The sequence below is a fragment of the Mauremys reevesii genome, linkage group 9 (genome assembly GCF_016161935.1).
Source record: "Mauremys reevesii isolate NIE-2019 linkage group 9, ASM1616193v1, whole genome shotgun sequence".
Lineage (NCBI taxonomy): Eukaryota > Metazoa > Chordata > Testudines > Geoemydidae > Mauremys > Mauremys reevesii.
Window position 1 is genome coordinate 40937621 of NC_052631.1, and position 288358 is coordinate 41225978.

General features: G+C 41.7%; 2 protein-coding genes, 1 long non-coding RNA gene and 1 other non-coding gene across 6 annotated transcripts; 3 read left to right on the forward strand and 1 right to left on the reverse strand.

Moving 5' to 3' along the window:
- The first annotated feature begins 1291 nt into the window (after positions 1-1291).
- Positions 1292-1448, forward strand: LOC120372751. The gene has a single exon (XR_005585171.1). It is a non-coding gene; the product is annotated as a U1 spliceosomal RNA (small nuclear RNA).
- A 4144-nt stretch (positions 1449-5592) lies between these two features.
- Positions 5593-33611, forward strand: COPB2 (COPI coat complex subunit beta 2). Its single transcript, XM_039487487.1, has 22 exons — positions 5593-5824; positions 7524-7661; positions 8549-8635; positions 11298-11424; positions 13912-14060; positions 17155-17301; positions 19007-19106; positions 19998-20140; positions 20384-20583; positions 20766-20876; positions 21177-21265; positions 21376-21482; positions 21766-21909; positions 25641-25771; positions 26067-26274; positions 26579-26689; positions 28431-28645; positions 30266-30358; positions 30437-30617; positions 30736-30804; positions 32620-32718; positions 33248-33611. The coding sequence occupies exons 1-22, from the start codon at positions 5822-5824 to the stop codon at positions 33341-33343; spliced, it is 2748 nt and encodes a 915-aa protein (XP_039343421.1). The 5' UTR covers positions 5593-5821; the 3' UTR covers positions 33344-33611.
- Positions 33612-34468: 857 nt separating this feature from the next.
- Positions 34469-43353, reverse strand: MRPS22 (mitochondrial ribosomal protein S22). The gene is made up of 8 exons (XM_039487488.1): positions 43139-43353; positions 42245-42408; positions 40736-40900; positions 40039-40182; positions 39377-39460; positions 37288-37433; positions 34974-35082; positions 34469-34679 (listed from the first exon to the last, which is right to left on the reverse strand). The coding sequence occupies exons 1-8, from the start codon at positions 43266-43268 to the stop codon at positions 34587-34589; spliced, it is 1035 nt and encodes a 344-aa protein (XP_039343422.1). The 5' UTR covers positions 43269-43353; the 3' UTR covers positions 34469-34586.
- Positions 43354-43417: 64 nt separating this feature from the next.
- LOC120371600 lies at positions 43418-239776 on the forward strand. Of its 3 annotated transcripts, none has more exons than XR_005584482.1 (4): positions 43418-43605; positions 44667-44811; positions 80496-80613; positions 239530-239776. It is a non-coding gene; the product is annotated as an uncharacterized LOC120371600 (long non-coding RNA). The 3 variants fall into 3 exon arrangements; XR_005584483.1 differs by lacking the exon at positions 239530-239776 and adding an exon at positions 141910-142040; XR_005584481.1 differs by lacking the exon at positions 239530-239776 and adding an exon at positions 111721-111912.
- The last annotated feature ends 48582 nt before the right edge of the window (positions 239777-288358 follow it).

Consider the following 288358-nt stretch of genomic DNA (forward strand, 5'->3'; position numbering starts at 1 on the left):
TGGTGGGTATTCACCCACGAAAGCTTATGCTCCAATATGTCTGTTAGTCTGTAAGGTGCCACAGGACTCTTTGTCGCTTTTTACAGATCCAGACTAACACGGCAACCCCTCTGATACTATTGTAGTTGTTTCCTACTAACTACTGTTTTTAGTTATACCCTCTTTTTGTAATTCCCTTGTTACTTCAGTGCATCTAATCAACAATAGGATGTTTTAATATAAAGTGTGCAAAATCCCACCACTATAGAGAAATTTCAATGCATTTATATTTTCATACATTACTCTTTAAAGTTTAATGCAAGTGTCAAAATCTAATTACTGAAACCTGCAGGAAGCAAAAACCTTTTTTAATGTGGTCGCTCAGCTGGTCTTTCAGTGTGGGGTGTCTTTTTTTTTATGGAAGCAGCTAAATATAGGAAATGTAGCTTGCAACACTATACACTTACCAATTGTTTTACTGCTGTAGGATTTAAAGACTGAAGAGCAGGTGTGCCGTGCCGTCAAATATTTAAGAAAAAGTAAGCTGACCAGAAAACCCAGACAGATTCATATCATGCAGTTAATCTGTTTTTTGCTTCATTTAAAATGCTATGGAATGCCAACTTGATACTGCCATGTAAATGCATTTCTGTGCATTTTTAATGAGAGAAACATCCTGTAACAAATAAGCAAGCAGTTATGCATATTATTTCTGTATTGAGTTTGTTGCTGAATGAGAGTGCAGGTTAGGGAAACATGGGGAGGGTGCAGGGACACACAGGGACAGCTGTGCCTGACTAAATGGAAAAGGCTAGGGGTCTGCATGGGGGGAGGCTCTCTAACTCCCTAACAATCTCTCTCTGCCCAAAAAAACCCTGTTCCATACTTCTCCCTCCCGTACCCAATAACTGTCCAAGTTCACACCCAGACCCCTTCCCAGCAATTACTTCCCTCTCTTTCAGCTGCTCCGTTACCTCTACTCCCCCCAAGCCCTTGCACTGCTTCTGAGATGTGCAGGAAATACATTTCTGTATTGTTGTTTAAATGAATTGTTACTCAAAGTTCTGTATTAATATGCCTAGTAACTAATCTATTTGTCAAATATTTCCTGAATTGTTTTGTTCTCTGTATTGCTACAGACGTACTTGCTGGCGGGTATTTTGAAATAATTACCAAAATAATTGAAACTGGCATGATTATATTGTGTTTATTTTGACAAAATATGCAGAATTTTAGAATATTGGGTGCAGAATTTCTTAATTTTTTTGGTACAGAATTCCCCCAGGAGTATTCCATGGAATCCTACACTCATTAACTCACCTGGCAGGGGAGAGACTATGATTACAAGGTGTTTTCCCCAGGGTGAGGCTTATCCATTGCACTCCAAGTGTGGTGACCCCTGCCATATCCCCACTTGCAGGAAACTTGACTGCATAAGTTGTGGTGGTGGTTGGGGGAACTTTCCCTGAAGGGCAGGGGTTGAGGAACCAAACAACCACCAGCTGCCTCTGACTCCCTCTTTAAACCCTCTTCCCTCTCTGTGTAGGATCTTAAGTTTCCCCAAAGAAAAAAATCCAATAGTCTTCCCCTCTACCCACTACCTCCAGGTTTCTTAGCACACTCCTCTTCTTTCTCCAACACTGATGTTTTCTGCTAGATCTCTTCCTTCAGTCTCTCCTTCTGCTCCCATGACCTATAGTATTACAAACACTGAAGTGTTTAAATGTCAGGTCCCCAAAATTGTGAATTGACCTGGGTTTTTTATTGGCCTTTTAGTTTCTGAGAGATTAGGGTACATGTGGTGATTCAGGGAACATATGTACAACTTACAAATTCTGTCTGACATTATACTACTATGAAAATTGCTGTATCAGTAATGCCCCTCTACGTGTACCTTCTATGAGCTGACAGAGTTGTCAGATCTCTGCCAGAGCAGGGACAGTAATGGGTCATGACAACTTCACAACTCTAACCACAATGGTTATGCTAAGGAGGGTGTGAGAATTGGGAAACCAGTTCTCTCCCGCTTTCCTCAACAGAGGATGGGGTTTGGCGCAGTGGAAAGTTACCAAGCAGGGCAAAGCGACAAATGATTAAGAAGGTTATAAAAAGGACTGTGGGAGTGGGCTTAGGGATGGGGGTGACCGGGTGAGGGAGAGATAGAGAGGAGCCATGCAGACAGGAGGGGAAGGGGATTGACAGCCACCGTAATGGAAGGCAAACTGAGGAGAGAAGGCTCCATGTTTCAGGACACAGGCCATACACTGGTACGGACTTGTGGCTTAACCAAAGACTCTGACTAGGGTGACCAGACGTCCCGATTTTATCGGGACTGTCCCGATATTTGCTGTTTGTCCCGCGTCCCGACCGATGTTCGGTCAGGACACTGGACAAACAAACAATTTTGCCCTCTGCCCGGAGGGGCTCTCGCACCCACCCTGCCCTGACTCCGCCCCTTCCTTCCTCCATTGGATCCCTCCCCAAATCCCCACCCCCAGCCCCACTCCCTCACTGCCCACATTGGATCCCAAGCTGGGCCTGGGGAGGAGACGCCCCTGTGCAGCAGCCTGGGCACACGGGCCATGGCTGGCCGCGGGCAGGAGCGCTGCTCCAGCCCTGCAGCCCGCGGGGCAGCGCAGTGGGTCCGGGGGCAGCGTGGAGTGGGCAGGGCCCGGGTGGGCAGCGCCCCAGGGGTATGGGCCGCCAGAGACACGCGGCGGAGAAGGGCTGCGCCGGGAACGAGCCGCTGGAGCGCAGTCGAGCAGTGCTCCCCGCTGGCGGTGGGATGTATCACATGTGCCTAGGGCGGGCCAGGGGTCAGGAGGCTCTGTGGGGAGGGCAGTGCGCACGGCCGGGGTGCTTTGTGCAATCCCGCGGTGTGGCCAGGGCCTGCTAATGCGAAACTGCTTTTTTTTTTGCTCCGCTGCCGTTATTTTTTTGTTCCGCCCCGCCATCCCCCCGCGTCCTGATATTTCATCCCTGTGATCTGGTCACCCTAACTCTGACCCCAGTCCCAAGAATTGTGTGGAGCAGTGAGGAAACTGAGGCAGGAAAATGAGTGGGTTATTATTTTGTATAGGTCTGTGTATTTCTCATGCTATGAAAGAGAAATGTTGTATGGAAGTCCTGTGCAACATTTATGTGGGTTATGTGCTACACCTTCTGTGGGCCCTTGAAGAGGTAACCCAGAGAGCTCACACCTTCAGCTGAAGCTCTGGGAGAGGGGTGGGGTGTTGATGCTAAGTGGGGAGTCTGAGGAGTTAGCACTGGTTCCAAGGATTTGGCAGAGACTGCATGTGCTAAGGTCTCAGGCTGGGATGCTAGGCAGAGGATCTGCACTCTGAGAGCATGCCTAGGGCCCCCCAAGTTAGGGACAGTGCCTGGGCTCTGTTCAAACTCTAGGGGCTGGATTCCTTCACAACAGTCTGGCGAATGGCCAAGAGACGGTGCTTGAGTGGACTTGTGACAGAACACTCTCAGATCATGTTTTCAAGCATGTGTCTAACTATGAGGTCTAGAAACAGTGTTCTTTCTAATGAAAGCTGAGATTCCCATCATCACATGCCTCCAGGAGCTTGATGTTTAAGAAATACCAAATATCATACACGATGGCAACACTGACTTTTTATTCTCCTGTCCATGCTTGTTTTCTCTTTCTCTTTCATCAGGATTACAGTAACTCCTCACTTAATGCTGAGTTATGTTCCTGAAAAATGCGACTTTATGCGAAATGATATTAAGCGAATCCAATTTCCCCATAAGAATTAGTGTAAATGGGGGGAGGGGGAGAGGTTCCAGGGAAATTTTTTTTGCCACTCAAAAGACATTATATACATATACAGTATATGTTTTAAACACTTTTAAACAAACAGTTTAATATTGTACACAGCAATGAATGATTGTGAAGCTTGATTGAGGTGGTGGAGTAAGAGGGTGGAATATGTCCCAGGGAGTGCCTTGCTGCTGAATGGTGAACTAGCACTCGGTTGAGCCCTCAAGGGTTAATATGCTGTTGTTAATGTAGCCTCACACTGTACAAGGCAGCATGGACTGAGGCAGGAGGGAGGAAACACAATAGATGCAGAGCAGTAGCTGCAAACACTTCCCTGCAAAAACTGAACACGATGATGAGTCCACACTATCCATGTGGAACACACCACTCCCTCCTCCTGACAGCACATACATGGCTGCACAGGTGCTGACTTTCCAAAGTGCTGGGGGCAGGGGCAGCTCTAGACATTTTGCTGCCCCAAGCACGGCAAGCAAGCTGCCTTCGGCGGCTTGCCTGCGGAGGGTCCACTGGTCCCGGGGCTTCTGTCCTGGCTCTGTGTTGCACCCTGGAAGCGGTGAGCAGGTCCGGTTCCTAGGCGGGGGGCCATGGAGAGCTCCACGTGCTGCCCCTGCCCCGAACACCAGCTCTGCACTCCCATTGGCTGGAAAATGCGGGTGGCTCTGGGCGAGAGCAGCATGTGGAGCCTCCTGGTACCCCCCGCTTTGGAGCCAGAGCTGCTGGCCATTTGCGGGGCAGAGTGTGGAGCCAGGACAGGCAGGGAGCCTGCCTTAGCCTCGCTGATCAGGAGCTGCCCAAGGTAAGCCTGCGCGCCAACCCCCTGCCCTAGCCCTGAGACCCCCAAACCTGGAGCTCCCTCCTGCACCCCAACCCCCTGCCTCAATCTGCAGCCCCTTCCCACACTCTGAATCCCTCTGCCCCACCCCCAGCCTGGTGTCCCCTCCTGCACCCCAAACACCTCATCCCTAGCCCCACCCTAGAGCTTGCACCCCCAGCCCAGACCCCTCACCCCTCCCTATGCTCCAACCCCCTGCCTCAACGTGCAGCCCCCACCCACACTCTGAATCCCTAGGCCCTACTCCCCAGCCTGGAGCCCTCTCCTGCACCCCAAACCCCTCATCCCCAGCCCCAGCCAAGCCTGCACCTCCTCCCACATCCCAACTCCCTGCCCCAGCTCAAAGCCTCCTCCCATACACTGGACTCCTCATTTCTGCACCCACCCTGGAGCCTGTACCCTCAGTTAGAGCCCCCACTACCTCCCACACCTCAACCCCCTGCCCCAGCCCAGTGAGAGTGGAGGACAGCGAGCCACTAAGGGAGGGGGAATGTAGTGAGCGGAGGCGGGGCCAGTGAGAAGAGGCGGGGCTAAGGTGTTCAGTTTTGTGTGATTAGAAAGCTGCCAACCCCAGCCATGTGGGAACACAGGGGCAGGTCCTGCCTGCCATAGGCAGGGCACAGACTATCGCCAGTGCCAGGGACGCTGGGGCGCATCAGTGCAGGGCTCCGCGCTGCGGTGGGGCAGAGGGTGGCGCTCACTCTGTGAACAGCCAGGCCACCGCTTCTGTAGCAGGGATGACGAAGGGAAGCCCTGATCCTTATCAGGCAGCGGCGGCCATAACAACTCCTCGTTTTCCTCCCTTATGGAAACCACAGTTCCCAGCATGCACCGCGGCGCACCGGACCTATGCCTCCGTTCTCGATTCACGGTGCAAAGACTACATGTCCCAGCATGCTTCACGGCACCAACGAACTCTAATTCCCATTAGGCCCTGCTCCTGGGGTTTGGTAGCCGCATCCCCTCCCTCCGGGGGGAAGCTCGTACTGCCTCGTACGTTGGTTTAAGTACTGTAGGCAGGTGCGTCTGGCCCCCACAGGCGCCATGGGAACAAGTAGTCCCGTTCTCGCGATGTTTGAGATGCGGACGCGCTTGTGAACGGTCTTCTCGTTTTCATTCTACATGCCGCGAGAGCGGCGGGGCCGGAAGCTCCACGTCGGTCAGTTGGGCTCAGAGAGCGACGTCTCAGCTGCTGCTGAGTTGGGGGTTGCGGAGCCATGGTGAGTCCGGGCGCGGGGTCAGCTCGGGCCGGGCCTTGTCTCCTCGGGGCTGGCGCCAGCTCGGCGGGGGGTGGCCGCCGGGCGGGACATACAGGTGATGGGGGTGTGCAGGGGTCCCGTCTCTTGGGGGCTGTAAAGGAACCAGACCCCCCCCCCCAGGCGCTCCCCGCTCCTGCAGGTCAGCGCTGTCTCTGAGGCGGTGCGTGGCAGGAATTAATTCCCGGTGAGATGCTGGGAGCGGATGTGCTGAGGGGACCAGGTCAGGGTGTCAAACCAGTGGTTCTCAGCCGGGGGTATGCGCACCCCTCGGGGTACACAGGTCTTCCAGGGAATACATCAACTCACCTACCTATTTGCCTGGTTTTACAATAGGCTACATGAAAAGCACTAGCGAAATCAGTACGAATTATAACTTCCTACAAATGATGGCTTGTTTATGCTGCTCTACATACTATATCAGTGTTGTGCAACTGGGGGGGAGGGAAGGTTTTATTTATTTTATAATTATATGGTGAAAATGAGAAAGCAATTTCAAAGTAACGGTGTGGCTGTGACACTTGCTTACAAAATCAGACATAAAAATACAAATAGTTTTCAAGTGAGGTGAAACTTGGGGTATGCAAGACCAATCAGCCTCCTGAAAGGGGTACAGTAGTCAGACAGTTAAAGGTGCAGCTCATTGGTATTACAGAGACACAGTGGGTGAGGTAATAGCTGTTATTGGACCAACTTCTGTTAGTGAGAGACACCAGCTTTTGAGCCACGCAGAGCTTCAGATCTGCTCTGTGTGACTTGAAAGCTTGTGTCTGTCACTAGCAGAAATAGGTGTTATTGAGTAGTAAATAAGGTCGTCATTTTTAGAACTTCCACATTATGAAATGCCTCATTCTAGAAAAATTACCTTGGCATGAATTCAACCAGTGAAATTTTAGGTAATTTGTTTTTGTATTGCCAGAGTTATAGGTGAAGTCAAAATCAGGGTATAATGGAAGGTTTAAAATTCTTTTTTTACTTTGTAGTCCTTCTTTTAAAACTATCATTGGCTTCTGTGTTTGATTTTTTTTTTAAAGGAGTTGTCAGCCTCCCTTCAATTCCTAATGGACAGGTGTCTCCATTACACATCACAGTCTGTGATAACTGGCCACCTCACTACATTCACAACAGAAGTACAAAGGAGAGAATGGACCTTAAAACTTGCCAACTCTTTTGCATTTGAGGTGGCTTTGTCTATTCCCTATCCGCTCAGTATAGGTTTATGGTCATACTGGGTAGGATGTTGTCTGGAAGCTTGCACCGCCCTTCCTTTTCTTGGGCTTATTCTGTAGATACATTTTCCAGTTGTGCAGATCAGGACCGCTTCACAAGCAATATATTCACGTGGATTAAAGAAATAATGCACAAGAACAATCCTCTACATTATACTGGGACCTTGTCCTGCTCTAGAGAACTCAGTGGGAATGATGCCACTCAGAGCCAGTATTTGTTTATGTTCCAAAGACACTCTTACAAAAACTAAGTAAACAAGTAGATAGGATAAGGAGCATGTGAGATGTGTGCCCACAAAACAGAACTGACTGGTTTCATTTTAGGTCTAACCTTTATTTTTTTTTCTTATTTACACTGCAGATATGTTAAAACAGTTCCATGCCATTTTTACATTGAAGAATAACTTAGCTTTCTTAATTTTTCTGATCTCTAGCCTCTCCGACTCGATATTAAGCGAAAACTAACAGCTCGGTCTGACCGAGTAAAGAGTGTGGACTTGCACCCTACCGAACCATGGATGTTAGCTAGCCTGTACAATGGCAGTGTCTGTGTTTGGAATCATGAAACACAGGTAAACTTTTTCTACTGTATTCTCTTTCTAATTAGAAACAGGAGTGTGTGCAGTGTAGCAATATGGTAATTCATTGATATGTGTATCCTGAAGATAATGATATGGGAAGCACATTTTTCTGCAGCAAATATATGGAAAGAACTTTTAATAACTTTTAAGAAGGCAAAACAAAAAACTATAATTTGCTGAGTCACCAAGTGTCCTCAAGAAACTCATGGGTTTCATGCTGCTTACAGTTGAGTGCTGCCACTAAAGTTCAATGGTCTGAAAGGCGGTGCATTTTCAAATCGTAGCCTCAGAGACAAATAAGTACCGTGATATAAAGCAGATAGATTAGGATGTTAACCCATCACTGAGCTTTCTGTTTATATGCTAAATGCCTTGAATATTAAGAGTAGTAGGGATGTGAATCACAACATTGATCTTAAACTTATTTTTTTTTCTGTTCAGTCTCCCCAAGCTTGAGGGTCATTTGTTTGCAATCTGTGTGATGTCTCAGCATATGTTGTTCAGGTGATATCACAAACATTAAGAAACAATCTAAAGAAAGATATAAAGGTCTATGGAGATCACATAAATTCCAGGGTTTATTAACTATATACAGTGTGATTTATTTTTTGCTAATTATTCATTTTAGTTTATTTCCGAAGGTATTAAATGTTTTAAGACTATGCAAAGCTGCACCAGAGTGTAAATACCTCCCCTTACCTGATTTTCTTATGTTTATACTCACATCTGTTAAAAAGGAGTACAGATCCCTTTCTCTAGGAGCTTCTTGACCATTCTTAAACTTGCAACTATTCAAAAGTAGTCTGTTTTAAGAAATGCTGAACAAATTTTGGAACTGACATTTTCTCAGTAATATACCCCAATATTTCTAATTTTAGACTCTAGTGAAGACCTTTGAAGTATGTGACCTGCCAGTCAGAGCTGCAAAATTTGTGGCAAGAAAAAACTGGGTTGTGACCGGCGCTGTAAGTTGTCATTTTCTGTTTCTGTTTCATATACATTCCCCCACTTTTCTCTCTACTTCGTTGCACCCTTACACATAATCCAGAAGTGTGGTTCGATATTAACTTGTACACTGGAAGAAGATTACAGTTTATAGCTGTTCGTTTCTCCAAAACATTCTCCTAAAATCCATTGAATAGAATGGCACTTTAAAGCTCAAACTTTCATTTTAAAAACAGAAAAAAAAAATTGGTAGTTTACTTTATATTTAGGCCCAATATATATTACCAACTCAAATAATTTCTGGCACTTGTTTAAAAGATGCAGTATACACAGTACCTTAACAATGTCCCTGTAATTTGGCTAAAGGACTTGAACTATTCAAGGTAATACAATTTTAAAAGTTTACCTGTTGTTTTCTAAGCTTTTCCTCAATTATTTTTAATACAGAATCTTTAGAGAAATTTTTGTTCACTTTTAGAACACTAAGCCACTTTTATCCATTGAATGTACTTCTGTCTCCATACTAAAATGTGCTTAATAAATCAATTCTAGTCTTGCAGTTATGAAAAGTCAGCAAAGTGTAACAGTTGATGTCACAAAGTATATACCTTACAGGCTGTAAAATATGTTTGTTTATATATCTTGTATATAATCATTGTTTGTTTTTATATTTTCAACCCTAACATTGCATTACTAAAGAAGAAAGTCTGAATTAGTTTTGCATGCATATTTCTGTCAGCCTTCTTAATATTTACAGAAGCAGAGTTGCAGATAAGTACATTCACACATGCTTGTATCTCTATTTGTAACCATGGAAATAAACATTATTTCCATGTTACATTTTTAATCTGTCATTTAAATCATATTGCCCTTATATCCAATCACTGAAACAAAGTTATATTTTAATATGCATCCAGATGTGCATGCAATGTGTGTGTCCGAATTGGTAATTAAAGTAGATATTGTGTATGCCCAGCATGTTTTCAGTCTGTTACAATTTCTGAATAAGTCTTCAAGTGGGTCAAATGCATTTGACCCCCACTGAAAATTGTCCAGGATGCATTAATATTTTTTAAATAAAATGTATTAAATGGACAGTCAACTTGAAAATCACTTTTTTTTGGCCTGGAAAATTTTGTATCTACCATAGAAACAAGTAAAAGCTAAGATTTCCATAAAAGAAAATTTAGTAGAAAAATTAGTACTCTTACTTTGTTTGCTATCAAATACTTCGAGTTTCTTGTCACTTTTCGTTGTCTTGTTCATTGTCTATGCCCTCTGTTCTATGCATTGGCATAATAACACTTATACACATCTCTGGGGGGAAGCTCACATGCAAGCTTTTTTTCTAGCTCTGAAAGATGTTGCCTTCTAGTGACAGAAGTTAGAAAGCTGATACTGAAGAGGTAACAAATAGGCATATATATGGAAGGAGAAGGGAGTAGGCCCAACCCAGCATATATTATGTTGCTTCTTCCTTCAAAACATTTAGGATAAAGTTTTCAAAAGTACCTAGTCCCAGTGACTTTCAATGAGACTTAGGACTTGTCTACATAGAGCAGCAATGTCACTACAGGTGCAATTCTGAACTGCACCAATGTGTTGCACACAAACTGGCCCATGCAGACTTAGTTTTTGCCAGCAGAGTCTATGCAGGCCAGTGCACTTTAGAAATCACACCCCTCTAATGCTCATTGCTGCTCCTTGTACACAAGCCATTCAGACCCTAAGGGTATGTCTACAGAGCCTGTGGCTGCGAGCTTCCATCCTGGGTTGACAGACTCAGGTTTGCAAGGTTCGTGCTACCATGTCAAAAACTGCTGTGTACAGGTTTGGCTCAGGCTGGAACTCGGGCTTTGAAGCCTAGGGAGGAGAGTGGGTTTCAGGGCCTGTGCTGCAACCCAAGCTGCAAGTTTGCAGTACTGTCTACACAGGTATTTTTAGCATGGTAGCATGAGCCAAGTCTGTTGACCTGGGATAGGAGGCTTTCTGCCCTGCCCTTTGCATCTAAACCTTTTGAAAACTTTATCCTAAATATTTTTATGCTCCCAAGTTAACATGGTTTAAAAATTGATTAAAAATGTAAAGATTTCAGGACGTCATATTTAAGAGCTTTAAAATAGTGGTGGTGTTTTTTTGGGGGGGCGGGGAGGACTTTGTTTTGTTTTTTGGGGGGGGCGGGGCATTATTTCCTAAATAGTCAGTTAAAAAGAAATCCAAGTTGGCAGTGCCTTTTTCAGGTATCTTATATCATTGATATCAATGTAAATTTTCACCATTGACTTTAGTGGGAGCAGAACAAAGCCCTTAATGCATGGAAAACACTTTTTCCTGCTCATATAGTGTGAAAATGTCTAAAGGAACTTTAGACTTTCCTTAAATTAAAAAAAAAAGTGGCTTTTTGGGCTAAGACCATCTTTGAGAAACTTTGATCATAGATGAATTCTTCATAGTTATAAATGCCTTAAAATAGGATCATGTAATGGAAATTTCTGAACCAGAACTATGTGAGAATAATTATGCTAGCTGGCATTGTTTCCTTTCTTGAGACTTTTTTTTAATGCAGTTCTTAAAGAACTTTTATGAATGAAGAATCTTTGAAGATGGAATATTAGCCTTTATTTAATGTGAAATACTTTTATAGAGAAGCTGATCTTAGTGTCTTTATTTTCTTATCTGTAGGATGACATGCAAATTAGAGTTTTCAATTACAATACCTTGGAAAGAGTTCACATGTTCGAAGCACACTCCGATTATATTCGTTGCATTGCCGTACATCCTACTCAGCCTTTCATTCTAACTAGCAGTGGTAAGAGAGATTTTCAGTATAATTTTTCTCTCACAACTCTGTTCAGACTGTTATCTTATAAACCATGAGAAACTACATGGCATGTACTGTTTTTGCTGAAATAAGAATTCTTGAGCAAGTAGCCTACTTCTCATTTGTCATCTCAAATTATTTCTTTCCAAGCTAGTTTCATGTTTTTAATGGAATCTCAACTTTACTTAGGATTTGAACTGTAATAGGTTAGTTCTTCTTGTCAAAGAAGAACTGAATGTCTAGTTGCTTAATATCTGCCAGACAATAAGTTCATTTACATGCTAATGATCTGCTGTTTGGCAGATTGACATGCCATACATGGGTTTAACATATATCAAGATTAATTTAATTTTGCTGGTTAAAACTAGAAGCATTGTAGTGTTTTCATAGTAAGATTCAACGTGAGTGATATTGGAGTTGTCCTATTGTTTTACACTTTAAACATAACGTCCTTTCATCAGACAGAATTGTTGGCTTCATGCTGTAAGCAAATTTAACTGTTATCTTGATCCTTTAGTATTGATGTGTAGTCCTTAGAAGTGTCTGAGATTAATTAGTGCTCTGACTGAGCCTGACACTCATCATCTTCTATAAAGGGGGAAAAAAGTAGGCACTGGCCTGTCAGATTTTCTTTTGGAAGTTAAAGGGAAGAGCTAGTTTTCAAGATGCCTAGAAGCAAAAAGAAGAAATGCTGCATGCATTTCAGAGCCAGGGTTTAAGAGAACAAACCGAGGTGTAGTATCTCCTGAAAACAAAAGAAACAGTATAGCTGAACTGACTATATTGCAAGAACAGTGAGAAGAATAGCTGGATTACACTCTAGATCAGTGGTTCCCAAATGGGCCAGTTTGTTTACCTGCGCGTCCACAGGTTCGGCCGATCACTGCTCCAGGCCAATGGGGGCTGCGGGAAGGGCGGCCAGCACATCCCTTGGCCCGCGCCGCTTTCAGCAGCTCCCTTTGGCCTGGAATGGCAAACCATGGCCACTGGGAGCTGCGATTAGCTGAACCTGCGGATGCGGCAGGTAAACAAACCAGCCTGGCCCACTAGGGGCTTTCCCTGCACAAGCGGCGGAACAAGTTTGGGAGCCACTAGATGGAATGGAGGCTTTATGCAGAGTCAAGGATCTGTGTGTAAGCAGTTTTTGCTTAATTTAGTATGTCTTAGTGTGTGCCGAATTAGGCTGTTCATCCCTTTTGTACCTTTTTGTTTTCAAAGAAGTACATAACCAATAAAGCAAGAGACTAAATCATATAGAAAACAGCAGAAAACAGTGAGAGAAACAAAATAGGCGATCTAAGGGCTTGTCTGCGTGAACAATTAGTCTGCAGCAAGCTGGGGTGTGAATCTACTCCATACTAGCCTGCCATGCACTAACTGTCCGTGTGGGGACTAGATCAAAACACAGCGGGGAACTGTTAGTGTGCTTAAGCAGGGTTGACATGGACAGTTTGTGGCAGACTAGTGAGGGATAGATTCACACCGCAGCTTGCTGCAGACTAGCTGGTCACATAAACAAGCCCTAAATCCTTATACTAACAACAGAAGAAATTATCTTCAGGATTCCAGTGTTTGCTTTGATGCTTATCTTTGAAACTTGACCCTTTCCGCAACTACTCACTTTTCAGAGTTCCAGACTAGGTGCCTCTAAGATGTTTGTAGGTCAGTGGAGCTGTACAGGAGCTATGGGCTATGTTGCTCACAAATTCCCTTTAGATTTCACTTTCAAAACATAAAGCAAACTGTTTAAAAACAATGGTTGGCAGTCCTGGGGGAAGTCTTGGTTATGACAGCTGATAATGTACACCCTCCTAATTGAAGAGAGAGTGTGTTGAGGTTTTAATAACATTCCTTTCTCCAAAATATTAACTAGTCCCTGAAGTTAGAGGTGTTAACAAAAATACCAATATTTGAAACAGTAATTTAAAATCAGTTTCCTCTCAATTGCTCAGCTTTCACTCTGACTTTTGTGATGTCTCACTAAATTGCCAAAGTGTTGTTTTTTTTTTAAGTCTCTTCACACCACTGCTACCTTTTTTAGAAGAAATCTTTCAGACTTTCATTAAAAAAGTAGAACGGTACAATTCTCCAGCACCAATGTCCTCTTTAAGAGAACACTGAATGGCTCTGAAGTGGGAACCAAATGTTTAGCTATGCTAAGCAGCCTAGACTATTACTAGGTTCTTACCTCTGGCAAGCTAGATAGTCCTCTGCATTAAACTGAAGCCTGGGTATGTTTTTCTTTTGGGCATGGGTGGGGGGGGCTAGGATGGGGGGAAAAAAAACCAACCCTTGCATTCCCTATAGCCATCCCCCTGCCTCTCAGGGTAAACAGTCTTCTGAGTAGAGTCCATTTTGATAGTAGCAACACTTCCCTTTAGGATGGACAGGCCTTGAAAATTGGGTTACTGAGGATTTTGTTTTAAAAAGATAGGTATATGAATATTTAAAACTAACTTGAATTTTTTTTTCCAGATGACATGCTTATTAAACTCTGGGACTGGGATAAAAAATGGTCTTGTTCTCAGGTGTTTGAAGGACACACTCATTATGTTATGCAAATTGTCATAAACCCAAAGGATAATAACCAGTTTGCCAGTGCCTCTTTGGATAGGACAATTAAGGTACAGTAAATATACCTTTTAAAAACTTTATTAAATAATTACCAGACAGAATAAATACAACAATACAGCCGTACAGACAACGGAAACATTTAAATTCATAAAACAAATATATGTGCAGTAATACCGTATACTATATACGAGGACATATATAAATTGGAATGACATAAGTCAAGTTATAGTTTTGTTGAACAATCATCAGAGCCTGCATAAACACTTTATATATCTGTGAAATCTCAAGATTAGTTATTGTATTTGATCTTTGAAATGTGAATCACTGGCAGAAATGTATGGGCTCTTGTGATTCCATATGGATTATCAATAAGAGTTGGGAGGTGAAACTTTACTGTCAGAATCGCCCACTTTCTAGCCTGGTCTACACTAGGCGTTTAAATCGGTTTTAGGAGCGTAAAACCGATTTAACGCCAAAACCGTCCACACTAGGAGGCACCTTATATCGATTTTTTTTAATGGCTCTTTACGGTTTTTTCTCCCCTCCTCCTAGGAGTAACGCGGTATAGTATATACATATATCGGATTAGGTTAGTGTGTGTGTGGTGATCGACGTATTGGCCTCCGCCTCCACAGTGCAGTGCCAGTGCACCCACCTGCGCTCTGGACCGCGATGCAGATGCAGTGGTACAGGAAAGGAAAAACAGGAACTTTTTTTGAATCCTTTTTTTTGCCAGCGCGGGCTCAGCGATCACGGCGATGGGCGATGGTCAATAAAAAAAAAAAAAAAAAAGCTCCGCATGGACCATGCGGATGATGATCGGTAGGGCAGGGGCGTTCTATCAGTATCAAGAGAAGATACAGAAAGATGAATAAAAGAATCCTTTTAAAAATTCCCAGACAGACTCATAGCAGCGCAGACTCAGCGTGCGCGTGCGTGAAAAGAAAAAAGCGGAAAAGAATGGAATGGACTGGGATGGAAAGGACTCCCACAGTTCCTGCAGCCTCCGAAAGTATTGCATTTTTGGGCTGAGCTCCAAATTCCAAGGGTCAAACACAGTGTCCGGCATAATCAGGGTCAAACAGGCACCACCCACCCCACCCCCCCCCCCCCCCCCCACCAAACAAAAACCCTGACTCTTCTCTTACATGTCACCTTTTCTTTACTGAATGCTGCAGATAAGCGCCAGAGCAGCCAACATCCTTGCAACATCTCCCCTCCCGCCATGGGCGGTGAATGGATGGAAAAAAATCCTCCATCAAAATCCATCATCATCAATCAAGCAAAAGGACTGGTATCCTGGGACCTCGCCTCGTGCAGCTTTTATTGGCCCAACCCTGGTGGGTGGATGGTGTGGGATGGGGGGGTGCAATGGCTGGATAGCAACAGGCTGGTAACTTCATGCCCAGATCAGACCCCACCCTTCATGTGTAAGAAAAGGATGGGCCCCCCTGGGGATGCTGTGGGACTCTCCGCTTCTCCTGGACACACTGCTTAATGTGTGCTCAGCTCCTACCACTGCTTCTCATCATGTCCAATCATTTCTCACACTCATTCTTCTGCAATTCATTATTCACTCATTCTCAAATTCATCTTTAACATTAGTGGGAGTGGGAAAGGGGAAGGGAAAAGGCAAGGGAACAGGCTGGGAAGAGAGCGGGAATCAACAGGTGCACAGATCATCAGCACCCCCCGTTGTATACAGCACACAGATGTTTCTGCAGGCAGATCTCTTCTCTAGAGTCTCCTCTTCTATTTCTTCTATGATATTCTATTTCTCTCTGCTTATATTAGGTAGCAAGATAGACTTTTTTTTTTTTTTCAGGAGGGAGGACTTGAGTTTGCTTGCCCTTTTTTTTTGCATTTGGCCACTATGGCTTTCGCCAGTTGCACTAAAGGACTGGTAGAAATGGAAGGTATATGTTCCAATTTCTGGGCTTCTTTGGTGCAATGCAATGCAATGGCAAATGCATGTGCATGTTGCTGCCTGGCATGCTGCTGTAAAAAGCCAGCAAGCAATCTGTGAGCGGAAACAAGCTGCTGTGAGCGGCATGTAGCACACATACAAAACAATCTCCAAAAAAGCCAAAAAATGGCAAACAAAGCAATGCCAGGCCAATCCAGGGACCAATGCTATCGAAAAAGGCAGGCCAGAACCCGGTTGCTAGGTTTTTACCCAGAATTATTTTTAACTGGCGACTGGCGACATTTGGCCAGGGGATCTCAACCCGAACCCGAAAGTTCGCCCACTGTGGGACGGCAACCATAGATACCCGATAGCTAGGGCGGCTACGGACAACTAGCCGCCAAGACAGCTACGCACACAGCAACCACGATTTAATGTGCTTAGTATAATGCCGGTTATGGATTTTAATAATTTAATGTTTTTTATGTGTTTTATTAAAATTTTTTTTACCTCAGAGTCCGTTTTAGGGAAATGCAAGATAGCAGAGTGCCTATACTGAGAGTCTCACTTCACTTTCCTGCAATACTGAGTTCATGGGGCCATCTGGGCACTGAGATTTCCCCATGTTCGCTTGGAACCTTCGTTATGCATTAGGACTGTAGAAAGGGCCACCTATGCTTCAAGACTCCTTCAGCTGTTACGATTAATGGGTATGTGTGAATGGGATTTGGTGTGTTAGCGAGGAGGCAAAGTTTTCACCTAGGGTCCCGATGTACCTGAAACATGCCCTGATCCATTTAACAAACCGTCATTTAGTATTTTAGATTTGTGACTCTAAAATCCACACTAACTAAAGGATATATGTATAATTCTGACTTGAACTTCAGATTTCTGAAACAATAGTAAGCTTAGTACATACAAGGTGACATATGGTGTGTGTAAATATGATATGTACATGTGCAGGTTTTTCAGTCTACATACATGCAGAGGGATTTAACATGTAAGAGAGACCACTGAAGGACAAAGCTATTTTATTGCTTTGAAATGTTGGCCCAAAGTGTAATTAGATTTGTTTTTCACTGCATTTAAGAAAACAGGATGCTGTGGTACAGACTTCTTAGTTGTATCTTTCCTGTCTCTAGAATTTTAGAATGAACTCTGAATAGTGCATTCTTATCTGGTTGTGCTGGCCCATGAGAGTAAGATCAATACTTAAGTATGGTGATCTTCTTTGCAAGGTGTGGCAGCTTGGTTCTTCTTCACCCAACTTCACTTTGGAAGGCCATGAAAAGGGAGTGAACTGCATTGATTATTATAGTGGCGGAGACAAGCCTTACCTCATTTCAGGAGCAGATGATCGCCTTGTCAAGATTTGGGATTACCAGGTACAATGTATTCACCTCTTCGTGAATACTTCAGTAGATTAATTTGGTTGGGCACCATCAGCAGCAAAGGCATGGAAATTGAGGAAAAGGGAGAAAAAGGGATGGAGGAGAAAAATATTCTGGAGTTTTCATGTCTTTGAATAGAAAATAGAGAGATTCTGTGATGTATTTTCTGGAAAAACTGAACTAAAAGTAGTATGTTTAAAAATTATGAGTAACATTCTGTTTTACCAGCTGTGAAATATAGAAATCACCTTAAATCTGAATGTTAAAAGTTAACTTTGTCTTGAATAATATTAGAGTATTTTCTTGTAGAGTAATGCATCCATTTTTTTTTTTAATTTTGTGACCAAATTTTGTGCAATTGATGGGTATCCACATGCTCTCTCTATCCCCTTACTGCAGGGTTGGCAAACTTGGCCTGAGGGCCACATCTGGGTATGGAAATTGTAGGGCGGGCCGTGAATGCTCACAAAATTGAGAGTTGGGGTGCAGGAATGGGTGAGGGCTCTGCCTGGGGGTACAAGCTTTGGGGTGGGGCTCGAGATGAGGGGTTGGGTTGCAGGAGGGTGCTCCGGGCTGAGACCAAGGGGTAGGGAGGTGGTTGGGGTGCAGGAGGGGGTCGGGGTGCAAGATCCAGGTGGTGCTTACCTCAGGCACCTCCCAGAAGCAGCAGCATGTCCCCCCTCTGGCTCCTACGCTGAGGCGTGGCCAAGCAGCTCTGCACGCTGCCCCGTCCACAGGCGCTGCCCCTGCAGCTCCTATTGGCCATGATTCCTGGCCAATTGGAGCTGTGGGGGCAGGAGCAGTGTGTGGAGCCCCTTGGCTGTCCCTATGTGTAAGAGCCAAAGTGGGGACATGCCACTGCTTCTGGGAACCATGCAGAGCCGGGTAAGTCCCTGACCTTGTTCCAAGGCTGGAGCCCCGGAACAGGGCAAGCTCTAGACCCCACTCCCTGGTGGGAGGTCGAGGGCCAGATTAAAACGTCTGGAGAGCCGGATGCAGCCCCCGGGACGTAGTTTACCCATCCCTGCTTTACTGTATGTTCAGAGAATAATTGTCTCCTTTTGTATCCACTTGTTCTCTCCAATCATTTTGTCTGTTTTCTTCTTCCTCCTTGTTGCTTTCCATCTTTTTGTTCTTGCTTATGTTCCTTGTCCCATCCATCTGTGATTTCCTTCCCCCCACTAGCTAGGTATGTGTTGCTTGGGTATTGATGGGGGAGTTATCCATTCATAAGTCTGTGGCCTGAGCTGAATGCTATAGGAGCAGAGAAGAAAAGGTTGGGCCTGTGGGACAAAGATAGCACTAGGCTTGGTTTTCCCTTGTGATTCTATGCAGATCTATCTATGTTTATCTTTCAGGAATTGAAGCAAAAAGTACAGGCACTAACGAGTCTTCTATTAATATATTGAGCCATCTTGCTCTCAACAAAGTGTTTTGTAGATAGAAACCCACTTAGCTTAGGAAACAGAGAAGCAGCTACACTAATGGGAACAAATTCATTTTTGGTGGTTGGGGTTTTGTCTTAAGATAGACTCTAGAGTATGCTGTTCTTTGAACACATTGAAGCAGAAGTAAAGGTTATAGAAAGAAGACTAAAGGCATGCTTACATGATTCTTACATTAAATTTATTTGAAGATAGTGATCTGAGAAAATTGCAGTGTTAATGTTTTGTTTTCTTGATCTTCACTCTTCTTACAGAATAAAACCTGTGTGCAAACACTGGAGGGACATGCTCAAAATGTATCCTGTGTCAGCTTCCACCCTGAGTTGCCAATCATAATCACAGGCTCAGAAGATGGTAACTTTATGTTTTCTGACACTTAATATACATGAACTGTAGCGTGGGTTACATACCCTTTTGTGGGCTTGGAAGGATTAGTTTCCTTGTTTTCTTTTTATATTTATATGGCTATAGAACTGGTTACTATTGGTTTTAATTCCCTTTGCAAGGTCCAGCTCTGCTTGGCTTTTGGCAGTTCACTTTATCCCTACACTTTCTGACCTTCAAGAGCTGGTTTTCCTTGATCCATCCCATGTAGGCTTTTTGCTTTCTCTTAATCACTGGTTTGAGATGCTTGCTCATCCAGGTTGGTCTGCAGCCCTTCCCTATGAATTTTTCCCCTTGCTTGGGATACAGGCTTCAGATAGTTTCTGCAGCTTTGACTTAAAATAATTCCAATCTTCCTTCACATTCATATCCTTGAGTACTTCTTTTGGAAACCCCAAATAAAGGTGAATCTAATCCACGACGAGGGGTGGAAGGACATGGCTAAGAGGAAGGCAGGAACTGCAAGAGTACTGCTGCTGAGACGCCTAGGGCATCTGCAAGCAGTGAGGCCCCAGTCAGTTCAACTCCATCTCACTATCTCTGCACAGCCATGTGAGAGCTGCCTGCCAGCTTGGAGCTCCTAATTTCTCTTCCCTGTGATCCCTCAAGCTCCACCAAGAGATTATTCTGTGCTGATTTCCCTCCTTTGGCCTCTGTGACACTTGTGGGAGATACCAAATATCCCCCCAAGCATCAGTGAGACTGCTGGGATTGAAAGATTAAGGTTCTATTTCACTAAAGTTTAAATTACAGGTGTTAGTTTCATATGCGGTCTTTGGATTCTTGTTGTTAAATGCCGTAATGTTTAATAGCCCTACTACTGAGAGAGAAGACTGAAATTGCATACATCTTTTTCTACAGGAACTGTCCGCATTTGGCATTCGAGCACGTACCGCTTGGAAAGTACTCTCAACTATGGCATGGAGAGGGTGTGGTGCGTGGCCAGTCTGAGAGGATCCAATAATGTGGCTTTGGGTTATGATGAGGGCAGCATTATTGTTAAGGTATCTTAATATTAAATTGGAAAGCATACATGAAAATAGTAGCCCATTGCCACAAACTTCTGTTACTAAACTATTCTTTAATACTGAGACAGCCTGTGAAGTGATTAAACAAAATGGGCACTTCAATTTATTGGCATATTCCAAAAGAGCTGTAAGTATTTAAAGTGAATGGAATTAAATTTGAACAACTTAATGGGCCAAAGATGCTTAGTTTTTACTATCTTTATGTACTGTTCTTATTAGCTTGGCCGTGAAGAACCTGCCATGTCTATGGATTCAAATGGAAAAATTATTTGGGCTAAACACTCAGAGGTGCAACAGGCGAACTTGAAAGCTATGGGAGATGCTGAAATTAAAGATGGAGAAAGATTGCCGCTGGCTGTAAAGGATATGGGGAGCTGCGAAATCTATCCCCAGACCATTCAGCACAACCCTAATGGACGGTAATAGGTTTTTTTTTTTCTTTTGTTTTTCCATTTCAGAACAGAATTCTTGACATTTTAAAATTTACAAATATGCCATACAAGAAAAATATACCTTCCAGATGACTGATCTACTTCTAGTGATGCCCATTAGTCTCTGCACACAATTTCCACACCAACACATTCTTTTTCTCAATCTTTAGGTTTGTAGTAGTATGTGGGGATGGTGAATACATCATTTACACAGCTATGGCTCTGAGAAACAAGAGTTTTGGTTCTGCACAGGAGTTCGTATGGGCACATGATTCTTCAGAGTAAGTGTGGTTTTTATTTTGCGTTGTATTAAACAAATGTATTTCTGCTAATTTCCAGACTACCCAAACTATAAACTGGTCTGAAAGTAGTAAGCTGGATTGAGTAACGAGCATTCTATAGCTTGGATTAGATGAAACTTTTATATATTGAATGCACTTTTAATTTTGAAGAAATATTAAATATAGTAGCCTACATGTCTAGTACTTTATAGCAGTTCTTTATGGCTATACAATATAACATTTTGCTATCTTGTTGTCTGGATAATTGTTTTGTAATGGTGCATTTTTCTGTGTATTTAGGTATGCAATCAGGGAGAGCAACAGCGTTGTAAAGATATTTAAGAACTTCAAAGAGAAGAAGTCCTTTAAACCTGATTTTGGTGCAGAGGGTGGGTTTTATTTGTATTTCCTAAATCTGCTAGATTACAGAACTTAACTCTTTTGCTGGAAAAAATATTTGCTAGTGAAATACTAATTCCACATTTGCTATTCTTTGCAGGTATCTATGGAGGTTTCTTACTGGGTGTCAGATCTGTTAATGGCTTGGCATTTTATGACTGGGATAACACAGAACTGATACGCAGAATTGAAATTCAGCCCAAACATGTGAGTTTTGTCAGATGTCACTCTGAGTATATGTATATAACCTGTCATTATCAGGGATGCATTTAGAATATACTACAGGCTTTTCTGAATTTGTTAATCTCATGAAGCTGTTAAAGATAAATTTTTTTATATTTTTTGTAGTAGAAAGTGTCTAGGTAAGAGTCTATCTTCTAAACCCCTACACTGGATGTGCAAATGAACAAATATTTTGATAAAACGTGTGTATCCTCCTTTCTTAGCACAGCACCTTAAAATGTAAATGCTATTTTTTGTTTTTATTTAGATTTTCTGGTCTGACTCAGGTGAGCTGGTCTGTATTGCCACAGAGGAATCATTCTTCATTCTGAAATATCTGTCTGAAAAAGTTGCAGCGGCGCAAGAAACTCATGAGGGAGTCACTGAAGATGGTATTGAAGATGCCTTTGAGGTAACTGCTGTTAAAAGTGGGAATGTAGTTAGGGCAGTGTCCAGTGAAGTCAATGGAATCTTTCCACTGACTTCAGTAGGCTTTGGATCAAGCCTTGAGTGCAGTAACAGCTGACTTTTAGTTTGTAAAAGGTTAGCGTATCATGCAGAATAATTATTACTATAGCCTTACTATAAAAGTGCCCTAACATCTGTTGGAAATTCTATTTTGAGGTGTTGGCAGCCAATGGAGAAAAATTTTGTTTCTGGTTGAAACTTGGGATAAAAGATCTTGGCCTTACAATAAACGTAAAGATGTCTTTAAAAAAAAAACAAAAAACTTGTTACCATTTTCCCACTTTAACTCCTAAAGCATTGTGTTCTAATACAGGGGTTCTCAACCTTTTTCTTTCTGAGCCCACCCTGCCCCCCAACATGTTAAAAAATTCCACAGCCCACCTGTGCCACAACTGTTCTGCATATCCAATAGATTAAAAGCCAGGGTCAGCGTTAGGTAGTAGCAAGCAGGGCAATTGCCCAGGGCCCCACACCACAGAGGACCTCATGAAGCTAAGTTGCTCTGGTTTTGACTTTCAGCCCTTGGCAGGGCTCGGGCTTCAGCTTTTTGCCCTGGGCCCCAGCAAGTCTAACACCAGCCCTGCTCTTCGGTTTATTTTGGTGGATCCCCTGAAACCTGCTCGTGGGCCCCGGACCCCTGGTTGAGAACCACTGTTCTAATATACCGTGTATATACTTGTTCATAAGCAGAATATTATTGGTAAAAAAGTGACGCATCAGAGAGCAGGGGTCAGCTTATAAACAGGTCTACACCAAAATTTGATGATTTTTAAACTCTCTGGAATCATTGAATTGAATATCTAATACATTGTCGTTTTGTTTACCTGGAGCCCCTCAGCTCCCTGTAGCCACGGTTCACCGTTCACTTCCCGCAGCTCCCATTGGCTGGGAAGAGTGAACCGCAGCCACAGGGAGCTGAGGGGCTCCAGGCCTGCAGACGCTCCAGGTAAACAAAACGTCCGGTCAGTGGCTTACCCTGACAGGCTGGGAGCCAAAGTTTGCCGACCCATTTATTCATGTCAATATTGCAGCCTTTTAAAGTTGCAAAGGCTTTGTTTAGTGGACTAGATTAGCTTGAAATGGACCTCATAAGTCTTGAGCCAATATGAAAATATAATGTGCAGAATTGATGGAATCTCTAATAAAATTGAAATAGCCTGTTATCACTACAGACATGCCAATCTACAGGGCTAATAATTTGACAGTGATAAAGCAGGTAACATTCCTATATAAAGTCCTACAAAATCTATAACTACAATAATCTATTTTCATAGTAGTATTTAAAATGAGCCGTGAAATCAAAAGAAAAAGGTCTTATCATGCAGTGTTCAACCTTAAAGTTGTTGAATATGCAGAAGCAAACAATAATTGTGCTGCTGCTTGTGAATTCGGTTTCAGTGAGAAGCAAGTAAGAGAATGGTGGGGGAAAAAATAACACTAAAAGACATGCCAAGAAGCAAGAAAAAATGTCCAACGAGGTGCGCTTAATTTCCTGAGCTAGAGAAAGATCTCAATAATTGGGTTGTTGAATGTCGACAAATGGGTACATTGTCACAAGAAGTGGAATTCGTCTGCATGCTCTGCAAATGTCGAAAGACGACAAATACAAGTCAGTAAAGCCGTCAGTGTTTGTCGCATCAGCGGGCTGGTATACTCGCTTCATGAACCGTCATGGTCTCTGTCTTTGTCAGCAAACAAAGATATTGCAAAAGCTGCCTAGAGATCTGGAAGGAAAAATCAAATCGTTCCAAAAGTTTATTATAAAAATATTGAAAGGAATATGCATTTGAACTGTCACAAATAGGAAATATGGACGAAACACCAATGACGTTCGATCTCCCGAGCAACAGAACGGTAACTGGTGTTGGTGAAAAAAACAGTTTTTTAATTAAAACCACCGGCCATGAAAAAATCCATTTTACAGTGGTTTTATTATGTTTGGCAAATGGATCAAAGCTCCCTCCTGTTGTTGTTTTTAAAAGAAAAACCTTGCCTAAAAACATGAAATTTCCTTCTGGTGTCATTGTACGTGCACACGAAAAGGGATGGATGGATGAAAGTGGGACTATTGAATGGCTGGAAAAAGTGTGGAATAAGAGACCAGGAGCACTTTTCAAGAAACCTTCTATGCTCGTTTGGGACATGTTCAGGGTACACAAGATGGATGAGATGAAAAATGTGGCCAAAAATATGAAAACTACTTTGGCTGTAATACCTAGAGGCTTAACTTCAGTTCTACATCCACTTGATGTCTGCCTGAACAACCCTTTAAAGACAGGCTACGCAAAATGTGGTCTGAATGGATGTGCTCAGGCATGGCGAAGTAACAAAAGGCGGGAATCTGATGAAGCCTGAAATCAATCTGCTCGCCCAATGGATCAAGGATGTGTGGGTGTCCATTCCCTCAGAAATGGTAGAACAGCATTTCCTAAATGATTTTATCAGCAATACACTCGACAGGTCAGAAGATGATGCCATATTTGATAATGACACAACAGAGGCTGATGATGAGAAGGAATCTGACTCTGAAGATGACACTCCCGACATCTACGATGACAATGCAGGTGCAGCTGTGACTGAAGCAAAGTTTAATGAACTGTTTGGTGAATCAGAAACTGATTCAGACTTTGAAGGATTTTAAGACTTTTTAAAGTCTCATATTGTTCTAAGTGACTTGTTTTAAATATCCATTTACTGATTTTTAAATATTGACTGTAATTTTGAAGGTGAATACATATTTGTTCAGTTATTATAACAGGTTTTTCATTAGATTACATTAAAATAATTCTAGCAAAACTTTTGAGTGTTCGTTGTGATGCCAGCTTTTAAAATATCGGGTCGGCAAACTTTGGCTCCCGGCCCGTCAGAGTAAGCCGCTGGCGGGTTGGGATGTCCCGCAGCTCCCATTGGCTGGGAATGGCAAACTGCAGACACTGGGAGCTGAGGAGGTCCATGCCTGCAGATGCTCCAAGTAAACAAAATGTCCTGACCCGCCAGTGGCTTACCCTGATGGCCCGGGAGCCAAAGTTTTCCAACGCCTGAAATATAGGGTCAGCTTATGAAAGGGTCATACAGTTTTTGCTGTTTTTACCTAACCATCTTGGGGGGTCGGCTTATAAACGAACAGGCTAATGAACGAGTATATATGGTAACTAAAATTATTATTTTCAGACATAAAACTGGGTGAAATAGTAGTGTAAATTCTCCAATTTTCAAATGTTGAAATTTAATTAAAGTTCAAGACTTGGTTAGTGGGCATGTGCTGAATAATGTTCTTAACAAGCACTTCAGAAGAAAATGCTGTGCCCTTGTCTAATAAGTAAATCAGACAGCAGTATTAACAAGGATAAAGTTTTTTGTTTTTTTCTAGCTATAGCTGTACATAGTCCAGGTCAAAAATGGAATAATTTAATCCAGATTTTAATAATCCTCCGTGAAGGCTTTTTACTGAATATATTTGTATATGTTAAAACAAATGTGCATGTTTCCAGTTTGTATCTAGAATTCCATCTTTAACTTGCCCTGTTGTGGAGGATGGAGTGTTTAAACTCACCTGGGGGGGTGGGGGGGGGAGAGTTTTTCATGGCTTTCCCAGTCCTAATGTTTACATGTAGCTGGTGTGTTTTAGTTTTTTTAATAACCAAAATCGCTTTATTTATTTATTTTTTGTGGCAGGTTCTTGGTGAGATTCAGGAGATTGTAAAAACAGGGTTGTGGGTTGGCGACTGTTTTATTTACACCAGTTCTGTGAACAGACTGAACTACTATGTCGGAGGAGAAATTGTCACTATTGCCCATTTGGATAGGTGAGTATCTAGTTTATATTCATCTGTCAATATATTTTGTAATGCTTATTAAAACATGTTATGAAACAGTTCAACTTGTCACTAGGTTGTTTGACTTCTTAGCATGCACCACTTTTTCTAACCATATTAGTTTAATATATATTGATGCAATTGGTGCAATATTGCACAGAATAATAAAAATTGTCTAATAGTATGTATATCATTAGTAAAACTGCAGTAAGTTTTAGAATGGTAAGTACTGTCTTGCTATCATAAAATCTACTGAATCTTCTGTTGAAAATTGTTTTTGTTATAGGACGATGTATCTATTAGGGTATATCCCCAAGGACAACAGGCTTTATCTGGGTGATAAAGAGCTAAACATCGTCAGTTACTCCTTGTTGGTTTCTGTGCTCGAGTACCAGACAGCAGTAATGAGGAGAGACTTTGGTATGGCTGACAAAGTTCTTCCTACAATTCCAAAGGAACAGAGGACCAGGGTCGCACATTTTCTTGAAAAACAGGCAAGAGAACTGTTTCTGCAACTGTAAACAGCGTAAATGTAAATTGTAATTCCAGTTTAACCTTTCAGTTTACTCAGCAGGGAATTCTCACATTACTGCATGCATAAACCAAACAGTTATTTAAAAAAAAATTGTTGCTAAATATTATACATTAGTAATTAAGAATAAAGCAGTCTTTTCTGTTCTTTATACAACAGTCAATTTGGCTTGGGAAAAGGGAGATGATTTGATGTTCAGAGTGAAATTTCAAAGATTGCTGATGAACTTGATAGACTACAATTTGACTCTTGAAAAATCTGTTTAGGGCTTCAAACAACAAGCTCTTGCAGTATCCACAGATCCTGAACATCGCTTTGAGCTTGCTCTTCAGCTTGGAGAATTAAAGATTGCTTACCAGCTTGCGGTGGAAGCAGAGGTAAACCTAAGATTAATTTTAACAGAAAGTCAAGCTCGTACTGCAAACCTGCACGTCTTTGGATAAATTTAACAGAGGGCTGGGCCTTATGTAAAGGGAGGGGATCAGGATCTGGGGATGGAGATCAGATCCTTGAGCCTGCACTACCTCTCCCCTTCCCCCCGCCCTCCAGCGATCGGAGGAAACTTTCCTGGAGGTGCTCTATAGGGAATTAAGCTCTGTGAGTTGGGAGGGAGGATGTTCTGTTTGTTGTCCCTCTGGAAACCTACCTGAATTTCCTGAATACATATTGGGTCAGGATCATAACCTTACCTTCCAATTTTGTGTGCTCTTACTGGAGCTACAGTGGAGACCAGAAGGAAGGAAAACACAGCCAGGAATTGGTGCAGGGGAACAGGACTTCTGAATGGATCGGCACTGACTCCAAAGACCTGCCAGTTGCAGGTGCTGAACACCAAGACCCAAACTCCACTTCTAGTGCTCAATATAGATGATCTGGCCCATAACTAACTTTGAGGATAGTCTCGTTAATTGCCCACTTCAAGTGATCTCCTACAGTATGTGTGAACTACTTATGCTTAGCAGTCTGCACCAATTTTGATTGATCCTTGACACGCTGGTTATCTTTCCAAGACTTGAAGAGGAGCTTTGTGTAAGCTTAAATGTTTTTCCCTTCCACCAACAGAAGTTCATAGAATATCAGGGTTGGAAGGGACCTCAGGAGGTCATCTAGACTTTTGCCCCAGCTCCTAAATGGCCCCCTCAAAGATTGAACTCAAAACCCTGGGTTTAGCAGGCCAATGCTCAAACCAGTGAGCTATTCCCCCCGCCCCCTCCCGTTGATCCAATAGAAGATGATTTATCACCTGCCTTGTCAGTCGTGTTATTTTGTAATAGGAACTAAGTGTCCATCTTAAAGTTAAGGCTGGATAGATAATAATTAAGTTACAATATGCTTTTATTACAAATATTTTGAAATTCCTGAACACCAGGTTTGGCAATACTCTAATGTGCCGCCTTCATCTTGCTTCCCTCCCTTTACTAAAGGGAAGAGCCTACTAGTTGCCACATGAAAGTCACTGAAACTGTGTGTATAAAATAGTCTGATATGCTACAACCGTGTTAATCTATAGCTGTTATATTGGCATCTTGTGAGGATATTTGAACTCCAACATCCTGAGTGCAGGGGAAAATACATATAAGTAAGCTACAATTATGTTATGGAGGTCATGGAATCTGTGACTTCCAGAGATCTGCATGACATTTTCTGCTTCGGCTGCGGGGCTGGAGCTGTCAACCAGCGGGGACCCCAGAGCTCTCAGCTGCCACGGGCGGCTGGGGAACTCTGCAGCTCGGAGCCTCCTGCCCCATAGCTCCCACCTGCCACAGCGGCAGGGGCCCCTCTCCCCAGCCACTGCAGCGGTGGATGCTGGACCCTCCCACGCCCTATTTTGTCACAGTTATTTTTAGTAAAAGTCATGGACAGGTCACAGGTTTCTGTGAATTTTTTTTTGTATTGCCTGTGACTTGACAGTGACTTATATGTAAGGCTAAGATTTTGTCACGGTTATTTTTAATAAAAATGAAGTTGGGATAGGAGACCTGAACTTGACTGAACTTATACTCCTGCTAATCTGCAGTTTTCAAAGAAGTCTTTCTTTAAAAAAAAAAAAAAAAACATAATGTGAAAAATGTGCTGTTCTTTAATTTAAAACACTTAAATATGGAAAATCTCTTACAGTCAGAACAGAAGTGGAAGCAACTTGCTGAGCTTGCCATCAGTAAATGCCAGTTCGGCTTAGCCCAGGAGTGTCTGCACCATGCACAGGACTATGGAGGTTTATTGCTATTGGCCACTGCTTCAGGAAATGCTAACATGGTGAACAAGCTAGCAGAGGGAGCAGAAAAAGATGGCAAGAACAATGTAGCTTTTATGAGCTACTTTTTGCAGGGAAAGTAAGTAGCCAACAAAGGCTTGAATTGTGTTCATGTTCACTATTTTTATAATACTCAGACTGAAGTGAACCACACCTCAAATTCTTAATCAGATGGCTGCCACAGGTATGCTACAATTGCTTATGTGGAAATAGAATATTTTCCTGTTGTTTAGCTATCCCTTATGAGATGGAAGAGAGCCAGCATCATGTGACTAACAGACCGTTCTAATTGGGAGTTGTTGCTGTAATGTAATGTAACTGGACGTGCTTATTAGTGCTCACTAGCCTGGGTACAGTGGAGGATCTATCACTTCCATTTTAGGGAGAAGTTTGATAACTGACACCCCCCCCCCACACACACACCTTTTGCTTTAAAAAAAAATTGAAATTTGTTGTCATACAGGGATGGAAACCTTGATATAAACTGTTTACTCAAAAGTTTAAGATAGTGAAAGGGGGAAGGGCATCATCTCAATCAAGAATGGCAAGAGACTGGTGGCTCTACACAGTTTCCTATGCTCTGGAGCTTTCAATTGCTTTATTTTAAACAAATTCAAAAGCGCTCAGTTTTTAATGTGACAAGCTTGATATTTTGAAATTTCTTTTATTAGAAGAAAAATCTTTTTGATATCATTTCATTACAATTCTCCTGTCTGCTAAAACTTAGTCTTACAAAGAGCTATTTTGTTTTAGTAAAATTATGAAGACATTTGAAATTTTTGGCCTTGTCAGAACACATCACTCAAATTCCTGTACCTCCAGAACAAGATTATAAATCTTAATTCATGGTGCAGAGATGTTAGATCACACCCAATTCCTCTTCAATGAGAAAAGGAAAGATGTTTCTCATTGCAGCCAATGGCAAAACCACTGTTGACTTCAAGTAGAACTGGGCTTTGTCTTCTGTACCAACTGAAATAATACTAAAGACACTCTAGTCTGTAAAGTTCCAATGGGTCATAAAGCATGTATATAAAATTTTTGGTTAGTGGATTGATACCTTATTTTTGTTCTATCAACTCTGAATACTTATATTCAAAGTAATACTAATATTCGAGAGACTAAAAACACAAAGTATCAGAGGGGTAGCCGTGTTAGTCTGGTTCTGTAGAAGCAGCAAAGAATCCTGTGGCACCTTATAGACTAACAGATGTTTTGCAGCATGAGCTTTCGTGGGTGAATACCCACTTCTTCGGATGCTATTCACCCATGAAAGCTCATGCTGCAAAACATCTGTTAGTCTATAAGGTGCCACAGGATTCTTTGCTGCTTCTAAAAACACAAATTAGATCAATGCCAAATTAATCCCTGGCAGAACTCTTGGTTATGATGATACACTAGGATTGTACTTGACCATAAAACTTTCTCAAAATGAAATTCAGGATTAAAGTTCCATGCTACATTTTGCTTACTCTGGGGTGTCTAACAGTTACTGCAAGTGGCCTTTCAGAAAGACTGATGATCCTACATCTTTTACAATAAAATGTGGTACTTCAGGTTTGAGCAGAAAGACTTAACATTTGGTTTTCATTACTTCAGCAACTTTATGATAAAGTATAAATTAAATGCAATACTTTTCTGTATTTTAACAGAAAAAATAGTATTACTGTATTGACAACTTCAATATTTAACCTTCCAGGGTTGACTGTTGTTTGGAACTCTTGATTAAAACTGGACGTTTGCCAGAAGCTGCCTTCTTAGCACGTACATATTTGCCAAGCCAAGTTTCAAGGTAACTTTTTAATGTATTTAAAGTAGAAATAGGTTCCTTTAAAAACTTTTGCTTACAGCATATCTATTCGTTTAACAGGGTTGTAAAAATGTGGCGAGAGAATCTTTCTAAAGTCAATCAGAAAGCTGCAGAGTCTCTGGCTGATCCCACAGAGTATGAAAACCTCTTCCCTGGATTAAAAGAAGCTTTTGTTGTTGAAGACTATGTAAAGGAAACTCATACTGACTTGCGGCCCGCTAAGGAATACCCACTTGTCACTGTAAATAAAATATTTTGTTTTCATTTACATAAATGATTCCATACGTGGAGCTCTGATTTTAATTTTTTACTGCTAGATCTTTCATGTAAGAGTATTTTTCTCTCTGCTGTTTTGTTAGCCAAATGAAGAAAGAAATTTACTGGAAGAAGCAAAAGGTTTCAAACCTTCAGGAGTAGTAGTATCCCAGGTCAGTGATACAACTGTATAATAAAGTTCCAGGATGAGGAGGATTTGGTATTGTGCACTATAGCAGTTGCTCTGGGGACACTACACCCACCTTTAATGGACAAATTATTGTTCTAGTTTGCTTTTGTTACTACTTCGGGTCACTTTTCTCTTGCTCCATCAAAATATATTTTCACAAGTTTTATTGACCTCTTAAGCTATTACTGACAGACTGGGGCACTAAAAATAAGTACATGACATCAAAAACAAACAAAGTTTGGTATTGTGAGCTAAATGACGGTTCTTTGGTTTCTGAAAGATTGAGAGAAATTCTTAGTGGTACATCTTATATGGTTGATACATCTGAGTAATAGCTTGTTACTGTGAGTACGAGTGCAAATATCTAGTAAATTTCAGCAGGATGAATCACTCAGCGCTAGGTCTTCCTTTGTGGTACTGTTTCCAACAGTCTGAAACTTAAGTGATCTAAAGTGATTAAAAACACCCCATTTTTAAATCAAATGACTAGATAACTTAACCTCTTTCATAGCCAGTGTACTACTATAAAATGCCCCAAATTGCCCGATGGGGAAATCTGTTTCCATTTCTCCTGCAATAATTGGAAGGCCTGCCTTTTAAGCAGGTACTACCTTTTGAGAGCTTTAAACCACACAACTAACCAACCAACCCTGTCCCTGAACTCTTAATAAGAAAGAAAATGCTGATCTAGTCCTGCTTTGTGTTCCTCAGACTTACACCATTAAATGTTCTCCTTCCAAGCATTCTGTAGAAGGCCCAGGTAGTAAATTGAACCTGCTCCTATGGCACATTCTTTCTTTAAGCCCCTTCATTTTACTTTAAAAATCACTAGTTTTACAAAGTTTTTTTTATTTTCACCCTACTTTTATATCATTCAAAGATATAAAAACTTGTTTTATTAGGAAAATACAATACATTGCACAATATATGTATGATAATACATTAATGTGTGTATAGGCAAAGCTGCCTGTTGAAGTAAGGTTGGGTTAGTCTAGAAGATGCACATAATAAACAAACCGGCACAAGTGCATGTGAATCTGAATGTACTGATGAATCTCATGCCCACCATTTCAAGTGGCTAGCTAATACTTCAAAGATAATCCATTTTAGTGTCAAATAACTCCATCTACAACAGTAAACTGTTTAATCCCCAAATAAAACTATTTGAATAGAGATGTATTGTTTTCTTAAACTCAGAGGTGGCATTGTTTTGAGTTCTATTTCAGTTTTGCAGGAAACCACATTGAATTCTGTTCAGAGCATTAATCTATTGAATACTTTTTCCATCCTGCTGTCCACCAAAATAATCTTGATGTTTACCTAGAAAAATTAATAGATTTGTACACTGATTTTCAGCTGTTTTTGTTGTAGTAAACACTGAAAGTCCCAGGAAAAATAAAAACCAAAAACAAAAGGGCCCTATTTATCTTTTACCATGGTAAACCCTAAAAAACTCACTTTGAAAATATAAATTGAGAAGAAAATTCCAAAGTGAACTGAATTTCTTAAATTGAAAATATGAGAAGCTTCCATGCTGCTGTTATGTAAGAAGCTGCATTATTTTGTGGTCTCAGTTGTAAGTGACTTCCACTGTAACAAGAGAAACCTAAAATCAAATGTCAGCAACTGGAAAGTGCTGTTCAAAAGCTACTTAGGGAAACCTTAGACTTTAAGTGGAAAAAACAAACCCTTGCAAGAAAGTATGATTTGCTAGCATCTTGAATTTAGACTTTTAGGCAGAGCTTTAAATAAATATAAAAAGACTTGTGACTATGAAATCTCATTTTCATCTCATAAGGAATCTGAAGAGGAAGAACTAGTCCCATCTCCTAAACCAGTAGTGGCTCCTCCAGTTCCAGGAAACTCTGATCCTCTTCCAATGACAAAAGATGAAAAGGTATACTTCAGTTTCAAAAGTATAGCTCTGAGATGGGAAGGAAAGCTAATCTGAAACTTACAAATTGATATTTTATAATCTCCAAGGTGAAAAGGTGATACATAGATTAGCATATCTGGACTACTGTACTGTAAAGTTTCACTTTATTTTGTGAGGATAGTAACTTAGCACTAGTAAGTGTTGAAGTTTGCAAAATACCCAGCTAGGAAAGGGGTGTATATCCTCAGTCAAAACTAGGTCCCACTTAGTCCAGCAGCTGGCCTTTGCTTATTTATATGACCAGAGGCCAGTTCCATATGAAATAGCTGCACATGCAGTAGTGGAGTATGTTTAACAGAAGGTATCTACTCCAAGTAGCAAAGCAGTTTCTATTTGTAGTTTTAAATTGCAGCAGTAGTTTATAGCTAGGTGTAAAGAGCTGCATCAAAGTTTGTTTGCAAACATAACCTACTAAAGGATTTACAACATAGAAATTCTACTATAGTTGTTTCTTCCTGGCACCTAACCCTAAATGCTTTCCTTCTCTTAGGCACTACTAGACTTGGATGATGATTTGGATAACTTGGATCTGGAGGATATTGATACTACAGATATCAATCTGGATGAAGAGATCTTGGATGACTGAACTTGATTTTTATTTGTGACCAAATCCTTTCATTCATAATTGTTACACTGAGAGGAATTACATTTATATGGACTACAGCGATTGGAAACTAGCTTGATTTTTATGCTGAAGCTGGACAACATAGGTATAGCATGCCTATCAGTTGCACAACAGAGAATTTTCAGATTGCAACATTTTGAAATTCATTTAGTGTAGCAACTAAGCAGCTCTCCCTAAGCTGTGTCACATTTATCAAGAGAAACTCAAAATAAAGTGTTTTAAAGAGACACTTAAGAATTCCACTTGTATTCTTGCTTACCCCCATTCTAGGGAAGAATGCTTATAGTGAACATTATATTGAGGTAGTAATGCAACTGTGACCTACAGTCTGAGTGGAGTGAAAGGCAAGAAAGCCAGGATACCATTTCCTTGTCTTGCAGTAGCAGTGCAACATGCTACTTTTTCAGGGGACCTGATCATCTATAACTACAGCACAAATACTCCTAAAATTTAGGACCTGTATCTTCAGATGGGCACCTATGGTGTTAGACAGCAGTAGCACACTTTCTAAAGTGACAGATATTTGGTAAAACTGGATTAGTTACCCCAGCTGCCCTAAGTGACTTAATAGTCTAACCACAGCCAGTCAACTGCCTCTGAAGGTTTAGTTGAATAAACTTTGTCAACTTACAGAGGTCACATGTAGCTTCACTGCATTAAGACTTAGACATAAGGGGCTGACACCTAATTCAAGTCAGTCATCTACCACCCCACTCTTTAAACTAACCTGTGCAAAGAATTAAAACTGCTGTACTAGTGCTCATCTTGTCTTGAAATAAATTAACTTGAACACAAGTTTAACACGAAGTTGCATGCAGAAGTGTCCCTTTTCAATTATATCAAGGCATTGCATAGTAGTCATCTTCTCTCATACTTAGTGACTGCATTCACCTCTTCCAGTTGTGGTCTGGTGCTTCTCTAAAGGCCAGTTTTTCAAGTGTAAAAACAAACTGTTTTAGTACTGACCTGTTTAGCAAGAGTGACATTTTCTAGTTGCAGAATTCTTGTAAAGGAACTAATTTGTATTACCCTACTGATTCCTTGGTAGCTACAGTTTGCTATTTTATGAAGAGTCCGAACCACATACCTTAGTCACTTGTGTTTATTTTAGAGTTCTATACAGCATTAACATTTTGTACTTCTCAGATGTTAACATGATGGAATGCTTGAACGTTAACACTTGATTAAATAAGCCCTTTTTATTTCACAAAGCTGCTGAACTAGCCAGTGTTTCTTGATAAGCCTGAAGAGCCAGCTCTATATATCCTACCTTCTTTGATTCTGTTTTCATGAACACCTGTTAAAGACAACAGCTATTAAAATGACGGTACAGAAGAATTTATTGTACAATTTCTGATGTACAGAATGACTATTCCTGGTGGCATCTCAGCATAACAATTTTAACAAAGTAAGTCGTAAGTCTGGTGTAGTGATTTCTTATACATACCTGCTAAATGTTTATACACTCATATTTGATAGTTAGAGTTCCTTAAAGAACCGAGAGGCTTTGTGGTTAGCTATAAAGAAAGCAGGTATCAATGTGAACCTCATCTTTCCATTATTATATCCAAAGCAGAAAAGTGTACTATACCTTGATTAAATCTACTCCATAAACTTCCTCTTCTTTCGCTTCTTTTGCTGATTGACAGTCAGGATGGAGCATATGATAGAGGTTGATTAAGCATGTAGCATCATCTATTCTAAAAACAAGTTAAGACTCAGTTCTCAGTTCTTTTTTGAAATACCCTAGCATTTTGTTAGTACAAGTGTGTGAAAGTATGCAGGTACACCAGCCCATAACTAAGATCCAAACAAAAATTTGCATACATCTCCACAGTCTAAGTGAGCTTCTATATCAGTAGTGTCACATTGTTATATGCAGAATAAGAATGCTAAGGGATGCTGACAGTGCAGAGAAGCTGACCTATGCTATGTCTTGTTTAAGGCTTGTGCTATTAGTCCCTCCCTAGCATGTTTCAAAATACACAATGGCTCTATTCTGCCAAAAAGGGGGAATATTTATCTTAGCAATTTTACACTCCAGGATTGGCGAACAATCCAGCCAGTTTCCAGAGCTCTCTGATCTGTTAGTTTCCCTACTAAAAATAACATTGACTCACATCTCCCAAAATTTAACTCAAAAGCAAATGAGAATCATGTTATGTACATTTAGGACTAATCACCTCACAGAAAAGCAGAAAGCGAAGACAGTTTTTTAGTAACTGGAGTTCTTCAAATAGATTCCCTTTAAATATTTTCCAGTCCTACATAACTGATTTTAAGCCCCTCACTACTGAATTAAAAAAAAAAGTCATTTTTCCCCGAGATGAATTTCAGTCAACGTGGTAGCCACTATCACAAGAATCCCATTTAAAACTAGGATTTTATAGGGTACAAAACATATTTGATTTTAATGGACAAGTGAAACAGTGGGAACTGGAGAGTATCAGTCATGATGTGTCATCTATTTAAGAACATGTATCAGCTATCCCTGGTCTTGCACCAACAACATTTCCATCAAGATTGGTTTGGAGCTTTTAAAGATTGATTTGTAAATTTAAAAAGTGTATTATTAGCTACTTAAAACCCATATGGTAGTCTCAGCTAGTGGTAGCTGAAACTGCTCTGCTGGAATAATTTTTTTTTCTGGTGTTCAAGAAAGTGGCTGGGATGAGACATGTTTAGTGCAGGTGCTCTTACACAAGTAAAGTACCTCACTAAGGCCCTGGAAACTCCAGGGCAAAAACCACCAACTGCCCAAAAAGTCAGTAATTTCCCCAATTTGAGTATGTATACAATAAGGACTAATGAGACAATAACTCCTCACTTAAAGTCATCCTGGTTACTGTAATTTCATTGCTGATCAATGAGCAAACATGCTCCCTTATAACCTTTGGCGGCCAGCTGCTTTGTCCACTGCTTGCAGAAAGAGCAGCCTGTTGGAGCTAGCTGGTAGGGGCTTGGATCCAGGGGACCGGCAGCCGCCCAGCAGCCTATCAACTGCTGGCAGTTCAGCTGTCCCTCCCCACCACTGCCATAACATGTGCTGCTCCTGTCCTACCTTGGAGCTGCTCCCAGGAGCCTCCTGCTTACTGTGCAGGGAGGGGAGGAAGAGAGGGGCTAATGTCAGGGTGTCCCCCTGCCCCCGGCTTACCCCATCTCCATAGGCTGGAGGAAGCTTGCTGGCAGCAACTGCTGTCTTAACTTGCTGATCTACTTAAAAAGGCAAATGTACTTAGAGTGGGGTCAGCACACTTAAAAGGGCAATGCACATTTCTCTCACACAGGGTGTGTGTGTGTCTGTCTGCCATGCTGTCTCCCCTCCCTCCATTTGTGCTGCCTTGTAGAGTCTGAGGCTATATTAACAACATGTTAACCCTTTATACTGAGTCATTTGGTGAAAAAAATTTCCCTGGAACCTAACCCCTCCCCCCACCATTTACATTATTTTTATGGGGAAATTGGATTTGCTTAACATTTTGCATAAAGTTGCATTTTCAGGAACATAACTACAACATTAAGCGAGGAGTTACTGTACTTCATTTTCACCCTGTCCTCCTAAAGTATAAGGCCATTCCTAAAATCCCACTTAATCATGAAGTGATCAGTTTACAAAATATACATGTAATTTAAGATTGAGTCTTAACTCTCCACTGACTTAAAATGTGCCAATGGTTATAAAAAAAAAAGTTTAAGTTAAATTCTGCAGGAACTAAGAGGTACAGGTCAGTATTTGCTCAATACAACCCATAACTTTTTTGCATGTATATCCATTCGCATAAACCAAAAATCACAGCACAAATATTTTGCTATAGGTATTTTCATGACTATTTGAAATCAGATTTGATTTTAACTGTTTTTATCCTAGGGAAACAAAGCAAAGCTAGAGTCAAAACAGCACTTACAAATTTCTCTGGATCATATCGATTAATAAGCCATCTGTCTTCTTCCTATTTACCAGATACCACACCATTCCTCCAAAGTGTCTTGTTGAACGTAGAAGATCATATTTGGCATGTTTATCAATGTCCTCATATGTCTGATGATGAACCTACCCAGAATGAGATTTTAGTTTACAATCCTGATAATCTCCAAATCTTGCTAAACTGCCAGAAGAGTTGCAAAGATTTACCTTTGCAACACCTGCAAAGGTCTGGAATAGTGCTGACAGCACAAAGGTGGCCTCAAAGCAATGTCAAACCTAGGTTATTGTATGTAAAAATCTTAATTTTAGACAACAGCACATCACATTGGGATATCCTAATTCTAGGGGGTAAATTAGAGGGAAATACAGTCACAGCTAACACTTTCATTATTGTGGGAAAATGTTAGTTTGAAGCCTTCAGTCTACTCCTTAGCTATGCTCAAGTGACAGGATCTACATGATAAGCTTTGAGGAGGAAAAAAGAAAGCAGGAAGGAAGCAGAAGATGTATGCTTGTCATATATCCATGCAAGGAACCAGCAGAGCACCTGCAGTCTCAGACCTCAAAGCTTCAATAGATGCTGTGAGGTAAAATGTGTCAGTTTATGAAGAAAAAAAAAATTTTAGAAGTCAAATTTGCCTTTTTCGACAATATCTACTTAAGCTTTTTCACACTATATCCCAGTTTGAACAATAAAAACAGACAATTGCTCTTTGGTTTGTAAATCAGTTTCACGTTCAAGTTCTGACATAGCAGGAAGCTTCAATGTTTGGGTTATGGGAATGGTTTAACGTGGATTTCAAGGAACTACTGTAATAAGATGCTATTCAGCATAAGTAAGGGTGTCAATCAGGCTCAAAATAACTGATTTTATGGTAGAGTATAGGAAAGGCTATTAAGAAAAATTTAAGAAGGGAAACACTCTGCTAAATATGGAACTATGTTTTCATACGTTTTCAATTAAGAAGTTTTACAACTACATTGTGCACTTGAATTAAGAATACAGGTTCCAAGAGTTAAACAAAATGGATAGGTAGGACATTAAATTCTTCTTTATTCCAACTGGGAGTTACTGAGCACTTGGCAATTTTGAAGATCAGGCCACCGGCATGGCTTAAAGTTAGGAATTAATCTTTATCAATCTTAGCTTGTATCCCTAAATAATTTCAAGTAGTTAGTACTAACAAAAGTACCATTTACTTTTTTCACTTGGAATCTTAAGGTCAATTTGTGTCTGCTCTAGTCAAATTTTGTAAACATAAGATAACTCTACTCATTTGAGTAGTCTTACTGAAGTCAATGGGACTATCTATACAAGTAAAATTACACACATGCCTAACCGTATGCAAGAAAATATTTCTTAATGTATAAAATTAAAAACATTCATATTTCAAAGCTTATATTTTTGCTGGTTCATTGCTCACTATGGTTAAGTGACACTAATTTATACTTTCCCAGAAAATTTGTGTGTTATCACTAAAGAGATTTTTAGTTTGCTTAATTTGTGTAATTGACAACACTGTACATAATCTGTTTGTGTGGGTCTTTCACATAGCCACAATGGAGAGAAAAATATTGACAAAGAGCCTATAGCTGGGGTAAGTGTAGTATCTGAAGCCATTTTTAACAAATTACATTCATTAGATATCAAGTTGGTAGTGTCCCTTAACTTACCAGAATTTTGTACATATTATACAATTTTGTGTTCACTAAAGCTGAATTTGTTTTGAAATGGTAAACATCTTGTATAGCAATGTTACAAAAGGAACAGTTGCATAGATAATTTATGAAGTGAAAAATATAGAATCAGAGTTAGATACAATTGGTCAGTGATTTTTTTTGTTTTCATAACATGCTGGTCTCATAGAAAAAACACATATTAAAAGAGCCTTACATACATTTTCACTAAATTTCCAGCTGCATTTCTTTTTAATCTATGCAGCTATTAAAAGGCAATATGATTTTTCAATAGCTATGGTCCACAGAGAATTCATACTCTCATACAAATGAAAACCTACAAGTTGTCATTGGCATTAACCTTCCTATTAGAAATAATAAAATGGACTTACTCTGATATAGTTAGCTGAATCTGGCTCAAACTGTGCAATACACAGGTTAAGTACATCTTCATGACGGTCCTCACGAAACACAGTCTAAAATAATAGTTGTAATTCAGGAATAAATTTTATATTACCCCTTATTCTAAAATGAAGAAATTAAACAGCCAGTACGTTTCTATTTTAGATAATGATACCTCTCAGGAAATGTCAACAAGGTACAAGGCCAAGAATGACAAGCCACCTGAGTGCAATAATTGCCCTTAGATTCCTTACTGCAGTAATTAAACGAAATATATGAAAGTAAAGAAAAACAATTTATTTGCCAGAAGCCACATTGCATTTTCAGCTTCAGGTCAGGCATGTAGTCTTATCAGTACACACAGTAGTTAACTGTGGACCTGTAACAGACAACTCATTCCATCTGATTCATCTGCACAAAATTTGTTTGTTCCTGACTACCAGACCTGTAAATTTATGAAAGTGAGCTATGCTGATAAGTATCTTTATACAAGACTAACCGCATGCACGCTACAGGTTTCTAAACCAGTATCACTGAACTGGTACAAAAAACAGGCCTTTGCAACACAGTTTTAAACTTTCATTTCAGTATCACACTATACCAGAAGAGCAGCACTAGTGATGAATCTCCACAAAGCCAAAAACATAATTACCTTAAGGTTTTCATCCTTGAATATTGGTGGTGGAACAAGTTTGCGTCCCTCTCTCGAGAAGTACACTTGAATCATCCTGTCCCGTTCTTCCCAGGTAGCCTTACGTAACACACCACTTGGTTCTCTAACTACAATGAAACGCTCCTGAAATCAAGGGGGAAATTTCTTTTTTTTTTTTTTTTTGCACATTTTATCACCATATTTTTTTTAATTTTTCCCTTAGTATTCAGAGGTGAGGTGGGGGAAATCTGGCTGGGAAAAATCCTCCTGCACAGCAGCTCAGGATAAGCAGAAATGCTAGAAAAAGGCTTTCCTGTTCACAACTGTAAACTTGTCCAATGTCATTCATATTTATGCTTGTTAGTCATGTTCTAGAGATGGAAAAAACTAGCTACAAGGAAATTCACTGAACACTTACTGAATAATTGCAAATATCTGGCTTTCTTCTGAACACCCAAAAATGAGATCTCACTCCCCTCCTTTCCTTTCAAGAGAAATTCCTGTATTACAGCATCAGAACATAATTTTTAGTTCTGTCAGCAATAAATGTTTCCTTGTAATTTTATACTGTACTTACCTGAGGTTGAACTGCGATAACATTTTATTGAAACCCAAGACTGTTCCTTTGAAGTTACAAGTAAAAATAAAGTAAATAGTCAAGAAGCTCTTTTGCAGAATATACTAGTAAGTTACTCACACGATGTGGAGTGCTGTAAGTTATATCAGTAAACACGTATTTGACAGTTTCAGTTCCTTCCAGGATCCTGTCTTCTGCTAACACATCATCAATTGGCTCTCGCTCACTCAGAACAGGAGGCATTTTTAATAGTTCTTTAGCTTCCTCAATGGCTTTTCTTGTGGCCTAAAAAAGAAAATGCAGTAACTTTACAATGAAATATCACACTGTGTTGGAGAGTCATTCAGCACCGGGAAGAACATGTTTAAAAAATAAATTTCCCTCAACTTTTACTACACTGAAATGTATTCCGGAGAGAGACACAGGCTGGCTAAAATACTATGCAGGCAATTCTTAAATAAATAATATACCACCTGACTTAAAAACACTGCTTTGTCAGACTCTTGAGCGCTTCTCCTGACAGAAGACCAGAAATTGGGAAAGGTGGACAATAGATTCAAAGAGAATAAGGAAGGTGTTGAAGTCACCTAATTTAGTTCTGCTAAGTCCCTAGATAAATTTCTAACCAAGCTGCATTATAACATCACCACACGCTTAGGAGAGACCCAGGATTGTGGTAGTAGCAAAACTGACTTAAGTTAGGAATCTCAACCATCCAGAGGTTCAGCCAGGCAACAGAGAAGACACAGTGGACAAAAAACTTCCAGGATTTTAGGTAGTTTGGACATGAAACAAACATACATAGAACACACACACACAGAGCATCAAAGAAAAAAAAAGATGTTTAATTTAAAAAATCATCATTCTAGAGGGACAGAACTATATGCAGTTTACTTCCTTCCATATGTAATAAACCAAAGAGAAAAGGAGAGAGAGAGACTTCAAGGCAAAATATCTTCTGAGATACTTAAAAGGACATCACTACATTGAAATCTTGTCAATTAAAAGCGTTAAAAGCATTTTTGGTTCTACAATATATCTGTGCCCAAGTTGCCGTGCCTTTTTTCTGTTAGTTTACTATAGGTTTCATTTTCCTTTTAAAAAAAATGTATTTCACCCTGCAGTTATGCTGAATCTCAACTTTTGCACAGGCCTTAATGATTGTGAAGTCATCAACCTACTACAGCCTTTTACTAAACAAAGACAGACTGCTAAGGACATAACTGGTAAGAACAAAGAAATTAGGAGTTTGACTCACACTGTTTGCTTAGATTTGGTACTGAATTTTAGAGACATTAAACAGATTAAAAATATGTTTTAAAATTGTGTTTTTTCTGGTAACATTTCCCATTAATCTTGTGAAAAGTGTATGCCTACTGACATTCAACTCCCCACACAGAAGAAAGTAATCAAAGAAATAGACCATAACTTAGAGTACCAGTAAAATATATATTATTTATAAAATGGGATGGAATAGTGTAGTAGTGGACAGAATTTCAAATATATTTTAGGTAATGTTTAATATAGGTCTGTCAGTATGACAGCTGTGTTTGTTAAAGTATACAAGAGCTTTAGCTGTTGTAAACCTTTTGATTAAACAAATATATCTTTTTTTTAAAAATGGCATACCTCTGCTAGTTGTTTTTCTGTCATTAACTTGTAAGTGGGTGGCTTGAGCTCCTGTTTAATGGGTCTAAAAACCTTCTGTAAATCCAACCCTGTCATCTTAGAGAGTAAACTCTGAACCAGTTCATCCATAAAACAAAGCTTTGTGACATCTGACTCTTTTTTGTCTGAAAGAGATTGATAAAAATTAGATTATTTTCTTTTGCTTAGACTAACATCCAATAGACTCAAAGGTCTGAATACCAGACCTGTGTAGTTTAGGCATATGCCAGCCAAGAATGAAACAGATCAAGAAGTGAAGTGTGCAAGTGAGAAGTTCCTTCAATACTTTCAAAATTCAAGGCATTAGTCTAGAGGGTAAAACTCCAAAACATACTGACTGTTCGCAAGTTAGGCAGTGCTCAGGAAAGAATCACTTTGGAGCATTTCCCACCCGAGATCTCCAAGCATTCAGAAGAGGAAGGGGTGCATAGGCGCTGGAACTAGTACTGCCACACCCCCGGGGCATGAAGTGGTTTCCATCATGTATAGGGTTTAGTTTGGTTCAGTGGCTCTCAGCACCCCCACTACACAAATTGTTCCAGCACCCTCGACCGGGTGGCACAGCTCTGTCACTGCAGGCTCTCCACGGCTTTCCAGTCAGCCTGCACTAGCGAGCCAGGGCTTTCCCACCCTGGACGGGGAGCGGGCGCGCAGCGGTCAGGGACTTGGCTGTTGCCCGAGGTCTAAGGGCCCAAGCGGACGCGGACGGAGGCGAGGTCCGGCTCGTAGCACGGCTCGCAGCCCTCACCCCGGTGCAGGACGCGGGGCTGCGCCACCACACCCACCCGCTCGCTTCCCGCCTCGCTCCGTGTCCCTCCCTCAGGCCAGGGGCTCGCGGCGCGCCCGGGAACCTACCGGCCTCCGAGCCCGCGTCCTGGCCGTACCCGCGGCTCCACAACAGGGCTCGCCCTGGGCGCTGCAGCGCGAGGGGAGCTGCCGCGCGGCGCCACAGGTTCCGCCACCAGAGCGCTCCGAGACCCGCCATGCCGGTGCGCTACTCAGTCCGCCACGCCCCCACAAAGCGGCTTCCGGGTGAGCGCGCTAGGCACACTGGGACGTGTAGTCCCTGGGACACACGGCCGGTACGAGGCTTTAAGGCGATGGCGGGAGGGGAAGAGCCTGAGAGGGGGCGGGTCAGTGTCTGCCATAGGAAACTGCCAGAGGTCAGTTTCCTACAGCCAGATAGGGAGCCTAGGGAGGGCGGAGGCAGGCGTAGAGATGCCCTAGAAATGCAGCGTTTGGGAGGCGCGGGAACCTCTGGATTGGAACAAACAGTCGAAATTTTTGAAGTTTCCTGAGGGGGGAAAAAAAGTGGATTCCAGGTCAGAGCAATGGCTGAAATGCAATAGACAGATAATTCAGACACAACAAATACATAGATTTCTAAATGAAAAGCCATTTTGAAATGAAAAAATCAAAACATGCCCTTTCGAGACAGTCAACTCTTATTGCAACTCTTATTTTTTAAACTTTATTATAAATTTTTTTTTATCAAACAGACACATTCCCATGGAGTGTTTTCATTTTGATGAATTGATGTTGTCCAATGGAAAAATGTTTTGTCAGAAAATTTTCAACCCGCTCTAAGCAGTAGTTTACTTCTGTCAGCTATGGTCAGTCATTAGGCTGATCACTGCTGGTTGTTTCTCCCCCTGCTTCTCTCTGCAGTTTTGGGAGCTGGGTCTTCTATATAAACTAGTATCAAAAGTAAGTTTGTAAAATATATTTTCTGAAAACACACAAAAAGCCCCCAATCCCTTGGGGGGATTGTGGGCACTACCCAGAAAGGGGTTAATGAGAAAGTGTGGGCTCAATCAGATCTGCTCTGCTATAACCTGTGAGAGATTATAAGCCTGGAAAGAGGGGACTGAAAGCAGGAAAGCTCTGTACAGTGATGGTTGGTTTAGAAAAGGTTGGTTTAGAACCTTTTGTGTGGTTCCACTCGAAAGAAAGCCTAGCTAGGTCTCAGTAGCCATCCAGAAACTACCTGAAAGAAAGCCTGGCTGGGGCCAGGATCTTTCTAACTGCTTTTAGATTCCAGGATCTTCTGGGGGTTGGGGACTGGTAGATAGGCCTGGTACAGGACTTTTATGCTTACTTTGTTCTCTGTTACTAGTCTGTTTTTCCTCTGGGATCTATGGAGATATGAACCTGGGACGGGGCTATGGGAAAAACCTAGAGACAGACTAAAGAGGTAGCCCCAGAGGGCTTGATTAGACAGATCTTAGCTGCTTGCTACAGGGTCCCTGGGCTGAAAGCTAGAGTAAAGGAAGGGTTTGGGTTCCCCCACAAGTGCCCCGAGGAAGGTAGCCCAAAGATCCTTTTGCAGGTCTAGGCTCAGGCTGAAGACTTAATGTGAGACTGGTGGATTCTTGTTCCGTAGGACTCTGTTACCCTTGAAGGGGTGGGACTGTACGTAAACTAGCTGGAGGACTGAATCACAAGAAGTAGTACACCGCTGCAGCAACTGTTTGCAGGGTGTTCTGGAAAAGAAGACCCTGCTATGCCATTCTGGGTTGTGCTGGCTGGTGAGTGACACTTGTATCTGTAATAATGTCATACTTACAGAAACTTGTTTGTGGCAGAGCCTGTGGACTCATCAGATGCAGAAAAAGAAAAAGTAACTAAAATGTACATGTTATTTTCACTGACACAGTAACCAACATCCTGGAGTTGGTTCTTACAGAGAATGTTATTTAGCACAGGTTCTCTTTTGACTAGCTGGTATGGACCACTGGGTAAAAGGGGTGGTAGCTTATTGTCAAAGCAAGGATTACAGTAGTGTTAGTGTAATCTTTGGGTGAGCTAGAGTTCACATCATTTCCCATCTCCAGTGATTTAAGAAAAAACCCCAACTCCCATAGAAAGTAGCTGGAGACCTGGAGTTCAGTCTCTAAGGATTTCACTGCTCTACAGCCAAAATGCTTCTGAAATAAATGTAGTCAAACTTTACTAATTCTGGGTCACTGAGAACGAAAATGATGCCTAAAATTGTTGATTGGCTCTAGTTTTCAAGTTATGCTATTGGGTCAGTATATACGATCCTTGACTTGGGAATGGCGGAGGATAAGTGAGTTATAAAGGGAAGGGATCTCAATTTAAACCAGAAATGACTAAAATACATCTTTGATTGGATCTATGAATAAATCTATGACTGGGTTTGGACAGTACTTGCTTTTTAGGCAAAACAATGCCTGATGCAATCTGAAGCTGGTATTGCGTCATACATGATATGAATTGCATCATGTTATTCCTAGAAGTCATGGATGATGCAATCATAACGAAGCTTACATCACTCTGCTGAACAAATTGCCCTATATCAGCTCTAGAAATCATACAGTGTCGTGCTCTCTTGTTTGTCAGTGTTTGATTTTGCAAAGGGAGACATTTCTGTTTAGCCAAAGTGAGCAAAGATGCCTCGTACTTGTGTGAACAGTGCAGATAACTTCTGCTGTGTTTGTGGTGAAGTGACTTTTGCATCACAAAAGCGCAGTATAACCACTATGGTTAAGAAAGCCTATCACCTTTATTTTGGCTGCAAAATTGGAGATCAGGACAAGAGGTGGGCCCCACACATATGCTGCAACACTTGTGCAACAAATCTTCACCAGTGGTTGAACAGGAAAAGGAAATCTATGCCTTTTGCAGTGCCAATGAGGCGAGAGCCAACAGATCATACCAGCAATTGTTACTTCTGCATGGTGCCTCCAGTCGGAAAAGGTGTGTCAAAGAAGAAAAAGTGGACTGTGCATTATCCAAACATTGCATCAGCTATACGCCCAGTACCCCACGGAGAAGGACTGCCGGTTCCTGATGCACCAGAATCATTCTCACTTGAGTCAGACGAGGAAGAGGAAGAGGATGAAACTTCTGGTCCTGAACCATCAATGTCACAGGACCCACATTTTCTCCCATCCTCCTCCTCTGAACCACACCTCATAAACAAGGTGAACTGAATGACCTTGTCAGGGATTTGGAACTACCCAAGAGTAAGGCAGAGCTGTTGGGCTCCAGACTACAGCAGTGGAATCTCCTGGCAGGTGATGCTAGGGTTTCCATGTTCCGTGACCGTCAAAAGGATCTTGTCCCATTCTTCTTCATGGAAGGTGATCTTGTAGCCTGCAACAACATCGATGGTGTGATGGCAGCCCTCAACATCGTTCACGATCCAGATGAGTGGAGACTGTTCATTGATTCATCCAAGATGAGTCTTAAAGCTGTTTTACTGCATAATGGCAATGTTTTGCCATCAATTCCAGTTGGTCATGCAGTCCATATGAAGGAAACCTATGACAACATGAAACAACTTTTGAGGTGCATAAACTATGACCAACATCAGTGGCAGCTTTGTGGCGATTTGAAGGTTGTTGCTTTCTTGCTTGGTCTGCAGACTGGATACACAAAGTACTGCTGTTTTCTCTGCGAATGGGATAGTCGTGCAAGAGATTCCCACTACATCAAGAAAGATTGGCCACTCCGACAGTCATTGGAGCCTGGGAGGAAAAGTGTTCAGCATCCACCACTTGTTGAATCAAGGAAGATTTTGTTACCACCCTTACACATCAAGCTGGGTCTGATGAAGAACTTTGTCAAGGCCATTGACAAAACACAAGCAGCTTTCAAGTACCTCCGTGGAAAATTTCCAAGGTTAAGTGAAGCTAAGATAAAGGAAGGTGTCTTTGTTGGTCCTCAGATTTGTGAACTTCTTCAAGATGATGCATTTGACCATGCACTGCGTGGCAAGGAAAAGACGGCATGGAAAGCCTTCCAGTTAGTGGCAATAAATTTTCTCGGAAACAACAAGGCAGACAACTACAGGTTGTTGGTGGAAAACCTCCTCAAGGCATACAAAAGTCTTGGTTGCAACATGTCACTAAAGATAAATTTTTTGCACTCTCATCTAGATTTTTTTCCACTGAACTGCGGAGTAGTGAGCGACGAGCACGGCAAGCGATTTCACCAGGACATTGCAATGGAGAAACGCTATCAGGGCAAATGGAGCCCATCAATGCTTGCAGACTATTGCTGGACAGTGACAAGAGATGCTCCATTTAATGAATACAAGAGACAAGCCAAGAAGCTCCAAGTAGACACTGAATAGGACTAAACTATGTACATAATAGTTTTTTGCCTTTTGTTTCATAATAAATTTTAGTTATATAACCCTTTTGCTGATTTTTAAAGTGTTACATAAACAGGACAGGTGAAATATTATCATGTAAAGCAACCATAAACACATGAAAAGACGTAGGTTTACAATTTATGATTAAAACTCTACTATCTACACGATATACATAGACATAAAATGTAAAAACTTAAATATCTTAGAAACAGTAGCCAATCAGTTGTTTTAATTGTCATATTTGAATTCAGCACATCAAAATACATAATAGATACCACATTTTATCTCTGAAGCAGACGACTTCTCAAAAATTGTAGACCAGTGTTTTCAGCAAGGATTGCACAGGGTCAATCTCCCCACATTCAAGTCCCAAAGGAACTAAAATGAATTTATTTAAATAATGTTTCTTTATCATAAGATTTTATAATCTAATTTTTACAGCATGACATGCCTATTTTATAATCTACTGACATTACCTTCACAGTTATATATAAACAAAGAAAAATTAAGATCTGAACAGTCCCCACAGAAATAGTGAGAAAAAACTGAAAGTTCCCAAAAGCTTAGGTTTTGTTCACCTAAGTCTCAGTTAGAGGCTTTCATCACCAAATCTGTACAGTCTGCTGAGTCTAAAACAACATCTTCCCTCCACTTGCTTGTAGGTATCTTCAACTGGAATCCATGCAGACTCTTCCTCTGCTGAAATCATTGCTAGCCAGTCAACTAACTGATTAATCAAACACTCAGTTAAGTGTATAGATTTAAAGAAAACCCTGTTACAAGAAAATACAAAACTGAGATTAGCAAAATATAAATGACTCTTTCCCCATTACTACATTTAAAGAAAAGTTGGTGACTCAGACTAGTTGAGACAATTTAACTAGAACTGTTTGGCTAAAATCAAAACAACATTCAAAGCATACAATTAAAAAATAAGTTATTTCCCCCTCCCAATTTCCCCTTGCTATAATTAGCATTGCCCATGCTTTCCTGTTAGAGGGTAACAATATCACTAACCTGCTGCAAAATATTTCAGAGTTGTGGACAACAGCCTGCTTTCTGCTCCTGGACTCAGCTTCTCCCAACTCACACAGGGCACATGGCCTTTTGCAAAGCAGCTGGCCTTGACCCAGCAACAGGGAACCTGTTGGAGCATACCCAAAACTACCACACCCAATTCCAGAAGCTTCTGGATGTGGCATGCTTAATCTGCCTAGCAACAATGACCTAGACACAACTCACTCTACCTTCCCCTAATGGGTCTCTTAAAGAGATATCTCCCTATTAGGCACATGGGTTACATTGGGGAAAAAAGGAAAATGCTTCAACTTAATTTGTTTAAAAAAAAATCAAAGAAAACATTACAACAGACATTGTAAATGCATTGTGTTTACAATAATAACATACTTACCAAATCTGATATGGCAGTCTCATATGGACAGCAGACTTGCTTGTTTGATAAACTAGGATGGAAAAAAATAAGAAAAGAAGAGTCAATTAAAATATCAATTATTTTCTTGAAAATAATCCACATTCTACAAATCATACCTTACAGAGCTGATCAACAAACAGAATTTCCACACTCTGGGAAACTCCAGTATTTTGAAAATTGTTTTCATCCAGACAAAAAAAGCCACAACATCAAACTTTTCACAGAACACAAATTTCAAAAATACTCCTTTTGATTTGGAAATGTTCAAGTGTTTCTCTTTCTGGCTCTCTGGTTGAGATCCTGTGCAATTGGTTTGAGAAGTTGTTTCTGGCTTCCTAAATTGGGAGCATGACGGTGAGGCAGGGAAAAATCTAAAATCCGCATAAAATTAAGAAATATTAACAACATCATGCCCCATTTATTTTTAAGCAAAGTGCCACATATCCTTCAATAGGGACTTTGTTTAAAAGTGAATGGAATTATTTGCCTCACTATTTTCTTTCCTAATCACATTACAGATCCTATTAAAGGGATGGAGGATGTCTCCTAGTTGGTAGATTTGCTAGCGGATGCAGTGGAATGGTTAAAATGGAAAAGAAAAGGTGACTAAAACTTGAATGTTGCTGACACTAACTAATCCATATTCCATAACTAGTGTCATATATACAGAAAATGTGATGTGGCATAATTTTCTTGCTGGCTATTTTATCTGGTTCCCTCATAATCAGCTTCTGGTATCGTTATTTATCTTGTTCTGAGCTTGACTATCTGCCTGAGAGGGGGAAATTCTGTAGTAATTTACATAATATTAAAATGCTATTGTTTTCTTTACGAATTTGAGACTTTCATGACCTATCAGGGGATAAATCCATATCCTAAATGGCAAGCTCTCTGTCTGGCACATAGGAAGGTATAATTCCAAAGAAATGGGCAAATTAATCATGTATGTTAATGACTTAAAAATCAATTTCCTTAGGAAAGAATGTCTCTTGAGTTGAGATACCAGTTTTCTTCTCTTTTCTGGAAGGAGCGAGTAGCTTTCTGACTTGTGATGGTTTTAGTCTTCTTATGCCCTCCATGCAGCCCGTGGTATTTAGTCTTTAGAAAGAGAAAGTCATAAATGCCAACAATATTTAAAAACAAATAAAATTGTATCCCTCAGTAATATCAGATTTACAGAATTCTTTATGTGGCTGATCCTGTTTCCTAGAAGCATAATTGGCTTGAGGATTAAAAGACATGAAACAGCGAAAAACTGTTAAAATGTGTGTTGTTTTCATTTTAATACAACCTGTGACTTACACAAAATGTTATTTGAATAGGTTCTATTTTCATTAGCTGGCTTGGGTCTTCTCCCACTAGTGTGATGGGTTGCTGTCTCTTGTTGGCATCATGGCACAGAAGGAATTACATCATCTAGGAGAGAGGAGGGGGAAGAAAAAGGGACATTATGTTTTTAATAGTATGCTTACAGTAGGTGAAATGGCAGAGTCTGTTTCATGGTTGGCAGGCTGATGAGTTTAGGTAGGTAAAAGAAAAGGAGAGAGAAGACAAAACATGGATTTTATTGTCACAAAGTAATCCATGTTCTACAAATCCTACCTTATTCCTAAAGAATTGGACTTGGCATAGTTTTCACCTTGGGTAGCTGCTTGGTCCTCTTATGCTGTGGCCTCTTGTTGTCTTGGCATCTTAACTATGTGTGACAAAGAAGGTGAGTATCCATAAAAATTATAAATATCTAAAAGTATGGTCTTCTTTCTTAATTTCATACTTAAATGACCAGGCTAGAGCCACTGTCTGTCTACTTTTCTGTCTTCTGTAGTAGAGTGTTTCAAAGGAAAAATGAAAATAGGAGATTAAATTTACAGGTTTCTGTTATTAATTTATATTCTACTATACATCATATTTGTGGAACTTGTAATATGGTACAATTTCCATCTGACTAGCTGGTTTGGTGCCTTCCTCGTTTTCTGAGTTTGTCTTCTGAGTTTGACCATGTATCAGAGAAGAAAATTTGAGATGGTATTCATAAAATTAAGAAGGCACTATTGCTTTAACCACTTTATTTCCCTCTTTACATCATATGTTAGGGGTGCAGTCTCTCTACTAGATGGCTGGTTCTTTGCATAGCATATAAAATATTATGATCTAGTAGAAAAAAATCAAAATATGTATGTTAATAGGTCTTAAAATTATTTCCTTTAAAATATAATTATTGACCAGCTTTAAAAGTTCTGTAGCACTGGCTTCCTTCTTATGGAGTAGAGCTGGTTGCTCTGATTTTTTTCTGCTGTTTTTCTTTCAGTGCCTCGGAGTTTCTCCACATTTCACCAGCTGGTGATTATCAGAGTGAACTGCACTGTGTCCATGTCTGCTTCTGCCCAACATGTTCCCCAAAACACTGCTATACTAGAGCAGGTAAAAATACATATGGACATAAAACTGGACCTTAATGTCCATAGAGAAATGTCTAACTGCCTTTTATCTTTAGGCCCCAATTCACTATCAAAATGCATGCACTTCTGGCAGCAGCGTACAGACAAGTTTGTGCTGTCTAGAGTGTGGGCTTTTGCACATCCCATTCAATTTTTTAAAAAAACCCTGAGTCCTACACAAAATGATGACTCTTTCCCCCTGAAATAGCTATCCTGGGCATTAGGCACTAAGCAGCTAAAGAGTATGGTTACTTACCATCCCTACTCTCCAGACCAAGTGACTAGCTGTCTTTATCTTCTGTAAATTGAACAGCGATATCTGCTAACCTCCAATCATCTTAACCCATGATCTTGGAAACCTGCATCCTGAACAAAGCAGATTCTAGCACCAGGTTTGCTTTACTCCTTTTAACTTCTACATCTCATGACCTGTGAAATAGGGAATAGTGTGGTGGACATATCTTCCTCTCTCTTTCAATTACACCACCAATGAAATGAGAGAACATGAACTGATGCACTCAAGAATTGTTCAGTTGGAGGATAAAATGGTTTTATTAAGGAAAAGAAAGGGAGAAAATAAAAGTGTTAACAATATAGGCCTTTCCCCAGAACTTAAAAATAATATACCAAATGCCATTCCCTCCTCTCCTAATAACAGTGCAAAATGTGACATATTATGAAGTTGTTGTAGCCATGTTGATCCCAGGATATTGGAGAGACGAGATGGATGAGGTAATAACTTTTATTGGACCAGATTCTGTTGGTGTAAGAGACAATACACAGAGCTCTTCTTCAGGTCTGTGTAGCTTGAAAGCTTGTCTCTTTCACAAACAGAAGTTAGTCCAGAAAAAGATGCAACCTCACCCACTTTATCTCTGACATATTACAGACACATACAGTATCTTTGAGATAGTTATCAACTTCATAAAGGTTTGTGTGTCTGTGATACAGAGAATGTATACTGGCTTCCTGAGATGAATTACTGATCTCCCTCCAGGAACTAATATCAGTATGGGGTACCTACTGCAGAACCTGGGACAGGTAAACAACTCCAGACAAGTAGCAGCACCTGGGATGACATGCATCTACTGACTTAGACCAGGTTCAAGGCCACAGAGACAAATAATGAGGACAGCTTGAACAAACTGACATGAACTAACTTGAATTAACCACGAGGGAAAACCCTTCTGGAAGGGTTTGAAGGACTTTAGAACCTTGCAGCATCTCTGTGTGGAAAACTGTGTGTGGAGTCTCTTAGCAAGCGTATAAATCTTTTATTGTTTTATGATACATCTTCTGTTCCTAATCTAGTGATGTCCAATTAATTATATTGATCAGTTAGGAATCCCAATTTACACTTTGAAGTTTTGACAGGGTTCTGCCTCATAATCAGAAGTATTAGTTATTACAAGGATTCAAGTGTGCATGAGAGAGACAGTCACAGTAGGGAAAGGCCTTCTATCCTTGTAATATTTTTATTAGTATAGTCAGCAAAATTACAAACACTGTAACCCAGCAAAGTACGTAGAGATAGTACAAAATGATCATTACATCTCCCATCAGAGCATTTGTATACTGACACCATTCCTAGGATTGATGAGACAGGTGATCCCCAAGTGGTCCTGTCTCTGGCAAGCCAAGAAGATCCCAATGGCTGGAGCCATGGATAGCTGTATTATAAGGTTCTCTGGCTACCATTAATATTCATAAGGATGATAAGCCTCCTCAGTCTGTATCTAAACTTCCTCACCCTCATAATGTTGGAGTGCTCTTTTCTTATAGGTTAATATGTCATTTACCTCTAGGTCATTATCATACATGTCAGTTGTTACCATAACATTCTTGAAGTTGAACATCTTCTGATGTTCCTATCCTAAAATATTCAAAACTAGCATAAACTGATATTCTGCAATTACCTATCAGCAATCATATGTGTTTATTACAGCACTTTCTCTTGTGCCCCAGGGTTATTCCTTGTTGCTACTTATGCTAAGGCTTTAGGGCCTTATGCTTCAATTTGGCTAAGCTGTTGCCTTACAGGCTTTGAGACCTGTAGGGTTATTTTGCATTAGTGTTCTAACTTATACCTATGTCTTACTTAGATCTTACCTAGCAAATACCTACACATATATACTACATTTCTCTAATGCTTTTGTCCTAAAAGTAAATCTATCCTGCTTTGTGAGGGCTGGCTGGTCTCTGATAACCCTGTCATAGTCCTGGGAGAAAGCAAAACTGCAGGTGCTGAACTAAGGTCACATCTGCTTGAGGGGCATAGTTCCTCTGAAACTGTGAGGCACAGCATAATAAATTAACATTACATCGAATTAGATATTATCCCTTGGGCTTCATGTTAAATCCAGTTTGTAAACGTAGGTTGCTTTAATTGCCTGGCCAGTTCTTTAAATGGTAACAATTTAATCCTCATGATACTGAAGTGGTGGTGTGGTAGCTGTTCCAGTCTGCAGTCTTGCCAATGATTCCTAAAGATGTCACTTGTTGAAGATTTTCAGGCATCTGCCCTAATTTTCCCTCCTTATTGCTTAAATATCTTAAACACTCAGCATTTCTCAAATGCTGCCACCAGTGGACTTTTTTGCGGCCACAACAGCCTCTAAAGCATGGACAGAGATTGGGGAGGAGCACGGGGGAGTGGGCATTGTCTCCCCCAATCTGCATACATTGATAGTAGAGGGGCACAATTTTATCAAGAAGTAGTTTTAATCAAAGCACAGAGGGAGGAGCTGAAATATAAAATTGCTTCTCTGCCCATGAACAGCTCAAGTCACAGCCCCCATGGGCAGTTACCCCTCCTTAAGGGTAACCTCAGTCTCCCCTCCCAGAAAGCAGCAGCAGCCCCTCCCTGCATCACCCAGCTGTTGCTCCTGAATAGCTGTTAACAAGGGCAGCAAGATGTGTCATCAGGGTGTTTGCGCTGGTGCCGCCAGCAGGGATTGATGCCCTAATAATAATAAATGGAGATATACCTATCTCATAGAGCTAGAAGGAACCCCAAAGGGTCATCAAGTCCAGCCTCCTGCCTTCACTAGCAGGACTAAGTACCGATTTTGCCCCAGATCCCTACATGGCCCCTTCAAGGATTAAACTCTCAACCCTGGGTTTAGCAGGCTAATGCTCAAACCACTGAACTATCCCTTCTGTCTAGAACCATGCAGCCTCCTCAGGGGCTCCGGGCAGCACCTCTGGAGACAGAAGGGGCCAGTGTGCGTGCCACCACAGGTGGCTCTTGTGAGTGGAGGTGGCTGTGGCATTCAGTCGCCAGGGCACTCCCCTGCTCCCACCTTGCTGCGGCACAGGGAACCTGGGACTCCACAGGCATCCAGTGAGTTCCCGACCCACCTTCTCCGGGGCAGGCTCTGGCTGAAGGGCTGTGGGAGACAGGGACAGAGAGATGGGTCGGCACTTGGACATGTATATGTGCATATTTATTTGTTTTTCCTAAAGTTAATTAAGTATTGTAGGAAAAATTGTAAGAGTGGCCACCAGCAAAAATTGGTGGCCACACTCTGAGGCTGCCAAAAAATTTGTTGTGAGAAGCAATTTTATATTTCAGCTCCTCCCTCTGTTCTTTGATTAAAACTACTTCTTGATAAAATGTTGTTTCTAGCTTTACTTCTAAATGCCCTGAACTCTGGAACTTTATAGCTGCTTCTCTCAATCTGCATGTACTTTTTCTATCTATCTTGGTTTTCCTTGCTGTACCATTATTTTTCTTTTCAGCTTTCATCTCATGCTAGATTTACTGTAGTACCCTTTCACTTGTTGCTAGGTTTTCCCCTTCTGGAATGTCAGTAAGAAGCCAATGACCTGCCATTCAACCTTTGCAATCCATTTTTAAAGGGACAGCACATTTCATTGCCTACTTCAGGGGTAGGCAACCTATGGCACGCGTGCCGCGAGCTGATTTTCAGTGGCACTCACGCTGCTCAGGTCCTGGCCACCGGTCTGGGGGCTCTGCATTTTAATTTAATTTTAAATGAAGCTTCTTAATCATTTTAAAAACCTTATTTACTTTACATACACCAATAGTTTAGTTATATATTATAGACATAAAAAGAAACCGTCTAAAAACATTAAAATGTATTACTGGCACGCAAAACCTTAAATCAGAGGGAATAAATGAAGACTCGGCACACCACTTCTGAAAGGTTGCCGAACCTTTGCCTATTTCTACCAATGTCTTTATGGACTTCTTACTTAGTATACTCAATTCACACTATAATAGAAATACCGTCTGCTCCAAAATCATAGGCCTCTACCACCTAAACTGAAGAGAACTCCCTATTAGCTAAACTATTATAACATTACTAACTGCTCTTACATAGTGCTCTTCATCTGTAGATCTTAAAGCACTGCACAAGCTTTTTCCTAAGGTACATAGGTTCACACTCCTGTTCTCTGCTGATAATCACTGTACACTCAGCAAGAGTAAAGATGGAAATAGACAAACTGCATGCCACCAAATGCCACAGCCAGCCTTCATAATTCCTCCTCTATCTTTCAGTCACACAGATTAAAGCCACAAACCAGCAAAATACCCAAGTGCATGATTAAAATTAAGTATATGCTTAATTTCTATTAACTTCCAAGTGGCTTAAAATTAGCATGTGCTTAAGTGCTTTGTTAATTCTGCCTTAATTCTTTGCATGCCTCCTGAAAAATGAGAATTAAAATTTTGGGAGAAAAAGTTTTAAAGCGTGTCTTGATTGTAGTTAGGCTGAAATTAAGCAACATTTTAAAATATATGTTATATCAGTTACACTGATACAAATCAAGTGAAATCACTGGGGTTAGGAGAGTGTAACAGTGGACAGGGGCGGCTCTAGGCACCAGCAAAACAAGCTGGTGCCTAGGGCGGCCAAATCTAGGGGGCGGCAGGCTGCGCCGGCGGACCTGCCGCAGTCATGCCTGCGGGAGGTCCACCGGAGCCCCGGGACCTGCCGCAGGCATGACTGCGGAGGGGGCGCTCGTCCCGCGGCTCGGCTGGACCTCCCGCAGCCATGACTGCGGCAGCTCAAGCGGAGCCGCGGGATCCGCGAACCGTCCGCAGCCGCGGGGGTCCAGCCGGGCCACGCGGGACCAGCGGACCCTCTGCAGTCATGCCCGCGGGAGGTCCGCGGCTCCGGGGCGCCTCCCGCGCATGACTGCTTGGGGCGGCCAAAACTGTAGAGCCGCCCCTGACAGTGGAGAACTTGGTTCTTACTGTTGTTATAATGTAATTATTGTGTTTAATTTATTTGAATGATGCTAAGAAAATTAAAACATAGTTTTGAGGAAATGGAAAAGAGGCTGTCTTTCAACTTTTGCTAGGAAGATCTCTGGAGTGAGAGCTATACCCTATAAGGGGATTGGGAAGTTATTTGGCTATATGCCTAAAAGCCACTTCAGACCTGTTCATGCATTTGGATGGCAACCCAACATTCATTTTAATTCACAGAAGTGCTTGAAACAACAACAGAATTTATTAGACTAGATCCATGAGAAGTTAAATTAACATTCATGCTGTACTGGAGTAGTAACAGCTGCTGTGAGGATTAGCCTTTTGGCCAGTCAGAGAAAGAAAATACCAAATACTATAGATGGAGGTATAGCTAGTTACTATATCTTATGGGTTTTTTTTATAAGTGATTATACCAGGTTGGTGGATTGGATTTTTGTTTAGTTCAGCAGCAGAGTAAGGCAATGATTTTGAGAGAGTGCGTGAAGTAGCCAGTGTTTGTTTATAGTTATACACTTAAGGGATTTCACAAGGATGGGCTACTGAATAGTCTAACAATTGGTAATGGGACAAGGGCTGTTTTGTTGTCTGTTGGTGTTCTGAATTCTGCCCAGGACAGCTGCTGACAAAAAGTTGTAACCAGCTGATGTCTGCTTGGTGTGCCATGTGAAAAACATTGGTGGTCAAAGTTTGGATTCTCTTGAAGTGTCAACAGCACAAAATCATCTCCACAGTTCATGTTAATTTCCCTTTTTGCTGGCAGTTTCAGGAGGGGAAATGGATTAAATGTCCTTGGAGACTGAATTGTCTCTCCTGGGTTGGTTGGAGTCTCATGGAGGAAGTGTGTGGGCAAAAAAATCTGCCTTGCTACTCTCTTTAGTGTCCCTGCTTGGTAGATAGATAAATGGAGGCCTTCAATCTACAAGGCTTCAATTTGACATCTTTCATGAGCAGTAAAATCAGCAAAAGAAATAATTTCAGGAAAGAAAGGATTCTTCTCTGGCATAAACACTGGAAAATGCAAAATGTAATGGTTTATAGCTGTATTTCCAGCTGCTCTTTAAGAGGAAACAGACTGGGCCCAGTGTAAGTGTGCTGTGTGTCCACATTTGATGGCATGACTTTTGAAAAATTAATTTGTTTTGCTTGTTCCTGATAAGAGAGAATCTGGCAGTTGTGTGGAACATTTTTCCAAGGGACACATTGGACTAGGTTGGAAGTTGTTTCCATCAGATCTGCATCCATTAGTCTGATGAGACATTATTTCTTACTAAGGAGAGAGGGTACTGAAGTGTGATGGAGATGGCATTTACAAAGGTTAATAAGCTTGTGAAAAATGTCTTGAATGAAATAAGATAGTTCAGTGGTAAAATAGTATATTTAATTGCCTGCTTTTTCCCCCACTTATGGATTCCATCTATGGTACAGGGTTCATTGCTGAATTTTGTTTTACTTGCTCAGCTGACTGGAGCAATATTTGAAAGTGGACAATAGTACTAAATAAATTACTATATATCTGTCGCTTCAGTTTAAGGAAAAATGATTGTTGATTTGCCCCAAATCCACCTCTCACTCTGCCTAACCATCTTTTAGCATTGCCCTTTGATTGAAACATTTTTAGGCAGCTGTCCCACAGTCACACAGCAGCAGATGACTGTGCCAAAAGCAAATTTTATCTCCACTTCCATAGAGGATTATAGACTTTTTTTTAAAGCCAAAAAACCCCCATAATCTCCTGTTTTGTAGGGTCACAGTGGCCATTTTGCATCCTGGAGACTTTACTGGTACTGATGCTGCTCCATGGTCCAGCTTCTGAATTTTGGAACTTGGCAGCCTGGATACAGAAGGCAGGAATGCTATCTGCACCCAAAGCCTGCTCAGATGTAACCTGAAACAGAGACCAAATGCGGAATTGTCTATTTACATTGCCAAACTGAACTGTGACTGTCCCAACAGCGGAACAAACAGCCATTTTACTACTGCTTCATTCATGCCAGACTAGTGATTATTTGCCAGTCGTAGACTGCAGGGGTTATGGTTACCTGATCTCCTTCTTTGAGAAAGTAACAGATTTTTTAGACAAGGGAAATGCGGTGGATCTAATATATCTAGATTTCAGTAAGGCGTTTGATACGGTACCGCATGAGGAATTACTGGTTAAATTGGAAAAGATGGGGATTGAAATGAAAATCCAGAGGTGGATAAGGAGCTGGTTAAAGGGGAGACTGCAGAGGGTCGTATTGAAGGGTGAACTGTCAGGTTGGAGGGGGGTTACCAGTGGAGTTCCTCAAGATTCGGTTTTGGGTCCGATTTTATTTAATCTATTTATCGCTGACCTCGGAACCAAAAGTAGGAGTGGGCTGATAAAGTTTGCGGATGACATGAAGTTGGGAGGTATTGCCAATTCGGAAAAGGATCGGGATATCCTCCAGGGAGATTTGGATGACCTTGTAAACTGGTGTATTAGTAACAGGATGAAATTCAATAGTGAGAAGTGTAAGGTTATGCATTTAGGGATGACTAACAAGAACTTTAGTTATAAGCTGGGGACGCACCAGTTGGAAGTAACGGAGGAGGAGAAGGACCTAGGAGTCCTGGTTGATCGTAGGATGACTATGAGTAGGCAATGTGATGTGGCTGTTAAAAAAGCTAATGCGGTCTTGGGATGCATTAGGCGAGGTATTTCTAGTAGAGACAAGGAGGTGCTAGTCCCGTTATATAAGGCGTTGGTGAGACCTCATTTGGAGTATTGTGTGCAGTTTTGGTCTCCCATGTTTAAGAAGGATGAACTCAAACTGGAAAGGGTACAAAGAAGGGCCGCTAGAATGATCCGAGGAATGGAAAGCCTGTCGTATGAAAGGAGACTTGAGGAGCTCGGTTTGTTTTCCTTAACCAAAAGAAGGATAAGAGGAGATATGATTGCACTCTTTAAATATATCAGAGGGATAAATACCAGGGAAGGAGAGGAATTATTTCAGCTCAGTGCTAATGTGGACACGAGGACAAATGGATACAAATTGCCAGTCAGGAAATTTAGGCTTGAAATTAGACGAAGGTTTCTAACCATCAGAGGAGTGCAATTCTGGAACAGCCTACCGAGGGAAACAGTGGGGGCGAAGGACCTCCATGACTTTAAGATTAAGCTGGATAAGTTTATGGAGGCGATGGTATGATAGGATAACGGGCTTAGTCAATAGGTCAATTAAGTGCCACATTGGTAATTAGTACAATGGGTCAATGATAGGATATTGTTAGCCTTTTTCCAGAGGGTATAGCTGGAGAGTCTTGCCCGCATGCTTGGGGTTCAGCTGACCGCCATATTTGGGGTCGGGAAGGAATTTTCCTCCAGGGTAGATTGGCAGTGGCCCTGGAGGTTTTTCGCCTTCCTCCGAAGCATGGAGCAAGGGTCGCTTGCTTAAGGAGTGGGTGGATTGGCTTATGTGGCCTGCATCTTGCAGGAGGTCAGACTAGATGATCATAATGGTCCCTTCTGATCTTGAATTCTATGATTCTATGAGATGTCTGAAGAAATTAAATGAGCCTGATCTCAAGTGTATCTCTCTGTCCTATATAAATAGGTGGATGGCATCAGTGATCTAACAGGTCTCTCTCATCCAGGGGCGGCTCTAGCAATTGTGCCGCCCCAAGCAGGGCGGCAGGCTGCGGGGGGCACTCTGCTGGTCGCCGGTCCCGCGGCTCCAGTGGACCTCCTGCAGACGTGCCTGCGGAGGGTCCGCTGGTCCCGCGGCTCCGGTGGAGCATTCGCAGGCATGCCTGCGGGAGGTCCACCTGAGCCGCCTGCCGCCTTGGCGTGCTGGGGTCTAGAGCCGGCCCTGCTCTCATCTGTCTCCTATAATCTATATATACACTGTTAGTGATGAAAAAGGGTGAAATATACAAAATAGTTTTCTAAATTTTCCTTATCTGCTGCTCTCTGACAAGTGTAATTAGTAAATATAGAAGAGAAAATATACCTTAGTATTTTACTTGTGCCTAAATTATATGACTTGTTTGTAATTTACACTGCAAATCTGAAAAAAAAGCAAAACACATTAAGAAGAAATATATGCACTCTTTGATAAAAACATCTTTTGGCTCTTTTATTTTTAATTTAGACTAAATGAAGCACTGTGTACTTGTGTTATATTTCTGTGCCACAAGAGGGCAAGATTGAGTTTTCAAAGATCTATTGAGAATTAAAGTTCATTAATGGATGTGAATGTAAATTTATTAACTACTGACATTAATGACCCCAAATTTGCCTTTGTCCCTCACAAAGTTTCCATTATCTCACATTAATAATTATAAATTTATATACAAATATTGACTCCAACAACTGAAATAATGTAAAATGTTTGTACTAGAACAGGGGTGGGCAAACCTTTTGGCCCGAGGGCCACATCTGGGTATAGAAATTGTATGGTGGGCCATGAATGCTCATAAAATTGGTGGTTGAGGTGCGGGTGGGGGTGAGGGCTCTGGGGTGGGGCCAGAAATTAGGAGTTCAGAGTGTGGGAGGAGGCTCCAGAGTGGGGCAGGGGGTTGGGGTGGTGAGCGGGGTGAGTGCTCTAGCCGAGGGTGTGGTTCTGGGGTGTGGCTGGGGATGAGGGGTTGAGGGTGCAGGAGAGTGCTCTGGGCTGGGACTGAGGGGTTCAGAGGGCAGGAGGGAGATCAGAGCTAGGAGAGGGGGTACAGGGTGCAAGCTCTGGGTGGCAATTATCTCAAACAGCTCATGGAAGCAACGGTATGTCCCCTCTCCTGCCAGGCATATCTGCACAGTGCCCTGTCTACAGGCGCCACCCCTGCAGCTCCCATTGGCTGCATTCTCAGCCAATGGGAGCTGCGTGGGCGGCGGTTGGGGCGGGGGCAATGCTCAGAGCCCCCTGGCTGCCTCTACGCATAGGAGCTGGAGGCGGGACATGCTGCTGCTTCCGGGAGCTGTGCGAAGTCATGGCACACGAAGCGGGGCAAGTCCTGGACTTCGCTTCTTGGCAGGAGCTCAAGAGCTGGATTAAAACGTCTGAAGGGCCGGATGTGGCCCCTGGGCCGTAGTTTGCCCACTTCTGTACTAGATAAATGAATCCCATTCAAGTTCATATTGCTTACTTTGTCATTCTGTTAGGGCTGTTCCAAAGCCCACTGAAGCCACTGGAAGTCTTTGTGTTATCTTCAGTGAATTTTGGTTTAGGTCTATAGTGTTCAAATAAAGGTTATTCATTCTTTTTGGGTGTTACATGAATTGTATGTAAAACTTGTATTAAGAACAAATAGTGGTAAATTAGGATGAAATTCAGTAAGGACAAATGCAAAGTACTCCACTTAGGCAGGATCAATGAGTTGCATGTGTACAAAATAGGAAATGACTGCCTAGGAAGGAGTACTGCGGAAAGAGATCTGGGGATCATAGTGAATCACAAGTTAAATATGAGTCAACAGGGTTACACTGGTGCAAAAAGAAAAAGCGAACATTATTCTGGGATGTATTAGCAGGAATGTTGTAAGCAGGACATGAGAAGTAATTCTTCCGCTCTACTCTTCACTGATTAGGCCTCAGCTGGAGTATTGCGTCCAGTTCTGGGCGCCACATTTCAGGAAAGATGTGGACAAATTGGAGAAAGTCCAGAGAAAAGCAACAAAAATGATTCAAGGTTTAGAAAATATGACCTATGAGGGAAGATTGAAAAAATTGGGTTTATTTAGTCTGGAGAAGAGGAGGCCGGGGGGAGGGCGGGCAGCATAACACTTTTCAACTACATAAAAGGTTGTTACAAGGAGGAGGGAGAAAAAATGTTCTTGTTAACCTCTGAGGATAGGATACGAAGCAATGGGTTTAAATTGCAGCAAGGGTGTTTTAGGTTTGACGTTAAGAAAAACTTCCTAACTGTCGGGCTGGTTAAGCACTGGAATAAATTGTGTAGGGAAGTTGTGGAATTTCCGCCATTGGAGATTTTTAAGAGCAGGTTAGACAAAGACCTGTCAGGGATGGTAGATCAGTGGTTCTTAACCTGGGGTACACGCACACCCTGGGGGTGCGAGATGCCCTTTCTGGGGGTGCGACACATGCCAGATTTTTTTAGAAGGTAAATCATCGAAAACACAAATTAATCACAGGCACGTAAGTACAACTACTTTGTTTCATCAAACCTATGTATTTATTAACATTTTACATTTTTTAACTATTACTGTGTTAAATTTTAACTGCTAAATTAAAATAAATATATAATTCTCTCTCTCTCATTCTTTAGTTATGATATATCTAAGTTTAAAGAACTGACCTACTTCAACAATTTTTGATAAGGGTGTGAGAATATATTTTTGAGAACCAAAGGGGTTCAGGCTGTAGTAAAGGTTAAGAACCACTGGTCTAGATAATACCTAATCCTGCTAGGAGGCATGGGACTTGGCTAGATGACCTCTCAAGGTCTCTTCCAGTCCTATGATTCTATATCATTCAAAATAGGCTGGAGGTCAGTCTGAGAGTAACTTTACTACAATATATATATTAGCTATTTAACCCTACTTTTTGTCTTCTCTCATAGCCCATTTTCTGACCTTACCCTCTGACACCATGAGCCTCTTGTGAAGGATTCTGCCAAAGGTCTTGTGAAAACCCAAATCAATTGTATCTACTTGTTCTCCTTTAGCCATTATTTTGTTGACACTCTCACAGTACTCTGGTAGACTGGAGAGGTATGATTTTATTTTAAAGAAGCTGTGCTGGTTTGTCCCAGTTCATCTAGATCAGTGGTCCCCAACCTTTTTGTGGCCAGTAGCACATTCATGTTTTCAGAAGAGTGTGGCGGGCGCCAACAATTTTTCAAGGCTTATTTTGTATTTGTACATCATATTTAATATTCTTCCCACTCTGGGTTGAAATAATACGTACGTTGTCTCTTATTTGAACCACTCATTTTGGAGCAAAATGTTAAAAAAATAAATAAATTGCAAATCACAAGAAAACAACAGCATCAGTACAGGAAGAATACTCACATACAGGGCCGGCTCCAGGCACCAGTGGAGCAAGCAGGTGCCTGTGTCAGCACATGCTACGGGGCAGCATTCGGTCCATTCTGCAGAGGCAGAGTGTTTTTTGGGTTTTTTTTGGCAGCAGTTCTGGCCAGTGCAGCGAGAAGCCTGAGAGAAGCTGCGCAGCCTGCAACCCCGGAGTGCTCTGTCCCCAGCAGGCGGGGGGCTCTGGGCATCTCTCCCCTGCTGGGCACTAGGCGGGCCCTGCGCCTGCCGGGGACAGAGAACACCAGCGCCTGCAGCCCTGGAGTTCTCTGTGCCCGGCAGGCGCGGGGCTGTGGCTTCTCTTCTTGAAGCTGGAGAGAAGCCACGGCCCCGCGCCTGCCAGAGATAGAGAGCACCGGCACCCGCAGCCCTGGAGTTCTCTGTCCCTGGCAGGTGCGGGGCCACGACTTCTCTCCTGCTAAGCCACGGCCCCGCGCCTGCTGCGTACAGAGAGCACCGGCGCCCGCAGCCCTGGAGTTCTCTGTCCCCGGCAACCACAGGACCGCGACTTCTTTCCCCTGCTGAGCACCAGGCGGGCGCACATAAATGCTCCGGCGGGCACCATGGCGCCTGCAGGCACCGCGTTGGGGACCACTGATCTAGATGTTTTATAATTGTTTCAATCAGTTCACCCAATATTAAACTATAAAATTAGTCAGGAATTCCCAGAATCACTCTACCACCTCTTTGTTAGGTGCAATATTTGTTATCCTGTAGTTTGCTGATTTTAATAGCTGATTTTAATAAGAGATTGTGTAATCTTGTTAGCAAGATCAGTCACTTCATTCTTCTATTCCTTCAGAACTCAGAGGAATACCCTTGGCTCTTGGTAACTTGTTGCTGCTTAGTTTACCAATTTCTTCCAACCCCACCTCTGTCTCTGATAGTACTTCCTTTTTTTCACTTGAAAAGAGCAAGTACCTCTCCAATATCCTCCTTGGTAGAATGATTCAAAGAAACTCTGTTTCTTTGCACTATCCTTCTCAATTGCTCCCTTTACCTTCTGATGCTCCATCAAACAGTGATTCTTTCACAGACTTCTTGGTTCTAATATCCTTGATGTATTTTTCCAATGTCTTTGATTAATTGCTTTTCACATCCCCTCTTAGCCTTCCTAATTTCCATTTTATATTGGCTTCCGCTGGTCTGGAATTCTGTTCCTTTTCTCCCCTCTCCCCTCCTACCTTCTTTGGCTCAAATGAACTTCCGTATTTTGCCATTTAATCACAGTTATTTTTCTCCCTTGCCTTCTGGAGCCTTTTGTTTTTTGTTTTGTTTTTGTTCAGGGCTATAATAGGCATGTGTTTTGTGACTGTTAATGTATACTTAAATAGCTTTCATGATGAGGCTAAAGGATACTGTTTTTTCCCCCAATTTTGAGTATCTCCTTTTATTAAACATTAGAAATGGGATTTTTAAAAAAACAAAATCCCAGTACTAGTATCTTGGTATGATCCAAAACTTAATACAATCCAAATTGAAAATGTCTTTATGAAGTCAGGATTCTGGGTGCTGCCAGCGAAGTTAAACCATTTGTGCTCTCCAGTACAAACAACAAATAAATCTACACTGTCTTCCCTCCATGCTCAAATGAAAGAAACAGCTCATGCAGTTAAATATTTTTATCACATAGAAGCAAAAGATACAGCATCAGTTTAAATTCTCAGCCAACTTTGTGTTTTTTTGTTTTAAAGAGTAACTGTATAACTTGCTTCCATATTTCTTTTAAACAGAATGTATTTTTGAGTCTACTACTCAGAACTAAAGGTTGCCTTTATTCCCAAAATTAAATGAATAGTCAGCTACTTGTTTCAGTCTTCATCTTACAATAACAGTCCCTGGCTATGTTCACTGCTCTTATTTTACTCCAACCCAGCAAGTCAAGATATTAGAAATAAAAAATACAATACACATATAATTGTTTTAACTAAACATAATTATTGGACAGAGTTTTTGCTTACAGTTACACCCATGTAACTCTCTTGATATCACGTGAGTTGCTAGGTGTAGTTAGTGACCTGATCCAAAGCCAGATGGAAGTCTTTCTTTCCATTATCTTTGGATCAAACTCTGAAAGCAGAATTTCACATAGTACAGAGATGAGATGTCAGTAGCTGATTCCAGAAGAGCCATATCAGGAAGAAAACTACTTCAATTTATACTGGTGAGACTGTGATCTATATGTATATTGCAAAGCCCACTTTTAAAACTGGCTATTAAAGAATCACAGGTGGCTTTAATTCTGTGAAAGCAAGTGTGTAGCTAGACATCTGTAATCAAACTAGTCCATCTGTTTGCTAATCTATTGTCTCATCCAGTGTATCTGTGATTTTTTTTCTATTGATTAAACATTCTGGTATACAGTGCACAATATGATCATTAACATGTCTGTTTTTAAACTTGGACTAGTGTAAATGCCTAGTGTTCAGTATAGACATTCTACATATTTAAATAAAATAAATAACACAGCTGGAGCAGTTGGAGAGATGTGGCAGTGAGTTTCTAAAAGAAAGTATAATAAAAAATCCAAACAAACAAAGCCCCTGCCAGTACTCCAGAAGAAATATCACTCACAGGAATGTAAAAATTGCAGGCTTGGGTTTGCCCCCATTTGTCAAAGATGAATGTACAAGATGCAGAGTCCAAGTGTGGGATATATTTATTTAGGGATGGAAGGCATCCCTAATACAAGCATAATTCCGGAGATGTGCTGAACCTGAGATATTTCATATGCTGTAGCTGGTAGACCTAAAGTTAAATTTCAAAGTTGGAAGTGCTGGACTCTGCCTGTATGCAGTTTTAATATTTCACATGCTGTCTGGTTTAGGCATCTTTTTCTACGACTGGAACAGTATGTTCCCATGACAGCCATTAAATTTCCTCTCTCAATTTGCAGTAAAAGCATGATAATACCATCTATAAACTCAGGCACTGATCATACAAAGACTTAAAGATATAAATAACTTTGATCCCCAGCAAGAGGGAGAAAGCCAGATTCCATCCCCTTTGGAGCAGCACAAAGGGGACATCACAGGTCAGAATCTGGACTAAAGTGACTATCTTATCAAAACCAGTTTTTCACTTCCCTCCTTCCACTGCCCCCCATTACTTAGTATTGGTATTGCTCAGCAGTTTACTCTTGAGGGAATTCTATGCCAAAAAAATAAAAATTATGTGCACAATATTTTAAAATTCTGCAAATTTTATTTGTCAATAAATAAATGTGGCTCCAGCATGGCAGTGGGGAGTACAGGCCATCTGCACAGAGGTGGGAGATCACCCTAAAGCCCCCTCCTCCCCACTCGGTACCTGATCCTGACACAGTGCAAGGGCCGGGCCTGCCCCAGAAATACCCAGGGTCCTGCCCCTCTGTGCCCAGTGCACCAGGTGTGGGTGGGCAGGCTCAGCCCAGCAGGATCCAAGTGTGAAGGGGTTTAGTGTGGGGGAATCCAGGTGTGGGGTATGAGGTTTCTGTGTGGGGCAGTCTGGGTGCGGGCAGCTCAGGGGGAGATCTGGATGCACAGAGGCTCATTGAGGGGTTTTGGCTGCAGGGACAATGGGACTCTGTGAGATCCAGGTGTAAGTGGTTAGGGCTCAGTGGGGGTGGGGGGTCTGGGTGTGGGGAGATGGGCCTGAGCAGGGGTGTCTGGCTGGTTGTGTGTGGCTTAGTGGGGGGGTCTGGGTGTTGGGGGAGTGGGGCTTGAGGGGGTAGGGGTCCAGATGCAGCTGGTTGGGGATCAGTGGGGTGTAGATGGGTCTCATCAGAGGGGTCCATGTAAAGGGGGTAGGGCTTGTCAGGATGAGGGTTCAATGGGCCTGCTTAATGGGGGAGCCCCAGCTGCTGGTGAGGGGATGCTGCATGCTGAGCTCCCGCTTCCCCCTGCAAATCCCCTATCCTCTTTTCTTCTCCATCCCCCTCCCCTCACTCTCACATTCCCCTCCTCTGTCCTATTCAACCCCCCTTCCTTCCCCACTGCCTTCTTCCCACCCCTTCCCTCATTTCCCCATCCCCACTGCAGGCACTCACTGTTGCACATAGGGTGACCAGATAGCAAGTGTGAAAAATCGGGACAGAGGGTGAGGGGCAAAGGTACTATATAAGAAAAAGCCCAAAAAATCAGGACTGTCCCTATAAAATCAGGACAGCTGGTCTCCCTAGTTACACAGAAAAAAGGGAAAAAACAGGAGTACTTGTGGCACCTTTAGTCTTTAAGGTGCCACAAGTACTCCTGTTTTTTTTGCGGATACAGACTAACACGGCTGCTACTCAGAAAAAAAGGAAGGCTCCCAACACAGAGAAGGGGAGGACAACTGGCACTAGGACCCAGGAGGCAGCATTCAGGTGCAGAGTCAGTGAGCCCAGACAGCTTCCTTCAGCTGGGCAGCTCTGCACTTGCAGAAAGGAGGGGTGGGGGCAATTATACATAACCCCCGTGTGCCCCCCTCTCCCCCACGGCTCACCTCTGTTTGGAGGGGGGCTATTCTCTTCAAAAAACTGCACCCATGGTCATCCCTCCCAGTGCGGCTTCCCTTTGCTTCCCTGCCATTTTCTGTGGGCACGCAGTCATGCAGAATTCCCCCAGGAGTAGCAGTTCTTCAATCTCTGTTTTATGCTCTGACCAGTAACCTATTTCTCTCTCAGAAGAAAAATGTAGCTTCCATAGATTTTTATTGGAAGGCAAACAATCCACACAACAACTTATTGCCTCTTTCTTATTGCATTCCTATAGCCTTAATTTCATGGGACTCAAGTTCTCCATATTCTGTGACCATTTGAACTATACTGAGCACTGTAAGGGTTTGCAGGATTGGGCCCTAAACCAGCCATATATACTTGTGTTGTGCACTTCTTTGCTATGAATAAGCAAGGATCACTTGCAACTGAAAGTGTAGAGATTAGCAATGGCCAGAAAGCCAGGCAACTTTCTAATAAGTTGTCTGATATTTTTCACTGCACATTTATGCAACCCTCTTCTAAATACTGATTTCTTTCAGAATACTTAATCACCTGTACTGCACTGTGTGCTGCAGATACAGCTTCTCTTGTTCAGCTTATACCAGTTGTGCTGTTGGTAGGATTATAGTTAAATGATGCTTAGTTCACATTCAGTTACTCTTCTAAAGAATAAAACCTGGTATTTTCTCTCATGTTTCTCAAATGAGAATACCAGTTCCAGATAGTACGTGGTCTTATTGTTAATAGCTGGGACTGTAGTAACTGGTAGCGCTATATACCTGAAAATTCAAATCTGGTCAGCATGTATTGCTACCCAAGTAATTTGGAACATCTATTGCTACAATCTTAAAGCTAAATCCTCAACACAAATACAATTACCTTTATCACCAAAGGAACGCTAGATGGCACTGTCCGGCTTTGTCTCACAAAAACTACAGTAGCAGAACTTTCATAAATGAAAGAATCTTCATCCTCTAAAAATATTTGTAATATTGTGTCTTTATTATGAAAACAATTAAAACATTGAAATGTTCAGTTTCTGCACTCTGAAAAGTACGAATGCATTGCAGACACGTTTTTCCTGCAGTGTGATTAATGGGGAACATTTCTTTGTTAGACTAGTGAGTACATCATTTGCTTTCCTTTCATCTACTGTAAGCCTATCAAGTTGACAAATCTACAGAAAAGGGGAATTTTCAGTTCCTGATATCATCAGAATGTTCCTTACTGTAGAACAGGAAGAAATAATGTGGCCAGTATGCCAACCTCCCATCTCCCCTCAAATGACCTTTAACACAATGCAAGGCTTTGAAGAGAGAGGGGAAATGTTAATATTTTAAACAAAAGTTGTTTGGAAAAAAACATTATTCTGTGGTGAAATCTGTTGTATAGAACTGAGTGCAGTTACTCCTATTTAATTAGCATTTTATATTGGATAGCTTAAAATAGAAAGCAGAGTATTCAGAATCACTTCATTTGTATACAGAGTGCATAAATGTTGCTCAAGGGCTGGATCCAGAATCAGGCCCTAATTAGGTAGGTTTAGTGCATTGGGAGACCTCTCTCTCACTCACATACACCCTTCTGCCGCCACCGGAACTCTTTCCCCATCTATATTTTACTTCTGTATGTCTCCATCTTGCTTATGGATCTTCCCACCCTGCCATGTGTGTGTCACTTCTTCTACATGTTGCTTTATTCATTTTAATTAGGACTTATAAAAATGTTGATGAAAGTTTTTCAGAAGTAGTTTGGTTGATTTTGACAAGCTTATAGAGGTGGTCAACACTTTTTTTTATTTGGAATTTCTATTATAACTTTGCACAAAAAATAAAATGTCTTTTTTTGTGCAGAACTTTCACCATTTTTTTTCAAATGGGCTAACTCAATATGTTTCCTGTTTCTCCAGCAAATCTTGCTATATTTTATTTGACTTCTGGCTAGGATTGTCCTGCTTTAAAGAGGTATAGATGGAAATCATTTATGTAAGAGCACTTTATGTATGTCTTTGGATGTGTACCTCTGCATGATATTGGATGCATTGTGTCAGAGCTGCACATATGGTGTGGATGATTTTCAGGCTATAGTACATCTAGCTGCCACAAGACTTCTGGCCCTACCTCAAATCTGCCTCAGCCAATAGAGGGAGGAAAAACAGACTGGGAAATACAAGCTTTAGAGGACTGTGTGTGTGTGAGAGAGAGAGAGAGAGTGCGCGAGCACAGGGTGACATAGTAGGGGAGAGGATGGGAATAGGTGAGAACAGTAAAGAGGTCACAGAAGGACAAAGACAACTTTGTCCTACCCTACCCTTTGTTTTAGCATGTCCTAGTCTTTCACTCTGCAAAGAAGGGGTAGGAGATGACACTCTTTCTTTCTACTTCCCCATCCTTCTTTATCCCCCACCCAAATACTCTCCCCTGGGACACACATGAACAATTTCCCAGTTTTTCTGTTCTGAAGATACAACCAACTTTGGAGGCATGGCCGGAGAGGGTACTGCTGCCTGCAGCCCTGCCACTTATTTGAGGCACCCATCACATCTGTGCTCATGTGTGACAGATTACATAACCCTATGAAGTTTGCAGGCAAGATAAGGCTAAACCTGAGGAACTGGGCTGTTCTTTCCAAGAACATGGTTAGTAAAAGACCTCTGTGCAATAGACCGCCCTCCTACAGGAAGATTAGTAAAGATCTAAATCAACTCAAGTTAATATTGAATATCTGTAGAAGGCCTGGGACAGCAGCACTGAAGAGACAGTCCCCGCAGTATTTGCTCATGAAAGAGAATCTTCCCTTGTTAGGAGTTGTATTTATTTGACTTCATTTTGAGTCATTTAACAAACAATGTCCAGATTAATTACTGAACTGTATTCATCCTTTCTGTAGCAACCAACCTTTTAATACAAGCAAAAGACAGGTTTTAAGGAGACCTTAAACCTCAAGCTATGTCCACATTGCCTTCACAAGCCAGCTGTTCATCAGGAGCCTCTCCCCAAAGGACCTTCTGTTTCTCCCCTCTGACAGGAGACCAGCCGTTTATATTCCTTGATGGGTTATTGGGGTAATGAGGTCCACCTGTTCTGACTGAGTAGATTAGTCAGAAGCACAGCTGGTTTCCCTCAGCCTGGCCAGGCTGGAGAGGTAAGAACTCTAACCCACCCACTCTACAGGAATTCTGCAAGTAGGAACGCACAGGACTGGGAACGCACAGGACTGGGCTAGGATCTGGATTGGAAGGCAATCCAGTCCACAGAGATCCCCTGGGAACAGCAGTTGGCTTCTGGGATCACCACTGGTGACTTGAAGACATCCCTTTGCTATTTACAGAGCAAATTGTTTTTGTTTTATTTTCCACCTACACAATGTCAAAATCAGGAAGGGTGCTCTCCTACTGAGACCCTCAAGGTCTGTATTTCCCCCCAGTCTCCTTCAATAATTCTTAGTTTATTAAAAGAAAGCCCCTCACAAAATGATTTTTTTAGAAATTGCTGTTCTTTAGTAGTGGTAAAATGACAAAAACGTCTCTCATAAATAGCTATATTTTCAATGACAGACTGGCCAATCAATGGCCAACATCCTTCATAGCAACAGGACATCCTGAGCTGTGGCAGCTGGATTTCCTCTATGTGGATTGAACTAAAGTTCTCAACAATAGGTCCATATATATATGTATATATATATATATATACACAAAAAAGCCCACAAACTTTCAGAATACCATAAGTCATTTTGTAGGATTAATACACTTGGCTGGAAAAAAATGTACGTGGTCTGTTTTTGTAAAAGATTTTGAATTTATTACTTATTTACTCTGTCCCAACAAAAGGAAGGACCTCAGATTATGTGTGAGAGAATTTCAGGATGTGGGTGGTCATAGTTGAAGGTCTTACAGTGAATGTTCAGTGAAACATCCTTGGAACACAAAATTCAAATGAATGAATAATAAACTAAACCAATGTAACAGTGACTGCATTATAAACAAACCCTGATGCTGAAGGAATCATCTAGGGATGTCAAAGTTCAGTAATTAGAAAGAATGGGAAAATTGTCGTCATCTCTTTTCAGAATAAATGATAGATCGTTTGCACTTTTCTAAATACGAAAACAGAGCTAGATCCTCAGCTTGTGTAAACTGGCATAGTTTCACTGAAGTTGAGGGACACACTGATTTACACCTGCTGAGGATCTTGTTCATACCCTTTATAACAGCAAAACTAGTGTCAGAGGTGAACTACAGGATAATAAAAAAGGGCTTATGCCATATACCACATGATAAAAGGAGCTGGAAAGGGCACATTAAATAAAGTAAGTTACTGTATGTCACTTTACAGTAGTACTAGTTATTAAGCAGAAAATCCAACTCTGGGCCAAGACAAAGATATTTCCCCTGCATAAGCAAGTGGTGAATTTGACAATTTGGACCAGACCCACAAAGGTATTTAGGCTCCTAACATCCATTTATTTCAATAGAGAGACCAGATGGATGAGGGAATATCTTTTAATGAATCGATTGCTGAAGTAACAGAAATTGGTCCAATAAAAGATCTTACCTCACACCCATCTTATCTGTCTTATCCTGGGACCAATACAGCTGCAACAACACTGCAAACATTGATTTCAGTGGAAGTTATGATTCTAAATACTTTTCTGGATCTGGGTCTCTGTCTGTAGCTGAAGCCCTTCACAAAATGTGCAATGCAAAGATGGCATGTGGGTGCAGATTTACAAATGTGATTTGTATGACAATAGTGCCGAATAAGGGGACAAACACCCAGCTCAAGATCACTGTGGTGTGGAATTGTACCGTGAGTAAGCCCACTTTTTGGTAACTGTGCCTTGCCTTCTGTGCTATACTGGCAGCAGAGACGATGAGTGGGGTCAACCTCTTTGGGCCATTTTCTTTGCTATTGCAGCTGAAATGTGGCACAAAGCATCTGTAATGCACCCAAGTCTCTGGCCCCACATCATGGCATAATCGAATAATTAATTTTCCAACTTGTTTTTTTTAACATGAAAGGTTCTTTCATCAGCTCTCATTGCTTCTTTTAGTCACTTAAAAAGTGATCAGAATTAATTTGTAATTGATGGAAAAAGTCAATAGCACTTCATCCTTAATAGGATTTGAACATGATACCTTTCAGATACAACACAGATGCTTATCAAAATGAGGCTACAGTCTTTTGTTAATAGTCATGGGAGTTTAAAAGCATTCAGAAGATTTAAAAAGGTTTGTTTTATGCCAGTGTGCACCCTATTCCAGGTGGTTTGACCTTGTCAACTTCCAAATCTAGATGTCACAATTTAGGTCACATGTCTTCAGTAAAGACGGGTCAGCAGCACCCTGTCTTAGGTTGGCTGTTAGCTATTGAACAGCCTTTGAGGCAGACAAGTGATTAGTCTTCTGCTAGGCTGTCATGTTCTTGTGCATTTTATTTTCCCATAAGTTAGCTTTGATTATGAGGAATTTCCTTATGTTTCATTGTTGAAGAAAGTCCTGCAGAATTGCTGGAGACAAACACTGAGTATCTTTTTATGGTCAGGCTGCAGTGGAAAAAACAGTTGAGAGGCTGGGTCGTCCACCAGCACATGTGCCTGCTGCTACATGTCAGGGCTTATTGTTGTCAAATTAAGCTGATGATGTCTTAGTATGAAGGCCTAGAATTTCTTTTGCCTACAGTTGATTTATCTGTAGTGGGGAAATGATATCAATATGCTTTTCATTTTCACTTTCTATTTTTGTTAGAACGTAGCAGGCTGACCTAAGCTGAGTCTTCTGGTCATTGTAGTATCAATGTAATAACAGTATCTTACATTTTATTTTATCTAGAAGGATATCAAAGTAGCTTATGCAGTATTGAGAGTACACAGAAATAACGTCACTCGGGTAAAATGCAGTTTTGGGGTAAAACTGCGGAAAGTGTCTAGTAGTCCAGTGCAAAACTACATGATTGTTGGGACCACCATATTCAATGGAAGTCGCAGGAGGGAGTTTAGATGGGTATTTACATTCTGCCTAAGTTGGAATTTGTCTGGGACACACCTACTTACCACCACGCTTCTGTCCCCTACATAGATTAACACTATTCTGGATCTATTTCCATCCCAAACCCACAAGAAACCCAGCAGTGTGAACTGTACATGTCAGCTGAGTTACATGCCTCCCTCCCAGTGCAACTGTTTTGAATTGTGCTCTGCTGTACTGCTACAAATCTCCATAGTAGGCAATAGTTTCTTTTGACTTACAGCAGTGAGATAAACTATCCCTATTATCACTCAACAAAAATAATATTGCTAAAGTCCATTTCTTTAAAAAAAATTCATGCAAAATATTTACTACAAATTCCATGGGATATTGACCTGTATGGCATAAACTCTGGCCTTCTATATGTTTCCCAGCTCACTTCAATAGATAATGTCACCCAGAGACTGTTGCCTTTGCTATGGCCCCTGTATGCCACCCTAGCCATTTGGGGGAGATCTCTCCAGTACAGGCACTATGTGCAGTCCCTTTGCAAATCCTGGCGCTGGGGACATTCTAGGGTTAGGGCCAGGCCAGATGGAACATGACAAGAGTGGGAGTGCAGAACATATTTTTATGGACATTCTGGAGAACTCTGCTGCTGGGACCAGCTGCCATTACTTAGAGCAGTCATTTATGGTTCAAATTTTCAAAAGAGTTCAGCACTTAACAGCTCCCATGTAATCACCTAAATAAATATCCATATTTTCAGAAGTACTCATCCATACCCAGCAGCTCACAGTGAGATCAACGGGAGCTGTTGGGTGATGATCAGTACTTTTGAGAAACTGGATACTTCAATGAAGTGTCCCTCTTTATAAGTGCTTTAGAGCAGAGGGAGATCTCCCAGATCCAAAATCCCATTGAGCTGAAACCAAGAGAATTGCTTAAAGCTAGAATAAGATTCCAGTCTCCATCACCTAAAAGTAAAAGATTGAACAGTTATTTTGAAACTGAGGAGTTAGTTCTGGTATTAAAGGGACTAGCATTTTTTTAACTTCAGAAGTTCAATAAATGCTTCTTTTTACAAGGCCAATTAAAATCCTAAATCAAAATTGTTTCTAACCTTTTTTCCATTGCTCATTTTTCCATTGCTCAAAATGTTTTACTTGGCTGCTCATAAATAATCACCCAAGAGCCATACCTGGTGAGACTTGTTCTGCTAACTTCAGAGATTATGGGCCCAAAAGCTGCATTCACAATATTTGCACCTTGTGCAGATCAGGTAGGCATCTGTTGAATTGCAAATATCTCAGCCCACAATGAGGCGCAGGTGCCAAAATGTGAGCACAGATTACCACCCCCGCCCCATCCAAAGGCAGGCAACCTGACTGAAATGTACCCCAAAGAGACTTTCCCAAAGGTATACAGGAAATCTATGACAGAGCCAGGAATAAATCCCAGATTTCCTGTCTCCCAGGCTTATACGTTAACCACAAGGCCTCCCATCCTCTCTTAGTTTGCTGAGGAAGACGTTACACAGCATATTCTCTTTCTGATAGCCTTTCATTACAGTTACTATACTGCATATTACATCATATTGTTCTGTGTTAGGTTAGCCCCATCACAAACACTTTATGATGTGCTGTCCAACACACATGCAATGGATACTGTATGAAATACTGTTACCATTCAATACCTATACTGTTCATGCTTTGAGCAAATGTAGTACTAAATAAAAGCAGATATTTTGAATTAACCAGGGATAGTTTGGATACACAGAAATTCACTGCCTGATTTCCCTGCCAACATCACAGTTGCTCATACTTCTGCTAATCTAAACAACATACTGTGGAGAAATTTGGTATGAATCAGCTTATAAATAGCTATGCTACAATAATAAATATACTTCTACAGTGCCTCTTTGACTCATAAAACATATATATCTGCTTGTGCACATGTGGCATTTTGTACCATGAAAGACTGATGCACTCTTCATCATATGTCATTGTGCAGCTAAAATTGAGTGGTAACATTTTATGGATACTTTATTGTGATTTGTCATAGGAAAATCAGAGGACTGTAGTGTGCTCATAAGGTATCTAGATAGACATTCAGATATATGGCTGAACATGTGATAATTTTTAGGTACTTTGCCTCCAGCTTCAACTTTCCTAGCTTTCATTCTGTACTGCTCAATTTGCCATCATATGTTTATTCTTTAGATAACATTACTTGTACAAATTCCAACTGAAGCAGGATCAGTAATTTTCAGCCTATCTTGATGGCATTTATAATGCAATGCAGCTTATGGAATTCCATTCTACCTTTTTGTCTTCTACATTACTCCCAAATAACTTAACAGAAATTCTAGTAACTCAGGGGGAAATGGGCTGTGCTAAGTATCCACTTATGTACATAAAGAGTGATACTTAAAGCACATATAAAACAAAAATCTGGTACCAAATCTGCAATCTCCTTGCCAGCAAAATCTTCATAGACCTTGGTTGAATTGTTGAAAGATTTGGTTCTAAAGGTATTTAAGGAAGTGACGATGAGACTCAGAATATTTTATAGATACAAGGATGACTCTCTCTCTCTCAAAAAAGCCAGCAACCACCACTCAGTGATATCTGTCCCTATAACTAAAGTAAAAATTTAGGGACTGCATGTGCTCATTGCTGTCAACTATAGTTTTGCCATTGCCTTCAAAGAGAGTAGGATCAAATCAGTAAGGCTCTGATTTAGCAAGATGGTTAAGAATATATGGAACTTTAAGCGCATGTATAGTCCCCTGAAAGTCAGTGAGATACACACATGCTTAAAATTGTAAATGTGCTTAAGTATCTTGCTGAGTAGGACCTAAGTACAGTATTGCAGAAGCCACTTGGTGTTACCACTTTTGGTAAAAGTTGACTGTTTAGTGGAGACCACTGGGGCTAAAACAAAGAGAACTATAGAATAGCTGTAGATTTATAAAACACATTTATTCTACAAACCGTGTTTTTTATAAAAAATAAATTGGGTTTTTTTTCATAGTTTTGAATCTCTTGTACTGTGACCTTACACATTGGAATGCAGCAGTGATATGCAAAAACTCTCAACTCAGAAAGCAACGGGGTATTGAAGCATTCAGAGTAGAGTAACCTGACTGCTAAATTCCAGAACTGAATGGGACAGTGAAGATGCATCTTTTCAGTGTAGTCATTGTAATGTCAATCAGACCTGCAGCTAAATAAAGATTGCACTGACGTGTGAAAAGACTTTAGAAAGTGGCACAAAACAGTATTTAGTCTGGGATTTTTCAAAGGGGCCTAAAGGAATATGACACCAACTCCAGTGGCAGTTAGGCACATTTGAAACTCCTAGCCTTGAAGTCTAGGGAAGGTGGCCAATTAAGTTGCTTATTAACATACTTAGTCATAAATGGCAGTGATTGCTATTATGTTAGGTGAGGTACCTGAATTTGGCAATCTCCATAACAAACCCAAATATACCTGTTACAGTACAAAATTTATTGCAGTCTGTAGGCACCAACCTGTAACCCCTTTGTGCCCAGAATTCCCATTGACTTCAGTGTTCACCATGCGGACAGGAGGCAGGATGATACCCTTTCTCTCAGAGTTAGAATAGCAAATCGTTTATACTGTATGCATTCTATCAGGGGTTAAATATGTTCCATGTAGGTAAGTGAATAGATCTATCTGATGCCTCGTGGGAAAGAGATTATCCTCTCTTGTACATAGATTAAAAAGAAAATGAGGCTTCAGTACTGCAGTGAGCTCCATAGGGTTGATCCCTGCACAGGATCAGGGCCTAATGCTTCAGAAGATAAAAAATAAATGTTTAAAAAGTGACAGTCTACTTAATTAGCCATCTGCTTTTTACTGGACTGAAGAGTTGGAGGAGATGGTGTATCTTGTTCCCCCACACAAAGCTTTGATGAATGTGGAAATGAAGTGGCAGAGATCCAGATATGGAACTGCAGGCTTAAAACAGTGTAAAGTTGAAGGTTCCTAAACCAGGTGGTTATCAAATGTAGACTGCAACAAAGCATTAGGAAAAGTAATCTCACAAAAGATTTAATTTAAATTTTGAGTGTCCCTTTGAATAAGGAATTGTGTTTTGATTAATTTTACAGTTGATGAGGGAGGGATCCTGTCTGTCAGCTTCTGATGAGTCCTCTTCAGGGATCAAAATATTAGGAAATTATTTTTTAAGAAACAAATATTAACAGAGTCCAAAGAGTGCATGTGTGAATACATATGTATGCGTGTTTCTCAACACACACTTTGTTACCTTTGAGTTAAGGTTCCTGGACTACAATAAGCTATTAATGCAAAGTATAAAAGGCAAGGAAATAAGCAATTCATTCATTCAAAACCCCATCTGTATTCCACTCACCTATTGCCCTTCTTAACCTCAACTACCTCCCTTTCTACCACCACATTTCCCTGCCCTGAACAACCAAACTTTGATCACCAACCACGTTTATAGGTTATATAGACAAAAATAAAAGAGCCAGAGTGTCCTAGCTGGCTTGGGGAGTGTTCCCCTAATGTAGGCACTGGGTAAGACAGCCATATGGCTGCCTTCAACAGATCTCCTAAGAAGCTCTAGCATAGCAGATATGTCAGTGGAGAAGGTGGGATATGTCAGTGGCAGGTCTATAAATATAAGTGAAAATATTTGGCTTCCTGATGCTGCTGTCTAATGCACCAAAGAGCGTAGGTAACAGTGCCAGTGGAGCCAAATGTCTGCACCAAGTGCCTTGGCCCTGAGATACTAGGCTTTCCTCCTCTTGACCACACTTTCTCTCATTTTATTGAATCAAAGAGTTATGACCCCAATCCTGAAAGATATTTAGGCACCTAACTCCCTCCCATCTAGGCCTACATTCTAGAGAGCATTATAAAAGTTTAGCTACATCCCTGTACTTTTACATACAAAATTGTAAACTATATAGGAAGAGATACAGTAATACATTTTCTCTTTGGTCTGGTAACATATAAGCCTTAGCCTAGATTTTGAATATAGAAATCTAGTTACTATCTATTATCCTATGGTATTAGACATGAATGAAGACACAGCTTTATTTTAGGTAAATAGTATAGTTTGAAATTCCAGGATTTTATTATGCACCTACAGACAATATTTTTAGTGACTAGGACTCAGTATTCATGAGGTCTGCTAGTACTTTACCACTTACTCACTGTGTAACGTGATCCCTTACTCACTCTGAGCAGTGCCTTACTGCACAAGTAGACACAGTGACTTTGAGATCACTTAGGATGTAAGGTACTGCTCAGTATAAGGGTATCACAATTTGGCCTTGTGTGACCTTGGTCAGGTCATGTAGAGAGAGATTTTCAAATACACAAATGACTTTCAATGAGAGCTGGGTATCTACCTTCCCTTTGGGCCTTTGAAAATCTCCCCCTTAACATCCGTCTCATCTTAAAAATACTAACTTATCTTTGAAGAGTGGTTTGTTGTTCTTTAGAGTGTGATGCTATATAAATTTAAGGTAATATGATTATCAGATTCTGTCATTGTTTTGCTTGAAAAAGTTGAGATTAAAACAAGTGAAGGGACATGTAAAACAGTATGGACTAGACTCTCATCCTTACTCACAGGGAATATTACTCCACATTTAGGGACATTGATTTAAATGGCTCCGTGTACTTTGTGCAATTGTACTTAATATTGTCACTCCAATAAACCATTAGGTTCTTTTCATGTTGTTTTTTATAAGTCTGATTTCCTTCTGAAGAATATCTGTTTTATAATTAGATGATCTTAGTTCAGACACAATTAACAAAAACCCACAGATCCACAGGCTGTTAGACAGCATTTAGTTTGGGGATACTGTGTACAGATTGAAGAATTAGAAGTATCTCTGTTTAACAGCTGGGTGCAACTGGAGAACCACATAACATCATTTTCTTTCGACACATCATTAAAAATGTTGGGTTTTGTCATCTTTCTATTTTACTTCCTAGCTGATTTGGCAGAGACTCACAAACCCCTTTCTTTTTACAAAAAATAATTTCCAAAATGATACTTGAGTAAGATGCCATTTGAGGCTTAGGGACAGGAATACAGTGAACATTTAGCCATGTGCACTTTGCTAAGCATAGACAAGAAAGTTGGTTGTGATTTTTCTTTTATTTGTACAGTACTAAGTAAACGCATACAAAACAATATTCATTTATATCATGTTATTGTAAAGAAGGAAGATGATAATGTAGTCAGTGGGGTTCTGTGCAGGTTCAAGAGTCAGTCTGTGTCCAGTTGCAGGACCAGGACCTTAGAGGGGAAGATATTATACCCAGTCAGAAGTACAGCCAAACCTGATGAAGCATGTATAAGCCTAGCCATTCTCTTCAGATTGTAGAAGAGTATGTGGCCTGATGCACCTTTAAAGTTTGGGTCTACTCTGCAAAACAGCTCCTTCTTACTCTGTGTGTATTCAGAGTCCTCCAACTGCTTACTGTAGTGACCAAATTAAAGGCTGACACTTCTTTTTCCTTACATGTACTTGCACTGCAGAGCCAGTTCTGCTAGGTGAGACTGAACTGGACTCCATGGGACTCAGTACAGGAGCAAGGGTCTGCCCACACACAAGATGCAGGATCAGAGCCCTCATCCTAAGAAGCTACATGTACAGGTTTGTATCCACTTTGAAAATCTTTCAGATCTACTAGAGTAGGTAGGGGATGGAGAGTTCATTTGCAATATGAACAGTTCACTGTATTGTCAGTACAAGTTTCTCTATGTTCAAAAAGAGATCATTTGCAACAGAACACGCCTTGTCCTCTCCTCTGTAGCTTTCTGAGGGCCTGAGCTAATGGGACTGGTGTTTCTGCTGCACAAAAGGAGGCAGGATTTGAGAATGGGCAGCTCTGGTGTTCTGTTGCAAAGACTGATATTTTACCAGGCACCAATGTTTGCTAATCTGTGAACTTGTTTGTATGCCAGAACTTGTGGTTAGGACTCTGAAAGGCCGTAGTAGAGTTTGAAGAGTATTGAGTTGGCTATTTGTGCAGTGACACACAAAATGAAATAACAGTCATGTCAATTGAGTGTTTTATGGGGAATTGTCATTCAACCATATCTATGTATTACTTATGTGTGCTGTAATGTAGGGTAAGGAAAATAAAGTGAATTCCTCATAGAATATTGTGTAGGTCTCCAGATTTATAATTCTACCTTGAGAACAGTATCCTAGGAGTTGAGTGAAAAAAGGTGGAAAGAGGGGTCAGAAATGAAGAATGGAAGTAAATAAAATATAATTAATCTAGCATACAATCTGCCTTTGCGTAGAAAGCTAATACACTTAACAAAAAAAACAACAGGTTGCTTGTAGAAATTCTGCACTGGCTAAAGTTATTTTTACCTCTTGTAATACTAAAGAAAGAAAAATATCCTTTATCTCTTATATGAAATAGAACAAGAATAAATTGAACTTCTTTTATTATCTGTAAAGTAAACAATTTCTATATATTGCTTGACCAGATGCCACTGAAGCACAGAAACTTTTTTTAGTTTCCTTCCATTGGATGTTTCTCATTGACAGAGTTTGTTGGCTCTAGCAAGGTGGTTGCTGAGACAATTCTTTATAAAAATGTCTCTTGATAGATTCTTTGGGCTAAATCTAGTGACAGATGTTAGCATGAAATTAGAAACCAACCTCCAATAGCAGTGACAATTAAAAGGTCTCCTGCACCTGGCCAGGAGCCTCTCTTCTGAATGAGAGAAACTACCAACAGAGTGGGAGTGTCAATTGTTAATGCAGGTTTGTCTGCTGCTGGACTATTTTCCCTGTCCTGTTTTTTCCATGCCTGTATCACATGCATCTCCTCAGTGTGATGTAGAAATGACATCAGATACAAAGGAGCAATGCAGTGAGTAGCTCAAAATTATGAAGAAGCTGTGTTTGAAAAAAAGTCTCCCTCCTGAAACCAAAATATTCTGTGCAGCAAACCTCAATCAGAAGAGCAGCAAGAGTGGTGTGTCAACTGAGGCAACTGCCACTTTGTAATAAAGCCTAGGGGCGGGGGAGGAGAGGGGCAAGGGAAGCACCCCTAGTGTAGAGAGTTCACTGCAGAGTCAGTTCAATAAAACTTGTGCTTCCCAGTTCTGGCAAAGCTTTTGGACATTTCAAAGGGCTTGATAAACAGCAATAGCCTTGTCTCCCACACATTAAAGCTTCATCAACGACATTATGTGAAAAGAAGAAAAACCTGGCAGCACAGTAAAGCAAAGGGTAAGGTGTTCCTTGGATGGGTCAAGGTGCTCTAAGTTCCTCTTGCTGCACTGAAATAACAGCAGTTTTTCTGGCAGAAGAACATCTGTAACCTCCGTCTGTACCGAAGAAGCACATCTGTTCACAGTTATGGGTCAGTGCCCATACAGGAAGCGTAGTTATACTGCATACAGAAAAGAGACTCTGGATTATAGATACAAAAAAGCTTAACCCCCCCCTTTTTAAAATGGATTGGAGGATAAAATGAATGCAAATCAGATCCATAAAAGAGTTAAAAACCTAACAAATTCTTCCAGCCTAATAAAAATCTAGAGAAAGCTATAGGCAACAGGAGCAGGATTTTCATCTAATGTTCTATTCTCTTCTCTTTTAAAATGATTTAGTTCAAACCCTGATTATAAGATGTACTGTTGAATAAAATGTGTATTGGTAACACAGCAAAGCCCAAAATGAGTCCGACATGCTGTCTGATCATGTGGATTACATCACACATTGCATATTTTGGATTTATTTTTGTTTTGCCAGCTCACAGCTGTTGTCAAGGTTTCCACTTTCCTCTCAATTAGCTCCTGGGAAATAGCCCTAAATGAGTATGGAGGGAATACTGAAGTACATTGAATTATAGCAGTAATATTTACCAGCATATTGCATATAAACTTGCAATAGTAACCTCTAAAATATTCTGCCTCTTGTTACTGGATTGCGCCTGATTAGATCCCGTTAATTTCCTCTCTTCCTGTTACTTTACTTTGTACAAATTTTGCCCCAAAATACTTTACAAAATCACTGTACAATTAAGGCTCTGGTCCTACAATAAGCTCTACATGGACACAAGGTCTTAACTTGTTTGCATTGAAGTCAATGACAAAACTCCCATTAGCTTCAATAGGGGAATAGTAGGGCACAAAAGGTTTGCACCAGGGCAGGTAGGACTTAGAGAGATAAATAAAACAGCCTGGGTCTTATCTTTGTATGTCACAGCATCAGCTATTGATTTATTTCAAGTGGATTAATAGCCTGAAGCTAACCTCTACCTGTCTTAAACTAAAGTAGGCTGTGTTAGCTAACATTTTTCTCTTGTCTTGGTCATACTTCTTGACATCCCTAATATGAAGCTGAAATTCACCTCATATCAGGGTAGTGTATTTCCATTTTACTGCTGTAAATTAGTGATGTCAGAGGCTAAACTAGAAATCTGAGGCACTAAAATGGCCCACTGTATAATTGTTGATGTACACATTAGTGAACGTGTTAATCTCTCATTAATCTTTTCATATGCCCTATTTTCTTTTTAACAGGTCTGATAGTAAGTGTAAGCACTTTAGCATCTAAAAGTACTCTGGCAAGTACTTAACAACAAGAAAACAAAAACTTTTCCCTAAATTCCAATGTAGAACACTCACAGAGAAGCCCCTGCTGTGGAAAGACAATAGTTTCTAATCTCAATAACAAGATTTGCAATCATGAAAGCGTAGGGAAAGTTTGTTCCTACTTGCCTATCATGAAGATTCTTCTTCTGAAGCTTCTGGTACTGACCATCAAGATACCAGATTAGATGAACCACTGGTTTGATCCAGTATAGAACTTCTTTTATCCCTAACCTATTTACATAGTTACAGCAAACGTACATAGATATGATGCAGTCTCACTCATCATGAGAGAGAACTTGATTCTGGTCTTGTGATCACATGGAGATTAAAGTTTCTGTTTACCACACAACAGCATAACAGTCTACAAAATTGCATTGTATATTCTGACTCCTAAGAAGAGACAAAGCAGAAGTGCATTATTATTCTGTGGTATATATATATATATGGAATACTTTGATTTTCACCGAATTGTACAAAGGCAGCAGCAGTCCACCTTAATCATCTTCCTTGGCTTGGAGGAAGGAGGAGGAATTGCCACACAAGCCATTTCCTTTATTGTGCAGATTGCAGAATTGTCCCATATGCTCAGAAATAATAAATTATATCCCTGTGACACAAGTATACAAGGTCTTCAAAGAATCACAGACAGGCTGGAATTTCTGTCATTTTATGTGACAATATCTGAATCATGATCAATTTCTTCTGCAGTTAGAAAGCCAAGCCAAGTCAAGCTAGACCTAATAAACACCACTGGCAGCTGTTTCCAGCTGTACTATGCTGAAGCAAGCTGACAGCTTGACTGCCAGATTGAGAGAGCTCTGAGCAGTGTATCTCTGTTTTACTTTGGACAGAATGTTCGTATTTCTGCAACACTTGGAAAAGGTAGATTGGTGGAAATGTGAAACAATTTATTTTCTGGATTTGCAGGCATTTCCTAAGGAGCTGATTCAGGCCCCCTGTGGGGAAGCGTACTACACTGAACCCTTGTTGAGTGCTCTGCCTCTACTTAGCCCTCTGCAACATTTTGGATACCCAACTGAATACAAAACTGCTCATAATGGTAGGATGCATTAGGCCCACCCTAATCTCTTTCGTCTCTGAAATTGCTCTGACCAGGGCCGGCTCCAGACCCCAGCGCGGCAAGCACGCGCGTGGGGCGGCCCTTTCCGGGGGAGGCGGCAGGCTGGGCCGGCGGACCTGCCGCAGTCATGCCTGCGGGAGGTCCACCGGAGCCCCGGGACGACCGGACCTTCCGCAGGCATGACTGCGGACGGTTCGCTGGTCCCGCGGCTCGGCTGGACCCGCTCAAGCAGAGCCGCCGGACCTGCGAACCGTCCGCAGCCGTGGGAGGTCCAGCCAAGCCGCGCGACCAGTGGACCCTCTGCAGTCATGCCCGCGGGAGGTCCGCTGCTTCCGCGGCTCCGGGACGCCTCCCGCGCATGACTGCTTGGGGCGGCCAAAAAGGTAGAGCCGCCCCTGGCTCTGACTCTGATTTATCATGAAGAAAATATAATGGCAACTTTCACCAATTGGTCCTGGTCTGTTTTGATATTTTTTCAAGCCTCCAGAAGATTATTAGAAATACAATAATACAGGCAACAAGATCTTTAATTAAGATCCAACAGGGGTGAGCTGTATTTGTATCTTAAAAGCTTTGCTTAAGCAAAATGGCAAGGTCAGTGAACAAAATACTGGGTAGTAGTGACATCCCTGCACAATCCAACATGTTTGTCCTACTTTCTACCTGTCCCATTTGGTCTTATGTAACCATTTTTTCAGCCTATTATGTGTGTGCCCTAACGTTGGGTGTTCCAGACAGTATTAGAGGCCAGTTGTAGGGACACCAGAATATTTCGTTTTGGTCACACTTTAGAGGTTCCTAAACTAAATAAAGTTTTTGCTCAAGCTCCCACTTAGACCCTTGCTCTCCATGCTCTGGGAATAGAAAATAAAAGATCCTGGCACACCAAGTGACCAACACATTGAAGTGTGGTTTTGTAAATAAAAAATCAGAGAATTACTCCTCTCTAAACACCTTCAATAGAGAAAAAGGAGGGTGAGTGTCAAAGACAGGGACAATAAACTGTAATAAATGGGGAACAAAACCAGGACCCCAATATAACATTTAATAGTGCCCACTGTGGAAATCACAAAATAGATGCTTCCTCCTAGAAAGTCACCTGGTACATGGTGGGTTTTGGGTGGAAAAGAGTATGTCAGTTATGTCAAAAAATCTCCATGTCTCACCAGGCTAATGACAGAATCTGGCATTCAGCAGCCAGAGCTGGGGAGCTATGAAAAAGAAAAACATGGATGTGGAGAAAAGCTCTCTCCTCAACAGACTCTCTAGTCTGTCTCTCAACTTGTATCTCTATTAGTATGGCAAGTGGCTGTTTCCTCAATACCATGGGTGGATGCAGCTGTTGGTCTTGCACAGGCTAGGTGCCCCAGCCCAGATCTTCAGAGGTATTTATGTGTTTAGCTCCCAGTGATTTGAGAGCTTAAATTCCGTTGAGGATCTGGGCCTCTGTCCCTTTCATTAAAAACACAGCTGTATTAGAAGAGGCTGCCTCCCTTACCCTTTTCCTATCCACCTTGCTGCTCAAGTTTGGGAAAGTTTCAGAAGTAGGGCAGGGCAGGGTAGCTGTTTGCTGAAAGGATGAGCAGCTTGTCAATCAGCAGTGGGCTGGTAATAACATAAGAACATAAGAACGGCCGTACCAGGTCAGACCAAAGGTCCATCTAGCCCAGTATCTGTCTGCCGACAGTGGCCAATGCCAGGTGCCCCAGAGGGAGTGAACCTAACAGGCAATGATCAAGTGATCTCTCTCCTGCCATCCATCTCCATCCTCTGACGAACAGAGGCTAGGGACACCATTCTTACCCATCCTAGCTAATAGCCATTTATGGACTTAGCCACCATGAATTTATCCAGTTCCTTTTTAAACATTGTTGTAGTCCTAGCCTTCACAACCTCCTCAGGTAAGGAGTTCCACAAGTTGACTGTGCGCTGCATGAAGAAGAACTTCCTTTTATTTGTTTTAAACCTGCTGCCTATTAATTTCATTTGGTGACCCCTAGTTCTTGTATTATGGGAATAAGTAAATAACTTTTCCTTATCAACATCACTCATGATTTTATATACCTCTATCATATCCCCACTTAGTCTTCTCTTTTCCAAGCTGAAGAGTCCTAGCCTCTTTAATCTTTCCTCGTATGGGACCCTCTCCAACCCCCTAATCATTTTAGTTGCTCTTTTCTGAACCTTTTCTAGTGCTAGAATATCTTTTTTGAGGTGAGGAGACCACATCTGTACACAGTATTCGAGATGTGAGCGTACCATGGATTTATATAAGGGCAATAATATATTCTCAGTCTTATTCTCTATCCCCTTTTTAATGATTCCTAACATCCCGTTTGCTTTTTTGACCGCCTCTGCACACTGCGTGGACATCTTCAGAGAACTATCCACGATGACTCCAAGATCTTTTTCCTGACTCGTTGTAGCTAAATTTAGCCTCCATCATATTGTATGTATAGTTGGGGTTATTTTTTCCAATGTGCATTACTTTACATTTATCCACATTAAATTTCATTTGCCATTTTGTTGCCCAATCACTTAGTTTTGTGAGGTCTTTTTGAAGTTCTTCACAATCTGCTTTGGTCTTAACTATCTTGAGTAGTTTAGTATCATCTGAAAACTTTGCCACCTCACTGTTTACCCCTTTCTCCAGATCATTTATGAATAAATTGAATAGAATTGGTCCTTGGACTGACCCTTAGGGAACACCACTAGTTACCCCTCTCCATTCTGAGAATTTACCATTAATTCCTACCCTTTGTTCCCTGTCCTTTAACCAGTTCTCAATCCATGAAAGGACCTTCCCTTTTATCCCATGACAGCTTAATTTACGTAAGAGCCTTTGGTGAAGGACCTTGTCAAAGGCTTTCTGGAAATCTAAGTACACTATGTCCACCGGATCCCCCTTGTCCACATGTTTGTTGACCCCTTCAAAGAACTCTAATAGATTAGTAAGACATGATTTCCCTTTACAGAAACCATGTTGACTATTGCTCAACAGTTTGTTTTTCTATGTGTCTGACAATTTTATTCTTAATTATTGTTTCGACTAATTTGCCCAGTACCGACGTTAGACTTACCGGTCTGTAATTGCCGGGATCACCCCTAGAGCCCTTTTTAAATATTGGCGTTACATTAGCTAACTTCCAGTCATTGGGTACCAAAGCCGATTTAAAGGACAGGTTACAAACCTTAGTTAATAGTTCTGCAACTTCACATTTGAGTTCTTTCAGAACTCTTGGGTGAATGCCATCTGGTCCCGGTGACTTGTTAATGTTGAGTTTATCAATTAATTCCAAAACCTCCTCTAGTAATGGACAGCTCAGCTCAGCAGGATGAGAGTTTTCAAACTGGCTGCCTGGTAGAACCTACTAACTTTTGCTGCTGGATATTTTGTAGGGGTTCTTGTGTCTCCACATTTGAATGTGGCCACATATTAATGTGGCTGGCAAAAAGAATGGTTACTGAGCTTCTGGCAGTGAATAGACAATGTTACATGAGGAGAGAGGTTTGCCTGGGTAACAGACTAGATGGTGGCATTACTTGAGACTGGACTGGAGACTACTTTGTGGTTAGAAAATTAGCTATCACGAAGTTTCATATCTGTGACATAAGCACAAAGTACCTTTGATGTGTGACAGACTTTCATTACATATTAAAATAAGAAAGTTTTCTTTGGCGATTTTGGTGGAATGTAGGATGGTATGTGGGGAGAAGGCAAGAAAAAGAAAGTACAAAATACTGTTAAAATATTTTTATGCCCTGTCAGCTAGTAATTATACTGATGTTATAAGTGTTTGGGGAAAGGCTATAATTATTCCAGCAAATATAAAAATAATTTTTCCCATAGAAGCTCTCTGCTGTTTCAGTGTTGATAAGTGTATAGTTCAGCAGTTGCATTTTCACCTTAGCAAATTACTCTGCTGATTGATAGATGAGTTAATTTTAAAAGGAGCCTCCTCACTACAGATGCAGCTGTGAAGGCTAATCAGCTAAAGCAATTAAACAGCTATCTCTTGTGGATGCAAAGAAGCCAGTTGGAGAACCAAAGGTACTGAGAATTGGCTAGTTACAGATAACTGGGAAGAGTGAGTTTATGTCTAGCGTTTACTCCCTGTAACATTCCATTGCAGATTCCTTGAAATTCTGACATTTAGCAAAGTATGTTTGTCTATATACAATTTATCAAACTGAAATTCCCATGTACGTAGCTTTCGACAGAAGGTAATTAGGACTAAACACAGAAAGAAAAGCAATCAATCTTATTTTGTGACTATAGACACTTGTTGATTTCCATAGCCATGGACTGAATAAGATTAAAGCTACTAAGATCTATAATAGGCTATATAGCCTGTTGCCAGGATTTAATTTCAAAGATGATCCAGCAGTACTTTACAATTAAAAAAAATGTTGGTAACTAATATTACAGTGGAATTTCTTGTTACAAGTGACAAAGGTATATATAAAGTGAGCCTATGATACCAGAAGAGGTTTTGATGGCTAATGACAAAATGAGAGAGAATAACAAAGAAAATAATGATTTAACACTTGTGGTTTTTGTGAGAGGGAGAACTAAGGTCTTGACCACATGTGGTCATTAAAGATCCCATGACACTTTTTATAAGCATAAGGATGTTAACCCTAGTGTCCTGGCCAAATTCCAACTTAGCTAATTATATCCTGCTAATATAAGTTCCCCCTGTAGTTTCAGCTGGATATAATATTCTTCCTTTCCTGTTCTAAATTGTTAAGCTGTGGCTGCACTTTTTTAATAGCAGGTGAGTAAATGACAATTTTAGGGCTCTTTAAAAATTATTATAATGTGAATTTGGGATGGTTAGGTGCTCCCAACTGGCTTTCTGTCTCATTGATTGCAAATAGCAATCCAATTTCCCTGGCTGCTACAGATTATTTGGTGGGGAGGAGAGAGGAGCAGGTACTTTTTCCTTCCTTGTATATCTTAGGTCCCAAGTCTGCAGTGAGCCCCGTATGAGGGTATTCTGTGCCAATCTAGAGCCCCATTGAGTTCATTGGCGCTCCATGTGGATGCGGGTATCTGCCTGAATAGTGCTTGTTGCAGGAGTTGGGCCTTAGATCCGTGGGATGCTGACACAGAAATCCTTCATTTCTCCTTAGGAAGCTACAGCTATTGGTATAGGAGAATACCTGGGTGTTCTTTTACTTGCAAAGAGGAAGAAAAGGAGCAGGTCTGATGAAGGTTTTCAAAATTGACAAATTTAAAAATAATTAAAATAGCAATGACTGGCCACTTGCTCACCCTGACACTTGCTTATTTCAAAGTAACAAAGGACAGAATTGCTGAAGTATTTTACACCAGAAATGTCTGCAGTTCAGTAGTGGTAAAGCCCTTTACTCTTTTGAGCATATAATGAATTTTCTGAGAATATACAAGTCAATCTATTAATTTTAACTGAAACTAATAATAAATTATTGCTTGATGTCAAAGCTTTTTTGCTCCAATAGAATAACAGTCTTTAAACTTTCTAAAATTTATTGAAAATCTGGTACATAAACTATATTTGAAGAGATTAGATTTTAATTAAGCTATTAACAATTGTATTTAATTGTTACAATTATCATTAGTAGACAGGGCCAGGTCAATAGTTCACATCTCTCTTCAATGTGGCCACTTTGACATCAGAAGTACAGTGACTAAACCAATTATAAATCTTCTCCTCTAGCTTATTTGCATAGTCAGTGATGCAAGGACTGTGCCTTAAAAATGAAAATTTAGAAAAATGTTTAAAGTTGCTGTGCAATATTTTCTATTCAGTTTAATTGGAGATATCACATAGTTATATCCTGTTTGGTTTTCTTATATAGTATTAATGTATTTTTTAATAATTTAAACAATAATTCTAGGAAATTCCTAGACATTGCATTTCAGAGTACATAGTACAAATACATTAACAATGTGATTATGAAAATGTACTTCAGTGGTTGGATGCAACTCATTCTTAAAATAGATTGGGTTATTGTCATATGTTCCCCTCATGGTGTCACAACAGGGCAGAGTTAAGGTTGTTTGAGTTCCTCAACTGTGCATTTCCACACTTTAGTAGAAATCCAGGCATGTTAAGTTTAACTTTAACTCTGAATTTGTAGGGTTTGTAACCTTGTTTTTGGAATAGCGGTTACAATATTCTTGTAATATTTTTTTCCTTAGCTTACTAGCATATACTCACAACTTAATTATGGAAGTTCTGGTCATAGCTCCATATTTGAGGTTGAGTTTTGTACTTAAGGCTCAATATTGCCAGGTGTTATCCACTCTGGCACCAATCCAGCAAAGTATTTAGGCCAACAAGTTGCCTCACTGAAGTCAATGCAACCCTTCATATGCTTAAAGTCAAGCACGTGCTTAAATATTTTGTTGTATATGGGACAGAGTACTCAGCACCTTGCAATATGAAGTAGGGAATCAGCCATTTTCTTTCATCTGAAGAATACAACATGTCCTCCCTGAAACTACCACCCTTACTCTCTGAGTAAAGAATACATTTGCTAAGACTTTACATGTATGGTCCTTTAAGAAATTTAGCACCCAGAATCACACCATTTCTTTTTCCTGAGTGATCTTAATAACAACATTGGTGGCATCAAACTTCCCTGATAGTTAAAATCCACTGAAATCTTGTGCATACGTTACATTTGAAGATACTTTAGGATTAAAGATATTTTTTCCTGTTATTTTTCATAACTGAAAGTTTTTCCTTCAGCAGAGGCTGACAGATCATGTTCTACTACAGAGAAGTCCATGTAGAATGATTTATTGCCATCTTCCATTGTTTTCAACAGAACTGAAATAATAATTTCCTTATAGTTAGGTGGCCATTTTGTTGAGGTATAGAAATGCATATTTAGGGCACCCAACAATCATAACTGTGCCCTGTAGTGACACAATGAGAGGGGAAAACGTGTTTAAAATCAGTTTAATCTAACTTGGTTGACAAGAACTAAAATGTGCTAATCATAATAATGTGTTTATTGGATGGTGTCACTACAGGGCAAAGTTAGAGTTGTTTGAATGCCCTAACAATGTGTTGCTATACCTTAATACGTTTGGCCTTCTTTTAGATGTAACTTTAATTCTGAATTGCAGGAATTTATAATGCTTTGTTTGGGGATAAACACAACATCATTGTAATGTACTGTTGCCCCTTTTTGACCTGAGTGACTAGTCAAAGTTTGGGGCCCTTGGGATGTTCCAGATGGAAGTAGAAATTGATGGAGTCTGGTATTTTCTAAGATGCAATCTTGTTTATTTACAAGGAATGTACAAAGCCCTGCTTCTCTGAATGAAACAAGAACAGAAGGAGTAGTTTCTTAGGCCTGGTCCACACTAGGACTTTAATTCGAATTTAGCAGCATTAATTCGAATTAACCGTGCACCCGTCCACACCACGAAGCTATTTAATTCGACATAGAGGGCTCTTTAGTTCGACTTCTGTACTCCTCCCCGATGAGGGGAGTAGCGCTAAATTCGACATGGCCATGTCGAATTAGGCTAGGTGTGGACGGAAATCGACCTTAGTAGCTCTGGGAGCTATCCCACAGTGCACCACTCTGTTGACACTCTGGACAGCAGTCCGAGCTTGGATGCTCTGACCAGCCACACAGGAAATGCCCCAGGAGGGAGAACCTCTCTCAGTATCAGCGCTCACACAGCGAACGGGAGGACAGGTGGCGTCAAGAGGACCAGCAGGCGACTCAAACGCTGCTTGGACTAATGAGGGAGCAAACGGACACGCTCCGGCGCCTTGTGGATGTTCTGCAGGACCGGAGGCAGGAGGACAGAGCCCCCCTGCAGTGTATCTGCAACCGCCCTCCCCCGCCACAAAGTCCCATACCCCCCTCGCCCAAAATAACCAGAAGGAGGTGTGACGTTATTGATATAAATTGGGACCATATAGAACATGGGTTGCAACCAAGGTCCTGCAGTGGCACCAAATCTTAGATAAAGGGGGTCATCTAAGGTGTCGAAGACCAGATTATGGGTTGCTGATTATAATTATGCTGTCTATATGTCTGTATCATTTGTAGTTAAAGTTATAAGTATTGGCTCTGTAATGTCTATAGTTTGTATTCTGCTCTGCCTCTGGGAAGTGTCCCAGACAAGCTGATGTTAGCCCGGCATAGCTGGGCTTGATGGCAAGAAGAGCCATCAGCTACAACACCCATGGAGAGAAGAGAGAGACACGACTTTGTGACTCAGCAGCAGTATGAGCAACTGGCCCATGTGACTCCAGACTCCATATTTTTTTGTAAATTTTTTCAGTGAAGACAAAGGATTCTTACACCCACCTGGAAGTCTATATAAGGCTAATGCCTCTCATCTCCATCTTCTCTTCAATCCTGCTTCTGGACTCTGGAGAACTTTGCTACAACTGAAGCTCTACACAGACCCAGGGACCAGGGACCCAGGGAGAGATTCAGAAGAGGACTCAAATTGAACCTGCAGTTTACTCTGCTGCTGCTAAACTGAACTAAGAACTTTGCCATTATTGTATGTATTTGATTCCATTTACCTCTCTCTACTCTTCTTTTCTACCTTTTCTTTTTTCTTTTTTTTTAGATTCTAAAAAATTATTTAACATTGAGATTTGTGGTGATCTCATGTGATGTGCATATTGCATGGTGTCTGGGGTCTGGGTCTGGGGGGATTTTTTTTTTGTTTTTTTTTTTTTTTTGGTTTTGTTTTTTTTTTTCCATTCATCCCAGGACAGGATGAGGAGGAGGGGCGCCAGGGGCCGTGAAAACTGTCACTGCACCCCAGCAGAGTGCTCAAGTACCCAAAAGCTCTCATACCCTAAATTTTGAGAAGTCCTTCCCTTCCTGACTCACCCAAGCCCAAATCCCAGTTTCATCCCCTAACTCTCTAGTTAATTATTAAAAATACTTTGCTGTTAATTACTGTTTCCGTCATGTTTTTTTACGGAAGACTGTGTTTGAAGGGGGGCGTGGGGAAGGGGGTTGGTAATTGCATAGGACGGTCACCTTTACCACGGTACAGACACGGGGGCAGGATCAGCAGCAGGTCACACACACAGCGCAGTCAGTAGGCACCCTGGTCGGTATGGGAGGTGGTTTCCAGGTTCTGTGTGGGTTGGGGGGACGTGACTTTGTAGCGGGGGAGGGCGGTTACAGATCTTATGCAGCGGTCCTTGTCCTGGACCGCAGAGTCCTGCAGCAGAGGAATCTGTATCCGTCCTCCTCCGCCACAAGGTCACATAGCCCCCGCACACAGAATCCCAAAAAGGAGGGATGGCAGGCTCCGTTGAAACAACCAGTCCGGCACTGCGGACCGCTCTAGGAGCAGAAGCCTGTCATTCCTTGAGTTTAGAGGCGATCTTTACATCACTGCACTCCTGACGCAGCACAGTGTGCGTCCCAGTTTCAACCCTTTAACGCAAAGTCATTAATAAAGAAACGTTTGCTAAGTAACAATGGAACATGTATTTTTTTTTACACGTGTGTTGGAAGTGGGGGAAACGGGATGAATGGGGTATGTAACTGCAGAGGATAGTCAACAGTAACTGGGTAAAGAAACAGGGGCAGGTTCAGCTTCTCTGTAAAGAAACTGAACAGTCACAGGTCACGCTGCTCGCTGGTACTTGAAGAGTTCCTTGTCGCTGTCCAAGGCACCTGTATAGGGCTTCATGAGCCAGGGCATTAGGGGGTAGGCTGGGTCCCCGAGGATCACTATAGGCATCTGCACATCCCCAACAGTTATTTTGTGGTCCGAGAAGAAACTACCTTCCTGCAGGTGTCTAAACAGACCATAGTTCCTGAAAACACGCGCGTCATGAATCTTGCCTGGCCACCCGACGTTGATGTTGGTAAAACGTCCCCTATGGTCCACCAGTGCTTGCAGCACCATTGAAAAGTAGCCTGATTTCTCAGCAGCTGACTGTGGAAGAGGTGGATGATAAGGTGCGAGGAGGTGAAAACGGCCATAACTGCAGCGGGCTCCATGCTCGCAGTGCTGTGGCGTTCACGCTGTCACTGACCAGAAAAGTGCACGAACAGATTGCCCGCAGGCGCTTTTGGGTAGGGAGGGCGTGATTGACGGTTCAATGATGACAGTTACCCAAGACCACCCTCGACACATTTTTCCCCCCAGCAGGCATTGGGGGCTCTAGCCAGCATTCCAATGGGCAGCGGGGACTGCGGGAACTGTGAGATAGCTTCCCACAGTGCACCGCTTCCAAAGTCGACGCTGGCCCCGTTAGTGTGGACTCACAAAGTCGAATTAGTGTCCTTAGTGTGGATACACAAATTCGACTTCGTAAGGTCGATTCCACAAATTCGAATTAAGTTGAATCGAACTACTCTTGTAGTGTAGACATACCCTTAGTTTACAGCTCCAAGCCCCTTTAGCCAACAGATCCAAAAATGCTCTCTCTAGCTTTTTCCAGGATCACATTGTGCTTACAGGTGCCTGCTTGGTTCTCTTCCTGCCTCTCCCAGTTTCCATCTTTAGTGTCTGTCTGTCTACACTGGCAAGTTTCTGTGCAGAAACGCAGTTTTCTGTGTTGTAACTCTCAAGATGTACACATTGCCAAGCCACTTAGTGTGCAGAAACTGTGTAGTTGCAGCGCTGTAAAAAAACCACCCCAATGAGAGGCGTACAGCTTTCTGCGCTGGGGGTACAGCACCATGGTGCCAGTGTAGACACCCTGGTCGATTACAGTGCTGCGATTGGCCTTGGGGAGGTGTCCCACAATGCCTGTTCTTGCCTCTCTGGTCATTGGTTTAAACTCTACTGCCCTGCCTTTAGGTGACCAATTGTCATCCCCATCCCGTAAATTCCTTTGGGATTTTGAAAGTCCCCTTCCTGTTTGGTGACGCATGCAGTGGTCTCAGCGCATCTTTCCAGGTGGCTATGCTTGCTCCACACACCAAGAGATCCCCTGCATGGAGCAATGCTGAGCTGCTGGACCTCATCAGCATTTGGAGGGTGTGGGCTGTCCAGTCCCAGCTGCACTCCAGCCATAGGAATTATGATACCTATGGACAGATTTCACGATGCATGACAGAAAGGGGCCATGACCGGGACACACTGCAATGCACAGTCAAAGTGAAGGAGCTGCGGAACACCTACCACAAGGCACAGGAGGCAAACCGCTGCTCCGGTGCTGTGCCCACAAGCTGCTGGTTCTACAAAGAGCTGGACGCGATACTTGGTGGCGACCCCACCTCCACTGTGAAGGCCACTGTGGATACTTCGGTGGCTTGCATGCCAGTCGAGAGTGGACCGAGCCAGGAGGAGGAAATCTTGGACAAGGATGTGGATGGGGAGTGCGACCCAGAGGCAGAGGATGACTTGGAGGTCAGAGATGCATGCAGCCAGGAGTTCTTTTTTACCCCTGAGGAGGCTAGCCAGTCACAGATGTCAGATCTTGGCAAAGCGCAAACAGGAGAGGAGGTCCCTGGTAAGTGGATTTGATTTTGGGAATCACTGAAGTGAGTTGTTGGGGGCAGGAGGGTTGCAGAAAGCAGACTTGACTCTATATGATGCATGTACCACCACATGCCTAGTCTAGTGGCGCGGAACAGGCTGTTGATTGACTCCCTCACTACGTGGGAATCGGCCTCAGAGATTTCCAGGAAACTCTCATGGAGATACTAAGAAATCTGCTGCCACAGGTTCTTTGGCAGAGCTGCTTTGTTTCTTGCCCCAAAAATGGTACCTTTCCTGCACCACTGTGTCGTCATTGCTGCACACAGGCGAGCCACATAAGGGCCATGGCGGAAGCCACAGTCTTGGAGAAGACCTTCCCTTGATTCCCTGCTCACACTCAGCAGCGAGATATCTTCCATAATGATCACAGCCTATAGAAAATATGGCGACAGGAATGATTATCAACACCCCCACCCCCAGTGCTGGCTGTCCCCAAGAGCCACATGCCCAGTGTACAGCAGGGTCTGGGAACACCGATTTACCCTGCCCCTGCAGCTACTCACCATTTTGGGGGTCTTGTGGCCCATGTGTGCTTGCTTGGAGTCAGCCAGTTACTGACAGGTATGTGAATATTGGCTGTGTTTTAAATCACTGAATCACTGTTCTGTGTGTTGCAAACAACACTGCTTCTGTAAAATGTTGCATTTTGGCTTCACAAAGATGACCTTGGGAGCCCAGCCTCCCTCTTTGTTATTGCTGGCTGAATGGCTGTGCAGAATTAGAAAGTGGCCATGAAGAACTAAGGAGGACTTTCTGTGTGACATTATGATGTACTCTGCGGCCGAAAAACAGGAATCGAAGGAGTGTCAGGACAGCGAGAAGAGGAACCGAAAGGAGAATGCAGCATGCCAGAATGAAGCCACAGAGCAGCTCTTAAATGTTATGGAGCGCCAAGCGAACATGCTCCAGGTGATACTAGCACTGCAAACCGAGCAGGTCCACGCCTGCCCTCTCCTGCAGCCACTGTCACAAAACACTTTCCCATGCACCCCTCAGACACCACCAACCCACTCTTATCAACCTCCTGGCTCCAGTCTGTACCAGCAGCATTCCACTCCTTCCTCCTCACAGTTCAGCCCTGTGGACTCCCAGAACCCACTGCACTCAACACCCATCCCTCTGCAGTTTGGCCCTGCTGAAGTACAGTACCCCCTGCACTGTACTCCAAATGAAAAGGTTGGATATGATCCCTGGACATACACAAATTTTTAGCCGTCCCGGGACCCCACCTCCTCCTGGGACCTTCCCTCTCCGCGTCCCCCTCAGAGCTGATGTGGTTTTTTTGTTTGACTCTCTCCTCCAGTTGATGTTTTTTAATTGTGTGCATTTGAAAGCAATCTTTATTCTATTCACTGAAAGCAAACAGAGCCCTGCAAAGCACAGACAATTATCTTAAACCTTCATATTACATCGTCCGCACCAATCACAATCATCTCCTAGCATTACATGCACTACACTCCCGAGCATAGCAACAAATATTAGTGGCTTTCAGCTTCAAATTGCTGCCTCAAGGCATCACTGATCCTTATGGCCCCACACTGCGCCCCTCTAATAGCCCTGGTCTCTGGCTGTTCACATTCAGTCTCCAGGCACTGAGTGAAGGTTTCACCCTTGAGTGAAGCTTTCACCCTTCCCTTCACAAATATTATGGAGCATGCAGCTAGAAGCATAGGAATATTGTCGTCAGCCAGGTCCAGCTTCCCATATAGGCATCACCAGCAGGCCTTTAAACAGCCAAAAGCATACACAACAGTTATTCTGCATTTGCTCAGCCTGTTGTTGAACTGTTCCTTGCTGTTTTCAAGGTGCCCCATGTATGGCTTCATAAGCCACGGCATTAAGGGGTAGGCAGGGTCTCCAGGATCCCAATGGGCATGTCGACTTCCCCTATGGTCATCTTCTGGTCCAGGAAGAAAGTCCCTGCTTGCAGCTTCCTGAACAGGCCAGTTTTCCGAAAGATGTTGTGACGTTATTGATATAAATTGGGACCATATAGAACATGGGTTGCAACCAAGGTCCTGTAGTGGCACCAAATCTTAAGTAAAGGGGGTCATATAAGGTGTCTAAGACCAGGTTCTGGGTTGCTGGTTATGATTATGCTGTCTGTATGTCTGTGTATCATTTTGTAGTTGAAGTTATAAGTATTGGCTCTGTACTGTCTGTATTTTGTATTATGCTCTGCTTCTGGGAAATATCCCAGACAAGCTGGTGTTAGCCCTGCCTAGCTGGCTTGATGGCCCATTAAGGGCCATCAGCTACACAATTGACCCATGGAGAGAAGGCAGACACGCCTTGTGACTCAGCAAAGTATGCAGAGACTTGTCCATGTGACTGCAAACTCCATTTTGCTGTAATTTTCCACAGTGTGGACAAAGAGATTCTTACACCTGGAAAAGTCTATATAAGGCTGATGCATCATCTCCATCTTGTCTTCAATCCTGCTTCTGACCTCTGGAGGGACTTTGCTACAAACTGAAGCTTTACACAAGGGACTGAACGACCCATCCCAGTGGGGGATGTATTCCAGAGACTCAATTTGAACCTGCAGTTTACTCCATCACTGCTGCAAGCCTGAACTAAGAACTTTGCCATTACTGTATGTAATTGATTCCATTTAACCAATTCTACCTCTCTTCTCTACCTTTTTCCCTTTGTAAATAAACCTTTAGATTTTAGTTTCTAAAGGATTGGCAACAGCGTGATTTGTGGGTAAGATCTGATGTGTATATTGACCTGGGTCTGGGGCTTGGTCCTTTGGGATCGAGAGAACCTTTTTCTTTTATTGGGGTGTTGGTTTTCATAACCATTCATCCCCAGGATGAGTGCACTGGTGGTGATGCTGGGAGACTGGAGTGTCTAAGGAAATTGCTTGTGTGACTTGTGGTTAGCCAGTGGGGTGAGACCAAAGTCCTTTTTGTCTGGCTGGTTTGGTTTGCCTTAGAGGTGGAAAAACCCCAGCCTAGGGCTGTGACTGCCCAGTTTAAGCAATTGGTCCTGATTTGGCACTCTCAGTTGGGTCCCGCCAGAATTGCACCGTCACAGATGTGTCATGCATCTTTCTGGACCAGCCTGCGTTAATGTCCATGAAATGCCCACGGTGATCCACAAGCACCTGGAGAATCATTGAGAAATACCCCTTCCGATTAATGTACTCTGTGGCTAGATGATCTGGTGCCAGAATTGGAATATGTGTCCCATCTATCGCCCCTCCGCAGTTAGGGAAGCCCATTTGTGCAAAGCCGTCTACAATGTCACACATGTTTCCCAGAGTCACAGTCTTTCGGAGCAGAATGTGATTAATGGCCCTGCACACTTCCATCAGCATCAGCCCAAAGGTCAACTTTCCCACTCTGAATTGGTTAGCAGTAGAAATATGGAATAGCCAGCTTCCAAAGTGTAATTTCCACATGCTTCTCCAATGGCAGGGCAGCTCTCATTCTTGTGTCCTTGCGCCACAGGGCTGGGGTGAGCTCATCACACAGTCCCATGAATGTGTCTTTTCTCATCTGAAAGTTCTGCAGCCACTACTTGTCATCCCAGATGTGCATGACGATGTGATCCCACCACTCAGTGCTTGTTCCACTGTGGTCAGCACCTCCGTGAATGCCACAAGCAATCTTGTGTCGTAGCTAGTACGCGTGGCAAGATCAATGTCTCATTCCTCTTGCCTTTGTAGTTTAAGGAATAATTCCACTGCCACTGGTGACATGTTAGAGTGAGCAGCATACTGGCCAACAGTTTGGGATCCATTCCTGCAGACTGAAGAGGCAGAGTATGCAGTACATAAATCGTTGAAAGATGGTGCCAAATGCGGACAGAAGCACAGGCATGCTGGGATGCGAAGCAGTGCATTACGGGGCATTGGAACAGGACCCAGGATGCCCCGCAAGCCCCTCCGCCTTCCCAAAATTCTTAGCGGCAGAAGAGGAAGAGATGCTTTGTGGGTTAGCTGCCCAGAGTGCACTGCTCCAAATACCACTGCAAGTGCCGCAAATGTGAACACGCTATTGCACAGGCAGCTGTCAGTGTGAACACACAACAGCGGTTTCCCTTCAGCGCTCTCTGAGTGATGCTGTAACTCTGCCAGTGTAGACACACACACACACTCCCTGGTCACAATACTCAGTGGAACCCTGTGACCACATGGTGCTAGTTTCTGGGCAGATTCTGTTGGACCTTATTGTAGGTGTGGCCCCCTTAAGTGTTTCTTACAACTATCTTAAGTGAAGGATGCATTCACACATCAGTTTTAAGAAGCTTTTAACTCAACCCATAACACGGTTTCACCTAGCTCATGACAGTATTTTAACCTAAATTACTGATATGTGGTTGTGGTCTCAACCTTATCTACATTTTAATGTAGTTCTTGTCTTGGAATATATAAGGAAATTGACTCTCTTACTGTTAATCCAGTTTTACATAGTGTAAATGTTGTGTGACAGGGTCAGGCCAGATGGCTGCAGGAGAGTGTTCGAAGGCAGACATATTAGTCCCAGATTAAGTAGATCCCTTTTCCCGGGGTAAGGTAGCAGGGGCAGTTCCAGAACAAGCAGGAACTTGCTGGGACCAACTAAGGCAAGAAGGCTAATTAGGACACCTGGAGCCAATTAAGAAGAAACTGCTAGAATCAATTAGGACAGGCTGGCTAATCAGGGCATCTGAGTTTAAAAAGGACCTCACTTCAGTTTGTAGTGTTCATGTGAGGAGCTGGGAGCAAGAGGCATTAAGAGCTGAGAGTGAGGAGGCCTATTGCTGGAGGACTGAGGAGTACAAGCATTATCAAGCACCAGGAGAAAGGTCCTGTGGTGAGGATAAAGAAGGTGTTGGGGGGAGGCCATAGGGAAGTAGCCCAGGGAGTTGTAGCTGTCACACAGCTGTAGCAGGAGGCGCTCTAGACAGCTGCAGTCCACAGAGCCCTGGGCTGGAACCCGGAGTAGAGGGCAGGCCCGGGTTCCCCCCAAACCTCCCAACTCCTGATCAGACACAGGAGGAATTGACCTGGACTATGGCTTCTACCAGAGGGGAAGGTCTCTGGGCTGTTTCCTGACCCACATGATGAATCTCTGAGGCGAGCAAATCCGCCAATAAGCACAGGACCCTCCAGTAAGCGCAGGACACACCAAGGTAGAGGAGGAACTTTATCACAGTTGATTTCACTGGATTTACACTAGCATAAATCTAGAGTCATACAATGGTGAATCTGGTCCATACTGTAGTTTGAATAGTCCTTTTTGTAAGTTGCTTTGGCATCTATCTGGCTGAAAGCCTCAAAGGGAATGCATATTAGTACATCGTCAGGGTCCCTTTCGATGGACCTCTCAGAAAGTGACATTTCAAAATATAACATTTAGATGAGAAACTGATTTTTAAAATAAGCATCAACAAAGTTGATAACATTTATAAGGTATATTATGTCTTATTGGACATGAACTATCTGTACTTGAGTAGCCCTTTATGAAACATAATGACAGTCATGTTTTATCATGTAATATCTTACTGTCTCAGGACCCTTTTTAAAGACAACTGCAATATCCCAATTTTATAACTCAGAAATGTTTGTTCAAGATGTATTGATATGCCAAGTACAAGTGCTCTGTGTTTACCAGGAAAAAGCAGTCCAATGGAACAAGTGTTTAGCATGATGTATAGTCTGAAGTGAAGAGAAATGTAAAATAAATGTAGATACTGTCAGAGCTCTTCTTTTGCTCTGGGAATGTTAAGAATCCTTGTTCAACATTTCATGGTAAACTCATTCAGAAAACTAGATTCCTAGAAAATCCTCTAGATCAAGGAGTATGCATGTGTAATCATTGATTCAGAAGCTGGAAGAACACAACCCAAGCACATATTTTTAAAAATAATATTTTTATGTTTTGTAGGAATATTTTGCAGTACTAAAAAACATGTGGACATACACGTGTCTCGTATCAGAGGGGTAGCCGTGTTAGTCTGGGTCTGTAAAAAGCGACAGAGTCCTGTGGCACCTTATAGACTAACAGACATATTGGAGCATAAGCTTTTGTGGGTGAATACCCACTTCGTCAAATGCATGTGGTGGAAATTTCCAGAGGGAAGTATAAATATGCAGGCAAGAATCAGTCTAGAGATAACGAGGTTAGTTCAGTCAGGGAGGATGAGGCCCTCTTATAGCAGTTGAAGTGTGAACACCAAGGGAGGAGAAACTGCTTTTGTAGTTGGCTAGCCATTCACAGTCTTTGTTTAATCCTGAGCTGATGGTGTCAAATTTGCAAATGAACTGGTTCATAAGTTTCTCTTTGGAGTCTGGTCCTGAAGTTTTTTTGCTGTAAGATGGCTACCTTTAAATCTGCTATTGTGTGTCCAGGGAGGTTGAAGTGTTCTCCTAAAGGTTTTTGTATATTGCCATTCCTAATATCGACTTGCGTCCATTTATCCTTTGATGTAGGGGCATAGGTTTTTTATTTTGAAAATATGGTCACTTTACCTTTGTGTTCAACTCTCGTTTTCAGAATGACTGCACTGCACCTAAAGCTGGGTGGGGAGGGGAAGAGGGAAAGGTTTGCCAGAGGAAGGCAGTAGTACTTTATGGCGGTGGGGGGGAAGGGAGGGGAAAAAGACAAGGTGAGAACCTGCTGCAAAAGGGTGGGAGGTGTCAGCTTTGCAGCACTGACTCACCCCCTGGGAATGTAAGGGCAGAAGGCTTTAAGGGTGCAAGCCCTGGCACTGGAAACCCTTTTCTCCATGCAGCAGGCAAGGCAGCACCTTGAGGTGTGATTATGAGGTGCGGTTTGAACCTGCTGTGGTCATTGCACTAGTCGCTCCTTTTTAAGGGGCTGGAAAGGAATTTTTCCCTGACCACCATACAGGGGGTCCCCGGTATACGTCTCCCTCTTACCCATCAATAGGGGAACGTGTTCTGATTCACGTCAGTCCCGATCCACACATCCCTCATTTGCAGTATTGTACTGTAAGTTGCAAACGAGGGATATGAGGATTGGGACCAACGTGAATTAAAACATGTTTCCCTATTGATGAGTAACAGATATGCATAGCCACTTTATATCCAGGCCCACCCTCCCAGTCCTGGCACTGCTCCCGCCCAGCGCTTGCCCCACACCACCTACCTGGTGCTCCAGCCGGCAAGCAGGATCGGGATGCAGTGGCTTTCCCAGCTCTGGCACTCCAGCCGCGGAGTGGGGTCAGGTGCTTGCTGCACTCCACTTACCCAGCCCTCCTGCTGGGGAGTGGGGTTAGGGTGTGGGGGCTTCCAGGTGCTGGGCAGTGGGAGTGGGGCAAGTCCCTGCGCCCCAACCCCACTCCCCAGATGGAGTGCTGGGTGGGTGGAGCGGGGCAAGCTCCCAACTCTACTCCCTGGCCAGAGCACTGGGCAGGAAGAGCAGGACAAGTCCTCATGCCCTGATCCCACTCCGCTGCTGGGAAGAGCGGGGTAAGCCCTTGCACCCCAATCCCACTTCCCTGCCAGGCAGAGCAAGACAAGTCCCCGTGCCCCAATCCCCAGCTGGAGTGCCAGGCAGAGTAGAGCGAGACCCTGCACCCTGATCCCACTCCCCGGCAGGAGCACCAGGTGGAGCGGGGCAAACCCCTGCACCCCAATCCTGCTCCTCGGCAGGAGCACCAGGTGGATGGAGCGGGGCAAGCCTTGAGCCATGGTCGGGCGGGGGGGCAGAGCGGGTGGGGTGGTGGGGTCGCACATTTTTATGGCTCCCCGCAGTTTTTCCAGGAGCCCCTGGCCAGAGCATCTTCCCCCTCCCCCGCCCCGCAAAGCTGGCTGGAGTGGGGGAGAGGTGGCCTGATCGCTCATACCCGTCTTTGCCCGCCCACCCAGGGCCCACCCAGGTGTTCCCTCCTGCCTATGCCACCACTGTATCAGCAGGTCCCTGGTATACGTTATTTTGGTGTCCGTCGTCCTTTTCAAGAACGCTACCCCGATGTATACCGAGGACCCACCGTATTGACTTTGGTATAGTGGGGTTTTTTTGCCTTCCCCACAGCAAGTGTCAGGGAAGACCTATTATGGTGAGCACAAAAGGTGGTAGGCTGTATGTCGCAACTTATTTTGTAAGTGTGGGGCAGATGTCCAGTGCAGGTACTGCATAGGGAAGGCATCCAGTGACCAGATAAATGGCCTGGTAAAGGACTTAAAAAGGAGGTGCTGGTTAAAGGAATTGAATGATGGGGGGCTTGGGACCCTTTTTGTTGGAATGGCAGGGAGCCAACCCCGCTTTCTTATAGCCTACTTAACCCTCTACAATGAGGGGTGGAGGTAAGGTCCTGGCAACGGATTTGCTGGAAGGACTAGAATGGAAAAATGAGGGAGAGCTAGTGGATGCCCCCCAGGTAATTACAGAATAAACCAGGGGTTACATGCACTGTACACTTTTATCTGCCAGGTAGTTCCAGACATCTAATAATAGAGTTGCGGCTTGATTAAATCCATATCAAGTGTCTCCTGTCCTTCTTTCAGCATAGCTGGACAAAAGTGTCACCCTCTCTGAATAATAACTTTGCCAGCACTGAAGTGCTTTGCAACTAAAACTCTCAAGGTGCTTTATATCATTTGGCAAATTAAGTCTCTCAGTGTCCCTATGAGAGGGATAAATGAAAGCACAGAAAGGTTAAAAGGCTTGTCCAAAACAAAGACAAGAACCAGAATGCAGATCTCAATCTTCTGAGTTATAGTCTTGTGCCTTAACCACAAGATCATCCTTCCTCTCTTGAAGGAGACAGTGTCCTGGCAATTAATAATTTTTTTTTAAAAATGAGAACCAAAACAATTGAGCCAAAAGAAACCATAGGCAAAGAAAAATCCATCTTAAATAAAAACTCCTTCACATTAAAAACAAAACAGTCTGGTTGCTTTTGAAAGCACAATTATATAAAACAATATTTATTTCCTGAGCAAATGTAGGTAGATGACAGATTTCTCCAAGGTCTTTTCCAGAATCAGAAACGTGAGCTTGGTATGGTGTTCCTGATGTGAATGCAACATAACATTTGACAAATGTGATTGGACATTTTAGCAGTCATGTTGTGTAGCCCTGCTCCATTCTAATATGTTGGTCTAATCAGAACTAATACATAATGATTACAGCTCTGGGACCAGATACCTGAAGCTCTGCTCTGCTTGATTTCTTTCCATAGGACTTAAGCACTGCTGAACTTATTTCAGGCGTGGGGCAACATCTCTGTTCTTCCAGGCTCAGAGACTGTTTGAAGCTTCACCCACCTTTGGGAAACAACATATGCAATGACATATAAAAATAGGGGAAAACACATAGAATTTGTCAGTTCAAGTTTATGCAGAATTAGGCAAGATAAGAGAACTAGCTCAGGTAACTGAAATCCAGTCTGAGTTCAGAACATCTGTTCTGTGGTATGGAACTCTGGTCAGTAAACTGATAGAAAACAAGCTGTATGTGCCACTGAATTGTTATTAAGCAGGTACATACAGTACTTAGCTTTTTGAATATAGTGCAAATTATCAATGGATCACTATTTACTCTCTATCTCTGTGTCTCTCTCTCTCCCGCCCTCCTCCTCCCATGAGCATAGTGGATGCTGTAGAGTTTAACAAACTGGCCATCATAAAATATGAATTCCCCCCACATCTGGCCAAGTAACTGAAATTGAACCAAACCACTTTGTGATGTGAGAAAGATTGGCTACCATTCTCCTATTGCCACTTCCCTTGTTACTTTCCCTCTGATTTGATTCTGCAGTTTTGAGTTCAGGCTCAAAATTCAGAAATGCCAACGTAAAGCACAAAAGAGACCATTGAGACATGTGTTTCCAGTCGGACCAGAATGAGGATATAATAGCATTCTGAGGAGGAAACTTGTTCTCAGGAAGTTTCTAGCCCAGTTTGCGGCAGCACCTTGTAAATGCTGCATTTAATCCCATATTTTCAGTATAATGAAATGGAGCTATCTGAAGTGACATAATCATTTGGGGGTTTCATCAGCTTTTGGTCATGGAGTTATTCTGAGATCCAAGCTTTTTTATACATATATATATAATATTAGTTCTTAAAACACCACATGAAGAATTTGCTGGCACATTACAGTTAATACAACAGCAGAAGTGGGGGGAAACATGAAAATTATTACAAAATCTAAATAGACTACAAGTATGTGGATGCCAAGAAACTTAATCATAGTGGTGCAAGTGAGAGATATTGTAATTTTTTTCTAATGGAATTGGCTTTCTGCTCATCAGTAATGTTTTTCACAACTGTATTAAATTCAGTAGCTACGGATGTTCTGCATAAAAATCTGTAAAGTAAGAATATTTAGAAGGGTTGAAAGACTGGACATCAGTTAATGTTAAAGGGCCATTGTTAAAGTGATACCCATACTTGTATGGAGCACCACCTTAATCCACAAGTGGTGTCAGTGACATCAAAGCAAACCAGGTACACTCGAGGTGAGTAACAATGTCAGAAGCTGGCTCTACCTTAGGAAGCTTCAAAAACAATTGAGCTATAATTAAATCAAGAGAAATATCTTTCTGAGTCTGTTAGGTAACATGGAGTTTTGCAGGATAATAGTGTATTGCTTCTGCCTATACCCTGTCAAATCTTCTTTTAAAAAATGTGGCCCTCCGTTTTCAGGATCTGGAAAAATTAGCAAAAAGAACAGGAGTACTTGTGGCACCTTAGAGACTAACAAATTTATTTGAGCATAAGCTTTCATGGGCTACAGCCCCCTTCTTGTCAACTGTCTAAAATGGGCCATCTTGATTATCACTACAAAAGTCTTTTTTCTCCTGCTGATAATAGCTCATCTTAATTAGCCTCTTACAGTTGGTATGGCTACTTCCACCCTTTTCATGTTCTCTGTATGTATATATATTTCTTACTATATGTTCCATTCTATGCATCTGATGAAGTGGGCTGTAGCACACACAAGCTTATGCTCAAATAAATTTGTTAGTCTCTAAGGTGCCACAGTTCTCCTGTTCTTTTTGCGGATACAGACTAACACAGCTCCTACTCTGAAACCTGGAAAAAATAGCACTCTGTCCCTGCTAAACAAAAAACAGGATTACTTGTGGCACCTTAGAGACTAAGAAATTTATTTCAGCATGAGCTTTCATGAGCTACAGCTCACTTCTTCGGATGCATAGAATGGAACACACAGACAGGAGATATTTATACATACAGAGAACATGAAAAGGTGGAAGTATGCGTACCAACAGGAAGAGTCTAATCAATTGAGATGAGCTATCATCAGCAGGAGAAAAAAAAACTTTTGAAGTGATAATAGAAGGTGTGAGGAGAACTTAACATAAACTGCTAACTAATTTTAACAGAGCTGTGTACTGGAGCCATACAGGAAGAAGTTGCAGGATCTAAGTCCTTGTCATTAGAGTCTCCTGTTTAGCAATAGAATGGGGGTACAGCACACATAGTGGCAGTGTAAGTGTCCTTATGGCATTCCACCAATGTGTAACAACCCTGATTAGGAAGAAAAGTAGTTGTCTCCATGGGTTAGATTTTCAGAAATGCTGGTCTGACTGATTCCTATTGATCTCAATGGGAGTTTTGCCACTGGCTTTAGTGGGAACAAAGTTACCGTATTTTCCGGCGTATAAGGCGACGGGGCGTATAAGACGACCCCCTAATTTTACAGTTAAAATATAGGTTTTGGCCTATATTCGCCCTATAAGACGACCCCCCCTTATGAGGGAGGGAGCCCAGAGCCTTTTAAATCCTAGCCGCAGCCGGGAATCAGAGGGCTCTGGGCTGCCCGCTGCGGTGGGGAGCCCAGAGCCTTTTAAATCCCAGCCGCGGCGGGGAGTCACAGGGCTCTGGGCTGCCCGCTGCCGCGGGGAGCCCAGAGCCTTTTAAATCCCAGCCGTGGCCGGGACTCAGAGGGCTCTGGGCTGCCCGCTGCGGCGGGGAGCCCAGAGCCTTTTAAATCCCAGCCGCGGCAGGGAGTCAGAGGGCTCTGGGCTGCCCGCTGCGGCGGGGAGCCCAGAGCCTTTTAAATCCCAGCTGCGGCCGGGACTCAGAGGGCTCTGGGCTGCCCGCTGCGGCGGGGAGCCCAGAGCCTTTTAAATCCCAGCTGCGGCCGGGACTCAGAGGGCTCTGGGCTGCCCGCTGCTGACATTTTGAAATTCCTATCCTATGTCCATTCAGTCCTTGATTTCTCTGCTGAGACCACCAGCGAAGACCACTTATGATACTGAAGGGTATGCTTGTGTTCATTTTTGATAAAATGTGGTTTGCAGGGTGCTTATGCATAGGGAAGCATGCTGTGGCTCGCCACCCTGGGAACATTCTGGAGAAGGCCAACGGGAGGGGGTGAGTTCAGCATGTGGAGTGGAGAACTATGGGCATGTGATGAACAAATCCATATATAGAAAGGTTAAATATGATTGGTTAAAGGTTTGTGTTATGTAAATTGTTATGTAAGTGCCATGTGCTATAAAATAGCAATGGGAGGGGCTCCTTGCTGGAGGGACTCTGCCTGATTTTTGTACCAGGGGCTCTCCCTTTGTGCACATTGAATAAAGCCTTGTTGAATTGAATCTTAGACCCTTGATTCTCCCCAGCATCTGACTCATTGGGAACCACAAAATTCCAACAATACCAAGCCAAGATTTTCAAAAATAAAAGCCTAAAGGTAGGCTGGTATTTAGGCAACTCCCTGAGTTTCAAAAGTGTCCACTTGCTGGGTGCTCAACACTGAAAATCAGGTGGTTACCTAACCATGGATTTAGGAACCTAACTTTAGGCTCTTAAAATAAATTTTTGATTCCTCCCCCGCCCTCCATGTGATTCAGCCACCTGTAGCCTAAACAATGACGCTCTCTCTGCCCCACTTCCCCTCTGGTGATTATACATGAGCAGGAATAGTATTAAGCCATATTTATATTTTACAGTAGCCCCAACATAAATATGGATCATATTGTTTTCTTATAAAGAGGTCTTAAGGTTCTTTTTTTATCCATGAGAAGGACAGAACTAAATGAAGCAACTTTCTTTCACTCACTATGAACTGGGCCCTATATCAGTAACATGGTCCTCCAAGAGCTGTAATATCCTTGGTCCTTTGGCACCTCCCTTCTATTCTGCAGTTGAGATGAGAGTCTAGTAGCTATCTTGGAGTGAGAGAGGCTGTTTTGTTTACTTAAGCCAAATCAGTAGCCTTGTTTTCAGAACACAATGTCACTGATGGGAATAACAGTTCCTTTTGGTGAGAACTGAACCAGTTCGCAATGTAACGGTTGTGATAAATGTCGCCTCTGTGGTTTGACTGAACCAAAACAACTCTGCGTTTCCAAGCAATTAAAATGCAAGTGCTGAAGATTACACTGTAAAAAATTGAATGTAGATAAGTGATTTGCAGCTGGGGCAGGTCAGATTCACAACATGAAAACTGAACCACAGTCCCATGTGAATCTAAATAGGGATGCACCAGTGACTGATAACAAAGAAAAAAGGGACACAAACTTCAACTTGGGAATTTAGATCCCACTGACGAGGCATGGGCTCGCCTTCTTGTCTTTTCCAGAAAGCTTAACTGTTTAGATATAGCTTTATCTTACTATTTTTGAAGGCAAATGAGAGCAAAGTATAGTTGAGAACAATTCTATAACCAATCCTACAGAGTGTCGGAAACTTGGCATTTGAATTGGTAGCGCTTATGCAGGTGGGTTTTTTTGTAATAGAATAAAATTACCTACTCCAATTTCAATTCATTTGTAAAAAAATAAAGTAATGAAGTAGCTTGCTAGACATTGTGTGTCTTTTACATTCCTCATTGAATTGCTGTAACTTTCATAATCTTATCAAATGGCCTACAAGACATTGTAACACTGTCACACAATCAATATATAAACCTCTATCTGATCATTCTCTTCCTATGCCCTGCAAAGTAGTTAGTATGATGATTCACTGGGATGCCTCCATGTAAGTGGTGCAATAGAATCTTGACACTGATGACTAGATTCTCAGTTGGTGTAAATCCATTATATGCTCCAGTGACTTATACCGGCTGTAACTCTGCCTACGAATCCAAAGTAAAGGTCATAGACATTGACGGATGTAAGAAAATGAGGCAAGAGAAAGAGGAAAGTGAGAAGGAATTTGGGAAGGGTAATTTATTACATCTGAAGAGTAGCTGTTTAAAGAATGTGATCTGGGTAGCAATGAGAAGGGAATTTAATATGTACAATAATTACTTTTGGAAGACTGTGGGGAAGAAGGTCCAGTCATACTGATTATAGTTAGCTGAGCTTTGTGAAGAAATGGGAGTTCCACAGAGAGTATGCTGTTGAGGATTTGAAAGATGGCATGAGCAGGGAGGCAAAGCATACTTCCTAAATAAACTGCCACGGAAGGACAAATTCTATTGAGTAGAACACAGTGAGCTTTTTTTTTAAAAGAAAAAGCACATGACAAAATAAAATGAGATCGTTTAGAGCATCATTGTTATGCTAAATTAAGAAAAATCTGACTAGTGATTGATTTAATGGAAGTTTTGTTAATGGCCCTGAGCTAATGGCAATAAATCCACTATATTATTTGTACTGTATTTTCTGTATTGTAGCTCATTAGTATCATATGTACATTTAGTAACACCTTATTTGTATTTTAAGAAGTTCACTAACCCTTTGAGAGTTATCCAGAGAATCTAAATGAAAATGTATTTATTCTAACAGTAATAACTCATTTGTTGTCACGGTTAAAATAATTAGGAAATGGATGTATTGATTTCAGATCAAAACTACAGTTCTGTAAGAATTGCTGGTTTTGGATTACATGTGTTATTCAAACTTACCCATCAGTTTGAGGTCATATCATGGTTTCACTCCTGGCTAGTTTCATTTTAAGAGAAGGATTTTTTGGAAACCAATGTGGCAAAGGTAAAACGGGAGTTTCACTAAGCTTTGTGCACTGTGTGTTTGTTACAAAGTTATCACAAGTTTCAGCAAAATATGTATAATATCAGAAACAAGTCTTGAACATTATCCAGAGAAAGCAATACGTTTTCCTTTCAGTTTCTGTGAGAGGTTCTTGGACTTAAAAATATATTTGCATGAGATTTGTCTGAATTAATTTCAGTGTTCACGACCAAAGATAGATAACCTCTCCGTACTTCGGTTTACCTATCTGTAAAGTGCATAGAATACTTACAATCTCCCAAGAGTGGTGTGAATCTTATTTAAATAATATTAAGTATGAATAGTTATGAAATTTGTATTAACTGTTTTGTTGAATACCACTTCATTAAAATGGTTTGTGGGAAAGGGTTGCTTTTGACAAACTTCCCTTCTGAAAACTTATTTGGGGAAAAATGTTGTCAAATTGTTGAAACATATTGTTTCGTTTCAAAATTTTAAGTTAATTTGTAGTTTAAAAAAAGCTGTTTTTTTAAAAAAAGTTAAAGCCAAAATTAAACATTTAGAAGTTATCAAAACAAAATGATTAATAAAGCAAAATATTTTTGAAATCTCAAAATTCTCAGAGAATAGGAAAACAGTTTTCTATCCAGATCTATTGATATGGTGTTTTTAGATCCACAGATGAAACATGCTATATTGTCCTGATTCTGTTTCCACTCTAGATGCTGGCAAAATTCCCATTGAATTCAGTAGTGGAGGAGACCAATCACGGACCTATAAGCGTAAGCGTTTGGAGCATCCAGACTGTGTGTTTGCAATACCCACATTCAGACTGCCAAAGCAAAACAGGATACCAGTATGCTAAATTCAGCTTCAGAGTACCTGCTCCAATGCAGTCTTTAAAAACAAAATTCAAAAACCAGAAAGTAGTCTTTGTGAAAAGTGTTTTCCTATGAACATTGTTCCTTGACGTTATCAACTCCATCACAGAGGCCCTTCATACTAGGATACCCACAGCATAATTTGTTTTACCCCCCATTTAAAAAATACAAAACTTGAACCCCATGCAAGTTAAGACAGTCATCAGTCATAAGTAAACTCATCATGAAAACTATTAGACTAAATAGAGAAATTAATTGCATCTTGCTTCCACAAATTGACTATCCAACAATAATTAACTTTATCTCATTAATTCTGATGTCTTACCTTTCTTGTTATACCTTTCTACTGAGGAAATAATGTCCTAAGACCAAAAACAAACTGATAAAAAGTAGAAGGAAACGACCTCTGTTGTGGTAATCGTTCTCATCAGCAAACTTTACCTAAAAGGATGTGCAATCTCACCTAGTTTTCAAATATTTTCAGTTCTTTTAAGGCTTTTTTTAATAATTTGTGAATCAAGAAGAATCTCAGTAAAGAATGTAGAGGACAACCAAAGAAAAAAATCAAGATTAATGCTAGAACTATTAACTCATAATGCAAGACTGTTTCCAAGCCACATCTGTAAAAAGTCCTCAGTTGACATAGCAGGTGTAATAGTTGTAAATTTATAATCCTGATACCAGGGAAACCAAGGGCAAAATGCTCAGTGACTTCAAGGTGATTTCAGAGGGGCTATGCCAATTTACACTAGCTGAGGTTGTGTTCCCATCTTTGAAAACGTGTGGATATGTTTATTATTACTAAACTATAACTATTATTATACTTATATTGCAGTAGCACCTAGAGCTGTAAATGCCAGGAAATATGCTGAAATAATATACACTTACATAGCATTTTTCTTCTGTATAGCTCTTTACAAATCTAATACTGGCCTACTACTGCACTACTGTTGCTGCCAAAAATCTTTCATACAAGTACAGTAGGTGGGAGTTTTGAATGCATCAGGATCAGGAATACAGAAACAGATCCATTCACTTATGAAGTACTAACCTACATTTCAAAATGAATAGTGATTTTGGATGTCTAACCTGAGATACCTTAAGAGGGCTTGATTTTTTTTCAGCAAGTGGCAAGTGCGAAGCACCAGCACCATATTATGGACATCTGTCCATCAGAAATTGCACAAAGGTTACAGACTTATTTCATATAGGCCATCGCATATTAATCACTTAGTGTTTTGGGCATCATTTGAATCACTGACTCAGGAGGTAAAATGCTTCACGGTACGTTATTTACTAATCCCTTGATCTCTCCAGGCCTCAGGAAAATAATCCCAACAGTGGATTTTTTTTTTAATCTTAAAGTGCTTAACAAACATTAATTTCAAAACTCAGTGTGGAAACAAACCTGAATTTTATTCTCAAGGTAAGATTTTGGTCACTTGACTGGTTTGTTTCTATTCAGAAAGATTAATGAAATTCCATATTGGAGTTTGTCCAAGGTCACTTATCCAGCAGTTCTAAGACGTTTTCTATCATCTCTGTTCCCCTGTTGTTAGCTGGTTTGGTTTACAAGTTGGTTAAATTTCTTCCTAAGGACGTTCTTTGGTTGGTGAAATAAGTCACAGGTCTGAGGTTCACTGACTAGAACTGAAATCTTGGCTCTAGATATTTAGGGACAGGTTTCTGAAAGAGCTTGGGGTCCAGTTTTAAAAAAGACGCAATGCCCAGTGGTGCACCCATTTGCTGAGTCCTGTTGAAAATCTGGCCCTCGATAGGCAGAGAATACCCTGAAGAAGCAGCTTGATGAAAAGATATTTAGGAACTCAGAGAGCAACTGTTAAACAGATAGAAGAAATCCCCTCACATAAATATAAGAAATACATAAAAATCATTTACAATCTTCAGCCTGTCTTCCCCGGTTTTTGTATGAGGCCTAAGTTAACAATGTACTCTTAAGACAGTATACTATTATTCTTATTTTAGTGCATTTCATGTCTATAATATTAATATAAACAAAGGTGCTGACAGGAGCTAAGGTTTTAAACTGGTTTAAATTTGAATTTGACTTATGATTTTCCACAGGGAAAAAGACTAAACAGTTTAAGTTGATTAAAGTTCTTAAAGCTGCAGTAAATAACGAAAGCCATTTGTGTGTGTGGTTTCTTTTCTACAGGAAAATTGAGTATCTGGATATTAGTGAATGACAGTTTCATGTGATGATTTTTTTTTCTCTTGAAACAAAGAGTTAAAACCATTTCTGTTTTTTCACAAACTTTTTCTGGGTAGTTTCAATTTTCTAATTGTTACAGGGCCCTGATTCAGCATGCACCAAAAATGCCTTGTTAAGCATGCACCTAACTTTAAGCACATGAGTTGGTCCTTAGGGTTGCCAGGTGTCTGGTTTGAAAGTCTGTTTGAAAAGGGGAACTGACAGTGGGCAGTCAGATCTACTGAACGGAGACTGAAAGTCTGGCTACTACGGGCTGGAGAGCCGGGGAGGCACTGGGTCATCACTCATGCCAGCCCCTACTCAGCCAGGACCGCCTCCTACCTGCATGGGGTGGCTGCAGCTCCCAGCCCCTGCTGCACAGGTGAGTCCATCCCAACCCAGGTGGCGGCAGTGGTAGGGTGTGGGGGTGAGGGGAGGAAGAGTGGAAAAGCAGAGAGCGACAGTGGAAGTGGGGGAAGAGGAGCAAATGGGGGATGGGGCCTTGGGGGAAGAGGTGGGCGTGACCTCAGGTGAAGGTCCCGGGCAGAGATGGGGCCTGGGGAAGGGGCAGGGCCTTGAGGGGAAATGGTGGGGCAGGGGAAGTTCTGGCATTCCTGCTGGAGTGTCCAGTTTTTAAATATTACAAAGTTGGTAACCCTACTAGTCTCATAGAAATCACATGAAATCAATAGAACTATTCATATGCTTAAAATTAGGTGTATGCTTAAGTACTTTTCTGAAGTAGGACAACTTTAGTACTACATGCTGTTATCCTGAAAAATGAGTTTTGGGGTGCTGCTATACTAACTTGCCTATTCCCCCCCTTAATCTATTCTTCCTGAGGTAAAAGTTCCCAGGGTTTCTAAGGAAACACTCAAAAGACACAGATATAACCTTCCAATAAAGTAATTGAGACAGGCAGTAATCTTTCCAAAACAAAGTATCTTTTTATTAAAATAGCTAATAATCCCATATACAGTGTATCCTAAAAATCCTAAATAAAGCACAAAATCCCTGAGACACAAATCCCTTATTGCAAGATAAAGAGCACTTGAACCATAATAGCATATAGTTCAAATGATACTAGGTGAAGCAATTTGTTGTAAGTGGCCAATTTGCAACAAATTGCCCACAGCAGATCTTAAATTGCTTTAAAGTTTACTTAGATAAAATACAGTTAAAACATAGCAAAGAGTCCTGTGGCACCTTATAGACAAACAGATGTATTGGAGCATGAGCTTTTGTGGGTGAATACCCACTTTGTCGGATGCATGTAGTGGAAATTTCCAGAGTCAGGTATAAATATGTAAGCAAAAATCAGGCTAGAGATAATGAGGTTAGTTCAATCAGGGAGGATGAGAGGCCCTCTTCTAGCAGTTGAGGTGTGAACACCAAGGGAGGAGAAACTGCTTTTGTAGTTGGCTAGCCATTCACAATCTTTGTTTAATCCTGAGCTGATGGTATCAAATTTCAGAGGGGTAGCCAATGTAATATATGCCATCATATGCCAGCAATGCCCCTCTGCTATGTACATCGGCCAAACTGGACAGTCTCTAAGGAAAAGGATAAATGGACACAAATCAGACATTAGGAATGGCAATATACAAAAACCTGTAGGAGAACACTTCAACCTCCCTGGACACACAATAGCAGATCTTAAGGTGGCCATCCTGCAGCAAAAAAACTTTAGGACCAGACTTCAAAGAGAAACTGCTGAGCTCCAGTTCATCTGCAAATTTGACACCATCAGCTCAGGATTAAACAAAGACTGTGAATGGCTTGCCAATTACAGAACCAGTTTCTCCTCCCTTGGTTTTCACACCTCAACTGCTAGAACAGGGCCTCATCCTCCCTGACTGAGCTAACCTCGTTATCTCTAGCTTGCTTCTTGCTTGCTTATATATACCTGCCCCTGGAAATTTCCACTACTTGCATCCGAAGAAGTGGGTATTCACCCACGAAAGCTCATGCTGCAAAATGTCTGTTAGTCTATAAGGTGCCACAGGATTTTTTGCTGTATCAAATTTGCAAATGAACTGAAGCTCAGCAGTTTCTCTTTGAAGTCTGGTCCTGAAGGTTTTAAATCTGCTATTGTGTATCCAGGGAGATTGAAGTGTTCTCCTACAGGTTTTTGTATATTGCCATTCCTAATATCTGATTTGTGTCCATTTATCCTTTTACATAGGGACTGTCCAGTTTGGCCGATGTACATAGCAGAGGGGCATTGCTGGCATGTGATGGTGTATATTACATTGGTGGATGTGCAGGTGAATGAACCAGTGATGGTGTGGCTGATCTGGTTAGGTCCTGTGATGGTGTCGCTGGTGTAGATATGTGGGCAGAGTTGGCATCGAGGTTTGTTACATGGATTGGTTCTTGAGTTAGAGTTACTATGGTGCGGTGTGTGTAGTTATTGGTGAGAATATGCTTCAGGTTGGCAGGTTGTCTGTGGGTGAGGACTGGCCTGCCACCTAAGCCCTGTGAAAGCGAGGGATCATTGTCCAGGATGGGTTGTAGATCGCTGATGATGCGTTGGAGAGGTTTTAGCTGGGGACTGTATCTGATGGCCAGTGGAGTCCTGTTGGTTTCTTTCTTGGACTTGTCTTGCAGTAGGAGGCTTCTGGGTACACGTCTGTCTCTATTGATCTGTTTCCTTATTGCCTCATGCGGGTATTGTAGTTTTGAGAATGCTTGGTGAAGATTTTGTAGGTGTTGGTCTCTGTCTGAGGGGTTGGAGCAGATGAGGTTGTACCTCAGTGCTTGGCTGTAGACAATGGATCGTGTGGTGTGTCCGGGATGGAAGCTGGAGGCATGAAGGTAGTCATAGCGGTCGGTGGGTTTTCGGTATAGGGTGGTGTTAACATGACCATCACTTATTTGCACCGTGGTGTCTAGGAAGTGGACCTCCCGTGTAGATTGGTCCAGGCTGAGGTTGATGGTGGGGTGGAAGCTGTTGAATTCGTGGTGGAATTTTTCTAGAGTCTCCTTCCCATGGGTCCAGATGATGAAGATGTCATCAATGTAGCGTAGGTAGAGAAAGGGCGTGAGTGGACGAGAGAATGAGATGTGTGTTTCTCTGTCACACACATATTAAATATTATAAAAACTATCCTAAACTAATACTAAAACTAATAAATTAAATTAAAAGAATATTAAGCTTACTCTATAAACCTATTGCTGCTTTCTTTTAAAAATTGAAGCACTGCTGGTGCTGTTCAGCTCCTGGTCAGTCAATTTGTTCCACTCCAGCTTTCTTCTCTCTCTCTCTCTCTCTCTCTGCAGCAGTCTGTCCTTGGCTTTTCTTGCTGGCTCTTCGGCTCCTCCTGCACGGGTCTTGCCTCTTCAGCCGCAGCCTCCAAACTCTCAAAAATGTTACAGGCAGCTGGCCTTTTATGCTACATTGTATATCTGTCTAGTTTCCTATTCTTGGCTACAGCTACCTCACTTGCACATGCTCAGTCTCGACCATTACCTCCGAATTCTGATTGTCAGGTTTGACCTTTAAAACAAGTTGTGGCTGGTATGACTAGGTTCTGACCAGTGAAAGGCTTAACTGAATGACCTCTCTGTCACCCCTCCCTTTCTTGCACATGCTCATTGTCGTTCCTTACTTCAAGTTTGGACTCTGCAACCCCTACACCATAGGTGCCAACTTCCTCCAAGCCCGGGGGGTGCTCAACCCCCTGCTCCACCCCCGGTCCCATCCCCACCCACCCCTTCTCCCAAGTCCTTACCCTGCCTCTTCATGCTCCCAACTCACCTCTTCCCATCTAGTTCCACCCCCTCCCCGATCATGCCATGTCTCGTCTCCTCCCAGTGCTTCCTGCATGCCAGGAAACATCTGATTGTGGTGGGAGGGAGGCGCTGGGGGGAGGGTAGGAGTTAATCTGCAGGGCTGCCAGCAGACAGGAGGCACTGGGGTGGAGGAAGGAATTTGGTTGCTAAGCTCCCACTATTTTTTTCTGTGGGTGCTCCAGCCCTGGAGTCTGTGCCTATGCTCTATACACACTTGGCTTTTTGCAAAGGTGCCATCTTGGAAATTCTGGGCTTTCTGCCAGGGTACCTTTTTTATTTTTTTATTATTTTTTTAAGAAATCCTAAATTCTTACTGAGCATGCTCAGGGTCCAGAGCATCCATCTCAGAGTGGAGTGATTTTTGCTTATCCAGAATGGAGATCAGAAATACAAAGTAGAGACTGGAGAATTTTCTCTGGTAATAATACCTAAGTACCTTGCTGTGTAGATTAATTAGATTAATCCCTGCATGGGACAATTCTTTGTTTTTAATTATTACTGTAAGCAGTTGATATTTTGAGGGGTTCTTTGAGTGGAGGCCAGAGATTTCAAAGCCCCCTCTACACACTTTATTCCAGATCATAAACCCTCAGAATGCTTTAAGGGACTTTATGCCAGTCAACATAGGGTATGTGTACACTGCAATGTAAGCCCAGGGTTTGAACTCAGGTTCAAGCCTAACCCCCCTTATATCTATACACAAATTGCAGGGTCCCAGGACCCAGTGGGTCTGAAGCTTGAGTCAAACTGGGACCCAGGGTTCAAGCCCTGTCGTTTTTCAGTGTAGACACAGCGCCATTCAACTTGTGCTCTGGGAGTCCACCAAAAGTATCCCGCAATTTCATGGGCCAACTTTCTTTGTCCTCTGTTAATGCATGATTTAATAGATGTTTTAATAAATAGGTAATCAACCTATAGACTCCAGCAGATCATTAGATTGCTTATAATCAGGGTTTATGACCATCTATAATACCATCTGCTCATGTGCTTATAACCATTTATAACAGAGGCTACTCATGCCTGTAATATCCTTACACCATCTGTTCATACTTTTTAACCCTTTATAGGCCATTTATATATGGAACCTTAAATTATGGCTGAAATTTGCTTATTTTAAACTGTTTTTAATTGGATAATGGCACTTAAAAGGTCAGCTTTTGTAGAATTATCTACTTTCTCATTCCTATTGGTCATATTTGGAGAGTTTCAGTACTTCCTTTTTAATTAAGCCACATGCTAAGAGAACGATTTAAACAAATTGTTGGATGAAATCCTGATCCTGTTAAAATTATGGCAAAACTCCCATTGACTGACTCTGAGAGGCCAGGATTTTACCACTCAGAATTTAAGAGTTGTCTCATGGAACATATGGTAACATATTCGGGGGATGTGATTACTAGTAGGATTAAGTAAATAAAAACATTTTATTTTCAAATAAATAAACTAGAGGTATGAATATTATTAATCCCTTCTGGCCAGTTGCCTAGCCATGATCGGTTGGTAATTTATTGTAGGCATCACAGTAGAAGTAGGTCCTGAGGAGAGATTTAGAGAAGGACAGAGTACTGGCCTTAAAGATTAATTTGGGGAGGGGAGTATCATGGAAAGCAGTATGCAGATACTTGCAGGAGAAGTGGGCAAGCAGATGATGAAGGGTGATATTACTGGTGGAATGGAATGGGTGAGGGATGATGCAATAGAATTGATTGCTAACTGTAAAATGTGTGGTACTCTTCTAGGATAACCTTGTGTAATAGACTATAGTGGATATTCAATGTCATAGAAAACTGAACCTGAACCTTTGCATAAGCTTGTCTAAGTAGGAATAACTACATTGGAGTTATCATCTAATGATAACGAATAGGAAAATGTAACAAGAGCCCAATCCAACTCTGATTAAAGTCAATGAAAAGCCTCTCACTGATCTCATAGGGGTTTATTAGGTCCCAGTGGACCAAATTGGGTTATTTCATTATAGCATCACCAACACTACACCAATGGCCAAATTATACCCTAGCATATGCAAACATAGTTCTCACTAGCTCAGATTGGAATGGTGCAGAAGAAGTCAAAGGGGAGTGGAAGGGGTGGAAACTGGCCTCAATTATTTCACCTCAGTACTGAAAATAATTTATTCATATTAGAGAGCTGACAGTATTCATTTCAAGTTAGCACTAAGGGTAGCTAGCAATCACTGCACTTGAATATCAGCAAAGAAATGTCCCTTGCCTGGTGTCCTTTGATGACTATGTTCTGAGAACTAAATTGTAATTTTATTATTCTTTCTATGCAGCTATCATTTGAGTTTTGAACAATTTCTCATTGTACAAAGTATTGGAATTACTAAATTATCCACAACAGATTTGTCTAATCCCAGTGTAATCTCTTCATATTGCATCTAAACTTTTTTTTTAAAGAATTGTATGCAAAGCCGTTAGCAAATGAATTTTTACAATTGTGAATGCTGTTGGGTTACCATTTACATCAGTTTCTATGTAATTATCTTGTAACATAATCAATTTCATAATAATGGATGATACAACATCTCTGCTTTCAACAGCTTTGTCCCTTCCTTATGGAATTATAGCCATAAAGATTGAAATCTAATTTATTCATTAGCCACATTTTTCTCTACAAATCAAATCATGGGCTAGTTTTTCCTACATCAGAAATATTTTTTTAAACTCTTGCTCATGTGCAATTAGATTAAAAACTTTGCTTTGCAACCTAAATAATAAAGAACTAATTGGAACTTGGTTGGGTTTGCAAGAGATTTTGTAAGTACTTTCAAGAGTGACATATAATTTAGATATATTTAGGATTGCTGTGGAGTGTTTATTTCCTTAGTTGTCTTTGAACATATGCAGACTTCAATGACATTTCTGCCAAAATTTTCCTACCTTCTCAGTTATATATAGGCTTGGAAGGATTAGATTTTTATTGGTAAATGTCAATAAACTGTACACACAAACTGATGGAAAAATATTTCCATGGATAATAATCAAAATTTACAGATAGGCGCAGAAAGAAAAATGCTGTTTCAGAATTTTAGAATTTGATTTAAGAATATTTACTTTGTATATTTTGACATGTGATGTTGGCACATGTCAAAGCTTTAACTTTTTGAACTCAACATCTACTCTCATTAAATAACTCTGACCCCCACCCCCCAATAATTTCCCCCAGTTGTAAAAAATCCTTCCAAGCCTATTTAAGTGGTATGACTGCATCATGTGACAGTCGAACAGAGTTTACGCTGCACCTAGCCCATGTCATTTCTCATAGAAATGAAAATCTAAGAAATCTCTAATATCAATTATATTCTGTGATTCATTTTCTTCCCATACTTGCAAATTATAAAGACTTGCCTATTCAAAAGCTCTATAATCTGTGATATGCTTTCAGGAATTATTTAATGCATCTAGGTCCAGTGCACTATTTCACAGAGCAGGAACCCAAACATGAAGGCTGCATATCATTGCAGGGTTGTTTCTTAAGGTTATGTGAAAAAAATCAGAAAAAATAGATTAAGCAACTATTCAGTAGCCATTATTAATCTTATCTTTTTGCTGCAAGTTTGTTGACATATTTTACCCTGCTGGCAATAGAAATCATGCAGTCCATCTACATTAGCTCTGAAAAATTGCATTTCATAAATCAACTGAACTTAAAAAAAAATCCTTTATATTTTTTCCACTGTGTTGGAAGGACTTGGAGACAGCAACATCCAGTGGTTAGAGCCGTTGGCATCTTTGTTGTGTTCCTAACTCTCCCTGACTCACTCTGGCATTTTTGGCCAGTAACATGCCCTCTCTGTGCCTCTGTTTCCTCAACTGAAGTTAACAGTAATAATCCTAAACCTCATTTGTAAAGCAGTTTGAGATACTTGAAGATATAAGTGCAAAAAATTGGATTATAATGACTATACACATATCAATGTTTAAAATGAAGTGAAGTGAAATTCCCCTCAAGTTAGAGCTATGTGGAAAATGAGAGATTTTTAGATCTTGCAAGTCAAGTTTTGTTATATTACTGGCCAAATAGCAATGCATTTTTAGGCAATATTTAGGTGGACATTAGCTGGCGGACTCAACAGACTGTAAATTCTCTCCAGATCAACACCATCTACGTATCAGCAACGGCAATTAACAATAGACTGTTTCCTGGTTTTTCACCATGCTGAGTAAAGAGAAATGACAAGCTGCATCATTCTTGAGCTTTGGGGACATATTTTTTGTCAGCTATCCTTCCAGTCTTTTGACATATTTGAGCATAAAATAATACTATAGAAGCTCCCATACTTGCTAGGTCTGCCATAGGAAATATCCTTCGGAATAACTGGCTCAGAACACTTGAAAATGTATCCCTCTTCTGTCATTGGCCTGCAAGATTACAAGGTTATCTTTGGAGAGATCCACTATTACATTTATTCAAAAAATCAGGAAGGTCAGTGCATCGGAAAGATCAGTAGAAGCAGTTAAGACAAATGCATGTAACAGTTAATTCCAAGACGAACTTTCATCCTGATAAAAAGTTCTCTTGACCCAATGCTTGGACTTTTGTTTTACAATTCTTTCAGGTATTGAAACTAAATAACTGACAGATTCCTCCAAGTGGACCTTCTGAAAAGCCATGTTATTTCACTGAAATAAATTGTAGTTATGTGGGTTGCATCATTCAAGAGAACGATTTTTTTAGTGGGCAACTTCTCCAGAGCCCTGCCACCTATTTGACTGATGGGCAAGTACTCAAAATAACTGAAGTGCCAGACATGTGTGGGGCAACTGTAGAGCAAAGGCAAGTGATAAGAAGCCAGGTGATCACTGGAGCAGTGTCCCATTGAGGAAATTTTGTCGCTCTTATTTACATGTGGCACGAGACATAATATAAAGTGTACCACTAAGGTGCCCATGTCTGTTGGAGAATAGAGATGCTCAAATATTTATATAAAATAAAGGCTTATTGTCATTAATGGGATTTATTTATTTATTTAGATTCTACAGAAGACAGTGAAAAATTTGGCAAAATAACTAAGTCATCTACCTACAAATGACCATCTGTGTGTCAGCTATCAAAGCTGTGAAAGCTTTGCTTGGAGACACATCAAATATAACATTACTATTAAGTTCCTTTTAACTCAGACATAACTGACTCATGAAGCTGAATGTAAAACTCAAATTGCCTGACCTTTTAAAAAATGTTTGTTCTTAACATGTACAATGAAACAGTGCACAGTGAATCCAAAATCTCCTACTATTGAATATTTGGGGAATTTCCTGGTTCTGTGCAAAGTAAATAGAGAGGCAAGAGAGACAGATTTAAAAAGAGAGAGAAATTAACAGTGGCCTTTGACAATAGATGTTTTTAAAAATCCCATATTTGGTTTAATTCTGTCCATCCCACCCTTTTGCTTTGTATAACAGATGCTCAGCTAACTAGATCCAAAACAAAAGGCAATAAAGATAAACAGCTGGACACTTAACAATTAGCTATAAAACTAGTTATGAATACTTTTTTTTATCCTGAGTGCTAAACTATTTTTATTACAAAAAGGAATCATTTGAGTGGCTCTCTTTCATGCATATATTTTAAAAAGCACATACACCAACATCATATTTCAGTGTCTTGGCCTTACACCTTTCCTTACAAAAGCTGTGAAGATAGAATGGTTCCCATATAAAACCTGGCCTATCCCAATCCATTCTGGGCTTTCTTTTCTATTTTTATTGCTATTGTCAAAAATCAGCTTCATTCTTGCAGCGATCAAACGAAAGATAGGGGCTATAGACTGTACTGATATTTTAAGTTACTTAGAGAGAAACTGTTGCCTTGGATTCTCTGCTGCATACACTAATTCATGAAAACTGGTCATGAGGATATTATGGATGTCCTTGCTTAGGGCCTGCACAAACTCCCATTGCAATCAATGGAAAGACTCCCTACGACTTCAGTGGGAGTTACATCAGATTCATAAATTGTAAACTCATTGAGGCAGGATGTGTCTGTGTGTATTTTGTCTCTGGTACAGCACTGAATGCAGTATTGGCACATTGCAAATGTTAGTAATTATATCAGAATCCACCCCAATTTAGAAGATGCTCAGTGCTTTCTGTCTAAACTAAGCCCTACAGTAAAGTGTTTTAAATATGGAGTAAATATTTCAAAAATGTCTAGGTGACTTGGGCGTTTAAGTCCCATATGGGTGCTTAGGAGCCTACTTCCCACTGGCTGTCAATGGAAATGAGAGTAGCAGAGATCCTCTCATCCTGGCGAATCAAAGGTGTCAATAGGGTGTCCCCTACTATTGACTCAGCAGCCGGAATGTATCTGCTTTGGTGAATGGAGAGGGCCCAGTGTATTCTTCTCTTTCTGTCTCACACACACAGTCCTCTGCTAGGATGATATTAGTGAGGTCACCCTTAGAACAGTCCTGCTGAGATGAATAGGATAGTTAATGCCTCTCAGCTCTATTATTTCAGACTGTCTGCAGACTCTGGTGGACATTACTTCATTGGTTGCCCTTGTATCATGTTTTCAAAGTTGTCATCTCAACCATGAGGCTTGGAAGCTTACTCTTTTTTATTTAAATGAAAGTTGAGATTTTGATTTAATCACAGGACTCCAGGACTTGGGCCCTCAGTCACAGCCCAATAGGGCCTATGCCTAAATCCAGCCCTGAATGTTACACAGGTACCCAGCTAAGACCATAAAGTTATACTAACTGCAAAAATATTAAAAGCACTACATTTCACAGCTTTGAGAGCATGAGCTACTATGAGGAAATGAGGGAGGAAGTTATGAAAGCAATTTAATTAAATTACTAATATGGTAATCTGAAAGAGGAATAATTCATCAGCACCTTCAGGCAGAATAGCTTCTAAAAATTACAAGCTAATATACACAGGCATCTGCTCATGTGATCAGTTATCATGAGGTTTTATTTTATAAGCATTCACTTAACCACTGCACAACAGAAATGTAACACTTCACAACTGTTATTCTCACATTTCATAACAGTTCACAGAGAACTTCTCCATTTATTATGTTTTTCTGAATTTCATGCAATGTCAATATTTAGGAGGATATGTAATGCGCAGCATTGCTGGCATGAAGTAAATTGTCACTTTCATGTTTATTAGACCCAAGCAACCTTTTTGAAATGGATCCCATGTTGATACTCATGCCGACTATGGGTTGTATCAGGAAATATGCTGTTACTTCTTGGGTGGTGAGAACAGAAAGAGTATGCACATTTCTGGACTAGCTTCCTCCCATCAACCCTTTGGATGTTAGTTTTTTCTTTTAAGGAGAAAATGATTCTTTCATAACCTTTGTATGCAGACTCAATGAAATAAATACACATTCTATACCCCACTTCCTCAAAGGAAAGTCATGAGGTTTAGGGAGAAAGGCAGATCCAGTGGTCAGAGTACTAGCTTGGCACCTGGGAAACATAGGTCCAGCTCTCTGCACTGCAACAGACTTCTCTGATTTACATTTTAAATTATAAAGGTTTGAAAGTTGTTGTTCTTGTGTTTATAGCTTTCTGCCAAGTGTCATTATTTGTGACACTGGCAATATTGGGCACCAAACAGAGATTCTGATTTTCTTTTCCAACGTACAACAATTTTTATTGGACATGGCTCGCTCTGGGCAGGTCTACATTACCGCTTGAGTCCATGTAACTTATGTCGCACAGGGAAAAAGACACCACCCTTGGTGATGCAAGTTACTGCGACCTAAATGCTGTCCACACCGGCACTGTGTTGGTGGGAGACACTCTCCTGCTGACATAGCTTCCACCTCTCACAGAGGTGGAGCAATTATGCCGATGAGAGAGCACTCCCTAGTCGGCATAGCGTGTCTTCACCAGCCACACTACAGCAGGGCAGCTGCATCGGTACAGCTGCACCAATGTAGCAGTTCTAATGTAGACCTGCCTGCTGTGTATTATTGGTTTTGCATGGTTATGAACAGAAAAGACTATGAAACTACAAAATATAGGCACTACCAGTACCTAGCTAAGGAGTTCTGCATTAGGTGTAGCTGATGCTGGCATAAAACTTACAGCTCAGGACTCCATACTTGAACCAGGTTTCTGTCTGATCACTGCTAGGGGGGGGAATACTTTTGGATGTTAATCCAGCCTTCTTTCTAAGAGGGGGCTTTTACCCTTAGTAACCCATCAAAAAAGTTCATGGAAAAACCACCTCTTTATTATAATTACCCCATTTACTCACATGTAGTGTACACAGAAAGAGACAACTTATAACCCATTTAAATAATTTTTAGAAGCCCTTAAAATCACAAACTTCAATTCAGCCAATTACAGATAATTGTACCCAAACAAAACATCCACCTGCTTACTAAACTACAGCGCCCGGTGTTTCTGAGGTGCCTAAGGTCAGGAGCCACTTCCCCTCCATATGTAAACTTCAGGCTTTAGGCATGTCTTAATTCAGTAACAAGGAGTGTTGAACTGTGCTGATGATAACCAGAATGAGTAACTTTGTTCCAGCTCTCACTAATTAGTTCATGGAACAAACACCCAATCAGTGTGGAAACCAAGCTGCATACTTTTTAATCAAGCTACATGGTGTTCAGGTTACTTACTACCATATACATTTAGCCTCTAAGGATATGTAAAATATAAGTAGAGTTTAATTGAAATACTCCAAACTTTTCATAATTATAAGGTTTCTCAAAACAACTGTTTCATTTACTTGCTTCCTGCCATAGTCTGAGAGCTGCATGGCTCAAGATTGCACAGGTTACCTCTTTAAAACAAAAGGACAAACAAAGATTTGTTAGCAAGCAAAACAGAAATTCACATACACCCCTTCCCCATCTCCTACTCCAGAACTCCAGTGGAGATCTGAGTTCCCTTGATACAATCCTAGCAAGTCATAATATCCACCACAAATAAATCCACATTAACAAATTGTAAAATACGTAAACATCTGGCAGATATGCACGTGCTTAACTTTAAGCCCAGGAGCAATCCCACTGAAGTCAGTGAGATTATTCACATTCTTAAAATTAAGCACATACTGCCTTGGCCTAAACTACAGAGTTTTGCTGGCATGGTTTTGTTGGCTAGGTGTATGGGAAAAAATTACACACATAGCTATGCCGGCAAAAATCCAGTATAGACACAACTTTACCAACAAAGTGCTTTTGTCGGCATATCTAATGTGTTCTAAGGAGGTGGTGTAGCTATACCAGTAGAACAACTCCTTTTGCTGGCAGGTGGTGCGTCTCCACTAGGGGGCTTTGCCAGCATAGTTGTACTGGCGAAGGCTCTATAGCAGTAGTTCTCAAACGTTTTTTTCATGGACCACTTGAAAATTGCTGAGGGTCTTAATGATCTTTCCAAATGATCTTTCCAAATGTTGTTTTTATACCATTAGCTAACTATTGTAAAGTGCTTTGGCTAAAAGTGCTATATAAAAAAAAACTAATTTTTTTTTTTATATAGCACTTTTTTTAAAAACACAATTCATATTTTAATATCAGTAGTCTTACCTTTCTAATGCAATGGATGTGCACTCTCTCCCCTGCCATGGCAGCCCCTAAGCTGGGGCTGGGAAGGAGTGGGGGTCTCTCTCTCTGTCCCCTGCCACAGCAGCCCCCGAGCTGAGGCTGGGAAGGAGGGGGGTCTCTCCCTCGCCACAGCAGCCCCCGAGCTGAGGCTGGGAAGGAGGGCGGTCTCTCACTGGCAGCCGCAGCCCTGGAGCTGGGGAAAGTTGCCTTTCTCTGGTCGCTGCAGCCCTGCACTTCTCGAATTCTCCCCACCCCCTCTTCTCACCCCACTGCCCCCTCCCACCTCTTCCCGCCAAGGCCACTCCCTCGCTTTACATGTGCATCTTCTCCAGGGTCCAGGTACCTAATTAGTGGAGCCACATCCATGCAGCCCACTGATTAGGTTGATGGCCCTTCATTCTCTCATGTGTGGCCGCCCAGGCGCGCACCTCAGAGGGAACTATCCGTGGACTACCTGAATGGAGCTCGTGGACCACTGGTGGTCCACCGACCACAGTTTAAAAACCTCTGTTCTATAGTATAGACAAGACTTTAGTTTTTAGGATGGGGGCCTAATAGCTTGCTGTTAGATTTTGTAGATGAATTCTCTCCTCTCTTCTCTTTTGAGGTGCAGATGTCAGATCATTTTACACAGTAAGGACCATATGGCTTGTGGGAACATCTCTCAGTTCTCACCTTTGACTGACAGCATACAAAGTATTTGACATGGGTGCTATTTCAGCACTGCTATAGATACTCTGAGTTTCAGATCTCACTAAAGCAAATTAATGAACCTGATAAATAATTATGATTTTCTTTAAGTGTGTGATAGCAGAAATGTATATCCCATTCCAAGGGTTTTGTTGGTCCGTAAGTGGAGCAGAGACCTACACAAGCTTTTGTTAGCTTGCCTTATGCTAGGACAGCTTTTTAGTACTTTATAATAAATATGAAATACTGTGGGTTAATATTTATTTATTGAAAATAGCATGCAAGAAAAGTATTGCAAAGATCCTTCCTACCTCTAGTAAGATTTATATTTTACAAATTAAAACTTTGATCTTACAATCTGATCCTCTTTGCCCTGAGACCCCCTGACTTTAATGGGATTCTATGAGGCAGATCCCTTTCAGAATTGATGCTTAAAATAACTGAATTTTTCATATTTCTTTCTTACCAGTATGGAATGCAGCCTAGAATGGGCTTTGATGAACAGCTGAAGGTAGTTTAACACCACAGTTAAAGGACTCCAAGCATAACAACTTGTACCCACATAAGCAAACAATTTGTAAAACAGGAAAGAAGTATTTTGGTGCTTTGCCATTCTGAAATCTTGTCCCATTTGCAACTCTAAGGGCTTAATTCTGCACGTACCAGGGCAGGAGAAATTGCTACTAATATCTCTATCTCAGTTGCCATATTATTTTGTTATTATCATAGTTCTCCAATGAGGTTTTGCAGCTTTACAGTATCCAGAAAAATATAAATACAGGCCACCACGGTAGGGAGGCCCAAGAAACCAGACAAAATTGAAGCAAAACTGTCTCTTGCATCTCCTTTTTTTGTGGAGATTTATGTTTCTTTATCCTCTACAGTGCAAAATTTCAGTGGGGCAGGGAAGTTTGAGGAATCAACTGCCATCAACAACTGGAGCATTAAATGGAAACCTGCAAAAACTGGCAGAGAGAGGGTGAATTCCTCTCTTCACTGAAGTCAATGACAGAATGCCGTTTACTTCAATTATTATTATTTGTATTACCATAGCATCTAGGATCCCTACGTATGGACCAGTACCCCACTGTGTAGGTGATGTACAAAACTACAGCCTCTGCCCTAAAGAGCTTACAGTCTAACTGTAAGACAAGAGACAACAGATGGATACAGACAGAGGCGGATTAGGGGTTTGTATGGCACTGGGCCAGAGCAAGTGGCAGAGCCGGCTCCAGGGGTTTTGCCGCCCCAAGCAGCCCCCGCCCAAAAAAAGGTCGCGATCACGATCTGCAGCAATTCAGTGGGAGGTCCTTCACTCTGAGCAGGAGTGAGGGACCCTCCGCCGAATTACTGCTGAATAGCTGGCTGTGCTGCCCCTCTGCGGAGTGGCTGCCCCAAGCACCTGCTTGCTAAGCTGGTGCCTGGAGCTGGCCCTGGCAAGTGAGGGGGCCCCTCCCCACTCCTTCCACCTGCAGTTCCCCCCCCCCTCCAAGCACTCCTGCTGGGAGGCAGCGGTGGGGCACGGGGGTGCCCATTTTTCCCAATTGACTGGGACCCCTGGCCACAGGCCTCATTGGCCAGTGGCTAACCTACCACTGCACACAGGTGGGGAAGAACAAGGAAACAATGAGACCATGTTGCTCAGCATGAAAGGCAGTGGCATCAGTGCACCAGCGTATTTTTTTTTCTTTTTTGTATACATCACAGCAAAGGAAAGTTTTAAGGAGAGATTGGAATGTGGATAATGAGATAGTTTTACAGATATTTGCAAGGAGCTGTTCCCAAGCATGAGTAGCAGCATGGGAGAACACAAAGGTACTTATTTTTAAAATGTAATGAGTAGGTGATAGAGACTGGCATCACGGGCAGATTGGAGGCAGGAGGCAACTTCAGTAGGGCCAGGATTTCACTCAGAGTGTCTCATGTGACAACACACCTAACACTGTGGAGTGGTTAATGAGCCAAATTACTATCTTATGCCACAGGAATTTTTTGGTGGCAGAAACTGAGTTCTCTAAATGCAGTTTTGTGAAACTGATGCCTAGAGGTTTCACAAAAACTCATCCACCTTCTAACCTGATTATTCAATGGTTAACATAGCTGCCTAATGTACTGCACTCTTCAGGAAAATGTTTGTAACCTAGACTTTGAGAGATAATCACGTACTCCTGTTTGGACAAACAAAAGGTATTTATGTGAGCTGTTTTACCAAATTTGCCCTCTGCTTTCCAGTCAGCTCAGAGGACTTCCACCTCTACTTCTCAACTGGCTGTAGTGAAGGAGAATGAATATGATGTCTCTTGTTCTAGACTAGCCTCTTCCAGGATTTTATCCTCTCCTGTGGCCTGTGAGCTTTTTTTAGGGGGAGGAAGAGAAATGGCTACTGAGTAGGGCTGGTTAAAACCTTTCCATCAAAGTAGTTTCTGGTGGAATATTGGGTTTTGACAAAATGAATGTTTTCACAAAAAAGTATCTGGTTTCCTTGGAAAACTTCAACTGTGCATCAAAAAACAGGATGGCCTCAAACTGAAATATTTCAACTTGAAAATGCTGCCATGGTGCCTTCTGAAATTTATAGCTTGCTTGCCTCAGATGTCCCCATTCTCCTCTGGAAACTGGCTCCCAGCTGGACTACATCTCCCATGAACAACCACAACCAGGGGTTCCCATGATATATCACATCTCCTTTCCAAGAGGGGAAATTCTGGTGAATCGTGGGTAGGCTTGAAAGGATTATATTTTATTGGTAAATGTCAATAAACCATACACACAGAACTGAGTAATAATTAAGGCTATGATTTAATCGTTGATATTTTTAGTAAAAGTCATGGACAGGTCATGGGCAAGAAACAAAAAATCACGGCCCATGACCTGTCTATGACTCATACCATAAATACCCCTGTGGGGGCGGAGCTGACAGCACCAGCTGCCGGGGGGGGGGGGGCAGCCCGAGAGGCCCGCTGAACTAGCTGCTGGGGGAAGCCCCTGGGAACCCAGCTGCAGGGGTGGGGAGGTAGTGGCTGCTCCAGCTGCCACTGGAGGGGGAGTCCCGGGGCTTCTAAATACAATAAAACTTGGATTTTTCAAACCCCCATTTACAAAAAAAAATGTAGTCTGAAATATCCTTGTGTCTACTGGTCTGTGTAGATTACTGCATATTCCCTCAGAAGTAAGAACCCCTGATTGCAGGGCACTGGAAACCTTAGTGCAAAGACCTTCACAAAATCAAAATTCTTCTGTCCTATCTTTCAGTTTAGGCATAAAACCAAAATCCTGCCCACTTGTGGTTATTAATGTTCCCATTGCTTTTTCAGTGTTAGAGCCTCTCATTCATGCTGCAAAGCAGATAAAACTATTTGTCTCTTGCTAAATTTCATATACCTTCTATTAAACATTACTCTTTTTTTACTACCTTGTTTAAATCTTTCAACAGCAGATGTGGCCAAATGGTCCATTTTGTTTAATCCCAGAACAGTTGCAAGCATTGTTTATATAATCAAGGCACGTTTAAAAAGATGTATGCCGACAGCTAATGATTTTTTTAATGTAGATGCATAGTGCAAGTATTATCTATCTCCTTATGGTTACATCTAATATATCTTAATTCATGTTAAATGGAATTACTGTTGTAATTTGTACTACAACTGATAGCATAAAAAATGTCTGATGCCTAGTGTTAGACTAAATGCCACATATGAGTGAATGATAATTTTTCACTTGACAATGTTGCTCTCTGCTCTTCTCCCTTTTTGCTATAAGGGGCTATGTTAGGGTTCTCAGAAGAGCTGAAAAAGGCTCTTACAAGCCAGACGATCAAATTCTATGACTCTTACATCAAGTATCCAGAGCTCTGACCCCATGTTTTTGCACCATAAAGATTTTGCTGTTGCTGTGGAGCAGGAAGCAGAATGAATCCATAACTGCCAGTTTTTCAACAGCTTCCTCTTCTCTTCTTCCCTCCCTGAGCTTAAAAAAGGACTCAACTTGTTCAGTTTTTCTGAGTCAGCAACAGCAAGTGCTCTCTCCTATGAAACTCCTTCCTATGAAACTTGCTCAGTGATCCTATTCTCCCTGCTTTCCTATTTCTTCCCTTTTTCTTTTGTTCTTTCCCCCTCCACACCCCTTCTCTCACCCTCCCTTCTCCTTTTGTGTGTGTGAGAGGCCATGGGTGATGACGGAACCAAATTTTTTAGGAAACAGTTGACCCCCCTCCTTGGCACTGAACTCAAGTGAGAGATTGAAAGGACCCCCCTGATGGTGAAATGGGAGACTGCAGAGGGACCCCTGGACTTCATTATATAAGAGTTTGACACATGACTGTTTATAGTCTGAATTTAAGGAAATGAAATAATGATTCTTTGAGGCTGTTCGAGACATACATCCAAAACACACTGCTTTTTAGTTCAGATGATTACTACACTTGGATTGAGGCATTCAGCTATGGTGTGCAAGCATTCCAAGTGGGATTGTGCTGGGGAGTATTGTAGAAGTAAAGTACCTGAAGAACTGGAAATCCTCCTGGACTAAGTGTATGCACTTCTAAGAGGTTACAAGCAGCTGTTGTGCCTCAGTTATCTGAGCAACCTTTTAGCAGCCTCATCTAGGGTCAAACATTGTCAGCTTTGTAGCATGAGAGTGATTAACACCTCCAGTGCCCAGATATTATGTTAGCTGCCTGTATAGCTCCACAACTACAACTTTACTCTGTAGGTGTAACACACTCCCTTTTCCTAGTAGGTGCAACCCCCTTAAAACAATCTTCAGACTGGTGGAATTTTTTTCAAATGGAGAGTGCATGTTGTCCCTTACCATAGGATCCACCTGTGAGGTTGTCTGTCTAATCTTTCTATAACATTGCTAAGGCATCTTTCTTCATGAGGATGTAGGTTCTGCACAATAATTAAGAAGAAAGCACAAAAAGTCTAAGGAGGCATTTTTCTCTGATTTTTGAGACTTCAGTAAGGGTGTAGAATTATTTTAAATAGCAGATACTACTGAGGAAGAGGTTGACTGAGAAGGTGTGTTTTACATTTTGATCTAAGTCATGGTTGGATTCAGTTTGATCTCCTCTGGCAAGAAAATGCATAACTGGGGTCCCACTGTGGCTTGCACCTTAAAGTCTCTTGTGTTGGATCTCTAGAGCTCTATTGTTCCTTTGGAGGGCAAATGTCTCGGAAAGTCATTGGTGATAAGGGAGTCTCTGAAACAGGGCCGGCTCCAGGCACCAGCTTATCAAGCAGGTGCTTGGGGCGGCAACTCCGGAGTGGGGCGACACTTTCAGGGATTCGGCGGCAATTTGGCGGAGGGTCCCTCACTCCCGCTCGGAGTAAAGGACCTCCCGCTGAATTGCCGCAGATCGGGATTGCGATCGAGGCTTTTTTTTTTTTTTGGCTGCTTGGGGCGGCCAAACCCCTGGAGCCGGCCCTGCTCTGAAACAACCAAAGCCCTAAATCATTAAAATGAAATTTTTAGATTCCAGTATTGCAAACTTCCAGCACTCAAAACTCTGAGTCAGATCCCCCCAAAAATCACAAGAGGCTTAAAAATAATATATTTTTACGGGGTGCTGGAACAATTTTTATAGTGGGAGTGCTGAGAGCTATTGAACCCAACTGTAAACCTTATATATAATCAAGTATCAGAGGGGTAGCCGTGTTAGTCTGGATCTGTAAAAGCAGCAGAGTCCTGTGGCACCTTATAGACTAACAGACTTATTGGAGCATGAGCTTTCGTGTATGCATCCAACGAAGTGGGTATTCACCCACGTAAGCTCATGCTCCAATACATCTGTTACTCTATAAGGTGCCACAGGACTCTTTGCTGCTTGTATATAATGGAAACTACTTAAAGCCAGAGGGTGCAGCAGCAGCTCTCGCACCCCTAGTTCCAGCATCTATGCATTTTGTATTCTTTTTATTTGCCATCTGGCTGTGAGTCTTTAGGGTTACATCATTGAGTTTTTCTCCAGAAACATGAGGGCAAGAAACTTACTTTAAAAAAAAAAAAAAAAAGGTCTTCTCACTTAACCATATGCCTTCAGGAGCTGGAGCTTTAAGGAAAATACCAAAGAGTCCTGTGGCATCTTATAGAGTAACAGATGTATTGGAGCATAGAGCTTTCGTGGGTGAATATCCACTTCGTTGGATGCGTGTGGTGGAAATTTCCAGGAGCAAGTATATATATGCAAGCAAGGAGCAGGCTAGAGATAACGAGGTTAGTTCAATCAGGGAGGATGAGGCCCTCTTCTAGCAGTTGAGGTGTGAAAACCAAGGGAGGAGAAACTGCTTTTGTAGTTGGCTAGCCATTCACAGACTTTGTTTAATCCTGAGCTGATGGTGTCAAATTTGCAGATGAACTGAAGCTCAGCAGTTTCTCTTTGAAGTCTGGTCCTGAAGTTTTTTTGCTGCCTTTAAATCTGCTATTGTGCGTCCAGGGAGATTGAAGTGTTCTCCTACAGGTTTTTGTATATTGCCATTCCTAATATCTGATTTGTGTGAAAAATACCAGGAAAATACCAATTATCATGAGACTCAGGACAACATTATGAAAGTTGGCAACACTGAGGGTATGTCTACACTACCAGAGTAGTTCGATTCTACTTAAATCTTATTTGTGGAACCGATATTACAAAGTCGAACGTGTGTATCCACGCTAAGGACAGTAATTCAACTTTGTGAGTCCACACTAACGGGGCAAGCGTCGACATTGGAAGCGGTGCACTGTGGGCAGCTATCCCACAGTTCCCGCAGTCCCCGCTGCCCATTGGAATTCTGGGTCGAGCCCCCAATGCCTGCTGGGGGAAAAAATGAGTCAAGGGTGGTTTTGGGTAACTGTCCTCATTCAACCGTCACTCCCGCCCTCCCTCCCTGAAAGCGCCGGCGGGCAATCAGTTCGCGCATTTTTCTGGTGAGTGACAGCGCGGACGCCACAGCGCTGCGAGCATGGAGCCCGCTGCGATCATCGCTGCAGTTATGGCCGTTGTCAACTCCTCGCACCTTATCGTCCACCTTTTTCATAGTCAGATGCTGAGAAATTGGGCGAGGAGGCTACGGCAGCACGGTGAGGACATGAAGTCTGAGAGTGGCACAGACCTCTCACAAAGCACGGGACCCCGCACCGTGGACATCATGGTGGCAATGGGTCATGTTCATGCTGTGGAACGGCGATTCTGGGCCCGGGAAACAAGCACGGACTGGTGGGACCGCATAGTGCTGCAGGTCTGGGATGAATCACAGTGGCTGCGAAACTTTAGGATGCGTAAGGGAACTTTCCTTGAACTGTGTGAGTTGCTGTCCCCTGCCCTGAAGCGCAAGGACACCCGGATGCGAGCAGCCCTGACTGTGCAGAAGCGAGTGGCCATAGCCCTCTGGAAACTTGCAACGCCAGACAGCTACCGGTCAGTAGTGAACCACTTTGGTGTGGGCAAATCTACCGTGGGGGTTGCTGTGATGCAAGTAGCCAACGCAATTGTTGAGCTACTGCTCTCAAAGGTAGTGACCCTGGGAAACGTTCAGGTCATCATAGATGGCTTCGCCGCGATGGGATTCCCAAACTGCGGTGGGGCTATAGATGGAACTCACATCCCTATCCTGGGACCGGACCACCAGGCCAGCCAGTATATTAACCGAAAGGGCTACTTTTCAATGGTGTTGCAAGCACTGGTGGACCATAGGGGACGTTTTACCAACATCAACGTCGGATGGCCGGGCAAGGTTCATGACGCGCGTGTTTTCAGGAACTCTGGTCTGTTTAGATGCCTGCAGGAAGGTATTTTCTTCCCGGACCACAAAATAACTGTTGGGGATGTGGAGATGCCTATAGTGATCCTCGGGGACCCAGCCTACCCACTAATGCCCTGGCTCATGAAGCCCTATACAGGCGCCATGGACAGTGACAAAGAACTCTTCAACTACCGGCTGAGCAAGTGCAGAATTGTGGTGGAGTGTGCTTTTGGGCGTCTCAAGGGGAGATGGAGGAGCTTACTGACACGCTCAGATCTCAGTGAAACCAATATCCCCATTGTTATTGCAGCTTGCTGTGTGCTCCACAATCTCTGTGAGAGCAAGGGGGAGACCTTTATGGCGGGATGGGAGGTTGAGGCAAATAGCCTGGCTGCTGATTACGCCCAGCCAGACAGCCATGCGATTAGAAGAGCCCAGCGGGAAGCGCTGTGCATCTGGGAGGCTTTGAAAGCTAGGTTCCTCAGTGAGCAGGGTAACCTGTGACTATTAAGTTTGTTTACAGATAAGCTGAACCTGCCCCCATTTCTTTACCCAGCTAATGTTGACTATCCTCTGCAGTTACATACCCCGTTCACCCCGTTCCCCCCCTTCCAACGCACGCTTAAAAATAAAATACATGGAACTTTGTTAATTAACACCGTTTTCTTTATTACTGATTTCACGGTAAAGGGTTGAAACTGGGACGCAGACTGTGGTGGGTAGGGTGTGTGGTGATGTAAAGACCGCTTCTAAACTCGAGGAATGACAGGCTCCTGCTCCTAGAGCGGTCCTCAGTGGCGGACTGGTTGTTTCAACGGAGCTTGCCACCCCTCCTTTTCGGGACTCTGTGTGTGGGGGCTATGTGACTTTGTGGCGGGGGAGGACGGTTACAGATCCCCTGCTGCGTGGCTCTGTGATCCAGGATAAGGACCGCTGCATAAGATCTCTAACCACCCTCCCCCGCCACAAAGTCACATAGCTCCCCCCCCCCACAGAACATGAAAACCACCTCCCAGACTGACCAGGGTGCCTAGTGACTGCACTGTGTGTGTGACCTGCTGCTGAACCTGCCCCCGTGTCTGTACCCTGGTAAAGGTGACTGTCCTGTCCAATTACCAACCCCCTTCCCCCCCTTCAAACACAGTCTCCTCTAAAAGAACATGACGGAAACAGTAATTAACAGAAAAGTATTTTTTATTATCAACTAGACAGTTAGGGGATGAAACTGGGACGGGGGCTTGGGTGAGGCGGGAAGGAAAGGACTTATCAAAATGTTGGGAATGACAGCCTTCTTGTACTTGAGCACTCTGCAGGGGTGGAGTGACAGTTTTCACGGCCCCTGCCGCCCCTCCTTCTTGGTACTTTGGGTGAGGGGGGTATGGGACTTTGTGGCGGGGGAGGGCGGTTAGAGATAGACTGCAGTGGGGCTCTGTCCTCCTGCCTCCGGTCCTGCAGAACATCCACAAGGCGCTGGAGCGTGTCCGTTTGCTCCCTCATTAGTCCAAGCAGCATTTGAGTTGCCTGCTGGTCTTCCTGCCATCACCTGTCCTCCCGTTCGCTGTGTGAGCGCTGGTACCGTGACATGTTCTCCCTCCACTGGGTCTGCTGGGCTGCCTCGGCTCGGGAGCAGCCCATAAGTTCTGAGAACATCTCGTCCCGTGTCCTTTTCTTTCGCCACCTAATCTGCGCCAGCCTCTGTGAGGGGGATGCCGGGGTAGGTTGGGAGACAGTCACAGCTGTGTGATGGGAAAAAGGGAGTGAATTCCTTACAAAGATACATTTTTGCGAACAATGAACATAGCCTAGTCTGTCTCTGTGAACAAGACCATGCACAGCACCTATCTCATGCGCACTCAGGACAAGTTCGAATTTTCGGCCTTCGCATTCAATGCCTGGGGTCTTGCAGTGGAGATCAGACAAGCGGGGCAGGACAGCAGAATTCGTGTAGCAGGCAGACATGATAAGCCGTAGACTTTTGGCTGCTTAAAACTTAATTTATAGCAGTGCCCTCCTTTCACGGTCAAAGCAATGCTCCTACCGTTGGCCAGTTCCTGCTGCCGGCAATCCGGAAAGCATGAACTCTGCCCCTGTCCCGCCTCCACCGTGTGGCTGTAAACCGCCGGTTACAGTTATGTAAAGGAACAGGCAAGCAGTCCCAATACTAACATTCCCCTAATTCAAAGCAGGGTCACCATGAGCGACATCACCCTGCTGAGGATCAGTGACACAGATAAAGACCGCATGCTGCGTGAAAGCCAGCAAAAACCAGGGCCCTATGCTCTGCGAGGCAATGATACCAGAGTACCTGAGGATAGCCTGGCGCGGAAAAGTGTGCTACCACGGAGGACACAATAAGGCCGCTCTCCCCAGGAACCTCATGCGGAGGCTTTTCAATTACCTCCAAGAGAGCTTCGTGGAGATCTCCCAAGAGGATTTCTGTTCTATCCCCGTTCATATTGACCTTCTTTTCCATTGTTAATATTCCTGTTCTGTTCAAAATAAATGTTTACATGTTTAAAGCACTTACCGACTGATCCTTCCCCTGATTCAGGGTCCGGGTTAACGGCTGGGGAGGGTTGGTAGGGGATCTCCGTGAGGGTGATGAAGAGATCCTGGCTGTCAGGGAAATCAGCGTTGTAAGCACTGTCGACTGCCTCATCTCCTTCCTCATCTTCCCCGTCCGCGAACATCTCCAAGGAACTGGCCGTCGACACTATCCCATCCTCAGAGTCCACGGTCAGTGGTGGGGTAGTGGTGGCGGCCGCACCTAGAATGGAATGCAGTGCCTCGTAGAAGCGGCATGTCTGGGGCTGGGATCCGGAGCGTCCGTTTGCCGCTTTGGTCTTCTGGTAGTCTTGTCTCAGCTCCTTGATTTTCACGCGGCACTGCGTTGCATCCCGGCTGTATCCTCTCTCTGTCATGGCTTTGGAGATCTTCTCGTAGATCTTCGCATTCCGTTTTTTGGAGTGCAGCTCCGAAAGCACAGACTCCTCGCCCCACACACCGATCAGATCCAAGACTTCCCGATCAGTCCATGCTGGGGCCCTCTTTCTATTCTGAGATTGCATGGACACCTCTGCTGGAGAGCTCTGCATTGTTGCCAGTGCTGCTGAGCTCGCCACGATGTCCAAACAGGAAATAAGATTCAAACTGGCCAGACAGGAAAAGGAATTCAAATTTTCCCGGGGCTTTTCCTGTGTGGCTGGTCAGAGCATCCGAGCTCGGACTGCTGTCCAGAGCGTCAACAGAGTGGTGCACTGTGGGATAGCTCCCGGAGCTGTTAGCGTCGAATTCCATCCACACCTACCCTAATTCGACATGGCCATGTCGAATTTAGCGCTACTCCCCTCGTCGGGGAGGAGTACAGAAATCGAACTAAAGAGACCTATATGTCGAACTAAATAGCTTCGTTGTGTGGACAGGTGCAAGGTTAATTCGATTTAACGCTGCTAAATTCGACATAACCTCCTAGTGTAGACCAGGCCTCAGAGTAGGACCAAGTTATTGAATTCAGTGCTGAAATGGAGGGGGAACAGAGAAATCTTTGAAACACTGTTTTGATACTGTGTATTTATCTTGTTCTTAGTGATACAGGCTGCTGTGAGCTGCATCAGTTGAAGCCTTTGTGCGTCAATTACCTTCAACCCAGCTAGCGTGAGTTGTAGTACCCTAGCCAAGAAGTCCTAAAAGCCTTGTGGATCCCTGTAGAAGTTCCTTGTAACCCCATGTTGTTCCTAGGGTTGAAGGACACATCAATGGTTGGTCCCACAAGCAGGCTCACTGGGGTCCCCATAAGATGAGCTGCTGACCAATTCATAGGAAGCTTCTGAGGAGCGTAAGTGGGCAGTGCAAAAGTGGCAGGGCCAAACAAAATGGTTCCTATTGCACTAGGGATATAGAGCACCTTTGCCCTCAGCTCAGTCGGGTGGTCACAACAATGAATGTTTTTCCCCACTCCTGCTATTGACGTGGCAGCTGAGTTGGCAGCAACAAGGGCAGGGTTCAGTATCTAGGAGTTTCGTTTCAATAACGCAATGCAAAACCGGCTCGAGCCCCCACCCAGTGACCTGTGACAATTACATACCACTGCCCTGGCGCCTCTAGGAGGCAATACTTCCCCTCTCGCAAGCACAGAGTCTGAGTGTAGCAAAATCCTTTTAATAAAGGAGGGAAGCAATGTGGCATTATGTTGGGGAAACACCACAAACAGGATTCATAACACAAACCATGAGCAAAAGACCCGCCCCCAAGTAAGTTTGGCAGTATCCTTTTCCCCTCAGGGTCTTAAGTCCAACCACTGAAAAGATCACCCAAAAGTCCAACACCCCAAAAGTCTCTGTCCCTGGTCAGTGCAACCCCAGAGTTCAAAAGTTTATCTGCAGAGTTCTACCCCCCCGCACCAGCTGGGTGGAAATGGGGGGGAGGGGCACACGAGGTGTTAAGGGGCACCTTACGTGGTCTGAAGCTGACTGCCCTGCCTCTCCGTGGGGTTCTGCTGCAGCCTTTACCATGAGCCACTCCACTCCACCAGCCGTCCCGTGAGCCGCTCCAGCCATCCCAAAAACTGCTCCGCTCTGCCAGCTGCTTAGCAATATCTCTTCAGGCTCCTCCACTAGTTAACACAGCAATTAGTGATCTCAGCTCTTAGTAATTTTAGCTCTTTAGTGATTTCTGCTTGTAGTAGGGGAGCCCCAGTGCTGGTGCACCATTGGCCCAAAGTGAATTCAGCAGAGCAGCCTGTAACTAGACTCTTTATGGAATCAAAATTAGCTCTGCTATTCAACAGTGGAGAGAGGAGGAGGTGCAATGGGTGTTTCAGGCCTCTGGGGGGAGGGAGGGCAGCATACCATTAGGTACAAATACCTGTCCCCAGCTTCTCTCAATTCACTGGGTTTTGGAACCATGTCTCTTGTCTAGCGAGTGCTACTTAGTTGATGGTGAGTCCCTCTGTCATAAAACAGTTCCACTGGCCTTGATTCACATAATCAGGGTAACAACGCTTTATTCTTCCTGCCCCAATAACAGAGAAACTGGGGATCCCACAGCAGCCAAAGTGACCATCTGGGCAGCTGTGGGCTCATGCTAGGTGGGGTGGGTGTGTCTATGCAAACAAGACCAGCCCCTGAAGTTCTTTTCCACAACTCGCCACAATTCACCACCAGATGTCAGGGTACAGCTCATCCTGACTCTGCTTACAGATGCTTACTGCCTCCCAAAGACCTTTGGGAATGGGAATGCTGCAGACGGCCTCTGAAGAGATGGAATTAGCAGAGTCCTCTACAAAGACCCAACCACTCAACCCAATATAGAGCAGAGAAAGCAGTTGCCATTAGATCTCCTGAAAATCACAAAACGATGGGAAGAACAGGGGACATTTGTTGGGGGGAAAAGGACGGTGTTCAGCTAGCTGGAAATATATTTGTTTGAGGAGGTCTGTAGATATAATCCACTGGTGTGTGTCGTGGGCTGATCTGCAAATAGGAGGCAATTACAGCGGTAGCTAGACAGCACTTTAGATCGTTAGTTCAACCTGCTGTAATTCATGCTTTTTAGCTCTGGAGGTCCCTGGTTCAAATCCTGATATGTTCCCAAAGATGGTAGTCATCAAACCAGTTCTTTGTGGGGTTAGCATGATGGGGTTAGCACCTCAAACTCGGGCTTGGTAGGAGTGTATCTGAGGATCAGTAAAATCTAAAAACTATAATGAAAAATGATAATCAGGAACCACAAACTTCTCACAGCGCCACATGGTCAGCTGTATCTCTTTATGTTCATTGAGTGGCTATTCCTGTCCAAGCAATGCTGGAGCAAGATATTCTCTGCTGCCATCTCCTCTGTGGAAAAATAAAATGGAGGAAATCTCTGCTAAACTTAGTAAGCTGGAAGCTAGGATGGAAAAACATTATGGAAAAAGCACAAGATCAAATTAACTGAAAGCTATGTGCCTGGACAATGAGGGCTGACTACAAAGTTAGTTAAGAACAGTATTGCTGGAGACCGTTGGTTTCTTAAGTATTCTAGCCAAGTACAATCCAGAAATGTAAGTGCAAGGTCTGCTTTTTCTTACAGACAACCTTGTGCCAAAAGATATGAATCTTGATGTAAAAAGAAGATCCTATCTCCATGGAAGAAGTCTACTTCATTCTTGTGGGAAATGCCCATAAAAACTCCCATGGAGTAAGCACCATTGCTGGTCAGAGGGATTGTGATGGAAATCTGCTTGCTGCATGCACTATAAACTATATCGACTTCAAAAGGGCTAACTGCTGTTTTCTCCCCATATTTCAGTCCAGCCATCCATGCTAACAGAAGGGTCACTATTTTAGAAATTTTGTGAAAAAAGGAGCTGAAGCTTCCATTTTCTATCGGGCAAACCTCAGTCTTTTTTTTTATTTTTTTTTAATTATATATCATATGCATTCTGGGGCTAAACATCAGCATTCTAGTAATTTAACACGATCCAAAACATTGCTCTAGACCAGTGTTTCCCAAACTTGGGACGCTGCTTGTAATAACATGATTCCTTGAGCTATAAGGAAACCACCAAATATAGCCAGAGTTGGTGGTAACACTTCTTACGCCAAAATGTGGCTAGAGTCAATCACCTAAAGGTCATGAAGATAAGTCTTATATCATTAAAAGCTCTCCAAACCATCAAAGACCTACATGCCAATCTGGGATCACAAACCCTGGGATCTACAGTTGCAAGAAAGACTTCACCACAGCCCCCTCTGGCAGTCTCTACCAGTGGGTATCATTAGGCATAGATTAAGGCATAGGCTTAATAGGCAAATGTCTTGGGCCCAGACTGCTTGAGTCATGTAATGACATGTCAGAATCAAAGCTTTTGTTTTAAAAGAGATTTTTTTATGATGTCAAGAATTTGGTCTATTCTGAATTCTGTCACTAATTAGTTGGGTGACCTTGAACAAATCACACGCTCTCTGGGCCTCCATTTTCATGCTTATCCACCCTTTTTAAATGATCTGAGTGCTTTTCAGCCATAGATCTATGTAAAAGGTATTGTTGTTTTGTGGCATTTTCCAGTTTACCATTCTATTTCCCCATCTGCTCTGATGAAGTGGTATTACAATATTTATTCAAACCCTCTTAAAACCAAAATCCCGATACAGCATGTCTGAATGAGGACAATTTCAGTGCCTTACAAAACATTTAAAGCAGGGGTGGCCAACCTGAGCTTGAGAAGGAGCCAGAATTTCCCAATGTACATTGCCAAATAGCCACAGTAATATGTCAGCAGCCCCCCATCAGCTCCAACCCCCCGCTCCCAGCACCTCCTGCCCACCGGCTGCCCCACTGATCAGTGCCTCCTCCTCCCTCCCTGCACCTCCTGATCAGCTGTTTTGTGGCATGCAGGAGGCTCTATGGGGGAGAAGCGAGGGCATGGCAGGCTCAGGGGAGGGGGTTGGAAGGGATGGAGTGGGGGCAGGGCCTGTGGCAGAGCCAGGGGTTGAGCAGTGAGCACCCCCCAGCACATTGGAAAGTTGACTCCTGTAGCTCCAGCCCCGGAGTCGGTGCCTGTACAAGGAACCGCATATTAACTTCTGAAGAGCTATATATGGCTCCGGAGCCACAGGTTGGCCACCCCTGAATTACAGGATGTGGACTATATGCTGCTTGTGATAAACAGGGATTACAGTGATCACAGGTAGAATTTAGTCTGAAAGATGGAAGGGTAAATGGTTAATTCTGCAGCATGGAAGGCAGAGATCTCTCTGTGAGATTTTCAAAGACACAAATCAGGGCCGGTTCTATAATCCCGTTATAAGAGTGCAAGTGGGTATTTTGGGGGCCCTGGATGTCACTATTTAAAAAACAAAAACTTTTCAGGAGTCCATAGGCTAGATAGATCTCGAGGAAAATCTTGGATTTTAAGAGTTTTTAAAAATAAAATTTTTTGCTTCTGTGTGAGTATTTTTGCAGTGGCTTTATATAAAGGATAACTGTACTTATTGTAGAGACAAAGTGGGAAAAGGAACATCTTGTACTGGACCATCTCCTGTTGGGGGAAGTGACAAGCTATGGAGCTTACACAGAGCTCTTCTTCAGGTCTGGGACAGTGAGTACAGAAACTGGTCCAATAAATGATATTACCTCACCCACCTTGTGTCACTAATACCCTGTGATCAACACAGCTACAACAACACTGCACATATTGCATATACAGTCAAACCTCGCAATAACGCGCCCCGCCATAATGTGAAATCGCATATAACGCGATCGTAGGTTGGCTCCCCTTTAAGGCATAATACAGTACTGTACCAGTGGTCCCCAACACCATGGCAGGGGAGAGAAGCTGCAGCCCCGCTCCTGCCAGGGACAGAGAACTCCGAGGCTGCGGGGCCGGTGCTCTCTGACCCCAGCAGGTGTGGGGCCGCAGCTTCTCTCCGGCTTCAAGAGGAGCCGTGGCTCCCCACCTGCCGGAGACAGAGAGCACCGGCACCCACAGCCCCGGAGAAGCCAGAGAGAAGCTGTGGCCCCGTGCCTACCGGGGACAGAGAGCACCAGCGCCCGCAGCCTCGGAGTTCTCTGTCCCCGGCAGGCACGGGGCCGCGGCTTCTCTTGAAGCCGGAAAGAAGCTGTGGCCTAGCACCTGCCGGGGACAGAGAACACCGATGCCCGCAGCCTTGGAGATCTCTGTCCCCAGCAGGCGGGGGGTCACGGCTCCTCTCCTCTGCTGGGCACTAGGCACTAGGGGCACTAGGCGGTGCACATCAGTGCACCGCTTTGGGGACCACTGACAAACTGACTGGTTTGAAACCCCGCTATGCCGTGACCCCGCGTTTAGCGCAATGGAAGTTTTTGGACCCCAAACATCGTGTTATAGCGGGGTTTCACTGTATTTTAGTCTTTCTGACAGTTGGGGCCCCTTGAAGACTGGGGAGGCAAATGTCCCTTTTTTGCCACCTCTGCCCTTCCCCCAATAGGCCAGGGCCTCACACAAATGGCAGTTAAGGGCCTAACTCTCTTTGAAAGTCCCCCTCTATCTTTGAAAGACTGGTTAAAAATCACCTATGATTCAGGGAGCCTTCTGATGGCCCTTCCCATCATTTGTACCTCATGCTGTGTCTATAAACTGGGGGCAGAGGGGCGGGTGCTCCATACTTTCACTGTAGAAAGGGTATCTATGAGAGCTTTGCATATGCACTCATGAAGGGTTTCAATGAAGAATGGACCATAGGTTCTGAATATACACAAATCCGCCAGTGTCATTGATCATGCATGCAAGTGGTGCAAGGGGCTGCAGTTTGCTAGACTGGAGTAGGGGCTGCTGGGTTGGATTTTTGCCCTGGCCTAGAGTTGAAGTTGGAGTTCATCACCCTACCTCGCTTGCACTTCTCTTGCATAGATTCTTATTACTCAGGCTTTAAATGGATGAAGTGTCCTTGAAGACCTAGGATATTTGCAAAAGCAGAAGCACCGATGTTTTTTAAGGGTTTGTCTGCATGGTGATTAGTCCACACCAGAGGGGTGTAGATTTAAGTCTGCACTAGTGTGTCATGTACTACCTGGCCTGTGTAGACCCTGCTGGCATGGACAAAAAGCTCCCTAGCATGCAATAATGTAGACCTGTTTCAAACAGTACTACATTAACATGCAGTAGAGCACCTTATAGTGTGTGCCAGCATGAACCACCTGGTCCAGTTAGTGTGTGACACGGTAGTGGGGACCAAAATTTACCCTCCACTTGTACAGGCTAAGGCACAGTGTAGACAAGCCCAAACATTTTAAAAAGGGCTAGGAAGGATTGAGATATGTGATCTCCTCATCAGTGCTTTGTGCTGCTGGGAAGGTTCTTGAAGGTATGACCTTTCAGTCTGGACTTCTGACTGAGATATACCATAGATCATCACAAAGATCAAAGTACCACCAAGCATGACTTCCTGTGTCCATGGAAAGCTGCTCTGTGCAAGTCTCCTCCAAGGATGACATATGAAAGCAAACGAACTTGAGAAAGGAAGGATGGTCTTGTGATGAAGGCGCTAGGCTGGAACTCAAAAGACCTGGCATCAGCTTCTGGCTCTGTGAAAGGGTTCTTGTGTAACCTGAGAAGTCCCTTAATTTCTATGCCTGAGATCAATATCTGAAAAATGAGGGTGATAATCGTTCCCTGCATCACAGTGGTGTTGAGGATTAATTCACTGTGGGATGCTCACATATTACAATGCTGGAGGACATACAGGTAGGTAGGTAGATAAAGCCCAGTGAGAAAAGAGGTTATGACATTATATAGAAAACTGCATCAGTCTTTCATTCCCCTCTTATGGAAGATGCACACTGAGTGGAGGAATAACATTCTTAAAAATAATTAAAATGAATTATCATGTTTTCTATTCTGACTTTCAACAGAAAATCTTTATGTATTAACTGAACTTTAGCTGCTTGGGAAGACTTGTATATTACTATATTGAGACATAAATTACTCATCTAATCACCAGGTCATTACAAAACAAGCATACACCTCTGCAATTCTAATATTAATGCACTTCCTTCTTCTTTTGTCGATCTGTTGCATCCTACATGTGTTCTTGGCATTTAATTCAACTAGCAACAACACTGTAGCCATGTGAGGGGTGTAGTTAGTAGCTGGCTGCTATAAATCTCAGAAGAATTTTCCTTTATGCATCATTTTGATCTGTATTTTACACCCTGGCTGAACTCTATGTAAGGCCTCATGGTTCTGGCTGTCTTTTGTAGCTGGCTGCATTGGCAAATGTGGAAATCTTGTGAGGCCTAAAGAGGCAGTAGATCATTTTTTTGTGTCTCTTGTTTTAATAGGAATTATCCTAGGATTTAACATTTCTGTTAACTTCATTTTTTTCCTTTTTAACTGCACTCCACAGAATGTTTACAAGAGTTGCATGCAGTCTGTCATGATATACCAAAGTAATAATTCTCAGTGCTCAGTATTCATATTTGTTAGATATATTTTTATGATACAGACACAATTCTTGGTGCATACCAAATACCCACTTCATACCATCTCTTCTACATGTCCCACACAAAGTAAAATCTGTTCAAGTATTCCTGAAACAAAGCACTCTTTTATATACCCAATGGATATAGTTTCTGTGAGACAAGAGCTCTAAATTTCCATTGCTTTTATCTTAGACAAGATCCACTCATCTAGTTTCTGGAGGTACTGCAATCAGTAGAGAATGGGTTGTATTGCAAAGGGTAAGGGGAAAAAAACGATTAAAGTAATACATGTGTGTAGCTATCGTTTAAAAAAAAAAAAAGCATTGCTTCTTGGAATAAAACCAAATGATCTTTTGGATCTTGCAGTAAACTGATATTGTTCCAACTTTTTTCTTTATCTGACACACATACACACAAAATCTCCTTCTTTCAATGTAGCCCCTTGACAGAGAGCTAATTTAAAGAAGATTTGGGAGTATGATGCAATATCAGCTGCCTTCGCATAACTCGTTGCTGTTTTCATTTGAAATCTCTCTTTTAGACTCAAATTACAATTTGGAAGTTTAAGCTAATTTTTTTTTAAATGACTGGGCTGGTTTGATAAAATTCCTGAAAAAAAATACTGAAAATGATGAATATTAAAGAAAAAAGTTAAGATCACAAAGATATTTACTAGATATAAAAAGACATTAATATTGAAACAGAGAAACTTGCAACCTTATAAGTAAACAGAACTTGTGTTTTATACATAAGCAATTGAAAACATATAATGTCCATGTTCTTCTTCTGAATTGTTTGAAAGAGTCAATTTTCCTGAATCCCCTCTAAACAGTGCTATGAAGAGATTTTTTAAAAAAATAAAATCAGATCAATTCATGTAAATATCTATAAGTTCCACCTAAAAATGTTTTACTTATAATCTAAATTTTTAAAGTGCATACATTCCTATATATTTGGAAGAACACTGAAAAACCACATTGACAAAAAAGAAAAAAATATTTTTAGCACATTAAGTAGACTGTTTAAAAGTATTGTTATATCTGGTATTCCCATGGTATCTGTAAATGCTTTTAAAGTACAGTATGCCTCCCAGATAGCATTATATCAAATTTTATTCTGGTTAAACACTAAAACATGCACTTGTTTTCCATTAAGGATATTTTAGAACAAAAAAGTGATTTATATTAAATCCGCCCTTTATACATTTCCTCTTTAACTCTGTTAAATATAAAGTTGCTTAAAATCAATTAAAACCTGAAATAAAACATTTTTTAAAATGTTACTTGTATGCTTAAATACTTTTTCTCGTCATTACTTTTATTTTCACCTACTATAGCTGAAATGATCCAGTTATACTCAAAATATTTTTAAACTCTTCAACGGAAATCCATATGAATGTCACTGTTTTACACGGACTTCATACAGTATTGTTAACCAGGATAGAAAACACAAGGATTACATTTTCTTTACTCTCTTTATGCATTAACGCAATAGTTAAATCAGTGTATATCAGGGGAAATTCTTAAAGCCAGAGCATACATAGGCAAGAATTTCTTTTGGTTCCCAGAATCACTGAATATGAAAGTAAAGTCAATAGAGAAGTTTGTATTAATTGAAATCTGGCAGTTTCCAGGGCAAATGTTAAGTCAGAATGGACAGTGTTTTAAATCTGTTTTGCCATTCAGATGCATATAATCCACTGAATTCTGACAAACTCAGGCCTTGTAGACCTTATAGATTCAGACCAGGGTTGGACAAGTCAAGTTAAATTTCCTGACCCACTTGTCCCAGTCTGATTGTGACCATTACTTGGTTGTTTTTTTTAAATAAAAATACACACAGACCTCAAAAAGGATCATCAGAGAAGTTAATTTTTTTAACGAAAGCCATATTCAACCTATTAATAAGGAAAAGCAATAACCAAGAAAATTCATGCCACATCTTCAAAGGCTTTTTTAAAAATAAAAAATGAAGTGGTTTCAAGAATGAAAAACAGCTTCATTAGGTAGCATTTGTATTTGAGTTATTTTTCAACATTGGTCATCATTTTCTTCTTTTCTTTAAATGCTTTATTTATCAGCATGAAATAGATAGACTGCTGTAACATAAAAATTGATTCAATATACAATTCAGCTAGGTCACATGTCATTCATATATAAATGCAAGTATGTGTGCATATGGGTATGTATGTGTTGCAAGGGTCGAACTAAAGGATATCTGTTCCACTGTGTAACCTTCAACAGGATTTCAGAATGACTCTGTTTGCAGAACCTGCCTCAGGTTCTCTTCATCTATCACCTTGTTCAACAGTGAAATAATACTGATGTCTACAAAATTATACCCCTTTTTAGACTATACAAGTTATTCATGTTTTCCATTGCCAGCTGAAACTAAATCTATTTTATGTTATCCTGGGGAAAACAATTTAATTTCAGATGAAACTTCCATATTTCTTCACCTGGCTGTTTTTAAATACACTTACTGTATATATGGGATACCTTGTGTTTTAAACATCTGTTGTGAGATTAAAATAAGATCTTAATTTCTGGTATGCTATTGATGTTAGAAAAATATAAGATAGAAAGCATTATTAGCTATCTGCTAGTTGACAAGAGTGCAGGATTAGGTTTCTTTAAGGGAATTACACTTTTGATGACCCCGCTACATATAAAACATGTTAGCTAATGGGGGTGCAGAGGGGGCAGATTTAAGTGTTTGATCAGGAAATCCTGCATGAGCATATTGGATGGAAATTTGATTAGTAACCTTAGTGACAAGGGGATCAGATCCACTCTCTACATACAATCAGATCTGGCAGTACATGCTTTTTTGTCTCTTTGAAGGAAGGGAACATTTGTACAGAATCAAGACAGTGTATTGGATAATTTAAAAAGTTGTTACATATTGAAACCTGAAAATCACCTTTTTTATTTTATTTTGGAAATATGTTTGCAATTAGACTAATGTTTTAAAAAATCTTTTAAAAAATAAGACTTTTGGTTATATTTAAAAGAAATAGTTTTCCAAAAAGAGGTTTTTGTCTTAAAGCAACTACTATATTTTGATCTCTCTGCTGTGAAATCTATTAGGAATGGAGCAGAACAAGGAGGAAAAGAATAAACAGTATTTACTTTAAAATATATTAGTGTCCTTTTGAACAGCATTGTTAATATGCTTATTTAATATTGACCACTGGTGCTGCAGCTGATGAAAAAGTTGATTTCATTTTGAAAGTCTGTTTATTTTTTCAGCTAGTTAAGAAATGGTATCATGCTTCAAATAAAGTGTTAAGAATAAATATTTCTCTATTTTGATAGGCTGCTTATTTGTATTTAATTTTGAGAGAAACTAAAATTTGCTATAGTGATCAAAAGGCCTCCCTGTTTTTTGGTGACAAGTATCAATATAGTATTTCAATGGGGCTACACTGATTTACACTAGCTGAGCTGCCACACCCAATCATTTATTTTGTAAAAGGAGTTGGGGGGAACCCTCACAAGCTTAAAATATCTCATGCATCATAGAGACCAAGGTTGGCATTTGGCTTTTTCGTGACCTCCAGTTGTAATAAAACTAAAGGACACATTCTGCTTACAGTTGCATCAGTGCAAGTCTAGAGTAAATCAGTTGACTTGAATGGACTTAGGGCACAATCTTGTAAAGAGCTGAGCATCTATGAAAGGTGCTAAGTGCCCACGACTTCTCCTGAAGGGGTAATAGTGTCTAATAGAGTGAGTCAGGAAATCTGCAGTGGGGTATAGTGGATAGGATACTGGACTACAAGTCAGGAGACCTGCATTCTCATCCTGGCTTGGTCACTGGGTGACCTTGGACAAGTCCCTTTGCTTCTGGTTCTCCTTCTACTCTTTGTATGTCTTGTCTGGATTGCAAGTTCTCCAAGGCAGGGACCACTCTCGCTATGTGTTTGTACAGCACCGAGCACAATGGATCTTGGTTGGGGCCTCAAGATGCTACTGTATATAAATAATAATTAATCAGAGGATGCACTTGGCACCTTGCAAACTTGGGCTGTTACTCTGGCTTTAACTAAGAGCAGACTTTGGCTCTAAATTACTAGTGATTTCCATATTTTTATGGATGATTCTGAGGAAATACTGGATGTGAAATCAGCCCTGCAGTTTGACAAAGAAAAGCATGTCAAATTTTCCAATGTGTTGTGGAAAAAAATACTCAGAGTAACCTTTATGTGAAGTCCATTGCAAGAAGTAATTAAGTAATAACATCTGATGACACAGGGACTGTCATCTGTTTAAGCTCAAAAACTGGAAAGCTCTAGGAGACTAGATATCAGATAACAAGAGTGCCTGCATCATGGTGCTCTTTAATGACTCCTGTCTTTGTGCCATTGAAAGTTAACAATAGAAAATGCTAATTTTTAAAAAGCCACAGAGGGAGGAGACAATGGTAAAAGATTAGGGGCCTGATTCTTATCTGACATATTTTACACTGGGATTACTCCACTGACTTTGGTGGAACTGCTATACTTTACACCTCTGTTAAGCCAGAGGAGAATCAGGCCCAAACTGTATTAACTGAGTCTAGATGGTTACAGGCTTGGCACTCACTAGTGGGTTTGCAATTTACTTTCAAAAAATGGTTTAATGAACATTATCCCTTTTGATGAGTCTGATAATGTTACTCTGTGCTCAGTTTATACAATAGTCTCATGAGGACAGCCAGTGCTTTTCAGTGCAATTTATCCATCTAATACCTAAAAAAGTAACACACCCAGCACTTAACACCCCTTAGCCTTAGGATATAATAACTGTTTGTTTGTTTTTTCATTTTGCTACTTGATGTCAAACCATTTAGAATGGCTTTCTCCTTATTAGCCGACATTATTTGTTCTCATTTTTAATATTATAGTCCTTATTTGCAGATGATTATAATGGAATGACAAAATATAGCAAAAAGAGATTCTGACCAGATTCTAACAGCTAACCAACTAAATGGAACTTTTTTTTTAACACCATCCAATGATGTCACCAGTTTGAGGTTTCTCTGGGACTTTATTAAAATGTTTGTGACAGAGCCAATGTAAACCATCCTAAATCTAACACAGAGCTGAAAGGACTGATTTTAGGGAATGCAAAGATATGGATCATTGGGTCTGTCGAAGCGGCATCTTGAGCCAATTATTGGTGTCATCTTGAGCCAATTTAATCAATCCAAGGGGGACTCAAAGGGGTTGGGGGTGCAGGGTTGCAAGTGTTGGTCAAACATTCTGACTAAAATGCATTTGTTGTAACAGCAACCAATCTCCACTTTGTTGTCGTGTGTTGTTATATGTGTACTGTAAATAACTGAGCACTCATTTCAACTTCTAAATGTTTAATTGCTGGGTAATATTTTGTGGTGTGTGTGTAATAAAATATACACTTACATTTATTTCAAGATACTTCTCAATAGGAACCAATGTCAGAGTAAAAGAACCTGAAATCAGAACATTATTATCTTTAAAATATTTTGCCAACACTGAAGAGTATATTTACATTATCTGAGCCTAATCCTGTAAGCAATTACTCATGTGAATAATCATAGCTATTATATATTATGTGGACTATTTACATGATTGGATAAGGACTGTTTGTGTGAGTAAGATTGTATGGACCTGCCCATAACATATGACTGACAAAACTGCTAAGAGAAAAAATAAAAATTAAATTATATCAAAATATCCTTAAAAATAACCTACCAAGCCCCTGACAACAATTGCCAGCAATTATAAAATATACTGGAAGCCATTTTATTTAAATCCTATTAAAAACTGGGGAAAAAATACTTTTTATAACATTAATGTTCTCGGTATTGTACATGAGCAAACTCTCACTCATGAAAGCATAGATGCTGGAACTAGGGATGCTGGAGGTGCTGCCTCACCCCCCTGGCTTGAAGTGGCTTCCATCATATATAGCATTTACAGTTTGGTCCAATGTCTCTCAGCACCTCCGCTACACATATTGTTCCAGCACCCGTGCATGAAAGAATTCCTTAAACACATATTGTCCCACTGACTGGTGTTTTTCACATGGATAAATGTTTGCAGAATTGAGCATCATATGTGTTCTTATGTACTAATTATCAATAGTAGTAATTTTAAGTTATCTTTGTACCTGAATGTTATAGAAGTATTAAGGCACAAATGTAACCTAATATTACAAGTTTTAGATACTTAAATGATTCATTGCATTTAATTATTTTAAAATTAGAACCTAACATATTTTGCTTCTATACAGAGGTTCTATTCTGTATATTTTTAGAGAAGGAATTAATCTGGATAGCTATAGATGGAAATAATACAAATGACAGATATAATAATATACAAATAAAATTTTTATAAGTAGTAAATAAAGTGTATTTCAGGTACTTTGACTGACATTATCCAGGAATATTCAAAATAAGTTAGTTACAATGGGCTTTTTGTTTTGGATAAGATGTCTTGGAAAGCAATTTGCATGTTTTGGAATTGTTAACATTGTAACAAGTTATGTCACAATGCAGCACAGAAACAACTTAATGCAGTGGGATAGAATGTAAGATGAGATGATAAAATAGAAAGCTAAACTTTAAAGAAATACACACTTATTTTTTCTGTTGCACGCTTACTGTCAAATTAAAGACATAGAGATTTGCTTTAATTTAAGCCAACAGACCAGGAAAAAAGCAGTTAGGTAAGTGTCCAAATGAAATCTATCTTATATTTCTGCATTCAGTCACTGGGCTTGATTTTCCCCTCACACCAATAGAAATCAAGAATTTTCTATAAAATTAATGGAGTTATACCTTTGTGAACACAATATAAGTGAGAGTAGAATCAGGCTCATTATATCTTTTTCACTAAGTGCTAAATGCTTTTTGTTTCTAACAACATGTGCAGAAATATCACTGAATGCATTATCAACTAGTATAATATTAATGTATAGTACTAAACTTTCATCTGCATGTTTGCTTACATGCCTAGTGTTGTATGTGCGCATAGTTTTTCCAGAAATAAAGTTCTGATATCTTCGCATAGATATCTGGTGTAGCTATGTACATATTCAAAAGTCAATGGCCTGATCCCCGGAGGTGTTGAGTGCCCTGCAGGACAGGCGCTCAGCAGGATCAACTCCATATTTCAAAGGAAAAGTTAAACCTACAGAATAAAAATGCAAAACAACAAGGGGAGAAAAGTGAGATTACTTGGAAAACATGATACTTAAAAAGCACGTTATCTAGATCTTTCAAACAAATATTTCTATCTGAAAGTGTTAGTCTGTTTTGACACTGAAATAATCCTACGTTTCAATGACAGAGGGAAATTGATTTTAAATTCATGATGGATGGTATATCTGCTTATAAGTATCATATGAACTGCTTTTCTACTTGTTCAAAGCTTAAAAACAAGCTATTACTGCTTAATTTATCAGTGGAGAAACAGTTTCTGCTATGTTTATAAATAGCATGATGCAATTTATCACAACTACATAGTCTACGTTTTCCTCTTGTACTTAGCAACATATTTTAAAAAGTTCAGCTTCAGCTATAACCTGCTGGCTCTGGGTCTGTAATTTATTATTTGCAGTAAGAGATCACGTCCAGAGTTTAAATGTCCCTAGTTGAAAGTTTATACCAGTCAGGATAGAAAATTATTCTTTATGCCTAGGTTGAAGTACATTACTTCTTTATTGAATTAATTATGATAAGGATCATAACTTTAAACTAGGGGTGAGGTGCTGGCTTTCTACTAGGATTGCTTGAAGCAATTTTCATCTGGACATTTTTGTAGAGTTATTGAGTCTGGCAGGTCTGAACTTTACGAGAGAGTGACTTTCTCAATAACTTAAAAGAGGTTGGACATTGATCCAGGCAAAGGTTTACCATATTCCATGTCTCTAGCCAGGAAAATTTGCACTGCATACTGAACAAATAACTACAGAACCAAATTAAATACATCTTATGAGTCTTTTAAAATAAAAGCAATGCTGGTCCTTTCCCAGTTGGATCGATCAGGGAGCTGTGTGAACATGACAGCTCCCTCGCGCCTTTTTTTTTATCAGGATCATGTGTGGCCAAAAAATAAGGTTTTTGGTCAAGCAGGGATTTGTCTATAACAGGGGTCTGCAACCCGCGGCTCCGGAGCCGCATGCGGCTCTTCAGCCTCCTTGTTGTGGCTCCCTTCGGCCTTGACAAAAGAAAAAAAAAGAAAAAAAAAGAATAACGGTTATTTATTAATTTAATTTTTATTTATATATTATTTTATTTTTGTTTATTTTGTTGCACAGTTATCTTGGAGTTCGAGGTGATACTTTAACATCGAATTTTTAAAAAGTTTTTATAATTTGTCAATTAAAATATGCGTCACATCCACGTCTATAGCCCTCGTCTTTACCTGCAGGTGGCGTCTTGAGTGTGCGACCCCCGCGGTAAGCTAACCATGAATACATCCCAAAAAAGAAAAATCTCAGAAGAAAATAGAGAGTTTAATTCTGCATGGACAGATTCCTTTGCCTTCACTGCCAACAACGCTGGCTTACCTGTGTGCTTGATATGTGGCAAGAAATTAGCAAACAACAAAAAATGTAACGTTGAAAGACATTTTCAAAACAAGCACTCAGCATTTTCTGAAAAGTACCCAACTGAAGATGGGCGAAAGAGAGCGATTTCGGAACTACTACGGAAAGTTGAGCAGAACAAACATACTTTCAAGAAGTGGATCAACTCTCCAAACTCAACTACAGCTGCTAGTTTTGTGGCAGCTCATGAGATCGTAAGGAGGGGGAAGCCGTTCACAGACGGAGAATACATGAAAGAATCGTTCATAAAAATATCAGAGCATCTATTCTCCGAATTCAAAAACAAACAAGAAATTATTCAGAAAATTAAAGAAATGCCTCTCTCTGCAAAGACCGTCAAGGACAGGACCATTAAAATGGCAACAAACATCACCAGTAAGCAAATTGATGACATCAATTCAGCTCAAGCATATTCAATTGCCTGTGATGAGTCGAGTGATGTAAACGATATTGAGCAGACAGCACTGTTATGCAGATATGTGAACTCTGATGGGTCGCAGGAAGAACTGATTGAACTTATACCGCTAAAGGGCCAAACGCGGGGACAGGACATTTGTGAGGCTGTTTTGAGTTGTCTAAAAGCCAAAGGAATAAACACCACTCACCTGGTGTCAGTGTCTACTGATGGTGCACCCAGTATGAGAGGAGCACAGAAGGGCTTTGTGAATTTACTTCAAAAGTCGCTGGATCGAGAGCTGATGACGTTTCACTGCATCTTGCACCAAAAATCACTGTGTGCTCAAACATTCCCCCCTGAATGTGTGGAAGTGATGAACCTCGTTATTAAGATAGTGAACAAAATAATTGCAAATGGGTTAAACCACTGACAGTTTTGTTCATGGTTAGATGAAGTCGAGAGCGCATATTTGGATCTCCTGCTGCACAACAGAGTTCGGTGGCTGTCAAGGGGAGACGTGCTGAAACGCTTCGCTGCTTGTCTGGAACATGTGAAAACCTTCTTGGAAAGCAAAGGCCTCAGCTATCCCGAACTGGGAGACCTCGTTTGGCTGGAAAAGTTTTATTTCATGGTGGATATGACAAGTCACTTAAACACGCTGAATAAAAATCTCCAGGGAAAGGGAAGCAGTTGCTGGAGGATGTTCTGGCATTTGAGCGCAAGATGACAGTGTTTGCCAGAGATGTACAGAGAGGTACGCTCTCTCACTTCCCCTCCCTGAGAGAGTTCAAAGAAGAGAACAATCACATAAATTGTGATTATTTACACCGTGCAATTATGGCAATGCAAGCTGCATTTGGAGAAAGATTCAGCGAGTTCAGAAAGGAAAAAAACACTCTGTCCTTCCCTGTCACACCGCTGGACATCGACCCATCCCTGCTGAACATATCCGCATTCACAGGGATAAGTCAGCCCGATCTTGAAATTGAACTGGCCGACATAGCGGATAAAGACTTATGGGTGTCCAAGTTCAAAAGCCTGACAGCGGATCTCGAAGAAGTCGCCCGTCAGAAGGCCACTCTCGCTAAAGAGCACAAATGGAATGATATTGACAACCTCCCCAAACCCGACAGACTTGTTTTTGAAACATGGAGTGCCATTCCCGACACGTATATGAACATGAAAAAGTATGCATTTGGAGTCCTGTCCATCTTTGGCTCAACATACTTATGCGAGCAAGTTTTCTCGAGCATGAACTTCATAAAGTCCAAATATCGCTCCCGCCTCACAAATGAGAGCCTACAGTCCTGTGTGAAGATCAAAGTCACATCTTACAGCCCCGACACAGGGAAGATCAGCATCGAGCTTCAGAAACAGAAGTCACATTAAACAGGTGAGAACACTAGCATTTAATAGGCTATCTTTATTCAGAAAAAAACATTTATTTCAGACCCGGAGCTGATGTAGTTTTTTATTGTATGTTCAGGTGCTTCGGTTGATTGCTGGCCGAGAAAGAAACCCGAAGAGGATGAAAGCACACTGAAATGGACTTGTCAAAAAATGTTCCTAATTTTATGTTTACTTTTTTTAAACTGCTAAGCTGCAACTATATGTTTTTTTATATTAAAGTGGGCTACGTTTTATTTTAATTTTACACGAATACAGGAAGGACTCAAAAAGGCCTGCATAGTTCAGTGTTTAATTTATTTCAAAGTAGGCCTACACATGCACACTGCACTTCTGTTTGTTGTATTCTGTTGTTGTAACAGGTAAAATTAAAAAAAGATTAAAACAAGATTAAAACTTTTAAAAGTTTATAAGCAGTGTTATGTTTTGCGGCTCCAGACTATTTTTCTTTAGTGGAAGAGGGGGCAAAATGGCTCTTTTGATAGTAAAGGTTGCCGACCCCTGGTCTAGCAGAACCTAGGGTGGCTGATGTTCCTACAGTGCCAACAGGAGGCTATACAGGGCTATACCCAGGAAGCACTGTGGAGAGTTAGTGTTACATGTAGTACCTCCCAAGAGACCCAAAGTAAATGTACCCCACAGCCCTCTGATTGTCTAGGTGCCCTATTTAACACTATGGGTTGCACCTGGAAGATGTCTGGGCAACCATACAGACTTTGGCTGGCTGTGACTCCAGACTTTGCCTTGTCTTCTGATCTAAGCCTGACTCTGGCCTGCTGCTATCTCTGGTCTCTGACTCTGGCTTGACTCTGACCCTGACTCTTGCGATTCCTCTGACTCTTGCGATTCCTCTGACTCCTGCTCAGTGACTATCATCCCTGACATGCAGAGCCCAGCCAAGCTGTGACTGCTAGGCCAACCCACCTATGCCTCAGTCTCTTAAAGCCTGGTGAAAACTGTGGTTTGAGACTTGCCCAGCATCTCAAAGGAGCAGAGGCAAGGTAGAAGCCAGATCTGGGTGGCATTTAGCTGCCTTAATTACAAGACCATTCTTTCTCTTCCTGTAGGCCCCTACTCCATTCACTATCCTCTTTCCAGCTTTTAGAGCAAATTAAGCAGTGGTCCTATATCCAACAGCCTCAGTCATAGAACTGTTTCAAAGTTTCAAAAATGTCAAAAGTTTGTTTTGGAGTATTTGAAATTGAACCATCTGTGTGGATGTTTTCCAAATTTTTGTGATTTTTTTTTGAATCTTCAGAATTTTGAATTTTCAAATGTTGTTCTCCCAAGCCTTTCTGCCACTGAATACAATAAAATGAATGATGTCTACAGGATTTTTTAAGAACTTTTTTCCCCATTTTTCTTTTGCTACTCTAACTTTTTGAAACGTCTCCCATTTAGGAAAATTTGAGTGATGAAAGGGAAAATTAAAATCGGTAGCTCTGCCACTGTGAATTTGCAAACTAACTGTTGACAGCTTGATTTTGCAACCACAATAGCATTCTTTTAATATAGATTTGCTTTGGTTCTGTTTTATAATTTCCTAGTTTTATTAAAAAAGGAAAAAACATTGTATTTATGTGCAACTGTAAGAAATTGATGTCAATTTATTGGGGTAATGCCCCAACTAGCAAGGTTCTCCCTTGTGCAATGCATTTAAGTAGCAAGGAAAATGACCTTTTTTGGGATTTAGAAAAAATATTGACAGGTTTTGATTTAGAATTGTCACATAGCCTATGTGACAGGATATCAGGATTAACTGTGGAGAGTGATAAGACATCTATTAGTCAATGGAGCTGGTATTCATGTAGGCATACTACCATTTGTAAAATGTTTCCTCTTTTCTTTGGAACAGTGAAGACAATGGGAAAACTCCCATTGTCATATGTGGGATCATGGATCCACTGAGCCTCATGTTTTCTGCTGAGCATAAGTTAAGTCTCCTTGATGTGTTAGCCCTCTCCAAGTAAAGAGACTGACACTGACTTAGTACTTTATTAGATGCCTCCTTTTCCTCCATTACAGGCTTCCTGGAAATGCTATCATAGACTTGCCGGTCATACAAGGTACAGAGCTCCCTGACAAATGGTCTGCTCTCCTTCAATAGGCAAGCTGAGAATAGCATTGTGCTTGCTGAGCATAAAAGACAAATGAGAGTTGAGAGAAAGCATAGTGGATGGGCCTCTAATTCACATTTATCTAAGGTGACCAGATGTCTCGATTTTTATAGGGACAGTCCTGACTTTTGGTGCTAATGACTATATGTTATAGTAATTCATGACAGGGTGGATTTGATTTAAATCAAATTGATTTAAATCATTATTTAAATCACTAGTCAGGAAGACTCAATTTAATCATGGATTTCTACTTAAAAGTGCATTTTTGTTGGTTGTTATAACCTTAACACATATTCTTCACAACTCAGAAATAGATGTAGGCTTCATTTTTAGAAGGTACACACTATACATTTTTAAACAGTGATTTATTTTGAAAACTTTTCAGATTAGTTTTACAGCTATATCAGAAAATGAATGATTGTTTGGTTATTTCATTTACCAAAGGTAATTGAAGCAGATATTTATGAAGTCATTGGGAAGTGAACTATCTACAATTCAACAGATTAATCATTATTTGGAAGATTTTCTTGCCATGCTGTATTAGGAGGAGAACATCAGACAGATATTTAAATTGTTTTATTTAACTAAAACAACAATGTTATGTATTCTGGATTTTTTTCTTCAATAGCAAACAATATTTTAACAAAAGAAGCATATGATTTTTTGAATTTAGTTAAACATTCAATTTTTTAAAATCAGGTTTGTTTTTGTTAACATATTGTTTTTAACTAAAATAGTTAAATGAAATTTAAAAATAAATAAATAAATCAAGATGTCAGCGAGGCCAATATGAGACACTTAAAATATTGGTTTCTGCAGCTAACTCAGTTGTCTTCACCTTCATTTTCCTGTTTGTTCATAATCTGGAAAAGAAAAATAAGCTTTTCTGCTTTTTCAGGTCCCAAACGATTTCTCAATTTGGAATGAATTAGTCCAAAGGATGAAAATATTCTTTCTACACTGTCAGAAGAAGCTACTGCTGTTAAAAGTGAAATTATTACTTCAACAGTCTCTGAATCCAAGTGCTTAAGTGATTTCCACCCATTCACTGGTGTGACTTTCTTTAAAACATCATCAGCAAACATAGATTTCTTGAATGGTTCTTATTCCCAAACTGGGTCTCTTTTACGGCCTGCTGCCATTATAGGTTTTCCCTTCTAGTGAGAGAATGGTATGGTAGATCTCAAATCAATGAAGGCTACACCCCAGAAAGGCCTCAAGACTTCTTGAATATGCTGCTCAAACAGTTTCACTTTTGTTTCTACTGCCTGTCCCTCCCTTCTTACATTTATCTCCAGACTTCTTCTCCTTGTCCAGATCTATTCTGCCCCCAACAATCTTCTATTCATTGAACGTTTTGAAACTTTGCACTTTTAGAGAGAGGTAAGGGATTGACTCTGTGTACACAAATTTGCAAAGGGACAATAGGATTGAGTCTGTTATTTCTCACCTCTATATATTATTTATTTTATTTTAAAACATTTTTGGTGTTAACAAGCATGTTATCTCTGGAGACACAAATCCTCAGTTTGAGAACTGCAAAACTAAGCATCTCTGATGGTATCTTCTAGACTGAGCACTGAATCCCATTGGGTAGATAGAAAGATTAACCTAAATAATCTATACAAAAGCCCCTGAAGCCCAATAAAATTGGGTCCCTAATCCATCAACTATTGGAACTCATTTACAAAGCTTTCCTTAAACATTACATGAATATATTGTCTCATAGTATAGAATTAGAATTTATAATCCCTATTCCATGGTGAGATATCTTTGAGCTATAATGTATCTTAATTAAAACTATCTTTAGATAGGTTTTTTCCTCAAAACACATTTTATCAAAAAAATCTGATTTAAATTTAAAAAATCCAATTTAAATAAAAATATCAGATTTTTTTTTATTTTATTTTTTTTAAAATCATTGATTTTTATCCACCCTGCTTCATGATGAAGTGCCTTTCTCATGGACACTGTTAACAGCTCTGTCCTGGTGTGTAAAACACTTCACAAACCATCGATTTCATTAGTGTTACTACTTTGTCCCCTTCTTCTTACATCCAATAAGCAAAAAGCCTTTTAAAAAGCCCCCCAGTGTTTTGGCAAAAGTATATTCATCGGCTCTGAAGATAAGTCAGTATCTAGTGTTAAGTCTATATTTTCAGAATTTTAAGCACTATCCCTGCTCTATGGCCAATAGTCAACACTGCAAATTGCATTTTGCTCCAGGACCATAATATATCTTCTACAGAATTAATATAGAAAACCAAGTTCTTGTCTTAATACATTTGTTTACATTTGGAAATCCTAATGTACTAGTGTTGTTTAATTTATATTTATATTTGTAAGACTGTTACTATTGTTTAGAAGCTATCATTGCTTTTTAATTTTTTTTTTAGTTTTTTGTGCCGGAGTGTTATAGACTAATACAGTGTAAAAAAAAGAGATAGGAATATATTTTAATGAGGTTCCCAAGTCCTGACCCAGTTTAATTATAGCATGCTAACATCTTTGACAGAAACAGCTGAAGTTGGTTGTGTCAACAAAATGGAATTTGACTTGTTACAGGCTCTAGCACCCATTTGAAGGCAGTATGTAACTATTATAGAGAACACGTGGATGGTGAGGGAATATTACTACCATCTCAACAGTGGATGATGGAAAACATCTACCTCTTTCAGCATCCCTTTAGAGACAACCTCCGAGATGTGTCCTCTGAGACAGATTACTCTCATTTCTCTCATCAGGCAATCTAAGCACAACCTAAACTGGCATAGAAATAATGTTGGGGCTTGTGGGCACACGAGTAATTATGCAGCACCTTTTAAAACCTGAAGTTAGAGATTACATACTTTGGTATTTTCCTGTTTATACACTCATGGTGTGGCCTCTCAAAATTCCTATCTGCCTGTGAATACTTCAGATGGTTAGTGGCTGCCATTTTTTTACATTACTACTGGAAATACACATTCCATTAGACCCATAACGGTAGGGGTAGGCAATTATTTTTTGTTAGGGTCCAAATTTCTAGGCTAAGGTATAGTCAAGGTCCAGACTCCAGAGAACATAATAAAAAAATAACAATACTGATCATAAGTAAATAAAAAGATTTTGGAGTTTGTTCAAAAACATCTGGTGGTCTGGATTTGGGTCATGGTCCGCCTATTGACTTTCCCTGCATTACGGTATGTCACTGGAACTATTCATGTTAGTAAGCACGAGGCCTGGTAATGAGTGTTTGTAAGATGTGGCCCTAAATTCCTGCAAATGTGTGATTAAAAAAAACACTTTTAGAAAAATGATCCAAGAAGGAAAGCTGTGGAGTCTTGAGTAACGCAAGATCTATGAAATTCCTTTCTGTGGATATTTAGTTCTTGGTAGAATGCTGACTTTGGTGCTGACATTTACCAAGCCATGTGTGCTGCGGAAGCTGCCTCCATGTACTGTCAGCTTCCAGCATCTTCACTAGTCATGCTTATGGTGTGACCTGACTTCTTGCTTTCACAGACTACACTTTCCTGTATCCCTCAGGGCTTTGTCGTTCTTAATCCCAAAGGGGGCAGTAATATCGATGCCATATATTAGGAGATTATCCATTACTTCAAATCAGCCTGCTTAGTTGCAGTTTTTTTCCAGTCCCAATCAATGTGCTGTTTAGGAAAGACCGATGCAAAGGTAAAGGTGGGGGAGTAGCACTGTATATCAATAATGAGGTGAAATGTAATGAGATAACTAGCGCTGCAATGGACAATACAGAGTCTGTTTGGGCAATGGTCACATTGGGGAAGAAAACTACCAGAGCCTCATCCGGGATAGTGATTGGGGTGTGCTATAGACCGCCAGGATCTAGCTTAGAGATGGATAGAGAGCTCTTTAATGTTTTTAAGGAGGTAAACACTAATAGGAACTGCTTGATCATGGGGGACTTTAACTTCCCGGATATAGATTGGGAAACAAATGCTAGTAATAATAATAGGGCTCAGCTTTTCCTAGACGTGATAGCTAATGAATTCCTTCATCAAGTGGTTGCTGAACCGACGAGGGGGGATGCCATTTTAGATTTGATTTTGGTGAGTAACGAGGACCTTGTTGAGGACATTGTTGTAGGGGACAACCTTGGCTCGAGTGATCATGAGCTAATTCGTTTCCAAATAAATGGGAGGATAATCAATAGTGCATCTGAGACTAGGGTGTATGATTTCAATAGGGCTAATTTTACTAAATTAAGGCGACTAGTTAGGGAAGTGGACTGGGCTAACATATTTAGGGATCTAAGGGCAGATGACGCCTGGGGTTACTTCAAGTTGAAGTTGCAGGAGTTGTCAGAGGCATGTATCCCGAGAAGGGGGAAACGGCTCGTAGGTAGCAGTTTTAGACCGAGCTGGATGAGCAAGCGTCTTAGAGGGGTCATTAAGAAAAAGCAGAAAGCGTACCAGGAGTGGAAAATGGGAGGGATCAGCAAGGAAACCTACCTTATTGAGGTCAGAGGGTGCAGGGAAGCTGTGAGAAAGGCAAAGCGACGAGTGGAGATGGACCTAGCGAAGGGGATTAAAACCAATAGCAAACGGTTTTTTAGCCATATAAATAGGAAGAAAACCAAGAAAGAAGAAGTGGGACCGCTTAAAACTTTAAATGGAGTGGAGATTAGGGATAATCTTGGAATGGCACAATATCTGAACGAATACTTTGCCTCGGTCTTTAATGAGGCTAATGAAGGGCTAAGGAATAGTGATAGAGGGACCGATGGGAATGAAGATATGGGGGTAGACATTATGGTATCTGAGGTAGAAGCCAAACTTGAACAGCTTAACGGAAGTAAATCGGGGGGCCCGGATAATCTTCATCCTAGAATATTAAGGGAATTGGCGAGGGATATTGCTAGCCCGTTAGCTACAATCTTTAATAAATCACTAAATTCTGTGATTTTTCCGACTGACTGGAGATTAGCTAATGTAGTTCCTATATTCAAGAATGGGAAAAAAAGTGACCCGGGGAATTATAGGCCTGTTAGTCTAACATCTGTAGTATGCAAAGTCATGGAAAAAATCTTAAAAGAGAGAGTGGTTCCGGAGCATGAGGCCGATGGCAACTGGGATAGATTACAGCATGGATTTACGAAAGGTAGATCGTGCCAAACCAACTTGATCTCTTTCTTTGAGAGAGTAACAGATTTTTTAGACAAGGGAAATGCGGTGGATCTCATATATCTGGATTTCAGTAAGGCGTTTGATACGGTACCGCATGAAGAATTACTGGTTAAATTGGAAAAGATGGGGATCGAAATGAAAATCCAGAGGTGGATAAGGAGCTGGTTAAAGGGGAGACTGCAGAGGGTAGTATTGAAGGGGGAACTGTCCGGTTGGAGAGGGGTTACCAGTGGAGTTCCTCAAGGCTCGGTTTTGGGTCCGATTTTATTCAATCTATTTATTGCTGACCTGGGAACCAAGAGTAGGAGTGGGCTGATAAAGTTTGCGGATGACACCAAGTTGGGGGGTATTGTCAATTCGGAAGAGGATCGGGATATTCTCCAGGAGATTTAGATGACCTTGTAAACTGGAGTATTAGTAACAGGATGAAATTCAATAGTGAGAAGTGTAAGGTTATGCATTTAGGGATGTCTAACAAGAACTTTAGTTATAAGCTGGGGACGCACCAGTTGGAAGTAACGGAGGAGGAGAAGGACCTAGGAGTCCTGGTTGATCGCAAGATGACTATGAGTAGCCAATGTGATGTGGCTTAAAAAAGCTAATGCGGTCTTGGGTTGCATTAGGCGAGGTATTTCTAGTAGGGATAAGGAGGTGCTAGTCCCGTTATATAAGGCGTTGGTGAGACCTCATTTGGAGTATTGTGTGCAGTTTTGGTCTCCCATGTTTAAGAAGGATGAATTCAAACTAGAACAGGTACAAAGAAGGGCCACTAGAATGATCCGAGGAATGGAAGGCCTTTCGTATGAAAGGAGACTTGAGGAGCTCGGTTTGTTTTCCTTAACCAAAAGAAGGATAAGAGGAGATATGATTACACTCTTTAAATATATCAGAGGATAAATACCAGGAAGGAGAAGAATTATTTCAGCTCAGTGCTAATGTGGACACGAGGACGAACGGATATAAACTGTCAGTCAGGAAATTCAGGCTTGAAATTAGACGAAGGTTTCTAACCATCAGGGGAGTGCAATACTGGAACAGTCTACCGAGGGAAACAGTGGGGGCGAAGGACCTCCATGACTTTAAGATTAAGCTAGATAAGTTTATGGAGGGGATGGTATGATAGGATAATGGGCTTAGTCAATAGGTCAATTATGTGCCTGGTATGATATAACCTTTTCCAGAGGGTTTGGCTGGAGAGTCTTGCCCGCATGCTCGGGGTTCAGCTGACCGCCATATTTGGGGTCGGGAAGGAATTTTCCTCCAGGGAAGATTGGCAATGGCCCTGGAGGTTTTTCGCCTTCCTCCGAAGCATGGGGCAGGGGTCACTTGCTAAGGAGTGGGTGGATCGGCTTATGTGGCCTGCATCTTGCAGGAGGTCAGACTAGATGATCATAATGGTCCCTTCTGATCTTGAATTCTATGATTCTATGAATTAAAATCTTAAAAGTACTATTGGGGAAGAGGGAGTTTGTGAGAGCAATAAGTAAAGTGCTGGCTGCAGACATGTTTGATTTTCACGAGTCACTCAGGACCCAGTCCTGCAAATTTACTAACCTGCATAGTCCCATTGAAGTCAACAGGACACCTCTTGGCAGTAAGTATTATGGCCCTGATTTAGAAGCATAGAATATCAGGGTTGGAAGGGACCTCAGGAGGTCATCTAGTTCAACCCCCTGCTCAAAGCAGGACCAATCCCTAACTAAATCATCCCAGCCAGGGCTTTGTCAAGCCTGACCTTAAAAACCTCTAAGGAAGGAGATTCCACAATGTAATCCATTCCAGTGCTTCACTATCCTTCTAGTGAAAAAGTTTTTCCTAATATCCAACCTAAACCTCCCCACTATAACTTGAGACCATTACTCCTTGTTCTGTCATCTGGTACCACTGAGAACAGTCTAGATCCATCCTCTTTGGAACTCCCTTTCAGGTAGTTGAAAGAAGCTATCAAATCCCCCCTCATTCTTCTCTTCTGCAGACTAAACAATCCCAGTTCCCTCAGCTTCTTCTCATAAGTCATGTGCTCCAGCCCCCTAATCATTTTTGTAGCCCTCTGCTGGACTCTCTCCAATTTTTCCACATCCTTCTTGTAGTGCAGGGGGGCCAAAACTGGACACAGTACTCCAGATGAGGCCTCACCAGTGTTGACTAGAGGGGAATAATCATGTCGTTCGATCTGCTGGTAATGCCCCTACTTATACAGCCCCAAATGTCGTTAGCCTTCTTGGCAACAAGGGCACACTGTTGACTCATATCCAGCTTCTCATCCACTGTAACCCCTAGGTCAGGGGTGGGCAAACTACGACCTCAGGGCTTTGGATCCGGCCCACGGCACCTCCAGCACCGCATCACTGCGGTCCCCAGGTTGGGGGGCAGAGGGCTCCATGTGTTGCCTCCAGGCACCACCCCACACAGCTCCCATTGGCCCCCTTGTACACCCAGCACCCCCCTGCAACCCAATCCCTGCCCTGAGCCCCCTCGTACACCCTGCACCCCTCCTGCACCCCAACCCCCTGCCCTGAGCCCCCTCATACGCCCCGCACCCCTCCTCTGCCCCAATTTCTTGTCCTGAGCCCCTTCCTGCACACCACACATCCTAACACACCCCAACCTCCTGCCCCGGCCCTGCATACAGTCTCCCTACCCAGATGTGGCCCTTGGCCCAAAAAGTTTGTCCATCCCTGCCCTAGGTCCTTTTCTGCAGAACTGCTGCCCAGGCATTCGGTCCCTAGGCTGTATCAATGCATGGGATTCTTCCGTCCTAAGTGCAGAACTCTGCACTTCTCCTTGTTGAACCTCTTCAGATTTCTTTTGGCCCAATCCTCTAATTTGTCTAGGTCCCTCTGGATTCTATCCCTACCCTCCAGTGTATCTACCACTCCTCCCAGTTTAGTGTCATCTGCAAACTTGCTGAGGGTGCAGTCCTCACCATCCTCTAGATCATTAATGAAGATATTGAACAAAACCAGCCCCCCAGGACTGACCCTTGGGGCACTCTGCTTGATGCTGGCTGCCAACTAGACATGGAGCCATTGATCACCAGGACCGCCCAGAGGGGCAATTTGCCCCTGGGCCCTGACGAGAGTTTTTTGGGGCCCCTGGAGCAGGGTCCTTCACTCGCTCCAGGGGCCCCGGAAAACTCTCGCGGGGCCTGGGCCCCCAGAGCTTCTTCCACTCCCGGTCGTCGTCGGCAATTTGGCGGCAGGGAGTGGAAGCCGGCGAACAGGGCTGCTAACAGGGGAGTTTGAGTGGGAGAGTTCCCATTGGAGGAACAGGTATTTGGATTTGCATCTGTCTTTGTAGTGCTTGTATCTATCTGTAGAGGCCTGTCGGGGCAGACTGCTGAGCGGGCAGCCGAGCCCTGAGTAGGGGGTGGAGCTAGGCTGAGGAGGGGCCTATAAAAGCGGCCGCCCAGCCAGGCAGCGGCACAGCTGCGAGCAGCGGCACGGGAGCCGGCGAACAGGGCTGCTAACAGGGGAGTTTGAGTGGGAGTTTACAGGGGGAGGCGGAAGGGGGCGGCACCGTGTGTCCTGTGTTCCCCAGGTAGGAACGCTGAGCAAGGCCGAGACAGCAGCAGCCATGAGCCAAGCAGCAGAGGATACACTGAGGATGATAGCATGCAGCAGCTGCGGTATGTACATGGTCCTAGCGGGGGACCCAGAACAGTACTATGTATGCATGAAGTGCCGCCTAATAGAGCTGCTGGAGGAAAAGATCCAGGGTCTAGAGCTGCAGGTAGAAACCCTGGTAGAGCATAGAAGGGGGTTCGAGCAGCTGATGGAGCAATGGCAAGCAGTGGCTGAAGGGGAATGCCCAGGAGTACAGGGGGAAGCAGGGGCTAAGGCCAGTGAGGGGGGACTGCCAGATGAGGAATATGGGCAGTGGAAGCATGTGACCGTGAGAAGCAGGAAGGGGAAATGGAGAGCCAGTGAGGGAGAAATAGAGCTAAGGAACAGGTTTGAAGTTTTGGAGAATGAGGAAGGGGTACAGCAGGTAGTAGCTGATGGTGGGAGGGCAAGGAAAAAGAGAAGAGCGGCTAGTCCGATAGAAGGAGGGGAGGAGTCGATGGAGGCAGCACCAAGTTTGGGCCCAGGGAGGATGCAGGATGGCTTAAGGGGAACCACAAGGGATGATAGGAATGGAAGGAGCTTGCAACCAGGGGGGATGGAGGATAGGTTAGTAGACCGCACTGTCCCCAGGCAAAGGCAGGTCTATCTGATTGGGGATTCCATACTGAGAAGGTTGGACAGGCCTGTGACCAGGGCCGATCCAGAGAACAGAAGGGTGTGCTGTCTACCAGGCGCTAAAATACGGGATGTGGACCTGAGGTTGAAAAGGATCCTAAGAGGAGCAGGTAAGAACCCGTTGATCATCCTTCATGTAGGAACGAATGACACGGCTAGATTCTCGCTAGAGAGGATCAAGGGAGACTATGCCAGTTTGGGTAAGACGCTTAAGGAAATTGAGGCTCAGGTGATCTTCAGTGGGATTCTACCTGTCCCTAGGGAAGGGCGCCAAAGGGGTGACAAGATCGTGACGATAAATAGTTGGCTGAGGGAGTGGTGTTACAAGGAGGGCTTTGGGATGTATGGGCACTGGGAGGCTTTCGGGGACAGAGAACTGTTCTCACGGGATGGGCGCCACCTAAGTAGGGAAGGAAGTAGAATTCTAGGAGGGAGGCTGGCTCATCTGATTAAAAGAGCTTTAAACTAGACATTGGGGGGAGACGGTTGGGAGAGGTCCAGGTACTCTCCACGCCAAATTTATACATTGAGAGTGAGAACAACAGGATAACAACAGATATAGCCAGAGGGGGAGGGTTAGGTATAAGGAAGAGGGGGGGGCGGATACTAGACCGACAGGTCATACTGGTAGTACTGTGTCCCTACCAAGTTGGGTGAAAAGGGTGAGAGGAGCCAAACAGCAAAAATTAGGATGTTTGTTCACCAATGCGAGAAGCTTAGGTAACAAAATGGAGGAACTGGAGCTCCTGGTCCGAGAATTGAAACCGGATATCGTAGGAATAACCGAAACATGGTGGAACAGTAGCCATGACTGGAGTACAGGTATGGAAGGGTATGTGCTGTTTAGGAAAGACCAAAACAAAGGTAAAGGTGGGGGAGTAGCATTGTATGTCAATAATGAGGTGAAATGTAACGAAATAACTAGCAATGCAATGGATAATACGGAGTCTCTTTGGGCAATGGTGACATTGAGGAAGAAAACTACTAGAGCGTCCCCTGGGATAGTGATTGGGGTGTGCTATAGACCGCCGGGATCTAGCCTGGATATGGATAGAGAGCTCTTTAATGTTTTTAAGGAGGTAAATACTAATAGGAACTGTATGATCATGGGAGACTTTAACTTCCCGGATATAGATTGGGAAACAAATGCTAGTAATAATAATAGGGCTCAGCTTTTCCTAGACGTGATAGCTGATGAATTCCTTCATCAAGTAGTTGCTGAACCGACAAGGGGGGATGCCATTTTAGATCTGATTTTGGTTAGTAACGAGGACCTTGTTGAGGAAATAGTTGTAGGGGACAACCTTGGCTCGAGTGATCATGAGCTAATTTGTTTCAAAATAAATGGAAGGATAAACAAAATTGCATCTGAGACTAAGGTTTACGATTTCAAAAGGGCTAACTTTACTAAATTAAGGCGACTAGTTAGGGAAGTGGACTGGACTAACATATTTAAGGATCTAAAGGCGGAAGACGCCTGGGGTTACTTCAGGTTGAAGTTGCAGGAGCTGTCAGAGGCCTGTATCCCGAGAAAGGGAAAACGGTTCGTAGGTAGCAGTTTTAGACCGAGCTGGATGAGCAAGCATCTCAGAGGGGTGATTAAGAAAAAACAGAAAGCGTACAAGGACTGGAAAATGGGAGGGATCAGCAAAGAAACCTACCTTATTGAGGTCAGAGGGTGTAGGGAAGCAGTGAGAAAGGCAAAGAGCCAGGTGGAGATGGACCTAGCGAAGGGGATTAAAACCAATAGCAAAAGGTTTTTTAGCCATATAAATAGGAAGAAAACCAAGAAGGAAGAAGTGGGACCGCTTAAAACTTTAAACAGAGTGGAGGTTAGGGATAATCTTGGCATGGCACAATATCTAAACGAATATTTTGCCTCGGTCTTTAATGAGGCTAATGAAGGGCTAAGGAATAGTGGTAGAGGGACTGACGGGAATGAAGATATGGGGGTAGACATTACGGTATCTGAGGTAGAAGCCAAACTTGAACAGCTTAACAGAAGTAAATCAGGGGGCCCGGATAATCTCCATCCTAGAATATTAAGGGAATTGGCGAGTGAAATTGCAAACCCATTAGCGATGATTTTTAATAAATCTCTAAACTCGGGGGTTGTACCGTTTGACTGGAGATTAGCTAATATAGTTCCTATATTCAAGAAGGGGAAAAAAGGTGACCCAGGTAATTACAGGCCTGTTAGTTTAACATCTGTAGTATGCAAAGTCATGGAAAAAATTTTAAAGGAGAGAGTGGTTACGGACCTTGAGGCCAATGGCAACTGGGACAAATTACAGCATGGTTTTACGAAAGGTAGATTGTGCCAAACCAACCTGATCTCCTTCTTTGAGAAAGTAACAGATTTTTTAGACAAGGGAAATGCGGTGGATCTAATATATCTTGATTTCAGTAAGGCGTTTGATATGCTACCGCATGAGGAATTACTGGTTAAATTGGAAAAGATGGGGATTGAAATGAAAATCCAGAGGTGGATAAGGAGCTGGTTAAAGGGGAGACTGCAGAGGGTCGTATTGAAGGGTGATCTGTCGGGTTGGAGGGGGGTTACCAGTGGAGTTCCTCAAGGTTCGGTTTTGGGTCCGATTTTATTTAATCTATTTATCGCTGACCTCGGAACCAAAAGTAGGAGTGGGCTGATAAAGTTTGCGGATGACACCAAGCTGGGACGTATTGCCAATTTGGAAAAGGATCGGGATATCCTCCAGGGAGATTTGGATGACCTTGTAAACTGGAGTATTAGTAACAGGATGAAATTCAATAATGAGAAGTGTAAGGTTATGCATTTAGGGATGACTAACAAGAATTTTAGTTATAAGCTGGGGACGCACCAGTTGGAAGTAATGGAGGAGGAGAAGGACCTAGGAGTCCTGGTTGATCGTAGGATGACTATGAGTAGGCAATGTGATGTGGCCGTTAAAAAAGCTAATGCGGTCTTGGGATGCATTAGGCGAGGTATTTCTAGTAGAGACAAGGAGGTGCTAGTCCCGTTATATAAGGCGTTGGTGAGACCTCATTTGGAGTATTGTGTGCAGTTTTGGTCTCCCATGTTTAAGAAGGATGAATTCAAACTGGAATGGGTACAAAGAAGGGCCACTAGAATGATCCGAGGAATGGAAAGCCTGTCGTATGAAAGGAGACTTGAGGAGCTCGGTTTGTTTTCCTTAACCAAAAGAAGTATAAGAGGAGATATGATTGCACTCTGGATAAATACCAGGGAAGGAGAGGAATTATTTCAGCTCAGTGCTAATGTGGACACGAGGACAAACGGATATAAATTGTCAGTCAGGAAATTTAGGCTTGAAATTAGACGAAGGTTTCTAACCATCAGAGGAGTGCAATTCTGGAACAGCCTACCGAGGGAAACAGTGGGGGCGAAGGACCTCCATGACTTTAAGATTAATCTGGATAAGTTTATGGAGGGGATGGTATGACAGGACACGGGTTTAGTCAATAGGTCAATAACGTGCCACACTGGTAATTAGTACAAAGAGTCAATGTTGGGATATTGTTAGCCTTTTCCAGAGGGTCTGGCTGGAGAGTCTTGCCCACATGCTCGGGGTTCAGCTGATCGCCATATTTGGGGTCGGGAAGGAATTTTCCTCCAGGGTAGATTGGCAGTGGCCCTGGAGGTTTTTCGCTTTCCTCCGAAGCATGGGGCAGGGGTCGCTTGCTGGTGGATTATCTGCTACTTGAAGTCTTTAAATCATGATTTGGAGCATTCAACAGCAGAGTCAAGGGAGAGAATTAGTTCAGGAGTGGTTGGATCAGCTTATGTGGCCTGCATCTTGCAGGAGGTCAGACTAGATGATCATAATGGTCCCTTCTGATCTTGAATTCTATGATTCTATGATTCTACGACTCGCTGCTGAAGTGCCCCGAAGACCTGCGGTGGGGGGTCCTTCCGGCACTTTGGCGGCGGGTCCCGGGACGGGTCTTCAGCCCCCGCCGCCGAAGACCCCAGGCCCCCTGAATCCTCTGGGCGTATCAAAAGCTTTGCTAAAGTCAAGGAATAACACGTCCACTGCTTTCCCCTCATCCACAGAGCCAGTTATCTCGTCATAGAAGGCAATTAGGTTAGTCAGGCATTACTTGCCCATGGTGAATTTAGGAAAGAACTTAAGCATGTATCTAACTTTAAGCACATAGGTAGACCCATTGACTTAACTGTAGTCCCGTTGGGCTAGGTGCTGTACATTCATATAGAGCTTACACACTGCATACAAAAGATAAAGTTGTAAGATCCCCATTTTGCAGAAGGGAATTGAGGCACTGTCAGATCAAGGGTACAATTTTCAAACAAATCTAGGTCCACTTTCAAAAATTATTTAGGTACTTTGGAGCCTAAATCCAACTGACTCTCAATGAGGCTCCTAATTGCCTAAGTCACTTCTGAAAATGGGACATTGGCTCCTAAGTCATTGAGGGCCAGATTTTTAAAGCTATTTAGTTGCCTAAAGATGCAAATAGGTTCTTAGTAGGATTTTCAAAGGCACTTAGTTATCCGTGGGAGTTAGGTGCCATGGTGCATTTAAAAATCCCATTAGGTGCCCTATCTGTATCTTTAGGTACCTCAATACCTTTAAAATTCTAGCTATTAGGTACTTTTGAAAAAAGCACTCTAAATGACTTGCCCCAGATCACAAAGAAAGTCTGTGGCAATGCCAACATTTGATCCCAAATCATCTGAGCCCCAATCTACAGCCTTAATCATAAACAATCCTTTCTTTATAGGTTCTCTGTACTAATTTCAGTACTAATATCTTAGTAGGTTTACTTTTAATTTAAAGTGATGGACAGTCAGCTTTTTTCAAGTTTATACTATAAATGTTATCATTCAAATGTTATTGCCTGATTTTCTATAGTGGGATAAGAGTGAGATTAAATGGTGGTGACTTAAAGCCCAATTTAAATCAGTCTTTCATAATCCATGATAGTCCTTGTTCAAAATGAGACATGGTGGTGTGAGAAAATACTTTTGATCTACCAACTATGTAAATCCCTGACTGCCGTATCATTATTAATGGAAGGCCCTGTTCCAGGACACTGCAAAACGATCCAGCTCGTTTACATTTCTTATTAAAAACAATTGATATAAAGAATTTGAAATTTATCTTGCATTCTAAGGCCAAACCTCAACAATGTCAGCTTGTTCTCACCATTAAATTCTTCTTCTTGTGAAAGAATATACAGAAAATATGATGGACTTTTTAATAAATAAAGCAACCTTATGTGCACCATAAGGTCAAAATTCATTTTGATCCTCATGAATTTCCAAGGCGTATTCTGCACTGGTTACTTATTCACAATTTACACTGGACAGCAGTGGAACAAAGCTGCAATCCAGCAAAGTGTTGAAGCGTGCATTTAACTTCAAGCATGTGCACAGTCCTATTGAATTTCATTAAGAGTACACACATGCTTAAAGGTGTACATGTGCTTAAGTGCTTTGCTGGATCAGGGTATACGTACAGAACAAGTGCAGTAGCAAGCTGGATTGTAATAAGACATAGTAAGGAATAGAGAGTTGTCTTTTAAGCTACTAAGGAAAGAATCTATTGCTACATGATCATGGCTAGTGCAATTTTTGCAAATGCTTTTGCAAATAACTATAATATTACCAAGCATAGGGAATCCTGTGAATGTTTTGTTAACATTAGCTGTTCCCAAAGACAGAATCTTAACATTTTAATGGTGAATACTGTCAAGAAACAGAAGCATATGCTTGAAGGAGAGAGAACCAGATGGTGGATGAATAGTGAGAACAGTTGACCTCATGAGATTTTTACCATTCTCATCCAGAATCTCATGAGAACAGTGTAAGAATAAGTTTTATCAAGTTTCTAGCATGGGAATGCTTAGGCAAGGGATTTTAATATGGGAGCATTTATACTAATGTATAAACAATGCCAATTCTGAGCTAGATCCATCCAGAAGACTGAGCAGAGTCAAACTGAACAAGGTCCTCATTCAGTTAATAAAGGTGTGATGCCTTTTCTCTTGTCTCCTGAGTGTTTAAGGCCTGATCCAGTCTTACTAAAATCAATGGAAAGATTCCCATAGACTTCAATGGAACTTGGAACATTACAAACAGGTCATGAATTTCAATGCCATTAAATCCTTTGCTTCCTTCCATTCCAAACCCTAACCTCAGTCTAATCTAGATTGAAACACCTTGGGCCAAATTCTCTGCTGGTGTAAACTGGCAGAGTCCAGACCATCTCTAGCTGAAAACTTGCTTTAGCATGATTGTTACCCTTGCCTGTCTTGCCTGAGTTAGAGGGGACTCAAGGAAAGGATTTGCAAATCAGCAGAAAATCAAATCTAGTCAGGCTCTCACTTCCTTTCCATATAAAAAGCCCTTTGGGGGCAATGAGGATGTAAGGGTAGAATAATAGAACAGTCAGCCGAATAAAACTAAAACTCCCTTTCCTGCTTGTATGGAACCATTTGAACTGCTCCAGTGGCTGTTTCAAAGCACCTATAAAGGTACTGTCTTGTTGTGTGAGGATACCTGAGAGAGCAATAGTCATGGGTTTTTCCACAGAAGTGTTACAAGTGAATGACAGGTTCGCATGGCGGTAACACTAAACATTATGGTGAAGGCCTTTATCCAGAAGCCAAGTTTACAGATTTCCCAAAGACATTAAACAAACACTGTAACTTTTTAACATAAACACAATTAACTAACATAAATATTTACCCAATTTCCTTTTCACTCAGTGTATATATCTCAGTGTATGACTCAGAGTTTGTTGTTACAAACCTGCTTCACAAGATTACTATCAATGTGTGAGTTTATCAATAATTAATTTTTTTCTGGAGCCAACAACTACCTTACTTAGATAGCAGAGCTGTTCCTGGCATGATCCCAAGCCTATGGAAAGCAGTGGAGGGTCCCATTGATTGCAGTGGGCTTTCAATCAGGTCCTTAGGATCTTTGCTGATATGCTAGGTGCTGACAGCTATCTTCAGCGTTCAAGAGCACAGGATCTTTCTTCTGACCATATTGAAGAATGCAGCACTCCATTAGAACAACAGAAACCTTCGTAATATGAAGGAAAATGTGGATTGAGTTGTATATACAACACTTTCTCTGGGAGGCCCTCAAAGCACTTTACTCCTGTTATTTGTGTTAGAGTGGTCCACAGAGACCTCAACTGAGATTGAGGTCTCAGTGTGCTAAACACTGTATATGCACATAGTGAGAGGCAGCTCTGCCCCAAAGAGCTTACAATCCAAATAGACAAAACAAACAAGGGAAATACTGTTGTTCCTATATTAGAGATAAGGAACCGAGGCACAAAGAGATGAAGTGAAATTCTGGCCCCATTAAAGTCAGTGGCAAAATTCCCATTGACTTTAGTGAGGCCATGATTTTCCTTAAGTCACTTGCCCAACATCCCACAGAAAGCAGCATGGTGAACCTCAAAGTCCTGAGTCCCAGTTGAGCACCTTGACCACAAGACCATCTTTCTTCTTATGCAGGCATTATTGAATTTAGTCTCACAACACCCCAGTGAGGCAGATCCCCATTTTGAAGATGTGGAAACTGAGGCATAGAATTCAAATGACTCATTCTGTGTCACAATAACAAGACAGTTCTCCCTGCTCTCTTTCCACTGACGTATGTATTCTCTGCTTTCTGTCTCAACATTAACCAGGTGCTTTATTCATGTAGGCAAATTCTGGGTAAGTAGGAGTTAAATTCTTTCCATCAACGGATTATCAACCCTTTCTTCATATTTCTTAGCACTTCATGGCATCTGTAATAATCATAACATTACTTAAGTCTGGCTTTTGTTGTTGTTTTTAATTCAAATCAGTGCTCTAAAACAACAGTAATTGTGTGATAACCACAGTGGCTCTTGCGTATGCCAGCATGATGTGGAAACATCTAAAATTCAAGCTTAGTTAGATATCCTCTCTTCGTCCCATGGTTATCAGTAACTTCATCTCCTTGTCGTTCCTGTTTTCCTTATCCTGTCAGGCAAGTAGTGAAACATTATGAAAGAGACATCTTATAGTTAATGATCATGATATGTATAATAGTCCCTTGATAACACATTTGGTGTATTATTGCTTCACATTCACCAGAAGGAGCCTCCGTGCTGAGGAAAAATTGAGTGAGTCATGGATGAAAATTGAAAGATAAACTAGCATCTAAACCTCTGTATCTTCAAATAGGGCCAATAAATAATTATGTTTTGTGCTTAACGAGCCTCATTGATAAAAGGAGCTCCAAAATTTTGCAATCATTAATTAATTAACCCTTGCCACACACCATGCAGGATCACTATGCAACAGCTGAATATAACTATTTCAGACATGAATGAAGCTGGTTAACTTGATTTACAGGTTGCATGATTTAACCAACGTCATTCAAGAAGACCATGCCAACCTGGCAATAAAAATAGTGAATCCCGGTTCCCTGCTCTAAACAATAGAAGCAGTTGTCTCTTTTGATATCTCCATTGACATTGTCAAAGAATAATAAACTGTTAATAATAAAGAAATTGCTTAGCTGGGTGACAGTTTGTGTGAGGTGTTCATTTGCCTATTAGTAACTGGACTGAAATGACCAACACATTTAATATTGGCAACCAAACACTCATCAGGTAACAACTTTCAGCTACTTCCCATTGGAGCTGGAGCTGAGCCAGTGACCCAGAAGTGAAAGATTCCAAATTTAATTACTGAATGGGAACTTGTTTTTGCTGCTTATGCAACTAATTCTCTGTACAGCCTGCTCATCAGAGAGATCAGAGCAGTAGATAATTTGCTGCCAGCATCGCTCCCATCTTTGACCGACAAGAAGGGGCAACAAACCTCTTTTGCAGCAGTTTCACACATGCACACTTAGTGCTTGAGAGGGGGAAGTATTATCTAGTAAGGGGTACCCTGAGAAAGCATCTAGTGATCCCAGAAATTCTAGATGGAGGCCCTTGCTAGTGGTAGCACTGTGTTAGTTTTAAGAGGGACCCCTAGCTAGTTGAACTTATTGCTGCCAACAACACCTGGCAGAAGGATTACACTTATTTACCTACCTCACATGGGTGCTATGAGGTCTAATTAGAAAATAGGCTTGCTTCACGGTGCTGGTGGAGGCGAGTGCATTTTGCACCCCTCTGTGCCCACAAGGGAAGCAGTGCCAGAGGAGGAATTCAACTCCTAGCTAGAGGGAAGGCGGCAGCACCCTTTCCCACCTTGGAAGACCTTCAGGAGTAGGCTACCTCTGAGAAATGCTGTCAGCCCATTTTCTGGCTGCCCCAGTCCTGCTTCCTTCTTGCCTGACCCCAGCTACTCTGAGCTGAGCTGGTTCTAGAGCCCTCCATTCAAAGGGTATTGCAGTTGATTCAGTCTCCTGAGTTGGACAGATTTTTTGTCACCTGTGCATACACCTTGAGTTCTGCCAACAGAGCAAATCAAACCCATTGTTCATTTGGAACGTGACAAGTGCTATGTAACCCCATTTCTCAGCATGTCTGCGGTGTTTATAAAGCTGCTGAATGTTACCAACCATTAGTCAAAATAAAATACACATATAGTCAATGTATACTGTGTATTACATGAGAGAGATTAAATTCAAGTTTCATGAGTCCACTCAAGGGCTGTCACTTCTTTTATAGTGTAAAAATTATTTGTAAAACATGCATAAATACCGGAAATAATTATATTTGTATGTAGTTCACAAATTGTCACACATGCAATTAAGGAAATCAATGATCTCCTATGATTCTGTAATTTGTCACACAGATTCAGGGATTGAGTAGGTAAAGGACTGTCCACATAGAATCTATCTAGAAAAATGTGAAAGTGAAAGGAAATGATTGCTAGGATTGTAATAACTCTCTCCCTATTAGGGTGACCAGATATCCTGATTTTATAGGGACAGTCCCGATTTTTGGGTCTTTTTCTTATATAGGCTCCTATTACCCCCCACACGCGGTCCCTATTTTTCACATTTCTGTCTGGTCACCCTACTCCCTATTGTCTGCCAAATCAACCTTGTCAATATACAGAGCTTGGTGGAGTCAGTGACAACTATGGGGTGCTCAGCACTTAAGAAAATCAGGCCACTTTTTAGGTGCAAAATATGGCCATGAGTTCCTAACTTTAGGCACTTGTTTTTTTAAATTTTGGCCTATGGATGCCTAGTCACCCCTAGCTGTGAAGGTGTAGAGAAGGGCTTTGGGAAGAAGTGTATGCTCCTGATGGGTTAATAACATTAAGCAGTGAACCATTAAAAATTGCCTGTCCTAGTCATGTGCACATAAATGGCCTGATCCAAAGCCTGTTGAAGACATTGCAAGTCTTCAATTGCATGAATAAATGAGCAGTCATAACAGAAGCAAAAGTAAAATAGAGTCTTCATCTTCCAGAAAGGCTTGTTCATGCAGATGCTAGGGAACAGCCCTAAAATGAGCACAACTAACATAATGTCAGCTTTGCAACCTAGTACTGCAAGTAGTAATGGACCATAGGACACTGCTGCACAGAAACATTAGTCTAATTTGCACAATTTGTCTGGGAAGTAAATTATTGTAAGAGATTGACCTGAAATAGTGGGAAACTTGCAAGACCACCTGAACTTGTGAGAATTCCAGCATCTTACTTAGTTGAACTTTTGAGAGATCAGCTGTACTTACTCGATTTTGGCCACACCCGAATCTGAATCAGGAAATAGATCTTTCTTGTGTGTATGTGCTTGGGAACCAAAGCAGTAGGCATAGGTCTGGATCGGGTGATTTGACTCCAAACTGCCTTCTCCATACTTCTCCATATTTGAACGAGTTTGGTTTTGAGCTCCTGATATTGACTCATTCATATAGTTAATTCAACCGTAAAGTAGCTATAGTGCTTATGTACCTCACAAGCCTGCTCTGGGAATTGTATTTACAGTAATTAATCCTGGAAAAGTGCTTTGAAATCACTGAAAGAAAACTTCTAAATAAGTCAGAGAATTATTAAGCTAATGCCCATTTTATGTAGATCAAACATATTGTGAATGATATGTTTCTGGATCCACTATTATGATTACTTTCTGCTCTCACATTCCGTCTGATTTTGCAGGAAGAATTATATTGTGTGTGATTGTAGAATCTCCAATATCAGTGTGATGCTGGGAAGTTGCAAACTCATCTAAGCCAAAAATGTAAATCTGCCAGACCTCCCAAGAATACCAGAAAGATTCTCTTTCTCTCCTATAAAGGGTGGGAGAGATAAGATCACCTCTTCTCTTATATGGGAGATCAATCCTCCTGCTTTTGTCCTAAAGGAATATCTCTAGTTCAGTTGCATCTTCAAAGGGAGAATTGGCTCTCTGGATTCTGTTGTGTTTGTATCTAAATAAAAATAAGTGTATAAACTGAGCCTTGAAACTGTTGATGGCCCCATGCATTTTATCTGTACTCCTTGAAAAAATGTTTTAGCTTTGTGACATTTTAAATTAGTTTCACTAGTGAGGAAATCAAAATGTGTCATCTCTGTAAGAGCCAAGAGAGAGCTTTCTTAGGAAAAGGATCATCCCAAACCATTACACAACTTATAGGAATCCTCATTCCTTACAGAACTTTATGGGGAAATGCTCTTTAGGAAATAGAATCTCACATATGAACAAACACATGTTTAAGGTATCTGTTTCAGCTTTTCAGGGAGAGTTCCCATATGATACTGCTAAGAATAAATAACTAAACTGCACTATTATTCCCAAGAACCAGAACCAATGTAGGAAGTAGCATTTGCCAAATATGCTATGATGCAAGAGAAGAAAGGTCACTCCAACTCTATGCATTCTGTGACTTTTCAGTTCTTCCATCTGCAGGAGCAGGCTGCTCACTGTTGTTGCCTGTCTGGGTTTGCTGTGGATGTCACCTATGCATTGGTCATATTTAGTGTCAGTAATTGCCCTTTGAACTAAACCCAGTGGCCAAAATAGTCTATTACATGATAATATAATTAAAGACCCTATTGTAATTCTGATAATGCTGCCCTCTGTCATTTAAGAGTTGAGAACCTTGACTCTGAACTTCTTGACTTCTGGCTTTCGTTCAGTCCTAATATTACATTAATGTAGACTTTTACAGTTACTTTCCATTGCTTTTTTTTAATATGACAATAGGTTTATATTTTTTAAATGTTAAGGAGTTTGGACCCAGGAGTGATCAATGAAGGACTCATCTTTGGGGATTTACATCCCCATCATCATCTCCATGTATTTGGGAGGAAATGTGAAGACATTATGTTATCCTGTCTAGTACAGCTATTTAACATGATACCAGTACTTGGAGCTGAAAGATCAACTGAGTGAATACCAAACATAAAACTTTGGGGGTCATGCCAAACCATAACAACCTGAGAAACATACAACAGTCTAAGTTAGAAGAACATCTCCTACAATTTGGCATTTGAATAGTATAGTTCATTATCTGCAGAATGTGGAAAATTTACTTAATTCCATTAATATTATAGTTGTTTTATATGTGATGCTCTTCCATCCTCTAGGCATCCATACATGAACTATTCTTTGCTGCATCTGGCTCTGATTCAAAAGATGGTTCCGATGAGTTCCTCACATTACCTCTATCCCTGTTTCTTTCTTCTGGACCACCATTACTTTTCTGGTATTGACCTTGTCCCACAACACATCAGCAGCTACAAATGTAACTCCTCAATTCTGGCTGCAGGGAGTGAGGTGAATGATAAGCATGAGCCATCTCCACATACCATATCTTGCAGTACAGTTTGGTGAATCATCTGGCAGGGAGGTTACTTAAGGAGGTGCAACATAGTCAGCCTCTACTGCAGAAAAGGACCTAGGGGTTATGGTGGACAAAAAGCTGAATATGAGTCAACAGTGTGCCCTTGTTGCCAAGAAGGCTAATGGCATTTTGGTTGTATAAGTAGGGGCATTTCCAGCAGATCGAGGGATGTGATCATTCCCCTCTATTCAGCACTGGTGAGGCCTCATTTGGAGTACTGTGTCCAGTTTTGGGCCCCACACTACAAGAAGGATGTGGATAAATTGGAGACAGTCCAGCGGAGGGCAACAAAAATGATTAGGGGGCTGGAGCACATGACTTATGAGGAGAGGCTGAGGGAACTGGGATTGTTTAGTCTGCAGAAGAGAAGAATGAGGGGGGATTTGATAGCTGCTTTCAACTACCTGAAAGGGGGTTCCAAAGAGGATGGATCAGGACTGTTCTCAGTGGTAGAAGATGACAGAACAAGGAGTAATGGTCTCAAGTTGCAGAGGGGGAGGTTTAGGTTAGACATTAGGAAAAACTTTTTCACTAGTAGGGTGGTGAAGAACTGGGTTACCTAGGGAGGTAGTGGAATCTCCTTCCTTAGAGGTTTTTAAGGTCAGGCTTGACAAAGCCCTGGCTGGGATGATTTAGTTGGGTTTGGTCCTGCTTTGAGCAGGGGGTTGGACTAGATGACCTCCTGAGGTCCCTTCCAACCCTGAGATTCTATGATTCTATGATTCTATGAGGTGGTAAGCACCTTTAACTCCCTCCTTAAGACAAAATCCAAAGGCCATGCTTCACACTAGAGTCTTTACTGCAGCAGCTCAGTGTCTTGTCACCAAGCCACTAGCCCAGAAACGTTTTTAGTTTTTTTCCATATTAAATTAAGTTAACTTCATATTAATTTAATCGTAATCCCTTGTGTACAGTCTAATCATAGAAATGTCAGGCTGGAAGGGACCTTTGAAAGGTCTTCAAATCCTGCCCCCTGTGCTGAGGTAGGACCGAGTAAACCTAGACCATCCATGACAGGTGATTATCCAACTTGTTCTTAAAAACCTCCAGGGATTGAGATTCCAGTCTCTGTCGGAATCCCATTGCACAGTTTAACTACCCTTCTAGTTGAAAATAATATCTAACCTTAATCTGCCTTGCTGCAGATGGAACCCAATACTTCTTGACCTGCCTTCTGTGGACATGGAGAACAAATGATCCCTGACATCTTTATAACAACCCTTAATCTTCTTTTCTCAAGACTGACCATGCCCAGTTTTTGAACCTTTCCTCATAAATCAAGTTTTCTAAACCTTTTATCATTTTTGTTGCTCTCCTCTAGACTCTCTTCAATTATCTACATCTTTCCTAAAGTTGGGTGCAGGGGCGGCTCCAGGCCCCAGCACGCCAAGCACGTGCTTGGGGCGGCATGCCACGGGGGGCGCTCTGCCGGTCGCCGGGAGGGCGGCAGGCAGGCAGCCTTTGGCGACATGCCTGCGGAGGGTCCGCTGGTCCCACGGCTCCGGTGGGCCTCCCTCAGGCACGCCTGCGGAGGGTCCACCGAAGCCGCGGGACCAGCGGACCCTCCGCAGGCACGCCTGCGGGAGGTCCACTGGAGCCGCGAGACCGGCGACCGGCAGAGCGCCCCCCGCAGCATGCTGCCGTGCTTGGGGCAGTGAAATGTCTGGAGCCGCCCCCGGTTGGGTGCCTAGAACTGGACACAGTACTCCAACTGTGGCCTCACCAGTGCTGAGCAGAATATGACAATTACCTGCGTTGTTTTACATACAACATGCCTGTTAATACATCCTAGAATGATATTAGCATTTTTTGATAGTGTGTCACATTGTTGGCTCATATTCAATTTGTGATCCACTATAGCCCCCAGATCCTTTTCAGCAGTATGATCACCTAGCAGGTTATTCCCCATTTTGTAGTTGTGCATTTGATTTTTCCTTCCTAAGTGAAGTACCTTGTAGTTGTCTTTATTGAATTTCATCTTGTTAATTTCAGACCAACTGTGTGATATATTAAGGTCCTTTTGAATTCTAATTCTGTCCTCCAAAGTGCTTGCAATGCCTCCCAGCTTGGTGTCATCTGCAAATTTTATACGCATACTCTGCACTCATTAATCTGAGTCATTCATGAAAATATTGAATCATACTGGACCCAAGACCCCTGAAAGATCCCACTAGATACACCTTCCAGGTTTCACAGCAAAACATTGATAACTACTCTGTGAGTAGTTCCTGCCTCTAGCTAATACTTGAGAGGAAGACTAACTCCTCCTCCTCCTTCCCACAAAAAAAAAACCACACACACACACACATACACACCTTGCAAAGTATATATATATATATCTGCTGGCAAATAGCCTTCCCAAGTTATGCCCTGAACTATCACAGTTGGTAGCCCTTGTAATTTCTATAATCACTAGTGTATTTACTGATGCTATTCTTAGTCATATACTCAGAGGGATACATACTTACCTGACAAACTTTGTGCAGCCCCACTGCCTTTATTTGAGTTGCATCAGATACAAATTGGGCCTTGAGTTTCCAAAGCTTCTATTGGCTTAGAAGAATCATCATGAGGGCATGTGTAAGCAAACTCATATTTATACACAAAAACTAGCACCACTTTATTAAATGACTACTTATGCTAGAATGTAACAATATTTCAGTTCTGATGTTATCTTGACCATTCAATTATTTTAAATTAGATGGTGTTTCAAAGGTCGCCTTACATTACTCAGGACCAAATTATGCACAGATGTTTTGGGTTTGTTGTTTCTGACAGAGCTAACCCACTGCCTTTACCAAGTATAAGTGAGCACAGAATTTGTCCTACTAAAGGCCCAGTCCACAGCCACTGAAATCAATGGAAAAAACACTCATTGACGTTGGGGCACATTGGATCAGTTCCTAAATGAGCACATACTTTTTTTTAACTCTACCTAAATTAGGATATGTCTAATAACAGCATCATCGCTTAAAACGAATTGTATTACTGTACTAATGTATTTTGAAAGGTGCTTTCTTCTATGTTAAAGAATATGGATAGATATAGTAACCCTTTCAATAATAATAATAATAAATATTCATTGCCTGGGCACTAGGGTGATAGGCAATGTCTAAATAAAAAGATAAAGAGAGAACAACATTTTAAATAGAACCTTCATTAAAATGTTACTCCAACATCAAACTATTGAATAACATGTAATCCACCAGATTATTGGATATAAAACACTTATTTTCTCTGACCTGGATTGTAACCATTTTTAATGATGTATTTTGTTTTATTATAAAGATGTAAAGGGAAAAGCTTACCTGTATATTGTTTAGTCTGAAGCAGAACCATAACTGGAACATTATTTGTAACTCTGAAATTGAGTAGGTATCATATTTTTGTATTATATCCCCTCGTCTCACAACTAAAAGTTTGCAAAACTTCATAGAAGTCACTGTGATATATATTCCACTGTCTCTTCTGCCCTCTTATGGAACTACTCATATACATTAAGGACCTGATTTCAATGGGAGCTAGATCAGCCATTGTATTTTCAGGCAATGGGTGACAACTGGGTTTTGTAAAAAAAAACAACCCCAAACTCCACCTGTTTTGAGCATCATATAGAAGGTGATGTAAGTACTATAGGAAGTAATAGTTGTTCTTACGCATGCTGGCTAGGACTAAATAACCAATGCCAAATATATTTGCATTATCTTTGGTGTTTGTGTTATGCTGCTTGTGGGCTGTGGTTATTTCCACATCTTTTTCTGACGAATGCTGTGTATGTTTGGTACTGCATACAACTGTTACCATCTTCCCAGCCAAATGCTGTCTAGATTTATAAAAGTAGACCACTGTTCATCAGGTTTGTAAACTGACAGGTCCTACATAACTGTCAAGTTCCTAAGTTCCAAATGTATCATCGTCAGAATCACTCTCCTTTGCTTATTGTTGTATGAAACTTATTATTAATGTAGACTTTTACAGTTACTTTCCATTGGTTTTTTTTAATATGACAATAGGTTTATATTTTTTAAATGTTAAGGAGTTTGGACCCAGGAGTGATCAATGAAGGACTCATCTTTGGGGATTTACATCCCCATCATGGTTTGTAAACCATTGGGGATTTACATCCCCATCAGGTTTGTAAACTGACAGGTCCTACATAACTGTCAAGTTCCTAAGTTCCAAATGTATCATCGTCAGAATCACTCTCCTTTGCTTATTGTTGTATGAAACTTATTTCACAGCCTACCCCTTCCCCAATTTATCCCACAGCACAAATAGAAAAACATAGTTGCTTGAGCACCCTCTTTGGTTCTGATGAATCTGCTGGTTAGAATATATAGCTTCCTAAATGTCATCACTTTTTTAAAATGCATGTTACATGAATCTTGCACTATCTTTAATCACTTGGCATATGCATTGACTGCTCCTTTTTCCAGCTGACTTCTACCCCCTGCTGGACCTGTGCATCTGTGGCAAATTCAGATGGCAGAACATTAAGCAGGCAGATCAAGAGGGGTTGAGAAACTTCAGACAAATTCAGTATTATTGGAAAGCAGCATAATTTATGGGGGATTCAGTGAAGAAAACCCCCCTCTGGAGCTTTTTTCCTCCATTAATCATACACAAATCATGTAAAAACTGTTCTTGCAAATGGGGCATTAAATCTCTCTTGTGTAAATGTTCTGTTTTTTTTCCTTAAAGGGATGGCATCAAATTAATTTGGTTTTAACTTTGAAAAGTTTTTATAAAATGTTAACCCAAAAGGCATCTATCCTCATATTCTTTTGTTTATTTGCAGGCTCACTGAATCTTTGCATGTCTGTCTTAAACCAAAAAATTCTTTAGTACTCTGTTAAAAACAACAGAGTAAATAGCAGCTTCCCAGCATGCAAGAACAACCTGATAAAAATAAAATCTAGCAGAGCTTGATTTCAGTGTCAGACTTCCAAACAGGAGAAGAGTTCCAAACAACCGTTTGGGGAAAAATGGATTAAAAACATACGAAAAATGTAGTACCTTGATTTTCACCCCAATCCCAAAATGGGCTCCATCTGGGTAAAGCACTGTACCTATTCAGAACCCCACTGAAGTCAAAGGGGCGCTGCATGAGGGCAGGGACCTGCTTGTATGGACTTTGTTGCAGGATCAGGGCTTTAATTGACAATTGTAAACAATAACATATCATTTGGCTGATGCTTTCACAGATTACCTAAAATCTCTTAAATGGAATTAGGGGCCTCTTTTATGAAGGGGTAAAGCCCATCCCCCATAACAGAAGGAGAAGGAGAAAGCAAAGAATTGGTCCAGTGTATTCCTATGAGGCAAGTCCTGTAGAACTTGATAGGGACTAAACTATAAAATGTGATAGGAATCTATAGAAACTATATTAAAAAGCAATAAAATGTAATAGAGATTGATTGCTTTCTAAAGGTTTAAGAACTATCCTATATAATTCTATTGCAGGGATGTTATTTCCATTGAATTCTATAGGATGGCTCAAAGGTGATCATTTTCCATTATATTCTACATGATCCTTCCATAATAGTAAGCATGCTGGAAGAATTTACCTTGGGTAGAAGTTAACACTGAGGGACAGTGGAGAGTATAGTCTTTTTTGGACTGAAATTATGGCCTGGATGCTACAGATAATTATGTAAGTGCTTAATCATATGCATGCAAGTGGTCTCATTGAATTCAGCAGGGCTACTCATAATAAACAAAGTTAAGCACATGCTTATTTGTTTTCGGGATTGGGGCTTAAGCTTTTAATAATGCCATACGGAGCCAAATAATCTTGTAACAATGTGGTTGTGAATTAATGGTCTATGTTCAGCCATAAATCTGTTGTAGTTTTATGTATATTGTATCATTTTTCACATGGTATTGTATATGATTTACCAGAAATCTTTGCAATGGGATCATTCTCTCCCCATGCATGCGCACATGGAAACAGTGTATTGTACTGTGAAAATCCCTGAATTAACTCAGTTTCTCTCTCCCTCTACCCCCTTTCACTTTCCTGCTCTGGTGCAGGTTAGGGTCCAAAGCTCATTGGAGTAGCGATTTCTGCTGCTGTTTGTTTCTACTGCATTCAGGGAGATAGGACTTTGTGCACATTCTGTAAATTAACAAGATGACACCAAGAATACTCCTGACTCCTATCACCGATTTCTCATCTTAATGGAAACACTCCTGCAAGGCCCTGAACTTGGGCCAAAGAGGGGTAATGGTTTAAAAACAAACAATATAACCGCAGCAACAAAGGCACTTGTTTCTCTAGCATGGTAAATGGTTGATGCTTTTAGTACAGTGTCGATTGTTCTCCATACAAATGCGTACATATAAAGAGAAATTAATGGAAATCTTCTGTTTGGAAATGTTGAGGGTTCTGTTTGATAAACAGGAATAAAACACAAGAGCTGAAAATTTCCTTTTTGGGTCAACTCCTTGCATTTTTTCCTCCAGGCTACTATCTCAGTGTTCTCTTGTGTCCAAGCCATGGACTGAGATCATGTCAATGAAATGAAAGGATAAGTTTGATACTGTCATCCCATCCATCCCCACCCCATCTACCTGCCTCATTATGAAATAATTCTTTGTCCTTTGATCCCATAGGAAGATTGTTCCAGCATAGAGAAGTTGAAACTCCATATGTTTAACTCTTAGCCTTCTTCCCTTCCTTCTCATATGGGGCTGGGGCTAGTCCCTAACTCTTCTCTTGGGATCTTAGGCAATCTGCTGAAAGCAAAATGCATCTGCACAGAGGCTGTTTACTTCCACCCTATATCCTTCTTTAGTTTCCTGTTCCTCTCCACTATACTGCTCCCTCAAGGGCTTTCGGCACTGCCCCCTATCAAGTGTTGGAGGTCCACAAAATGGAGATGGCAAGTAATGCTAGCTATTGAAGACATTGCTTTCTCCCATGAAATTGCAGCTAGCCTCCAAGCCCTCCCAAATCTTGGATCAGGATTCCTTCAGTACAGCTAAGAGAAAACGGAGAGCATGCCACAGAGCCACCTCTCTTTAGTCTGTGCTTCTTCTGTCACAAATCTCTGGACCCCAGCTCCCTTCTGCTTGGGTAAATAGACTCCCAATTTGGTAGTGTCTGCTCAAGAGAGATTCAGGAGTGCAATAGAAGGGTTATTTCAGATCAAGGCAGAACTGGCAGTGCTGTTCATTATTCCCATATTTTCATGAGACCCACTTTCACACAAAGGAAGTTTAAAGTCTCTTCTTCCATAAAACTAATTGGCTCTAGGCGATATTGTTTTGTGTACACAAGATATCTAACAAGCCAATCTAGGACCCACGAAAGTGACAGAAAGAATGGATCAGGCCCTAACTTAGGTCCAAATTCTAATACCCTGGTTCCACAGTGAATAGTAGCTTACTCAGAGAAGAGTCCCATTGTCTTCCATAGGGCTGCTAGTGGAGTAAAGTCTAGGTCAACATGAGTAAGGGCATCAGCATTTAGCTCTTTGGTGCAGGGTGGGGGAGTTCAGAACTTTCTGAGGTCATCCATTTTAACTATTCAACATGACACTCCTTGCTCTGAAATCAGTCTGCAGCATAAAAACGATTTGCCATCTCTTCAGCTGGTAGACATCAGCATAGTTCCATTTCAATCTCTTTGCAGAGCTCTGCTGATTTACACCAGCTCAATGTAAAGCAGTAATGTGATGCTGGGGCTTTTGAGGTGAATACTAAGCAGGATTCATTAGAACAATTTGATTACATTAATTTTATCTAAATGAAATTATATTGGTGTTTACTGAATTTAAAACAAATATATTATTTGAACAATATATAATTTGTATGATCATCTTGAAGACTGATGGAGAATACTGTTTAAAAACTTAACTATGCTATTTTTAGTGGCTGTTTGACGGTATTCAATTATATTTTACTTCAAATTAAACAGTGAATTGACACAGTCAAACAAATGGATTTGGAGCAAAAATGCCATTATCATTTATAAATATTAAATTGTGCAAATAGAATTATCATCTAAATAGATTTCCCTTAAAGCAATGGAAACACAGTTTTCTTTTCTTTGTCCACATACCAAGGTCAGAAACTGTTTTTTTAAATTATATCATGCAGCAGGTTAAGCGTTCATCAGTGCTGCATGCTTTTAAAGCAGTCTGTCAATTGTGATCAGACATGCTATATGCTGCAAAGCACAAAACTCGACCTGATGCCTTCTAACTAGGAAAGCAGTCGGCAGGAAGTTCCAGCTGAGGTTCACAGTTCCAAAGTCTGCAACCTTCTAATATTTTCAAGGTTTCATGTGTTTAACACAGGTCAACACATGGTCTGCTTCTTCTAAAAGTTCACCAGCAGTTTAGTAACATCATGTGCTCTGGATGGGGTGGGGGGAAAAGCGGGGGGGAAGACATTTCTGTAGGCTACTTATTGCTATAGAACTTGCAATTTTTATAAAATACACATTTAATACTATCCCATGAAGGGTCAGATACTCAGCTGTTATAAATAGACAAAGTTCCATTCAAGTCAATGAAACTATGTTAATTTACACAAGCTGAGATCTGGCCTAAATTTGTAAAACTCTACTCTTTTGCCGTGCATAAGCTGCATTACTCTCATACATGGAGCTATATCACGTCTGCATAAAAGATGTAATTAAAAACCTGCCATAACAAATGTGCACTGTGCCCTACCAAGTTCTGGGTCTGACAAACTGCCAGAAGGAATGAATTTGATCTTTTACTCAAAATGATCTGCCTCCACTCCTAAAGGTTTTATCAAAGGAAGTTATGGCAGAAGCAACCCATGATGGGGTATGGGGGAGAGAGGCAACTTCAAGTAATCAGCTGCCAGGCTATTCAGCCTTTATAGGATGCAACCTGCACACTGATTGGCACCAAGCAAAAGGCTAGGCAGAGCAGAATATTGAGCACAGTTGTTATATGGTGATAGTGGCTTCTCTCCACTTAGCATGTTGGTAGCAGAATTCTGCACCAGCTGATGCTTCTGGGTGGTCTTCAAGGATAACCTCAAATAGAGCACATTGCAATCAGACAGAATGGAGGTGTCAAAGACATAAGTATTTGGGTAATGGTCCATATCATCCTCAGCCTTTTGACCAGCCAAACACTAGGGAAGAGCACAAGGGTATATCTAGTAAGGACCCAAGATTTTCAACCATCTTGACAAGATGCTATTAGTATAATTGCCCAAAGCATTTCAAAATGCTCTATTTCTAGCAATAGTCAGAAATTTTTCTCTCTCTCTTCCCTCCCCCAAACAAAATTTTTACTCTGTTGAAAAAATTAAAAATAGAAAACCAAAAGCATGTCAGATTTTGGCCTAAAGTTTATTGGCAGTTTTATCTCCCCCCCCCCCCAAAAAAAATTTTGTTCATCCAAAAATGTGCTGTTGAAAACTGAAAATGTTCAAGGAAAGTAGCCACTTTAAGTGAAATTTTTTGTTTAAGTGAAAGAGATGATTAAAAATTGTTGACCAGTCCTAACTCCTTTTCCCCAAGGAGGTGTCAAACTTTAATACTTTAAACAGGAGTGGGATCAGAATGGAATCCTGACATACCCTGGATGTGAGATCCCTCAAGGAAGAGTACTTAATTAGCATAAATCTGTGATATATCTAAGAGGTTAGGATAGTTCTTATGCTATCATTTGGAAGTGTAGAGGTGACCAAACAGGAATTATCCATGATATTCTGTCCTGAGACAAATCTAGCATGTTATGGGAAACGATGCCTGTAAAGGACAGGTGTTCACACCATCCAAACATTTTAGGTCTTCTGAGGAGTCTTTTCCATCCTGATTTCATTGCATCAAAGTTGAAGATGAGTCTCACAGGGAAGGCGATAGGCATTCTGAGATGACCGTACCAACTCAGAGAGGGTTGGGCAACCATTTGGAGAGGGTGACCTATTTAGTTAGAAAACAGATCTCTTCATTCAACATGAATTAGTATCATTTGATGTTTTCAATCATTCAGAGATGCTTCATCTGAATGGTGTCCAACTTCTTTTCAGTCTCGACAGTGAGAGGCCATGTTCCAGTCCCATAGCTCAGAATACTGGCCACCGAAGCATTATATATCCTTAGCTTTGTCTCTCTATTTATCAGGGTGTTTGGTTAGTGGAAGAACTTCTTGATGCTGCACCCCATTAGTGATGATGCTTTTGCAGTGTGGGCTTTAATTTCTTTCTCTATGCCTCCCAAGGTGTTAACAACAGAGATGAGGTAAGTGAAATCACCAACAATCTCTACTGGGTTGTAACCCACTGAGATGCTAGAGCCCACAGCATGTTAGAAATCACTGATTGGAAGAATTTTGGTTTTACCCTAATTAACTTTCAGGCCATCTTTTGCTGCTGAGCAATCCATTGTCTGGTTAAGCACATAGTCTGTGATGGCACTGAAGAGTTCTAGAGAGGCAATGAATCCTTGCTGAATGCCCAACCTAATTTAGAAAAATGTGGTGTTTTTATGATTTACTGTCACAACCCAGGCTTGGAGGTCAGGTCTAAAGGTCACAGCAGTGGTGATCAAAGGCCTGGAACAACACCAAAGATCAGAGCTGACATCAGGATCCAGGAGTCAGAGCCAAAGGTCGGAGCTGGGGTCAGAAACCAAGTATCGAAGCCAGGGATCAGGAACATCAGAGTTAGAGCTCAAGAGTGGAAGCCAAGGATCTGAGCTGGAGTCAGGAATCCAAGAGCTAGCCAAGAGGCAGGTCCATCACTATGGCTGGCAAGGAAGTCCACCTTGATGCATGGATTCTTCCTGGAATTCATCCTGGGCTTAAATAGGAGTCACAAGGGAAGCTGTCAGTTCAATCTTACAAGGTGGTACTTCCTGTAGCATTTATCTCCACACGATCTATGTGATAATGCTTACAGCCCCATCATGGCGTGGTAAAGTGTCCTACCATGGAGGACAGAATAAGGCTTCCCTCCCCAGAAATCTGCGAAGGCTTTTAGAGTACCTCCAGGAGAGCTTCATGGAAATGTCCCTGGAGGATTTCCGCTCCATCCCCAGACACATTAACAGACTTTTCCAGTAGCTGTACTGGCCACGAATGCATCCCAAGTCCTCAGGGCAAATTAATCATTAAAAAACGCTTGCTTTTAAACCATGTTTTATATTTACAAAGGTAGACTCACCAGAGGTCCCTTCTATGGCTTCATGGTCCGGGATACCACCTTGGTAGGGTTGGGAATGTATTTCACTCAGGCAGGGTGAGAAAAAGATCCTGGCTGTCGGGGAGAATGGTGTGCTGTGTGCTCTCCTCAACCTCGTCCTCCTCCTCCTCCTCCTCCTCTTCCTCTTCCCCATCCGCAAAATCCTCAGGCATGGCAACTGACAGTACCCCATCATCGGAGTCCACAGACAGGGGTAGAGTAGTGGTGGCGTACCCCCCCTATAATTGCCTGCAGCTCAGCAAAGACGCGACATAGAAGCGGCATGTCTGTGGCTCTGTCCCGGAGCATCCATTTGATTCTTTGGATTTCTGGTACGCTTGTCTCAGCTCCTTAAGTTTCACGCAGCACTGTGTTGAGTCCCTGTTGTGGCCTCTGTCCATCATGCCCTTGGAGATTTTTTCAAATGTTTTGGCATTCCATCTTTTGGAACAGAGTACTGATGGATTCGTCTCCCCATACAGCAATCAGATCCAGTACCTCCCATACAGTCCATGCTGGAGCTCTTTTTCGATTCTGGGACTGCATGGTCACCTGTGCTGATGAGCTCAGCATGGTCACCTGTGCTGATCAGCTCTCCACACTGGGCAAACAGGAAATGAAATTCAAAAGTTCTCAGGGCTTTTCCTGTCTACCTGGCCAGTGCCTCCGAGTTCAGATTGCTGTCCAGAGCAGTCACAATGGTGCACTGTGGGATAGCTCCAATACCGATACCGCCAATACTGTCGAATTGCATACACACTAATCCTAATTCGAACCGGCAATGTCGATTTCAGTCTACTCCCCTCTTTGGGGAGGAATATGGAAATAGATTTTAAGAGCCCTTTATGTCAACAAAAATGGCTTCGTTGTGTGGACGGGTGCAGGGTAATTCGATTTAATGCTGGTAAATTCGACCTAAACTCGTAGTGTAGAGCAGACCTAAGATAACTATGCTACACTTAACACTAAAATAACTACTAACGATTAACTAACAAAGGTAACTATGTACAAAGATAAGAAAAAGCTAGGGAGTAGTGGAGCACTTGATAACAGGAGACCACTGTTCCAACAACCCTCACAGGTGGTAAGAAGGAACTGAAGAGGGGTTGGGCCGGCAGGGTCATATATAGAGCGCCATATCGGTGCCAGTCCAGGGGGCTCCACAGCCAGCCCGACGGGTAGCTGCTAGGGAAAAAGTTTCCGACATCCGTGCATGCGGCGTGTGCAAACACCTAACTGAAATTGATATGAGCAAGCACTCGAAGAAGAATAAATATTAACACAATACCTTATGTTTGCAATCAACTTTTAAACATGCTTTATAATGTAACTGATAGCATATTAATAGTATTTTGAGTAACAGGAAATCTTTGAAACTCAACGAACAGCAAATAAAGATTAATCAATGCTCAAAGTGCCAAGAGATTTTTAATGCTTTAACATTTTTTAATCAACACTGGAGATTTATCAGTATTCATGGATTATGTGTACAATAAATCTATACCATCAAGTTTTGATTATCATAAAGAATGCAGCACTGGTGTTCTTAGCTCTGACTTGATCTCAGCTTTTGGGGGAACTGGCATTGTTTGTGGTAGATTATTCTACATAGGCTGTTTCATCCATTAATGAGACATTGACTGAGGAAATTGCATTTTACCTCAGGTACTTTGTTCGCTGTGTGTAAGAGATTGTTGTATGAAACTGAAGTAATTTACAAATTTTATTTTGCCAAGATGATATTTGTAAGTGACATGAGTATAGAATAACAATTAGCACTGAATGGAGAAGTGTTGATACACATTCCTGCAGAACATGATTTATCCTTAGTGCTGACCTGTCAGTAAAGAATACCAAATTTTGCCAAGAAGTTACAACAACTTTGTAATATTCAAGTGCCTTTGTTGATGATTGCTGCTGAATTTTACTTTCCATCTGGCCCAGGTCCTGGGGGCTTTATGGTTTTGCCTATTGATAAAGGCCAGGTGGTCAAGTTTTGGGAGCTGTCTGTCATTTGTTCAGAAATGGGACATGGCTGTAGTTGAGAGAAAATAGGATACAGGGGAACAAAAGGCAGTGGCAGCTGGGGTGGGCAGTGGAGTAGAATTCCATTCATTCCAGGACTGTTCTTCTGTTAAAGCTCAGCAACACCTGGATGTTCCTTTGGTAATGGCTACTCTAGGGATACAGACAAGACCATTCTGAAAAGCAGCAGTCTCTTTTATTAAGCAAAAATGTGGGAGTGTTTGGTAAATGTATTATACACTTTCCATTGCTGATCTTGTGTAATGAGATGTTTCTGATAACTATTAAGGCACTCTGACAATAAGAGCGTTGGATGTTTTCCTGTGTTAATTGAGCACAGTATTGATAAAGTAAATTCATTCAATAGGAAGACTATTTCAACCTACACATTAGTATATTAGAGTTAGTATATACTGAGTCACAAAAGGATACACAATATGAGCCAAATTTAGAGCCGTTGAAGTCTATAGCAATCTTTCCATTGACTTCAATGGGTGTTGAATCTTCAGGCCCTGTATCTCAGGAATGTCAAGTGAAAGTAACTCTTCAAAGGCCCTCTTGGTTACATTACATATCCCAGTGTACTTGAAAATGATATCATCTGATCCCTGCTCTGTTGTGGTAAGTATAGACACACTCTTGTTCACAAAGAAAAGTTAATACACTAACTCCCCACTTAACGTCCTCTTGCTAAACATTGTTTTGATCTTACGTCCCTGTTCAGTTACAGAACATGCTCCATTTAAAATTGTGCAATGCTTCGCTATAATGTTGTTTGGCTGCCTGCTTTGTCCACAGCTGGCAACCCCCCATCAGCTCTCCTATGCCCCCCCACAGCACCTCCTGCCTGCCGGCAGACCCCGCAGATCACTGTTTTCCCCCTCTTCCCCCCTTCTCCTGCCCGCAGCAATCAGCTGGCTTGCAGTGTTCAGGAGTCAGGGGAGGGAGGGGGAGCATGCACCTCCTGAATGCTGCAAGCCAGCTGATTGCCACGGGCAGGAGGCAGGGGAGGGATGGGGGAAGAGCGAGGATGTGGCATGCGGAGTAAAGGGGGAGAGGGGGAAAGAAAAGGTGGGTTAAGGGTGGAGGCTTGGGGGAACGGGTTGAGCCCCCTGCCCCTGGTGCTTGCAGAGTAGGGAAAGCTGCCGCTGCTGCTGCGCAACGTGCTTCTCCTAGCCTACGGCACCTTCAGCCTCCTTGTCTGCCTCATTGTCTCCAGTGCCAGTGGGCTGTGCCTGTGTGGGGTAAGGCAGGGGCACCTCCCAAATATAGTACTGTACTGTATTGTATGGCAAAAAAAAATTCCCTGGAACCTAACCCCCACATTTACATTCATTCTTATGGGGAAATTGGATTTGCGTAACATCGTTTCACTTAGTCGCATTTTTCAGGAACATAACGACGTTAAGCGAGGAGTTACTGTATTAGCTTGCTATGTATCATACCAGATTAAACACTGTCCATGAACCTAGATTGCTTCTTGAGTGAAACACAGATACTGTTTCATAGGCAATGGATTTTTTCCCATTGATAAAGAATAAATATTAGCTTCAAATTAAAGTGCAATAGGGCTATGCACATCTATTAGCAAGTAAACAACAGCATCTAGGGCCAAGATTTTTGAAAAACAGGGAGCCTAAGTCCTGATTTAGGATTCTGAATAAGTGGGCTGATTTTCAAAAATATTGAACTCATCCAGCTGACTTAAATGGGAGCTACTGGATGTGTTCTGCACTTCTGAGAACCAGCCTACATATTTAGAAGCCTAAATCAGAATTTAGGCTCCTATATTTTGAAAACATGGCCTAAAATTGTGTACTTTCTTCTTGATGAAAGGATGTGTGTGTTGTATATATAAATACTAGGTATTTATAGTCTAGTCTTGCACATCTGTCAAAGTTCAAGATATGTGCATGAGATAGCTAAGCTAGTATAGTACCTAATGTTTGTACCTTTTGCATTCCAATCCTCTGTTCATTCTCCACTGTCTGTTGCTCTCACTCAGTTCTTGTCCAAATTAGAGATACTGTTTAAGGCATGGGCACCTCTTTCTAGGCAATTCACAACACAGAGAACACTAGTGGGTGCTGTAATGAACAATAATAGAAGCAGTGCTTCTAATAACTCTTCTATTGTCACCATTGTCAGTGGACTTTTATAGGATGTGAAATTTGATTATCAAAAAAATCATAAAATTACACAGACAATTTAGCAAAAACATATAGAATCAACTTCAATCTCTACAGAGAGATTCATGTAAATTTGTCAAACTACTTGCAGCCACTGTCGTGTGTTTCTGGCAAAGTAACTTTTTGTGAAGAACATGAGCAACATAGCATTAATCTCTGTTACTAGCATCAACAACGTGATGCAATTGTACTAAGTCAATGTCTACTTAGCTTTTTCAATGTCACTCTGGCAGTAGGGAGTTCAAAGAGGTACTTAGGATAGTATTTACTAACTAAGAGACTAGAAGAAAGGGAAAGCAACTAACAATGTTCTGGCCATCTCCAGAATTCATCATCTTGTCACAAAGTGAGAGTAATGATCTTGGATGAAGCACTGAGGCTACCTGTTGTTTTTGTTATTAGCAGCAGCCTTCTCCCTCTATCTTCTCCCACACAATGGAACTACTCAGGTGAATACGATGAGCTGGACTTGGCCTGTAAGAAGCATTCTCTCCTTGCTACTGCCCCAGTCTTCTCTTCATCTCCTATATCTCTTTCATTAGCTGACTCATGATAGTGCTGCATAGTAATAGATATTGATCAGAATAGATTCAACCCAGTACAATCCCATGCCACCACTGAGGACTACACACACACATCCTCACAGCCCAATAGCATTTGGAAAAAGTTTGGGGTGGGTATTTTTTACTCCAATTCTAATGGCTAGATTATATTTATCTTTAGCTGAAAATAAAGCGCCTGATGATAATACCCATTAAAGTGACTGGCAAGACTCCTATTGGCTTCATTGGGCTTCGGCTCAGACCCAAACATAGTAAATATATATTGGTTATTACAGTGACTGGTTGTAAACAAATAGCAATTTTTTTCATTTATGTAACAATATTCATCCAAAGACGCTGAAGTGGTGTTGAGATATTACAAAGTAATTCTGCGATTCTGCAATGAACTCTGTACAAATATCTACCAACAAGGGGTTTATTGCAAATTGGATGCCTAATTTATAAACTCTACATAGAGATCACTTTTGCCACTACTGATGTGCGGTCATAGATTATAAAGCAGAAGGGACCACTGTGATCTTCTAGTCTGACCTCATGCATAACACAGGCCATAAGACTTCCCTGAATTAACTCCTGTAGTTCCATGGCTGCTAACATCATGCTGAAGCTTTGGGTATGTCTACACTACGGGATTATTCTGATTTTACAGAAACCGGTTTTTTAAAACAGATTGTATAAAGTCGAGTGCACGCGGCCACACTAAGCACAGTAATTCGGCGGTGTGCGTCCATGTACCGAGGCTAGCATCGATTTCTGGAGCGTTGCCTGTGGGTAGCTATCCCATAGTTCCCGCAGTCTCCCCCACCCATTGGAATTCTGGGTTGAGATCCCAGTGCCTGATGGGGCAAAAAACATTGTTGCTGGTGCTTCTGGGTACAGCCTCACCCTTCCCTCCGTGAAAGCAGCGGCAGACAACCGTTTCGCGCCTTTTTTCCTGGCTGAACTGTGCAGATGCCATACCACGGCAAGCATGGACCCTGCTGAGCTCAAGACAGCAATCATGGATGTTTTAAAGACCTCGCGCATTCTCGTGCACACAATGCTGAACCGGGACCTGCAAAGCCAGGCGAGGAGGAGGCGGCTACGGCAGAGTGGCGACAAGAGTGATGAGGACATGGACACAGAATTTTTTCAAACTGCGGGCCCTGGGCGTTGGAGATCCTGCTGGTAATGGGGCAGGTTCTAGCCATGGAACGCCGATTTTGGGCCCAGGAAACAAGCACAGACTGGTGGGACCACATAGTGTTGCAGGTGTGGGACAATTCCCAGTGTCTGCGAAACTTTCGCATGTGTAAGGGCACTTTCATGGAACTTTGTGACTTGCGTTCCCCTGCCCTGAAATGCCAGAATACCAAGAAGAGAGCAGCCCTCACAGTTGAGAAGCGAGTGGCAATAGCCCTCTGGAAGCTTGCAACGCCAGACAGCTACTGGTCAGTCGGGAATCAATTTGGAGTGGGCAAATCTACTGTGGGGGCTGCTGTGATGCAAGTAGCCAAAGCAATCACTAAGCTGCTGCTACGAAAGGTTGTGACTCTGGGAAATGTGCAGGTCATAGTGGATGGCTTTGCTGCAATGGGATTCCCTAACTGTGGTGGGGCGATAGATGGAACCCATATCCCTATCTTGGCACTGGAGCACCAGGGCACCCAGTACATAAACCGCAAGGGGTACTTTTCAATGGTGCTGCAAGCACTGGTGGATCACAAGGGACGTTTCACTAACATCCACGTGGGATGGCCAGGAAGGGTTCATGACACTCGTGTCTTAAGGAACACTACTCTGTTTAAACAGCTGCAGCAAGGGAATTACTTCCCAGACCAGAAAATAACAGTTGGGGATGTTGAAATGCCTGTAGTTATCCTGGGGGGACCCAGCCTACCCCTTGATGCCATGGCTCATGAAGCCATACACAGGCAGCCTGGACAGTAGTCAGGAGCTGTTCAACTACAGGCTGAGCAAGTGCAGAATGGTGGTAGAATGTGCATTTGGCCGTTTAAAGACACGCTGGCGCACATTACTGACTCGCTCAGACCTCAGCCAAACCAATGTCCCCATTGTTATTGCTGCTTGCTGTGTGCTCCACAATCTCTGTGAGAGTAAGGGGGAGACCTTTATGGTGGGGTGGGAGGCTGAGGCAAAACACCTGACCGCTGATTATGCGCAGCCAGACACCAGGGCGATTAGAAGAGTACACCAGGAAGCGGTGCGCATTAGAGAAGCTTTGAAAACCAGTTTCATCACTGGCCAGGGTACAGTGTGACTGTTGTGTTTGTTTCTCCTTGATGAAACCCACCACCACTTGATTGACTCATTCCCTTTAAGCCACCCCCCACCTTTGAACACAGCTTGCTTTCTAAGGAAATATAGTCACTCTCGTTTAAAAATCATGTATTCTTTATTAATTAATTATAAAAAGAGGGAGAGAACTGACAAGGTAGCCCGGGTGGGGTTTGGGAGGAGGATAGGAGGGAAGGAAAAGGCCACTAAAAAAATTTAATAATAATGACAGCCTTTTGGTTGGGCTGTCCACTGGCGTGGAGTGGGCGGGTGCACGGAGCCTCCCCCCACGCATTCTTACTTGTCTGGTGGGTGAGGAGGCTAAGGAACATGGTGAGGGGGGAGGGTGGTTATACAGGGGCTGCAGCAGTACTCTAAGATCCTGCTGCCTTTTCTGAAGCTCCACCATATGCCGGAGCATGTCAGTTTGATCACGCAGCAGCCCCAGCGTTGCATCCCGGCACCGCTGATCTTCCTGCCACCACCTCTCATCTCGAGCGTCTCTCCTCTCCTCACGTTCGTCCCTCCTATCCTCCTGTCCTCACGTTCGTCCCTCCTGTCCTCACGGTCACTGGCATCTTTCCTGTACTTTGATACCACTTCCTTCCACTCATTCAGATGAGCTCTTTCATTGTGAGTCACTTCCATGATTTCCGAGAACATTTAGTCTCGCGTCTTTTTTTCCCGCCGCCTTATCTGAGATAGCCTTCGGGACGGAGTAGGGAGGCTTGAAAAATGTGCAGCTGCATGAGGGAGGGAAAAAAGGGAGAGAAGTATTTAAAAAGATACATTTTACAGATCAATGGTTATACTCTTTCACTGTGAACAACACTATTCACCTTACATAGCACATGTGATTTCATTACAAGGTCGCATTTTGCATCTTAATATTGAGTGCCTGCGGCTCTGGTGTTAGAGATCTCACAGACCCAGGTCCGGGCAGCAGAATTTGGCTTGCATGCGGCCATGGTAAGCCATTGTCTTTCGTCTTCTGCAGCCTTCATATATCCAGCGCCCTCCTTTCCCAAATAGCAAGCAAAGCCCGTTGAATGCTGCTTCTTTCCTGTTAACATGCAGCAGCAGAAACCATGCCCCCATCCAATTCTCTGGGATGATCGCTTTACTCCTCCCCCCCACCGCATGGCTAGTATCATGGAAGATCACTGCTAAACACACACACACACCTCCCCCCCACCGCGTGGCTGGTAGCAGGGAAGATCCCTGATAGCCAAACGCGAAAAAGCTCAGTAGGAATGGCCATCTCTGTCCCCTTAATTAAATTCCTGAATTTCAACCAGGTTACCATGAACGATATCACTCTCCTGAGGATAACACAGCGAGATAAAGAACGGATGTTGCTTGAATGCCAGCAAACACAGGGATCATACACAGCTAGGCTTTGTCATGCAATGATACCAGATTACTTGCTACATGCATGGCGTGGTCAAGTGTCCTACCATGGAGGACGGCATAAGGCTGCCCTGCCCAGAAACCTTCTGAAAAGGCTTTTGGAGTACCTCCAGGAGAGCTTCATGGAGATGTCCCTGGAGGATTTCCGCTCCATCCCCAGACATGTTAACAGACTTTTCCAGTAACTGTACTGGCCGCGAATGCATCCCAAGTCCTCAGAGCAAATTAATCATTAAATAACGCTTGCTTTTAAACCATGTTTTATATTTACAAAGGTACACTCACCAGAGGTCCCTTCCATGGCTTCATTGTCTGGGATAGTGGCTTGGGAGGGCTGGGAAGGTAATTCCGTCATGGTGAGAAAAAGCTCCTGGCTGTTGGGGAGAACGGAGTGTGTGTGCTGTCTGCAAGCTCGTCCTCCTCTTCCTCCTCCTCATCTTCTCTGTCTGCAGAATCCTCAGCCATGGCTGCGATTACCACCCCCACCTCGGAATCCACGGACAGGGGTGGAGTAGTGGTGGCAGACCCCCCTAGAATTGCATGCAGCTCAGCGTAGAAGCGGCATGTTTTCGGCCCTGCCCCGGACCTTCCGTTTGCTTCTTTGGTTTTCTGGTAGGCTTGTCTGAGCTCCTTAACTTTCACACAGCACTGTACTGAGTCCCTGGTGTGGCCTCTCTGCATCATGGCCTTGGAAATTTTTTCAAATGTTTTTTCATTTAGTCTTTTGGAACGGAGTTCTGTTAGCACGGAATCCTCTCCCCATACAGCAATCAGATCTAGTACCTCCCGTGCAGTCCATGCTGGAGCTCTCTTTCGATTCTCCGGAGACTGCATTGTTACCTGTGCTGATGAGCTCTGCGTGGTCACCTGTGCTGGTGAGCTCTCCACGTTGGCCAAACAGGAAATTAAATTCAAAAGTTCGCGGGGCTTTTCCTGTCTACCTGGCCAGTGCATCCGAGTTCAGATGGCTTTCCAGAGCTGTCACAATGGTGCACTGTGGGATACTGCCTGGAGGCCAATACCGTTGAATTGTGGCCACACTAACCCTAATCCGACATGGCAATACTGATTTCAGCGCTACTCCCCTCGTCGGGGAGGAGTACAGAAATCGGTTTTAAGAGCCCTTTATATCGATATAAAGGGCTTCGTTGTGTGGACGGGTGCAGGGTTAAATCGGTTTAACGCTGCTAAATTCGGTATAAACGCATAGTGTAGATCAGGCCTTTGTTTCATGCTAATTCACAGGGAAGAGTGGCAACTACTGATTTACATAACTTTCTGTAGTACTTGAATCTCTCAACCAAGTACTGACCTTAGACCCAGAACTGCTTAGATTTTTAGGAGATCACAAATCTTACGTGGCTTATGTGCTTTAATATTTCCATTATTTTTCTGTCTTCATGTTTAATATTGCCCGTTTAAATATTGAATATTTTAAAGATTTCACTTCTATTAAGACATTTTATTAGCTCTCCATTATTTCATAATTATTAGAAACACAAAAAGATAGCCCCAGAGTGTTTGCCAAACACTGATTATTTTGCCCTGCATTTCATGCGTTGCAGGGAAATGATCACAACTTTTCTATATATTTATTTCCCTTTTAAAAATAGAAATCATACAGTATTCTATGGTAATAATCCAATACATCACAACTTTCATTATTGTTACTGTAGTATTTTGGATCATTACCTTAGCACCCTTGTTGAAATAAGATTTATTAGTTAACTTGGACCACTCTGAATCAACTGATCAAATACATAGTATGGTACATTAGAATCTAAACGCATTATGGATGTGTTTTTTCCCCTTTCATTTTTCATCAGACTGGTGATTTATTTTCCCTTTCACATATTGGATTTGAAACATAGTGCTAGCACTGAGAGAGCAGCACTAGTGGTACCAATGGTGGGAGCAAAAATTTCATAGTGTAGACAAGCCTGATGTAAAATCACTTACTTTGAACAGAAAAAGTTGGGAGCCTTTCCAGTGCCTTCAGTGGGCATTGAATTAGGTTCTTAGTGCAGATTTTAGCTTCCTGTGAAATCAAGGGCCAGATTTCAAATCTGGCCCAAATTGCAGGTGCTGAACTCTCTTACAAAAGAGCTAAGCTTCTCTTTGAGCACCAATATTATTGGCCAGAATTTCAAAAGTTCTCAGTGCAATGTGTCAGAATGGGAGCTGCTGGATGGTGAGCACTTTTGAAAAATCTCCCATTTATGGGTGCTGAGCACTTGAAAATCTGGCCCTTAGAGTGTTACAGAGATGAGAATCCTGATGCAGTGAGTCTGTTAACAACCAGCTTTTCTACATTGAATCTATGATAACCGTGAAACCTGCATTCACAGATAGTGGGGTTTTAATATTATTTGTTGAATAAATTATTCAACAAACTTCATAATCTTTTAAAAATTTCAGTAACTATCATTTTCATTAATTGCCCACTTTATAAAGATGGATGAATAATTTTGTGATTAAAAGACCTTTGTAAAATTCATGAAGAATTTTTCCCTTTACTTGCCCAGCTGTAGATACACTATATAGTGTAGTAAAAATAGCAAGGACAAAAATAGCACAATAATACTAGATGAGCTTGTTTTTCTGTAGGATTATGAATTATCTTTTAAATACTTGCAGTGCATGCAATTGGCTTTATTTCCCTGATGAAAATCTATGCAAACCAGTTAAATTTTTATATATAATCATGTTCTACAGTATGCAGTATGTAACTGTGACCAATTAAAAAGGGAGATGTTTTGATTAAAGCCCATGGTTTGGGATACTTTATACAGATTCCTAGAATGGAACTCTGGAATCAATTGTAATGTTGGATAGCACAGGAGCAGTTTAGAAATGGTTTAATCTCAATTAGTTCATATAATTGGCAATTGATAGAATGATTGCAAAATAGATTTGTAACATAATACCTATGAAGCTGGAGAACTAACTTCATCCTTAGGCACTGATTAATGGTGAATAATGCAACTGAAAGGCTCATTTCTGAGCCAATAAGAGGTGTAAATAACATCTTATAGTTAATATTTTGCCATTGTAGTATTATTGTAATACAAGTATAACTATTCGTTGGCTAGATTTCAATTTCAGTTGAGAAGTAGGACGAATTATAGCTGGGGGAGGGGGGATGGAGCAGGAGAGGCAAATTATTGTGTATGTTTGGTAAATAATGTCAAAATGCAATTTAGGTTTGTTTTACAAAGATTGGCCTGGATATTGTTAGTTCCACAATCACTTTTGGCATGAGCCTGAGTTTGGTTTGCATTTATCAAAAACAAGAAGGAATGCACAACATAGTATGGTATGAAGATGTCTGAAGCAGGTATGAGATGACTTGGGCTGGTCAGAAAACAGTAATTTGGTTTCATGAGAAATTTTGAGGTTCTGAATTTATTTTTATTCCAATACAGAAAAAAAATGAGACCCTTTTCTCACTTTTTTTTGGCAAAGAAAATGATAGAGCAAGAAAGATTTCACCAAGGTCAAAACCAATGTAAGGAAAACAAGTCTCATTATTCAGTTTACCTGTTGATATCTGGCCTTGAGAGTAAGTTTTAACTCATCAGCTTTGGAAGCGGTAGTGTGAACAAATGAACAGTAGACTCAGGCTTCAGTGGATGAACATATCAATACAGGAAAATCATTTGGAGCCAGTCTAAAGTCCATTGTAGTCACTGTAAGACCTCCCATAGGCTTCATTGGGCTCTGAATCAAGTCCTTATTGTCTTGAAATTTAAATAAAAATGTGATTTTTTTTTGGATAAGCATTATTCTGATTAATCATCCAACATAAATTGTTGGATTATTTGGAGCAGCAAATTGCTATTTTCTGTCTGACAGAATACAATGTGAGTTTAAGCGTATCAAATATGTTTGGATTTAATGAATGGGGAATATCAAGATGTTTGGGTTTAATTTGGATATACATCCAAAACTTGCTTGCCTTATCCAAAGCGCTTGAGTCTGCAGGAATTCTCCTGGGAAACAGGCTTTCTTGATAGATTTTTCAGTGCCTCATAGCTTGAAATGCCATAATAACCAGCTTCATGGAGCTTGGCAGAAGGAATGAGAAGTTAATGGGTGAGGAAGGCGATGTCTCTGAACACTTGAGAGTCTTAGAAAGTACTGCTGCTTCAAAAATTGATTGGAAAGCTGTCACCTTGACAGGTAGCTCCCCACCTCTTCATGGAGGAGAGGTGTCCCCAGTGCCCACGGAGGGCTTGCCTCCAGTAGGTTTTCCTGAGAGCAACACAGATATTGGGAACTCTCAGGTTTTGGAGCCAACCCCATTGCCAGTTTATTAGGGGCAGTGAGGAGTACTTGCCCCTTAAAGAATGATCGAGGAAAACTTTCACAAGTTTCCTCCTCCACAACCTCTCTCCCTCCCTCAGTTGTCTCTCTTGAAGGGAGCAATCTGGCTTCCTCTTAGCCTAAACCTGACTCTCACAGGGCTAGAGTAAGGGATGAAGTCAAGCTGCTTTGCCCCAGGAGCAGCCCAGAAAATGAGTTGCGACTCCTCCCATGCTCCCCCCTTCTTCTAGGTAGGGAGCAAGTCCCTGCACACCATTTCATGGAGCAGCTTACTCCCCTTGAGTGGCCAGGGCAGGGTATCAGAACTGCCCTTCCCTGCCCACTTGCTCACAGAGGAGTCTATGGCAAGTAGCCCTTGCTCTCCCCAACTGGAGTTTCAGTTTGAATGTGCCTGGGTTGCAGGGGCTCTGACAATCTTGCCCATTTCATGTAACTTTCATATTACATCTGCACTTTGTTCCTTAGAAAGAAAATCACTGCACTCTTGTTTGTATTTGTCCTGCTACTCCTGTTTTCAATGTCAACAGCGGGTTATGGAATAAGGAAGGTGTTCATTTCTTTCTAGGCATCTTCCCTCCAGATCTCACAATGGAACAATGCCCATTATTCTTCATTTACACACCATGTAGCTTAAATTTTTGCAGAATATTACATACTTTGTGTGTGCAAAATACTAGTGTGGTTTCTGTCCAGGAGATGGTATGTGTCTCAGGAGACTTCAGCTGATAAACAAGCTGTGGTGGGGAAATGCCTGAAAGATTTTCATAGGGGTGAAGCTGCCCAAATGGAGCAATTTACAAACATTCACTTCTAAAAAGTAAAAACACTGAAATGTCATTCTACTGCCTAAGGGCCAGATTGTGTGCCTTATGCCTACTGGTGAGCAGTCTCACTTAGTCACATTCTGCTCCTACATTACTGTGAAATCTGGGAACTTTGCAACAAAAGGGAATGACAGTCCATAGGAGCCAATTCATACAAGACATTGTGCATCTGAATAATCGGAACTGAACTGGAATGATCAGAGTTAGAAAAGTCATGTTTTAACAGGCGGTGATCCAATGTGTCTGGCTCCCTAATGTCCTAATAATGGAAAATCACAAAACTTCCACTAAGGACCCTCAACACGGGGCATCAGGTTATAGTAGAATTTCAGTTTGACTTTGTTGATTTTAGTGTATTTGTAAATGAAAGATAATACCTACGTCTGATATTGTACTCTTAATCAATTACAAAAGAGGTCAATATCATAGCCCCATGGGGAAACTGAGGCAGAAGGAAGTGAAGTGATTGACTCAAGGTCACACAGCAGGCCATTGGCTGAGCTGGGACTAGAACCCAGGTCTTCTGAGTCCCAGTTGTGTATACTATCCATTAAGCAGCTATTACCACAGAGTTCAACCAATACACCTCACTCCTGACTCTCAATTATTTTGCTATTCCAGATTGTACTCCTCTTAAATAGAGGCCACCAAATTCACTTCACTTTTTAGCTAATCAAGATTTAATACCTCTTTGGGTAAGGTAGTACATTGGCTCACTATGCCCTATGTATGCCTTAATTGTTCACTCTGCCAAATCAAGAGTTAAAATACAAGTTAAAATCCTTCCTTTTTTCTTTTTGAAAAGTACCATAAAAATTACCAGTTCAAAGACAAACTGTCATCCTCTCTTGGCCTGTGGCTTAAAAAAAAGTCATCTTTGGCAATGTTTCCATTTTTAGGAATCTCTGGTTATGCATGTTGTGTTTGAGCTATTCTCTGTTGCTGGCTCTGTGCCGGCATTTATTGGGATGGAAGATGTTCTCAGTGGTGGTGCATTTTTTGTCACTAGCAATGGTTTTCCCTAATAGGGCAAATTTAAAAGACGCATTACCAAGAAGGGATGTAAAATAATGGGAAAGGGAAGTTCCATAGCACTCTTTTTAAAAAAAATAAAGACAGGCAAAGGATGGAGTTAATATAAAATCCTGCTTTCTAGTTAGCTAAAAGATGACCTGCAGTTTTTGGAATTACGGTATGTTCAAAGATATGTCACTGAAATAATGTAATGCCACAGACATTAGGCCATAATGACCTAAAAAAGTATGTGTTTAGCAGTTTGCAGCTGGAGTCAAGGAAGGAGCAAAACCGCTTGAAGTGAGCCAGACCCACACATTCTGAAAACCATTATTACATCTAGAACACTGGCTAGGAAAATACATTCATAGCTAAACAGTTTGTCTTTGGTTTAGATTAAGTGTCATGTGATTAGTGGTTGGTGGGGGTGGGGGGTCAGAATTTTTATGTAACTATCAGTTGTGATCTGAAAGATGCGCCCATCTGAAATTTTAGGGTATAAATACCAATAGGTGCTATTTAAAACTATTAACGATAAGAATGTTGAGAAAAATAGAACTTAGCATGGACCACACAGGGCAGGGCCCATAAAAGCAATTCTTTTGGATCTCTTTAGATCTGTCCAGATAGTTTTGCAATAAGACTCCAGTTCAACAAGTTATCTGGCAAATGCTCAGGTGCTTTGCTGAACAGAGATTGCTTGCTGAATCAGGGCCTAGTACTTTAATAAGATAACTTGCAGGAGGCTCTGAGTGCTTTAGTGGACCACACACAAGGTACAGTAGGTAAATGTTATCATAGAATCTCCATGTTTCAGATGGCAATGCAAAGGAACAAGGGTCAAGTGACTTACTCAAACTCATCTGCTGATTCAATGGTAAAGATGGGAGTAGAATGTAAATCTGGTGACTGGTAATCCTGTGCTTTAACCACTAATTTACTCTCCTGACAGAGAAGAAACATTATCTTTGTCATCTAAATCCCCAGTGCATGATGGGACATAGCCATGATTTAAAAATAAAACACACAGCAACTGGTATCTATCCAGCTTGTTTACTTTTTAGCTAAGATTTCTCTAATAACCTTATGTTTTAATCATTTACGTAGTTATTTAGTAACGGCTATTTTGAACTGAGTCCTTAATTCCCAAAGTCACTGCCTAGGAAATCAAACAAGCATGTTTTGGCTAATTAGTGCCTAGATGCTTGTACGCTAGCGATGTCTCATTTGAAAATCAGTTGTGAATTAATTTCTTCTCGCATCTCCTAAATAACCAAGAAGACACAGTCATCAACAACTTATCGTTACATTGTGTCCTTCACAACTGTACCACAGGGCACTGTACAAACTAAAAAATAACATCAGCATGGGGAAGGAGTTAAAATCAACAGTCTTGCCTTAAATAAAGTGTTTGACTGGGCATCTCAAACTTTATTTGGCAGAGAATTCCATAGACAGGTTTCACAGATACAAAATGGCCTGGCTTCCATTTACACAAGATTAAATGGTACAGCAAGTGAAATATCACATTTTCCAGTAGTTATTCATTGGAATGTAAAAATTAATTTGCAAGTCATGCCAGTTCCTCTTCTACACTGGCTTTCCATAAACATTCAGACTCTCAAGCTTTACTAGCACTACTGCACATAGAAAGCTAAGTTTGAGAATTCATAGTTAGTGAAATTGAAACTGATGTCCAAGTAGTTGCACTAGACCTGGTATGTTTTATATGGGTTGGGATACTGCTTAATACTGCAAGGTGACTGGGGTTATCCAACCCCCCTCCCAGAATCCATACAACAGTAGACAAGAATCTGACAGGAATACACACACAGTCAGAAAAGTTTAACCCTTCTCGTTTCTGAATCTTAATAGTCTCTTAAATTCTCTAATGCTGCTCACCTGTTGTCTCTCCCAGAGAGAATAAGAGCCTGATCCCAAACCCATTGATGTCAATGGAAGGGCTCTGAATGAGAGCAGAATTTATCCTAAAACTAGCCTGGCTCACAGTCATTCAGCTGCTGAAATGTAACTCTTCAGGTACCTCTTGGTTGTTAAAATCTTTAATCCTCCAAGTGCAATGGAGGAACTGATGTGAAATGAATTCCCACAATACTACTCTGTGGTAATAATTGTACTTAGCTCTTATGGAGTGCTCATCTTCTATAGATCTTAGTACTTTACAAAGGAATGTAAGTAACAATCTTCATATTTTATAAAAAAGGGAAACTGAGGCATAGATATGTTACTTTACAAACATGAAGCCTTGTAACATCCTGAAGAGGTGAATACGGTAATGGTTACTATCCCCTTTTGACCCATCCAGTTTGTTCAATCTGTGTATTTTGTTGTCTAAATGGTCTGAAATATTTATAATAAATGGATCAAGAGCAAATAACTTCCACTTAGAAACAGTCTTATATTGCATCAGGCATAGCACAATTAAGTACAGCTGAACCATGATAATTGGTAGGTTAGTTTACATACCCACCAAAAAGTCAAGGCTCCCCCACCTTCTGAGCAGAGATTTGATACCAAAGTACAGTAGTGAGGTTTAATACAATTACTGAGACTTTACTACTTACACAAACTATTCTACTGAAAATGTACTAGTATTCTGTGGAGTATTACAAAATCTGAAACCTTAAAGCACCCTTGTCTAATGAATGAACAAAGCACATGGTGATGCCTCAGCCTTTATTTTATTGTGTGTTCCCCTGATAATATATCAAGGCAACTTTGATGGTGGGATTTTCAAAAGCACTCAATGTTGGCCTAACTCAGTCCCCACTGAAGTCAATTTCTGTTGACTGTGACTGACTTCAGTGGAGTAGAGTTAGGCCAACACTGAGTGCTTATGTAAATCTTAAAAACCTGCAGTATAGGCCCAATCCTGTAGAACTTGTTCAGGCAAATTTTTCATTGACTTTAACGAAAGAGATGAACTCAGAGCAGGCTACAGGATTTGGTCCTAGTGAGCACTTAACCCTCTTTATTGCAATGGGAAGCACCATAATAATCCAGCAGAGGGAATTTCAAACAAAGTTGAGTATATTTTCAGTTTCTTCAGCTATGAATGGCAATCTCAGGAAAGAAAAGACTGAAATATTCTAAATGTCCAGCCTTTAGAGTGGCTTGTGTCTGAAAATGTTCCACACTCACATGCCAGATCTGTAAACTATAAATGTTTCTTAACCACCTTGGTACAGTATTTCTTTAATCTCTATCCGTGATTTACTGTGTGAAGTCCAGTTCAATTACTAGTACTCTCAGAAGCAGAAGGAACTGATTAAAGAGCTAATTAACTGTAGGGAAATAAGCAGTGTTGGAGGGTGGGATGTGGCCTGAAAAGACATTTTAATATTCCAGACAAAAGGGGATAAAACTATGGTACTTGGTCTGTTAATAAGAAATAATTTGCTTTTTCCCTGTAGTAGTCTGGTCTCCTCATGTTAAGCCATCAATGACATTTCACTCCAGAACATCTTTGATTAATAAGAAATGTAAAAATAAGCCACGTGATAATTAATAAATCACTAGCAGTACTACAATTCATTGGATAAGACAATTAATATATTATTGGGCTGCATCATTGTGAAGCGTGCCATGAGAAATTCTACTCTGACATGGAAGGAGCTCAAATACAGCATGGTTTAACATCTACATGTATGATTTTGTTTCATGAAACATACTTTACAATAGAACAATTTTTATTTACTTTGTATTTCCCCCATTGGCATCAAGTTGTTTCTGAAAAATTATTGAGAGAGTCTGGAAATAAGAAGACCGATTACAATATATTTTTCATGAAGATGAAACTTAATATATAAAAGAGCTGGCTTCTTTTCTAATCCTAGTATATATTCCCCATTTTCTCTTCTTTATGCATGCTAATTCAAGTGGCGACTTGTCAATGAGCAGATATTACACCTTTTAACAATTAGGTCTATGACTAGGCCTCCTATGAGTTAAGATAACACAAAGAATAAATAATGTGTTAATGGTTTGATGGTATTGACTAGTGAGTGCGTCTACCCAATACAAATGCTCTTGGTTAGTGAATATATTGTAGATAATGGACTAAATTCTCTTCATTACTTAAGTGTGGCATCCTGGATGTCAATTGGGATTAAAGCTGTACCCACTGAGGGCAGAATTGGGCCCAATATACTGATGATAAACCTTGAAATGCACTGATAAACTTCTGCTACTGCAGAATGCACCAGCCCACTTCTTGGTTAGGGATAGGTAATATAACCACTTACCACCTATGTGATATATGTTGCATTAGCTACATAGTCCCTTCCTAGTGCAATTACAACCATTAGCTATGATTTTATAAAGCACTAAGTGGGCTATTCCCCAGTTCTCCAAGAGATTGCTTCTCTTCTTCTGTCCTGTTTCAGGAGTTACAGTCTATTGGGTCACTTTACCTATGAATACCTGAGGTTAAATTCTACAGAGCCAGTGATCTTTTTTTTTTAACTCCCCCCCCCCCTTTTTTTTCCCCAAAATTCTAATGTTTGAAATTTCAAAATTAGAAAAATCGAATGACATTCCATAGCAGGATAAAAAACTGAGGGGACACTTTCACATAGCTTACACTGAAAATGTTCATGTTTTTTCAATTGTTGAAAGTCAAAAAATTTCAACCAGTTGTAAACATAAACATAATCATGCTTGTCATTTGTAATCTCATACAGGGTAATATAGTTAAAGACCTGGTGAATCAGGTAACATTAGTTATGTATTTCAAATCATATGGCTGCTCATGTCAATAAAAAGTAACTTCTATCCTGTTTCAAACAACTGTAGGCTGGGCCTTAGGCCTCTTATTCCAAAGCACTTTTGGTATGATACAGGGCCAACAGGGGATCACCAACAGAACAGATTCTGATAAATTGTGAAAAGTCAGCTTTCTAAGGCAGAAAGGACAGTTTTTTGCTGTAAGCTTTCAAGGTGTAAAAATGATTTACATCTGAGAGCAGCTTGAAATAAAGAATTCTGAGAACACTTCAGTGAAGTCAATTGTGTCTTGCCATTTACTTCACCCTCGAGGGTGAAATTCTTTAGATTTGTAGAATATGCACTTAATGTTAGTTTAATAAGTATCAGAATTTTATGCCTATAAATATATATAGCTGATGACCTGTTCTTATTAAATTAATAAAAGTGTGCTTGGGATACAGAAAACATATACATGGCTTAATTATTGCAACTACTTTAACTATGTTTTTCTGTGTCTGAATGACAAATTACACATCAGGTGTGTAGGAACTGAGGATGTGTTGAGACATTGAAACTCATTACACTGAGAAATTCAGTGCTAACGGAGCAGCTCCTTACAGCTTAATCAGGATCTAGATGAAAGATAAGGAATGTATCCAAATTAGCATATGGCTCAGAGTTAAATGCAGTACTTAAATGAGTTGATGCCATCTGAAACTACAGTATCAGAAGCTCAGAGAAAGAATAGCATTACATTGACTTAATGATTTAAGGATTAGGGAGCAGATCCTAAACTGGTGTAAACTGGTTTAGCTCAGTTGATTTCAGTGGAGCTATGCCAATTTACACCAGTGGAAGATCTGGCCCTAGAATCCTAAAGAGAATGTAAATCGGTAAATACCAGTGTTTATGTCACTAGGGAGGCAAACTTCTGGAGATATTAGAAAGTGCTATTTAAAGCAATTCCGATCTATAATACATCAAGGTGTGTGTGGCAGAGCTTGACTTCTTTTTGTTAATACCTTACTCCACAAGTAGTTCATTTAAATTAATGGGACTATTTACAGAGTAAGGTACTACTTAAGGTGAATAAAACTGGCAGAATCTAGCCCATACTTACTAAGTTTGAAATGCAGGTTCAAAAGGTAAAATTATTTTTTATCATTTAATCTTGAAACTGTATGATGTGGAATGTAATATAATCTAGTTTCATTCATCTTAAATGATGCATATGGAGTCATTTGTGTGTGCTATGTTGATGGGACTGAGTTTCTTAACAGGGTGGGGGAAAGAGTTAGGTGTTGACATTACTAAATATATCTAAAGACCCATCAGGTCCAGACAGGTCACTGGGAAACTGGAAGACAACACTATAGTTTGTGACTAGTATTAAATCAGCTGATGGTCACAGGTACAAACACTGGATCTTGAAACTTTATAGAGTTATGGCATAGCCACTGTACACTTCAGTGATTTCAGTGGACAGAATAAGAAAATTGAAAGATCAATGTACTTTGATCTTTAAAATAATAATTTATAACAGCCACTTTCAGGGACCCTCAGCCTGATGTCCTTGCATTGCATTTTGGTGTTTTCATCATCCTGATGCATCAAAACATGGAGACACGTAGAAAGGGGCTGCTGTGTCTTGCTTATTCCTGGGAGTAGGGGCTGAGTCGCAACGCTTTCCAAAGGCTAATCCTTGGATGATGCAGCTGCATACCACCTCTTACACAGGACTGAGCCTAAAAGCTCAATCTAGCCCTAAGGCAAAGAACCATAGCTTTGAATCTTTGTACTCTCAATCCAGTTAACCCTTCCCTTTTTAATCAGTTATTTTACAAGACTTTGTTTAGCCTGATCTTCATGTAAAAATTAACAAAGCCCTCCAAGGTGCACACATTTCTAATAAACAGAATAATCCATTTCATTTTCAGCTTTTTCCTTTCACAAACAGAGGATGCTGAAAATTTCATCTTTATTACTCAATGCTTTAGGCAATGATTATTCACAGGAAGTCCACTGCTTTCTTTCCACCACAAATCCCATAGATACAGATCATTTGTATAAGCAATGGTGTCACCATTTAATCCGTCGTATATAGTCGCAGGAAGGCACACACGTTAACTTCAAAAGGCTATCACTTAAAGAAAAATCTCCACAATCTGTGTAGCAATTAGTTACAATAGAAGCGTGCACCTGTGGCAAGGAACTTTGGTGACTTGAAGAAGCTGATCTCAAAACCTTTAAGCACTGAGGATTCCCAGATTTAGATTTGAAGAACTGACAGAATTGACCTGTTCACCTCTGAACCAGTGACCTACAGGTGGGAAGAGGTATTGTTAGTGGCATGTTAGCAGAATGTAAGACTGAGTTGTTTTGATGTTTAAGATATCCATTTCATCTTGGTGTAAAAAATAACAAAGAGATGGGCTGGCCGATGAAAGGTAAAACTTCACTTGATTTAACTCAACTAGAAAATTAACTTTTGCAAATATTTTTACAATTTATGCAGTGCAGACATGTTAATTCATTTGTGTTTAAAAAGTAAAATATTTGCATACTATCCTAAATTACATTATGTTCTTGCTAATGTTCTTAGTCTGTTTTTCCCATGCTAAATAATGCAATTCTGTTTAAAAATTAATGATTGAAGGCCCAATCCTGCTTCCATTGAAATCACTGGGCATTTTGCCATGGATTTCAATGCCAGAAGGATCAAAACCCAATGTTTCCTAACATTTTACCTGATCATGTCTTCTGCCTCATTAGCGGGAGGAGATGGAAGTGGGAGAGTCAGGTAGGGTGGAATTCTCAGAGATGGCAGGAAAGCTCCTTTTCTTGACAATGTGAGTTCTCCAGGACCCACATTGCTTGCTAGGGAGCCAGTGCTGAGGCCCAGGGCATCTACTGTGTTTGGAAGGGGGTCAGCCTCCTACTTCTTATATATCCTCACCAATGAAAGAATAAGAAAGAAACACAGAATGTTAAGAAGCTAAACAAATAGGGCAGTGCTGATCAAGTGCTTTGGAAGTGAGGGGGAACCCAACTTTTTCTCACAGCTACCACTACCCAATCTTTGAAGGTCTGCCTCCATCTAATTGCTACAGTAGGGGGCACTCTTCTGAAACGGGTGCTTTCCCCCTTTGCACTACCCTCTCCTTTGTTCTTGGCAGATACAAAAGTATTTCATGTTGAAAATTATGAGAGTTAAAAGCAGAGTCAGCTGCTGCAGAAGGGCGTTTTCACACTGCAATGACTGATAGCAACCACCAGTCCACACCAGATAAGAGAGGAGGTGGAAAGGGAAGGATACAAGGGAGCTGTTACCCAAGGAGGATGTTATGGAGCCGCTGTTGGTCTCCCTAACTGCCTGAGATTGGCAGAAGTCTCCCCAGAAAAGTCTCATAGCACACAAGTGCTTAGGTTTTCCTGACCTGGAAGCAAAAGTAGAATCAAAAGAAATGGAGTGGGAAACTGGGTGGAGCACTTGGACTGTGCTGAGGAATCCACATAAGTCATGGAGGGGGGGAAGCAAGATCAAGAAGTGCCGAGAATTAAGGGATGCTTTTAAATTTTGTCAGGGTAGAGAAGCAGACATGATGTGGGGAAGAAAGTTAGGGGAGTATTTAATTTTAGAACCCCACAAAAAATTGTCAGGCCCACACATGCAATCCTGTGAAGAGACTCTACATGCATTCATAGCATGTAGCAGTTGCTATTAAAAATGTTCCAGGTTTCCTTTGACTAGAGGATGTTAATCCAATATTTTCAGCATTCCCTTATGCAAAATAATATATATAGGGAATGCCACCGACACTGAGGTAACATTTTCTAGTTATCTGAAGTAAAATTGGAATGCTTTAAATGCAATCAAGCATTACTTCGTCTATAGTGTACTTTCCCAGAGCAAATGTAAGCATCACAAAGAGTATGTCTCTGGTAATACTAAAGAATAAGGGTCCAGTCCTTCAATATGCCCTCAGCATCCATTATCTTCTAGAATAGCAGGTGTTGAGCACCTTGCAGAAAGTGTGCAATACTTTATAGTGTAGAACCCTGTTACAGGCAGTGGTTCACCATACAATGGGTTCTGCTGCACAAACAAACATGTCTTGAGCTGTAAGTAAAGTTCAATTAAATATAAGTATTAGTGATCAACTACCATTTAGAAATCAAATCCCAAACTGAATTATAATGGTAAAAGCCTACATCACCTGCCTGCCAAAAGATTTACCAAGTATTTTGTGTTATAGGATACATACAAATAAGTCATATGAAACTAGAGCACCCCATTTCAAAATCATATTAATAATGACTTACCCATTTGAATGTAAGCAGATGAAGGATAAGCTGAGAGAGGGATAAACTGAAAAGGCCATGTGCTGGGTCTCTTCATTATCTACATGACTGGAACTACTATTGCACTTTATCATCTGCTGTCTCTCCTTGCTATCTCCCTCTTTAATTTTCCTAAATGGCTGGTACACTGCTGCTGAGATAAGGTATTTAATATGGGAAAGGATTTAGAGGTTCCTACAAGACCAGTCTCAGCTACACTTTTTAAAATGTCATCTTGATTTGTGCTTTTTTCCTCTCTAAGTAATAGACATGGGGATTATGAAATGAATCTGGAAGCTAAATTCCACTAATGAAATTATTGCATACACTGATAACATAAATAGCAATTGGGTCATAGTACAATAATCCCAGTTAGTAGTCAGTATGAACAGACATAGAATGAGCCTCAGTTTTCAGATGGTTATCTTTAAAATAAAATAAACCCCCTCAAGGCTGTATATATTACGTTCAAACCCAAAGTTCTCCTATGTATCTTGTTAGCTAGCATAAAAGCAATCAAGTTAAAAAAGGATTTTTTTCTTTATTACCAACAGTCACTTAAAGTGGCTAAATACATGCATGTTATTGTCAAGTCTTCATAAAAATCCATACTGTATTTGTAATATTGGGTAATTCCATCAGATGGTAGAAGGTGAGAAATTTCTAAACTAGAAAAAGAAGTTTTCTTTAAAATACACTTGAAGTCAAGGAAATTACTTGTAAATTCACTTATATTAAGATTAGGCCAGTTTCTGCCACCCTTACTCATATTAAGTAGCTTCTTACTCTACAAATATTCCTATTTATTTTGGTAACACTCAATGTGAGTAAAGGTGACAGAATCTGGCCCATATAGTTTTGTAAAATAACATTGCATTTCAAACACCTATCTGAAAATATCAAGGTTGCAAAGTGAAGCACTCAAATTAGGAAATGCCAAAATGTAGATTGCCTTGGTAACCTTAACTGTGCCTCCTTATGTATATGCCTCACAATCAGTCTTGAATTTCATGATCAGTGATGTTATTTCTACAGAACCCCTTGCCTCATTCAGTTTGCTGGTTTAACAGTGTTCAGTGAAAGAGACAATCAGTCAGTAAAGTACCTACTTCAGGAGATTCTTTTTAGTTCATGTTCTCTCGCCTGCTGTAGTGTATGTTGCATAGTTGTTTCTTTGACTCACAATGGCAAAAATCCTACCACTGCCAGTTCCTTGCCCACATTCCCACAGATGGGCCCAGACATAATACAGTGAATGCATGCAGGCTATAGAGAGCCCATTCAAGAGGACTCTCAATTTTCTCCCTCCCTCTCCCAAACCTCACCAATATTTACCAGAGCACAATTTCATGGTGGATCTCTGCTGGAATGCAGGGCCAGCTTTAGGCCGATTCACCCGATTCCCCCGAATCGGATCCTGTGCCTAAGAGGGCCCTGCGCCGGCACCTTTTTAATTTTTACTCACCCGGTGGCACTCCGGGGGTCTTCGGCGGCATTTCGGCGGCAGGCCCTTCACTCGCTTCAGGTCTTCGGCAGCATTTCGGCGGCAGGTCCTTGAGTGCCGTGGAAGACCTGGAGCAAGTGAAGGCCCTGCTGCCGAAGTGCCGCCGAAGACCCGGAGCACCACCGGGTGAGTACGAATCGGGCCCCGCACTTGTTAAAGCCAGCCCTGCTGGAATGCACAATGCACTGACACCAGTGCTGACCTCAGAGGTCAACGATAAAATAGATATGCACTGTCTACTCATTTAGAAGAACCAAGTAAGAACTCATTGAGAAGTAAGAGTGTTCAATGTGTCATATACACTGTTCACATCTCCAGAACTTGAATCCTATAATAGATATCTGAACCCACTTGTCTAAAGGTAGCATCCTGAAAGTACATGAGAAGCATTTCTTGTGTGTATATATGCAGTAAATTATATCTGAAATTAAAGATCTGATTATTAAGGATTGGATGACTCACGGGATTGGTAATGGGATATAGAGCCTTTTATCTAGGTCACTGGTACTGATGTAAGCCAAAGTTATACTAAACAATAATAGTTACCATCTGATGGCAGTTCAGCTTTCCTAAGTGAAATGAGATGCTGGTTTCAGTCCAGTTTATAATACTCACGTCAGAAAAGCCAGTATCACATTTGACAGCCTAGCTGTGGATTAAATGAGCACAGAGATGAATTTATCGTTTTACCACAGAAGAGGCCCCTCTGGAATATGGCAGAAGCACTCTTATGGGAAAGGCTGGCCCTGCCACTGCCTATGTTGCACATAGTCATTGGATAGAGAATGGAATTAAGTATGTAGTGTGGCTAACTCGGCACCTTTCACTGGGCACTTAATTTTTGAAAAGTGTATACAGCATTTATAAACCTCCTGCCGGTGACTGGTACTTGCTGGACAAATATCAGTTGTTAGTGATATTGTGGAGGAGGGAGGCTAATTTCAGCAGCCTCCTGCTGAATAGCCATTGATCGCTCAGGTCTGTTACCTGAATAAAACTCTGAAATGTTAACTTTTGATTGTTAAAGCCAGTACTGTAGCAGGATGAAAAGCCCAAAATCTGAAATTATAGACTGACTGTTGCCAGCATCACAAGCAATGTCATAAAAGGGCCACCATGCAGTTTCAGAAAAGTCCATTTCAGTCTAGCATGTTACACGTTTCACTCTTCCTGAGTGCCTCTGAGAGGAGTTTGAGGCCTTGTCTACACTAAAGGAAAAAGTCGATCTAAACTATGCAATTTGAGTTACATGAATAGCATAACTCAAATCGACATAGCTTAGATCTACTTACCGTGGGGTCCACATTGCGTGACGTCGACAGGAGACTCTCTCGGGAGTGCGATTGGCAGTCAATTTAGCAGGTCTTCACTAGACCCGCTAAATCGACCACCGATGCATCGATAGCCACAGTGTCAATCCTCTGGTAAATGTAGACAAGTCCCAAAACTCTCCAGTCCAAATGACACCTATGAGAGTCAAGGGCAGTCCGCATCTTGCAGGATCAGGCCCCCAGGTCAGCCATATGCAGTACACCTGCTGCAAAATGGGACGCAGCTGCTATTTTAAATCTGGGAATAGAGGACTTTTCAATGTTCAGCTCTATTTTCTCTTTTTGTAAGATGAGGCTAAAGGCATGCCTACACTGCCCTCAAATTCAGACTATGGGGATGTGAATAACAGCGCACACCAATGTGCTGTGCTGTAACGCCTGTGTGGACACTGCGGGTGCAAACTGAAAGGTTCATACTTTGCATTAACATAACTTATTTCTGTTTGAAGAGGACTAATGTGAAGTAGGAACCTTTTAGTTTGTGCCCGTACCATCCACGTAGGGGAGATACAGTGCAGTTCTTTGGCGCACACTATTATTTGTACCCCAGTAGTCTGAACACCAGGACAGTGTAGACACACCTCTATCTGACTACCATCTTAACAAACCCTTCTGTTATTTGTTTGTATTACAGTAGTTCCTGAGGCCCCAACAGAGCTTGGGCCCCATTGTGGTACGCTTTGTCTGCTCACATTGTTAGGGAGAGTCCCTGCCCCAATTTAGACAAACAGATAGAGGGTGAAAGAAACGATGTATTATCCTGTGGTGCGGCTTTGCCGTGGTTCGTCTCTCAGCGGGGCTGTGGGGTATCCCACCGCCTCGCTCTAGTCCACCGGCCGTCGGCTCTGCGGTCAGGGGGAATAACACACACTCAGTTAGGGGCTCAGGCCCTTGGAGCGGGGGCTGAGTCAATAGTCAAATGGCGGCCCAGGCCCTAGGTCAGGGCGGGGCAGCAGTCAAAAAGTCAGCGACTCAGGCCCTTAGGCAGGGGCTGAGTCAGTAGTTCAAAAGCGGCCCAGGCCCTAGGTCAGGGCGGGGCAGCAAACAAACAGTCTAGGACTCAGGCCTTTAAACAGGGGCTGAGTCAATAGTTCCCATAGCAGCCCAGGCCCTAGGTCAGGGCAGGGCAGCAAGCAAACAGTCAGGGACTCAGGCCCTCAGGCAGGGGCTGAGTCAGCTGTTACATAACAGAAGGTCCTAGCCTCTCCAGGCCAGGGAAAGGGGGGAGTCTGCCACCCAAGGAGTGGGTTGCAGGGGGGACGCAGGCCCTCCCACTCCACTGTGTCCCAGCCTGGGGCCCTAGCAGCGGCAAAGACTCGCTGCTGTCAGTGGGGATCCTGGCCGCAACACACTGACATAGGCTCTGGCCGTGTTGCAGCCAGACTGAGGTCGGCTGCCCCTGGGCTACTTCCGCACTCCCCCTCGTAGGGTACCCGAGTCATCGTAGCATCGCCGGCGGTCTCAAACATCATCGGTTCCTCTGGGTAAGTAGCGGATGGTAGGCTCAGCTGCTCCTCGGGGTAGCTGGCGAGAGGCAGGCTCAGCTCCTCCTCGGGGTAGCGGGCAAGCAGCAGGCTCGGCTCCTCCTCCGGGTAGTGGGCAAGCGGCAGGCTCGGCCAGTCCTCGGGGTAGCTGGAGCAGGGTAGGCTCGGCCAGTCCTCCTCTGGGTAACGAGCGAGGGGTAGGCTCGGCCGGCCCGGGGCAACCTCAGGCCGGCCGTGGCCTTCTGCTGTCTCCCCCAAGGGACCTTGGCCGCAGATGTCTGGTCTCTGCGGCGGCTGGGTCTCAACTGAGCTCTGCAGGTGAGCTTTTATACTTCTGGGTCTGCGCCGTGACCTCTGAGGGGTGGGCGCAGGACCCAGTGGCTCCGCCCACGTTGGTGTCAGGGGAGGTTCATCTCTCAGCGGGGCTGTGGGGTATCCCACTGCCTCGCTACATATCCCTATTTTGGACTGAGGTACAGAGAAATTAAGTGGCTTGCCCAAGATCATACAGTAAAAATGTGTCAGAGCCAGGAGCTACACTCACATCTCCTGAGCTCCAATTTTCTGCTTTTACCACAAAACCAGCCTTCCTTTCACATCTTGATTTAGTTCTTTTCCCACCCAAATGTGATTGTACATCCTTAGCATGCCCATTACATGCAGAAAAGATTATTTGTGCACAGAAGAGAAGGTGTAGGATTATTTTATTAACCAAGTGAACGTTTAATTTTTTCCCCGCATAGAAATGCAGTTCCAAATGAACAAAAACATATAATGTTCCTTATCCAGAAAATGGTGTGTAACAATTTTGGAGACCATGGGGCTATATTAGAGCATTTATATCTAGAGTTACAAAAGAAAAAAGAGCATTCCAAATATTTACCAAACCACATTTTTTGTACAATGCTAAAAATTTCATGAGGGAAATCTTGGTGCTGTCTAATGAAGCCGTCATACATATGCAAATAGGGGTACTGAACTGCTGAGCTTCTTGGGGTGTTTTTCTGTCTGCCTCAAACCTTGATATAATCTTTTACGCTAAATGCCAAACTTCATTTCAGCAACATGCAAACTTAGATTTTGTGAATGATGCTGCCAATATCTTATTTGGTTGAATGAAAGAAAAATGGAAAAATAAGAAGCAGGCTCAGGCATAAAGATTTGCTCTGTGTGAGCCAAACACCCTCCCCATCTCTCTCCATTGGCTCACAACTCCTGTGTACTAATGTGTCAGGTTTTGCTGCACATGTGGGATGATGCCCAATTTTGAGCATCTGCAACCCCAGCATATTATTGAGCACAGTTCTTCAGAGGCTTGAGCTGCAAGGAGGACTTTGAAGGTGAGTAATGGACATTGCCAGCAGATCAATGATTGAGAAATCAGCTCCACTGGCCAGTCCCCTCCTAACTGGAGGTGAGGTGGCTACAGAGGTTTTGCCCAGGCCTTCCTCAGCCTGGAAGTAAGGCTTAAGGATCACATTATTTTTATATTATGACAGGACATACAGACCCCAACTGAGATCAGAGTCCCATTGTGCTCAGCACTGCACACACCCATAGTTTCCTTTGTTTCTAGCCTCTTGGGAAGCAGAAACCATACAATCTAACTAGACAACCCAGACAGTGGTTGAGAACAAGAAGGGAAATAGAATCAGAGGGGTAGCCGTGTTAGTCTGGTTCTGTAGAAGCAGCAAAGAATCCTGTGGCACCTTATAGACTAACAGACGTTTTGCAGCATGAGCTTTCGTGGGTGAATACCCACTTCTTTGGATGCAAGTAGTGGAAATTTCCAGGGGCAGGTTTATATAGGCAAGCAAGAAGCAAGCTAGAGATAACGAGGTTAGTTCAATCAGGGAGGATGAGGCCCTGTTCTAGCAGTTGAGTGAAAACCAAGGGAGGAGAAACTGGTTCTGTAGTTGGCAAGCCATTCACAGTCTTTGTTTAATCCTGAGCTGATGGTGTCAAATTTGCAGATGAACTGGAGCTCAGCAGTTTCTCTTTGAAGTCTGGTCCTGACGTTTTTTTGCTGCAGGATGGCCACCTTAAGATCTGCTATTGTGTGGCCAGGGAGGTTGAAGTGTTCTCCTACAGGTTTTTGTATATTGCCATTCCTAATATCTGATTTGTGTCCATTTATCCTTTTCCTTAGAGACTGTCCAGTTTGGCCGATGTACATAGCAGAGGGGCATTGCTGGCACATGATGGCATATATTACATTGGTGGACGTGCAGGTGAATGAACCGGTGATGGTGTGGCTGATCTGGTTCGGTCCTGTGATGGTGTCGCTGGTGTAATATGTGGGCAGAGTTGGCATCGAGGTTTGTTGCATGGATTGGTTCCTGAGCTAGAGTTACTATGGTGCGGTGTGCAGTTACTGGTGAGAATATGCTTCAGGTTGGCAGGTTGTCTGTGGGCGAGGACTGGCCTGCCACCCAAGGCCTGTGAAAGTGTGGGATCATTCTCCAGGATGGGTTGTAGATCCCTGATGATGCGCTGGAGGGGTTTGAGCTGGGGACTGTATGTGATAGCCAGTGGAGTCCTGTTGGTTTCTTTCTTGGGTTTGTCTTGCAGTAGGAGGCTTCTGGGTACACGTCTGGCTCTGTTGATCTGTTTCCTTATTTCCACGTGTGGGTACTGTAGTTTTGAGAATGCTTGGTGGAGATTTTGTAGGTGTTGGTCTCTGTCTGTGGGGTTAGAGCAGATGCGGTTGTACCTCAGTGCTTGGCTGTAGACAATGTATCTTGTGGTGTGCCCGGGATGGAAGCTGGAGGCATGAAGGTAGGCATAGCGGTCAGTAGGTTTTCGGTATAGGGTGGTGTTAATGTGACCATCAATTATTTGCACCGTAGTGTCTAGGAAGTGGACCTCCCGTGTAGATTGGTCCAGGCTGAGATTGACGGTGGGGTGGAAGTTGTTGAAATCGTGGTGGAATTTTTCCAGAGTCTCCTTCCCATGGGTCCAGATGATGAAGATGTCATCAATGTAGCGTAGGTAGAGAAGGGGCGTGAGTGGACGGGAGCTGAGGAAGCGTTGTTCCAGGTCAGCCATAAAAATATTGGCATATTGTGGGGCCATGCAGGTGCCCATCGCGGTGCCACTGATCTGGAGATATATATTGTCATTAAATTTGAAATAGTTGTGTGTGAGGATAAAGGCACAGAGCTCAGCAACCAGTTGTGCTGTGGCATCATCAGGGATACTGTTCCTGACAGCTTGTATTCCATCAGCGTGTGGGATGTTTGTGTAGAGAGCCTCTACATCCATGGTGGCCAGGATGGTGTTTTCTGGAAGGTCACCAATGCATTGTAGTTTCCTCAGGAAATCAGTGGTGTCACGGAGATAGCTGGGAGTGCTGGTGGCATAGGGTCTGAGTAGAGAGTCCACATATCCAGACAGTCCTTCAGTGAGAGTTCCAATGCCCGAGATGATGGGGCATCCAGGATTTCCAGGTTTGTGGATTTTGGGCAGTAGATAGAATAGCCCTGGTCAGGGCTCTAAGGGTATGTTGATTTGTTCCAGTGTTAGTGTAGGGAGTGTCCTGAGTAGATGGTGCAGTTTCTTAGTGTATTCCTCAGTGGGATCTGAGGGAAGTGGCCTGTAGAATTTGGTATTGGAGAGTTGTCTGGCGGCCTCCTTTTGGTAGTCAGACCTGTTCATGATGACAACAGCACCTCCTTTATCAGCCTCTTTGATTATAATGTCAGGATGGTTTCTGAGGCTGTGGATGGCATTGCGTTCTGCACGACTTAGGTTATGAGGCAAGTGATGTTGTTTTTCCACAATTTCTGCCTGTGCACGTCGGCGGAAGCATTCAATGTATAGGTCCAGACTGTCATTTCGACCCTCAGGAGGAGTCCATGTGGAGTTCTTCTTTTTGTGCTGTTGGTGGGAGGGTAGCTGTGTATTAGTGCGCTGTTCAGTGTTGTCCTGAAAGTATTCCTTGAGTCGGAGACAGCGAAAGTAGGCTTCCAGATCGCCACAGAACTGTATCATGTTGGTGGGGGTGGCAGGGCAGAAAGAGAGTCCCCGAGATAGGACAGACTGTTCTTTTGGGCTGAGTGTGTGGTTGGATAGATTGACGATATTGCTGGGTGGGTTAGGGGTACCACGGTTGTGGCCCCATGTAGCAGGTAGGAGTTTAGACAGCTTACAGTCCTTTTTCCTTTGTAGAGAGGTGAAGTGAGTAATGTAGATCTCCTGTCTTATTTTAGTGAAGTCCGTTTGTATGGAAGTTTGGTTATTGATGAGGGTCTCCAGGTTGGAGAGCTCTTTTTTGATGTTTTCCTGTTTGCTGTATAGGATGCTGATCAGGTGGTTCCTCAGTTTCTTTGATAGAGTATGGCATAATCTCTCACTGTGGTCTGTGTAGTATGTAGATAGCAGTGGATTTTTTACCTTTAGTCCATTAGGTATGATGTCCATCCGTTTACATTTGGAAAGGAAGATGATATCCGTCTGTATTTGTGCAAGTTTCTTCATGAGGTTGATGGATTTCCACTCCATACGGCTAAATGCAGTGCCTTGCATGGTGTCAAGTATCAGAGGGATAGCCGGAAATAGAGGAGCCAAGGTGTCACAGCACGTTACTGACAGACCTAGGTAGTTAGACCCTGGTCTCTTAGCCCCAGTTCAGTGCCCTAGCCACTACACCACACTGCCTCACTCCTGTGTACGTGCACTTTATGCAAAGTGAGAGGATTTAGCCCTCTACAGTTTTAACAATTTCTTCATCCAGGATTACTCTGTTTGTGAGGTGGTTTGGCCTGTATAATAGAAAACTGCCTAAAAAGCACTTATGTTTTATGGAGCGGAGGCCTCTGAATGAAGCTTTTGTGGCACAGACAAGACTTCCGGGCAACAGAAAACAGCAATTCCTAGAAATGTTTACAAACATAATCCTTGAAGGATTTTTTATGTATTAAAGATTTTTAAACTAGGCTCATCTTGTTTGTGTTGACACCAATAGAACATATGCAAAATGCTGGTTTAATCTATTATACGAGAAAAAAAATCTACTGAGATACATTCAACAGAAGTGAAGCAAGAAAATCACATATTAACTGGGACTACTGCTTACTGTTTTCATTTGCAAGAATTTATTATCATAGGCTATCATCCACCTCCTTGGATTTATGATTACAGTAGTGTCTTTTAGAGCATGTCTCCAGGATTATCTCTTTTGGTTCAACCACTGACACAGATCTCAGCTGTACCTGCCTTACAGATGTAAAATGCATGCAGTTTAAGAAAGAAAACAAAAATGAGAGCAGAAGAGAGCTGAAAAACAGTAGAATGTATAAGTAAGGTTTTTAGGCAAGTAGAAACCCTAACGAGGATTACAACAGAACCACAGGATTCTGACTGGATAATATGGCATAATAAGCTTTGAAAATTATGCAGCATCAAGCAGTGTAATTCTATACCCTATGCTGAATTTTAATTTCTCTAGTTGAGAACCATTGGAGTCAGCACACCTTGATAGCTTTCTCTTTTATTCCTTCAGGATGCTATGCACCCTTTTTTTCTTTTTTTTCTGCCGTGATGCAAATTATAATGTGAATATATTTGTTGATACAAATTCATGTGCACTAAAATAAGATGTGGAAATTCCAGTTGTTTTTACCTTTGCTGAAAATTGGGACTAATAGTAGAACCATTCAAAAACTGACAGAGGGCAGAATATCTTTTGAACTGCTTCACCTGTGGAATTAATATGTAAAGAAAGTACTGGTAAGTACGTTTTCAATAATTTTTCTATTTGCTGCTATTTTAAGTAAGCAAGTACAATATTATATTGCATATAAACACATAGAATAAAAATATTCACAATATCTAAGGACTGTAATGCTCATCATTTTTTCTCTGAACTTTTGAACATCTGTTATTTGTAACAAACTAGAGTACAATATTAATAGTGTTTTCAGATTTGATTTTTGTGTCAGGTTCTCTGCTAGTGTAACTTATCAGAACTGTTGAAGTCAATGGAGCTAAGACAATTTTATACCTCTATCCTGCTCCTCTGAGTTCACCATTTTAATATTTCTCCCCTAAATACTATGAAAGAGAAAGTTACATGTTGTAATGGAGTCTTTGCTGCCGTTGAAAAGTTATTCCATGCTAGATAATTTGAAAAGATGTATTTCTGAAAAAGATAGGAGCTAATTTTATGAGGTAGCTGAAGAATCTTTCAAAATGACAACTGTACTTTACTGGCTTTATTGAACTGTAATAAAGTAGTAATCAGCAATGACTGTGACCCTTTTCTGGTTATATAATTGCTTTATCCATGTGAGGTCCTACTGAAAGATAAGAATGGGGGACTTCACCAGCCTAGGTTACTGAAATGATCCCATCTGACATAAGATTACATGTTTAAAGCTTCTACTACTGGATGCTCAGTCTTAATTAGACAAAAAGTGCTTTTTAAAAAGATTTTATTTTGGAGGCTGGTTCTGAAAATAGTACAGAATGACTTTTCCTGTTTTTGATTTAATGCATTACTACACACTGGCTAGACAGAGTAATTGAGGATTGTGGCAGAATTGTTCTAGAGCACTGAAGAGACCCGAGTTCTAGATGTTTAAATTTTTATTTCATTTGTTAAGCCTCTGTTTTGATATGTCTCTTTCCAAATGGAATACCACATCCATCCTTAATGCAAGCAAGTAGGAGAAGCAGTGAAGTGTGAAGGAATAATATGAACTGTTCAGCTCTCTAGATATCATATGTTCAGCTCTGTTTCTAGCTATTGTATGAGACGGACTAAGGAAGAAATATGGATATTTGAGATATGTTCCATAATCCAAGATACTTGTGACCATTTCTTCAGACTCAGCCAAACCCACACCCACTGGTAGTAGAGAATTTATTTAAATCTCTCCTATGACAGGACAATGATAATACAATGTTATGTGCACATTTCTTATTACAACTCTGATACCTAAATGAGGAGTGAGCTTTTTGAAAAACTGGTCTTTAATATCTCTGTGCTTCAGTTGCCCAACTGTAAAGTTGGACTAATACATCAAAGGGCTGTTCTGAAGATAGATTAATGTTTGAACTATTCAGATATGATGGTGATGGAGGCTATGTGATAGAAATACCTAAACAGAAAGAAGAGCAAATAAACCCTAATCAAATAGAGTAATTTCATGCAGAAACCAGATGCTTAACACAATGGAGTTGGCCAGAGTAAGGGCACAGAACCTAGAGATTATTTATGATGCAAGACCCTGTCTATACACATAGGCACCAGTTTAGCTAAAGGTGTGGTTTTAAAAGCAATTTAGTGAAACTGGAGCAAGTCCACACATAAACACTCTTATTTCAATTTGTCTTATTTCAATTTAGCTTAGCCTGGTAATATAGATTAAGCTAAAATGAAATGTGTCTACACACCAATTTCAATGTCACTTTGAAAACACACCCTTAGTTAAACTGCTGTGTGTGTGTGTGTGCGCGCGTGCACACGCCCAGCCAGAGCCTTAAAGATGGCTTCAGACAGGATGAGTTATAAACTCAAAGAACTACACCTGTTTTGCTGCTCATCTGTGTTCTGAATGCTCTTATGATGAGAACCACTTCTCAGCATGTATAAACCATTAACTGTTTTTCAAAATAAAGTCTTTAATTGCAAATGGCATCTCTGAGACTACTGTTCCCAGGGGACATCTTGTGAAAAGCGACATCATTTGTGGCCCTAGCATTGTGGGAACCTCATGTAAGAGATTGTAAATTAATGTGTATCCAAAAAGAAAATGTGAATGTTTAATCCTCTTGGTTTTTAAAAAAAAGATGTTTTCTGTCTGCAAAGCAGTTACTTTCCCACTGGCTCCCTGTACTACCAGTGTCACCAGTGATGTCACTTTTCTGAAAGCTGTTCCCATTAGGAATTGGCTCCAAAATGTCACTTGTAATGAGAACTTTATTTTTAATTAAATTTTGCTAAGTGCTTGTTACATGACCTTTCAGAACATTGCTCTGAGCCAACTGATTGCAACTTTTCTTTAACTATTGCTAGTATCTTACCTGGTTCCTCTGTCCAAAGCATTTTTAAATCAATATCCTCTATTGATATTAATTATTAAAATCTCTCCCAAAGAATCAAATTAGTAGGCTTTCTTTCAAATATCATCAAATATCATATGACAAATGCTGAATTAACTTGCAGTACTAAAAGTTAATATGACACAATAAATTATTACTCAGAAAGCACTGCATTATGTAATTGGATTTTTCAATTGAGTTTATTACTCAGACAATTACTGATTGGGTACAAATGAAAAAGATTTACTATATGATGTCATGTGCTGCATCAATCCCATAAGAATTTATATTAATTGTCACTCAGTCCTGCCAAAATCACTTGCAGTGTTCAGTAATGAAATCCTAATAGCAGACATCTGGTTTTAAAGGGACATATTCAAAGGTTTTAAACACATACCCAAAAATGTACCTTAAAATTGTTATTACATTACGGAGAAAAGCCTCCTAATTCTAACCAGATGCCCAATCCTGACAACCTTACTCACACGAGAGTAGCTCCTTTTAGTTCACTGAGATTACTCAAGTGAGTGAGGGCTGTGGAATCAGGCCCCAAATTAAAAAAAAAAAAGAATTAATCCAAACACCCCTTCAGTGTTCCATTCTCTGTGCTGGCTTCACAGAAGCAGTAAACAGAACTGATGATATTGGTGTAGAAGTATTCGGTGATAATTATAGATCAAATCTTTAGGTGTGTCATAGGAAGAGTTACCTGCCTAAGAGCACTTTGTAAAGGCGCTGTCAATTCTCCGATGTGGCTATTGGACTGTTGCTGTCAATAGGAACTTGGAGCTCTCATAAACTTCTGTAATAACTAAAAGGAGTGCTGGCACTGTTAGGACAAGGAGCTCTCAAAACTCCTGGAGGTTCTGTGTGCTGGAGCAGCAGAGGAACCTTGACCCTTTGGAATTGATAGGGGTTCTTTGTGTCACAAGTGCATAGATGAGAGAGCAAAAAATGGCTCATTAGGCCTGGTTACAAACTAGCTCTGTTATCTAGGAATGTTAAGCTTCAGCTAGCAGCCTATGTGGTTAGGTGCAGAGTAGCAGAAAGAACATGCTGATGTTGACAGTAATATAAAGCAACAAAGATGTGAAAGGATGAGATTGTGAACTAAAGGTATGACTCTCTGAAGAACCACAGCATGACAGAGGAATTGATCTAGAGTTGCAGTGCCCCCACTGCAAACTGAGAGATCAGAGGGCAGCAAGAGAAACTGGACTGGCAACCTTCGGCTGCAGTCAGTGGGCTTGCAGTGTTAGATACTGTGCACTAAACCTGAGTGATATGGGGCTAGCCCTGAGAATTGGGGCTAGATGAGAGAAGGTTTTGGATTTATATTGATTGTAGCCCATATCATCCTTACAGTTCCTCTTTCTATAAAGCATAAGATTCTATCTGCTATCTTTCTCACACCTGCAAACACCCCATGCTAAGCAGAGAATTGCACTGGTAAATTAGCGTAACATGTTTTTTGTTACTGCTGATTTCTCATCACATCTTCATGCTGTAATCTTTATCACCTTGACAGAATTAGATTGTTCCTTGAAAAAGGAAAATAAATATAACTATGCCCTGGTGTGCTGAGCAAGTTCTTATTGTGAACACACTGCTATTCAGACCACTTGTCCTTGTGATATAAGTGAAACACTGTTAGAGTAAGAATGGCAGAAGCACCCATATCAGAGATCCAAAAATAAAAATTAAAAAGTAGCATTCAGTTTCCACAGGCGTTGGCCATGTAAACAGGAGTTAATACTGAATACAGTATATTTGTAATTCTATGGGGCAGAGGGGAGACCATACCGATCATTTTACACAAAGAGAGATGTAGTCTGCTGCTTAAGGACCCTACTCTGAAAGAATGAACAATGCCTCACCTCCAAGAACATTTCAGTGTTAGAGTCTTAGATGTGAAAACATCAACCGTAGTGAAGAGCCAGTCTTAGCTCCCTGAAAAACCTTGGAGCTCCATGTTCTGCTACCCCTGCCCACCCAAAACGGGTGTTAACATGCAGGAGCCCAATTCCTGACCAGTGTCAACTTGTGTGAACACATCATACCAGTGCTCCATGCACTGGATTGCCTGACAATCAAATGTATGGTCTTGTTTAAGGTCCATCTTCATTGTCAAGATCATGAATGAACTGGATCCGGGTTACCTCAAGCACAGTCTCTCTGCACTCTACACCCTGTTTGCTAGATGCTCAGTTTAGACTGAGAGGCCAAGTTTAATCTTGTGATTGTATGGGAAGATTCTTATCAGTGAAATGTCTAAAGTTATGGAACAAGTCTCCACAAGAGTTCATGTTCAGGCTGAATTTCACCTCTACTGTTGGCCACAAGGCCTCCGTTTAAACATGTATTTCTTTAAACAACCATAAAATAACACCTAATGTGGGAGGAATCAACCAGCAGTCTCCCTCTTGCTGCAAGGAGCCAGATTAAAGGGAGAAGGGAAGAGACTGATATTTTCTAGAGATAATTCTCATTAGAACTGAGACATTTTTCAACCAAAACTTTTTTCAGTGAAAAATGCAGATTCTGCAACAATGAAACATTTTTCAAATTCATGTCTAGTTTGCTGAATTGTTTTGGCTGAGTTAAAAAAAACATTCAATTCAGAAAAATCAAAATATTTTGTTTTGACACTTTTGAAATTAAATGTTTTGATTTTTTGATTTGAAACTACTTTTAATTTGGAAACTTCCTTTAATTTTAAAAAATAGCTTGTTTAGCCTGAACTGAAATTTTGAACTTTTTGTTTTGCTGAAAAATTTGCCTTTGGTTGGACCCTTAAATATGTTTTGGTTTGGTTTTCTGGTTTGTTATATTTTTTTTATTTGTTCAGAATTGCCAGTGAACCAAAAAATACTATTTTTTGAACAGCTCTAGTTATAATGCAGCTCTAGCTTTAATTTTTGTCTGGCACATGAATACTCCAACATCCACACAAATAGCTATAAATATTCTATGATACTGAAAAGGATTTGGAGAGCAAAGGTCATTGACATGCCAGTTGAAATGTTTCAGAAATAAGATAGTTTGCATCCTTGCACTCCTCTTCACTTGCTCTCCTCACATGGCGGCACAGAGCACTGCAGCTGCATTACATAGTAAGGTCCTGATCCTGCAAATAAATCCAGGTGAACACACCACTGTTTCTGCAGGTAGGCCCATTGACATCAGTGGGGCTCTGCACACATACAGATATGCATCCACTCAGAGAAACTTGCAGAATCAGCACCTAACTCAGCTCCATCTCTCCTCTATTGTTAGCCATCCCTGCCCTCTTCTCTTCCCAGTTAAGAGCAGTGATATGTACTGGCTTTCAGGAGTGAATTATTTCACTTGCTGAAATGGTGTCAAAGAAACAGTGCATAACAAACCAAAACATCCAGATTTTTTTAATTGTAAACTTAGTGCTTTTTTTCTTCCCTTCCTTGATCAGTAACCTGAAGTACAGCCTTGTGTAAGCTTGAAAGCTTGTCTCTTTCACCAACAGAAGTTGGTTCAATAAAAGATTTACCTCACCCACTTTTGTTTATAATGTTTATCATTGTTCATTTTCTCTTACAGTAAGGCCCAATCCTTCAAACTCTTACAGTCCTCAGTAGTGCTACTGTGAATAAATAGTCAGTCTGGTGAATTTAAGCAACATAATTAGATTTCTCATTAACAGTTTTCAGGAAGCTTCATGGTACTCCCAACCCCAAATGTTCAAAAATTGGGAGTCAGGCCCCCAAAATCATGAGATTGACTTCAATAATGAATTCTAAAAAATAAACTCTAGGTTCTTTATTTGACTTCTGGTTTCTGAGCCATTATATTCAGATTACATTTTTAGACTCTGTTCTTCAGCCATGAGGGTTAGAAACTGAATGTGTTCACAAATGAAAGTTGAGACTGTCATGTAATGACCTGACTCCAGAAGCTGAGGCTTTAAGAAAAATAGGAAATATTGTAAGACTTGTGATAAAATGTCAAGAGTTGGCCACACGGCTTCAAATCATCCACTGGTACAGCAGCTTGTTCGCTGTGATACTGCCTCAAAATCAAAAGCAAGTGGCGATTGTTTGTCTCTAGACTGACACAATGATACTGCTTTGAATACAATTCTGGGGGTGTAAGTATTCTGAGCAGAGCAATGATTATTTTGTGTGAGCCAGACTGCTGACTATATAGTACTGTTAAAAAGGGTTTAAGCTGTATGGTGGAAGATAGAGTATTCATCTGAGGTATCTTCTGCTGTATCCTTTTCCAAATAAAGAGTACTGAAAAGAATGTATATTACTGTTTTTGAGAGCTCTCAAGTTTAGCCCCTCTTAGTATCTCTCTAGCACTCATTCCTTTTCTGAAAGGTAGAGTTTTCTTACCCTCAGTCTACAGAGCTTGATCTCCCCAAATCAAAACTCTGGCGGTCTTTATCTCCTTCTGCCCTGGTGTAATCCACTCAAGGGCATGACTGTATGTAGTACATTGTGGAAGATTTAGGATTCAGGCCGTATTAACTATAGTACTGATATAGATCATAAATTTACATTATCCTGAATGGAACTAGTGGCTGATGAGTATCCTGGGAAGGTGGAGGAATTTGCAGATGTGCGATGGGATGGAATGGAGGAATAGGAATATATAGTATTCTACAATCAGGGTCCAATCTTCTATGGTAACACTATTGTAAGTGATATGTTGAGATTTTCAAAGCAGTCTAGAAGACTGTCACATCTCCCCTTAACTTCAGTGGAAGAAGTGTCTAAATAGCTGTGGCTGTTTTTGAAAATGTCAGCATAAATGTTTTGGACCATTACTGTAATGTTCATATGGGGGTGGGGGAGAGAGAAGACAGGTGACTGAAAGAAGACTGCCTGGGTAGGCAAGCTTCCAATATCAATTTACATTATTTATTTTTAAAGGATGAATCAAGTCTTCAAAATCACTACAGACTTGGCAGGTAGAAATCGCTAAGCTTTAACTTGCCTCTTGGCCAAAAAGCTCCGTGAGTATGGGCTCGCTAGATACGGCAGTCTTTCCCACTACCTGAATTTAATTCAAACCATTCTGCACAGTCCTAATTTTAATCCTTTCATTTTGGTTTTAAGTTACTGCATATATGGCACAATGGAAATATTTTTTCAAACTTAAATTAGAAACATACTTTGGGAGCATGAAAAAAAAAACCTCTCTCTTCAGTGCACAGTGAAACATCTTTAACTCCTAGCTGAAGTGCAACTATGGTAACATTTTTACTTGAAAAGTTTGATAGCAGTGGAGGAAAACATTTTTTGGAATATGCTTTTTGTGTGCCCTCCCACCCACTCAACTTTCACAAGCTACCTGAAATATCCTACCAATCTGCCCAGATTGTGTAATTCTTCTAAATAAATATGGTATTAGAGCAGGGGTCTCAAACACGTGGTTATTTCCTTGGGGTTATTTCCTGCGGCCGCCAAACTCCCCTCACCCACCACCACCCCTTTCCCTCTTCCCCGCAGTGTGCTGCATCCCTGCTCCTCTGCCTACCTCCAGGTGCTTAGTGCTTTCCAGGAGGGAGGGGGGAGGGGTGGGAAGCTGCGCACTCAGGGGAGGAGGCAGAGAAGAGGCGAGGCAGGGGTGGGGATCTGGGAAAGGGGTTTAAATAGGGGCAGGGAGGGGGCAGAGTTAGGGTGACCAGATAGCAAGTATAAAAAATCAGGACGGGGGTGGGTGGTAATAGGGGCCTATGTAAGAAAAATCCCCCAAAATCAGGACTGTCTCTATAAAATCAGGACATCTGGTCACCCTAGGCGGAGTTAGGGTAGGGACTTTGGGGAAGGGGTTGGAATGGGGGCGGGATGAAGCAGGGTAGGGGCGGGGCCTCATGGAAGGGGTGGAATGGGGACAGAGCCGGGGATGGAGGGGGGCTTTTGTACCTTAGAGCAACCTGGGAATGAAATATGATGTGTCAGAAGGAAAACCTGAGTTTTCTACTTTACCATGACTGCTAATTAAAGACATCAGAATACAACTGACATGGAAAAACTATGTTACAAGAGAAAATCATGATTGTAATAAGACTCAAAGTTTGCATTCTGCACCTTTACAATTTTAATTTTGAAATGCTAATGAAAAATATTATAGCTCTGTAAACATTGGCAACAATGCTATTGTTGTCAGCTCCTCAGACAATCCCAGAATGTGTGCATGCAAGTTGCACCATCCGTCTAGTCTCCCTACCTGTTTGCTACAAGAGAGTAGAATGGCCTCTTTATAGTATATGAGATATGTGAATGAACCAAAACCTTGCATCCAAACACCCCTGAATTTTGAGGGAAGTGGAGTGCTTGGTTCACAGTTTCAGGACCGAATTTGGCTGCTGAGGCCCATTTCTAGTGTACATGCCCTTGTTAACCTTTAACACCCTTCTTTTTTTCAGAACTGAGGAGCTGGGAATTTGTGTTGTAGCCCATGCTCTGGAGAACTGTTACTTGTAAGAAAACAACTGAAAAGGAAATTCATTTTTAATTTAATTTGGGAGGGGGTGGAATTAAATTACGGGTCAGTTGAAAGTGTCTGAAATTCAGAGGGCTCAATTTTGTAGGGCTCAGTTATGGCTTTCCTGAGGTTTAGCTGTTATAAGAAAGGGGAAGCAGGTGGCCTGCTCTTTACTTTTGTAATATTTTTAGAGAGGTTTAGATTCTGTATTGGAACTTCATAGAAATATAAATAGAAAAAATCATTTTAAGTGAGGCTTGCCGACCTTGCAATGATGCTTGTATTGCCTTTCATCATCCTCATCTCCCTGCCACAGAAATGGTACCCAATCTGCTTTCATTGTGCTCAGTAATAGTCAGGAGGACCATGTTAGTACTATATATATAAAGGCTGCTTACTGCCATTGTATCAGGTCATCCCCAATATCATTTTCTCCTTTTTAGTTGTTAAAGAAGCTATTTTAAAATGTTAAAGAAGTCTTCTGCTGAAACTCACTAATGAGGCTCAGCACTCCCCCCTCACTTTGATTTTAGGCAGAGCAGTGCACCTCAGACACAGAAACCTGATCGCTGACTGAGCTGGCAGCCTTCTGGAGGAGGAGTTACACTGAGATCCCATACCAGGCAAGGGAGAACTTTACCAGTTAAGGCTGAATGAAGGTCCAGAAATCTTTTATGTTAATAGATTAGTGACCTAATATGAACATTTGAATATGCATTACCTCACTTGCAGCTTCTTGGTAGCTTTGGGGTCTCTGACTGCCACTGTCTTGAAGCTGCTTTCTGATCCATGGAACGAGCCGCTATTCTCTGGTTACTACTCCCAGGCCCCTGTTGCCATAGAGAGAGCACAGCTCAGTGTTACGCTAGCTGAAACACTGAGACCATGGCCATGGGTAGGTGGAGAGGGATTATGCTCTAGGCTGTATCTCTGTGGTGAGTCATTCCAGCAGGTAGTTTATGATTGGCATCCTGGAAGACACTGTTGCCTTCAAGATACTGCCTAGTGCAATCGTATCCTTAAAAGTGAAGACTAGAGCATTTCTGCAGGTCTATGTCTCAAGAAGTTGAAATTGTTGTTGGGAGCAGCCAACAATGGTGGTCTCCCAGCCAACTGGGAAGACTTGACAGGTTTGGAATAAGGGGTCAGCTGTAAACTTTACCTCCCCACAGATAGACAGGAAAGTGACATCTCCACTACCCCATCTGTTCATCCAGGGGACAGGAGGGAGGTAACAGAGGATGCCTGACACAGACAGGGGCATGAGAGGAAGATGTGGTTTTAGGCAGCAAAATTTCTGAGCATCACCCACCCTGGCTGCCAACACTTCTTCTCAGCTGGTCCTCCTTCCAGCAGCAGTCTCCTGTGTCAAGTTTGCTGTGTGCGGGAGGGCTGAGGGGGAGCTAGTTTATGGCTTCCTAGTTCTCAAACTACCCCAACATGAATTTAAGCAATGTAGATGCTGCTCTAATTTATAACATCTGGTTATGGTCCTAAAGGGACACACAGAAGCTGTGAATAGTGAGAGTTGAACTGAGCCCTGCCTCACTCTGACATGCCCTCTGAGCTGAGGTAGTTGGCAAAAGAGACTGCTCCACCACCCTTATGTCATTTGCGGGCTTCCTTCGCCTCACCCTTCCTGGGGGAATTCTGGACTGATTGTCTGAAGTCAGGTTCTGGCCCCTTTATGCTCCTCAGGGGTTGCTAAGAGGCCAGATTCAGGGCAGCATCTGGTCTTTACCATTTCTAAAAGGTAAAACACCACCGTGATTGCTTGATCAGTGGTTGAACTTGGGTTCTGTCATTCTACCAATTTTAGACAGATTCCCTATGTTCAAAATGGGGAATACTGCTGGAACCAGCAAAATCTCTTAAACCAATATACATTTTTACATGCAACCACTGTAGCAGGTAGTGAACACTCTAGTCAAGGTCACAGACAAACTTTCTATAAACTGGTGGAATGACTCGGCATACAAGAGTTACCCATGATATTTCATCAAAGATTAGTATTGTAACAAAGTAAGATAGCATAACTGCACAGAGTAAGTAGAATAAATTCCCAGCCTGGTAGCCAACCTGATCCAATATCTCTTGTGTATACAGCTGTACTTTTCCCAAGGCATTAATTCAGTGAGACATAACTCTTTGGCGTGTTACAGGTGATACTCTAGACCTCAATAAGAGCCTGATTTTGAAAAGTGGTTTTAATCTGGCCTTTAAGTGTGCACATGCAAGTTTGCATACTCAATGTGCAAAAATCTGACCCAGCATGTGCTAATTAGTCATCATCTACCCAGTTTGTGCACACAAAAATTGTTTACACTTGCATGTTGGCAATGGAGCACGCAAACTCGGGAAGGTATGCATAATCCTAGTGTGCCTTGGCTGTTACTAGATGGATACAAATGCATGTTTGTTTCTATAATGGGTGGGAGCACAAACTTTGTCCCCAAACTTAGTGCCCACAGCTGAAAATTTAGTCTGTAAAGTGTGAATATGCCATGGGTGTATATGTATGATCTGTATAGTGCATAGATAGTACAATAGTCATTGCCGACACAGCCACATATGATCTTCCTACAGGGCTACGGCATGGAATTTACCTTCTCTTAAAGAAGGCTATAATAATTAAATATGATGCGGCTTTAAAAAGGTACTGTGCTTTATATAACATGTCACTTTCATTGAATTATGAATATGACAAATTTACTAAGGAAAGGTGACCAATAAATAAGTGACATTGTTGAAGATCCACTCAGCATTTGCTCTTCCTAATGATGATTTTTTAAAAAAATTATGAAAGACAGCAATGGAAAATGACTTCTTTCTATCACTGCAAATGGGAAGTGATGAGGATATAAGGGAACATATAAATGCAGCGTTCCTGAGTGGCTGTGGGGTGGAGGAGGAGGTTGAAAAAAGGTCATTCTGTTATCCCTGGGCGTAGGTCAGGAATCACATCTGACATGATCACATTCAGAAAATAAAGCAAAATGAAAGAGAGGAAGGGGCAGATAGAGTATCTGTAGTAAAGCAATCTTATCTATGGCATGCTGACCACAGTGGCAAAGTGTAAAGGGCCTAATTAACTTTCTGCTTATCCTCCCCTTCCTGTTATTCCCTCTCCACACACCAGCCACCCAAAGTTCTTTCTTCAAGCTCTGAGAGATGAGTTGCTTTTTCTAAGGACTGACAGGAAATAATTTAAGGTGGAGGGTGGGGGGAAAGGTTTCCTGTTCTAGTTACCCCGTGTTTCTAAACTCTAAAAAACAAAACAGAAAAGGAATGCCATGGACCAATGTGATCCACTATACAAGGACGTTAACAAGGATGTCAGTATATGGATGTAATTTCATTAGGACTCTGAATAAACTTTAAATATAGTTACAAATTGAATGATTTTAAGTGCTCAAATGTATTTAAACTTAAATATAATGGAGCCCCTTTAAGGCCCTACTCCTGAAATTGGATTTCCCCAGGTGGGGTCCAACTATAGGATCAGGGCCATAGTTAGACTCTTTCAGTTATAAATCTATTTTTAAATTTATCCAGTGATAAACTTATTTCATAAAGCAAAATAAAATATGTACCGGGGTTTTACATCAGTGGCAGCTTGTATATTTCTTACCTCATCCTGAAAATAGTGTTAATGTTTAATGTTACTATTTCAAACTACTGTAAATCTTTTTTAAAGAGTCTGGTACTTGACCTAGATCTAATGACATTTTTATTTTGACAGTGAATTTATTGTTCATGGATACATCATAGCATTGGCTTGCTCTAGGCTTAGTGCAGCCAGGAGCTGTGTAGCCTTTCTGCAAAGTTCAGTCAACGTACTTCAGTCTAAACCTGCAATGCTGTATCTTGCCAGTTCTGGACCTCACTTCTATGATGATTGGCAATCATGCTAAAAGAAACAGTTTAGTATTGTGGACTAGTTTCCACTAGGAATTAGTTTAAATCTATTTGTGTGAGATCCCTTTGAATACCAGATACTGTCTGTCACATTTATTTTAAATACATTGACAATGATGCAATAAAGTAATTTTGTGGGAAGCCAGTGGTACACTTCTTAATTCAGTGCCTTTAAAACAATACTGGTTTGAAGAGAATCACCACATTTAAAGTGTATTAAAATGGGTTAAGTTTTAAAACTACACAAAATTTCTAAAACACTTTTGGTAAATACTTCAGAAAACATTCTTCCTTATAGAACACTAGATATCTATCATAGTAAACGTATTTAATGCTTTTATCCATGCTATTACAGAAAAATTTAAAATCATGGCAGTGTTCATAGATATCAGTGCTGGAATGCAACTAGACTATTTAATACCTGAAGGCAAATTACTTATTTAAAACATTAGTGTCTCTCTGTTTTCTAGGAGAAATGTGTACCTCTTGTTCAAGCAGACATCCTCAGCACAGTTGAACAGCTCTCTCAGAACGCACAACAGCTCTGAGGAAGGATATCACAAGTGCTGTAAGATGTGGAAATCTGGTAGAATTCTACTTCCCCTGATCTTGAATCTGTCAGGTACAGTGCCAGCTGAGTTTCAGCAGTATTTTGTAGTGACTCTAGTGTGAATCAATTAGAATCTTTATCCAGCAGCTTTGCACATACCTGAAGAATTCAAGCCATTTTCTCATACTCTGATTTCTGGTTTGATTTTGCTATCTCTGCCATGCAGTAATGGTAAAGAATTAAAAGGAAAATTTGTTTTCTTCAAAACAGTGAATAAAGAGTATTTTCTCTTAAACTTCACCTCTTTGACATCATTGCAAAGCTTTTGCCCATCAATTTCTCCAGTTCTGTCCTGCCTAGCTTCCTACTATGGAAGAAACAGGCCACAAATCCTCTGTCTTAAATATCAGCCTTTCTATTCTGCAGTATTGTAATCACAAGGGTTTTTTGTTTGTTTTGTTTTTTATAAAACATGAATCAGGGCCGCCCAAAATCATGAAAAATAATTTTTAAACCATATTATTTTTAAAAAAAATCTTTGTGTTCTGCTTTTTCAGCCTTGAGGGGTCCCATTTTCAAACTTTTCTGTCCAGCCATGAGAACTAGAAACTTTTTTTTAAAATGAAATGTGAGATCTCATGTAATCCCATTACTCCAGGAGCTGGGCTTTAACAAAAACACTGAAATTCATGAGACTCACAATAAAATCACAAGAACTGGCAATATTGAATCTGGTATTCTTCAGTCAGACTACATGTATCTCAGGCAAATTTTGCATTATTGCAGTTTGACTTGGCACTTAAAGGTTAAAGATTGAAGTGTGGGTAAGGATGCAAACCACGGCATTGGGGCTATGAAGCCAGGTACAGAAACACTCTGGTTATCCGTACACATGGGTCTAACTCTGTCTTCACTTTCCCCACCTCTGCTATGTGCGCAGGGGAAGAAACATAGGAAGGATTCCTGATTTGAGCAGGTGTGAGGAAGAGAAGTGAGAGAATGCCCTATGCAAAGGCAGGGCTCTGCGTTCAGATTCTGTGAACTGGGTTGATTTCACAGGCTAGGGATATCTTGATTTTGTTTTGTTACATGATTATGAAGGTTCTCTTCTGCTGAATAGGCCTTTGGATTGGTGCTGTGTTTCTGCTGAGTCATCCCAGAGCATGCTTCCTGTTCCCACTCATCATGGCTGAACTGCTCAGATAGTGGTTTAAGTTTTTCCTTTTTGTGACTTGGATATCTTGTCTGGAATTTCAGAAGAGAGGAGAAACTGTCCATGAGTCTGTGTGACCTTCTAGACTCTATGGATTTAGGTGGAAATTCTAAATATTCAGTGCTTCCTGGTAGCCTCATCCCCAAAGCCAGTAGTGCTTTGCAGAGCTTGGGCTGTCTTCTGGGGCATTGGTTCCACCTGACAAACAGCCAGGGCAGGAGGACACCCCCAGGAAAGTTAGCGCTGACCCAGTCAGCATTACTTTACATGGTTTTCTCAACACTGTGAGGGGATTTAGGAACAACCACTTGTACTATATGTAAGGGGCTAGGGTAGCTATCCAGCTGAAACTGCCTGGCTCCTGAATAAACCATGGTTCAATAAGAGCTATGTGCGGGCTCTGGACCTCTGCCCAAAATTGCCAAAATTCTATGCAGAACTTGAGATGCATAGTGGGGAATGCTTTCCCCTTTCGTGGCTAGACTGAGGCTTTCATACAGGACAGTCCATTCGTGGGGCAGGTAGAAATAAGACATGGAAAAGATCTATATTTTAAAATGAATATCAAGTTAATGAAAGGGGCCAAGCTGGGAGCTAGAGTCACTGGAGTGCCTCAGGCCGCTATGTTAAACTCTGAACTCCCTCCCCTCCATATTTTTGAGAAATTTTGAGAAACTTTGCTGGAAGTTTGTAAACAAACATTTCCAACACTGACTTGGAAACACTATTAAATTGTTTAGTAAATCATTTATATTTTTAATTAAACACATTTACTGCAACTAAAAATATTTTCCCCCTCAGCTTCCCCCAACAAAACTAAAACTAAGGTATGGATTGACATTTTAGGGGTAGGTTTGGCATAATCCAATTTTTAATTTTGGTAATTTTAACAGATAATATCAATGTTTATTTTTAAGCATTTTTTTTAAATTGTCATCGATTTTAAACTTTCACAGTTGTGGGAAATGATGGGAGGGGGCATCAGACAATTATTGACAGTAGACCTTGACATTCAAAAAGTTAAAGTTTCGTAACCATTAAACCACAAATTGTCAACATCACATGTCAAAATATACAAAGTAAATATCCTTAAACATCAACAGATGCTCAGGCAGCATTATTCTTTCTATGCCTATCTGTACATTTCAATTATTGATGGAAATAGTATCAGTTTGCGTGTGTTCAATGAAATGGACATTTACCACCACTGATCAATAAATTGCAACCAGCCCCAACAAGAACACTTTTGCTACATTGTCTCATTTGCTCTGTATTCACCTGTGAGCTTTTTATCATAAGTGCAGCCTTAGCTTAGAAAGAAAGAAAGAAAGAAAGAAAGAAAGAAAGAAAGAAAGAAAGAAAGAAAGAAAGAAAGAAAGATGGGACCCTCATGAGATCTGGAATTCAGTTCAGAAAAACCTTCAAAAGTTCAGACCTCAAAGCTCTGGGCCAGTCCCTATGGCTCTCTTTTCCTATGCCGTCCCATTCCTACAACAAGCCCTGTGACAGAGCAGACCCCCTTTCCACTCTGCCTGCTCATGTTTCTTTAAGTGGAGCCTGATCAGCCTCTCTGCTCAGAGGGGATGTGACATAGCCAGTGGTAGTTAGAGCTTCCTCACTTTGTCCCATCGATACCACTCTCACCTGAAAGATCCATCTCCAGGGATGAGGCAAGGTCATTTGTTCTCAGCGCTCCTTCAGTTTTCATGTCTGCTGAGACTGCCATCTAGGGTGCTGATTGTAATAGTGGGGTTTTTGTGGACAGCTCTCTACCAGGAACTAGAGTCAAACCACCAATTCATGTCACATCGGGTACTAGAGTGAAGCCACCAATTCATGTCACACAGACCACCAGCTTTCAGTTAATGATGAAACAATGCTTTGTCATTAAATCACTTTAACTATTAGGGCTTGTTTACACTTGGAAATTTACCAAAACAACTATTCCAAGATATTTATTCCAGCATAGCTATTTTGGTAAACTTCCCAGTGGAGACAACTACACCCTGCCTTTGAAGTCTGTCATCCTATGTGGAATTTCCAGAAAGCCAGCTAATCCCATATATAGAACCAGGGTAAAAATAACTACTAGAGTTGATCTGAAGAACTGATACTATTATAACCATAAAGGTGACATCTAGCTCAAGGGATATTAGAAACCTCACTTCTTACTTGCTCTCCAGTCCCACAAAACAGCCAACACTTAATGCACCTATTGTGCATAACAAACAGCATAAAATGAACTGAGATGGAGCTTCCCACCACCGCCTGCTCAAGATATGTTGACATATAGGAGTGGCAAAGAGGAAGGTGAAAACAGATGAAAATCCCAGCTGAATGGCCCTTCTGGAGGGTTTTTAATCTTCTTACACCTGTTTCCAGGCACTGAAGTGTGATAGTGACAGGGTGTAGAAAGGAATGTAACAACCTGGGCAACAGGATGTGGGTGGAGGCAAAAGTCCCATGGGAGAGACTTTGCATCATGTTTCATATCATGGATGTAGATGCCGTAATGCTGCAGTAGGTAAGTGTAAAGTTATTTAAAGTAAGTGCTCAGAAGTGGGGTGTGTTGGGAAAAGGCACAGCATTTAATTGTGTTAACAAGTATTCAGCTCAGTCTAACTCTGCTCAGGCTTCTGAAAACATCTAGTTTCCGGGCATTACTCTGAGGTTAAACACAGGCATTAGCATAGTCACTTCACTCTATATAATCTTATCTGCATAGTCACTCTGATATTTATAAAATAACTGGCCTTGCAGAAAGGTGAGTTCTAAACATTCAAAAGCAATAGGCCAAAAATAAAAGTTAGCTTACAAGCCTGCCAAGTTATTGTCCAGTCAGCACTACAGTATCTTTGTCTAAGAATAAAGGACAAAATGTCAAATATCTGAGAGCTGTACAACACTGGCATGAATAAAAGAAAGAAAAAAATGAATATAATCTCTGCCACAAAAGGCCTCAGAATTACCCTGTTCAAAAAAGGAAGAGGCATGGGTAGAAACCACATGTTGGAAGTAGGAATTCTATTCAGTCATGTTTTTTAAATTATTTTTAATTTGGAACATCCAAACTACCTAATATGGATTTAAACCTACCACTGAGTTTGGGATTCCTCGGGGTCAGCTATAGTTTCTATTCTGATTACCACAGATTCTCAGCCACATGGCCAGATTCCAAGATTAGCAGAATTGTTGCAAAATGAGATGGTGGTGTTTGTTTGTTGTTTGTTTGCATGTGTGTATTGTGTTTGTTTTTTCAGTAGCTGTAGCAAGGGACATGTGAACACCTTTATTCAGTATTTAGGTTCTTAGGTGTCAGGTGCCTTAGATACTGACACACCAGACTAATTTCACAAAAGAAAAGAGAAAGCTACATGTTGTCACGTTTACCTCTCCATTGACTCTTACACAATATGACTGAGAATGGAATAAGGGAGGATGCTTTTTTATTTTGTTTTCCAGCTGTTCATTGTACCTTCCTGCAATGGTTCAGCTAATGACTAGGCTTAAGCCTCTATAGATGACACTTCTCTACACTTAAAGTGCCAGCTACCAATTTGTCTTATTAGGTACCTGTTAAGTGGATGGAGAGATAGAGCTCAAAAATTTTGTTATTGATATAGGGCCAGTTCATTCCCTTCATGGGTGTGAGTGGGGAAATCAACTTGGGGTCAAGAAGTACCGTGCATTAGATGGAATTCATCAGGATCTGGTAGAAAGAAGTCAGGCTTTATTGGCTTGTAGAACAGAACGGGGTGCAACCCCATAGAACGCATGGATAGCTAGGATACCTCCCAGAAGCCATCTTTGTGGAGATGATTGCACACTAGTTTCCAACCTTCCTGGAAAGAGGACCCACACTGGCATGGTTGCTTGCAGTGGCAGTTCCCTGCAGGGAGTGATAGGAGGGAAAATACCATAAGATGATGATAGCCTAGTGAGCATTATTTTAAGTTGGTATTTCCCATGAGATTACAAGGGGACCGTGCAGGAAGGCACTACTCCTCCCACTTCTGCATGTCAAAGGGCCTTTTCTCCCTATTTTGCTCTCCACCATGTGCTCATAGTTACTGGGACTGATCCTGAAGTCTGACATAGATAAAACTCCCATCAAACTCTCTCTTTAATAACTTGGAATTCTGACTGTCCATCTACTTTTTGGAATTATTTGTGAATGCAGTGGAGTGTTGTAAAACAAGCAGTCTTGCAAAATTTCTGGAAATTTGCAAAACTGTCCTTTTTTGCCCTACTGTAGCTTGCAGTGATGACACTACAGCAGCAGAATGACTGCTTAGCGTTATACTACGTTTAAAATAGGATTAAGCAGACCAGAAAGCACTGTTTTCAAATGTTTAAAAATCCATTTTTACTGGTATAAATGTCCTGGTTTTGCCCACTCCTCCCCCTCAAAAAAACCCATCAGTTCATTTTCTTTTTTGTGTGTTCCTAAAAAGATATATTGGCATGCAAGGCTTCTACAGATATGGCATTAGATCCATACTTTCTCTTAGCATGGAAAAACCACACAGAAGCTTGTTTTTAAAGAGAGAGAAAATAAGATTAAACAAGACAGGGAATGTCGTTATGAAAGAATGAAAATATTTTCATTACTAGGGTATTTGTATGTCAACAGCTGATACAGAGTGATGTGAGCCATTCCTACAAGGACTCCCAAAGTCTCTTCCTTGTACCATACATCAATTAGCAGAACCCAGATTAAATGAGCAACATACAACACTTCTCAGAAAGTTACTGAATTTCACATTTTCTTATCATTTTATTAAATGTTGATTGTTTCCCCCCATGGTGACTTTTGTCATGCAGTCTTTTAGAGATGCAGATTCCTAAGTAATATAGTCAAAAAATGTGAACTTGTCTGATATGACTAAATAGATATTATTAGGTTGCTTTTGTGTAGTGTATTAAAGAATTGCAGTGTTGCTTGGTCACTTATTGAAAAGAAGGTCTGCATTTGAGATGGGCGGAGAATGGGTAGGAAGAGAGAAAGTAACCATAGGGATAGATAAGAACATAGAAAATATCACCATGCCACTATATAAATCCATGGCACTCCCATAGGTTGAATATTGCATGTAGTTCTGGTCACCCCATCTCAAAAATAGATATATTGGAATTGAAAAAAGTACAGAGAAGGGGAACAGAAATGATTAGGGTATGGAACAGCTTCCATATGAGGAGAGATTTTAAAAGACTGGGATCGTTCAGCTTAGAAATGAGACTAAGGTGAGGATATGCTAGAGATCTATAAAATCACAAATGGTGTGGAGAAACTGAATAAGGAAGTGTCAGTTACCCCTTCACATAACACAAGAACCAGTAGCCACCCAATGAAATTAATAAGCAGCAGTGTTAAAACAAAAGGAAGTATTTCTTCACACAACATACAATCTATCTGTGGAACTTGCTGCTAGGGAATGTAGTGAAGGCCAAAATTATGACTGGATTCAGAAAAAGAACTAGATAAATTCATGGAGGATAGGTCCATCAATGGCTATTAGACAAGATAGCCAGGGACACAAACCCATGCTCTCAGTGTACATAAACCTCCAACTGTCAGAAGCAGGTACTGGCGACAAGGGATAGATCACTCGAAATTTCTCTGTTCTTTTCATTCCCTTTGACACTGGGTAGTGTTGGAGTCAGGATGCTGGGTTAGATGTACCATAGGTTCGACTCAATAATAGCTATTTTTATGTTCTTTGTGTGGAGGTAGCAAAGAGAGACTATACATAAAACTTGCTAACACAGGACTGTAAGAGGTGAAGCAGAATTCATGTATGGATCCAACAGAAATAATCAAATATAGTGCCCACTTCTGCTGCCCTTACTCTCATTGAGTAGCACTTGTATGAGTAGTCATTTATTTCAATGAGACTACACACTTAGAATGTGAGTTAAGGTTTTACTGATCATTATTTAGTCATTTTTCAGTCCTAACTAAATCCTTATAAAATTATTAAGATATCACTGGAAAACAATTGAATGTATTAGAATATGATGTCAGTGGGTGCAGAGTTTTGTGGGTTATTTTTTTTTAATTTTCAAAATGGTTTTGTGGTATTTCTTTGCTTTCCTACACAGCTGCTGTGTTCCACTGCGGAAGTGGCTGCATTTTGGTGCCTGATCACTTTCCATCTAGGATGACCAGAAGAGAGACATGAAATATTGGGACACAGGGGGCGGGGGATGGGGGCGCTGGCGGAGCAAAAAAAAAAAGAACCACTGGAGCATAGGAAAAATTGGTGGGGGCTGAGCACCCACCGGCAGCTCCCTGCCCTCCACCGCATCAGCTCACCTCTGCCTCCCGTGAGCGGGCTGCCGCATCCTGCTTCTCCCCCCTCCCTCCCGGGCTTGTGCTAATCAACTGTATAGCAGCGCAACGGCTGGGAGGAGCGGGAGGAGGAGGAATGTGGCATACTTGTGGAAAAGGCGGGGCCAGGGCGGGGATTTGGGAAGGGATCCAATGGGGCAGGGTGGGGGCAGAGTCAGGGCGGGGCCAGGGCAGAGTCAGGGGCACAAGCCTCCTCTGCCTGTGCGCCGGAAGGCAAAATATCAGGACAATTTGTGTCCCGACTGAACATCGGTCGGGACGCGGGACAAACAAGTAAATATCAGGACAGTCTCGATAAAATCAGGACGTCTGGTCACCCTATCTCCATCCCATACCTACCTCAGTTTTTATGAATTAATTTTTGTGAATGCTTTGAAGGAAAATTGCTATAGAATTGCAGAGTATTATTGTTTCACTTGAATTTCGTTTTAGTGTTTCATTTCATCTCCATGTGTTTGAAGACTGGCACAACTAAAATATTGCTCAATATCTTTGATCTTTCCCAGATAGCCTGTTGTAATTGGCTCCTTGCAGATCTACCCAGTCCTTATTGGAGCTGTTCAGAGTCATGTGGCTTGTTTGAGATTATTGTGCTGTTCATGTGACTTCATTAGTTAAACGCCTTTATTGGAATACATAGAAAAAATGGAATCCATTTAAATTTGATATCTTTTAAAGCTCTTCACTCCACAAGACCATCCTATTAGAAACACAATCTATTGGTACCATTTTTGGTAGACTCCATTTCTGGGCTTGTCTCTCAAAGGCATGTTACTAGTTATAGTTCTAAATATAGAACTTTTGATCCACTTTCTTCCAGGTTGAAGGAACTCTACCTCATGAAGATATGCACTTAGCAATTGTTCTGGTTTATATCACAGCAGTGCCTATAGACCTCAGTCAGGGATCAGGGCCTATCATGTTAAGTGCTGTATAAACACATATACATATGCACAATATAACAGATTGATCCTGTCCTAGTTTGCTTAGAATAAAGTTTAAGAGATGGGATTTTCAAAAGTGTTTAAATGAGGTGCCCTATTTGCACTGAAGGTCAATGGGACTTCTGCATCACCCAAGTGCTTTTGCAAATCCCACCCTAACACTTTCTATCTGAACCAGCTATCGCTAACACTTTCTACCAGATGAAAAAACCTTTTTTACCAGATGTTTTCTTCAGTGTCCTACTAAGCCACTTGGGGATCTTGTTTTGGAAGAAATTGAAGGATAATTGAAGCAGGAGTCAATATAATTCTTCTCAGAATACTTGTTCAGGTATTTTCCCTCACAAATTGTCCCAGGTCTTCATTCCTTGTCTCCTCTTTACTCTTAAATATCAAGAATTAAGTTGATGAGAATACCTGAAGCTGCTTTTCTTGTCAGATGTTTTCCCTGATAAGTGGTCTTTCAAAGGATTTTTCCAGAGATAAGGTAACTATTAAACAATCAAGAAGACACTAGCCATCCTTCCACTAATACCATCTCCTATGTTATGCAAGTCCTAAGGTTTGTGGATCCTACCCTACACCTTTCCTAAATCATCTTTAGCCGGGGGATCTTTAACGCTGACAATAGCAAAACTAATTATATTATGACCTGAAGAATAGCTCTGTGTATGCTCAAAAGCTTCTTTCACCAATGAAAGTTGGTCCAATAGAAGATATTATCTCATCCACCTTGGCTATATATTAAGAAAATGGAAGAACATTGTCCCACAAACAGAAACTCAATGAGTGAAATAAAATACCACTGGATTAATAGAGAAACCCCCATTATATGAAAGGAGTAACAGAAAACACTGATGAAACTGGGAGAGTTTGGATCCAATCAGCAAACACTGACTCATGCCAGTCAGTGACTTCACTGGGACTACTTGCACATGTAAGGGTTTGAAGGATCAGTCCATTTATTGCCAGTTTGTGATGTCTCTTCTTTGGTGCCTTACTCACCCTTTTTAGGCCAGTGGGCTCTTTAATTAGTAATGTGGGCCCAATCCTGCACATCCCTACTCATGAGTGGATCCATTGTCTTGAGACTACTTCCATGAGTTAGGGTTTGCAGCTTCTTAGTCTTCCTTACTGTGTACTGGTAGGGCAGATAACACTACACCTGTTTAGTTTTTTGGGGTGTGGGGTTTTGTTTTTTTGCTGCTTTCTGTTTGTTTGCTACGTGTGAGTTTATTCTAACTGAAAATATTTATATACACAATCTTTCTTTTTCTAATTACTATTCTTGATTTAATTTTATTTTTCCATCTTCTAGCTATGGATAATGATTCTCTAAATGTAAATGTTAAATAAATCTATTTTATTTCACAAGTTGGTAGATAGGGATTAGGAATATCATTTATCCAGTAAAGATCTCAATATATGGGACTACATTGATTATGAATTAAGCTCCCAGTTTCATGTCTCAACTTCTTTACACTTGGCTGGGAGCAAACCCCTGTGTCTCAGGTGGGTGGATTGTTAACTTCCTATCCTGAGGAGGTATCAGAGGAAGAACAGAGATAAAGAAAACAAATCCGTGTCTGGAATTAACAGTGTCCTTCTATGCAAGTGTGAAATAGCCTTCCCCCACCCAAAAGCATTTTGGGGATCACTGGGCAGAGGGCAGGATACAAGGATAATATGAAGTGTGGGGACACGGTATCAAGACTGATTAAAAACCTGGCAAAATTGCACAATGGTATATCCAGTGAGAAGAAACCTTCACCTCTTGCTGTAGTTTTTGGCATCAAGAAGAGCTTATCTTCAAGTAACTTGTAAAATGTAAGGTGAATTGCTAAAGAGGAATGCAGACAGATTCTCATATCAGCACATTGTTTTGGTTCAGACTCCACTGGATTTATGCGAAGTACATTTGGCAAAAAAGAAAAATCAGTTTATCCTTTGTTTTTTCCACATGCTGTTAGCCAAACAAGCTGTAGAAGGAAATTAATGCTGGGAAGGTTTGAAAATAATTCACACACTATTTTAGTTTTCATACCACTTCAAAAGTTGTAGCAGGTTTGCTTTACACACACACACACACACACACACACACACACACACACACACACACACACACACACACACACACACACACACACACACACCATGCTCACAGACTTGCTCTTTTTGAGCCTTACTGCAGCCATAAGTACAAAGTTGGAGAACAGTGCTGCTACTTCAAAGTCCACTGTATAGAGAGATTATTTAGAGATTTTCAGACTGAACAGTAAGGATGAATTCAGAGGACCAGTATAGTCCTACTTGAACCCTGTTTTGAGGGCATTATGCTGGGCAAACAACTGATTTTTCAGTTTAGCGGCAATTCCTAACTTAATAAATATTTGGTTCAGAGCAAACCAAATCTGGAATTTTTCAGAATTTTTGGTGAATTGAGGAATAAAATTATGTTGGGTCTGTTTTGAGGGGGAATTTGAACCTGAGCCTTCTACTTCCCAGGTGAGTATCTTAACAAGTGAGCTAAAGGTGACAGAAGGGTGGGAAGTGAGAAGGGCCTCAACATCATGACCACAATCTCCACCACTTCCTCCTTCGGCCATTTTGTGAATGGCCAAAATTGTGTCAAATTTGGGATTGGTTTCAGATTGAACGAAATTGCATTTTTGTCAGACTCTTTGCCCAAACAATTTTGCCCAATTCTAAACTGAAGTGAATTTCATCCTAAATGAACATTTCAGAAGATTATTCATGATCCTGAATGAATTTTATGGTCTATTGACCTTCTGAGAGACTACACACATTACCTATGAGTTGTATACCTCTTTATTGAAAAGAGCTGGGCAAATAATTCTCAGCAAATAATTTATTCAATGAATTTTATCACTTTGTTTTCACTTTGTTTTCAGATTGTCCAAGCAGTTGATGATTTCTTTGTTTTTCCAGGTTCACCACTACATAATTTCAGCAAATAATAATTCTTAATGCCTGGCTTGTCTGAGCAGTTCATTGCAAGTATGGAATAATCAAAATTTGAGCAGTGTTGTGTATAGGATATATCTGTCCCATGGCTGGATGAGTGTAACTGTTAGTATCAGAAGTCACTTTCTGCTAATATTTTCCACTATTCACATTAAAATTCACTAGCGCTATAAATGTCACTTCTGGTACATGTCCTCTTGATTATTTTTGGAAAATGAACAAGAGAGAGCACAACAATAGTCAGTGAATTTTTTTAAATGTCTAATTATGATCTATTGTATGAACTATTTGCCCTGTTCCTGTAGCGAGAAACACCAGGGGCTTGATATATCCCTGCAGGCATGAGGGTGTAATTTGCACTACCTTCTACCATAGGCAGAGCTGTAACTTGTGGATAGTAATTCTCAGGGCAATGGCAGTTGTGATAACGCCATCCTCTGGCAGTATATCTCTTGGGTACCCTTGTATTGCTCCCTTTCTGGCCAAAGGTGTTGCCCCCCATACATGTTCTTTGTGGGCTGCCTTGATCAGCTTTTGGCCCACAAGAGGATCAGTGGCTGCTGGTGCCTTATACAGTTTTGCTCCCATTCCAAGTGGACTTTCCATTACTGGGGCTCTGCAATTTAGAGTCCCAGGCACTGGAATTTGCCTTGAAGGTACAGTACATTTGTTTTAAGTGTACAAATTAAACACATAATTTCATAATATCTGAAAAAAGGAAATGAAAATACAGGGATTTTGTTTGTAAATTCTATCCAAACATCAGGATCGTGTTACAAATAGTTTAGATGGAATTTACAACTCTACAATTTTTCTGCTGTCCTCCATTTTCCCCACCTGCTTTAAAATATGAAAGATATGCTTGCGTTTTCTTGAAGGACTGAAATTTTAAACATGAGAATCACAAACAGCGAACAACAAAAATTGCCTTTTGGGGAAGTGGAGGTGGGGGGACAACCAGTAAATATATGAGCTACATTTTGTGAAAAGTTTGAGATTTGTAAAAATTATCATATGTTTGTGAATAATAAATACTGTGATGGCAAGAAACATAGCAAACTGACCTCTGCTCTTAATGCATAAAAATAATCACAAGTCAATTGTCTTTCTATTATATCCAGAGGTATGAAAATAGTCAGGTTCATACTGAAAGTGGATTATGACAAAGAGTGGCATTCTCTCCTTTGTGGACTCACTCTTTCAGTTAAACTGTTCACGTGAGTAAGAGATACAGAGTCCCTTGTGTGGGAACAAATCAGTCTGAACTAAATGTTCTACTGTACAGAACAGCCTTCATCTGATGGTAGTGGTGGTGGGGGGGGGGAATGGTGATGCCTGCAAGGTTACTAGGGAGAAGGTTACTGCAGTGAAAATAAAGAGGACTTTCTATTATTTGATTACTGCAGAACTTAAACAAAAAACCATACCATCACCAACTCTGGAGTTCGATATACTAGCAGACTGTGAACTATATTTGGAGAGGTACAGTGATAATATCTACTTAAAGTTAGCTAAGAAATACTGCACAGTTTGAAACAATATTTGCAAGGTCCTTGTCAGCAAATGCCTCTAGGAAGGATATAGCAGGAAGTGAGGAAAGGAGACCCTGTCTCTCAACCCAAGGCCATTTTCATACAGTCTGAAGATCTTCCCCTTACCCCTTTTGCAGTTGAAAGATGCTTCCTGACAGCAAGTGCCACTTGTGGAGTAATGCACTTATTTCATTCAATAATAGCCATCAGGGAAATGAACTTTGCCATTGGTGATTATACAAAATTTTCCCACAAATAGTGTCTTTTTCACTAACACATTTTTATATCTTTAATTGTGAAGTTTCAAAAGAGGCTGATAAACATGAAATAGTTGAAATAATCAGAATTGCTTATTTGCTGTACCGTTCCAGTCCTAACCCATAGGACACAAAATGCCATAGATTGTGATTAGCACAAAAAAAACTTGACTGACTTTATTCATAGTGGCTGATTTCACAGGCAGGCGGTACATGCAAGCACAGTGGGTAGCACATGATTATGGAGTACCTAATGAAATTGTTTTTTCCATGGAAATAGCATTACTTTTAGTGGATGCAAATGGTTTGTATAGATTTACATGGCCAAAATAAACACAATTTATCACCAGGATATACGACTGCAAACACCTAATGTAAAGCATTTGAGGTTGAGGCACAGACTAGTTAATCTCTGTGGAAAATATTTTATCTTTCAGATATGCTTATTTACAGTATTGTAATACTCTTTAAATCATAAAGGCCAATTGGTATAAGGAAATGTAACTCCATTGAAGTTAACAATATTGCATCCACTTACATCAGGGTTGAATTTGGTCCTTAGCTTGTTGTAGGGGGTTTTAATCTTAAAGTTGAATTCTTACTGTGTGTAGGGGAAAGCCTTATTTTACTAAGAAGCAAATTGCTCTCTAGGCCTTCATATGCTAAGGGGATGTTTACAAGACTTTCAGCTACGGATCATTCTCTCCACTGATACAGTTCAGAAGTTATACAGCATACATGGCAAGTTTAGTGATGTAGCCACCATTATGCCAGCAGTAGACTCTCCGGGTTGACATGTTCAGTTACCCAAAAGGAACATGTCCTCAGTGTTTAATTTTGAAAAATATGTATTTATTCCAGCCTATGTTAGCTCCTCATGGGTTAGTCAATCATTTGCCATGCATCAGCTGTGGGATCTCTAGATGAATTTCAGATATCAAGACAAGAACAAAGAATACCTTTTGTCTTAACTATGCCAAAAAGGCATGGAATTGCCATTCCATTTGTTGAACCTTTTCTTTCCTGACCCTGGTTTCATCCTCTTTCAGCATAGTAATTCTAGGAAAATGAAATAGTTTAATTTACATGTGCTGTTTTCATCATGTTGGTGCTGTATGTATGAAACTTCCCTTCTTAATGAGAGTTCATTGTATGCATGAAGAAGTGTATATACTGTAGACTCCCTTCATTTCTTGGCAATAAAGTCTCTTATAACTCACACCAGTCAGACCTCTGGCACCTCTCACACTATAAAACTGTGCACTCACATGGCCCGTATCACCCACTGAAATAAATGCTTAACACATATTAAATTTCACAAGACAGCTGCAAGGTGTTATACCCATTTTACAAATAGTTAAACTGAGACACATGCTAAATCCAACATTTCTAAACTTAGGCTAAAAATTTCGTTGATGTAGTTCAAGGCTGTGCAATGAGTCAGTGGTAGAGGCAGGTATAGAATCTAGGAGTCTTGATTTCCTGTCCTTGCTCCAACTGCTGGGCTGTACATTTTTTTTCCCTAGAAACTCAAATTATGTTCAGAATGAGACAGTGCTGGGATTCAGACCATTCTCTCTTTTCAACAGTTCCTGTGGGCCCACTGCTTAGCATGGTAACATGACTTATAGTCGAAAAATTTGGCTCACCCTAGTGCATTCCAGTTGACAAGCATCACATTTACCAGATGAACAATGGTAAATCTTGAGCTTTATGGAGATTATTTATAAATCTGAAAGATACTTTGTTGCAATTTAAGCTCTAAAGAAGCACAGAGAACCAAAAGAAGCATAGACAACATCAGTGAAATATCATAATGGAAAGAATAGTGTTGACACTGACCACAAAGACAAGTTTAGTCATTACAACAGCAAAAATTGATTCTTAGCAATTCAGCTCCTATGGTGATGGATACCTTAAGATGCACAGAAATGTTACTCTCATTGGACTCACTCAGCAACCCTACAGGAAATTTTTCTCACTCCTCCCCTGAATAACCTGAATTACAACAGCTGGGTATAGAATAACTCTGGTTTACAGATGCGGCAATTCAGATTATATTTTATTAAGCTGAAACAAGAGATGCAGCAAACTCTCCCAGGGAGTTCAGAAGTTTCCACCCTTCTAGTAATTGCATACTGTACAGGAAATGGAGGTTAAAAAAAAGTTACAAAAAGTCATTCTGGGTATCACCTAATACAATCATCATCTGAAACAAATTCTCATCTTCTCAAAATTTCCATGATCTGAAAAAGTCCTTTCAGTGGATGGTAAGAATTTCTGCAACACTCAGTATGCATTTGCTGATAAATAATGCATTGGAAAAAGGTGGTTACCTCTGATCTCTTACACTGTTGTTTCTTCGAGCCTCATATATCTTTGGCATAGTTGCATCATTAGATTTAGAAGTTATTAGTACTATAAGTCTGACTTTAAAGCTAAATTCCTTCAAAGATGTACACCTGTCCCAAAAGCCCCCTGTTCACTGAACATGCAGAATTTTCTATGCATATGAAGCATCAGTCATAAGTTTCATACAGTAAAGTCTGCATATGTTCAGACGGGAAAATTGCCATTATACAGCTTTCATCTGACTCAAGAGAGTTCAGATAAAAATGTGGCACAGCACTCACATGAAACCAGAGATTCAGGTCACTCTTGAACATACTGAGTCTCTCTAACTCTGGGAGTACAGCTGTGCTAGAAGCTTCTCCAAGGCCACCTGGCTCAAACTAGATCATAAAAGGAGAACAAAAAATTAAATATAAATAAATAAAAGACTAATCCTGGTGGCAATAAATTATAAGCCATTGGTCTCTGCGAATTGGGTTATTTTGGTAACTGAAGGTTATTAACGTTCAAAAAGGCCACTGTCCATTCATTTTATGCCCAACATTTAGGTTTTGTAAAACAAGATTTTACAGACCTAGGAGTAATGGAAATGTTTCACTGTTAATTGCTCCAGAGTGACTAAAACCACTTCCCAAATGGTTCTGGGAAACAGGATGTGGGAAAAGGGAAGCTCCAGCCCTTGTTCTCCCACCAAAATACTCCTTGTTCCTCCCTAAGTCACCAGAAGCAAATGTGGTGCTGTTGTAGCTGAGTGGTCCCAGGATATGGGAGACAAGGTGGGTGAGGTAATACCTTTTATTTAACCAACTTCTGTTGGTGAGAGAGACAAGCTTTTGAGCTTCTTTAGGTCTGGAGAAGGTAACCAGAGTGTCCAAACTAAATAGAAGGCAGGACAGATTGTTAAGCTTAAGAGGTTCACATATGTTGTAGGAAGCCACTTAAAATGAAGTGGGCAATTAAAAGTTGGCTGACATGCTACAAATTGTTGTAATGAGCCATAAAACCAGCATCACTGTTAAGTCCATGGTTTTTAGTGTCTAGCAGAGTTATGAAACTAAATCTCAAAGCTCATCTTTTGAAGGTGTTATGTAGATTTCCTTTGAGGATGAGGACTGAGAGGTCAGATATGGAGTGATCATTTTACGAAAAGTATTCACCCACGGATGACAGGGTGTTTTTGTCTTTTATCATTTTTCTGTGTGAGTTCATTTGAGAGCATAGTGCTTGTTTGGTTTTGTAGTTTCAGCATTTGATGCACTGGATGAGGTATGCGACATGATGATAGGAATGTGTTGGAATTCTGGATTTTGAAAGGTGTTTGGGAGTGGGTATTGATCATTGTAGAGAGATATGTCTGTATATTTTGCATGTGTTATTCTGCCAGGGTCTGGTGCCACTTTGAGTTAGTGTGCCCTGGTCTGTGGGGAGCTTGCTTCAGATGAGGTTGGGGAGTTTTTTGAAGGCCAGAAGAGAGGGTTCAGGAAATATTTATTTCAGGATGTACTCCAAGTGTCGGTTGTAATTGTTTGATACCCTGTAGGGGTTCCATTACGGGGTGGTAGGCTTGAAAGCTTATCAATTCCACTTACTTTGTTTCTCTCATAAGCAAAGGTACACAGGGTAATGACCCAGAATGTCATGCATTGCTTTCCTACCTCCTCCTCTGACTTAAATTAATCCTCTGTACACATTCAGCAATGCATCATTCCATCCCCACAGAAAGGAGACAAATACCACTATTCCCATTTTACAGATGGGGCAGCTGAAGCATAGAGAGGTTGAAGTGACTTGTCCAAGTTCACATGAAAAGTTTGTGGTGCAAATGGGAATAGTACCTAGAGCTCTGAGGTATCAGACACACATCTTGTCCATTAGATCACAAAGAAATTGCTTCAAAATCCTGTGCAAATTTGTGCTGTCTAAAAATGGGTTTTTTTTAGGGTTTCTTCTCCACATTTGTCAAACACTTCAGGATCTACAGATGAAAATCTACAAAGTTAGTTGACAAATTATTATTATTTGGCCCATTTTGCACAAAATGCCATTGTACAAGCTAGCTTAACTCAACTCAACTCAACTTCTTTTGTTGATGCATTGTGAATCTTAAACTATGTAATCAATATTTTGCAAATTACAATATTTTATACAATGTTTTTCTACAGTTTTAGATACATGCAGTGTCCTATATAGTAGTACTGCATTATTTGTATTATCATAATTCCAAGGATCCCTAGTAATGGACCAGGACCCCATTATGCTAGGTGCTAAGAGGGCAGTATTCAACACATAAAAACATATTACAGATGAGACATAACAGAATAATAGTGAGACTATGCAGGCATTTATGGGGTTTTAGAATTCAGTTACATTAACTGTTTGAGTACAGCACTATCATTAATCTATTTTACTGTAAATACATTTATTTCTTTGTCCCTAGAAACACACATGTATTACTTTGAGCCTGTGGAAAACATGTTGTTAATTTTCTTGTGCTTGTCCAATTAAATATATATTGATAACTTTCAAATCAGTGGCATACATGTATGAATTCTGCACACACATTCTCAGTCACCAAATAAACCATTTAACAATGTTTTAAAGAAGAGACATTGAATACTCTGAGAAATATATGAACTCTATTATAACAACTTGAGAAATCATGAACAAGTTCTGCATAAAATAGTCCAAGAACAAATCATAAAAAATAACTCTTAGTATGATTGTCTTTGTATTCCTGTCAAATAGCGCCTGAGATACATTTCTAAAGAGCAATTTATTATGTTTGTATCTGTCTACAAAGAACAAACAAAACCCTGACTTCTTAGTATGGGGGTCTTGATTAAGGCTGGGATTTCCAAAGGAGCCTAAGGAAGTTAGGAGCAATATAGGTTCCATTAAAATTTAGGTACCTATGTCCCTTTTGGTGCCTTTGAAAATCCCAGACAAAATGATTAAATTGCAGACTTTAGGCAGAAGAGAATTTACCATATTAAAACAAATCAAAACCCACCAAGCCCTTAGGACAAATCCTGAGCATCTACAATTTCATTGGGAATCAATTCAAGTTCCCGGTGTTGAACAGCTCTCAGTATTTGGCCTTAATTTGACATACTGGAATTCAGGTAAGTATGTAAAAGTGGAAAAAACATTACAAGGTGCTACACATTTCTAAGGACTCAATTCTGCTGTCTTCACTCATGATGAAATGCACCTCACACTGCAGGCAGTCCCATAGATAGTGATGCAACTAGTCTCCATGAGTAATAGTGGCAGTATTAGGCCTTACTGAATGTTTACACAATGGTTTTTCCAGGTAATACAGTAAGACTATTGTAATACATATGCAGGAAGGGACAGAACTTAAGTTTTTGGCCCCAATCCAGCAAAGCACATACACACATCAGCAGTCTCATTGACTCAAATAGGAGCAGAATTCATCCTAATATGAAAATGGCCCACATGTAAAGAGCTAATCTGTAATCACTACTAAAATGCCAAACAAAAACTACATTAAGAGAACATAAAGGTCTCATGATGAAGCACTCCAAAGTAAGGAAATGCAAATGATAAGATTGCTCATTTGAGAGGGATCTAAGCAAGCTAAATAAATGGGCCACAGGAAAGCACGATCCTAAATTAACTATTGACTCGGGAAATGGGACATCACATCTCATAAAGGATATTGCAGAATTAGTGGGGGTTCAGAGAAGAGTGATTAGGGGCATGGAGAAACTTGCATATGAAGAGAGATTCAAAAGATTGAAATTGTTTGCCTTAGAAACCTTTCCGGCTTCCATTTTTCTTTCTCAGCTTTAAAACAATACAAGCATATAAGAGAATGTGAAAAAATAACTTTTCTAAATATTCCTGTACACAGTATCTATATTTGACTGATCTTTATATGTTTTTTCTAAATATGTGCAATTTTAAAGTATGCTTAGATATGGGACTAATCCTCAGAGTTCAGTTTAATTCAGGTTCTCTGCATTCTTTGGGATTTATTTCCTCCCTCATTGCTATTTTAGGTTTAAATTCACCAATATTCAGCTGCATAAAACTCTTTGCATGACTTTAATGTAGGCGTTTTGTCATTTGGTCTAAATAAATGCATTGAAGTACTTGAAGCACCTTATGCTCACTTGACTCACAGCCAACTACCAAATTCCACAAGATGGACTTCATCCTAATTCTCTAGCCTTTCTGTCCTCTCAGAGTGCTGCAAGCAGCCAATATAGCCATAAGCCGAAATAGACCCAAGGCATCTCTATATACAGCATATGTGCTGCTATAATATGATACTGCCACATTTACTGTAGTATTCAGTCACATATCTGATAGAAATCCAACTGATCTTCTGGGACTATAATGAAATGCACCTGACAGCTAGAGGAAAACGAGCATGCTTAGGCATGGATTAAGTTCATTTATTGAACTGCTATCTTCATTGTGCTTGGAAGTAAGGAAAAAGTGTTAGAAATACAAGATGTACTTTGTTGGCCCAGGACCTCTCAACTCATGTCAACCAGACATTTTCTGGCCTTGCTTATTTAGTCTCTCAGCCTAGTGTTTGGCATGAGTGGAGATGAGAGACTGAGATAAGTGAATATGTGCCTACCATGGTCCAATCACCATGCTATCCAGTCTGAAATCAGAGTTTTTCAGAGAAGACAAAGAACCTGTGTGTATGGTCTGCGCTGAGATTGAATCTGGAGGCATTCCAGAATGCTTTGGGAGATATTACTATCCTGACTCCAAACCTGATGGGAGATTACTACAGTCTATTGACAGTGACCACCCATTCCCTAGCAGTACTCTCCTTTCACACCCTGTCCACAGGTCACCATGAGGACCGGCCCACAACATTTTGGCACCTGAGGCGGAGAGCTCAAATGACACTCCCATGCACCCTCACTTGGGCCAAAACTTTGAAAGGTCTCAATTCTGCCTTCTTCCTGTTCTACTCCTCTCATGGTACTGCTCTGCTACCTACACCAATAAAGGAGAACTAACAACTTAAAATGCCTTGTTCAAAAATTTTAAGTAACATATAACTTTCAAATGCCTGAACAGCAAATGTTACTTTTCTTGTCTGCATAGTAAACACTGGCATTTTTATCTGTTTGAATAATCAAAGTGGTGCTTTCTGTGCCTTCTTGGTTGCAAAGATTTGAACTGCTTCCTGCTGAAGGGCCTGAGTCAAGGCCAGCTCATGTTCTATTGAGATGGTTGCAAGGCCGGCCAGCCTCTCCTGTGTCATTGTGGAGCCTAGATGTGTTTTTATTAACTTCAGCTTGGAGAAGCTGTATTCTCCACTGGCAACTGTTACAGGAAGTATTAGAAGTAAGCGCAGAGCAACAAAAGCATTTGGAAAGAGGGTGGTCATCTTATTTGTGCACATATATTCCAGAACAGCCTTTGGAGTTGATCCTGCTGAAATGTATCTTGAAAGGGCTTTCAGTTCATCACCTAAATCACTCGCATCAATATTGTGCATGTCATCATGTGTCAACACTGTCTCTAGTGCATTGCTGGTGTAGGTCTTCTTCAGGTATAGTGAGGAGTTTTGGAATATCATACAACATCCCAAATATACTGCTGTGTTCCTTGAGCTGCATGAAATGTTCTTCAACTGACTATTGCACAATCTAGCACCTGGTTAAAGAATTCAACTTTGAATTGTTGTTTGGGGTCTCTTATAGGATTATCCTGTACCTCGTAATCAAAATGTCTTCTTCTTCGGTGACTCTTGTATTCTTGAATGGGTGGGAAAATAGCTTCAGTGTGAAGTTCCTCTGCCAACTTCTGTGCACTCTTCAGATCGTTTTGAAATCCCTCATCTGACTGGTAAGACTGTAGGTATGACTTTGCTTTGTCCAGTTGTTCCATTGCTCAAGATATATCAAGGTCAACACCTTGGAGTCTCTTATTTACAACATTTATTTCAAACAGTATGTCATGGCACAACACTAAGCCACACAAAAAATTGAAGTTATGTATGTTTTTGGTGATTCCATTTCCCTCTGCCACTGTTCTCCCACGAACAGTTCCTATCATAGCATTATCCTCCATAATGGCAACTATGGCATCATCTATCTTCCCAATTTCGTGTTTGATAGTTCCTTTTGGGTAACTGAACATGTCAACCCAGAAAGTGAGCCAAGATGGAAGCCAAACTACTCTTGGCAACTCCAGAACAGTCTTTGATGGGAGGGTGGGTCTGTGGCCATCTTTTGCCTAGTTGAGTATGCAGTCAAGATGGTGAGTTGGGAAGAACTGTGGCATCAGCTGCTTGGCACCACTTGTCTTCTGTCTGTGGACTCAGTGGGCTAGGCTTGAGTATTAATGTCTAGCTCTGCTGTTCTTTCAGGTGCTCATATGTCTCACTATTGCTGGGACTCACTGGTTGATGGGTGGGTTAACTGTGGGGTTAAATTAAGTGAATTGGCTTGTCTAATACTATTATGCCAAAAATAATTTTGCAACACTATTTGGGAGAGTGGAACTTGTTCCTGCTTATCTCTCAGAAAGTTTCACTTTACAGGACTGTAAAAGAAAGGTCAGAAGGTCATTCCACAAAATTACGGTACAGAAAGAGGATCCCGTCATCATACTTCTTTCCAAAATTCTGTGTAATGTTGAACTCTCGCACATGGTCTGATGAAACAAATCATACATGATATAGACGCTGGGCAGGCACTGCACTGTTGGGGGTGGTACAGCTGTGTCAGTTCCATCACAATCTAAACCAAAATAAACATTTGTCTAAAATTAAGAAATGTTCCCTCTTCAGATCCTTATATAATAAATGTAAAATAATGGGGTTCTTTTCCCTTCCCCTCTGCTCTTCCATCCTCCTCGAAAAAGTATTACTATCCATCTGCTACTGCTGCTGTTCTTCATGTTATTAGTTGTCTTATGGCCTCTGCCTGTTCTTTTGCTTCTACAGTTGCTGCTGGTGTTTCCTGCTGATGTTTCCTGCCTGGCTGGCCTAAATTCCATTTTACACACCCCACAGCCCTTCTGGCTCAGTGCCAAGATGGTAGAAAAGCTGGCACTCAGTTGACTGCTGTTCTCATTTGTTCAGTACATACATCAATAATATTTTTGTTAAACTTTTATTTCAAGCAGCTCCTTGAGGCCCTCTGATTAAGGCAATATATTATTTTTTTTCACATTACACTGCTCTGCAGCCAAAATGCTTCTGAAATAAATGTAGTCAAACTTTACTAATTCTGGGTCACTGAGAACGAAAATGATGCTTAAAATTTTTGATTGGCTCTAGTTTTCAAAGAAATGCTATTGGGTCAGTATATACGACCCTTGACTTGGGAATAGCGGAGGATAAGTGAGTTATAAAGGGAAGGGATCTCAATTTAAACCAGAAATGACTAAAAGACATCTTTGATTGGATCTATGAATAAATCTATGACTGGGTTTGGACATTACTTGCTTTTTAGGCAAAACAATGAATGATGCAATCTGAAGCTAGTATTGCATCATACATGATATGAATTGCATCATGTTATTCCTAGAAGTCATGGATGATGCAATCATAATGAAGCTTACATCACTCTGCTGAACAAATTGCCCTATATCAGCTCTAGAAATCATACAGTGTTGTGCTCTCTTATTTGTCAGTGTTTGCTTTTGCAAAGGGACACATTTCTGGTTAGCCAAAGTGAGCAGAGATGCCTCGTACTTGTGTGAACAGTGCAGATAACTTCTGCTATGTTTGTGGTGATGTGACTTTTGCATCACAAAAGCGCAGTATAACCACTATGGTTAACAAAGCCTATCACCTTTATTTTGGCTGCAAAATTGGAGATCAGGACAAGAGGTGGGCCCCACACATATGCTGCAACACTTGTGCAACAAATCTTCACCAGTGGTTGAACAGGAAAAGGAAATCTATGCCTTTTGCAGTGCCAATGATTTGGAGAGAGCCAACAGATCATACCAGCAATTGTTACTTCTGCATGGTGCCTCCAGTTGGGAAAGGTGTGTCAAAGAAGAAAAAGTGGACTGTGCATTATCCAAACATTGCATCAGCTATACGCCCAGTACCCCACGGAGAAGGACTGCCGGTTCCTGATGCACCAAAATCATTCTCACTTGAGTCAGATGAGAAAGAGGAAGAGGATGAAACTTCTGGTCCTGAACCATCAATGTCACAGGACCCACATTTTCTCCCATCCTCCTCCTCTGAACCACACCTCATAACACAAGGTGAACTGAATGACCTTGTCAGGGATTTGGAACTACCCAAGAGTAAGGCAGAGCTGTTGGGCTCCAGACTACAGCAGTGGAATCTCCTGGCAGGTGATGTTAGGGTTTCCATGTTCCGTGACCGTCAAAAGGATCTTGTCCCATTCTTCTTCATGAAAGATGATCTTGTAGCCTGCAACAACATCGATGGTGTGATGGCAGCCCTCAACGTCGTTCACGATCCAGATGAGTGGAGACTGTTCATTGATTCATCCAAAACGAGTCTTAAAGCTGTTTTACTGCATAATGGCAATGTTTTGCCATCAATTCCAGTTGGTCATGCAGTCCATATGAAGGAAACCTATGACAACATGAAACAACTTTTGAGGTGCATAAACTATGACCATCATCAGTGGCAGCTTTGTGGCAATTTGAAGGTTGTTGCTCTCTTGCTTGGTCTGCAGACTGGATACACAAAGTACTGCTGTTTTCTCTGCGAATGGGATAGTCGTGCAAGAGATTCCCACTACATCAAGAAAGATTGGCCACTCCGACAGTCATTGGAGCATGGGAGGAAAAGTGTTCAGCATCCACCACTTGTTGAATCAAGGAAGATTTTGTTACCACCCTTATACATCAAGCTGGGTCTGATGAAGAACTTTGTCAAGGCCATTGACAAAACACAAGCAGCTTTCAAGTACCTCCGTGGAAAATTTTCAAGGTTAAGTGAAGCTAAGATAAAGGAAGGTGTCTTTGTTGGTCCTCAGATTCGTGAACTTCTTCGAGATGATGCATTTGACCATGCACTGCGTGGCAAGGAAAAGACGGCATGGAAAGCCTTCCAGTTAGTGGCAATGAATTTTCTTGGAAACAACAAGGCAGACAACTACAGGTTGTTGGTGGAAAACCTCCTCAAGGCATACAAAAGCCTTGGTTGCAACACGTCACTAAAGATACATTTTTTGCACTCTCATCTAGATTTTTTCCACCTAACTGCGGAGCAGTGAGCGACGAGCACAGCGAGTGATTTCACCAGGACATTGCAACAATGGAGAAACGCCCAGGGGCCCTCTGGCAGCAGCCATGTCCTGCCCTCCTTCTCTCCCCTTTACTGCTCACATTCCCTGGGCCACTTCCCTTTGGCCCTTGCACCTTCTCGGCCCTTTCTTTCAGGGGTCTCAGCCTGGTAGGTATCAGGCTGGAGCCTGCCCAGCACTGCTCTATCTAGCATGCTATCCCTGGGAGCCAGTCCTCCTCCCTTTCTTGTCAGGGAAAGACTCCTGTCACCTCTGCTTTGCAGCCTTTATATAGACCCCAGCCTGGCCCTGATTGGCTGCCTTTCTGCCCTTCTCTGATTGGCTGGGCTCCGCACAGGCTCCCTCCAGCCTACTTTAACCCTTCCCCTGCCAAAGTGGGGCAAAGTTTAAGACTAACCACAGACTTGAAGCTTGACCAGCCATCCCCAGTCAGAGAGTACATCTTCACTACCGGCCGTATCGGCGGGTAGCAATCGATTTCTCGGGGATCAATATATCGCGTCTCATCTAGACGCGATATATTGACCCCCGAACGCGCTCCTGTCGACTCCGGAACTCCACCAACGCGAACGGCGGTAGCAGAGTCAACATGGGGAGCCGCGGACGTTGATCCCGCACCGTGAGGACGGTAAGTATTTCGATCTAAGGTACTTCGACTTCAGCTACGCTATTCACGTAGCTGAAGTTGCGTATCTTAGATCGATCCCCACCCCTAGTGTTAACCACCCCTGAGACATCAAATCACTGGAAGGTACATGGTTTGTTCCATGCACTTGGCCTTAAATGACAAGTGTTTCTTCAGCAACTTGTATTTACCCCACCTATTCTCTGAGTGTTGCTTCTTCAGAGCTAAAGTTAACAGCACTTAGTGGTCAGTACTCAGGACTAAAAGATTTAGAAAGATCCAGACAAGCATCAAGAGTAGAGGTTGGTGAACAGTGTAGTCACATGACACACATTCCTTAAATCCAGATCTGCCATCTTTAGACTTTTGTCAGTATATCAGAAATAGTGTTGTGTGTATTGCCTTCCTCTCCCTGTTCCTGTCTGTTTCCTTGTTCCTGCTCCCTGAACTATGTGTTCCAATTCGTGTGTGTGTGTGTGTGTGTGTACATGTTCACACAGGGTTGGGTGTCTGCAGTTACTGAGGGCCTGCTGCTACATACCTGCCATTTGGACTGTTATATTTTGTTCAAATTGTTGCTGACTTTAACTGGTTCATGGTTATTACATGTTTTGATTGACACCTACCTACATGTCTTACTTCTATTTCCTTGTCTTTTGGGATTGCTGTTCTGGAGTGCATCAGAGTGTAACAGTTAATTAACTACTCATTATAATACACACTGTGCTTGAAATGATACAATGTGAATCTGCAGAAACATTCCATTGAAGGAGATGAGTTCTCCACCAAGGTGTTTCTTGACCACTTCACTGCATTATTGTGACCTTAGGTAAAGAATGTGTGTATCGGGGTGCCACTGCGTTGGCTACCCAAGCACACAGAAAAATGTAGTACCTATCCCAAAAAGCAAAAGGGAAGAGCAAGAGAGATTAATGTGATCTTCCTGGTTCATTTTTATATTGCATCTTGGGAGCATGCTTGACAGGTCTACCTAGACATCTGCATTTATTTATATATTTTTTTCTTTTTGAAACATGAAATTACATTGATTTTTTTTAAGTGAAGCATTTTGGTTTGTAAAATTGTCTTACAGTAGCTTTTCTCTCATTTGTTTTCCAAAATATTGTTACAGTTAGTTCTTGCATATTTTGATATAGCAGTACAGCTAAAAATATTGTTTTATGGGAATTAAGTTTGATCCAGTTAATGTCCTTTTGTACAATGTATTAATCTGAACTAGGCTGCTAGTCCCATCGAATTACAAAAACACAGAATTCCTCCCCTACCCTCCCTTTTTAGAGAGATGTTTGCTAATGAATCACATTTTATGTTTTGCGTGTCAATTGAAGGAGGAAACCATAATTATCTTATCAATCACTACAATACAAATTAACTCCATTCTAAAATTAGACATGTAGGCTACTAGAATCTCTGTACTTGTAAAGATACTTCAAAATCATATTTTCCTCAAACATCTACTGCAGTTCATAAAATATTTGCCATAGCATCCAACAAGATGTTTCTGAAATGAGACTGGTACAGTATACAAACTGAAAAACTGTCATGTGCATTCGCATCTTCTTGAGAACTTGGGTTTGTTCAGTTTGATTAAACATTTTTGCATATAAATCTTTTCTCTTAAAAAAAACCCTCTGCTTCATTAGCCACTCTTCTTATACACTGAGTGCCAGATTTTCAAGAGGGTAGAAGTCCACAGTCTCATACAAAAATGTGTGTATATTTGTTGTAATTATATGAGCAGGTTGGGTATTTAGATATTTAAATGTTCACTTGCATGTACATCTGCAGTAACTGCTTTCACTAATTAAGCACACTTCTGGCATCCTGCAGCTCTCACCCTTCTTGTTCATTGTATCTCTTTAACTTGATACTGGGCTGTGGCACCTTGGTTGGCCCTTGCCAAACCACCCACTCTGCCTGCCTTTGCAAAGTTTTTCTGCAACTTTCAGCAATTCCTGTTGCCCTCCTGAGCTCAGACCTTCCTTATGCATCCTCTGTATGTATCGTAGCCATTATCCTCTACCCTGATCATTGTCTGCAATTCTTCCTATTGCTTATTTTATAACACAGCCCATTATTTCATCTCATCTAATCTTCAGTATTTCAACTTCCTTCTCTACAGCCTCCTACAGTCCCACATAGTCAGAATTTTGCCACCCAGCTTTTCATAGATAAAGAAGCAAAGACCATTCCCCCTTTTCAAACAACTCCAATGGTTCCCCATTTATTTCAAGATCCAATTCAAAACTGCCCTCCTTGTTTGTTAAACCTCTGTCCACCATTCCCATGGACTAACTCCAGCCTCCCTAATGAATATACTCCCCACTATCCTCTTTTCCTCAGCACTAGCCTTCTCTCTGACCCTGTCGCTCCTGCCTTCTGGAGCAGCCTTACTGTGTCTTGCTGCCACACTGACTCACCATCTATTTTTCAAATACCATCTGAAAACCTATATTTTCAACCTTGCCTTACAACAGTCTGGAGCAGCCTAAGGAAAACAAGCTCTGGCTGTTACCCAAAGAGGGTTCAATCATTATTTCTCTAACCCTCCCAAAGTAAAAAGGTTGGCCACTAAAAACAAACAGAAAGAGGACCCCACGCATATAGTCACACATTGGTTATTTTTAATCCAGTAGGTCATAAGAATGAAATCAAACCTTAACAAATTACCACTAACCTTCAGCAAATAGTATGATATAAATGTAAATAAAGAAATAGCCAAACAAAGGCACATCAGTTTATTTTTCTGCTGTCCCCACAAATTCCTGGTTCTCAATAAGCAAGTTAGAAATAATGTCTTGAGATTGTTGTGGATGTCAGGGAAACATTTCCTCACCAGGGTAAATAAAATTAAATACCAGTCAATAATAGGATGGTAGGTAGCATTTACTTAGTGCCAGTTCAAAGCTCTGTAGCGCTGAAATACCACTCAAGCACTGCATTAAATGTATTGCCTTGTTACTGAGCTTTGTGTAGTCGCTAATATTATTACATGCTTTTGTAATGCCCCCATCACCATAGTATCTGGGCACACTTTACATTTTAGTTCCTGTAGAAAACATTTCCCTTAAATTAGGAGCACATGCATCAAGACAACCACCTCCCAGCAACATGAAAGCCGTAGAAGGACCAAAGATGGGGGGAACACAAAGTTCTCACAGGGTGGTTGCAGCCAACAGTATTTTTGCTGCACATATTTTCTACAAAGTCCTGTTTCTTTGTGCACTTTGCCAGTATTGCTCCTTGCTTTGCTCATACCTCATACACTCATACCTGCTGTCCCACAACAGGCTGTTCTGTGCACCTGTGGAGAGCAATTGCCTAGCTTGGTTGGCTGCAAATACCTCTTTCTTACAGGAAACATCTTCTATATCAGTAGTAAAAACAACGAGGAGTCTGGTGGCACCTTAAAGACTAACAGATACATCTTTAAGGTGCCACCGGCCTCCTCGTTGTTTTTATGGATACAGACTAACTCAGCTACCCCTCTGATACTATATTAGTAGTAGTACTTAGCGCCTATCTGTCCCAACCAAGATCAAGGCTTCATTAAGCTAGATGCTAGGCCAACAGGCTGTGTCTTTACTTTATTTTTAGACCCATGTTAAGATAACCTCTATGAACTAGCCCTGTTGCAGTCCTAATGAAGAAAAGGCAATTGTAGTTTTAACCCATGTTAGCTGGTCCAGGTAAAGCCCAGCTTGACCAGCTAATATAAATTAAAATTACAACTGCCTTTGTCTTTGCTAGGATGGTAACATGGATTAAGAATGCACCTTCTTCCTGGTGAAGACAGCTGGCAATCCCTGGCCCCAAAAGGTATGTCCACATTGCATCTGGGACTGAGTATCCCAATTCAAGTAGACTGACTCACACAAGTGGGGCTCAAGCTAGTGTGCTAAAAATAGTAATGTGGACATTCCAGTTTCTCAAGCCCATCTGACCCCCTAAGCTTCAGAGCCCGAGCTCCAGCCCAAGCCAGAACTTCCACATTGCTGAGCTAGCTCGAGCATTGCTAGCAAAATTCTACTGGGGGGGTAGGCTTGCTCCCAACTGCAGTGTAGACATACCCAAAGAATTGACAGTGTAACGCACACAGATTTAAGTGGTCTCGCCAAGGTCACACAGGAAGTCTGAAGCAAGAACTGAACTTATGTCTCTGCAGACCCAACCTAGTGCCTTAGCCACAAGACTGAATGGATTACCTGCCAGTTTATTTTTATTGGTACTTTTCCTGTTAGTTTGCCTGCTTTCAAAGTGAACTAATAATACAGTTACTTAGGTAGGAATGGGAGGCCTAGAAGGTATATTCTTTAAAATCTTTGCACGGTTTTGGTGCTCAGATCCTTGTTCTCTTCTTCGCTTCCCTTTTCCTTTCCTTTTCTTTTTTTTTGGGGGGGAGGAGGGGTCCATTATGTTGAAAGAGGCAGCCAAGCCACCAGAAGTGCTACAGCAGCATACCTTCCAACATTTCAAGTGGCTAAATTGGGATACAGTACCACTCAAATCTGGCCCAGCTGCTCCTCTGTAGATAGAGATGGAGGGACAGATGGCGGATGGAGCAGATTTGACTGGCATTGCAACCTAGTGCACAGGGGTCACAATACTACTTGAATATGGCCTATTTACCCCTCCAACTCTGCTTACAGAAGGGCGGCCAGGCCAAACATGAGTGGTGCTGTGATCCCATGCACCTGGTCGCAGTGCCACTCTGTTTGGGGTCCCAGGCCCCTCATTTGAAAGGTCAACCAGGATAGGGAGTTTTGGGGGTCAAAGCAGGACAATCCCAGTAAACCTGTGACTTTTGGGAGACATGCAACAGAAGGTCTTCAGGAGGTATGCAAACTTGGCCATTTAAAGCCCACATGAGTGAGGATTTTTTTAAAAAGTAAGATGTTGTAAGATGACCCTGTGAATGGGAATGAAGTCAGTGAGCTCTGAATGCTCTGTGAGGAAATGGGGGAGGCCTGGAGCTCCCATATTGAAGCAGAAGAATTAGGTGAGCTTTCCCAGAAGGTGATACCTATCGTCAGGCTACATTTACACTTGTGGCACTTGCAGAGTGCAGCACTACATCTGTAGCTACATGCCACAGTGAAAGGCACACTGTGACCACATTTGTCACTGATGTGTGCAGCTATACTCTGCAGTGAAAGGCTCCAGCAGCTCCTGTCTGCCAGAGCCTTTCCCTGCTACCAGAGCCTTTCCCTGCAGCAGGGAAAGGCTCTGGCAGCCAAGAGGCAGAGGGATACTACACTGCTAAAAACATTAATGTATATGTGGGAAGCACTGCTTGGGCATGTAGAGAGCTATGTAGAGGGTTCCGGTATGTAGGGCACTCTACTCACTTAAGCCTTGTCTCCTTATCTACACTTCTACTTATACCAGTGCTAGCTGGGCATGCAGTATCTGTACTCTATATGCTGCCATAAGTGTAGATGTAGTCACAGTGACACACTGCTTCTTGGAGATGGGGAAACCCATAGTGAGGATTAGTGAACCAGAAGATGGGACACTTACAAAAGCAAACAGTTGAGCTACCATGAGGAAAGAAGTGGTTAGATTGAGTCTTTTAAACATTTTTCCAAAGAGACAGGAATTGTTCAGTGGCTGGGCCAGAAACTCCCAAGTGTTACTTCTAACTCTGACTCTGGGGCCTTGAGCAAGTCACTTAATCTCTCTGCCACCATCTGTAAAGATGAGTAATGGTACGTACTTGTCTTACAGGGCATCATGGAATAATCAACTAATCATTGTAAAGCACCCATATAAACATGGCCTGACCAGCACAGTTTGGCCTACAGTTTGGGGCTTGCTCTTTGCAGTCACAGGACCTGATTCTCTGTGGCCCTGCAATTTGTGTAGTCAATTGCACGTGTGCAAAGTGTCTGTAAAATGCAACCAAATCTAAATGGTAGCATTTTAGACCCGCTCTGCAGTTTTTTTGCATAGGTGTAAATGACTACTTGAGGTGCAGGGCCCTTGTGCCATTAATGAAGCATCTAGTCAACAACTCGAAAGCTCTGCCTTTCCTCTATGCAACCCTCACCCATCCGCCTCCTCCTGTCCCACCTGTCAGTATGTGATTCCTCTACTGGTCCTCCCTTGGGCCAACCCAAAGAGCTGATAAAAGCATGCATGCTAACTGGTCTCTCTTCAGAATCCAACTGCTCATCTTGTTCCCCTTGCATCTAGTGTTCCCCTGCACACTTCCTTCTCTGAAAGTTCTACAAGCCCAGACCAGGGTCATATGGACTTAATCTGTAACAAGCTTTTCAACTAAATCCATATGCCTCTAAACACTGAAGAGGGGTAGAAATCTGGACCAGAACTAGGATCCAAATTTTACAGTCCAGGCCTATCTCTTGTTGTTGTTGTTGTTGTTGTTGTGTTTATTATATGATAATGGTGGATATTTTTGTTGTTTTTGTACTAAATTGCTCATATAAGCAGGAATGTCATTTGAGCGCTAAAGGGCACGAGGAAAACTCTTTTTTAAATTGGAGTTTTAAGTTGGATGCGGAGGTTGTTGAGCTGGACAAGGAGAGTAAGTGATTATCAAGTAAATCTGAGTGTTACACTTGTAATTTAATAAGCTCTATTCTTCCATAATAATCAAGTTCCTTTAAAAAGAACAAGAGTACTTGTGGCACCTTAAAGACTAACAAATTTATTTTCTTATTCTTTAAGGTGCCACAAGTACTCCTGTTCTTTTTGCGGATACAGACTAACACGGCTGCTACTCTGAAAAAAGTTCCTTTAAGACAACTTAGTTGGCTTTATCCTGATGATTTATTTAATCTGGGATTTAATTATTGTTGTATAAAATCTCTCATGTTATCTTTTAATTATTCCACATATGCAGCCTTTGATGTGAACTGCTGTTATTCCCCTACAGTTATATAGGAGATATTATTTATCATAATACAGGCTAATTCTGTCTGCACCTGAGTACCTTAACACAAACACTAGCCCTTACCATATCTTGAGTGCTTTCTTCTAATACTTCAGATATTTATTAATTGATTTAGAATTAGGTAACATACAATGGAATTGTATTTAAACACATCAGTTGTGCCTCAATGGTTGAGTGGTGGTTTGGTTACAATTATTATTTTACATGCCCCAGGCTAGAGTGAAGTTATTGTCTAGATAATATATCAAATGAAGGAGAGCATTTGGCTTCTATTGTTAAGAGTTCTGGAGAGATCACTTTTATAGCACCATTGATGTCTTATACAAATGACACCTGTATACATCCAAAAGGGAACTCCATCCTCCCACAGTTGCAGCTGGAAGTCCCAGCATGTGAGGGTCATTAGTGAAAGAGAGGAATCATGGAGAGAGGCTTTTTTCTCCTAACTCTCTTATTGCTAGAGCAGCTAAACACTATCACTCATCGCTGCTTCAGAATCTGAGAGGAAGGAGGGGTTTAAAAGGCTCCTGGAAACTGTTGAGCTAGTTGTTTTCATGCTTTAAAGTTTATATTTAACCTTCATTAAATTTTCAAGTAAGCGAATATTTTAGTTTACTTAGTTGGGTTCAGGTTGCAGTACAGACTGCCGCTCAATTCAGCTTTAATCTTTGCACTTGTGAAAAATGTTTACTGAGGTTAGGCACAATTCAATCAGTTCCTCCTGAGTCTGTCTTAAAGCCATCAGGTTAAAAACAACAAAACATGCTACTTAATGATTTTAAATAAAACTAAGTCAATGTGCCTGAATAGTATTTCAAAATATCTGACATCTAATAGACAAAGATCTTGGTTAATAAGAATCTGTGAAAGGGGACTGGGGTAAAAATTGCATCTTTCTGGACCTAGAAAAAAACTATATTACTGGACACCAGAAACAATTGGCAAATAGACTCCTGCTACCTGCAAGATTTCTAAATATTAAATGAGAAAACATACAGCACAGTGTGAGGAAAATACCTAAGGTCCCAGTCCTGCAATTAGATCCACAAGGATGGAGACCCTCTGTAGTCAATGGAACTCCCAGCAGCAGGTCCAGTGCAGAGCTCATTGCACGATAAAGAATTAACCCTTGCCAGCCCAAAAAAGTTTTGGAGAGAGACTTGCTGAGAACATTTATTTTCCACCTTTCATCAAAATGACAGGCAGAGGGGTATGGAAGAGTCACATATTTTATTAACATTACTAACACATTTCAAAAATAGTTTATTTTGTTGAGGTTTTTTGGTAAACTGTAAGAGACATTTTGCTAGATAGTTTACAAATCTATAGCAAATCTCTGCCCCAAACTTTACAGTCTAGGCTCCAATCCTGCAGCTGATAGCAGCCCATTCACAGGCTATACCCATCTGGAGCCCTACTGGGGCTCTGTTAGTGTACAAATGAACTGCTGCATTAACATTTCCAGATCAGGGCCTAAGGATATCAGAATTTTTTTTAAAACCAACCAGATCTCTTAACGTGGAAGCAATCTAATAGTGTATGCAACATTTTTCTTCTCTTCTTATTGGTTTATTACAGCCCAGGTCTGTCCCAGATGTGCACATACTGAAGTGTGATTGGCTTCAGCAGGATCCAGGATGGTCTGGTTATTATGCTATTCTGGAAACAACATTGTAGTCACTCTTTTGAGTAGGGCATAGGTTAGATTGTGTATGCTGATAAATATGCACCTGGTAATTTCTCTATGGCCTGTGTTACACAGGGAGTCAGACTATATGATCATAATTGTCTCTTCTGGCCTTAAAATTTATAATTCCATGAAAATTAAATAATGGGTGAAGGCTGGGCAGGGTTAAAAACTGAATAAGAGAAAAGAAAAATGACTATGAAGTGGGACTATCAAAACATGCATTTAATAAACATGAGTAAATGCATGTCTTCATTGTAGCCATTATCCTCTCCATTGCTTGCTTCTCTCTCCCTTTGTGTTATATCTACAACTAGGCCCATATCCTGCAAACATTCACATATTGAGTTTTGAGAATGTGACGGGTCCCAGACTCCCAGTGACTTCAATAGAACTACTCACAGGTTTAAATGTCAGTTTGTGTAAGTGCTGGCCAAATCAGGGAGCAAATGAGACCATGGAGATACTAACCTTATTCTCCAATGGTGTTTAGTTCGCACGTTGCGTCATTTGGAGCAGTGCTGTGTGTGGAGGTGAGGTGTAATACAAACATGGTAAATTTCTCAAGTGTGGACAAGACCTGAATGAAGAGAAACACATTAAGTCAGTGTAAAGTCTGTACTGCTTTCCTTGGGTGAAATCCTGGCCCTGTTGAAGTCAGTGGGGCCCCTCTTTTCAGGGATTGTGCAGTGCTGCCACTGGTCAACTTGCCACTCAGAGAAACAAAGACTTCATCCAACAGCACCTTTTTAGTCACTCTTCTAATGAAGATTCACTCCCACTTGGATGCTGCCTTATTTCATCTCTGCTCCACTCCCTCACCACTCCACTGCAGTCTGAAGTGTGCCACACAGTTGTGGTTGTGGTTCCTTTCCTGATCAATGAGAAGGCTGTAACCCTTTTCCCCACCACATATTGGCAATAGTCTCTACACCCCCTCATAGCTCCAGAGAGACATGCTTGTGATATGCGAAATTGACACATTTTCAATATATTGTATTTCCTGGCAATATGGCAGTACCATCTTTAGATAAAGCTGCTAAGGGTTGTAAGATTGAAGGAAATTCTAATACATACATTTTTTTAAAAAATAGTGACCACTTGATGACCTTTTGAAGCAGCAAGGAGAGTAAGAATGTCCCACTTGGAACTCCTTGAATTACAATTGTATTAGGAGAGAGAAAAATTCAACAACATAAAACATACATTGGGCCAGATCCTTATCTGATGTAAATTGGCATAGCTCCATTGAAACCAGCAAAGGTTTATCAGTTTACACCAGATGACAAAGAAAAGATGAGACACTTCCTAGCTTAAATTCCAGGAAAATATCATAACGACCCAGGGATGGTCTCAGTCTCTGCCCATAATACCTCTTGATATCAATACCATAAAATAGTCTCAGAAAGTCCTATTACCTATTAATTACTATTGTGCATCTCCTCCTTATCCAACACATGTATTAATTACAACTTCTAGAGTTCAGAAATCTCCAACGGGAATGTACTATGACTATACACAGTATATGAATTCAAAACTCTTGCTCTATAACCTTTATTTGACTTTGAAGTTTAATGCAATCTGTTTCCACTGAAGTCAAACAATACTGGAAATATGATTACTTCGTAATTGTATTACAAATATGTGAGTGTCATGATCAAGTGAAGGGCTCCAAAATGTAACTGATAAAATTGTAATGTTGACCTTTGTTTTAGCTTAAACTAGAAACAGTTGAAATATCTCTAAAAATTAGCTTTGTTGTTACAGAAATAAGACCCTGCAATCTCTACTTCCATGAGTAATGACTTAGTCAATGGGACTACTCACATGAGTGAGAGTTTTCAGGATGGCACCCATCATTTGATGTTGTTTTGGAATGTAAAAGGCTAAATCTTACACTATTGTAACTCTGTTGACCTTACTGGACTTTAACGGCAGCAGAGAATTTAGCCCAAAGCACCCAAATAAACATTCTGGGGAAGAGTCCCAGATGGTGTAAATTGTCTCATTTCCATTGACTTTATTTGGTCCTTTGAAGTCAATGGAGCTATGACAGTGCACTTCAGCTGGGAATCTGCCCCACTGAATACATTGAGGGAATAAATGAAAGATGTGACCATTTGAATTGTTTTATTGTACGATATGCTTTTCCAATTTCACAGAACCTGGATATTGCTCCATTTTATTTATTTAGTTATACGTGGACCTAATGATACTCATAATTTCAGCATCTCAACTAATTATAGATTTATAATTGTATAACCCCTTTCATTTGGTTTCATTTGCTCTTGGGCCATATCATTAATACAAACCCAAGAATTTTTTTGTGTAGAAAAATGTCTATTTAAATTGTGAGATCAATCGTCAAATTAGATGTGTGACTGCACACATCATTCCAGTGTTTATTTTCCTTTCTGGCACACTTGGGTTTGAAGAATGTAACTCAATTGCAATGAGCTTCAGTGATAAGAAGGTCATCTCATAAGATGTCTTTGTATTGTTTTGAAATGTACCATTACAAGGCATTTTAATAAACTTTGTTTTTATTTTCCTTGATTAATAACACATTTGCTTGTGAATTTTCTGGGATGTTTGATTCAGGGTCTTTCCTTTCTTTTCCTTAGAACTCTTTGGTGGCAGCAGCCTCCAGGAGGCCTTATGGGACTATCCCATGGCGATCTGACCTGTTTCTGGCTTTGTCCAAGTAATTTTAGTCGCACTAACACTTTTGACCCCTGGTGTCATTGATAAGCTCCAGAGCACAAAGTGCAGGGTCAAAAAAGTTTTGAAAGATTTACAGAAAAATAAATGCAGAAAGCCATGTGATTGGAATATATTTATCTTTTCTATAAATATAGAAAACACTGTCATTTCTGTTCTCTCTCCTGTACATTACATGTATACAGATAGAAAATGTACTACATGCATATCTGATTAATACCCCTATTAAAAAATTGCATGAGTTATAAAGGAATAACTACATTTTTGAGATTTTCTGTACAGTGCTGTACATTTTTTGCCATTTCCCAGGTTACATGATTTAGCTAGAAATGGAATTTGAAAGGGAGTTTCAAGGCATTTACTGCTTAAGCATTAGATGGCTAGTCATTATTATTAATATGTTTCCACTATAATCTGTTGTGATTTTTTGATTGGCATTTTCCTTTAATAGAACCATTTGGCAATTGCTACACTTAATAGTTTCATCTTCTCATTTTTTTAAAAGCTGAAACTTTCTTTTATCTCCAAACTGTTTTTATACAGCAGAAAACTAAATTACTTTGAACTCATCCTATGATGTCATAATAGCTGGAAGCTGGGAGCTGATATAAATTACATTGTGAAAATACTGACATTTAAAGCTATGTACGAGTATGTACTAAAATACAGTAATACATGTTTTGTTTAGGAATAGTTTGTAACAGACTCTTATTAGCGGCAGACTCCTTGGTTCCAGTGCCTTAGATAAGTGAAATTAGCACACTGTTTTTTACATTCTATGTATTCTTTTCTTTTGGGGGATCAAAAATATAAATATTAAAGGCAGCACCAAATGTTGCCATTTGTAAGGCTATAGTGTTTGTTATTAAATCTGTAGAATATGTTCACTCTTTTCCGACAAGCTAGTATGAGGGATCTGTGAAGTGACAGGAAACTGATATATTTGCTGGCAAAATGCCTATATTAAACATACTGCTCACAGTGCCATCCTGATGGCACTGCGGGGAAGGACAGTTCAACTATGCGGTGTGAAAACATGCCATCATATCTGTATTTCATAACATAACGTGGTTAAGTAAATGGTGAGATTGTTTTAAATAATTAGATGACGGTCCCTTGCAGGAGACCAATTCTGTGGACAGCTAAGAAAAACAGGACATTCAATGGAATTAGGACCCTAATCTTAATCCCCTCCCAGGAGAAGCAGCAGCCTACAGGAAGCACTTTGCACAATGCTTTACTTTGGGTCCCCTGGAGATGTCCTGCTGAGAAGCCTGGTTTTAATGCTGCATTCCTTAGCACAAATAAAGCACAGCTTTATATCATTACTTGTGTGAGGCCTTGAAAAGAAAGTATTATTGTACCACAAAACATAGGCATGATGAGACAGAGCAGGGCCAAGTGTTTCCCTTTACATAGGTTTAAAAATATATTGGAAGTAAACAGTAGACTAGGCTGAACTGGACTTTTGTGTTTAAATAAAACAACAAACATCTCTACTTGAAGATTAATATTACCATAAAAAGACTATTTCCAGACTTATTTCCAGTCTTGCAAACAAGATACCCAATCTTTTAACCCGTACTCATGTGAGTAATCCTGACTCCACCAAGTAATGCCATAGACTAGTCATATGAATCAGGATTATTCTTATGAACAATGGTTATAGTATAAAGCCCATGCTACCTGTGAAACATGTGGAGATACTTTGAAAACAGCTGAATCAACCTCTCTTTTTAAAATCCAGATCAATAGAAGACTGCAGTTGAATTAATGGGATGATACCAGGCCATTGCTTCTGGAGCTAAGTAAAACAAGTTAGAAAATAACAAAATAAATTCACATATAACTCAAAGAAAAAATGGTGGGTTTGATTTACCCCTGCGTCCTAGGGGGTAGTTGTGCCCAAGCATAAATTAATCTCAGGAGGAGGACAGGTGGTAGCACCACTCACCACAAACCTACACAATGGGAGAGCATTTTTAAACTCTGGCCAAGACTCCATATGAAGTCTGCTGGTAGAAGGTCCCTGGGAGATCAAATAAATCAGTGTATTTCCGGACTCAATCCCTTCCTTGGATGGCCCTGCCACCTTTGTAGGCTGTGCAGCTGGTTCTGAGCTCTCCAGCAGATCAAAGGGTTTGGGTTGTAGCCATGGGCATAGTTTGGGGGGAGCAGAGGGGGAGTTTCCCCCCCAAACTACGACCCTTGGGCAGGAATGGAATTGGCTTCCCATGTGCGGCCCCATTGGCCTAACTGGAGCTGCCCCCCTCTCCACATATAGAAGTCAAACTATGCCTATGGAAGGGTTGTCAACCCTTCAGGATTGTCCTGGAGTCTTCGGGAATGAAAGATTAATATTTAATTAAAATTATGCCATATGATGAAACCTCCAGGAATACATCCAACCAAAACGGGCAACCCTAGTGGATTGTGTGCATTGTTATGCCCCAACTCCAGTTAGAATTTATCACCAGGGTTTCCTGGCCTTCCACTGACGAAACCCAAGCAGTGAATCTGACCCACTGACAGCACTGCATTAGGAAAAGCAAGAGAAAAGTTGATTTTTTTTATATGGCAACTCTTTTGAATGACATGGCTTATTCATAAAGATTGGGTTATCACATATGTAATATTTGCAACAATGAATCATCATAGCATAAAATATTCATGTAGAAATTGTTCTTGTTTAATCATTTCCTTGATTATCAGCTCAATCCTGCCAGGCACTAATGCCTCTTATTAAGTGCTGGACACTTTCACCAACGGGAGTTCATCACAGTGAATCTTATGAGTCCTAATCCCAACAAATACTCAAGCCACCAGGGTCAACATGGTAAGTCATCTTCTTCGGCTGTCCCTCAATGTGAGGATGATGTCTGCCAAGGAGGTTCATTGCTGAGTTTTTAAGTGGCTGAGGAGTCCAATTCTTGCCCTGCAGATTTTCCCACAGAAGTGACAGGTGTAATCTTGGAGGAGACATAGTTGTTGGCTGGAGTGTTGTGCCCTTTCTTTCCTCCTTTGTTGCTTCTCTGTCTCATGAGCACATCTGTTCTCCTCAAAGTGAGCTGTGACTTGATGTATGGTGTGGTGCCACTGTGTTCTGTTCTGTGCCAAGTCCTCCCAGTTTGTTGGGTTGATGCCTCCCTTTTTAAGATGTACTTACAGTACATCTTTGAAACACTTCCACTGCCCTCCACGAGCCCTTCTTCCTGGACTTAACTAAGAGAAGAATACTTCCTTTGAGAAGTGAGTGTCAGGCATACATACACAGTGGCCAGCCCAGCAGAGTTGGTATTTCATGACCGGCACTTCTGTACTGCTGATGTTGGCTGCAGAGAGAATGCTGATGTTAGTGCGTTAGTCTTCCCAGCTGATCCTGAGAATCCTCCTGAGGCAGCACTGCTGGAACCACTCCAGCCGCTTGCGATGTCATCTGTAGGTTACCCAGGTCTTTCACCCATAGAGAAGAGTGGGGATGACAACTGCCTTGTAAACCAAGATCTTGGTACCTGTTTGTAGATCCCTATCATTGAAGACTCATTTGAGTAGTCTTCCAAAAGATGTGCTGGCACAGCGGATCCTGTATACAATTTCTGTGTTGATGCTGGCTGTTTGAGAGTGGTGGCTGCCAAGGTACAGAAAATGGTCCACATTTTCCAGAGTTTCTCTGCTGACGGTAATTTGTGGAGTACAAAGAGTAGTTTGTGCAGTTGAGGGCTAGTAGAGTACCTTGGTTTTCCCAATGTTGAGAGAAAGACCCAGGCTGTGATAGGCATCTGCAAAAAGATTTAGGTTGCTTTGCAAGTCGGCCTCTGTGTGTGCAAAAATGACACAATCATCTGCATACTGAAGGTAAGTCATGCCAATTCTAGTGATCTTAGATTTTGTTTGGAGACGTCGAAGACTGAGGAGTTGGCCATCCATATGATACTCAATCCAGGGGCGGCGAGTTATATGGGCCCGTGGGGCCCAGGCCCCACCAATAATCCAGGAGCTGGGCTCAGCCCCACCAATGTTTGGGCCCCAGGCCCTGTGCTGGGGGTCCCCGCGTTCCAACACCCGGCGCTCTCACTCACCGCAGCGTCAGCGGCAGCGGCAGCTCCCAGGAGGGGCCTCAGGAGCGACTGGACTCCCAGCCCATTGGCTGGGAACCCCAGCCAATGGGAGCTGCCAGGGGCAGTGCCGGAGCTGCCTGGCCGCGCCTCCACAGCAGGGAGGGGGAGCGAGCCACAGGCAGCGGCTGAGCCCTGGGCATTGTGAGCAGCAGACAGACACAGACGGTGAGCTGTGGGCAGCCAGACACACACAGCCGGGGAGAGGGGGTTGGTGGGGACAAACACACACCGCCGGGGGTTGTGAGACAGACACACACGGGGGGGGGAACGGACAGACAGACACAGCCTGTGAGCTGTGGGGGCAGCCAGACACACACACACAGCTGGGGAGGGGGGGGTTGGTGGGGACAAACACACACAGCTTGGGGGTTGTGGGACAGACACACACAGCAGGGGGCAGACAGACAGACAGACACAGCCGGGGGGGGGGGTTGGTGGGGAGAAACAGACACAGCCAGGGGGTTGGGGGTTGTGGGACAGACACACACAGCGGGGAGCAGACAGACAGGCAGACAGACACAGCCGGGGTTGGTGGGGACAAACAGACACAGCCAGGGGGTTGGGGGTTGTGGGACAGACACACACAGTGAGGGGCAGCCAGACAGACAGACACAGCCGGGGGTTGTGGGACAGACACACACAGCCGGGGGTGGTGGGGGCAGCCAGACACACACAGCCGGGGGTTGTGGGACAGACCGACACAAGGACACAGCCAGGGGGTTGTGGCACAGACAGACGGACACAGCCGGGGGAGTTGTGGGGACAGACAGATGGAGCCGTGGGTGGGGAAAGGAGCAGCAATGGGCACCCCGGGGCTGGTATAAAATACACAGGATGGGGGGGGCCTCCTGAGGGGACTATAGCAACACCCCCCGCAGAGCAGACCCAGGTTGCAGCTGGCTCCGCCCATCACAGCCCCCTGCCCCACAGAGACCCACACAACCCTCTGCCCCCTCGAGAGACTCCCAATGACCCCTGTGCCCCTGTCACTCCTCTCCAAAGAGCCCTCCCCTTTGTGCCAGCCCACTGCCCTCCCCCACTGCCTCCCCTCCTCCAAAGCTCCCTACAATCTCCCCCTTTGCCTTCCGCCCCCCAGCCCAGCCCATTCCATTGGCCGGGAGGCTCCCAGTCTAGTAGCTAGCAGGGCCCATGGGAGCTGCACCTGAGTCAGGGTGCCTGCCTGCAGATGCAGACCTGCCTGGCTGTGCCTCCACAGCACAGGGAGGGGGAGCCACAGGTGAGCAAGCCCTGGTCATCATCATCATCATCACACGCCCAGTAATTCTCTGGATATTTAATTTCACTGAGGCAAAATGTGTGCAATTTTATGGGTTGAATGATTGAATGACATAATACCCACCTGCCTGCATTGTCCGTCACTAAGTCCAGTAATTTTGTCAAGTGTTTGTTGCACAACATGGTGGTGCCTACCCCTACCTTGTGCTTCAGGGGGTGATGGGGTCAGGGCAGCCTGTTATAGAACTACCTGATTAGTAATTGGATATGTTGGCTGGCATCTTTTTTAGTAATTGGATATGTTTGCTCCCCCTGATGTTAGAACCTGGCTACACCACTGGGGAGGGGAGCTTCCTAGACCTGTGCAGCTGGGGCTTAGGTGAATTTTGTGATACTGTGCCCCTTCCCAGCTACCACCCTGCAGTCCCCACTCCTGCACCATGCTGGGCAAGGGGCAGCCCCATCCCCAGTGAGGCTATGGTGAGGGGTGGCAGCAGGGGAAGCCATACGTGATGGCAACCTCCCCCCTCGGTACCCACCATAGGGGAGCCGAGTGGGCTTTCTGGACCTGAGAGGGACCCTAGGAGCATGTGCAGTGAACTGCGGGGGAGAGGAGGGGTCCCTCCCCTGGAGCTTGCTGCTGCCAGGGAGGGTGGAGGGGAGTCCTCTTTGGCCCTAGCCCTGGGGCAGCCTGTCTGCACCCCAAGTTCCTTATCCTCAGCCCTGCCCCAGAGTCCTCACCTGACCGGAAAAACACACAACTTAAATTTGGTGGTCAGTTTAGAGTATCATAGAATATCAGGGTTGGAAGGGGCCTCAGGAGGTCATAAGGTCCAACCTCATGCTCAAAGCAGGACCAATTCCCAACTAAATCATCCCAGCCAGGGCTTTGTCAAGCCGGGCCTTAAAAACCTCTAAGGAAGGAGATTCCACCACCTCCCTAGGTAACCCATTCCAGTGTTTCACCACCCTCCTAGTGAAAAAGTTTCTCTTAATATCCAACCTAAACCTCCCCCACTGCAACTTGAGATCATTACTCCTTGTTCTGTCCTCTGCTACCATTGAGAACAGTCTACATCCATCCTCTTTGTAACCCCCTATCAGGTAGTTGAAAGCAGCTATCAAATCCTCCCTCATTCTTCTCTTCTGCAGACTAAACCATCCCAGTTCCCTCAGCCTCTCCTCAGAAGTCATGTGCTCCAGCCCCCTAATCATTTTTGTTGCCCTCCACTGGATTTTCCAATTTTTCCACATCCTTCTTGCAATGTGGGGCCCAAAACTGCACGTAGTACTCTAGATGAGGCCTCACCAATGTTGAATAGAGGAGAATGATCATGTCCCTCGATCTGCTGGCAATGCCCCTACTTATACAGCCCAAAATGATAGCCTTCTTGACAAAGGCCAGAGGAGGGAGTGTTAGTGCCTGTGTGGACTTCTGAGAAGTGCATGGGGTGGAAGGAGAGGCTGGGATGCTCTGGAACCACTCCTTCAAAGCCAGTCAGGACTCTGGGGGAGCCTCCTCTCTGAGCAGACTGTCTCCAGGGCAAGAAGCTTACACCTTCCTGGGTCTGACCTCAGAGCATTCAGCATGCCCTTCCACACCATGCACTTTCCACAGTGAGTCCGCCCAGGCGGGGTCCTGGGGCAGCCAGAGGTCCCTGCACCCCAACTCGGCAGTCAGATGTGACTCTCAGCCAGACTGTAAAACAGAAGGTTTATTAGATGATGGGAACACAGTTTAAACAGAGCTTGTTGGTACAGAAAACAGAACCCCTCAGTCAGGTCCATCTTGCGGGGTGGGGAGCCCAGAACCAAGTTCTGAGTCTCTCCCCATTTCCCCAGCCAGCTCCAAACTGACACTCCCTCCTCTGGCCTCTGTGTCTCTTCTGGACAAGGAGGCCACCTGATCTCTTTGTCCCCAACACCTTCAGCTGGCATCTTGCAGGGGAAACTGAGGCACCCACACAGTATTCAGAGAAAATATTAAGAACATTCCCACTTCATCACAACAGGTACAACAAAATATAATACTGTATATTGAAGTAGGCAAGTGCTGCTTCTGACTTTCCACTTTTAATTGACCCTTGTAATCTTGTGGCGCTGACGCGTTGTAGCTTCATTTTATATCGGCTTACAGGGCGGGAGCGGGGGGGCACCACCATTTTGGGCCCCACCAAAAATTATACAAACCTGCCGCATATGACTTAATCCCAATTCCGTCAGGAAGGTGGTCGCAAATGAGAATCAGACTCATGGCAAGGTAAATGGAGAAGAGTGTTGGAGAAGTGACACAGCCTTGCATGACACCGGTGTGAATGGTTTGGTCTCTGAGCCATTGCACAAAATGGTGGCAGTCATCCCATCATGGAGTAGTCTGATGATGGAAATGAATTTCTGTGGACAGCCAGACCTACACAGCACCTTCCATAGGGCATCACAGTTGATAGAGTAAAAGGCCTTGGTTGGGTCGATGAATGCCATGAACAGTTCCTAGTGTTTCTCTCTGCACTTCTCCTGAATCTGTTGTGCCACGAAGATCATGTCGGTTGTGCCTTGGGATTGCCTGAAGCCACACTGTGATTTGAGGAGGAGTTCCTTGGCAAGTGAGAAGAGGCGGTTCAGTAGGATCCGGGCAAGAATCTTTCCTGCAATGGAGAGGAGAGCAATACCTCTGTAGTTCCCGCACAAAGATTTCTCCCCTTTCTTGAATATTGAAACAATGTTGGCGTTCTTAAAGTCAGGTGGAATTTCTTCACGGGTCCAGATTTTGTTGAGGAGTTGGCAAAGTTTGTGCTGGAGCATTGTTCCACCAGCTTTAAAAACCTCAGCTGGGATGCCCTCTGAGCCTGGTGCCTTGTGATGTTTTTGTCTGAGTGATGGCATGCCGGACTTCCTCAGAAAATGGGGGATCAGCAAGGTGTTCCATTCCTGAGAGTTATGGAATAAACTCGATGGTGTCTTCAGAGATCATGGATTCGCGGTTTAGTAGACTCTCAAAGTGCTCCTTCCAGAAGAGACCTTCTCTTGCCACCACTTGTTTTTGATGTCATGTAGCCAACTTTGGACTTTGGCTTTAAGCAGGTGATAGGCCTCATGTTTTCGTTTGTTAGAGGAATCATTTTGCCAATTACAAAATGCATTTATTTTCTGTTGAATTAATGCTAGGATTTCCTCATTGTTTTCATCAAACCAGTTGTGGTGACGATGAGTGGAATATCTATGGTTTCAGCACATGCATTGTGAATGGTGTTATTAACTTGATCCCAGTGCTCTTGAATGTCAATGAATTTGTCGGCAGGCTAGAGATTTTCTCCAACAGATGTTGCTGGAACATCTCGCAGCTGACTTGGTCTTGAAGTGCTTTGATGTTGTACCACTTTCACTTAGTATTTGGGTGTTTGTGGTGTGGTGGGGTGAGCTGCAGGCACATGACTGATCTTACTGTCCAACAGTGATCATGTTATAGCTCGTGTTATATGGACGTCAGTATAGTCTCAGGCTCTGACTATAACATAATTAAAGAGGTGCCAGTGTTTGGACTGAGGATGTTTCCAGGTAGTCTTAAATTTGTTACTCTGCCTAAAAATGGTATTTGTGATGAGCGGGTCATGCTTCTCGCATTTGCTGAGGAGGAGAATACCATTGGGGTTTACATTTCCCACCCCTTCTTTGCCTATTGTGCCTCTCCAGAGTTGGGAATCCCCTCCGACTCTGGCACTGAAATCTCCCAGGAAGATGAGTTTGTCTACCTTAGGTGTGGTTGTGAGGACTGCATTGAGAGTTCTATAAAACTGCTCCTTATTGTCTTCCTCATCATTGAGTGTTGGGGCATATGCGCTGATGATCGTGGCATATTGGTTGTGTCTAAGCTTGAGGCAAAGAGTCATGAGACACTCGTTGATCCCCACGGGAAGCTCCAAAAGTTGACTGGCAATCTTATTTTTTATGTCAAAGCCAATCCTATGAATGCATCTCTCTTCAGGTGGCTTTCCTTTCCAAAAGAAGATGTAGCTACCTCCATCCTCTTTTAATTGGCCCTCATCAGCCCGACGAGTCTCACTAAGAGTTGGAATGTCAATATTGAGTCTTGCCAGTTCTCTGGTAATTATGGCAGTTCTTCTTTCTAGGCATTCACTGTGCTGACAGTCAATAAGGGTGCAGACATTCCAGGTGGTGAAATTCATTGTCTTATAGCTCTTGTTTTGGCTGCGGAGTTGAGTGATCCCACTGGATACAACCATCCAGTCAGAAGAGTGTGAGATAGCCTATGTTTGGGGCACCTTTTCTAGCCCCCTCCACATTTGGGGTGAACAGCGGGGATCCTGAAAAGACCTGCTCAGTCACAGCTGTTGCTGCCAAAATGTACTTCTGTCTCAACCAAGCACAAGACAACCATCACACAGCTGCTGCCTGTGTGCAGATTTGTGACTAAAGACTCCCAGAGATCACTGCTCCTGTCTTCCCCACCACTTTTCCATTGCCGCAGGACTTTGTGCGGGTGTGAACCCTTTGGCAGAGGCCTGTACATGAAATCTTTTAATGTGGAGAAACCGGTGCGCAGGAGGTAACCACCATGACAGGAGGAAAACCCTTACCCAGTGGCAAGGAGATCCAAGACAACCAGGACTTTCCCTTCTGCTGCAGCCCTCATCTCCCTTCACAGCCGCAGAGTACTAGAAGGTCCTCTATATTCACCCGATCCACCGTTGGGGTCTTTTGACGTTTGGACCATGGTTAGTCAGGAGCCTCACTTCAGACCTGCTAGCCATGGGGGCCCCTACCAGGAGTATAAAAGCTCCAGACAATATAGCTCTGAGGGTCTTTAGCCCAGCATAGTAAGTATTTGGGTGGGAGATCTCAAAACAACACCTACAATAGGTGTTGAAGGTTGTTAGTGATTCACAGTGTGGCTCTCTTTCCCGAGTCTATGTTGAACCAATGCCTGAGCATTTTGTCCAAACTTTGCTAAACCTGGATGCCTAATTACACATTTTAGGAGTTTAGGCACCCAGGTTTGAAAATTTTGACCATTGTTAGGAGCCATCAGACTGATGGAGTTTGAATTGTATATAAAACCCATGCACTGATCACTTGTGGTCCTTAAAGATGTCCCAGCATTTTTCATAAGAGCACAGGTGTGAACCCTAATGTCTTAGCCAAATTCTGTTGTTTGTTTGTATTATGGTAGTGTAAGACCGACAGATACCAGTGGTTGGCGGGCAGGATCGAACCTGGGGCCTCTGGGAAATAATCCCAGTCTCTCTCTTTTAATTACACTTTCTCCCCTCTCCACCCTGTAATACAAAAGGCGGGAAAGGTCTTTAAAAAACTAGAGCAAACAAAATTACTCACTTTTTAAAACTGTTTTCACACTTTACCATGGGAAGGGAGGATGATTGAGGGAAGGGAGCAGGAGTGAAAGTGGGCTGGTACAGGCCAATACAGTGTACTGATAAGAAGTGGCTCCTGGTACCAGCCCATGCACAGCCAACATTAAAGCACTGCCATGGCAGCACTTTAACTTTGCTGCCCCTTTTGCCCACCCCCCTATCAGCGGCCCTGCTGGTAGGGACCCTACTGGCAGGGCCACCAATGGTGGGGGGGGGTTAAAGGGGCAGCTGCCCCAGGGCCCAACAATTTAAAAGGGCCTGGGGCTCCCGGCTTCCACTACTGCAGCAGTGGCTGGATCCCTGGGCCCTTTAAATTTCCCTGGAGCCCCGGGCAGCGCAGACCAGGCAGCGTGGATGGGCTGGTTGGGGGAGGCTGACCCCCAACCCCACCCCTTCCACCTGAGGACCCTTCCATTCTGCCCAAGGACATGCCCATTCTGGGTGCCCAGAGATGGGCCCCTGTACCGGTAAGTCCTCTGTGCTACTTTCACCCCCGGAAGAGAGTATAGCAGGATAGAAGGAGGGGAGAAGGAGAGATGTTTGGCAGTTCAGGATGAGGGAGGGAATGTTTGAGTAGAGGGAGGTTAGAGCATGATAGCTGGTGGAAGTGTAGGATAGATGGAGGGAATTTATATTGGCACAGAGGGGGGCTTACTCCACTGAGGGTCTGTGTGTCTGGCCCACTAACTTTGCTTGGAAGAGGAACAGGAGGCCTTTATCTTCTCCAAGGGCAGACAAATGCACAGAGTGTGATTTCAGAAAAAGGAATCGGTTTAAGACAGCAATGAGAGAAGAAGGAGGTAGGACTAAAAGACAGACTCACTGGTGGTGAAGCTCTTAGAGAGGGGAAAAGAGAGGCAAAACCACTCAGAAAGGGAGAGTATTGATTTTCATTGTTAAACACTGTGGTTGAAGGACAGAGACTTACATAGAGGCACCTGGATACTGCAGTGATGGAAGCATTAATAATACAACAGATGGACTGAGGGAGACAGGCAGACTTGAGCTGATCAAGAACATAGAAACGGTCAGAAGGAGAGAGAGACACTAAAGGGAAAGAAGAAGAAAAACAGGAAGCAGAACATTGTACTGAAGCAAATGAAGTTAGAAAATGAATAAAAAGTTGTGTTCTAGGTAGCAGAAACTGCCCTCTGGTTC

Excerpts from the sequence above, each read along its gene's own strand:
- COPB2 (XM_039487487.1), top strand. Across the intron at positions 20,141-20,383 it reads AGGGCAGCATTATTGTTAAG|CTTGGCCGTGAAGAACCTGC; the intron begins GTATCTTAATAT and ends TGTTCTTATTAG. Across the intron at positions 25,772-26,066 it reads ACTATTGCCCATTTGGATAG|GACGATGTATCTATTAGGGT; the intron begins GTGAGTATCTAG and ends TTTTTGTTATAG.
- MRPS22 (XM_039487488.1), bottom strand. The coding sequence starts at position 43,268 with ATGGCGGGTCTCGGAGCGCTCTGGTGGCGGAACCTGTGGCGCCGCGCG. Across the intron at positions 40,901-42,244 it reads CAGAAAAACAACTAGCAGAG|GCCACAAGAAAAGCCATTGA; the intron begins GTATGCCATTTT and ends TTTCTTTTTTAG. Across the intron at positions 35,083-37,287 it reads GATATGATCCAGAGAAATTT|AATAGATGATGCTACATGCT; the intron begins GTAAGTGCTGTT and ends ACTTGTTTTTAG.